Source organism: Diceros bicornis, chromosome 19 (genome assembly GCF_020826845.1).
Source record: "Diceros bicornis minor isolate mBicDic1 chromosome 19, mDicBic1.mat.cur, whole genome shotgun sequence".
Classification (NCBI taxonomy): domain Eukaryota; kingdom Metazoa; phylum Chordata; class Mammalia; order Perissodactyla; family Rhinocerotidae; genus Diceros; species Diceros bicornis.
This window is the reverse complement of record NC_080758.1, coordinates 16,088,137-16,354,558: the sequence shown is the minus strand read 5'-3', so window position 1 is coordinate 16,354,558 and position 266,422 is coordinate 16,088,137. Positions and strand designations below refer to the sequence as shown.

General features: G+C 43.1%; 6 protein-coding genes across 10 annotated transcripts in view; 3 read left to right on the top strand and 3 right to left on the bottom strand.

Moving 5' to 3' along the window:
• The first annotated feature begins 63,002 nt into the window (after positions 1 to 63,002).
• YWHAB (tyrosine 3-monooxygenase/tryptophan 5-monooxygenase activation protein beta) lies at positions 63,003 to 84,126 on the top strand. The gene is made up of 6 exons (XM_058562634.1): positions 63,003 to 63,140; positions 76,128 to 76,430; positions 78,568 to 78,691; positions 79,588 to 79,751; positions 81,789 to 81,884; positions 82,186 to 84,126. The coding sequence occupies exons 2-6, from the start codon at positions 76,137 to 76,139 to the stop codon at positions 82,240 to 82,242; spliced, it is 735 nt and encodes a 244-aa protein (XP_058418617.1). The 5' UTR covers positions 63,003 to 63,140; positions 76,128 to 76,136; the 3' UTR covers positions 82,243 to 84,126.
• Positions 84,127 to 85,701: 1,575 nt separating this feature from the next.
• Positions 85,702 to 108,629, top strand: PABPC1L (poly(A) binding protein cytoplasmic 1 like). 5 transcript variants are annotated; one of them, XM_058562630.1, is made up of 15 exons: positions 85,702 to 85,910; positions 87,783 to 87,976; positions 91,806 to 91,921; positions 93,522 to 93,661; positions 93,826 to 93,920; positions 96,506 to 96,643; positions 96,865 to 96,960; positions 100,869 to 101,135; positions 102,094 to 102,178; positions 102,827 to 102,955; positions 103,479 to 103,585; positions 104,384 to 104,477; positions 105,774 to 105,904; positions 106,381 to 106,455; positions 106,811 to 108,629. In XM_058562630.1, exons 1-14 carry the CDS (start codon positions 85,718 to 85,720, stop codon positions 106,447 to 106,449), a joined length of 1,854 nt encoding a protein of 617 aa, XP_058418613.1. In that variant the 5' UTR covers positions 85,702 to 85,717; the 3' UTR covers positions 106,450 to 106,455; positions 106,811 to 108,629. The 5 variants fall into 5 exon arrangements, with proteins under 5 accessions (XP_058418613.1, XP_058418612.1, XP_058418614.1 ...); XM_058562629.1 differs by lacking the exon at positions 106,811 to 108,629 and having other exon boundaries at positions 106,381 to 106,701; XM_058562631.1 differs by lacking the exons at positions 102,827 to 102,955; positions 106,811 to 108,629 and having other exon boundaries at positions 106,381 to 106,701.
• Positions 108,630 to 108,651: 22 nt separating this feature from the next.
• On the bottom strand, positions 108,652 to 127,012 carry TOMM34 (translocase of outer mitochondrial membrane 34). The gene is made up of 7 exons (XM_058562628.1): positions 126,787 to 127,012; positions 122,210 to 122,309; positions 120,890 to 121,042; positions 117,798 to 117,967; positions 114,547 to 114,694; positions 109,776 to 109,902; positions 108,652 to 109,530 (listed from the first exon to the last, which is right to left on the bottom strand). Exons 1-7 carry the CDS (start codon positions 126,911 to 126,913, stop codon positions 109,426 to 109,428), a joined length of 930 nt encoding a protein of 309 aa, XP_058418611.1. The 5' UTR covers positions 126,914 to 127,012; the 3' UTR covers positions 108,652 to 109,425.
• An 8,047-nt stretch (positions 127,013 to 135,059) lies between these two features.
• STK4 (serine/threonine kinase 4) lies at positions 135,060 to 238,102 on the top strand. The gene is made up of 11 exons (XM_058562626.1): positions 135,060 to 135,147; positions 140,440 to 140,520; positions 146,721 to 146,849; positions 148,264 to 148,378; positions 152,680 to 152,844; positions 158,031 to 158,198; positions 159,818 to 159,955; positions 177,143 to 177,271; positions 177,912 to 178,098; positions 199,334 to 199,491; positions 233,977 to 238,102. The coding sequence occupies exons 1-11, from the start codon at positions 135,113 to 135,115 to the stop codon at positions 234,133 to 234,135; spliced, it is 1,464 nt and encodes a 487-aa protein (XP_058418609.1). The 5' UTR covers positions 135,060 to 135,112; the 3' UTR covers positions 234,136 to 238,102.
• A 9,176-nt stretch (positions 238,103 to 247,278) lies between these two features.
• On the bottom strand, positions 247,279 to 253,864 carry KCNS1 (potassium voltage-gated channel modifier subfamily S member 1). Its single transcript, XM_058562625.1, is given in 3 exon segments — positions 247,279 to 250,327; positions 252,576 to 253,724; positions 253,727 to 253,864. Coding segments are annotated over 3 exon segments (1,758 nt in total). The 3' UTR covers positions 247,279 to 249,856.
• Positions 253,865 to 263,801: 9,937 nt separating this feature from the next.
• The window catches only part of WFDC5 (WAP four-disulfide core domain 5), a 6,355-nt gene continuing 3,734 nt past the window's right edge, over positions 263,802 to 266,422 (bottom strand). Inside the window, 5 exon segments of the mRNA XM_058563423.1 lie at positions 263,802 to 263,894; positions 263,896 to 263,975; positions 263,978 to 264,053; positions 264,415 to 264,581; positions 264,679 to 264,819. Coding sequence (XP_058419406.1) covers positions 263,802 to 263,894; positions 263,896 to 263,975; positions 263,978 to 264,053; positions 264,415 to 264,581; positions 264,679 to 264,819 — 557 coding nt within the window.

Below are 266,422 nucleotides of genomic sequence, written 5' to 3'. Positions count from 1 at the left end.
CACACGTGAACCCACCAACGGGGCCCACACGAATGCGTTCACTGTACAAGGTACACCACAGACACCCTCAGACCCACACACTCGGAGAGATTCAACCACAGGCTCACTCACTCAGAGACACACTCAGAAACACTCTGCCAAACACCGTCAGACTCACATACACAGTCACCCTCAGACACAGACCCTCAAAGAGACACTCAGACACGCTCACACGGAGACCCAGGCGCACGGACTCGGTCACTCCTAGTGAGGGATACATTCTGATGCTCAGACACCCACAGACTCACACAGGGACTCGCAGACACACTCAGCCAGGCTCCCACGCTCCCACAGACACTCCCCCGTATACACACAACCAGCCTCAGACACTCAGAGCCCCCAGGATGAACACAATCACAATCAGAAACCTGCACCCCATTCTCTCACCTTGACCCAGGGCGCGAGGTCCCATCCAGTCAGGCCCCAGATGTCTAACTTCTCCCAGCTGCTCCCACCCCCTCTTTGTGAAGCAGCCTGTGGAGATGGCAAGAGTTTCATTCCCAACTGTGGCACTGTCCGTCTGTGTGGCCTAGGGCAAAGCCCTTTAGCTCACCTACCTGTTTCCTCATCTGTACAAGGGGGTCAGGGACCCTCCATTTTGGATGGTTGTGAGGAGTAAGTAAGATAACATATGTATTAGTTTTCTATCGCTGCGTAACAAACTCAGAGGCTTAAAAACAACGCCTATTTGTTAGTTTACAATTCTGTAGGTCAGAAGTCTGAGCAGGCTCCGCTGGGTTCTTTGCTTAGGGCCTCACAAGACAGCGGCCAGACTGGGCTCTTATCTGGTAGCTCTGGAGAAGAATCCGCTTCCAAGCTCATTCAGGTTGTTGGCAGTATGCGGTTCCTTGTGGCTATAGGACTGAGGCCCCTGTTCCCTTGCTGGCCATTGGCTGGGAGTTGCTCTCGGCTCCTAGAAGTGGCTCTCTGGTCTTTGCTCAGGGCCTCCTCCATCTTTAAGGTCAGCATCCAGGTGTGTCCTTTGGATCTCTCTAACTTCCCTTCTGCGTACTAGCCTGAGAAAACTCTGTGCTTTGAAAGGGCCTGTGTGATTAATTAAGTCCACTCTCTTGTCCTATAATGTGACATAATCACAGTAATGGTATCTCGTCATATTCACAGGTTCCGCCTCAAATGGGAGGCGGATTAAACCAGGGAGAGGATCTTTGTGGTCATTCTTACAATTCTGCTTACCACAATATGTAAAACACCTAGCATGCTGCCTGGCACGGGTACATGCTCCTGATCCCTCCGCTTTCCCAGGAACCAGACCTAGACCTCAAAACGAGCCTGGTGTGGTGGTGAAGAGTCAACTCCCATCCTAGCTGTCTCTATCTTTGTAATTGGCAGCTCCATTTTCCCCCGTTGTTCAGGCCATAAATCTTGGAGTCATCTGTGACTCCTCTCTCCCACATTCCACATTCAATCCATCAGCAGTTCCTATCAGTTCTACACCCAAAATGTATCCACAATCTGACCACTTCTCGCCACTCCCATCGTTACCACCCTGAGCCAAGCTGCCAGCGTCTCTCACCAGAAGTCTCGAAGCAGCCTCCTCTCTGGTCTCCGTGTTTGTGCCCTTGGCCCCTACCCCTTGTCCACGCCCAACAGCCAGAGGGATCCTGTGAAAATTGAATTCAGAGGCTGCCACTCCTCTGCCCCAAACCCCTCTGTGGCTCCCATCTCACTCAGGGGCAAAGTCCAAGTCCGACAAGGTCCTAACTCCTTTGGCTCTGCCACATCTCTGCCTTACCTCTTACCACACCACTGGCTCTCTGGGCTCCAGACCCACTGTCCTGAACTTGCTGTTCCCTCTGCCCAAAACACTTTTCCCTCCAGAGACCCTCGTGGCTCACTCTCATGAAGAAGTCTCTGCTCAAACATCACTTTCTCAGTTATGTCTTCCCGTATCACCCTGTGTAAAATAGCAACACCCTTCCCTGAAATGCCAAATCCTGCTTACCTTGCTGTATTTCTCTCTTTAGCCCTTATCAGCACCATACATATCTTATATATATGTTATATCATATATATATATAATACATATTTTTTCCTCGCTTATTTGCTTATTGTCTCTCTGTCCCCCTCCCCAGAGCATAGAAGAGTGCCTGGCAAAAGCTGGGTGCTCAGTAAATACTTGTTCATTGGATGAACCTTCTCCCCCTCATTCTACAGATGAAGAACTGAGGCTTTCAGAGGGGAAGTGACTTACTCAAGGTCACAGTGAGTGGGGTATGGGATTGGAGCCTGGGGCAGCCTAACTCCAAAGTCAGTGCCCTTTCCACTGCTCTGCTTGGCCTCCTAAGACCAGGGCAGAGGGAAGGCAGGCCAGAGGGAGAGCAGCACCTCAGAGGCCTTCGAAGAGGGGCAAGGACAACGGAGAGGTCGGGGAAGGTTGGCCTGGGACCGGGGAAGGAATCTCAGGGACCCAGGAGGAAAGCCTGAGAGACCAGCAATGAGCCATCTTTTGCAGGCTCAAATTCCAGCTTTTCCACTTATCAGCTGAGTCCCTGGGGTGGTTTTAAAACATGTGTGCACATTCTTTGACTTTCCTCCCAATAAAAGGTAGGGTCTATGTCACCTTCCCTTAAATCTGGGTCAGCTTTAGTGACTGGCTTGTAACCAGGAGAAAGCAGAAGATGTGCTGTGCATAACTCCCAAAGCTGGGTCAGAAAGGTACGGCAGCTTCCTCCTGGCTCACTCGGGTGACACACTCTAGGGGAAGCCAGTCTCCCTGTAAGAAGTCTGACTACTTTGAGACAACCATGCTGGAGAGGCCACAGTTGGCCCAGTGACCTCCCAGCCGACAGCCAGCATTAACTACTAGGCATGTGAGTGAGCCATCTTGAGTGTCCAACTTTGATGCAGCCCCAGCTAAGGTCTGGTGACACTCACATGAGAGACCCCATGCAAGATCTGCTCAGTGGAGCCCTTCCCAAATTCCTGATCCACAGAATAAGTGGTTGCTGCTTGCCACCACAAAATTTGGGGATAATATTTTATGCCACAATGGACTAGTTACCTTGAGCAGGTGAATTAACCTCTCCCGGGCCTCACTTTCTTCAATTGTAAAACAGGGACAATGCCTTGCAGTGTGAGTGTCATCCTCGGGTGAGTAATAACTGTGGGGTTCTTAGAACAGAGCCCAAGCATAGGGAGTGCTCTGCGAGTGTGAGCTCTTACTATCAAGAACAGGACGGCCCAGTCTGTCAGAGGCAGACATCCAGAGCTGGAAGGAATCTGCGAGATCATCCAACTCCCGCAACTGGGAGAGAGGGAAACTGAGGCCCAGAAAGTTCAAGGGACTGCCCAAAGCTGCATAGCACATTGGGGCAGAGCTGTTGCCAGGACAGAAGCCTCCTGACGTGGGCCAGTGCACTTCCTACTGTGCTGCAGGTTGCCTGCTCACCTGGCAAGAGTGGCAGGAGGTCCCCGGGGGGTTAATGTAGATGATGCTGACAGTGTAGAGAGGAAAAGGCAGCCGATGGAAGCAGACCTGGCCTCTGGCCAACAAAAAAGGCAGTGGCCTCCTAGTGTGGTTTCTCCTTTCTTGGGTAGCTCATGCCTAAAACTCCACCAGTAGGGTTTGGGCCTGTAAGCTTAAATCATGATCTCTTGTGCATATGTAATCCCCCCCTGGGAAATCTGAGCTGTCTGCTACTTGCACCTGACTGTGAATAATGTGTTCGAAGAACAAGTTTGATGGTAGAGGGGTGCTCAAGACAGTGGATGGGGGAAGTGGGGAGTCCAGAAGAGGGAAGGGTAGGAAATCAGAGACAGACTTCTCACTTTGGGCCTTACAGCCCAAGGAGATGGAGGATGCCAAGGGCTAGCTGGCTCGGTCGATTGGAGTTGAAGTGCTGCCTGCCTGGTCCCTATTTTAGCTGTGTGACCTTGGGCGGGTCCCCTCAGAGTTCTCATCAAAAAAATGAGTGTAATTAACACTCACTTTGCAAAGTCGTGGTGAAGGTTAGATGTCTGTGTAGTGCCTGGCATATAGTAGGTACTTAATAGATACATTCATTGAATAAAAGCTTCAAGTGTCCACCCTGTGCCTTTCTGTCCTTGTACCCGGCTCTAAGGACACAGGGGTGAATGATGAATAAAACAGATCTGGTCCCTGATTTCATGGAGTTTATAGTGTGGCATTGTTAAATAATTATGCCAATAATTATTCAATTACAACATTGTATCATAGTTTCATCATGATAATTTTAATTACAATTATGATGTGTCATAAAAGATATATATATATATATACTTATAGTGCAAGTGTGTGCAAGTGTGTGTAGAGGGGGATTTAACCCAGCCTGAGGGGATCTAGGAAGGCTTCCCTTGGGAGGTGACATTTAAGCTGAAAATGGCACCTACTCTGTGCCTGACGCTGTTCTTGGCCCTGAAGATAGATCAGTAAATAAAATAAAATCACTGCCCTCACATTTACATTTTAAAATAATCCCTGAGACTGATCAGGGAGGAACAGATTGGAGTGAATTCAGAGGGTTGCCTTCCTCCTTCTCTTCCATTAAGTCCTGATTTGAACCAAAAAGCCGCTGATTGTTTTTAAAATGGGAAAAGCAGAGGAAGCTGAGAGAGAGTGCCCTAGGGGGAAGGTGACATGGAGGAGGTGGGGGGACTGTGGGTCCCGAGGCCAGAGGGAAGGCTGAGGTAGGGACTCTAGTAGGAGGCAGCACGGGCTGAGGCTGAGGAGAGGGCAGGAAGGGCAGAGCCTGAGAAGGTTTCAGACAGCTTGAGCAGGGTTATGAGACAGAATGGACGGGTGAGGATCGAGAAGGAAAAGGAGGGACAGAGGCCAAGCTTCAGAGCATCACGAGAAGACATTGCGTATAGATGGAACTCCTCCTCTTCAGCATCTCTCCTCTAAGAGGAAGCAGGGAGCTGAGGCAAGCGGCCCCTAAATTTTGCATGTTTAGCAAGACCCAGGTGAGTGCTTTTCTAGAGAAAGTGAGAGGCGGCTGGAATGTAGCTAGAGCTAACAGGGCCCTGTTTGTTGCAGTGTCAGAGAGAAAGACTGATCCTATCCAAGTTCTACCTGCTGGGGTAGGTGAGTGTGTGCGTGTGTGTGTGTGTAAAATATCTCTGTGTATGTGTGCACATCTCTGAATAGATGGGCATTTCTGCATATCTGCATCCTTGTCTGTGAATGACCTTGTCTCTAAGCATGTCCTTGCAAGGTGTCCTTCCTTGTGTTAAGTGAGTCCAGTCTGGCTTTAAATGCAACATACATCCTGGTCTTTATATGTGCTGGGTTGTGTGCATGTGTGTGTGTGTGTGTAGACAGAGACAGAAAGACAGAGAGAGACAGAGAGATCAAGACAGAAGAGAGCGCTTGTCCATCCTCTGTGTGCATGACCCACGTGTCCCAATCTTTGTGGGTCTGCATCTGCTTGAGTGCGTATGTGCTGGTGTCTTCTATTAATAGCGTGTCCTTCTCTGTGTCTGCCTTACCTCTGAGTGTATCAGTGTCTGTGTGTTTGTGTGTAACTGGGTTGTGTTGGTTATATTTGTGTATCAATGTAAGATTTCTATTCTTTTCTACGTGTGTGTGTATCTGTCTCTCTGCATCCTGGTTGATGTGAATTTATCCTTGACTATGTGTGAAAGCTTCAGTATGTGAACTTGTTCATGTAGACTGGTAGCTTGAGAGGGGACTCACATTTTTCTTAGATTAATCTTTGCCTTTGAGTAGCTAATACATGACTGAACAGATGGGGGTAGAGATATTAAGATCTTTTATTAACTCCAAGTCCCCCCTCCAAGTCTACCTAACCATCCTAACCATCAATTTATTCTTCTGTCCGTTCATCCATCCACCCACCTATTCATTTTAATTGCACTGACATTTCCCAGCTGTGTAGTCATCTCTCTTAGGCAAATTACTAAATTTCTCTCAGTTTTCTCACCTATAAAATGGGGATGATTAAGGTATCTACCTGATGTGGCTGGGACTTGGTGGGGGGGAGGATTAAGTGAGATATTGCATATAAAACACTTAGCACATTGCATAGCACATAGTAAGTGCTTACTGTATTAACTATTATCATCAGTATCATTGAGGTGGCCGGTATATTTCAGCAAATTCTCATCAGCGCTTTACTAATGGCCACCTCTGAGCCAGCGGCTGGTGAGGCCCTACCCATAGCAGAGGCCATTAAATGTCTCTGCCACCACCTTCTTTTGTACCTTCTAAGAACCCGTAGAATGGGTAGAACACCCTTGCCCCACCTCCGTTATGGAGATTCTGAGTGCACCTGCACTTTAAAAATTGCAGAGAGCTGTACACAGTTATGCAGCAGGCCAGGGGACATCCCAAAGCCTCAGGGGCCCGTCCTGGGTCATCTGGAGGGTCAGGCAAAACTGGAGCAAAGCCAGCACCTATTGCACTGCAGGGCTCAGTCCACTGCCTCCTTCTGCCCCCTTCCTACCATTTCTAGTCTCTGTTCTCCCTCTGGGGAAGCACCAAATGTGCTCTAGTGGCAGGGAGCAAGTGTACTGGGCAGCAGGAAGCAAAGGAGACATGAACACACCTGCTTTGCTTCTCCACGAAGAGCATCTTCACTTACAATTGGTGATGGGCCTTATGGTTAAAAAGAAGAAGAAAGAAAGAAAGAAAAAAAAGGCTGAATAGGGGGTGTAATTTCTGCCCCAATAAACTACCACTTTGGACAAGAGACAGAAAAAGAAGGAGACAAAGGGTGGAAAGAGACAGAGACTAGAAAGGAGACAGGTACACGGTAAGAGAGAGACACGGGGACAAAGAACGAAAGAGCAGAGGCAGAAAAGAGAGAGAGAGAGAGATCACTGGAGACAGGAAGACAGAGGGAATGAAGGCAGGCTTTATTACAGACCTGGTTTAGGCTGCCCTGAAGCAAGGCTTCACCTGCAGCAGCCCCTGCATCAAAGGCTGCTGCTCTTCTTGGGTCATCCTTGACCAACACACACACACACACACACACACACACTCACTCACAAATCGGAGAAGGAGGAGGCAGGGGCCTTGAGAGGTAGGGGCAGATTCTGGCCGTAGGAACCTCCTGTGTGACCTTAGGCAATGCCAAGCCACATCCTATTTGGGTCTCAGTTTCCTTATTTGGAAAGTAAACTTGCAGACCTCATTCAGTGACATCAAGACTAAATGGAATAATGCACGTAAAAAGAGTTTAACGGGGAAAATTGGAAAAGAAACTTTGGAACTAGACAAGCTGACGTTACAGTTCATATGGAAAAAATAAATGTAAAAATTGTCAAGAAAATGTGGAGTTGGGAAAAGTAGGGAAGAATAATGAGAGATAATGAACCCTATCAGACAGTAAAATGTTATAAAACTACAGTAAGTTTTTTAAAGGCTAACACAGATGAATTTTCTTAATATATAAAGAGCTCTTACAAAACAATATAAAAGGCCATCACTCCAATAGGAAATAGAGAAAAGATATGAACAGACAGTTCGCAGAAAAAGAAATACAAATGACATATAAATAGCAAAATGTTGTTCAGCATCTCTCACTTAAGAGAATGTCAGCTGAAACAAAAATGAGCCATCATTTCCCACCCATCAGTCTAACAAAGAAGAAATTGCTTGACAATAAACTGTACAGGAGAGGGAGCCAGGAAATAGACACAGTCAAACGTTGTTGGTGGAAGTATACAATAATTGATAGAAACTCTTCAGAGATTACTTTGTTACTATCAAAATATTTAAATCCACAAACCACTTAACTTAACAATTCACCACTTAACTCAGCAATTCCACTTATACAAATTTATTCTACAGATATACTTACGCACATGCATGTACCTAATCTGTATAAAAATGTTTGTTGCAGCATTGTTATAATAGCAAGAGATTGAAAACCAGCAAAACGCCCATCAGATAAACTACGGTACATCCATACAGAGGAATTCTACAGTCATTAAAAAGAACAAAGTACATTCATATGCACTGAAATCCTACATATATACTTAAAAAGCAAAGTCTGAGCAGTATCTATAGTATGATCCCATCTGTGTCCAAATATATATATATATATATACACATATTTATATATATATATCTTTGAATAGACATACAAATTTCAGGAGTAATATATAGGAAGCTATTAATGGTGGTTTCCTCTGGGAAGTAAGACAGAAAACTTGCAGGAGGGAGTCAGTATCTCTTGCTTTATGCCCTTCTCTATGATGTGAATTTTTTTTACCATGATCATGTATTATTTTGAATAAAATAATTTAAGTAAAATATAAATGTGTTCCTTGGGCCAGGGTTACATGCTAACTTCCTGTGATCTGTGACTCCAGCAACATGGATTAGGTTCAGAATCATAACCAGTTGGTGACAGATTGAAAGCAGGAGGAGCAGACCCCCATGGGACCACCCTCAGGGCTGGAGCCTGCCTCACTGTCCAGTCTCTTGGGAGTGGGGAAGTAGGCTAAGGTACCCAGATTAACCACCTGCCATTTCCCAAGTTATCACCTGCTCTCCTGAGCCAAGGGAGGCCCTGACTGGGTGTGGAAGGTGGACTTTTCTTTCCAGGACCCAGAACCCTTTCCTACTGCACCCCTCCCCCCACCAGGCAACCCTCACATCCGAACCTATCCTTTGATGGCACCCAAGCCAAAAGAAGAAGAGAGCTGGAGTCTAGAAGCCTAGAGAAAGATTAAGATTTGCTCTGCCACAGTTTGTGGTGTGACCCTGGAGAAGCCATTCTCTCTCTCTGGGCCTCGACTTCCCCACATCTTCAGAATCCAGAGTCTCACTTAGACCTGTTCCCGTCAGAAACAGCTGGTTAAGGACCTTTCCCACCCTGCCTCCCACTCTGCACCCAACAGCTCTCCTGGCCCAGGCAGGAATCAGTCAGCGTAAGACCTAATACTTCCTACTGAATTCATGTGAAATCATGGGTTAACGTCTGTCAACATCACTCGTGACTGTTATGATTAGTTAACAAAGACTGAGCATCTGAGATGGTCAGGAAAGGCTGCGGACAGAAAGGATTTTTGGCCAGGGGCATCTTGGAATTCATCTGGGCTTCATTTGCGGTATATTTTCCAAGAATGATCTCTTCCCTCCAGATACTGTGACAAGCCCTTAAGATTCAGAAAAGCTGTGCATAAAGAAAACCTATGGGGGGCCGGCTGGGTGGCGCAAGCGGTGAAGTGCGCATGCTCCGCTGCGGCGGCCCGGGGTTCGCCGGTTCGGATCCTGGGCGCGCACCGACGCACCGCTTGTCAAGCCATGCTGTGGCCGCGTCCCATATAAAGTGGAGGAAGATGGGCACAGATGTTGGCCCAGGGCCAGTCTTCCTCAGCAAAAAGAGGAGGATTGGCAGATGTTAGCACAGGGCTGATCTTCCTCACACACACACACAAAAAAAAACTTTTGGTGTCAGATAAATTACGCTGCATGAGTAGGTTCTGATTTCACCTCCATATGCAATTGTCTCCACTGAGAAGTAGCAGGATATTCCTCCACCTCTGTCTATGGCCACCCTCGCATACCCATCCCAGCCTGATACCAAGAGGGTGGGCTCTCTCCTTGCTGTGCCATGTGCCCCTCTGTAAACATGGCATTCATGTCCGTTGGGGCCTCAGTCTCCCCATCCTTAAAAAATGGGCAGTTTCCAAACTGCTTTCCCATCCATGATTTCAGTTCATCCTTGTAGCAATCATTACTAATTAAATAAGTACATGAGGATAGCAGGGGTGAAAGTCCATTTACGTGAGATCAGAATAATATTGGCTTCGTGGCATGAGTGGGAAAGTGTTCCTTTCTCCTCTGTTTATGATGTTTCCTTGTTCTTGACATTTATGTTAATAGAATCATATATTATTTAGTATTGTTTCTAATTTCTTTTTCTCATCATTATGTGTGTGAGATTTATCCATATTGTTGCACATAATTCTAATTCATTCTCTTTTTTTGCTATATAGTACTCCATTATATGAATATATCACAATTTATTTATCCATTATACTATTTGATGGATAATTGGGTTGTTTCCAGTTCATGACTATTATAAATGAATTACTATATGAACTACTACTATGAACATTTTGTAATTTTTTGGTGAATAATATATACACTCATCTTTCGGATACAGATCTACAAGTCAAAATTACTGAGTAGTTGTATGTTTACCTTTAGTGGGTACTTCTAAACAGTTTCCAAAGTAGTTATGCCAATTTATATTCTCATCAGCAATATATGAGAGTTCCAATTGCTTCGTATCCTTGCCAACACTTTGTATGGTTAGCCTTTTAAAATTTTAGTTATTCTGGTGGATGTGTAGTGGTATCTCTTTGTAGGTTTCAGTGTCATATTTACATCTATGATGCTACTTATATTGTTTTAGTATATGATGCAAGATAAAGAGTCAAGATTTATTTTTTTCCACATAAATATCCAATTGATCTAATACCATTTATTGAAAAGACCATCCTTTCCCCGTTGTGGCCCCTTATGTTGTGAATCAGGGAACTACAAGAGTGTGTTTATGGACTTAGATGACTAACATTTTGATGAACTTCTTTCCAGATCTCTCATCATGCAGAAAAATTCATTCACTTTTAAATAAACAAGATCACGTTTTGTCACCTTTTATAAATTATTCATTATTACATGGACATATTTTAGTATCAATAAATATGCATAGTGGTCCTTCATGGAGATGTCTCTATGTCCCTATAATTTTATCATTGCTTCGTTGATGACAGTTATGCTGTAGCTAATTTGGAATGTTATAAACACTCTCTGAAGAACATCCACGTATATATCTCATTGCACAGTTGGCCTGTTATCTCCTTAGAATTTATTTCTAGAAGTGGCAAAGTAAAATCAAAGGGTATGTGCATGTTACACATTGACGCTTACTAAAACTGCCCTTCTGAAATGTTGTATCCTCCATCAGTGTATAAGATTTCATGGCAGAATTAAAAAGCATCTTGTCTCCCAGACCCTGGTCTCCCCAAGACTACCTCTTTTTCCTCTCCTGGCTTTAGTTACCATCTTTATAAAACGGACTAACTAGTTGAGGTAGAGTCTTCTCAGAGTTCACAGGGTCCCTAATATTTCTACAACTTTTTCTTGTAAGCACTGCTGGACTGTATTTCCCAGCCTCCCTTTCAAGTAGAAGGGGCCCATGTGAGTGAGATCTGAATAATGGAACGTAGAAGAAAGTGACACATGCCACTTCCAAGCCTGTTCCATAAAACCCTGGAGCTTTCTCCATCTCCCATCTGAATGGAGAGGGCTCCAAAACTTAGAGAAGGGCAGAGGCAACAAAATAGAAGTTGACTGGGTTTACTGAATGACTGCATGGAGCAGACCACGCCCCCCCCCGACACACACACACTCACCCAAAGTGAACTGTGATGTAAGTGAGAAATAAAATTTTATTGTCTTAAGTCATTGACATTTCATACTTGTTTGTTACAGCAGTTAGCCTACACTGGCTAATACATTCACTACCAGGTACTTGTACTTGAACTGGGAGCAGAAATTAAGTTGAGGATAAAGGAGCCTTGTCGGGGCCATGCGCCGTGTGAGGCGAAGCAAGCTAGACTGCCCAGAGAAGAAGGAAAGTGAAAAAGAACTCTGTAGAGATGAACAGAGAAAACAGAGCTGTGGAAACAGGGAGGGGACAGCCCTGGTGCCTGACATTTCAGTTCCCAGTTCCATTCTTCGTGGGGTCATCTGAAACACACATGGTGGGTTGCCTGCCTAAACCGGTCTTCCTGCCCCTTCCTCTGTTTTCATCCGGGTAATTCACCCTCCACTACACAGCCATTTCTCTTGCCAGTGTTTGGTTTATGCATATGACTCAATTCTGATCAATACGATGTGAGTAAAATGTGGGGGTGCGGCGGGGGGCAAGCAGCTACTTGGAAATGTTCCCTCACTCTTAAAAAATAGACATATAGAAGCTTTACCTTTTCCATTGCTGGACATATACTCATTGCAACCAGGAGGAAAGCCAAATTAGGACAAAGCTGAAACAGTGGATGGCAGAGCAGGTAAAAGAAAGAACCCAGATCTTTAATGATGTCATTGAACCACTGAATTAACCAACCTTGGAGCTGCCCTACTTAGTGGCTTAGTGTAATTTTAGCATATATATTTCATATTGTTTAATACATTTTGCTTTGGAATTTTTGTTCTTGCTTTTTGTCACCAATAGCATCCCAATGGATACCCTCATCTGGCTGTATTTCTAGCCAATGACTCTTTGACATTCCTCTGTGTCCCTTCAATGAAACCCCCTTCTTGTTTTGTTTCTTGAAACCAAGCACCCCAGACTCAGCCAGAGCTTCTCCAAGCCACCTCTCAATGTAGATTTTAAGGGAAGGTGTCTTTGTTTCTGATTCAGGGAAGAAAGGGGCAGACAAGAGGGAGGAATGTCGGTGCAGGCCCTGGACCATGGGGGAAACATCTGGGAGAGGGGTAGGGTAATGGTGGCTATCTCCCCAGCCTTGTTCCTCCCAACCAGGCTGACTCTCACATATCACAGAGCCCTTGGATAGTAAATATTTACTCAGCATGTCCTTTGAGCCAGGCACTGTTCTAAGTCCTAGGGAGTGCAGAAAACAATGTTCAGAAAGACAAAAGTATCTGTCCTCATGAAGCTGATACTTTAGCGGGGAGAAACGGACAATAAAGAGAAGAAAGTAAAGCCTATAGTGTTCAGATGGTAGTAAGTGCTGTTCGAAAAAAGTATATAAGGCAGAGAAGGAGAGTTGGGGGTGTCTGGAGAGGGGTTTGTAATGTTATGCAGGATGGTCAGGGAAGGCATCATGAGAAGGCGACATTTGAGGAAAGACCTGAAGGAGTGATTCATGCAGATAATTGGAGAAAGTGTTACAGGCAGAGGGTACAGCAAGTGCAAAAGCCCTGGGGTGGGAGTGGCCTGGTGTGTTGGGAAAATGGAAAGGAGGCCAATGTGGCTAGTGAGGATGAATGACAGGGAAGGTGGTAGGACATGAACTTGGAGAGGTAATCATGGAGGGGAGTGAGAAGGTGGCATAGACCTTCTTGATTTGTGCAATATTCATAAGCCACAAGTATTATTACTTTGTTACTAGTTCTTAAATTGACTTACTCTTTGTTTAGATACATTTATTTGAGATAAAAATTTTATATCATTCCTGTAAATGAAGAACCAGTATCACTTGCATAAATGAAAGGGAGCCAAATAAATAAATAGGACAAAACTGAAACTATATTTCAGTTTGTGGCCTGCAGAAGGCTTGAGTCTGAAATCAGTGATATCATTAGTAAAAGCCTGATTGACAGTCTTAGAGAAGTGGAAAGACACAGTTGCTCCAAATGGAGACTTTCTCTGCGATGCTGTTTAGTGTGATACTGCCTAAAATCAGTTTGTGTCCTACTAGGAAGGGTGACCAACTGTTCTGGCTTCCCAGGAACCCAGGGGTTTCCCTGGATATGCTTTCAGTGCTATAACTAGGACGGTTTGGGACAAACCAGGACATCCTGCCACCAGGGGTCCCCATCCTGCACTTGAGTCTCAGACCATCTGGCTTCAGCTTGTGTTTCTCTAGGTTGCCCTCTGTGGTGGGCTGACTCCAAGATGATTCTTGCCTCCTGGATCTGTGCCCACGCACAAGGTCACAAATACCCTTGACCATGGGTCTCCTTGAGTGTGAGTGTGACCTGTGACTTGCTTCTAACCAGTAAAATATGCTGGGATGTCACTCCCATGATTAGACAATATAAGATGGTGACTTCCACGTTGCTGACACACTCTCTCTCTTGCTTTCTCAGCTTGCATGCTTAATGAAGCAAGTGGCCACGTTGGGGACTCCCGGGACAACTTCTGGCCAACCACCCTCAGTCCATAACACCCTCAGTCCAAAGGCCCAGAGGAACTGAATGTTGCCAATGACCATGTTAGGTTGGAGGCCGATTCTTCCCCTGTTGAGCCTTCAGATGAGACCCTAGCCCTAGCCACACCTTGACTGCAGCCTCAAGTGAGACGGTGAAGCAGAGGACCCAGCTGAGCCGTGCCCAGACTCCTGACCTACAGAAACTGTGAGATAATAAATATATGGTGTGCATTTTTAAGCCATTGTTTGTGGTCATTTGATACCAAGACATTCTTTCTCTCCCAGTGCTTCCCCAGGTCCTGACCATTTGGATGGGTCATTTATGCACCCTTTAGACTTGAGGCTGTGACATCTGCCCCTCAAGGAACCCTGCCCTATCTCATTCTGGCTGCACCCAGCTGAGGCTGACATGGCTGAGGTTCCATTTGGTGGACAGAGCTCAGTATCTATAATAGGGGAAATCAAGGGCCAGAGATGTTGGAGTCCAGGCCACTGGGCATCCGAAGACTGATAAGCTGCCTACAGGAGGTAGGGCTGAGGTCGGGGACAGGACTCAGCTCCCTCTTGGCCAAGCCCTCAAACTGCAGAATTCCTATAAATCACCATCGCAAGGCCGTCTGTTCTCTAGACCTTTCTTCTCGCCTTCCCTGCTTCTGATCTTCTTGCCCCTCTTCTAGTGTCCCATCCTGAGAGTTTCATGCCTGGTTCTCTCTTCTCAGAGTAGTTCCTTCCATTTGACAAAGCATCTGGATAACCTGCTGAATTTTCAAATCAAAATAAATGAATTTTATGACAAAAGTAATTTTTGCACATTTTAGGAAATTTAAGGAAAATATAAGCATTAAGGAAAAATTGAAAATCATCTTAATCACACCACCTAGAGACAGCCACTTTTAAACCTGATGTGTTTTCTTCGACTATATATCATACAAGTGCATTTTAAATGGTCCCATACTCTTAAGTTTCATGGCTGTTTTGTTTTTTTCTGCTTAGCTTTCTATCATAAACATTTTCCCACAGCAATAAATATACCTCTATGTCACTCTTTTAAATTACTGAATAACATTCCGTATTATTTAACCAGTCCCTACTGTTTTTTGCTCCCACGTTAAAGTTTAAAGGAATGCTCTTTCAGTTAAATTGCTGAACACATCCATGACGACTCCAGCAGAAGTGGAACTGCTGGGTCACAAGGCTGCATGTTTTGGTAAGTATGGACAAATCTCCCCTAGCGATATTGGGCCGCTCTTCACTCTCTCCAGGAGTATGTGACATTATTCCCCATTCTCTAAAACTAGCTCTTCTCTTTGTGATTTTTTGTTGTTTGCCATCACGATCCCACGACTTCACAGCTCCCGCTCCCCGCCACCACCAGACACCCACTCTGATGTGGCAAATGTATAAACTTAGACGATCCACCCTCAAAACCTTTACTTACATATATGTGTATCCACAAACCATATATAATACTGCTTTGGAAAGGCATTTTTAAAACCTCATGTAAAGGTTATTGTGCTATAGTGTGTTTTATTCGATTGCCCCTTTTTGTTCAATCAATATTGTTTTTGAGATCTATCTGTGTTAATTTATGTAACTCTAATTAATTTGTCTTAACTACTGTTTAATTTTTGTCTTCGTTATTTAAAGTCATTTTCAGACTGCTGTAACTGGTTGCCATCACTTTGCTGTTATAAACAATGCTGTGATGAATATCTTCACACCTCTCTCTTTATCTTTGCTAGAGTTTCTACGCAGAAGTGGAATTGCTAGGTGGTGGGGTTAGCAGTGTCTTTCAGACTCTGACTGTGACCCAAGATTAGAAATACATTTTACATCATGATCTGGTCAGGCCCCCTCGACGCACACAAGTACAACAAGTTTTGTGAAATAACACTTATCCTTATTATAAGAAAATTATTCTGATGTGTTTTATTCTATTTAATTCAACTTCCTTTTTTAATGTTGATCACAACTCACTAAACTGATTTTATAACCTGGTAATGAGTCATGACCCACAATTTGAAAAATAATGAATTAAAGTATATTCAGTGTTGCTAAACAACTTGAAATTACTCTTCACTGTGGCTATGCTAATTTACAAGGCATTAGGTTCTCTTTTCCCTACATCATAGCCAGCACTTGATATTATGTTTTTTTTTATGCCAATCTGATGAATGTAAAGCAGTATGTCACTGTTGTTTTAATTTTTCTTTCTCTGGTTACTAATACGTTGAGTTTCTTTTCACATGCTTATTCGCTACTTGAGTTCCTCAGAGAGCAAATTTGCCTGTTTTTCTATTGGGTTGCCAGATTTTTTCTTGCTGATTTACTACTGAGTTATTTACATAATTTAGATTTTAACCTTTTATTGATTGTTTTTGCAAATATGCTGCAAATACCTTTTCCCAGTCTGTTAATCATTCATTAACTTTGTCTGTGATGCCATTTATTAAACAGAAATCCATCAATCATTTTCTTTATGGTTTGGACTTTTTTGTATCTCATTTAAGAAATGCTTCCCTAACTCAATTTTATAAAGATTTGCCTTTCAATTTTATAGGTTCTTAAACAACCTGAAGTTTTTAAAAATATGCTGTGAAATAGGATATAATTTTTTTTTTCATACAGTGGAGCCACATCCCCCAACACCATTAAAATAATCCATCTTTTCCCCACTGATTTATGTTGCCATCTCTACCACATACCAAATACCCATATACATGGGTCTGTTTCGCGATTCTTCTCTTCTGTTCCATTGGTCTATAGTTCTTACACTAATAGCACATTTTGAGAAACTAGACTTTATAATATGTCAATATCCGGCAGAGTGAGATTCCCCACCTTTGCTTTTATTTTTGAGACTCCTTGTCTTAGTTACTCGTGGAAATTTATTCTTCCATGGAAATTTTAGAATTTGTTTATCCCATTCCCCCCCCCCAAATATTAGTTAGAATTATATAAATTGACACCATTACAATGCTATGCCTTACCTTCCACAAACATAGTATAGTTCTCCATTTATCGAGGAGATAAAAATCACCATTAATAGGTTTTCTCTGGCATGCTTGGCTAAGTTAATTTCTAGATCATTCATTTATTTTCTTTCTCTTTTTCTTGTTTTAAAAAAATATTCTCAGGGGGCCAGCCCCGTGGCCTAGTGGGTAAGTTTGGCGTGCTCTGCTTTGGCAGCCCCAGTTCGGTTCCTGGGCATGGACCTACACCATGGTGGCCATGCTGTGGTGGTGACCCACATAGAAAATAGAGGAAGACTGGCACGATGTTAGCTCAGGGCGAATCTTCCTCAACAACAACAACAAAATAAATAAATAAATATTCTCAGGGCCAGCCCAGTGGCATAGTGGTTAAATTCGGCACGTTCTGTGTTGGCAGGCTGGGTTTGTGGGTTCAGACCCTGAGCACGGACCTAAACCACTCATCAAGCCATGCTGTGGCAGTGTCCCACATACAAAATAGAGGAAGATGGTCACAGATGTTAGCTCAGGGACAATCTTCCTCAAGCAAAATAGGAAGATTGACAACAGATGTTAGCTCAGGGCCAATCTTCCTCACAGATCAAAATTCTCCAATTTAATAGATGGGAATGGGGTCTTCTTTCAGCCAGCCAGGTTTTCTGTACACTTCCCTTCATGACCCTGACTCCTGGATCACCTCTTTGATAAGAGATGACCCCAAAGATCTCAGAAACCCAGGCCCCTACAAGCAGCCAGAACCAGTAAAGCAATAGCCAGATGGGCAGTTGCCAAGAGTGCTCATCTACAGAAGGTCTAAGCATCTCTGGGTCTCTAAAACCACTTTAGAGATGAAATGAGATGGAGAGAACTATATTGACCTGAATTCCTCTCAAGGATCTCACTAGACCTATTTGAAGGTGATACTTTGAAAAACTGCTTGAGGTGTTGGGGGAAGGGAGAGATGATTCAGACTGTTAAACTGCCTTCTAAGAAAGATGGGTCTGCTTAACCGCAGGGCTCTAGTTTCATTAAGCCACTTATGTAAGTTTGGGGCCAGAGCTGAATTGCTTGTTGCCACAAGGGGTCTTCCTTCTCAGCTCTTCCTTCATGCATCACCCAGTGTTTCTTCTAAACAAATATTGAGCAAATATGTATTTAAAGAGAAAAAGAGACACTGAATTGTTAGTTGCTCTGGACACCTACACATCTCAGGCTGGCAAGGCGTGGGGAAAAGGGATAGCCAGAGAGCAAGGGGTCCTGGCAAGAATGGAGCAGAAGCCCAAACCTAGAGGAACTAGGAAATCAGGTAGACCACCAAGGTGGGAACTTGGGAACATGGACCAAGGTCAAGCCCCTCTTCCAGAAACTGCAGCCCATGCAAGATAGAACAGAACTTCTGGAATTGGGTAGTGGTCCAGTTATTGAAACACCAGCACATGTCCCAACAGAAAAAAAATGGCAAAAGATCTGACCAGGCAAATTTCCAAATGAGGAAAAACAAATGAAATAAAAAAAGAAAATATTCAACTCATTAGAAAGCAGGACAGTAAGGGACTTCCCCCCATCTAATTGGCAAGGTTTCTTTTTCCTTCTTCTCGTTTTTTCTCTCTCTCTCCCTTTTATGATGATACTCATTGTCGAGAGAGAGTGGTGCAAGGGCACCCTCACGCACAGCTGGTAGTTCTGTGAATTGGCACAGCTTATCTGGAGGGCAATTTGGCAGACTGTATTAAAAACCCTGAAGACAAGCACTCTGTTTGATCCAGGAATTCTACTTCTAGGAATTTTCCTAAGGAAATAATTAGAAGTGAACACAAAGATGAATAATAGCAACTTAACATTTTCTGTTGTTCACTCTGTGCCAGGAAATATGCTAAGAACTTTACACTTAGCTCATTTAGCCTTGACAGCAACATACCACAAGATGAGTATGATCGTGTCCATTTTCAGGTGGAGAAACTGAGGCTCAAAGAGGTGTAAGTTGCAAAAGTTCAAGTAGCTGGTAAGTGGCAGGCTGGGGCTCAAACCCTGATCTCTTTTTTTTTTTCTTCTTTTTTTTCTGTGAGGAAGATCAGCCCTGAGATAACATCCATGCCAATCTTCCTCTTTTTGCTGAGGAAGACAGGCCCTGAGCTAACATCTATTGCCAATCCTCCACCTTTTTTTTTTTCTCTTTTTCTCCCCAAAGCCCCAGTAGATAGTTGTATGTCATAGTTGCACATCCTTCTAGTTGCTGTATGTGGGACGCCGCCTCAGCATGGCCAGACAAGCAGTGCGTTGGTGCGCGCCCGGGATCCCAACCCGGGCCGCCAGTAGCTGAGCATGTGTACTTAACCGCTGAGCCACCCAGCCGGCCCAACCCTGATCTCTTTAACTTCAAAATCCATGCTTTGAACCACCTCGCTATACTACCCTCCAGAAAACCGTGTGTGAAAATGATGCTCCACATAGTACTGTTTAAAAGAGCAAAAATTCAAAAATAACTTAAATGTGCAAAAATTGAGGAATAATGAAATAAATCATGTAGAATCGTATGATAAAAGATATAGCCATTAAAAATAACTTGTGAAAGAATAATGACATGGGGAAATATTCATGATATATTAATTGAAAAAAACATGATGTAAAACAATTATGTTCCATTTTAATTTTAAAAATGCATTTATGTCATTTTTATGAAGTTTAAAAATAGGAAAGACTAGTCTATGGTGATCAAAATTTGGTGGGGGGGTCATCAATTGGGAAGCCTCCTGGGGTGCTGGATATATTCTAGCTCTTGATGTGGGTTGTCGTCACATGTATTGATACAGAAAAATTAATCCAGTTGTACAGTTAAAATTTGTGTGCTTTATGTAAGTTTATACAAGCGATATCGCACTAGAAGAGAAAAAAATGCATAAATGCATAGAAAAACGCCCGGAGGAAAAGAACAGAAAAACGTTAGCAGTGATTTTTGCTAAGTATAACTTTCATTTTGTTCTTTATACTATCCTGTATTTTCCTTTCTTTCTTTTTTACAATGAACCTGTATTACCTTTATAATTAGAAAAAAATAATGCCAAGTTCATTATTGGAGGGAGGAGAACATGCACACGAGAGCTGGTTACAGTCCAGACCTGGAACTCTGGGGGTGGACAGAGCTGTTCAAGCGCCTCCAGTCCCGGGCGCCCACCTGAGTCTGGTCTTGCAGCAGGATGCCACGGTTCCAAGGATAGAGGATGGAGGCGAGAAGCCTCGAGAAGCTGGACCTGCAGGTGAAGCTGAGTGAGAGGCCCTGAGGTGCCTGGGATGGACCAGAAGCTACGCCCCTAAGACAAATTCCTCCGACTGGAACATCCTGCTGGGCGGGGGCTACATGGAGTCACCCCAGACATAGCAACAACTAACCGTTCAGTTCAGCCGCCAGTTGGATGCCTTGCTGCTCACTGGCAATGACATCAGGCCTCCAGGGAGCACATTAGCTGTCAATCAGAAGCCTTTTCTGGAAAGAGTGAGCCATCTCTGCCTCCTCTCTCTTTTAAAGGGACAGCTTCTGCTTGGATGAGGGAGCCAGGTTTGGGCCACCTTGACTCTTTCCACTTAGAGTCTGATTCCAGGGTAGTGGAGAAATTAGGGAGGTGCAACACAGGTTTCTGTGGGTGCTTCCTGGGGTCTTGGCCTCAGTTCACCCCTAACAATGAAATCCTGCCAGCCAAGAGGTGGAGGAAAATAAAGAATTTAAGTATAAAGAAGCTTTGGTATATAAGATTACCTATAAATCTTAAATATCCTTAAATATAAAACAAGAAAAAATAACTATGAGAATCAGCAGTTCCTACTTACTAAGAAATACCAATTTTATTGGGGCCATCAAATGTGCCTAATAAAAAAAAAAAAATTCCACATTTCCTAGCCTCTCTTCCAGCTAAAGGTGATGTATGACACAGTTAAGGGCAATGAGATGCAGACTAGAAATTTGTGGAAAGCTTTCCTTTCTAATAGAGTCATTTTCTCCTTCTTTCTTTGTGAAACAAGAACATAGTGGCTGGAGCTGCAGCAGCTGTTTTGCAATCATGAGGAAAACCCCAGGAGAATTGCAGAGAACCCGATCCTGACATCCTTGAGGCAGCCTTGAAGCAGTGATAGCAACTGCCTAACTCTTCACTACTCGTTCATTTAAGCTACTATGTGTTTAGGTTTTCTGTAACTCAATACTAAAAGCAATCTTTGACTGATTACCCAACAATGTAAAAATAATAATATAACTCATACAAAACAGGAAGTTATGGGAGAAGAACTGGGAAAAAGTGTAACAGTGCCAATGTTTCATTGCAGGTAGTCACCATCTAAAATTGAAATAGATGGTGAAAAACAATGATGGCTGCAACCTCTTGATGTTTTTCAGAGGGATCTTTCAGGAGCTAATATCTCTTTGGACGGAAAAATAGCAATCTAAAGTTCAGAAATTCTTTCATCTAAAAAATTCTCTTAAATCCAAGTAAGATAAATGAAATGTCTTTCAAAATTTAAGAAGAATAGGACAATATAAAATATTTTTATAAAATTATTTCTGGTTATCTATCTGTGTATGTGTGTTGTTCATCCCATTTGAATTATGTGAATTTCAGGCTTTTTTGTTTCTAAGCTTTTAATTTTGAAATAATTGTAGATTTACAGAAGAGTTGCAAAGACAGTACAGAAAGTGCTAACCTGTCTACCCCTCACCCAACTTCCTCTAGTGTTTGCATCTTACATAAGCATGGTACGTTTATCAAAGTTAAGAAATTAACTTGGTAATTGGTATGATACTTGAACACACTACAGACTTCATTCAGATTTTCCAATTTTTCCACTGATGTCTTTCTTCTGTTCCAGGTTGCAGAGCAGGATACCATGTTGCATTTAGAGGTCATGTCTCCTTGCTCTCCTCTGGCCTGTGACAGTTTCTTGTCTTTCCTTGTCTTTCATAGCCTTAACACTTTCAAAGAGTAGTGGTCAGATGTTTTGTAGAATATCCTCGATTTTGGCTTGTCTTATGTTTTCTCATGATTAGACTGAGGTTATAAGTTTGGGGGAAGAAGACCACAGAAGTGGTGTGCTCTTCTCATCACACCATATCGGGGACACACGATGTCCACGTGACATCATTGGTGATGTTGACCTTGATCACTTGACTCTCTTTCTTTCTTCTTTGTACTTTTCCATATTGCTTTAATTCCTACAGTGAGTATGTGAAAACAGTGAATCTGGCAGTGCTTCATGAAACGAAGAACTCCGTAAATGTAAGGGTTAAATTTTTTATTTGAGAGAATTGATGTCCAAGGCTTGGCTGGAAGAGGGAAGAAGAGTTAAGTATAGCTACATCATCAATGTTTAATTGGTCTGGAGGCTAGCCAGGGTGGCAGGGAAAGATAGAGATGACTTTGGGATTTATGCAACTGCTAGCAGAGCAAAGAATTAGGGTCTTATCTGGATATTTTTAATATAATATATTTCCCTTCAGCCTACAGCCCTGGGCAAGAGTGCAGGCCACCCTACTAGCCTAGTCAGAAATGGCATAACAGAGGAGAGCCAATTCTGCTGGAATAGCAAGGGGGTATGGGAACTAACATTGACTAAGCACCACCTATGTTCCAGGTGATTCGCCTCATTTATTTAATCTTCACGACTCTGCAAGCTAAGTATGATGATCATCTCCATTTTATAGATGAGGAAGTTGAGACTCAGAGAAGTGAAGTGACTTGCCCAAAGCCACACTGCCGGTTAACCATCAAATACCTCTCCGGCAATGTGTTGTGTAGGCACAGGTAAGCCACCGGTTGAATCAAGATCTCCGTGACAGCAAACCTATACTGTGTCTCTTCTACTTCACACCACCTGCTGCCCAGGAAGAACTGTGGATGAATACAGGAATACCAATCAGAGGAAATATAATGAGCTTTGGTGACTATCCCCTATCAGTAAGATTTTTCATATTCTTCATAATCTCTCTGTCTCCTCATTGATCAGAGTCACCTGGCATAAATGTGGATTCAGGCTCCCACTACTCTCTGGATGCCTTGGACAACAACCCTTCACAATCAGATGGGGCTGAGGGCTCATGGCAGCTGGGACAGCCTTCCCCTAGCCCCTCCTCGACAGGATGCCAGGATGCAGAGAGAAACAAAGAGGTGGAGAGAGGGGAGAGGAAAAAGGGTTGGAGAGAAAGAGAGAACTGCCTGGTTTTGGATTCCAGACTCTTATTCTAATCAGCCCTAAGGCCAGCCCCAGTTTTGCCCCTCCTAAGGATGGATTTGAGCCAATGAAGAACTCATTTTTATTGAAGCTAGCTCAAGTTTAGTTTCTGCAACTTGAAACCAAAGTATCCTGATGAGCACATTCTACTTATCTCTAGTTTCTACAGCCTCATATCATCACCAGGCCTGTGGTTTGTGCCTGTCTAGGTCCCCAGATCATGCGTGGTTATGAATACAGGCTCTGGAGTCAGAAAGACTGGGGGTCGAATCCCAGTTCCTCCACCAACAAGCTGTGTGGCCTTGGGCAAGGACTTCACCTCCATGAGCTTGATCAATCAGAGGAAAGGGGGTGATAATATTCCTGCAAGGGGTATTATAAGAATTATACAGGATAATGCATGCAACACAAATGCTTAATACAACACAAATTTAGCTTAGCATTCAGTAAGTAGTAGCTATGATTATTATCATTATTCAGCTCTCTTTGCCAACTAACCACAATTTATTGATTTCCCAATTCCATGAGACAACTGCTGGCCTAAGCCATTTTTTCTCACCAGGCCATATAATTCATATCCCACTGGTAGCCTGTGGATAACTCTTCCCAGGGGTAGGAGTCTATCTTAGCCCCTTACGTTACAACGTAGTGTTGAAATTCCAACAAAGGTTTGGAAATGTATGGCTGGCTGGTGCCCGGTGTTGTACTGGTAAATATTTAACAACTAGTGCTCCAAAACAAACAAAAAATGTTTTTGCCAATTTGCGCGGTGTAAATACTCCCACCATGGCTGATTTCAAGCTATGAATGTGATGTCACTTAGCGCAGAGTTGGGAAGAATTTATGCAATTGGCCCCCATGAGCCGGAGCTGGGCAGCCCCAGCACACCACTGTCTGTCCAGGCAGAATTTCTCCATAAAGGGGATACGGCCAGGGAAAGCATTCCAAAACATGTCTGCTAGAGCAGTGATTAAAGTGGTGTAGTGTGTCTTAGGTTGGATTCTCTTGAAGCAAAGTCTGAAAAGGGATGCTTATACAAGAGATTGATCGAGGGACTTCTCAGGCATAACCTCTTGGGGGATGAGGGAGGCGGAATAGGACAGGAGAGAAAGCTAGGCAAAAAGTGTGGGTTCAGCTGAAGTCTAGCCTCAGTCTGATCCCACAGAGAGCTCTGGGGCATAAATACTACCAGAGAGTTGTCCTAGCATGAAGCAAGGTGCTGGGGGATTTATACAACCCGGTTAGTTAGTCATTGGGTGCAGGCCGCCTTCAGGCATGTAACTTCCCAGGCATATCTTGGCAAGGAAATTTCATTGGCTGAGGCGAATTCTCAGAAGAGGGCAGCAGTGACCTGTGAATAACCAGCTCTCACAGCAGGTGGGGCATGAGTGTACCAGCCTGGTAAAGGGCATCACTTACTATGTAGTGGGAACAATGCTGCTGATAATTTTATGGTGAAGATGACGGAAATGGAGATGCTAGGGGTGGTAAAGGCAGTAAAGATGGTGGTGGTGTTGGTGCTGCTGCTGCTGGCAACATGGCGCTTGGTTGGGTTGTTGGTGATGGTATTGATGGTAATTGGTGGCGTGGTGGTAATGGTAGGAATAATGGTGGTGTAACAATAGGAGTAAATTGTGGTGGTGGTGGTGGTGGTGGTAATTGGAGACATGGTGATTGTGGTGCTTCTGAGGGTGATGATGAATATGGCAGAGGTGCTGGTTATTGCAGAAACCAAGGATACCAAAATCCCTGTTTCTTCAAGGTTTGTCTCTTTATTTTATGCTTTGTATTTCTACAATGGCCCTGGGGAACAAAACAACTTAGAATTTCATCTTATTAAGACGGGTGGATGAAAACATGATTGAGAGTTGAAATACATTCATTTCACCAGTGAAGTCCCGCCATGTGTATTTTTTTTCAATAATGCACATGTACCTCAGGGCTGTAATTTATTCTATTTGCCACTGTACGTCATGGTTCAATGTAGGGGTGTGGTGACTTCAGACTTCTTAACCCATCAAACCTATGAGCAGAGTTTAACACGCCAACATTGTGCCAGGAAGTCCTGGAGATTGCCAGAACGGATCCATCCTGCACTCAACGTGGGATTGTTATTTTCAGCTAAAGAGCCTTGCTGGTGAGGATGAGGGCAGAGTGACTGCGATGTGAGTAAGCAGGTCAGTGTGCGGGTGGGGAGTGCGCCAGGGAAAGAATCTGGAGTGTACGTCTTTTCATCTATCTCAGCATCTGCCTATATTTCCCCCTCCTTCTCCATCTCCCTCCCCAGAATGGGTGGTGAGGCAAGAGGGAGGGAGTGCTCACTTTCCACCCCAAGCACCTATCACATTATATTTTCAACAAAATAGCTCTCTACCTAAGAGATATTTTGGGACAAAATGTCAAGTTCATTCATTCATTCTATAAATATTTCTTGAGCATCAACTACAAGCCATGCATTAATCTAGGTGCTGGAGATGTAATAGTGGGGGAAAAAGACAAAAATCCCTGTCCTCAAGAGCTGGTATTCTAGTGGGTTTAAACATATCTCATTCTCGTCGCACACAGATGAGGAAACTGAGGCTTAAAGAGGTTAATTGACTTGTCCAAGGACAGATAGTAAAAGTCAGAGCTAAGATTTTAACTAAGGTCAGCTAGCTTCCAAAACCCACGCCCTTGACCAATTCTATACTACGTGCAGTGGACATTTTCTTGTTTTTAGCACCCAACATCCTCTTGCCATTCTTCTGGATCTCATTCCTCACGTCGCTTGGGGAAAACCACTCTTCCCAATACTATCTAGAAAGACTGTCAGTCAAGGCATCCCACCCTGCTTTAACTTTGCAGTGGGCTCATGACTGAAGCCATGTCATCCCTATGCTTGTTTCTGCTACTGAGACCTCCTGGAACTACGGTTCCCTTTGTGTCCATGCTGGCTTTTCAGCCTTGCCTGCAATTCTGAGGGCCATCTCATATTCTCCCCCCAAATTATTTTTCTCTCCAGTTGAACAGAGTCCACTTCTGTTGCATGCAAACAAATAACTGGACTGACACATGGTCACTTCAGCCTCTGAGCCCCAGTTTGGACCTCAAGCAAGTTTTGTCATCTGCTGACTAGAAGGTATAACCCCCACTTTGCAGGAGACAGGAGGGAAGGAGATCTTGTTCCTTGAGCCAGGTCTTGCCAACATCCCCGGTTTCTAGCCCCTTCCTCAGACCCCAGCCTCCCAGGAGAAGCCTCCCCATTCTTCACTGGGGCTGCCAGACATGCAGATGCTGTGCACTCAACAAAAGCAGTGGAGAAGCGTGAGCTATATCTGAGCTTCCCTGAGAACATACAGGCGCAGCCTCGGTGCTCTGGCTGCCCGAGGAGAGTGTAATTAATGGTTCTGTTCTTCACAGCATGGACAGAACAGGTGACGGCTCAGCAAGTTCAGAGTCATCGCCACGGCCAATCTCTCTTCCCCCAGGTTTATTTTCGGGTCACCACGGGTGCTTGTCAAGGCCACATGTTAGGGCTACAGAGAAGAGGAGCGACTTTTCTTAGAGAACACAGGATTGCATTGAGTTGCATGTAACAGAAATCTGACCAAATAAAGCTTTTTGTTTTTTTTTACATAGCAAGAAATCTAGAGGTTGGCAGTTCAGGCTAGCACAGGGAACTTATTACAAAGAAATCATGAAGGATTGAAGCTCCTTCTATTTTCCTGCTCTGCTGTCCTTAGCAGGTGGCTCTCATCCTCATAGTCACAAAATGGCTGCTCCACTTCCAGAAATCTCACCTATAGTCCAGGCAGCAATGAAAGCAAAAGCAAAGAGGAAAAGGCCTGTGCCCACTGAGTTCCCCTCCCGCTTTGTATGAGGAAGACAATAGATTCCCAGAAAGCCCCATCCAAGTTTCTACTTACTCTCATTGGTCAGAACTGGGGCAGGGGACCATCCCTAGCTGCAAGGGAGTGTGGGGAGGTATTTTTAACTGGGCACATTTTTATACAAACAAAATTGAGATTCTAAGTAAGAAGGAAAGAATAGACATTGGTTAAGCAACTAGTAGTGTCTGTCACAGAAGGTGAGATAGGGAAGAGATCATCATGAGAGAAGCCTCTGAGCGGCTGAGTCAGAGGTTCTCAGAAACACAAGACATGGACCAGTTTCCAGAGCCCTAATGTGGGAAGTTAGAGAGGGCTGGGTGTTCACAACCCCTCCATCGTCCTCACTATGACCTACAGAGAAAACCAGGAGCAACATAAATACATCCTTTAAAGATGGTGTTGGGACCGGCCCCACGGCTTAGCAGTTAAGTGCACGCTCTCCGCTACTGGCGGCCCAGGTTCGGATCCCGGGCGCGCACCAACGCACTGCTTCTCCAGCCATGCTGAGGCCACATCCCACATACAGCAACTAGAGGGATGTGCAACTATGACATACAACTATCTACTGGGGCTTTGGGCGAAAAAAGGAGGAGAATTGGCAATAGATGTTAGCTCAGAGCCGGTCTTCCTCAGCAAAAAGAGGAGGATTAGCATGGATGTTAGCTCAGGGCTGATCTTCCTCACAAAAAAAAAAAAAAAAAAGATGGCATTGACCTCTAAAATGTGTGAAAGGTGGAGGGACTTATCACAAAGGAGTCAAACAGTCCTAGGTTTAAATCCCAGCTCTACCAAATACTGACTCTGTGACCTTGGGCAAGTCACTTAACCTCTCCAGGCTTCCCAATTTTCTCAACTATAAGATGGAGATGATACTTTGCACAGTTTTTGTGCGGCTCAAACAAAACTATCTGTATAAATTGTACATCATAGGTATCCAACAAATGAGAGTTATTACTGGTTTAATTCCCTCGTTTTCTAAATGGTAAAAATGAAGCCCAGAGAGGGGAAGCAAGATAACCTAAGTCACACAGCCAGATAGAGGCAGAGCTGGGACCAGGGCCCAGCCTTTCTGACTTCCAACCTGGGGTGTGTTCCATTTCACCACTGCTTCTCCCTGTTATAAAATTATTAACTTTCACCGAAGTGTGAAATTAGGCCTAAATCGTGGAATAAAGTAGCTAGTTCAGAATTTTATTTTTTTAAAAAAACTGTGAACAAAGTGCTTTCAGATGCTTAGGATGCCAAAAGTTAAGCAAAAAGGTAGAAGCTTCCCGATGTGCCCCTTCTGGTGAGTTCTAGGTTTTATTATTTGTATCGTGACAGGTAACTTATTGAGCACACTAACCGGGTGTCTGACATAATGCCAAAGGCCCGACCTAATGGCAAGAGCTAAGATTTGTTAAGCACTGTGTTAGTTCCCAATCTCTGCTGTAACGCATTAACACAAACGTAGTGTCTTGAAACAACACAAATGTATTTTCTTCCAGTCTTGAAGGTCGGAAGTCCTGAAATGGAGGTGTCAGCAGGGCTGTGCTGCTTTTGGAGGCTCCAGGGGAGAATCCATTTCCTTGTCTGTTCCAGCTTCTAGAGGCTGCCCACATTCCTTGGCTCACGGCGCCTTCCTCCATCTTCAAAGCCAGCAGCATAGCATCTTCAAATCGCTCTCTCCGACCTCTGCTTTTGCTGTCACAGCTGCTTTTCAGAATCTAACTCTCCTGCCTCTCTCTCTCACTTATGGGGACCTATGATTATATTGAGCACACCTGCATAATCCAGGCTAATCTCCCCATCTCGAGATCCTTAATTTACCCACATCTGCAAAGTCACTTTTGCCCTCTAAGGTGACATTCACAGGTCCTGGGGATTAGAATGCAGACATCTTTGGTGGGCCATTATTCTATCTACCACAAAAATTTATTATGTACCTGGCACTGCTGTGAATTCATATAACTCTCCCTACAAACCTATGAGGTAGATACTACTATTTTGTCCATTTTCAGATGACAAGCTGTATTAGTTTCCTGTTGTAACAAATTATCACCAACTTAGTGGCTTAAACAGTACAAATTTATCCTCTTACAGTTCTGTAGGTTAGAAGTCCTGCACAGGCCTCGTTGAGCTAAAATTAAGGTGTCAGCAGGGCTGCATTCCTTTCTGGTGGTCTAGGGGAAAATCCCTTTCCTTGACTTTTCCAGTTTCTAGGGACCACCTGCATTCCTTGGCTCATGGCCTCCTTCATCTGCAAAGCCAGCGAAATGAACCAAGTCCTTCTCACACCATATGACTCTGACGGTTCCTCTGTTGCCACATCCCTCTGCATCTCCTCTTCTGATTCCCTCTGCCACATTTAAGGGCCCTGGTGATTTTGGGGCTCACCTGAAAAACACAGGATACTCTCTCTATCTTCAAGTCAGCTGATTAGCAACCTTAATTCCATCTGCAACCGTAATTCCCTTCTGCCTTGTAAACCAGCATATTCACAGATTCGGGATTAGGACATGGACATTGTTGGAGGGTGTTATTGTGCCCACCACACAAGCCAAGGGCTCAGCGAGGCTAAGTAATTTGCCCCAGGTTATATGGCTGGAGAACGGCAGCACCAGACTCTGAATGCAGGCTGCCTGCTCCCAGCACCCACACTGTTAACCATCACACCGCACTTCCCTATCTTGATTTCTCTTCTTAGCAACCCTCCAGGGAGGTAGGCATTATTATGATTATCATGTGCATTTTACAGATGAGGACATGACAACTCTTAGGAAGGATGTGGCTTGCCCAAAATTCACACAGCTAGCGGAAGGAGAGGAGCCAGGTTAGACAGACTCAGCTAAGCACTTAAAACAAAAGAAAGAAACTGGCTGGTGTGAGGTTGTGACTGTCAACCTTAAACCAAGACTTCAAAAGTTTTTGTTCAACCAGCAGCTCTCCCCAGGTATCCACCAGCACCAAGCTCACTCCCTCATTTCCTTCAGGCCACTTCTCAAAGGTCAGCTACTCAGGGGCACCCTGGCCACTCTGTTCAAAACAGCAGCCCTCGTCCCCCTCTATCCTCTTGTCTCACTTTAATTCTCTTATTGCTTGACGTGCTTATATAATTTTTTGTTTATTTATGGCTTCTGTGCTAGAATGGATGCTTCATGAGAAGACAGGTTGTGTCTGTTTGTGCATTGCTGTATTCCCAGGGCCTGGCACATAGCAGGGCCCTCAATAAATATGTTTGTTAATATAAAGGAATGCATGCATGAATGAATGATTCTAATCTCAACAGCCTCAACAATGGACTTTAGAATAAACAAATGTCATTAACTGATGTTTTAGACGTTGGGGCTCTTGATGATATTTCAGTTGAACAGAAGGCTTTCACAGACATGAAGGTTGGACAACATGGGATTCACCACGGTTTCTAGACTTGACTGGTCATCAGAATTGTAAGGGAAGCTTGTTCAAAACACCAGTACCCAGTGCCTCCCCTCAGAGATTCTCATTCAATTGATCTGGGAAAGAGTCTAGGCATCAGTATTTTTTTAAAGCTCTTCAGGTGATGCTAATGTGCCTCCACGGTTGAGATTCACAGCCCTAGACCTCCTAAAACAGACTCTCTGGGACAGTGGTTCTCAACCTTGGCAGCTGTGGAAAATACTGGTGGAGCCCCAAACCCAGGGAGTTTGATGTAATTAGACTGGAGTGAGGCCTGAGCATCCGATTTTTCATTTCATTTGTACTTTTCAGCTCCAGAATTTCTATTTAGTTCCTTTTTATCATTTCTATCTCTTTTGATAGAATATTTCTTGATAGAATATTGATATTCTCATTTTGTTCATACATTGCTTTTCTGTTTTTTTTTTTTTTTTTTCTGTTCTTTGTCCATGATTTCCTTTAGTTCACTGAGCATATTGAAGACTGTTGATTTAAAGTCTTTGGCTAGTAAGTCCAATACTGGGGCTTCCTCGGGGATAGTTTTTGTCAGTTAATTTTGTTCCTTTGATTGGACCATACTTTTTTTGTATGCCTTGTGATTTTTTTTTCTAAGGATTGGACACATGAATATTATAATGTGCTAACTGGAAATGAGATTCTCCCCCTTCCCCAGGGTTTGCTGAACTTGATTATTGAAGGCTGCAGTCATCCATTTGTTTAGTGATTTTTTCAAACTATTTTACAAAGACTGTATTCCTTGTCATATGCAGTCACTGAAGTCTCTGTTCCTTCAGTTCATATTCAACTAGTGCTTCGATAGAGATTTCCTTGAACACCAGGAACCAAAAACAAAACAAACAAACAAGCACAACAAAACACTCCTCTTGTATATGCAGACTGGCTCTGTGCTGGGTGCTCCTTCAACACTTAGCCAGGCTGTTTACAACTCTGCCTTAGACTGCACTCCCTGCTTGCACTGAGCCATTTTTAAGCTGCTTCTTTTCTTGATTCAGCAGCATTCACTTGGTTGCTGTAAACCTTGATGGTTTTCCAGAGTTCTGACAAAGTTGGTTCTGATAGTCTCTGCTTATTTTTGCAATGTTTCTATGGAGGAGCTTGGACCCCCTTGTCTTAGAGGCAGTTCAGCCTGCTATAATAGAAATACCATAGGCTAGGTGACTTATAAACAATAGAAATTTATTTCTCACAGTTCTGGAGGCTGGAAAGCTTCAGATCAGGGTGTCGGAATGGTCAAGTTCTGGTAAGAGCTCTCTTCCATGTTGCAGACTGCCAACTTCCCATTGTATCCTCACATGGCAGAGAGCAGAAAGAGGAAGCAAGCTCTCTTGTGACTCTTATAAGGGCACCAATCCCATTTAACAGGGCCCCACCCTCATGACCTCATCTAATCCTAATCACCTCCCAAAGGCCCACCTCCTAATACCATCACATTGGGGAAGGTGTAAGGTTTCAACATAGGAATTTTGGGAGGACATAAACGTGCAGTCCATAACACACCTACTCTGCCATTTTGTTTTTTAAAAGCTTCCCTGGTGATTCTAATGTTGATATCCACTACTCCGGAAGCGAAACCTTGGCATCACTGCTTTCAACAAGCTCCTCAGGTGGTTCTGGTAGCCAATCCGAGCTTTGGGAGGCTGCAGATTAAAGAAACCCTGGGCTGGCCCTCAGGAAGTCCACCTTCTCTCATTTTCCTCCAGTTCCTGGGAGCCAGACAGGATGAAGAGGTCAACCTTTGCGTGGATGGCTCTCCATCCACCCACTGCAGCACATTGCCCATGGAGACCCCTAGTGGTGAGTTGCTGCTTTTGGAGTTAATGAGAGGAATTGGCTCACTGCTCCCATTTGCTTCACAAAGGAATCAGAAGGGAAATAAAGAAAGGAGCCCAGGATGCGCCGGATTCCTGCCTCCCGGTGTGACAGTTCAACTGAAGTTTTTCAGCAGTAGATCTCTGTTGGGACTTGGCATATGGGTCACCTGCACCCCAGCTAGAATCCCCCGAAGTCACTAAGATTTCCAGTTATATAAGGTTACAAGCTCTCGGGTAAACGCAGCTGAGAGGACGAAGGCTTCTCAGCCCAGCTGAACTTCAGGATCTGCCCCTCACAGACATAGGCCCTTGAAGAGCAAGTAGCTCTGGAATGACCAAGAGATTTCTTCCTCTCTCACCATGTGTGATCGCGGACAAGGCTTTAATCACTCGAGTCTCAGTTTCCTTACCTGTGTGGTGAAAATAATTACCTGCCTCAATTCTTATTATTGCTACGGAAGATAAATGCAATGTATTATTTAGTAAAAGAAGAAAAAATAAAATAATAATAAATGTGTGGTTTGATCCTGTTTTGTTAAAAATTATGTGTATATCTTTATACATATATTTATCTTTACATTAGTTTGTGTTGGTACATACGTATATTTATGTATATAGACATGCAGTGCTGTCTAGAACAAAGTTCACCAAACAGGTAGAGAGGGTGGAGGTGATCTTTGCCGTCCTCTTTGGACTTCTCTAACTGGTTTATGGTGCGCATGTACTATTTTCACAAAAGAAAGCTGAACTTTGGGGTCAGGGCTGACTGAGAACTCTATTCATCTCTCCTCCCTCCAAATATCTCATTGAAATGACAAAATGAGCACTTCAAAGTACTAATGAAAGCCATCAAAATAATCATACCTATTCTAGAATTATGAGGGTTAAAATCTGGCACAGAGTGCTTGATGATTATTATTTCCATTCCCCAACCACATGTAGCTCTAAAGAGAACATCAACACCAGGGTTCTTAACCCTTCTTGTGCCATGGATGCCTTTGCAGGCTGGTGAAGCCTGTGGACCTCGTCTCAGAATAATATTTTTAAATGAATAAACTTCCCTAGGTAGGATTACAAAGGAAGTCATTTATATCTAAATGCAGTTACCAAAATATTTTTAAAAACAAATCTGTTATATAGTAACATATGTGCTTCTATATTAGAGGATTTAGCAGTGTGTCTAATAACTGCCATAATTTCAAAGTCGTGATGAGCATAAACAATATTTTGTGATAACTTAGCAACAGCGTTGTGATAGGAGAATATCTGGTTTCTACTGGTGTTGAAGTCATAGGAACTGCTAATCCTACTTGGGTTTGTTGTCTATGTTCATAAGTGAAGGAAATGCTGAATTTAAGTTGAACTTAGTGAAAATAAAGACCATTTTTCTCATCCAACTTCCTGGACCTCCAAATTTAATAAAATATGTATTCCCATAGATCTTTGCTTAAGTCTATCTGTTTGGTCTCTTTCTCATTTACATCTTTCCTCCAATGTATGTTGATCCTTGGCTGTCTGCTCATATTGAAGGATGGGACCTAGACTAAAGTTTATTGGAAACTGTGTGTATGTGAGGAAGCCTTATTAACTATGAGCTTTGGTGTGACTATCCATTAGGGAGTCCCCAGTGTGAGTATCTTTAGGACTTTCCCCCTGAGCTGGTCAAATTCTCCAAAGAAGGCTTTTCTACCTTCTTTTGAGGAGAGTATAATCTTCCCTGCCAGCATTCTGGAATCTAGGTTGGGAAAAAAGCCTGAGAGGAGACTGGGCAAGGCATCTCAATCTTCCATATGTACATTTTCATTTAATCCTTCTCCTTTCAGGATGATGCCCATCTTCCACCATGGGTGGTGTTTCCCAATCAAGATGCCCTCCTGTTATTCTCTACAGCTGCGCCATCCAATACAGTAGCCTCTGCCACATGCAGCTATTTAAATTTAAATTAATTAAAATAAAATAAAATAAAAAACTTCCAGGTCCTTAGTCACACTAGCCATATTTCAAGTGCTCAATAAGCCACATGGAGCTAGTGGCCGGCTACTGTATTGAACAGGACATGACATTTCTGTCATTGCAGAAAGTTCCATTAAACGGTGCTGCTCTAGAGCAGGGCTTTTGGCATATTTTTTCTGTACAGGGCCAGATAGTAAATATTTTTGGCTTTGCACACCACATGGTCTCCATTGCATCTATTCAACTATGTCACTGCGGCATGAAAGCAGCCATAGACAATACATAGAACACATGGCTGTGTTCCAACAAAACTTTGTTTATGAACACTGAAATCTGAATTTCCTATCATTTTCATGTGTCATAAAATATTATTATTCTTTTGATTTTTTAACAACCATTCGCGAATGTAAAACTATTCTTAGCTTATAGGCTGTAGGTAAGCAGGCAACAGCTAGATTTGGCCCGTGGACCATAGTTTGTTGACCTCTATATTAGTTTATTGCCTTTTAAAAAAAACCCTGTTATTTTAGTAGGTTCAGGGAGGAAGCAGAGGCTAAGGTGTGCAGTCTTTTTTTACCTAGAAGTCTCATTATCTGTTCAGGGCCTGTCTTCTCCATGCACCTTAGGATCCGTGAGCAGAGAGCCCCATCTCTCTTACTCACTGTTCTCTGCCAAGTGCCCAGCACAATGCTTGACACATAACATGCTCTTGGTGAATAGCGCTGAATGATCAAATGCTCACCACGCCACCTTCTTTGTATAATTTGACTTTTCACTTAGATCTGCCGTCAGGAAAGAATGTGCTGGTCATGCTGATGAGAATATTCCAGCCTGCTTAACAATTAAACTTGTTATCAGTGAATACATTGACATTCCGATTTTCCACGTCAGTCCCATGAGCTTGCTAAATGTAATTCCACCTCTGAGAGAAGACATCAGCTCCTAAGCCTCTGTAGAATTACATAAATCTTGGTTACAGAGTGTAAGTCTCAATTGAATTTGATAAGAAGACTTGTAAAGAGAGAGGAAGTAATCTGGAGGACATAAGTACTCAGAGATTTTAAGCGCTGCGCCGAAATTGCCTCCTCAGCAAGACAAGGAAGAGAAGGTTATAGAATGTTAACGTTGCCATGACTGCAGGAGGACACTACGCCAAGGGCATTGCTGGAAACCAGTTGGAAGGGGCAAAAACCAAAGGTTATGTTAAAACTATACATGCCCCAAACTCCTAGAAAATAACAAGAGGAAACCTTAGATATGGTGATGACTTATTTTTATTTTTTTCAAAGTTCTAATGTTTTATTTTTTGATGTTCATTTTAACTTCTATTTCCATTTTGAGACCCCATAGAATGAGTATTTGGTTTCTTTTCACCACCGTGGAGACATTTTTTTTTTAAGGAAGATTGGCCCTGAGTTAACATCTGTTGCCAATCTTCCTCCTTTTTTCCTTTTTTCTCCCCAAAGCCCCAGTAGATAGTTGTATGTCATAGCTGTACATCCTTCTAGTTGCTCTATGTGGGATGCCTCCTCAGCATGGCTTGATGAGGGGTGCATATGTCTGCGCCCAGGATCCAAACCAGCGAACCCCAGCCCAACGAAGTGGAGGGCTCGAACTTAACCGCTATGCCACCGGGCTGGCCCCCGAGAGGATTTTTTGAAAATCAAGAATCTGCTTTTTAGTGGCCAAGCTCCAGTGATAAACAAAGTCCTTTCCTAACTTGGTCACCCTGGGACTGAGACATCAGAGTAGATAACTGTTCCAGAGAGGAAAGGAGATTTCATCAGCTACTATGCTGTCACCTCCAGAGCACGGTCAGAATGGTCTTTACTGGAGGGAAATAAAAATCTCTTTTTCTTTCTTTCTTTGTTTAGAATAAGGTGACTTTATTTTTTTTTCAATTATTTTATTGAGGTCATAATGGTTTATAACATTGTGTAATTTCAGTTGTACATTATTATTTACCAGTTTCTGTATAGACTGTATCGTGCTCACCATCAATAGTCTCATTCTTATCTGTCACCATATATATGTGTCCCTTTATCCCTTATGCCCACCCCCCAACCCCCTTGCCCTCTGGTAACCACTAAACTGTTCTCTTTATCCATGTGTTTGTTTATCTTCAACACATGAGTGAAATCATATGGTGTTTGTCTTTCTCTGTCTGGCTTATTTTGCTTAACATAATACCCTCAAGGTCCATCCATGTTGTTGCAAATGGGACGATTTTGTCTTTTTTATGGCTGAGTAGTATTCCATTGTATATATACCACATCTTCTTTATCCATTCATCAGTTGACGGGCACTTGGGTTGCTTCCACATCTTGGCTATTGTGAACAAGGCAGTAATGAACATAGGGGTGCATAAATCTCTTTGAATTGTTGATTTCAAGTTCTTTGGATAAATATCCAGTAGTGGGATAGCTGGATTGTATGGTATCTCTATTTTTAATTTTTTGATAAATCTTCATACTGTTTTCCATAGTGGCTGCACCAGTTTGCATTCCCACCAGCAGTGTATGAGGGATGCCTTTTCTCCACATCCTCTCCAACATTTGTTATTTTTTGTCTTGTTAATTATAGCCATTCTGACAGGTGTTAGGTGATATCTCATTGTAGTATCGATTTGCATTTCCCTAGTAATTAGTGATGTTGAACATCTTTTCATGTGCCTGTTGGCCATCTGTATAACTTCTTTGGAAAAATGTCTGTTCATATCCTCTGCCCAATTTTTGATCGAGTTGTTCATTTCTTTATTGTTGAGTTGTATGAGATCGTCAAATATTTTGGAAATTAACCCCTTGTCGGATATATGATTTGCAAATATTTTCTCCCAGTTGGTGGGTTGTCTTTTCATTTTGTTCATGATTTCCTTTGTCTTGCAGAAGCTCTTTAGTCTGATGTAGTCCCATTTGTTAATTTTTTCTTTTGTTTCCCTTGCCTGAGTAGACATGATATTCAAAAAGATGCTGCTAAGACTGATGTCAAAGAGTGTACTTGCCCATATTTTCTTCTAGGATTTTTATGGTTTCAGGTCTTACATTCAAGTCTTTAATCCATTTTGAGTTACTTTTTGTGTATGGTGTAAGATAAAGGCCTACTTTCATTCTTTGGCACATGGCTGTCCAGTTTTCCCAACACCATTTATTGAAGAGACTTTCCTTTCTCCGTTGTATGTTCTTGGCTCCTTTGTCGAAGATTAGCTGTCCACAGATGCGTGGTTTTATTTCTGGGCTTTCAATTCTGTTCCATTGATCTGTGTGTCTGTTTTTGTACCAGTACCATGCTGTTGTGATTACTATAGCTTTGTAGTATATTTTGAATTCAGGGATTGTGATGCCTCCAGCTTTGTTCTTTTTTCTCAGGATTACTTTGGCTATTCAGGGTCTTTTCTTGTTTTGTATAAATTTTAGGATTATTTGTTCTATTTCCACGAAGAATGTCATTGGGATTCTTATTGGGATTGCAGTGAATCTGTAGATTGCTTTAGGTAATATGGACATTTTAAACATGTTTATTCTTCCAATCAATGAGCATGGAATGTCTTTCCATTTCTTTACGTCATTTCAATTTCTTTCAATAATGTCTTATAGTTTTTGGTGTATAGGTCCTTCACATCCCTGGTTAAATTTATTCCTAGATATTTTATTTTTTTGTTGTTGTGATTGTAAATGGTATTGTATTCTTGACTTCTCTTTCTCCTAGTTCATTATTAGTGTATAGAAATGAAACTGATTTTTGAAACTGATTTTTGTAAGTTGTTTTTGTACCCTACAACTTTTGCTGTACTTGTTGATTATTTCTAATAGTTTTCTGGTGGATTCTTTAGGATTTTCAATATATAGAATCATGTCATCCACAAACAGTGAGAATTTCACTTCTTCCTTTCCAATCTGGATACCTTTTATTTCCTTTTCTTGCCTAATTGCTCTGGCCAAAATCTCCAGTACTATGTTGAATAGGAGTGGCAAGAGTGGGCACCCTTGCCTTCTTCCTGTTCTCAGATGGGTGGCTTTAAGTTTTTCACCCTTAAGTATGATGTTTGGCTATGGGTTTTACATTTATGGGCTTTAGTATGTTGAGATACTTTCCTTCTATACCTATTTTATTGAGAGTTTTGATCATAAATGATGTTGGATCTTGTCAAATGCTTTCTCTGCATCTATTGAGATGATCATGTGATTTTTATTCCTCATTTTGTTAACATAGTGTATCACATTGATTGATTTGTGGATGTTGAACCATCCCTGCATCCTTGGTATAAATCCTACTTGATCATGGCGTATAGTATTATTCTTTTAATGTATTGCTGCATTCATTTTACCAATATTTTGTTGAGGATTTTTGTGTCTATGTTCATCAGAGATATTGGCCTGTAATTTTCCTTCTTTTTGTTGTCTTTGTCTGGTTTTGGTATCAGAGTGATGTTGGCCTCCTAGAATGAGTTAGGAAGCATTCTGTCTTCTTCAATTTTTTTGAATAGTTTGAGCAGGACAGGGATTAAGTCTTCTTTGAATGTTTGGTAGAGTTCTCCAGAGAAGCCGTATGGTCTTGGACTTTTGTTTTGGGGGAGGTTTTTTATTACTATTTCAATCTCTTTATTTGTGATGAGTCTATTCAGAGTCTGTATTTCTTCTTGATTCAGTTTTGGGAGGTTGTATGCATCTAAGAATTTATCCCTTTCTTCTAGGTTGTCCAATTTGTTGGCCTACAGTTTTTCATAGTATTCTCTTATAATCCTTTGTATTTCTGTGGTATCTCTTATAATTTCTCCTCTTTCATTTCTAATTTTATTTATTTGAGCCTTCTCTCTTTTTTTCTTAGTGAGTCTGACTAAGGGTTTGTCAATTTTGTTTACCTGTCAAAGAACCAGCTCTTAGTTTTATTGATCCTCTCTACTATTTTTTTTGGTCTCTATTTCATTTATTTCTGCTCTAAATTTTATTATTTCCCTCCTTCTGCTGACTTTGGGCTTTGTTTGTTCTTCTTTTTCTAGTTCTGTTAGGTGTAGTTTAAGATTACTTATTTGAGACTTTTCTTGTTTGTTGAGGTGGGCCGGTATTGCTATGAATTTCCCTCTTAGAACCGCTTTTGCTGCATCCCATAAGAGTTGGTATATTGTATTTTTGTTACCTTGCCTCCAGGTATTTTTTTATTTCTCCTTTGATTTCTTCATTGATCCAATTGTTCTTCAGTAGCATTGTTTATTCTCCACATATTTGTGACTTTCCCAGCTTTTTTCTTCTAGTTCATTTCTAGTTTCATAGCACTGTGGTTGGAAAAGACGCTTGATATAATTTCAATCTTCTTAAATTTATTGAGGCTTGCCTTGTTTCCCAATATAAGGTCTATCTTTGAGAATGTTCCATGTGCATTTGAGAAGAATGTGTATTCTGCCGTTTTTGGATGGAATGTTCTCTATATATCTATTAAGTCCATCTGGTCTAGTTTTTCATTTAAGTCCACTATTTCCCTATTGACTTTCTGTCTGGATGATCTATCCATTGACATAAGTGGGCTGTTGAGGTCCCCTACTATTATTGTGTTGCTGTTAATTTCTCCCTTTAGGTCTGTTAATAGTTGCTTTATATACTTTTGTGCTCCTGTGTTAGGTGCATTTATACTCATGAGTGTTATGTCCTCTTGGAGGAATGTCCCTTTTATCGTTATATACTGCCGTCTTTGTCTCTCATTGCCTTTTTTATCCTGAAGTCTGCTTTGTCTGATATAAGTATGACAACATCTGCTTTCTTTGGCTTGCCATTAGCTTGGAGTATCATAGTTCATCACTTCACTCCGAGCCTGTGTTTGTCTTTAGAGCTGAGATGTGTTTCCTGGAGGCAGCATATTGTTGGGTCTTATTTTTTGATCCATCCAGCCACTCTGTGTCTTTTGTTTAGAGAATTCAATCCATTTAAATTTAGAGTGATTATTAATATATGAGGGCTTAATGCTGCCATTTTATCTCTTGTTTTCTGGTTGTTCTATATTTCCAGTGTTTCTCTTCCCTTGTATTTCTGACTGCCATTTCAGTTTGGTGGTTTTCTGTGATGGTTTTCTCTTTATTTATGATTTGTGTCTCTGCTCTGATTTTTTGTTTAGTGGTTATCATGAGGTTGTATAAAAGATCTCGTGGATGAGATAGTCCATTTTCTCATAGCCTCTTATCTCCATTAAGCTAAGCAGGTTCCATCCTTTTCTCTTCCCATTCTGAGTTATTGTTGTCACAAATTATTCTGTTTTGTGCTGTGAGATTGTGACTAAATTTAAGTGTTTACAGTTATTTTTGATGCTTTCCTTCCCTTTATATTTTATGTTATAATTAAGTGTTTGCTAACCTGTGTAATGGAGAGCTGCAATTTTCTGATTTTTTCTCTCTATTTATCTCCTTGCTCAAGGCTTTATAAACCTTTGCCTCTTTGCTTCAGGTATGAGGGCTTCCTTCATCATTTCTTATAAGGGAGGTCTAGTGGCAAGAACTCCCTCAGCTTTTGTTTATCTGAGAAAGCTTTTATTTCTCCATTGTATCTGAAGGATGGTTTTGCTGGATAGAGTATTCTTGGCTGAAAGTTTTTGTCTTTCAGTATTTTGAATATATCATTCCATTCTCTCCCAGCCTGTAAAGTTTCTGCTGAGAAATCCACTTAAAGCTTGATAGGGGTTCTTTTGTAGATTATTCTCTTCCACCTTGCTGCCCTTAATATTTTTTCTGTGTCATTGACTTTTGCCAGTTTTACTATTATAGGCCTTGGAGAAGGTCTTTTTGCATTCCTGTAATTAGGCGTTCTATTGGATTCATACAATTGTAATCCTAGTTCCTTCCCCAGGTTTGCGAAGTTCTCAGCTATCATTTCTTTGAACAAGCTCTCTGCTCCTTTCTCCTTCTCTTCTCCCTCTGGAATACCTATAATCTTTATGTTGCATTTCCTAATTGAGTCAAATATTTCTCAAAAAATTTCTTCATTTTTTTAAGTCTTAGTTCTCTCTCCTTCTCCACCTGAAGCATTTCTATATTTCTGTCCTCTAAATCACTAATTCTGTCCTCCATAATGTCAGCTCTATTTTTTAAGGATTCTAGATTGCTTTTTATCTCATTCATTGTGTTCTTCATATCCAGAATTTCTGTTTGGTTTTTTATTTAGAGCTTCAATCTCTCTGGTGAAGAATTCCTTTTGCTCATTAATTTTATTCCTGAGCTCATTGAACGGTCTTTCTGAGTTTACTTGTAACTTGTTGAGTTTCTTTATGACAACTATTTTGAATTCTCTGTCATTTAGATTGTAAATTTCTGTGACTTCAGGATTGGTTTCTGGAGACTTGTCATTTTCCTTCTGCTCTGAAGTGTTACTCTAGTTTTTCATGGTGTTTGATGAACTGATCCTTTGCTGAGGCATTTGTAGTAGTATCAGGTCACAGATTCCACCTGCCACCTGGGGGCGGCGGGGACACAGGAGCTGTGTTTTCTGAACCCACCACAACTGCTGGAAGTTGTGTCTGTTTGTGCTTGCCTGCTGGCCGCAGCTGCTTGGTGGGTCACACATGCGTGTGCAGGTGCTCTGGTGTGGGACCGCAGCCTTGGCAGGGGACCAGCCCAGCTGGTGTGCTAGGCAGGGGTGGGGGGTGCTTTCTTTTGCATGTGCTGCCCACTCTGTGTTCCCTAAGCTGCTGCATTTGGTGGGGGGCTCCTTCATGAGAGCTGAGCTGTGCCACCAGTGTGGAGTGTTCTCATGGCTAGGGCCACTGCCGCATGGTGGGTGCTTCCCCGTGCCAGGCTGCAACTCTGAAAGCAAAAGCATTCATGCGCAGGCCTGCCTGCACCCCCCTCGTCTCCTCTCACAGTCAGACCCCAGCTGCTGTATGAGGACTCATGACCTAGATCACTGCCACCAGGGAGGGAGAGGGATCAGCTCACTTCCTTCCACTGCTTCCCAGGGATCCAGTACCCCCACCTTCAGAAGTATGGCTTCATGGATCTCTCAGATGTCTAATTGTGCTTTGTTGGTTAATGAATGTCTGTTTAATTGTAACTTAGTGGGGAGAGATTAAGGGAACAACTCACTCTGCCATGATGCTGACGTCACCCTGGTGATGACTTTTTAGATACAACACCAAAGGCATGATCCATGAAAGAAAGAATTTATAAGCCGGACTTCATTAAAATTAAAAACTTCTGCTCCGCAAAAGACAATGTGAAAAGAATGAGAAGATAAGCTACAGACTGGGAGAAAATATTTGCGAAAGATACATCTGATAAAGGACTATTATCCAAAATATACAAAGAACTCTTAAAATTCATCGTTAAGAAAACAAACAATCTGATTAAAAAATGGGTCAAAGAGCCAGCCCTAATGGCCTAGTGGTTAAAGTTTGGTGTGCTCCACTTGGGCGGCCCAGGTTCAGTTCCCAGGCACGGAACCACACCACTAGTCTGTCAGTAGCCGTGCTGTGGCAGCAGCTCACATAGAACTAGAAGGACTTACAACTAAAATATACAATTATGGACTGGGGCTTTGGGGAGGGAAAAAAAAAAAAAGAGGAAGATTGGCAACAGATGTTAGCTCAGGGCAAATCTTTCTCAGCAGAAAAAAAAAAATGGGGTCAAAGATCTTAACAGACACCTCACTGAAGAAGATATACAGATGGCAAATAAGCATATAAAAATATGTTCCACATCATACATTGTCAGGGAAATGGAAATTAAATGCAATGAGATGCCACTACACAATTACAATGGCCAAACTCCAGAACACTGACAACACCAAATGCTGGTGAGGATGTGGATCAACACAAATTCTCATTCATTGTCAAATACAGTGTCTGAAGAAAATGTTCCTCCCCTACTTAGTGGCTTTCCACCTCCCAGTCTGCCCCACATCAGATCCTGTGACTATAGGTTCTCTGGTTAATTGATTATATTACCTGTTTTTATGCCATGAGTCCACCAGAAGAAAGAAAAATCTGTCAAAGTGATTTAAGGTACAGTGAGCTATATAGATTTAACACACATGTACTAAGCACCTGTAATATACCATGTTCTTTCAGTTATATTTTTACTCCCAATTTACAGCTGAGGAAACTGGGGCCTCAAGAGGATAAATGACTTGTTGTATGATTCCATTTATATAGTTTCAAAAACAGGAGGAACTAATTGACAGTGTTGGAACAGAAGAACAGGTAACCTTTGGGAGAAGGGATGGGTAGTGATTGGGAGGCAGCACAAGGGGCCAACTACTTGCTGGTAATAATCTATTTCTTGACTTGATGTCATTATCTGGGTGTGTTCACTTTGTGATAATTCATCCATTTGTGCACTTATGATTCATGCTTTTTTTCTGTTTTTCACACTTACATAAATATGTATTAAAATTTCTCAAACATATATTATCACTAAAATGGAAACTTTAATAGATGGCTGAAAATTAAAGTTGAAGAAAGTCCTCCCAGCATAAACAAAAAGACAGAGATGGAAAAGACAAAAAGAAAGAAAATATGAGAAAAATTGTTAAGAGACTGTGTCAGACACAATACATTTTAAAGATTCTAAAAGTTTTCCGTGGATTTAAAAAACATTCATCTCTGAAGGAAAAAGACTCAGACCAGTGTTAGATCCCTCATCAAAAGCCAGAAGCCAATAGTGCAGTGTCTCGAAAGTTCTGAAAGAGGTTTTTAACCTAGAATTCTATCCCAGCCAAACATAATCAAATCTGAGGGCCGATAAAGTCATTTTAAGACTTGCCAGGACAGAGAAAGTTTGTCTTTTTTCTAATCTGTTTGTTTAAAGTATGGACAAAGCATAAAAGTCTCGGTTGTAGTTGCAGGACAGAATATAATGTTAACTGCATCAGTTAGGATATGCCTGGTTATGCTGCAGTAACAAAAATCCCCCAAACGCTCAGAGGCTTAGGACAACAAAGATATATGTCTCCCTCACACAACCTGTAGGCTGTATATTGATGGGGGAATTGGGGGTGGGGTACGGACTCTGTTCTCCTGGGACCTGGGCTGACAGAGGCTCTTCCCTATGGAATGTTTCCGGGCGTGACAGCAGGCAGAAGAACACATGTATCTGCATATGGGGGGAGGAGCCCTCACCAGCCATTAAATGCTCCAGCCCGGAAGTTACAAAGGTCACTTCCTCCCGCAATCCATTGGCCAGAATTAGTCACACAGTTATTACACGCAACTGAAAGGGGTGGGGAAACATAATGCTCCATGTGCCTGGATAGAACTGGATAGAGGGGAACTTTTGAAGTCTCTGCCACATTAAACAAAACGACAATTTAAAAATAAAAGTGAGGCAGACAAAAAGTGGAAAGATGGAGAGAAAAGAAATACTGCTCTTACCTTCATCTTAGAAAGTGGGGTGTCAAAAGATATTGTCCAGGTGATGAAATAAGAAATAGAGGTTACATGTACTGAATTTATGAGGAGATAGGAGAACTACAAGTAAGTATATAAATATCAAACAGTTGGAGATGGAGAAAGCAGGGAGTATAAGTAAACTTTACAGACAATAAATATTGTCTAGCTATTGTTTATATTTAGAGAGATAATCACCAGAAAATCAAAATGATTAAAAGAGGTTGCCTCAAGAGAGTTGGGGAATGGGGTTGAGAGTTTGCTTTCCACGGTAAACTCTCCTGTGCTGTTTCATATGTTATCATGCATGTAAATGTATAAGGGCTCTCCAGAGAAACAGAACCAATGGGAGATATATGTGTAGAGAGACAGAGACAGAGATAGATGTGTATGTATACATACACATATGTGTCTGTGTGTGTGTGTGGAGAGACAGAGCACACGTGTGTGTGCGCACAAGAGGTTTATTATAGGAATTGGTTCACATACTCTCTGCTGTCTGTAAACTGGAGAATCAGGAAAGCCAGTGATGTAATTCAGTCCTGATCTGAAGGCCTGAGAACCAGGGAGCTGATGGTGTAAGTCCTGGTCTGAGTGTGAAGACCTGAGAACCAGGAGTGCCAAAGTCCAAGGGCAGCAGAAGATGGACGTCCCAGCTCAGACAGAGAGAGCAAATTCACCCTTCCTCTGCCTTTTATTCTATTCAAGCCCTGAGCGGATTGGACGATGCCCACCCACATTGGTGAGGGCGATCATCTTAACTCAGTCTACTGATTCAAATGCTAGTCTCTTCCAGAGACACCTCCAGAGACACCCCCAGAAATCATGTTTTGCCAGCTATCTGGGCATCCCTCAGCCCAGTCGGGTTGACGCATAGAACTAATGATCACAACAAACTACATTTCTTTTCAGATAACATAGTCTTTGAGGATGGACATACAAGCTTTGCCACATTGGGCAAGTCGCCGTCACTTAAATTCTCTAGACTTAGCTTCCTTTTCTATAAGGTGGGGTGAGACGTTTGTAAGGATTACGTGAAATCATGTATGGCAAGAGCTTGGCATGGTGCCTGGTGCATAGCATATGCTAGCTAGATGGCGACACCATCGCTGACATCAGGTGCAGGTCGGCTCTGTGTGCAAGAGATGTGGGCCCTGAGTCCTGATGGAGAAGGTTCTGGGAGACCCTCCAACCTACCTGCTTATGGTACAGCTGGGCATCTGTGGCCTGGTCTTATCCACAGCTACCTGAGGTGTCAGTCCACAGGACCAGGATTAGACAGGCTGCTGACTTCCAGCCCAAGGCTCTGCTGGCCACCCCTGCGGTCTCCGAATCATAACTGCATTTGGCTCTGGACAGAGAGAAAAGAGAGCCATTTGGGAAGAATTGAAACATTTCCTCCTGCGCAAATTGTTTCTTCTTGTGCTGGCAAGTCCATGGTGTTCCAACAAAGGTCAAAAGTATTTATTTTCTTTAATACTCCAGGGGCGAGAGTGAGACACAGATGAGGGTGAGCCAGAGCTGGGAAAGGAGACAGAGGAGCATTGCCAACTTTGATAGCTGAGAGGGCTTCTTTTTATCACAGGAAATAGTTGTATTCTGGGCACAGAAACGACCTCTGGTTTTCTATCAAAAACAGCAGAAATTACAGTGAGGGAAAACTAAGAAATTGATGACCAGACAGATGATGTGGTCAAGGCCACTCTCTATCTGGCCCTGCCCAACCCCCCAGCATCTTCTCGCCCCGCTCCCCACCCCCATCTGACCCCTGAGCTTTGCCAATCCACTGGGTTCCTGACCACTGAACTCCCCTGTACTCTTCCCTCTGACTGGACTGCCTGACCCCAGTTTCTTGGCCTGCTGAGTCCTCCTGTAGGACTCAGATCAGGCGTCATCTCTTCCTCAAAGACCCCCCTCTGCCACAGCTCTTCTGTGCACCCATCACATCACGTCTTTCCGTCTTTGCACTTATCAAGCTGTGTCGAACTTGCCCATAGGCCCATCTGTCTGTCCCACTGGACTGGAGATCATATACTGGACTCTCAGGCTCAGATCTGGCATTTAGACAGAATCATGCCTTATTTGGCCTGCACCATTTAGGCCCACATGGTGTTTTTAAAATTTTTTTGCATTCATTGCCAAAAATTAACAATCAAGAGATTTCACATAAAAATCCAGATTTCTGGCTTCTCTTGACGAATTAGAAATCCAGCATCATGGGTGTACTTCTCCACCCTTGTGGCAGTGGTCCCCTTTGGACAGAGCATGGTTTCTCCATTTCTCCACAGTCTCCACCACTTCCTATCGTCTTGGCATTAAATCTTCACATCAGAGCCATTTGTCATAACCCTAGCAACACTGTTTTTTTTTTTTTTTTTGCAGTGGATTAAAGGAGAAAGTAAAATATTTATTTTACCCATGTTCCTTCCTCACCCCTGGCCCACTTCCCTCATTTGCATCATCAGATTAGACCCTGTAGGTCCCTGGGCTTCCCACCCTTGCACTGGGCTGGGAGCTCCTTGATAACAAGCACGGCGATCTATTCATCTCTGTGGCTCCAACAGCAAGCACAGAGTCTGGCTCAGAGTAGATCCCCCACAAATGCTTGTTGGAATTATGAATGTAACCCTTGCTATTAGAAGAGAACCTCTTTCTAAATTCTTTCATCCCTTTAATCATCCATTCAACAAATTTTTACTGAGTTCATCTGTGTGTCCACTTCCCTGAGTTGGCGTTCTCTTTTATCTTTGGAATCCCGGATCCTCTTGCAACCCACCCCCAAATAATCAAGACCTCTCTCTAGATTGCCATTTCAGGTACCTCTTATAAAACCTGCTCTTAGCAATTGCATAAGAGAAGATCATAAAGAACCATTGATTGGTAGTGGTGGTATTGTTATCAGTAAGGAGTAGTTAGCATTTATTGAGAGCTTCCCATGTACTAGGAACTTTAGATACATTTCCTCAGCCAAGCTTTACAACAACCCTGGGAGGTGTCATTAGTCCTCGTATTGGTCAGGACTGTCAGTTGCAAGTAGAAAAAACCAAAATATCTAACACTCAAAATGACTTAAGCCAAAAGCTTCATATATCTGAGAAATCAGATCCAGCCTTCATTAAACCACGATGTGGACAACATAGTTCTAAAAATTTTACATGTATGAATTCCTTTAATCTTCTAAACTAACAATGAGAAAAGTACTGATACTATTTCCATTTCACAGATTGGGGAAACCTGGCTACTGAGATTTCAACGATTTTACTGCAGTCATCAGCTCCTAAGTCATTCTTTTTTTCCTTCGCAGAATCTGAATCCCCTTCTGTGTTTAAGGGAATTGTCTATTTTGTCAGACTCATTGGAACCCAAAGTTCCCTTCCCACAGAGGTGGCAGAAAATGTCAAACGCTGGCTTTTCAGCCTCCTTTGCATCTAGGACATGAGCACGTGGCAGAGGCTTTGCCAATGAGGTGCACCTGCTGTGGACTTTGATTTGTGAACTAATGTGGGGAATGTTCTCTGGCAGTTGTGGTGGGAGCAGTAAAGTTGAGTCCCTGTGACAACAAGGCAGTGTGGTTTGGGGCAGCACTGGTGTCCAGAGTGGGGGGTCAGCAGTGTCCTCCCCAGGCTAACCCTGCTGCGTCCAGGTGAACGCCATTCCTGGCTGCTCAACCTCTGAGCTTGGTTCCTCAGCCCGCCCAGTGTTCTATGATCTACCCCAGATGCTTTCAACAAATTCCTTTAGTGCCCAACTCAGTCAACTATCTTCTGATTGCAGTGGCAAAGCCCATATTTGAACCAAGCTGTCTCCCCCAAGAGTTTACACTTTTAGCCAGTATGCTATGTTGTTTCTAGAAGTAACTTTCAGCTTCAGGTACAGTTGGATCCAGAGCCTTAAGTGATATCATCAAGTTGCTCTATCTTTTTCTCTCAACTCTCCCCTCCTGTGTGTTGACTGTATTTTTAGTCAGACTCTCCTCTCATAGACGAAAGATGGCCACAGCAACTCCAGGCTTACATTCCCCCCAGCTCAGAACCCTAGCAGAAAAAAAGAGATTCTTTTTCCTAACAGTTCCGTGAAGTCTCGGACCTGACTCTCATTGGTCTGTATTGAGTTATGGACATGTGCTCAGTTACTCTAGTTAGGGAGGGCAGTAAAATAAACTGATTGGTTAGGCCTCGGTCACGGGTCCACTCCAGTACCCGGAGTTGGTCTCACTCAAATCAAGTGGATTGAGGTGAGAATTGGATGCGGTGATTTCCCAAACAGAAATCAGAGAAAAAGGATGCTGGGCAGTGAAAACGAGCTGTCCACTACATCCTTGCTTTTAAAGAGGAAGAAACTGAGGCTCAAAGAGGTTAAGTAATTTGCTTTGAGTCACACAGCTAAGGAAGGGAGAAGTTGGAATCTGAATCCTATCTGATAACAATGGCTCAGCCTTTGTCATTGCTTTTCCCTTTTGGCTCTCAATAGTTTTCTACATTTTGTTTTTTCCCACTTTCCTGATTTAAATGCTCTTTATAAAAAAATTTAAATACATAAAGTCACAAGGAAGAATGCAGAATCCCTTGAAATCCCATCACTACGTGATGACTGCCATTAACAATTTAGTGGGCATCTTTCAGGCATGTCTTTATGCGAATGAACATCAGAAGTTGCCTGTTATAAAAATCAAAACAAATAATAAATATTCCTTATCTTTTCAAAGAAAAAAATATGTCACTGAATCTATACACCAATTTGGAGAAAATCAATATCTTTACAATACTAAGTCTTCCGACCGATGAACATGAAATACCTATTTAGATCTTCCTTCGTTTCTCTCAGTGAAGTTTTAAGTTTTCAATTTACGGGACCTGCATGTATTTCTTTAGATTTCTTCCTAGGTATTTGGGTTTTGTGATACCAAATAAATGATACTGGGGTTTTTTTTCTTGCTGTTAACCAAAAATTTTTTATGGTAAATAAAATACAACTGATTTTTATATACTGGCTTTGTATATGATGGCATTGCTAAATTTGCTTTTAATTCTAGTAGTTTATTTGTAGATATTTTTGTTTTTTTTTCCTTATACGTAACCATGTTTGCCAATTTCTTTCTTTCAAATCTTTTGTTTTTACACTGGCTAACATCTCAAATATAATGATAAATAGAAGTGAACATATCGTGAATCTCCGTTTTTTTGTTGATCTCAATGGAAATGCTTCCAATATTTTCCCATTGAATATGATGGTTGCTATATGTTCTTTGTAGAAAATCTTTATCATATTAAGGAAGTTCCCTTCTATTCCTAGTTTTTTTAATTTTCCCAGAAAAAACATACCAAAACTAAAGAGAAAAGAAAGAACAGGAATAATCCTATAATCATGGTAGCAAATGAATCAGTAGTGAAAAATCTACCAATGAAAATACCACCAAGCCCAGATAGTTTTACAGAGGATGTCACCAAACATTCAAGGTGCAGATAATTCCAATCTTATGTAAACCCCTCCGGTGAAAATAGAGAGTTCTCTCTATTCCTAACTTCTTAAAATTTGTCTTTTATCATAAATTTGTGTTGAATATTATCAAATGCTTTCTTTGTATCTATTAAGATAATTGTATGGGCCTGGCCTGGTGGCGCAACGGTTAAGCTCGCACGCTCCAGTTCGGTGGCCCAGGGTTCGGATCCTGGGCGAGCAACGACTCACTGCTTGTCAGGCCATGCTGTGGCGGTGTCCCATATAAAGTGGAGGAAGATGGGCACAGATGTTAGCTCAGGGCCCATCTTCCTCACACACACACAAAAATATATATATATATATATATATATATAGTATAACATTTCTTCTTACTCTGTTACAGAGGTGAATTATATGAACTCATTTTCTAATGTTAAGCCAACTTTACGTTCCTGGAATAAAGTCATACTGGTTGTGATGTAAAATAATAACAATAATAACAATAAACATTCTTTCAATCACATACACCCCTTTTTAACATGATTTTTTTTTCCTGCTCCTTTCCTTCTCTTTTCCCATCCTCCATTAATCTCTCTGACTGACCCCATACCTTCTGGCTCAAGATAACCCATGTTAACAACTGACGTGTATATTTGCAGACTTTTCTCCAAGTCAATATAATCATACACACACACACACTTATATAGAAATCCTACTCTTAACTCCTGCCATATTCATTTTAAGGGACAATGCATCACTAACGGTGGCATTTTGGGTCCCAGAGATTGATTGTTGAGAGAGAGAGGAATTTCACCCACGGAGGGAGCCCTTCTTGGCACCCTCACAACTGCACTGCAGAGGTGACCTTCAGGTAAGCTCTTTCCCCCACAGTTCTGGAGTGGGTGCAAGAAGGTTGAGGTAGCACCCTCTGCCCCCACCACAGAAATAGATGGCGGCCGGGTGCTGGGCTCCTGGCTTCCAAGAATGCCTGCTGGCCTGTCTGCGAAGCTGAAGGACCTGCAAAGACCCTTCAGCTCCAGCTCCTGGATCCAGGCCAGCTGGCCCCCTCCCCCAAGCCCTTCAACACTTTCGTTGTGGATTTTTTCTTCTTTCTCCTACTCGGCAATTTTAACCAGTGCAGGGACCAATTGCTCTGCCCTCAGATCAAGGGCCCTTGGGAAGGACTGCGGGTGGTGTCTGGGAAAGCACCTCAGCTGCTCCTGCAGAGGAATCATTTTCCTCCTGACTCAGTTTCAGTCAAGGAAGCTCCTTCCGCCTCATTAAAGTAGCCTCCAGCAGGCACATGAGTTGGCACCAACCCAGTGGCTAAAACTTGTCTTTTCATCTCAAAATCTAGCTTTCCGGCAGGGGCTTGGAATTCTATTTATTTTCTTTTTTTGTTTCTTAGTCACCATCATGATTTAGCAGTGATTTAAAGCTGCTCTTTGGCTGAAGTAAGTGCTCAGTAAGCATTTGTTGAGGAAGGGATGAAAGAATAAATGATAGAGTAGTCAGCACTTTATAAATGATTGATGGAGAATCAAATAAGATAATACATGTGAAATTGACGTGTAATCTACGAATAGTGAAAATCATAACTGAGCTGGACAGGACTGCAGCCTTAGCCACTGGCGCCATCTGCTGGAAATAAGTTAGCACAACAGGTCCATTTCTGCTTGAGTGGGGCATGAGAACACTGGCTTCTGGAAATGCAGGCAAGGAGCTGAATAAAAAGAGAAAATATGTTTCAGCAAAATCTAACTTGTGCCAGATATCGTGCTAAGTGCTTTACATGAATTATTTCTCTTCATCCTCACTGTAACTAGAAGAGGCAGATACTATTATTATTGCATCTTTAGTGATTAAAAATCTGAGGCTGATAGAGGCTTACAGTGGATTTATAATGTCTAAGGCCACATAGCTAGTGGGTATTTGGGATAAGACTCAAACCCAGTTCCGTCTGACTTCAGAGCCTGCTGTGGGTTTGGTTTCCAGGAATCAGACTCCAGCACGGAGATGTGCAGGCAGGCAGTCTATACAGAGTGCTCCCAGGACACAGGTGGGAGGGAGAAGTCGGCCTGTAGTGCAGCCTCAACAGAGGCCTCTGCTCACGCCAGGGGGAATTGTGGAGCTGGGGCAGCAAGGAGGCTGGACCTCGGGACTCCCACTTCATCCAGTCATTGCATTCAGAACTCGGGCTAGGTAGCGCTCTACAGCCAAGGGCAAGGCCCCAAGAGGACAGTTGAGAGCTGTCAGCAGCCAACGCTCCCAGCACCGGGGGAATAATTGCCTGAGGTCTGGAGAAGGGGGTCCGGGCGACATGTCACAGTATCCACTACAGAGCCCGTGTACCTATCCCACCCGCACTCCTGCTCAGAAAAGGGGACAGCTGGTAGGTAGACACGTCAGTGTCATGGGTACTGGGTGGTGGGATTTACAGAATGAAAATGGTTCTGCCCACCGTCCACCCAGTGAACCTGTGACCCAGGCCGTGCCTGCCATCCAGCTGCCATAACCAATGCGTCTCGACTAATCCATACGGAAATAATATAGCGATTATATATGGGTTCCAAACCATTTTCAAAGAAGCAAAATGCAACGTTCAACTAGCTGGCCAAGTGGTTGATGATGGATTCCTTGACATCCTTGAAAAAGAAATGGAAGAATTGAGGGCCAGAAATTGACTAACGTGTTAGAGCAACTGATTTGAAAAATCACTTTGTGGTAAATTAAATTGTTTAAAAACGCTTTGCTCCCTCCCACACACCAGTTCCATACAGCAGTAAATTTTGTTTTTGTGTGTGTGTGTGAGGAAGATCAGCCCTGAGCTAACATCCATGCCAATCCTCTTTTTTGCTGAGGAAGACTGGCCCTGGGCTAACATCCATGCCCATCTTCCTCCACTTTATATGGTGACACCGCCACAGCATGGCTTGACAAGCGGTGCGCTGGTGCACACCCGGGATCTGAACCTGGGCCGCCAGCAGCGGAGCACGCGCACTTAACCACTACGCCACCGGGCCAGCCGCAGAGCAGTAAATTTTTGATGGTGGGGGATGTTGGGCTTGGTCAGGTGACTTCTGTAGCCAGTGGACAGTGGCATGTACGTCCCCACCCGCTGACATTAGGTTTGGCCATGTGACTTGCTCTGCCCAATGGGGTGTTAGTAGCTGTGACACAAGCAGAGGCTTGAAATGTGCTTGTGTCGTTGACCTTGCCCTCTTGTGCTTCTGCCATTCCAGAGACATGCCCCAGCTAGCCTGCTAATCTAAGGAAAAGGAGAGACACATAGAGCAGACCTTGAGCCAGCCTGCAGCTCGGAGCCAAGACCAGCCAAACCCCTCTGAGCCCAGTCTAGATCAGCCAACCTACAGAAGTATATGTGAAAATAAATATTGTTGTTTTATTCCACTGAGTTTTGGGGTGGCTTGTTATGCAGCAATAGCTGACTCATACACATGTACAAATTTGTAGAGCACAACACATATGGATGTGTCAAGAATAATTTCCACTAACTATGATTTTTCCTTAAGAACTGTCTTCAGACCTTAAACTCCATATAGGATGTGACTCCTGTGTTTAAATGTGGAAAAAATTGGGCCAGGCATTTTTCTCAGCATCTGTGGCAGAGACCACTAAATGTCCCCTAATAAATGTCTCCCTTTCTTCTACAAAGCAACAAGAAACTGCAGGGTCCCCAACCCATCAGGAAACGGGGCAGTCCCAAAAAAGAAACTCTAATGTCTGTTAGACATGGCCATGAGGATACTGAACAAGGAAGAGTCTCCCTGAGGGAAGAGCCAGGGGTCATGGAGGTCAGAAGACAGGGGCATTCCTCCTAGAAAGCAAGACCAACTCACCTGCCAGAGAAGGATGTCTGTCCAATTCCTGGACTTTGGATAGTGTTTAGAAGTCATCTCCCTTTGACTAGGCACATGGTCCCGCAAATAAATGCTAATCTTCCCAACCTCCCTTATAGCCAAGTATCGCCATGTTCCCGAGTTCTGTCCAACTAGATGTGAATCAGATAATCACATAGAAGATTCTATAACCTTCATTAAGAAATAGCTAGGTTGCACTCATACCTCCACCTCCCCTGCCACCCTGGGAGTTTCTTCCTTCTTCCTTTTGGCTTGGATGCAGATGTAATGGCAAGAGTTAGAGCAGCCATTTTGGACCACAAGCAAAGTGATCTTGGAAATAGCAGCTATGCAGAATGAAGCAACAAAACTAAAGGAGCCTATGTCCTAGAAGACTTCATGGCACAAACCACCAAATCAACCCCAGACTTCCTATCTCCAACTTTTACAGGAGAGGGGAAATAGAACTACTTCTAACTTGTTAAAGTCACTAAGATTTGGCATCTCTGTTATTCATAGACAAACCTAACCCTAACTGATATAGCATCCAACTATTGACAACTCACAGTCCCTACAATTAATTGGAAGGAAAGAGATCTTTCTTTTGTTATTACTAATATTAGAAACAATAATACTCTAAAAACTTGTGTTGGGAGGTGGTTCGGTGTGCTGGAAAAAAGACTGGACGGGAGTTAGAAGACCCAAGTTCTAGATCCAGCACTCTTGCTGATTAACTGCGTGACCTTTACCCTATTTTCCTCACTGGTAAAATGAGGGGATTGGGAGAGGAAGCAGAATCATCAATAAACATAGGAAAAGATGCTTGCCTTGACTGGTAATAAGAGAAAGACAAATTAGAACAAGCAGATACAATTGCACACCAATCAGATTGGCAAATCAAAAAGCCTAATAATTCCAGGTGTTGATGTGGATATGGGGGATGCAGGAATTTTCATACAATGCGGGTGGGAATGTAACTTGGTACAACCAATGTAAATTAACCATTTGTGGTAAAGCTGAAAAATGTGCATATCTTGTGATCCAGGAGCTCAACTTCTAATATATGCCCTGAAGACACTTTTGTGAGTGTGTCCAATGAGATGCTCCAGGGTGTTCACTGCAGCGTCAAGGAAACAACCTGTAATCTCAATGTGTATTATAGAAATAAATTAGCTAAGCGCATAGTGGTCTATTCAGGCAATGGAGCGCTATTGCAATAGTGAGAATGAACCGCATCCGTGAGGATGAGCACGGTCTTGAGAACCTAATGCTGAGTGATAAAAGCAAAGTACACAACGATATATACAACAATATGTCATTCATATAAAGAAATTTTAAACACAAAGCAATTCTATATATTGTTCATGGATATATATGTATGTGGTAAAAATATTAAAATATGGTAGGAAAAGATATATAAGATATATAACCAACTCATAGTGGTTCCCCCTGGGGGAATGAACTGGGGAAGGATATAAAAGTGATTTCAACCTTATTTACTACATCTTATTTCTTTACTATTTAAACAAATTAGAAGCAAAAGTGACAAGAGATTAAGTTTCGTATGTTTAAACTTTTGAATATACAAATAAAAATGCAAGAGTTGGAATAAAACAATATCTAAGGTCTCATTCAGGCCAAATTTACATGGGCAAAACATATCTGAAGCAGGGTACAATATAAAGAATGAGGTTCAAATCCAGATCAGTTGGAGGTCTTTCAGTTATGAGTGACCCACATACACATACACACGCAAACAACGAAACTGTCTGAAGCAAAAGGCAATTCATTGGCTCCTGTAACTGAACAGTCCTGAGTAGCCTCAGGTAAGGCTTGATCCAGGACTCAGAAGCTACCACCAGATCCATTTCTTGGCTCTTCCTCTCCACTGGCCCCCAATACGATTACACAACGGCTGGCACAGTATCTGGCTTTACATCCTCCTGCCACCAAGCCCAGGGAAGAAGAAACAATCTATGTCTCTGCATTAGCAGTAGAAGTCCTCGCTAATAATTAGGGCAATGCAAATCAAAAATGCACTTTTAAGTACCATTTTTCCGTTATGATATTGGCAAACAATTAAGTCATTTCCTGTACTGTAGGTAGGAGGGTGGGGTGGGTATCTTCTATTTGTTCCTCCAGATTGGCTCTCTATTCTCTCCACCTCCTCAGTGTCCCAGGAGGCAGGCCTGCAGGGGCTGCATCAACAGACTCCCTCTGTCATTTGGTTGAGGTCATTCCAGTAGGAGACCAGAGGGAAAGGAGCGATTTGAGGCATTTATTCCCTCAGCTCCTTCCTATGGGACCATATCGGGCTGGCTTCACCCATCCCTTTCCACATGACTCTCCTCCTGTGGGCTCTACTGACTGCTCTCTCCTCTTGCTCCTTCAGGCCCAGGGGTAGTAATAGCCCCACTGTTGCCAGCCCTGGGGTACTGAGCTATTCTTTGTAAACAGTCCTTTTCTTAAACGCTCTTTGAAGTTCTCCTAATGAGTGTGCCATATTAGGATACCGAGAGAAAATGGCACGGATCCTTTGGAGAGCTGTTCATCAGCCGTTCCACTTCTCTGAACCCACCCCAGAGAAACACTTGCCCATCTGCATAAGGGGCAAGTCCAAGGATATTTGCTGCACACTTGTTTGCAATAATAAAAAATTAGAAACAATTTAAACATCTTCAAATATGGAAATAGCTTAATAAACTATAGTACATCCATATTATGGCATACTATGCAGCTGTTTAAAAAGGAGATGGATCTATTTGTATAACACGGTAAAATTTCTAAGGCATATTTTTGCATGGAGAAAGTAAGGTTGAGTACCATAATAAATTATGTAAAATGATATCTATTTCTATCATTTTATGTGAGTACATAAATATAACTATAAAGTTATGGGAAAATTTTCACTGCCCCTTCCTATCGAAGGACTATACATCCCGACCCCACTGAAGTCAGGCTCAGTCATATGATTTGCTTTGGCCAAGGAAATGCGAGTGAAAGTGACGTGAGACTTCCAAGCAGAAGCTTTAAGAGGTTCCACCCTTCTTTCTTTTCCCTCTGCCATGAGATTAGCACATCCTAGTTGCTTCTTCAATCTGTGTCCAGAGATACGGCTGAAGCCAACCCGTGACAAACCTGTAAGGATCAAGAAATAAACCTTTGTTGTTGTAAGGCACTGAGATTTTGAGGACGTTTGTTATTGTAGCATAACGGACCATGACTAATGCATGTTGCTACATAATTGATACTTAACCACTTTCTGGGGAGGAGAAATGGCACTTGGTGTTTCACAGGGGGCTTTAGTTTTTATCTTTAATATTTCCGTTTTCATATAATGAATATATATTCATGCATCACCATGTAATAAAAATACATGATTTCAAATGAAGACAGCAGGTGTTTTCTTACTTAAATGCTAAAAAATATCATTCTTAAAATACACACACAAACACCCAATAAATTAATGGGTCTTTTTGCCCAGCTGGCACTCTGAAGGAGACTGGAGGCGGATAATGGTGTGAACTTTCCAAGGCTAGAGGAAGTACTGAAGCGTGACTGCGTTGCCCCTTCTCTGCAGGTAGAAATCTGCAAAGCCTAGACACACTGTGAAACTTATTTCTGGTTCAGCTACCATGAAATTGAAATACAGACTCATAATCCTTTTTTTTTTTTTACAGTAGTGATGCCTACCTTTCCAGTGACCTCATTTATATGAGAGCGAAGGTGATTATAGGACCAAAATTGAATTCGGTGAATTTGGAGAATTCTGGTCTCCTTGACACCGCTTACTCTTGTCTGGCAAAGTTAGAGAGATCTATGGGAGCTCTGTTTCTGATTACACCTATAGATCCCTCTGAGTCAGGATTTCAGCCTTTGTTTCACTAAAATGAAAAGCCAAAATTGGCTGGATGCATATCAAAGACTTCATGCAAATTGACATGTCATAGACTACTCTGCAATTTCAACTCCTTATTCAAGCCAAAAAACAGTCCTCTTGTCTTTGAACTTGACTTCTGAGCCAAATGTTGGTGGCCAGACTCCCTGATCCAGTGCCCAGTCCCCAGCTTCACGTGTGTCAAGAAGTGACAGTGGCAGCAGCAGCAACCCTGACCTCTCAATCACAGTTAAGGTGACTTTGAAACAAAAGTCCCCCCAACTTTGGCAGCTCCAGCTCTTCCAATGAGGTTGCAAGCACCTAATGCCCTATGTTAAATCTCTTTCTGCTTAAAATTCCTAGCGGGGTTTCTGCTTTTGTCTCCTGCAGAAAACTCTGACTAAGTATAGGTTGGAAGATAATATTCAGAAAGCAGACCCAAACACAAAAAGATGAAACAAAGAGAGAGAGAGAGGAACAATAAAATTAGAAAATCATTCCAAGATTTCAAATATCTGAATAAAGAAAATAGGGAGAGGGAGGAAGGAAATCTTCAAAGAAATAATTCACAAAAATATCCCAGAACTGAAAGAAATGGGTTTTCAGATTGAGAGAGATCATTGAGGAACAATTAGACATTATGTGCCTCCTGATACGATGCAATAGGAAATACACAGTCCCACCCGTACACTATTCTTGCCAAAAATTGAACTGAAGTCTAATCAAGCCTCTAGATCTAACTACCTGTTTACAGGACATTCAAGGGATGGTGTCATATTTTAAAAACACCACAAGGATCCAACCAGCCAAATTCAGACTGTGAGGAACTCTATATAGGATAATTTACCCAGTTTCTTCAACAAATCGATTGCATAAAAAAAAGGAGTAGTAGGAATAACCGTTACAGATTAAAAGAGACTTAAGAGACTTAGCAACTAAATGCAATGTATGGACCTTGTTTGGATCCTGATTCAAATAAACCAATGTGAAAAGTCATTTTTGAGACAATCAGAGAAAACCAAACCTGGGCTGTGTATTATAAGATAGTAAGGAATTATTGTTAATTTCCTTAAGTATGATCATGGAATTGCAGTTTTGTTTTTTAAGTTCTTACTGTTAGAGCTACATACTAAGGTCTTTATGAATGCAATGACATAATGTCTGGGATTTGCTGTAAAATAGTGCTGTTAAAAAAAGTGTGAGGGATAGATAGAATAGTAAAATAAAGCGGGTGATGGGTGCATGGAATTTACTGTACTATTCTCTCTACTTTTGTATTTGTTTAAAAATTGTCATAATAAAAAGCGAAAGAAAGAGAGGAAGAAAGTAGAGAGGGAGGAAGAAAAGAAAGAAAGAAGAAGGAAGCAAGGAAGGAAGGAAGGGAGGAAAGGAAAGGAGGAAGGAAGGAAAGGAGGAAGGAAAGAGGGAGGGAGGAACAGGGAAGAGAGGTTGGAGGAGGGGAGTAAGGAAGGAAAGAGACAAAGGAAACCCACTGGGTGTCTCAAGGCCATTAATCGTGAAATTTCAGAATATTTGAAACAAAAAGAAACTTTTGGAGATACAAATCAGGTTCTTACATTACACATCTGTGTAAGAATGGCTGAAATCAAAAATAATAAAAATAAAAACAAAACTTGACAATACCAAATGCAGGCATGAATATGGAGCATCAGGAACTCTCTTTCATTGCTGGTGGAAACGCAAAATGGAACAGCCACTTTGGAAGACTATTTGGCAATTTCTTACAAAGCTAAACACAGTCTCAATATACAATCTAGTAATCATGCTCCTAGGTATTTACCCAAATGAGTTGAAAATTTATGTCCATACAAAAACCTGCACATGGATGTTTATAGCAGCTTTATTCACAATTGTCAAAAGCTGAATCAAGATGTTCCTCAGGAGGTGTATCAGATTTCTGGGGCTGCTGTAACAAAGTACCACAACTGGAGATGGCTTAAAACAACCAAATTTATTCTCTCACAGTTCTGGAGGCTAGCAGTCTGGAATCGAGGTGTCAGCAGGGCCGTGCTCCCTCTGAGACTCCACGTAGAATTTTTCTTGCCTCTTCCTAGTTTCTGGTGGTGGCTATGGACCTCTGGCATTCCTTGGCTTGTAGCTGTATCACTCCAATCCCCGACTCTGCCATCACGTGGCGTTCTCCCTGTGTGTCTCCCCCTGGCTTTTTCCTCTTGTCACATGGACATCAGTCATATTAGATTAAGGCCCATCCTAATGACCTCATCTTAACTTGATTACATCTGCAAAGACTCTTTTCCAAATACGGTTACATTCACAGGTACCAGGTGGTTAGGACTTCAGCATATCTTTTTGGAGGACACGAGTCAATCCATAACAGTAGGTAATGGACAAACTGTGGTACATTCATACAATGGAATATTATTCAGTGATAAAAAGAAATGAGCTATCAAGCCATAAAAAGACATGGAGGAACCTTAAATCATATTGCTTAGTGAAAGAATCCCATCAGTAAAGGCTTCAGACTGTATGATTCCAACTATATGACATCTGGAAATGGCAAAACTAAAGAGTATAAAAGAGAAGTGATTGCTGAGGGTTGGGGTGAGGGGAGGAGGTGAGGGCTGAACAGCTGAAGCACAGGGGTTTTTAGGACACTGAAACTGTTCTATACGATACTGTAATGGTAGATACCTGACGTTACGCATTTGTCCAAATCCATAGAACTGTACACCAGAAAGAATGAACCCTAATGTAAACTATGGACTTTAGTTAATAATAAGCTATCAATATTGGTTCATCAGTTGTAACTCATGTACTACACTAATGTAAGATGTTAACAGGTGAAACTGTGGGTGGGGAGAGATTGGGTATGTGGGAACTCTCTGTACTATCTGGTTAATTTTTTTGTAAATCTAAAGCTGCTCTAAAAAAATAAAGTCTATTAATTTAAAAAAATTCACTATGGAATCTAAGGCTAAGTATCCCTCTTTCAGGAAGTCTTTCCTGCTCTCTCACCACACTCCCAAGATGGGCCACGTGCCCTTCTCCCAGGCACATATATTCCTATGGGCACATATATTCCTATGGTTGCCACATTCTTTTGTTTTGTTTTTTTTGGTGAGGAAGATTGGCCCTGAGCTAACATCTGTTGCCAATCTTCCTTTTTTGCTTGAAGAAGATTGCGCTGAGCTAACATCTGTGCCAATCTTCCTCTATTTTGCATGTGGGACACCGTCACAGCACGGCTTGATGAGCGGTGTGTACATCTGTGCCCAGGATCCAAACCCACGAACCCTGGGCCACCTGGGCCGCCAAAGCAGAGCGCACGAACTTAACCACTACACCACCGGGCTGGCCCTGCCACATTGTATTTTAATATCTCTTTGTGTCTCTGTCAGTTAATAGCTGTGGTTTGCCAACCCCTGGCCTAGAACGCAGAGATGGTGAAAGCAGCTAATCCATTAGCAGGCACTCAGGGATGCCTGGCAGAGGGCACTTCTGTTCTCTCAATGCACTGATGAGGTCATTTGTGGTGTAATTATCACGAGCCCTCTGACCCACCAGGGTATTTTCTGGATAGGAGCATAAGGCACAGTCATATCACATTAAGCCTTCTGTCAACCTGAGCAGTCTCTGGATTATTGATCTTTGGTTTGCGAAAGATAGATCCCCATGGGGAAGTTTTTGCACTGGGAAACTTTTCCAGGGTTCAAATCCTGTGGTCTTCATGTCAAATCTACGTCGTTTATATTACACAACACTCTCTTTCAATCCTGCTCAAGTTAAAAGGTGGTGTAGTATGGAGGTCACTGGCACAAACGCCCATATGACAGACAACATGAATGAGGAAAGCAGACTCAAGTCAGGAGGAGACCCTGGCGCTTTGAAAAGTCCGGGCCTGATCTAGAGTGGGCAGCCACTCTGGCGTCAGCCAATTATTGCCACACAGAAATATGGACACAGTGTTGCCAGATAAGGCAGAGATGCAGATTTTTGCTCACACAGAAATCTCTCAGTCTTTAAAAAATGTTGGCAACTGACACAGACAGTAGAGAATACTGGACATGGCATATTGGGAGAATAAGGAATTATCCGACTGAATTGGGGTTTTATGAAGGAGGAGAAATAGCAAGGGAAGGTGAAGAGTGAGGGCAGCTTCTGGAGCCTTGATTGTCACACTCAAGGAGCTTATCAATTGTCTTCTAGGTCACCAGACGATTTATGCAAGAAAGGGACACCATTAGAATGGCATTTTCAAAAGATCACTTTGGCAGTTGATGGGGGCAGGGCTGAGGGTAGGGTGATGAGTTAGAAGTCTATCATTAAGCTAAGTAAGGGTAAAGCAGAGACGACAAGGGCCTATTTACTTTGTTCTTTCTGCTACCAGACTGTAAACGCCAAGACAGCAGGGTCCCGTCTGTCTCCTTCTTGCTCTGTCTCCAGCACTAAGGACAACGCCTGCTCAATAAACATTTGTTGAAAGAATGAATGAAAAAGAGCGACTGGAGGTGAGAGGCGTTTTGAAGCACTGGGTTTAAGAGTCCACGGCCTGGGGAGGAGCAGAATGTCGATCACGGTGAGAGCAGTCATGGGAGTGGGGGGCGGTAGAGGGGTTTCCTTCTCTGAAACTTCCCCTAGGGGCCTTGGGAAGGGAGGTATCTAAACGAGAGCACAGACACAGGCTTCAAAAAAACATCTTCGCGGGTTCCATTCCCGGCACTTCACGTAACCTCTTCGGCCCACAAAAGGAGGAGGGATTGAAAGGAGGATTAAGCGAAAATTTAGGGATGAGCAATTTCTGTCCTTCCCTGGGTCCAGTATTCCCACAGCACACAGCACGAGGGGACTGACTTCAACCTCCGAGCCGGTGACGATTACTCTCGTAATCTCGGGTGCGGTGGGAACCGATGACCTCGGAGGCTCCGGGCCTGGCCCTGGCGAGCTCCGAGCCGAGCCAGAGAGCGCACCACCCGGCCTCGGGCCCGCCCAGCGCCCAGCCTCGCCCAGCCCTCCTTGTTCCCCACACGCTCCATTTCTCCACACCCCCAGCTCCGCCCCCGCTCCTCCCACCTCCGCTTTCCGCTCCCCGCCCCCACTTCCGTCCCCCTCCGCCCGCCGCCTCCCCGCCGGGACCCGCCCCCCGCCGCATCCCGGCGCGGCGCTCTTCTTCCTCCTCCCTCCGCCAGCGCCCCTCTCGGGCGGACGGGGCAACCCCGTGCCCTGCTCGCCCAATGAGGAGGCGGCGCAGGGGCGGGGCGGGGCCGGGGCCGGAGCGGAAGTGGTGACCGGAGCGGAAGTGGAGCTGCCGCCACCGCCGCCGCCGATTCCGGAGCCGGGGGAGCTGCCGCCGCCGCCCCTGCAGCCGCCGCCGCCGCCGCCGCCGCCTGAGGAGTGGGCCTGGGAAGGAAGCGGTCGCCGCGCTCGGAGCTCCTCTCGTCCGCGTCTTCGCCCCCTGCAGGCCTCCCACGGTGAGTGCGGCGCGGGGACCCCCGGGGGCCCAAGCCCCGAACTCCCCCACGGCCGCCGCGGCGGCGGCGAGTGCGACCCCGCGGCAGGGCCCCGGAGTGGCGGCGCGCGGCCTCCTCCGCCCCGCGCGGCCGCCTGCCGCGGGCCCGGCCTCGCCGCGGCCCCTCCCTGTTTCCGGGGCCGGGCCCTTCGCGCTTGGAGAGGCCCGGGCCGCCCTCGCCGCCTGCGCCCTGCCGGGCGGGCGGGTGCGGCTCGCCACCGGGCCGGAAGGGACATCGGGCCCCGGACCCGCTCTTACGACCCCGCTTCGATCCCCGCGCGACCCCTCCCTGCGCCTTGAACGGCGAGAGCCCACCCTTTCAGCCCTGTGACCGCTCCTCCTGGTTTTCCGGTTTCCAAAAATTAAAATCTAAGCGAATGGGGGCGAGTTCTCGAGCCCCAGCGCCTGTGCTTGACCCCCCGTAGGTGGGTAAGGGGTTTAACCTTGGGAAAACCCCTCCCACTTTGCAGTAAAGCCATTTCATCATCGTTCGCTGATTTTGGAGCCTGGCAGGACCCGAGATTCCCTGAGAAGCACAGGGTTGAGGTTTGAATCAAGAATATGCATTTCTTGGAACCGGTTACTGAGTCAGGCCGGATCCCCAGGAAAAAAATGTCAGAGACTGAGAATCGGAGTATTTTCCCACGGTATTTACCGTCATTTAAAGCCAGAGCCTTTTGTGTTCTCGCCCAAAATTCCCCCATGCTGTGTGTTAGTACATTTTTAGAACTGAAATTTGCCTAATGGCTTCCCTGGTGATGGGGAAGGGGTGGGAGTGATTTGGGCCCTTTTTCTTCAGAAGATGAGTACACTTTTGTCTATTGCAAATGGAGAACTCGCACGTAACGGGGTTTTCGAAGGTGGCAGTATTGGTAAGACAGTTTGCCAGCCTTTCTGTAAAAATGCGTGTCTCTTGTCCTCGCCTTCACTGCTTTTCTCTTTGGTAAGGCTAGATAGCATCAGGCTCTGATTTTACTTGCCCTGTGTGGGAGACAGAATTTGGCAGGATGATGTTATGAATATGTAAAATCAGGCGGCCACAGGAGCCAAAACAGAAAGATGAAGCACTTGTAAGAATAGGAAAATTGTCTGCATTTCTCACTCCATGTCAATTGTTCATATGAAACCACACACATACAATTTATAGAACTGGACACGTGGCGACTCAGCTTTTTGCATTTTCCTGTTAGAAATTTATATGTATAAATATTAATTGGTTCTTAGTGATTTTCTTCTTGACCGCTCCCAGTGCACCCCATTTTGTATTTAGAACTGAATCTCAGTTGTCTGAGCCCTCACATTTCTTGGATCTGTGTCTTTAAGAGCACACAGCATGGTGAGGGTAAAACTTGTCACTGTCACTGGACCCAAGTTAGGAATTTTCGTGTGGTTTTCAAAATGGAAGCCTGATAATCCAGTAGCAACTGCTGAGTTCTTTTCTTAGCCTCTCCTGTCAAAGAGATAAGAAACCATTCACCCACATTACAGATGAAGTCTTTATGAGAAATGAGGTGATTTGGCCTCGACCACACACCTGGTTTTCAGATTGAATATCCTCATTCATAAGCAGCAAATATTTATGGCCTGTCAGCCCCTGGAGTATGGCTCCTACCCTGTAATCTTCTGTACGTTTCCCATCATGCAGTGCTTGTGTTACGTTGAAGCCATTTTAGAATTGGAGCTCTTTAGGTCAGGGAGGCAGCCTCCATAAAACCAGGCTGAGGAAATTCCCAGGATGCTAGGCAGAGTCTCCAGAGATTTGGGCCACTGCACAAAGTGCATTTTGCCCATGTGGCTGTGGATATAGAAGCAGAAAGAGCACTGGGCCTGGAGTCAGATAGATTTGGTTCAGGTTGAAAGACCTGCAGCATTTGTAGCTCTGTGATCTTCAGCATGCTGCTTAATCTCTGGTTCTTGGTTTCTCTCTCCACAGTTGTCATGAGGCCTTTTCACAAACTGTAGATTGTTAAATATAAGCTTTTGGTTTTGTTTTTTGATCAGAGTTCACTATTAATGGCTTTCTTTTATTCTCTAGTTGCATTCTGATGAGACCCACCCTTACTTTGTATACATGTTGCTTTCAAAAAATGAAATAATAGAATTTTATTTTGTGTGTAGTATCTCCAGTCTGTCTGAGCCCAGTATCTCATCTGTACAATGCAAATGGTAATAGTCTGATGTGTTATTGTGACAAAGTCAATAATTAAAATAAGAATTTGGGATGTAGTAGGTGTTTAATAAATATTATTTGACCATATTCACGAATATACACATATATAGATTAGACCTGTGTATATACGCTGTATAGCATAGACACAGAGAAAGTCCATCCATTTGTGGTTTATTCACCAACTGATGAGGTAGCATCAAGCAATTAGTCTATAATAATAGCTACCACTTACATTGCCTACTGTGTGCTAAGCTTTGTTCTAAGCACTTTGCACATATTAACTAAACCTGCAAAACACCCAATGATAGGTAATACTGTTAGCCCCATTTTACAGATGCGGAAATTGAGGCACAGAGAAGTTAATTATCCTAGGGGCATACACAGACGCAGCACAAGGTAAGTGCTGGAGCCAGGAGTGAAACGTACGCAGTCTGGCACTGATGATTTCTGCTGGTGGTGGAACAACACATGTATATCTTTCATGTGAACACCGTTTAGTCCTTCATTTTTCTTTGCATGTGTCTTATTAAAGTAAATATGTTTGAATAGGAATTTTAGCGATTTTTGAAAATAGATATAATGTAATTTATTGTGGGGGAGTATATTCATTGTGGCCTGTAGAGATGATACTGCTGGTTTGCATCAGGAAGCAAGCTTGTGAAAAACCCAGATTTTCTAGTATTTGCTTCATACTAGGGAGAAAGTTCATCAGTTACTTGTGGCACACTGATTTATCCAGTCCTGAGTTCATCTAATAGAATTTGGTCAAGACCACTATCATTAATTTTTGTTTATCATACTACTTTTTCTGTAGATTTTTTAGATTTTCCATATTTTGTTAGGGAGGAGGAGATGAGGGAATATATCTACATAAGTAGAGAGAAAATTCCAAATTACAACGTCCTACTATGCTGCCCGCTCTTTCAGTGCCATCAAACTAAGCAGTTTTCCTTTAAATTAGGGTACCTTCAGAGAAGGAACTAAAATTTAGTTGTAAAGGAACTTTAAGTTCCTGGGTTCCTACATTTTTCTAGGGAGAGGTGACAATTCACACTAGCTAAGGGGCAAGAAATTAGTTGCATAATAGCACCTTTTAAGCTTTAGAACCGTCTTGGTCTCTACAGGAATATGATCCTAGTAGCCATCTACATGTCATGATGGAGAAACGAACAGTCAGAGCTGGATTCTGAGGGAATTTTTCTAAGGGAGGAAAAAATGGACTAAAGTACTTTCTGTTTTGTGATGCACATGCTAAAAGCCAATCATCTTACTGCTTTCTCTGCTAAAAGATCTTCTAGTATAGGCATAGTTACATGTTTCTAATACTTAAAATGAGATGGAATTGAGGGTGGCCTCAAGAGAAGAAATCATTCCCAGCAGGCTGTAGGTTAGTGAGATGACTTTTTTTAATCTGGCCAGTCCTCTATTATGTAAGTTTTTTCCTGTACTGGTTAGTTTATTTCATTATTTTCCCCAAGAGACCCTACAATAAAAGTTATTTCTGAATGGCCTTGACCAGGACAGAGATTGGAGGCAACAATAAAGTAGATAAGAGCCTTGGCCATTGTCATTGTTTGCCTGCAAACCTTACCTTAAAGCTTGTTTGACAGTCTGGTGAACTTTTGGCATATGCTCTTTTTAACTGCTTAATTTGATTTTGATTTTTAAAGCTAGATAAATTAAGGCCCAATTCTCAAACCTCACTGTAATAACTTTGTATAATTCTTCGAAGAATTGCCCATTGTCTCTTTTCCTTGAGTAAGCATTGAGAATCATAATTAATCTTTGGGAGACAGTGCTGCACAGAGGAAACAGCGTGTACTGGATACACCTGTGTGACCCTAGGCAAGTTACTCTTGGCATCTATGAAAGGGGACAATGACACCTACCTCATAGGACTCTGAGGATTAAAGGAGTTGATATAAACCCCTGAGTGCTTTGCACATTTAGGCAGACCATAATTGATGCGTTTTTTATTGTTATATACTAAACCAGTTAGCTAGTACAGCTTTTTGTATAGCTAACTTATTGGACTTCTGAATAGAGGAGATGGACAGAAAGTATTCCGAAGGCTTGTTGAGGCTCAATTTGAATCTATAAATATAACAATTGGTAGCTGAGAAACATTAGTCAAAACGTGTAGCTTTGTCTCCTGATTAGAGCTGAGATGGCTCTTTTCAAACAGGAGTCTGTGACAGAGTATAAATATTGTCTGTGTTTCATAGGTTAGATGTGGTCTACTTACCTCTGTCCACATAGGAAATCACAGCCTTGTTCACTTCCTTAAAAAAGCCCATCAGTTGATCAAATAGTTTCATATTCAGCGGGGCAGGTGTTGTGCTACCCGCTGGGCACCCCGAGATAAAAGTCTAGGTTCCTGCTGAAGCTCACAGTCCAGTGTGGGAGCCAACAAAGACATCTACAGTAAACTGTGATAAGTGCTATCTCAGAAATAGGCATAGTAAGTTAACACGTGCCTTTCTTTTAAAAGTCTTTAAAGAAAGCCGGCTGGATTTAAAAGAAATGAGCTATGTAGTAAGTGTCCCCTCACTGGCGGACCATTTGTTTGTTAGACTTTTGTGTAGAATATACCGTGGTGGCCATTTGAGTGCTTACAGTGTGCAGAGACTGTGCTAGATGTTTCGCATCATGAATTCATTTACTCCTTACAAGTAGCACCCTATTAAGTAGATTTGCCTATTTTATGCATGAGAAAATGGAGACTCATGAAGGTCAGGTAACCTTTGGAGTTGGTATGTAGTAGTGGGAAATTGGACTGGGTCACTTCCATTATGTTGGTGGGCCCAAAGCTTTTGAACCCTCTTCACAAGGTCGACCAATTGGGCTGTCTTTATGGATGATCACATGTCAAAAAGACAATCAGCATATTGTCTTTTTGGATTGATCACTTAAAGCCAAGAGATCAATTTATTGTCATATCTGCTGTTGATTCACATTGCGTGACCTTGGGCATATCACTTGACACCTCTATTGTTTTAGGTTTAATTTTGGGTAATTGGACATAATTAACAATGATATTCAACAACTGACGTGGAAGAGGGAAGGGATTTTGGAATAGAAGTGCAGTTTCCCTCCACAGTTGCATGTTCTCTGGACATCAGTGCTAATGACTTCATATTTCAGACATGCTGTGTTACATTTTCTAACAAAGACTCTGCAAGTATTTGAATGGAGTTAAATTTATTACAGGCCTCTGAATTTTGTGTAGAATCGTGCACAGGCATTTTTGGAGTGGGTGTTGTTCAGTGAGTAGTTTTCTTTAAGAGCCAGGAGTACTTAACTTTTTCTGGGTGACACCCACTAACCACCTGGACCCACAGACTTTCTCAGTCCCTTCTGCAGTAGCTTGGCATCTGTTTTTCTTTTGGCAGAGTGACTCGAGAGCTGGAACTTTGACTTGATGGTGCTGTGGGTGCTCTATCTGGAATGGCACATCTCTGAGTGCTATTGAGAATTTACGGTCAATTCCTTACCCTGTGGAAGCTTTGAGCATAGATTTTTAAGATACTCCTGTTAGTTTCCTCTTTCCAGGTTGATAACTATTCTCATTTCTTTATCTCCCTTGGCCATTGAAATCTGTTTCATCTAGAAACACACACACACACTTTGGTCATACATCTGTTTCCAGTCCCTACCTGGAGTTCCCTTTTTCTCTCCTATGCAGAACCCCACCAACCCATAAATCCAGTCAGGACCCAGCTACTTGAAACCAAACCTGTTCCCTCTAATTCTAGCTGGTTGCTTCTCCAAGGAAGCTTTGTAACCTTTAAATATATGCTGTCTTTCCATGTTCCAGCCATGGGAGTGTAAGCTCTGTGAGGGGAGGATCACACTATTCTACTTGTAATTCCTTTGAACTCCTCTCAATTAAGAGTTCTTGGAAATACTGATAGTTTTTTCATTTGCAGTTAATTTCAATACACACTGAATTATATACATCACATTTTTGTGAAGTAGTTTAAGAGTAAGAATATTTGTCTAATGAGCCTTTACTCTGACCAGCACTATCTAGGCATTTTATGTACATCCTCTTATTTAATAGCTATTAACATCTCCTTTTAACATTTGAGGAAACTGAGATTCAGAGAAGTTATTTTTAAAAATCACCTAATTTCTCTTCAGGAGCCCAGATTTGTTGTATGTAGGGCTTTCCTAAAAACAGATCCCGCTCATGCATGTTTCTTATTAGAGAGCTTCAGTAATCCTGGTACATGATAGATAATGGAGTCCACGTTTTAAATTTCTAACAAATTATTAAACTCAATTAAAAGTTCGGTATTTTAGAATTGAGCATGTTCTTTTCCTTGAAATCAAAACATAGCTGAAACTTTTTTTTTTTGTGAGGAAGATCAGCCGTGAGCTAACATCCTTGCCAATCCTCTTTTTGCTGAGGAAGACCAGCACTGAGCTAACATCTATTGCCAAGCCTCCTCCCTTTTTTCCCTTTTTCGCCCCAAAGCCCAGTAGATAGTTGTATGTCATAGTTGCACATCCTTCTAGTTGCTGTATGTGAGACACGGCCTCAGCATGGTCGGAGAAGCAGTGTGTCGGTGCACGCCCGGGATCTGAACCCGGGCCACCAGTAGCGGAGCGCACGCACTTAACCGCTAAGCCACGGGGCCGGCCCCTGAAAGTTAACTTTTAAAGGCTACAGCTGTCATTTTTAACTCTTTTCTTCCTTCACAATGTTTTTTTTAAAATATGGATTAGCAATGGATAGTTGTTTTTATTTATATTTTTTCCTTTTTATCTTTGAATGTCTGCTTCTGCCACTGGGAAATGACCTCTCAGTATTCTGACCCCAACTGGAAAAAATATCCCTTAGGCAAAGAATCGAAGTAGAGGGGCTAGGCTGGTTCATAGACACTCTTGTTTCAGCATTTACTGTCTGATTTCGGGTTTCATTTATTTGGAGGAAATCCTGTTATTTTATGGGCACCTTTAGAATTATTCTTCATAATATTCTTTAAGGGATATTTTACAGAAATGAAATACTGTTGTGCATCTTTTCCCCCACTCCCCCATTATTTCTTCAACAAATCTTTCTCTGACATTAAATCCCTTCTTTTTTTTTTTTTTGTGAGATCAGCCCTGAGCTAACATCCGCCAATCCTCCTCCTTTTTTTTTTTTTTGCTGAGGAAGATGGCCCTGGGCTAACATCGGTGCCTATCTTCCTCTACTTTATATGGGACGCCGCCACAGCATGGCTTACCAAGCAGTGCGTCGGTGCGCGCCCGGGATCCGAACCAGCGAACTGCGCACCGCCGCAGCGGAGCGCGTGCACTTAACCGCTTGCGCCACCGGGCCGGCCCCTAAATCCCTTCTTTTGATGGCCATGTAGTCTTGTACCATCTCTCTCTCTTTAACCACTCCCCTGTTGTATATTTAGATTGTTTCCAATTTTTCACTAAGCAGTTGCTGATCTAATGCAGTCCTCTGGCGTGCTGCCTCTAGTGGCTGAGAATAGATGGACAGCCATCGTCATCGCGTGGCTGTGCCTGAGAGCTGTTCTGAAGTCTGTCGGTGTCTTCCTGCTCTGTGCCCGGCACAAGGAAGTCTCTCGGCCCACTGCAGGCTTAGACCTCTTGCGGCCTCTCGTAAGTTTGTCCGCTCTGGTATCCGGACTCTGTGCTGTTAGTGCTAGGCCTGATGATGAGACTGCAGTCTTTTAAGGCTTTTTAGGAGGCAAGTAAAGGCGTTCCTGCTGATGTTTTTCTTGGTGGGAGCTTGGTTCAAAATCTCAGAAGGAAAGTAGGTCCTGATTATAAACCATCACTACTTGGCATCTCTAGAAAATTCATTTAGGATTGGATGAATAAAAGTGTTGCAGTTAACATGTGTGTCCATTTTGAGGACATTGAGGTGTGGAGTCTTATCTAGGAATGTTGACATTATAACATATTCACTTCCTGTACAAGATTAGTCTAGACTTCTTTTCCTTCTCACGAGTTGTATATGTTTTTTTTCAAATCCAAACTCACATTTTGTGGGCTAAAACAGTGATGTGTAGGTACTATGAGAGGAATAATAGTACTTCAAATTTGTTTTGCACTATGTGTTTTTAAAAAAAGATTTCCACATGTCCTGTTGTTTAATTCTCTGCCCCTCATCTTCACAGCCCCTCTTCTGAGGTAGATGCTGTTATCTCCAGTTTATAGATTGGAAGACTGAGATTTAACAGCTCACGTGGCTGTTTCGTAGTACCAGATCCCACTCTTAGACATAGTCCTGTTACCTTTCTGCCATCCCACATATAGTTGGCCCGTTTTCTTTCTGCTCTCCCGGTAATGATTTGTTGAAAAAATGCACAGATACTTAATTGAGCATTAGTTTTGCACTTGGCAGTTTTAGGTATTAAGTGAGAAGCAAATGTGAAGCATTCCTGTGAGAACATACACAGGTGAAACTGTTTGTAAATGGTACAGTACCATAGAACGTACAGAACATAGGCATAAAGAAGCCCTGGACTGTGTAAGAGGCTACAAGTATATTTGGATTCATAGCCGGGGTAGATCAGTGGGGGCTGGGCTAGTCAGGGAAGGCTTTCTAGCCCTAGGTGGATGGGTAGTGTTTGCAAAGGCAGGAAGTAAATAGGAGAACATTCTAGATGATGGGAACTACAGAAGCACTTTCAGGCAAGTTTGAGCATGTCATTTATAGGGTATTCGGTGATGTCTAGCCTGGGAGAAGGGTACATGTTGGAGAATAGTGGATAAGAAAGCCTAACAGGTACGGAGGAACCAAATTATGAAGGACTTTGAAAGCCTAAATAGAGTTTAGGTTTGATGGAGTAGCCAAAAGAGAGTCATTGAAAGTTATTGAGCAAAGGTGAAGGCACGACTAAGTAATTTTGAAGTAGGGTGCAGAAGCACAAGGAATAAGGTGCAGACGTAAGGAGGATTTAATGTGCTTGTGAAGAATAGGTGCTTTGAATTATTTGAGAAGAGAGAGAACTCTACCAAATTCGCAGGTTTATTCTCCTTTCATTTTGGGGTCTGTTCATTCATTCAGCAGATATTTGTTCATACCGGTTATGTGCAAGGGGCTGTGGGAGATATGCCCTAAAGGAGTTAATGGTCTAGTAAGGGACTTAAGGAATATATCCAAAAAATGTTAGCACTGAAGAAATGTGGTAAGATATTAAGAGAGGTATAGATGAAATGCTTTGTGAGAATATTTTCAGCTTAGAGCAGCGCTGTACAATAGAAATAGATTGTGAGCCACATGGACTTTAAAGTTTTCTGGTAGCTATATTTAAAAAGTAAAATAAAAAAAAATTTAGTTAGTTTTAATAATTTTAAAAAATTTAACTCCATATATCCAAAATATTACGATTTCTACCTGTGGCTAGTGGTGATCATATTAGACAGCTCAGGCTTAGCGGCTTAAGGCTTCATGGAGGGGACAGCATTTGAGCCACGCTCTGAAGAATTTTGTATACAGGTAAATAGGAGAGGACATTGCAGATAGAGGGACTGGCTTGGTGAGCACAGACATGGAGACAGAAAAGCACGCTTTGTATATAAGAAAACCATTTTGGCAGAAGCACATATTGTGTGGAAGGCATGCTTTGGGAAAAGTCTGGGAAGATAGGTTGGAAAGCCTTCCCTGACATGGGAGGAAATCTGACTCTACTGTGGGCAGGAGGGAACTTGAAAGAATTTTGAGCAGGAAGTGACTTGATTAGAGCTTTAAGAATGGGTCTGATAGCAAAGACATGAAGGGGGCTAAAGATACTGAGAGACTGAAAGCAGTGGGACTAGGGAGAGATTATGGATGGGAGGGTTATTGTAGATGTAGAAATAGGAACAGTTGCATTTCTTTCTTGTCTGCTGCCTTCTCCCAAACTGCTGGGTGTTGTGTAACCCGTTTCCTGTTGAAATTGGTCTAGCTGCTTCAAAATCCATGTTATATAAGTCAAAAGTTACATAAGCGGTAGGCATCAGGACATTCAGCTGTGGATTTTGTTTGTTGTAAGTTGTTTCTGTGTGTGTATAATTAAAATTTTTTAAACAGAAGGATGCATTTTTTAAGGCATGCATTCAGTCTTAACAAATCATGATGGTTCTCAGTCTCCAAGAGCTCCTGCAGTGATCCCAAAGAAGCTTGAAATAGTTGGCCCCAAAGCAGGAAGGCCACATTTTATTTTGAGGAGTAGGACATGTACATTTGGGAGGTCCCAAGGAGTAGTCAGAATTCTTCAGAGAGGTATGATTTAACTTTTAATGTTTGGGAAGGGGAGAAGAATTAGGGGTGGGGGGCTTAATTGGGGGCCCTAGTACCGCCAGAGAGTTTCATGGCATCCTTTAGCAGTGTCAATCCTTTGTATTTCTCTGTTACTTATAATACTGCATGAGATGCTTAGCTCTGGATTGGCTTTTGGCCAGTACTTCGTTAATCGGAATCTTTCCTAGGTAGAATTGAACAGGTGCTGTTTTATGAACTTGGGAGTGGGCCACTAAGTGACTGCTAGCTTTGAATTAGTCTACAGACTGGAAAATTTCTAACTTCATTGAAACTTGGCTTCTCTCTGCTTCTCTCTTTTAGGAACAATGAAGTAGGCTTATTTAATGATGGAGGTTGTGTCCTGAAAGTTAGTCATACTAAGAGAGTATGAAATTTTTAAGATGATGAGTAACATATTTTTGATGTACTTGTATTAGAGTAGACTAGGTTGTGTTGTGGTAACAAACAGCCCCAACATCTCAGTGGCTTAACCCAAGAAAAGTTTATTTCTTTTTCACATTGCCTGTCCAGTGCAGGTCTGCAGGAGTCTCTGCACCACACAGTCACTCGGGGACTCAGGCTGCAGAAACTCTGCTGTTTTGTGACAGCGCCATCTGGAACACATGGCCATCTTGGTGGCTGCTCTAAGAGAAGGGAGCCTGGCGAACGATACATAGACTTTTCACAGTTTGAAGAACTAACCATATGAATCCTCCTGAGTGCAGGGGGGTTGCCGGGAAATGTAGGAGAGCAAATGGAATATTTTGTGAGGATTATTTTCTGTGTTATAGTCTGATCCTAGTGATGCGGGTGAAGATGTCAGATGGATCAAGGTGAGACTTGCTTCACTCCGTGTGAGCTTAGAATTAGCACAGCTCTGAATATGACTCAGATAATAAGTGGTAGGAAGGAAAATCGTAATTCTGAGCCAGAGAACCGACTCTTTCTGAATTGTCTAGATTTGGGGTGTATCTTATCATTGTGCTCCATTTAATAAAACATTTTTATGTGGCAGGACCCTGTCTGTAGAATTTCTCCCTTGAAAAATGCAGAAATGACTTTTGAGGTAAAACCATTTTGTGAGTAGGGGTTATATTTCCTTTGCTAATTTAAAAATACTAATCATTTTCAGAGTCAAAAATTGTGGTACTATGTATATAGTAATGAAAAGATTTATTTTAAAAATGCTGATATTCCTACTACTGTTTAGAGTAGTATTTTATCTTTTTATACCTTAAGATATTAATGTATTTTTACACTGTGGCACAGATAGACATATTGAAATTTAAACTAACAGCAAATAAAACTAACTCTTATTGGTGAGTAAATATTTTTTAGCTACACATTATCCAAAAATTACTGCATTCTCAAAAAATGATGATTATTGTAGTGGGAAATTGAGTAAGGCAAGGTGAATAAGTGGTATTCACTGATTGGTGTATAAGGAGTTTGATAAATGATAAACTGAAGTCACTAAGATTTTTCTCTATTTCAGAAAAACTTCCAAATGAACTCAGTATGGTTCATAACTGAAGTTCTGTTGATGTGCATCTCGTTGAATACACTCATATTTCTTGCAGCCTATACCATGTGCAGAATTAGTGCCTGATATTTGTATATAATGCTCTAAACTTTTCAGAGCACCTTCACGTAGATTAGGTCATTTGTTCCTCACAGCAGCCCCGTGGAGAGTTGGTAGTGTCCTTATTCTCCAGGAAGGAAATTGAAGCTCTCAGAGGTTAAGTGATTTGACGAAGGTCATACCACTTGTAAGTAGCAGAGCTGGTGCTAGCGAGAGCCAAATCTGCCTGCCCTTTGTTTATGCTCTTGTCTACAGTGTGTCCTTGTGATAAAGTTAGCAGATTGCAGAAGATATGATAAAAATGGCTTCTGTTTTTTAGATACCTACTGCTTGATGGGCACTGCCAAATACAACATTTAAAGTCATATCTTTTGTTTTAAGATTGATTGAAGCAGTCATCACACTTAAGGTGTTTTTCACTATACTATGGTGGGGGGGAACCAGATTTGGTCAGAACCAGACAATTCTTGAAAGAAGTAAAGGATGTATATTTGGCATAAGGTCCTAAAGAAATAGTTACCGAGTAGTCGCTGTGTGTTGAGGAGGCACAGTAGGAAAGTGGAAGAAGACAAAAGCTCTAGCGACAGAGGGACTTGAGTTTGCGGTCTGGCTCTCCTCCGTCTTGTAGCTGTGTTGCCCTGGGCACATCGCTTGCCTTCTCTGAACCTCCATGTCTTCACCTCAAAAAAGGGAAAGGGATTGTTGTGAACCTATCTACCTTGTAGGACTGTTGGGAAAATTAATTGACCAAAATAATAAAAAGACCTTAGCAAAGCACCTAACCCTGTAGGAGCTCGTGGTCAATATTGTTGAGGCCATTTGGAAGTAGATGTTTCACATTTAGGTATGTTTGTTTCCAGATGGGTTGGAAGAAGATTTGCACATGCATTTCCTGGCCCTGAAGCCTGACATTTACTTTCTCTTTCTTTTTCTCTTGCTCTTGTTCTAGGGACTGACCATGGATAAAAGTGAGCTGGTACAGAAAGCCAAACTCGCCGAGCAGGCTGAGCGCTATGATGATATGGCTGCAGCCATGAAGGCAGTCACGGAGCAGGGGCACGAACTCTCCAATGAAGAGAGAAATCTGCTCTCCGTGGCCTACAAGAACGTGGTTGGTGCCCGCCGTTCCTCCTGGCGTGTCATCTCCAGCATCGAACAGAAAACAGAGAGGAACGAGAAGAAGCAGCAGATGGGCAGAGAGTACCGGGAGAAGATAGAGGCAGAACTGCAGGACATCTGCAATGATGTTCTGGTAAGAGGCCAGGGTTTCTGTTTAAACAATGATTTCTAAATAGTACCAATTTAATGTACAGATGCACAATCTCAAACAGCTTATGAGAGAAAGGTGTCTGAATATACTGGAAAGCTGCAAACCATTTGCAACTAATTTTTAAGCATATGGTGTGATATTTTCCTCTCCCTTCAAAAAGACCTGTGAAAAAGAGGAAGATTTAGTCAGCATCCCTCCATCTTTTCTTTAGAAATTGAGGCGTGTCAGATAGGCAGGATTTGAGGTAGATGCAGCCACAGAGAGGCTGTTCTGTGTACTAGTGTGAGTGGTGATTTCACCTCCATTAGGCAGAAAGGAGCAAAAAGCAGAGCTGCCTTTCAGCCTCCCCCAGTGGGGCCTGCTCAGTGTAAAGTCCTGTTTTCATCAGAAAGTTAGCCACGTTGGTCAGTTCGGGCCTGCGTTCCAAAGCCAAATCAGAAGTGGTGTGGGAGTCTCCTCTCCTGTGTTTTATGTGAGCCTTAGTCAGATGGTTGATTCCTAACTGCTTTCACTCTGGCCACAATCTGGGGTTGGCTGGGAGGGGTGCATATCCTACAGCAAATCATGATCATATTGTCTTTCTCTCACATCCTGAGCCCACTGGGAACTTTCTTTTTCTTCCAGGTGAAATCAGGTAAAAATGAACGGTGAGGGCTGCTTTGAAGGGAAAAGGAATTCACACTTGTGGATCTACCTCCTCCCCTGCTGGCTGCCTCTCCGAATTACTGCCCATGACACCTTTCTTTTGAAAACCAGTGCAAAGCTGGTCAGCCCTCAGGCAGTACTCCTCATCCCTAACCCATAAGGAGTTACACCCTGTCTGTCTGCAAAGAATATTAAAACGACTGCTGCCCCTTGCATCTTCTCACTTTGGTTGATTAAATCCCCTTATAACTAAGCTTTTGCATTGAGCTACTCTTTTTGTTAGACTCATGGTGTAAGAGTGTCATGGCTAAATTTGTTGCCTGTTGGTGATTTGGGGGTTTGTTAATGATGCACTAATTCCTGAATGTTAGGTACATCTGGTATTCAGATGAAGTATGGCATGCATCCCAAGGGCAAGAAAGTTCCATAATTCCTGAAAATGTAGACCAGCTTTTAAGAGCATCTGAAAGAATGTGAAGAGAAGCATGGTACTTACTGCCTCTTAACCAGTTTTTCAGGATGCCACATTCTAAAACAACTCTTCGAAAATATTGCTCTGTATACGAAGCTTGGACTCCTTCAGAACTGCTTTTGTTGTAAGCATAAATGTTTAAAGGAATTTATTATTAATAATAGTATTAGCTACTTTTTGAGTGCTTACTACGTGCCAGGCCACGTGTTAAGCACTTTATGTACAGTGGCTCACTTACCCTCATCATCACCCTAGGAGATGGCTTCCCCATTGTTAGCGAGGAAACTGAGGCTCAGGGTGATTAGGTCATCTGTCCAAAGTCAGACAGATAGTAAGCGACAGACGAGAGATTTCTACCCAGGTCTGATTGATTCTAAGCTTAGTTTTTGGCAGTTTTGCTCCATTATCACCTTTTTCCTCCAAAAATGGAAAGATTTTTTTTTTCTCTAATTACAGAAGAAATAACAAGTTTATTGTTTAAAAAAAAAGACGGGTCAGAAGAGTATAAATAAGAAAGTAATAACAACTTCTAATCCTATCACCTAGAGAACCATTATCAACATATTAATAAATATCCTTCCAGACTTTTACCTTACATATTTATGTGAGTGCACACATATATATTTTAACATTAAAATAGGATTCATGTGGTATTTATAATCTTTTTTTTTTTCCCCCTCAGCCTTCTTTTGAGAACCTTTCCATGTTATCAGGGTAGTCCTGCAGCGTCATTTTTAAGGCCTACGTAGCATTCCATTGTATGGCTGTACTTTAATCAACCCCTTATGGATGTCAAAGTGATTTTTAACAGAGGAGTACAGGCATCTGCTGTTATGACCTGGGCTAAAAACCATTTAAAAGCTTTGGATGAAAAATACGTTTTTTTAAGTCTTCAAAAAAATTATTTAGAAGTGCTAGTATGTATGTTGAATCTCAAAGATAGTTTTAACATCTTGTAAATAATATTCCCAGGTTCTTAACAGAATGTGAATCATTTTTTAGGAGCTGTTGGACAAATATCTTATTCCCAATGCTACACAACCAGAAAGTAAGGTGTTCTACTTGAAAATGAAAGGAGATTACTTTAGATATCTTTCTGAGGTGGCATCTGGAGACAATAAACAAAGTAAGTAACTTTTTTTTTTTTAAGAAATTTGACCAATAGTGGAGCCACTCTTCCCTTTGTAATAATTTTAAAAGTTTTTTCTTTGTTCACCGTAGACATCAGCATCACAGTACTCAGAATTTAAAGGACCACAGCAGTGTGCTGTCCTATGATAATCGGGGTTGTGGGGGTTGACAAATTGAAATGTGTCTGAGGGACAAATCGAAATGTATCTAAGATACGGAGGACATTAGAAGTCTGGTGTGGTAGTGTATATAAAGGGATCTTTATCTTGAGGACTATTTGGTAGCTCTCTTTTTAGAGGTGAAACTTTGTTTGTTGGCAGGAAACAACCATAGTAACTAGTGATGCATTTCTTTTATCACATTCCTGTGTTATTGTGAGGGTGATAATTGCAGCTGTGCTTAATTAAGTGCCTGCTATGTGCCAAGTATTTTAGACTCTCATTTATCCCTCACACAACCCTGAGAGTTTAGGTATGAGGCTGCCCATTTTTTTTATCAGGAAACCAAGGCTCACAGAGGTTTTCACTCACTCCAGGCCACATACCTAGTGAGTAAGAGCTGGGAAGTCACGTGTGGGTGTGTTGACTTTAAAGTCCATGATCTTTCCATTAGAGCATATTGTTTTCCATGTTCTATCTTGTTAAAGGGTATTTCTTAACTGCTTTAGTAGACTTTGTCATGATTGTCCTTGTTTTCCACCAGAGTATTTAATATAGTACTTGGCTTAGAATAAACATTTAGCAAATTATTGTTCATCACATAGTGGAGACACTGACCCCTCATTTGATAGGTCATTTGTCCCAGCCCAGTTTGATAATGTGGTGGTGGGTCCAGTGTATGATGCAAACCTATGAAAGAACCCAACCTGTAATATTTTTTATCTTTCTTCAGCCACTGTGTCGAACTCCCAGCAGGCTTACCAGGAAGCGTTTGAAATCAGTAAGAAAGAAATGCAGCCTACACACCCAATTCGACTTGGCCTGGCGCTTAATTTCTCAGTCTTTTACTATGAGATTCTAAACTCTCCTGAAAAGGCTTGCAGCCTGGCAAAAACGGTGAGCAAGACCCTCTCTGGTTTGTGATCAGAGTGAACAGTGCTTGTGCTTTGTAATAACTTCTTTTTTATTACCTGAACATAACTCATTGTCTTGAATTTTTTTGAAGATTTTCTAGGGGTAGGAGTATATATATATATATTTTTTTTTAATTTTGTTTATTTATTTTTCCCCCAAAGCCCCAGTAGATAGTTGTATGTCACAGCTGCACATCCTTCTAGTTGCTGTATGTGGGACACGGCCTCAGCATGGCCAGAGAAGCGGTGAGTTGGTGTGTGCCCGGGATCCGAACCCGGGCCGCCAGTAGCGGAGTGCGCGCACTTAACCGCTAAGCCACAGGGCCGGCCCAGGAGTATATCTTTTATGAAATAAATACAGACCTATTACTTTTTGATTTCTTCTAACACCTCCTGCTGATTTTTATTTGTTTTGTTTTTGTTGACTACTTTTTTCGAAGGTGGTTGTAGAAAATTCAGAGTGAAGGTAGTTTGTTGTTTCTAGTCAAGCTTTGGGCTCTGGGCCTCGGTTATATATTGTCATTCCTTGTACCAAGATCTGAGGTTATGGCTGTAAATGAAAGAAATCAGCGTGTGTTTTCTTTGTGTGCTGGGTTACTGCATGTCTTCTTTTGGTAACACAGTTGCCTTTTCTACATATTTTTATAGTCTTTCAACATGCACACTGTCATTTAAAATTTTTTTAATTTGGAAAAAGTGTGTGAAATGAATTGTCAAAGTTCCATCACTTAACTGAATCAGATTTAGTGGTCTGAGTTTCTCTTCTTCCGTTATCCCTTGTATCCAGACTCTGCTTTTGAGTTTAGGTTTACAAAAAAGGGATTACTAGAAATGTCGTTGGTAATTAAAAAATTAAGGGGGGCCAGCCCGGTGGCGCAAGTGGTTAAGTGCGCGCGCTCTGCTGCGGCGGCCCGGGTTTCACGGGTTCGGATCTCGTGCGCGCACCGATGCACCACTTGGCAAGCCATGCTGTGGTGGCGTCCCATGTAAAGTGGAGGAAGATGGGCACGGATGTTAGCCCAGGGCTGGGCTTCCTCAGCAAAAAAAAAAAGAGGAGGATTGGCAGATGTTAGCTTAGGGCTGATCTCACCAAAAAAAAAAAAATAAGTGAATTTGCCCAGAATGGATGTGCTGGGTTAACAGTAATACCTGCTGACTTACTGTGTTGAGTAAAGTTCTTACCTAGGAATTTCTGTCATTGTTGCTTGGTGCTTTATAAGCATGCGTTACAGTAGTCCCCCCAACCTACGGGGGATACGTTCCAAGACCCCCAGCGGATGCCTGAAACTGCGAGTACTACCGAACTCTGTATGTACTATGTTTTTTCATATATGTACATATCTATGATAAAGTTTAATTTATATATTAGGCACAGTAAGATATTAACAACAATAACTAATAATAAAATGGAACAATTATAACAATATACTGTAATAAAAGTTAACTGTAGATCTTAGCAACTTCAGCATATGATTTTTTTTTTTTTTGTTTCCTTATTAAGTTGAGAACTTTCTACCTTTTCACTTAAAGGAAGCCCTTGACAGCTTCTCTTTGGCGTATCCGAATTGCCAGCATCACTGCTTTTGTGCTTTGGGGCCATTATTAAGTAAAATAAGGGTGACTTGAACACAAGCACTGTGACACTGAGATAGTTGATTTGATAACTGAGACGGTTTCTAAGTGACTAACAGGCAGGGAGTGGATCCACTGGACAAAGGAATGATTCATGTCCCAGGCAGGACGGCATGAGATTTAAAACTTAATGGAATGTTTGTTTCTGGAATTTTCCATTTAATATTTTCGGACCCTGCTTGACTGTGGGTAACTGAAACCACAGAGAGTGAAACTGCAGATAAAGGGGGTCTACGGTATATGTTCGCTGAAACAATGTAATAATAGCCTAGGTTCCCCAAAATACTGTACAGGAGGAGAAATTATATTCACTTGTTAGCAGAAAAAAATTGGGCTAAGCTAGCCCCAAAGAACGTGTGACTTCTTGGCTAAAGGCTCTTTGTTTTAGGCGTTTGATGAAGCGATTGCTGAATTGGACACACTGAATGAAGAGTCTTACAAAGACAGCACCCTGATCATGCAGTTGCTTAGGGACAATCTCACTGTAAGTACTGTGGGTTTCAGTGCTTCTGGAGGGTGTGTAGTCTCGTTCTCTGTTCACCTACTTAATAATTCACTATTGCCCAAGACTTAAGAGGGGATTTGTATACTCTGTAAGTACAGTTAAATTGTTAAATTGGTTAAAAATGACTGCTAAAGTTTTGACCTTTGCAGTCATCAGTGTCTGCAGTAATACAGGAAGAATTTTAAACAGCTGAGTGAGATAACATGCTACAGACTGGGCCACCTCCTTGAGTAAATTTCAGTAGCCCTGCTTTGATTATAGCTCTCTTTGTGTCTTTCAGCTGTGGACGTCGGAAAACCAGGGAGATGAAGGAGATGCTGGGGAAGGAGAGAACTAATAATGTCTGTTGTGCTTCGTGATCTGTTCAGTGTCACTCTGTACCCTCCACATATATATCCCTTTGTGCGATAAAAAAAAAAAAAAGAATCGTACGTCAACTTTCGATTTTTCACAGCCTCAGCCTAGCGAAAATGGTCCATGGGATAAACAGCTGGTATTTGTATCTAAAACTCAGATTGGTCACATAAATGCCACGGCATTCTGAAGTTTTGATTTTGATTAACATTGACAGGATTACTGTGTGTTTAATTTTTTTTAAACTGAACACTGTGATTTTGGGGTTTTGTAACTTAGCAGAACTCTTACTGGTAGAAAAAAATAGACCTGAATTATGTGTAACTTTTTGGAAGTTTAATCTGATATCAAAATAGTCACTGAAATACAGTTCCATTGTAAAGTTGTACAGAAAGTTATAGAGATTATATTGTGACGCTGGGACTTGGAGTGAGACACCTATTGTTTGGCATTCGAGTTTCATGGTAGTTCACAGTAATTCTGCCTATTGTTCAGGGCTTATAGACACTTGACCAGTTTGGGCTGTTTTCACTCAGAAGTTCCTGACCACAGTGTCTTCCTCTGAGGAAACTCGAAGCCTGAAATTGAAATTGTTTGTAGCAGATAACTGGGTTATGACACCATGAAAAGGTCCAGTGCTCATACAACACGTGTGACTAAAACCCCTTTCCTACAGCAATATGTTAGTGATTACAACTTGTGCTTCAATATTGGAGTCTGTTTTCCTTGTACCCATGAGCTAAAGAAGAAGAAAAGCCATCTATCTTAGGAATGGCCTTACCTGTTTCCTGGATAATACCTTTAACAATAATGTTCTGCAGAGACTGCCTTTCACCTGAGGAGTACTCAGTCTTTGGGTTCTTCTTAGCTTGGGGCTTTGAAATTTTGAAATCTAAACCTTCTTTCCCACCGTCCTTTTTCATTGTTGACTTTGGTTTTCTCTTCCCTCTTTAAATTTCTGTCCTTCTCCTTCCTTACATTTTTTTCTTTTTGAATTCTATCTTTATTTGTCTTTCATTTACTGTTTAATATGGTATGGGCAGGGGTAGGGGGCCTGGAGGGGTGAGAAACATTGGTGAGCACTGTGGTGAGCCGCCTTGCTTCCAAGAGTTGAGTAGAGTTTCCAGCACCGTAGCTCTGTCTTTCTCCAGTTCTCAGCACACTTGTTGCTCTTCAGTCATACCAAGATCTGGATCAAAAACTCATTTTTAAATATCCAAGACTTCTCCCTGTATTGCAGCCAGCCCCGATATTGCTTGTTAGTACCTGTCACCAGGTCTCCCAAGTGTACTCATCCAGCCACATTCACAGACGTGTTTCAACAAGACTCTCTAATGCAGGGAAGTTTCGAGAACATTGCAATGGAGAGAGTCAGGAATAGCCAGGCCTACCAGTCTCACAGTACCCCCCCACTCCCTTTAACATTCCATGTAGCTCTAGTGTCCATCTGTTTGTCCATCTGCTGAAATGAGAAAAGAAACATTCATGCACTGATTTAAAACAAACCAAAAAAAGAGAAAAAAAAAAATCCCTCTCTCCTTTCTAGCTGAACAAAAACGTGCAGTTAATACTTGGCGCTTGAAAATGCAGTAGTGACTGTGGAACGAGCCTGTCTGTATATCTGGTAGCTCTTTCTTGCTTCGTTTTTCCTTACCAGTATTCTTCCTCACGTTTGCTTCTGTGATGGTTATATTGCCTAGCAAGCACACCCGTGGTTGTGAAAATAGTATAGCAAAAAAGAAAAATCCCCGGTTATTGATGTAGTAGATTTGCGTATGTCTTTTAAACAGTTCTAGTTTCCACCTTACACGGAATAATCAGGAAGAGTGTAAAAATTCAAAAGTGAAATAAAAAATTTTATGAGTTAGTTGCCTGTGAATTGGTGTGTGGCGCCATCTCTGTCACTACCAGAACTAGCTAACTATTCTCATCACACGTATTTAAAAGTAGGCAACAGTTTTGTTTCCTCCTTTAGAACCCGAAGTCAGGGTGTTGTAAAGGGGAAGAAATTACCACTAATTAACACAGCCTCTCCACCTTCCACCACAAACCATCCAAGTGTTAGGTCCTCTTTTGTGGCTTCTAAGATTTGCTACGGACAGTTATTTTGCATCCCATTCAAGGACCCCCACCCCCTTTTTAACCCTGAGATGTAACCAAGCCAGTGAGAGATGGCTGCTTTATAAGGCTTGGTGGTCTCCGAGGTTATGCCAGCCTCTGTCATCTGTCCTAACACTGTTTGTGGCAGCCTGCCTGCAGCACTGTGTTTCCTTGTGGGACTTGCCCCCTTCTAAAAACCTCCACACTCCCCCACAGAGAGAGAAAATCAGGATGGAGGGGTATTTTTTAGCCCAAGATTAGAATTCGTTGGTGCTTACTTGCTACCGTGAGGCTAGACAGCCAGACTAGCTTCTGCCCATGGTTCTGGAGCGGTTCCACCTGCCCAAGTCACACTCAACCAAAGGTCAGGGGGAACCTACCTGCTTGGTGACAGCAGGGACACCGGGAGAGGCCCTGAGAGGCCAGGTGGAGTACTGGTCCACAGTGGACTGGAAGTTTTCAAAAACGACCCCACAGCACAGATTGAGGCTGCAAATTCAATTGACAGAAGGGTCTTGGTGCCCAGCCTGGGGTCACCACTGTGTCCTTGTTCTCCTGTTAGGTCCTTACTGTTCCGGTAGAGTAACTTAGTGAACCCTCCTGGTGGAATGCAGTGCAATGGCTGAGTCAAGAGAAAGAGGTGGGCAGGGAATGTCGCACGCTAAGGTCTTGGCAGTGTAAGAGCCAGGGCCAAGGAAGACCTTAGTGGTCTCAAATTCTCACATGGAGCCTTCAATCCCAAATCACAAAGCTGGTTCCAGAAGGGTGAGATCCGGGCTGTTTTAATAAGACGATGACTCCTTTCAGAAGGCAAACTACAAAAGCTTGAAACTGGGTATCCAGCTCGGAACTCCCCCGTTTGTGAAACACGCCCAGGATGCACAGTCCCCTTTAATCCTTGCAAAGAGGGCGTCGTCCCGGTTTTACTGAGAAGGGAAACGGGCCCGGAAAGGCAATGACTGGGAGGTTAGAACCCAGGCCTGCCGTCGCTGTCCCCCAGCCCCTGAACTGTCGGAGAGGGCTCGGAGCTCCACCGCAGCCCTACCCGAGGCCAGGTGAGGGCTCTCCCCGCCTCCCGAGGCCGGGTCAGAGATGCCCCCCACCTGAGGCTTCTAGGCCCCTGAGGGGCCCCAGGTGAGGCGCGGGGAGGGAGGCGTCCCGGGGCGGGGCCCGCGCGCGCCCGCGATTGGCGCGCGGGGCGGTGGGGGCGGTAAAGGGAGGGGGCGGCCGCCGGCAGGGAGAGCCCTGCGCCGCCCTGCGCGCCGCCGCTGCCCGGGCTCTGGTCGGGTGAGCGCACGCGGGCGCCGAGCGCGGGGCCGCGCGCTGACCGGCTAGTGGTGCCCCGCGGCCCCGGCATCATGAACGCCAGCGGCCCGGGCTACCCGCTCGCCTCGCTCTACGTGGGCGACCTGCACCCCGACGTGACCGAGGCCATGCTCTACGAGAAGTTCTCGCCCGCCGGCCCCATCCTGTCCATCCGCGTGTGCCGCGACGTGGCCACCCGCCGCTCGCTGGGCTACGCCTACATCAACTTCCAGCAGCCGGCCGACGGTGAGCCCCCGGCGGAGGGAGAGAGGGACGGACGGACGGACGGACGGCATCTCGGCCACCCACGCTTTCATCCCTGGATGCTCCTGCAGCTTCCGTTTTGCAGCCAGGGAAACAGACCCAGAGATGCAGGGCCTTGGAAGGGGCCCTGCCCCTGCGAGGTCCCTGGACAGGAACTAGCAATTAGTGTGCGCCTACTGTGTGTTTTACTGGTGCTCCCTTTTACAGAGGAGAGAAGTTAAGGCTGAGTGAAAACAGCCAAGGGCTTTGGGGTCAGGCAGACCTGGGATTAGCAAACCGGCGGCAGTGTGACTTGGAGCAAATTACTCAACCATTCTGAGCTTCAGTTGCCTGTGTGAAAAATGAGGATCGTACCTGCCTTAGAGAGTGGTTGGGAGGATGAGAAATTCAAAGCACCTGGTGAGGAAGATGCGGGAGAGGACAAAGAGATGAGTGGGGAAGCCAGGAGAGCTGGGCCTTGAGCTCGCCTTTTCCTGGCAGCCAGACTTGAGGTCTGCACCAGGGGCCTCCACCTTCGGGAGCCCTAAAAATCCTCCTCTGGTCCAGGCTCCAAAACTGCTTTCTCAGAGGTGATAGTATTCATTACAGCTTTCTAGATGGGTATGTCCAGGCTTCTGTTAAGAGTGGAGAGGATAAAGATTAAGAGCACCTGGTTTTGCTGGAGCTCTGCCACTAGGGTGTGAGCTTGAGCAAGATTTCACACCGCACCTCAGTCTGTAAAATGGGGCTAAGGCTTATTATTCCCGAATAGCATGGAAGGAATAGAGACTCATGTCTATGAAGTATCTCCAGAATCATCTGGTACATTGTAAATGCTCAATAGGTGGTAACCTAAGAAAAACAATTGTAACATAATGTTCAGGTGTAAGACTACAAATTTAACCAAAAAAAGGCCTGCCCCAGCCAAGTTCAAGAGAGGTGCCCTTACTCTGGATCTCCTGGGTGGCTGGAGAGGTTCCCTGGGCTGGGGGTTTGCTGGGATGGTTCTGCCTGTCTCCCAGTAGGTGGCTGAGCTGGATCCCAGAGAGCCTTCCCCTTTGCTCTGCTTTAGACACCGACTGCCTCTTCCATCTTCTCCACTCCCTGCACCCCGTGACCTTATTGCCCGACTTCATAGATGGGGAAACTGAGCTCCAGAGAAGAGAAGGATTTTGTCCCTGGGTGTTTATGGCAGGACTAGATGGAAAACCCAGATTTCCTGAAACTTGCTCTGCCGAGTTCTCCACGGTTCCCCTCCATGCCTCTGAAACTTGAAAAGTCCCTGAAGCAGGGAACAGCATATGACCCGGGAGGGGGACAGGCATAAGCTGCTGTCTTCAGACACACTACTATTTACCAAACACCTATTTTGTGCCAGGCACAGAGAATAAGGCATCTTGCATACCTTGTTTAATTTCCAACCTGTCCGACAGCCTGGAGGTAAATGTATCATCTCCCTTTGTTAGATGTGGAAAGATGGGTAGTATTTCTATCATCCTCACTTTACAGGTGAAGAAACAGGCTTACTTAGCTTCCCCCGAAGCACAGCTCTGCAGCTCAGCACCTCTGAGCTTTAATTTCCTCAAACTGCTGCCACCCTTTGTCATATGGATCCTCCTTTATATTTTTGTCTGCTTAGTGGGCTTTAGAGACCACAGTAGACCTGGCTCTGCCACTGATTTCCCTTTTTTGAGCCTCAGTTTTCCCTTCTGTGAAATGGGGATAGGAATCCATACTCATGTGGCTGCAGTGAGGAGTTAAATGAGATCCTAACTGGGAGGTAGGAGGAGCGCCAGACACATTAATTCTTTCTCCTCATCCTGCCTGAAAAGAAAGTCCTTGTAACTTTCTCCTTTCTCTCCTTCTCCTGTCCAGCGGAGCGGGCACTGGACACAATGAACTTTGAGGTGATCAAAGGCCAGCCCATCCGCATCATGTGGTCCCAGCGAGACCCCGGACTTCGCAAGTCAGGTGTGGGCAACATCTTCATCAAGAACCTGGAGGACTCCATTGACAACAAGGCCTTATATGACACCTTCTCCACCTTTGGGAACATCCTCTCTTGCAAGGTGGGTGTGCCTCTTTGGGGGTGGGGGTCTGTGTCTAATACCTGCGTGGTAGAGGGATGCCACGCAACACCTCACTTTACGGTTCACAGGGTCTTTCCAGTAAATCTCCAGTTGAATGGTAAAAACCATTCAACTACGAAGCACTTGAATGGTAGTTATTGTTTCAGTTTTATCTTCATAGAACGATCAGAGGTCACCTGTGTATCAGTCAGCTCTTGCTGTGTAACCACCCTAAAACTTAGTGGCTGTCAACAACAACCATTTATTTAGCTCATAATTCTGCAGTTGGCAATTTGGGCTGAGTTTGGCTGGGCAGCTCTTCTGGTCTTGACTGGCCTCATTCATATGTCCACTGAGAGCTGGATGGCTCTCCTTCTAGGGAGTCATTGGCTGTCAGCTGGAACATCTCGACTTTCCTCCCTATGGTCTTTCATCACCCAGCAGGCTAGCCTGAGCTATTCTCATGGCAGTGGCAGGGTCCCAGGAGACAGAGTGGAAGCTCACTGGGCATCTTGCAGCCTAAGCTCAGAACCAGCACACCGTCACTTCTGCTGCGTTCTCTTGGCCAAAGCAAGTGTCACAAGACCAGCCCAAACTCAGAGTGAGAGGACAGTAGAAATTATCAGAGAAAGGGCGTGGACACAGGAAGGCCGTTAATTGAGGCCATCATGGCCATCCCTTGTTTTGAAGATGTCTCTTAGAAGAGAATGTAAGTTCTTTAAAAGTAGTGATCCTGTTCTTATTCACTGTCGCATCCCAGTACCTAGAATAAGATGTGGCACACAGGAGGTGCTCAATAAATATTCGTTGAGCATGTGGCTGTATTATCATTGGAGAAGGGCTCTGGTCATTTCTCTGGCTTCATAGATGAAGATCTTGAGGATCAGAGGTCATATAGCGGGTCATTCAGTCCTGACAGAGGGCTTGAACCTGGGTGTTTTGCCTCCAGATTTTATGAAGAAAGAGGTCAGTTACCCTGCAGACTTTGGCTTGACCACCCTTCTGGGGAGGGTCGGGGAGTGATGGCACCCTCTGTGTTGGAACTCTTCCTTGAGTACTGCTATGTGCCAGGCACAGTCCTTCAGTTCTCAGGCCTCGCCACCTCCCTGTGAACGAGAGGAGCGGCAGACTCGTACCGTACCAGGTACGGTAGCTGGTAGGGGCTCTCCATGATAGAGAAACAGAATGGGCTGTGTCCTGTCTTTGAGGATCTAAGAGAGAGTCTTAACTGTGTGATAAGTTCTTACAATAATAACAGCAGATTTATCACGCACTTGCTGTGTGCTGGGTTTTCTGCGTACATGGCCCTGTTGAATTTCCCACAACAGCACCTTAAGATGTAAATAGGATCCCTAAGTTATTTGAGGGCAGGGAGGCTCAGAGCTGGGGTCACTTGTTCATGGTTACTTGTTGTTACATGCGGGTGGGAGGTAAGAGGCAGAGCTGAGATTTGAACCAATGGGTTTGCCAGCTTAGTTGAAGCTAACTTAACAGGGGCGAGTATGTCTGGCCCCATTATCCAGGCCTTGAGGCTTCCTCTGGGCCACTAAGGGTTGGAAAGAAAGCTCTGCGTGACTCAGGCAAGTCTCTGCAAGCCTTATGAGGCCCCGTGTGAGCCTGGTTGTATACGAGGTGTTCAAGGTGGTCACTACCCCGGGAGCTCTCAGGCTGGTGGAGAGGGTGAGACTTTTAGGAATAGCCAGCGTTGGGCTCTCAGGGAAAGGCATAGTGACCCACGTAGTCAAAGGCCCAGGAAGGAGAGGACCATGTGGCTGCTCAGGAAGGATTTCTGTAGCACGGAAGAAAGAGCACTAGACCTGGAGTCAGGCCACCCATGTGCAAACTGAGCAGCCACTGAGCAGAGAGGCAGCACGACGTAGTCAGTCAGACCGTGGGCTTTGGGGCCAAACGTCCTAGGTTCAAATCCTGACTTTTCCGCTTCCTGACAGTGTGAGCTTGGGCCAGTTGTTTAACCTCGCCGCACTTCATTTTCTTCTAAAAGGGGACAGTGGTAGAACCTACCGCACAGGTTGTTGTGAATGTATATTAACTCAGGTAATCTTCACAATAGGTATAGCCCTTGAAAGGGTCCCTGGTACCCTCTTAAGCATCTAAGTGGTAATAATCAAACAAGTAATGGTAATAATCAAAAAGTTGCTTCTGCTGGCTGGCTGACCTTGGACAAGTCATTTATTCCCATTTTCCCCAATCCGGCAGCTGGGGCTCAGGTTAAGAGCTACCTGGAAGGGTTCTTATGGAAATAGAACAAGATAAGTGTGTGATGCCCTTAGCAGGTGCTTGGCTCAGAGCAGGGACCTAGTCAACGTGATTAAATCTGAGTGGGAGAGCTGGGGCTTGTGTTGAAAGTGGAAGGACCCTACTTGGGGCTGGAGAGGTGGAGGGGTGTGTGTTGGGTGTGGATTTGGAAGCAGGACTTGTGCAGGGCCAGCTGGAGAGCCTCAAATGCTGAGCTGATACAGGTCTGTGGATAGAAGGAGGTTATGTCCCAAAGGGACATGGTCACAATTACATTTTAGGAAGAGCATCCCAGTGGTCAGCATGGAAGCTGGGTTGGGAGCTCCGATGGGATGGTCATCCAGGCCGAAAATGTCACTGAGCTGAGCTGGGGCAGTGGCTGCAGGGATGGGTGGAGCCGTGGGCACCTTGAAATGGGCGTGAGGGGTCTTAGTGCAAGTTCAACCGGCGGGATGGGAGCTACGTGAGCTGAAGATCTGTCTCATTCTCAAGCTCTGTCCTCCTACCTTGAGTTAGGAGGCTCACAGAATGGGGGTAGGATGGTTGTGGGTCTTTTAAAAAATTGAAGCAAATTTGTTGTTGAAAGAATACATGAATTGGTAGAGTTTAAACAATGTGGAGAGGAATAAAGTGACAAAGAAGGCTCTGTCCCTCTCAACCCTAGTCCCCAGAAATAATCATTGTTAACAGTTGTGTGCGCCTGTTTAAAATTTTCCCGTGTGTAGATGCCCACTTTAACCCAACTGGACTTGATTTTTATTTCCACTTACCAATATATCTCACAGATAACTCTATGTCAGCTGTGTAATCTACCACGTTCTCTTCAGCTGCACACATACAGGATACCCGTATGAATGTCCTGTAACTCACTCAACCAGTCGCCTCTTGATGGGTACTCAGGTTGTTTCTAATTTCTGTTAGAAATAAGGATGCAGGATTGGGGGTTTGAATCTAACCCTTTTGCCCGTCACCTTAGGAAGATAATTAAAAGATGATCTATGGTATAAATGAGACCTGTGTTCAGTTTGAGGACTTTATCCTACCTTACTTTGTGATCCTAAGAGAGTGGACTGAGGGGCCGGCCCGGTGGCGCAAGCGGTTAAGTGTGCGCGCTCCGCTGCGGCGGCCCGGGGTTCGAGGGTTCAGATCCCGGGTGTGCACCAGTGCACTGCTTGGCAAGCCATGCTGTGGCGGCATCCCATATAAAGTGGAGGAAGATGGGCACGGATGTTAGCCCAGGGCCAGTCTTCCTCAGCCAAAAGAGGAGGATTGGCAGATGTTAGCTCAGGGCCGATCTTCCTCACACACACAAAAAATAAATAAATAAAATAAAATTCTTTAAAAAGAAAAAGAAAAAAGTGGACTGACCTCTCTGAGCTTTAGTTTCCCATCTCTAAAATGGGGCTGTTGTGTGACATAGGATTGTCTTCACAGATAGTAATATCTGTGATATGTATATCTGTGATAATTTCTGAGAGCAAGCACTCAGATACTAGTCGTTATCATCTGTACCGTCTTTTGTGCGTGAACCTTCTGTGGAGTGCTCTCCCTCTCATTTTTCCCTGTGGCCCAGGTGGTGTGTGACGATCACGGCTCCCGAGGCTTTGGCTTTGTCCATTTTGAGACCCGTGAGGCCGCACAGCAGGCCATCAGCACCATGAACGGGATGCTACTGAATGACCGCAAAGTGTGAGTGTGGGATGTGGGGTGGGGCCGAGGCTGAGGGGACAGAATCACAGCCCACCGTCTAGCGCACCCCAGGCCCCGGGCAGCAGCCAGCATTCCTCCTGGCAGTGTGACCCGGGACGAGTCGCCCAATGTCTCAGGGACTCCCTCTCCTCAAGTAAAAATGGAGCTGCTGGTATGCATTAGAGGGTGGTTCTGAGTAGTCAGTGACGTGATGACTTTGAAATCCTAGCAGCAACAGCTAATGCCCAAATCATCAATGGACTCAGTGATTTCATCAGCATGGGTGTGAATTTTTTTCTTAAACCTTTTGTGTTTCATGGGATTTTGGGGACAGGAAGGAAAGGAGGCATATGCTTAGCTTGCCATCTTCTTGCATTTAAATTTGGCATCATCCCCACTTCACAGATGGGATAATTGAGATGCAGATGCCGGAGAGAATCTGCTCTGGCAGCTCCCCTCCCCCGGTTCTGAGTCTGCCCATCTGCTGGCCCAGCCCTGTGCTCAGCGCTGGGGAGTGACGGAGGCTTTGAGCTGGGGGATGCAGAGTCATTTTGTCCAGAGTTTCTCAGGGGAGGCTCCTGTCAACGAGACTGAACCTTGGCAGGCTTTTCCCAATTCCCAGGAGGATGTTATCTTTGTGAGCAACAATTTGCCCACCATTTACCTTTGCCACTCAGTTTTCTTCAATTTTTGGTGCCAGCCACAACTTGTTTGTGCTAAATGTGCTATAAATACCGTCAAATTTTCTTATGCTTGCTTTTTTTTCTTAATCTAGGATACTTTCCTAGATGTATTTACATGAACTTGGAAGTTACAATTTTTAAATTAATATTGTATTTAAATAATTTCAGTCCCTGCTCCCGTAGCAACACTGGCATGGACCATGTCTGGTTCTTTCATCGATGCTTCCCCAGTGCCCCCAGTATGTATGAAATGAATAAGGAAATCCCTGTGATGTGAGTTTGATCCCTGGTTTTACAGAAATGAAGACTGAGGCTCAGAGAGGTTAAGTAACTTGCCCAGGGTCACACAACTAGGCAACTGCAGAGCGAGGATTCAAACCCTCCCAAGGGACTCCCAAGTTCATGCTCTTATCTCCTATGCACTCAGCTGCCTGGTATACGGTAGGAGTTCCCTGTGCGTTTGTAACAAGAGTGAAGTCTTCTTTACCTTATGCCAGAACATAGAATCTTGGCTGTTGGAGGTGGTCAGGTCTTGGATGAATTCCGTCTAAGGAGTACAGTCATGCGTCGCTTAATGACAGGGCTACGTTTTGAGAAATGCATGGTTAAGCAATTTTGTCCTTGTGTGAACATCGTAGAGTGTACTTACACAAACCTAGATGGTATAGCCCGCTACACACAGAGGCTATATGGTACTGATCTAATGGGACCACCATCGTTTATGTGGTCCATCATTGACCGAAAGGTCATTATGGGGCGCATGACCGTATTGCCCTGCCCAGTCTCCTGACGAGGGATACAGAGGCCTGGGGGTGGGCAGCAATTGACCCCAGTGGCCCAGGGTTGCTGGCTGGGCTGGGGTTGCGATGGCGGTGGCTGATGGCCGGTAGCTGCCTACCCTGTCGGTGTGTCCACAGCTTCGTTGGCCACTTCAAGTCCCGACGGGAGCGGGAGGCGGAGCTGGGGGCCCGGGCCATGGAGTTCACCAACATCTATGTGAAGAACCTCCAGGTGGACGTGGACGAGCGGGGCCTGCAGGATCTCTTCTCCCAGTTTGGTGGGCGTGTTCCCCAAGGGAGGAGGGGACCACTTTCTCCTCTTCTACTTCCAGGTCGGGCTGGGAGGAGGGGCCCTCCTGGGCTTCCCGAGGACTTGTGGGAAGGGAGGGGGACCTCTTGGGGCTTCCCAAACTCCCCTTTGAGCCAGGTCGGCCCTCTCCAGGGAAGATGCTGAGTGTGAAGGTGATGAGGGATGACAGCGGCCACTCCCGGGGCTTTGGCTTTGTCAACTTTGAGAAGCATGAGGAAGCCCAGAAGGTAGGAGGCCCTCGTGGCCCTGTTTCGTGGAGGAGGTGCTGAGTCAGGACTAGGAAGAAGGGAGATCAGGAGCAGGAGGCTCCAGCTGCCCATGGAGGAAAGGAAAGTCCCTCCCCAGCCTGGGCCCACACAAGCCAGGGCCCTTCCTGCCTGTGGTGAAGGCAGAAGGCTTCAGCCTCCTTTGGTTGCTTCCAAACCCTGAGGCTGGCTTCTTTTCATAGATTCTTGCCACACACAGGGTGGAAGAGGCCTTTGAGACAGCCACTGCCCTCTTCTTGAATTGATGGTGGGGTTGAGGCCAGGGAGGGAAGTCCCGTGTTCTTGCTTGCTTCCAGGCCTTTGCAAATGCTGTTTTCTCAAAACACTTCCCTTCCCCTACTCTTTAGGCCAGTGCTGTCCAGAAGAAATATAACACAAGCCACGTGTGCAATTAAAAATTTTCCAGTAGCCACATTAAACAGGATTAAAAAAGAAACTGCAATTTTAATAATATATTTTATTCAACTTATTCAGATATCACTTCGATGTGTATTCAATATAAGAACAGATAGTTTACGTTTCCTTTTCTACTAATTCTTTGCAATCTGGTACTTAGCACGTGTTAGTTGAGACTGGACATATTTCAAGTGCTCAGTACTGCGTGTGGCTGTGACTGCCACACTGGACAGTGTAGCTTTAGACTGCTGAGTGCCTACCCTTTAGGTCTTAGCTCAGATTTTTCTTCCTCCAAGAAGCCTCCTCTTCTTGCTTCACATGTTTCTGATGAGGTGCCCGTTGTGTCTCTCTCCATCGTTAGCTCAGATCTCCTGAGCTAGACCTGAGGGTGGAGGCTGGGTCTCTTTTCACCAGTAAATCTCTAGTATTGTACCTGTCAGTAGGTGCCAGATACATATTTTCTGAACAAGTGAATGGTACAAGGTCACACAGTTAGTGACAAAGCTGGCATAGTGTCATTTTGGGCATCTTTCCAGGGCTGCTGCCCCATTAAGATCACTGGACATGGAAGATCTGAGCCCCTGGTGGGTTCTGGCTGGAGACCTGGATCCTGGTGCTATCTTGATGGCAGCCACTTCTCACTTACCATGGGCCAGGCACTACGCTAAGGGTTTTGCATACGTTCTCATCTCTGCTCCCACCAGTGTGGGCTCTACTGTTATTATCAGGCTCCCCATGGCTGTAGCTAGTAAGAGAGATCACTGGGATTAGAACCAGCTCTCTCTGACTCCGAAGTTTTGTTCTTAAGTAAACGGCTCCTTTGAAGGGTAACTTCTTGTGTGTCCTTGGACAAGTCCTTCCCTCCCTCTAGGCTTTGGTGTCCCCAAGTGTAAAATGATAAGCTGGAGTAGTTGGGTGAAGCTGCAGGGGTCCCTAGGCTCCAAGGTCTTAGAGACTTCGGTAATGACGTTTCAGACTGATGTAGAACAGGCAGTTCCTGGGTCCCCAGAGTATATTTACATATATTTGCATATTTGGATAGGGATGTAAAAGTCATCATTATGTGAAAATATTTACTGATGAACTGACTACTTACAAAGTTCCGTTTCAAACATTTCTCCCCACTAACACCAGTGCCTAATTCTAACCATTGAGTTGGTACACACGTAGGTCTGCCTTTTGCTGATTTTTGCAGATAAGTCGATGCAAATTTCAGTTCAGTATAAATGGATTACAGAGAGAAGTTGTACATCTTGCAGAAGATATGAGATTTCATGCAATCAAAGCCACTGACAATTTAGGATCTGGCAGGCTTAGGCCACTTAACTGAAGAAAAGAAAAATCAACAAAGGGTTAAGAAAAATGTTTCTAAAAAAACTAAAGCCCTCATAGTTAGCAAAAAGGATTCTTTGTGCTTTGAAACCCGGCATGAAGTGAAAAATGTTGATTATGCTGTCATGCCATTTTCAAAGAATTACGTTTGTTGCTTTGTTCAAATAATCCTTGTAGTTACAGCAAGAACCTAAATGTTAAATATGGGAAACTTGGCACATTTGAATTTCACTTTTTTTTTTTTTTTAAGCCTTTTTTTTTTTTTTTAAGCTCTTTTTTTTTTGTGAGGGAGATCAGCCCTGAGCTAACATCCATGCTAATCCTCCTCTTTTTTGCTGAGGAAGACCGGCTCTGAGCTAACATCTATTGCCAGTCCTCCTCCTTTTTTTCCCCAAAGCCCCAGTAGATAGTTGTATGTCATAGCTGCACATCCTTCTAGTTGCTGTATGTGGGACGTGGCCTCAGCATGGCCAGAGAAGCAGTGCGTCGGTGCGCGCCCGGGATCCAAACCCAGGCGTCCAGTAGCGGAGCGTGCACACTTAACCGCTAAGCCACGGGGCCGGCCCTGAATTTCACTTTTTAAAGTTGAGCCCAGATCAAATTTTTTTAATCTATACTTTACTCTGAAATTTTATCCCATGTTTTTTAAAAGTGGGCTCACTTTTTTTATCCTGGTACTAATTATTCTCAGCTAACAAGGCCAGCCTGGCTTGTAGGTGGCTGTCTCTAGCCCCAGAAGGTGGAATGGGAGGCCAAGGCTGCGGCCGGGGCCTGGTGGGACGGTTACCACGTCCTCTCGCTGCCTCTCCTCTGCGCAGGCTGTGATGGACATGAATGGGAAGGAGGTGAGCGGGCGGCTGCTCTATGTGGGCCGGGCCCAGAAGCGCATGGAGCGGCAGAGCGAGCTGAAGCGCAGGTTCGAGCAGGTGAAGCAGGACCGGCTGAACCGCCACCAGGTGCGGGTCAGGCCTCTGGGCGGCAGCTGCTGCTGTGTGAAACGTGTGTGTGGAGGGCCCTGAATGACTCCTTCCTCTTGCAGTCCCACTTCTGAGAACTTGGCTTTAGGGATTATGTGTGTGTGGGGGGGTGCAGCTTCCAGGTAACGGCCCCCTCCCCCACCCAAGTTGGTCTGGGCCTGGAGGGGAAGGGGCGCATCTACAGTGTCCTTTCCTTCCAGGGTGTGAACCTGTATGTGAAGAACCTGGATGACTCCATCGATGATGAGAAATTGAGGAAAGAGTTCTCTCCCTTTGGAGTGATTACCAGTGCCAAGGTGAGGGCTGGGGGCACCTACGGGGGGATAGATAGCCTTCCCCTCCCACCCTCTCACTGCTGCACACCCCTCCATCCCTGCACTGTGGCTTCCGGGGAGTTGGTGATGACTCCTTTTGGAGTTTGGGGGGCTGTGTTTGACACCATTGGAGCTTGTCCACCTGCAGCCTTGTCTGGGCTGGCCGGGAAGAGGGTAGAAATACAGTCCCAGTCACACAGCTGGACTTATTGGGGCTCACTGTAACCTTGGTTCACTCAACAAGCATTTATTGAGTGCCTACTGTATGCCAGATTCCAGAAATTCATGTCTCAGAATTTCCATTGACTTTTGTGATGTGGCCTTGGACGGTGACATAATCCCTTCTGGGCTTCAGTTTCCCCATCTGGAAAATGAGACGTTTGGGCTGTATTATTCTTCCCCATTTATTGAGCACTTACCTTGTGCCCAGCCCTCTTAGCATCTGAGATGTGATTGGCTGTTCTACTCAGTAGCTCTGTGACCCTGAGCAAATGTCTTCTGAGCCTCTTCTACAAGATGAGCATGTTGGGCTTGCTGGATGGTCTTCAACCTTGGCTTCTCATTAAAATCCCCTGGGAGCTCTTAATATAGACACCTGAGTCAGACAAATTAACTGTAGATCTCTGAGAGTAGGGCCTGGGCACTTTATTTTATTTTAATTTAATTTTATTTTTGTGAGGAAGACCAGCCCTAAGCTAATATCCGATGCCAATCCTCCTGTTTTTGCTGAGGAAGATTGGCCCTGGGCTAACATCTGTGCCCATCTTCCTCTACCTTATATGGGATGCCGCCACAGCGTGGCCTGACAAGCGGTGTGTTGGTGCGCCCCGGGATCTGAACCTGTGAACCCCGGGCCGCCGAAGTGGAGCACGCACACTCAACCGCTATGCCACTGGGCCGGCCCCCTGGGCATTTTATTTTTAAAAGCTCCAGATGATTTTACGATAATCCAGTGTTCATTCATTCCATACTTAAAACACTTGCTGTTTTACCAGGCTCTGTGGGAAGGATACAGGAACAAATCAGACATGGTCCTTGCCCTTGAGTATCTTATAGTCTAGTGGGGAAGTTAGACACATCATTAAAATCTATTATAAGGTGTGTGTGGTGGGGGGGAGTAAGTATTGGAGGCTGAGCTGAGGTAGCTCAGTGGAACAGGAAGGAGGGCTTCCTGTAAGAAGTGGCAATGGCAGCAGTGTTTGACTTGGCTGTGAGGAGGTAGGGAGCTACAGGTGCAAATGAGGAACTTTCCAAAGAGATCAGTGTGGGTGATGGGGCTGGGGACCTGTGCATCTGATGTGAGGTTGAATTCTTAGGAAGTGATCTAGAAGTTCTTTTGCCCATTGAATCCAATTCTAAATGTCATTCCGGGAGCCTGGTGTATGGGGAAGAGGTTCTAACAATTTTTTAATTAAGGACCTTTTGGAAAAACTGTGACAGAAGCTGTGGGACATGTAAATTAAGCATCAGTAAATTCAATTAAACATTGTGAAAAGCCATGGGCCCTCTCTCCTGGCAGATGCATGCTTGGTGTAGTATTGTGGTCGAAAGCTGGGATTTTAAAGTTAATCGAAACTGAGTCTAAAGCCTAGTCCTACCGTTAAGTAGCTGTAGAACCTGAAGGAAGTGACTTTGCCCCCGTGGACACTGTTTACCCCTCTGGAAAATGGGAGCAGCAGTACCTGCCTCTAGAGGTGTCCCGGGAGCTGAGGAGCCTGCATGCAGAGCACCGCCCACAGTAAGGAGGGAAATAATGACTTCCGATGGCTCGCACAGGCTGCATGTAATGTCAGGAGATTCACCCGCCTCCTTGAGGACCCCTTGAGTGAAGGGGACTGTAAAAAATCCGGATTGCTTACAGTTCAGGCACACCTGGGGTGACTGTTTTGTTAATTGATCAAACAGGTTATAAAATGGGGATTTTATATGTTTATTTATATAATTTAATATATTGTCTATTATAAAATACAGTGATTATGAAAATTGAGTTAATATATATAAAGTGCTCCCAATGCCATCAAGTTCACAGTAAGCTCTGCATAAGTGTTAGTTGTACTAAATTTATCGTTTTATTTTATTTTTTACTACCTAATAGAAATTCTTATTAACTTAAGATAATATTTTTGTGCCAAGAAAACTTGGCTGTCTGAAGCCTATGGACCCCTTCCTTCTGAGAATATTTTTAAATGCATAAAAGAAAATTCATAGGATTAATTAAACAATTATATTGAAATTATCAAAATACTAAGGTGATGGCAGTATGCTTCTCAATGCATCAAACTATCAGATCGGGTGAAGGAGCAATTAGCATAAATGATATTTTGAGATCAGGAATAATTAGTGTGATATGAAAAGATTTGATTTCTCTTTCTGACAAAGCCACAAGCGTGGCTAATGTGACTATGATAATTTTTGTTGCCTACATTCGAAATAGAAGGAAATGCTAATATGAAAATAAAGTTGCCATTTTTACCCCATTCAAATTTACAGACTCCCTGAAATCTATCCACTGACCTCCCTGAGGGGATGTGTGAACTGGCAGGTTAAGGCCCCTGTACTGACGGGTAGCAAAGTGTGGTTTGAAAATCATTGATGCAGAGCAAGAGCTCTAAGACAGCAGGTTTAAAAATTATCTCAGCTCAAGTCCCATGGAGTGTGAGAGCCAGGCCAGTGTCTTGACCCTAAAAAATATTAAGGACCGTAATACAATGTGGATTTTCCTGGAAGAGAAAAATAATACTAGAAAAACTAGTGAAATTTGAGTGAAACCTGCAGTTCAGTTAATAGCGTTGTAGTTAATATTGTAGCTAATAATTGATAGTATTGTCCCAATGGTAGTATCGTAGTTTTGACAAATGTACCATGTTAACGTTGGGGCAAGCGTGGTGAAAGATATACAGCAACTCTACTATTTTTGCAACTTTTCTATAAATCTAAAGTTATTCCAAAATAAAAAGACTCCTTTAATAAATAGGCTAAGAACCTCCTCCCCAGACTCCTAAAGGACTTGGCTGAGTGCCTTACAGAGGCAATAGAGGTTCACCAGGATGGTGCATTGGGTTCAAGTCCTGCCTAATGTATGACCCACTGGCTGAATGACCCTGGACAAGTCACTTTTTTTTTTTAATGGTAATAGGACTTTTATTTCTATTAAAGAAAATTAACAATAAAGTACCCAAAAATATAAATTCAAATTATTTTTTTCATATTCCATGCAAATATAAATCTTTATTGGAGTCTCTAATAAATATAGCTCTGTCCATAATTCACAAATGAACTAAAGAATTGTATGGGTCGTTAAAGAGAACCCAAGGAGTAGTTGAAATGTAGATTATTTTCATCACAGTGACCTCAACTGAAATGTGTAAGATTGTGGCCCTGGTTTAGAACCAGCCCTGTTCTTAGATTTTAACCAATCCTAGACTACCATCTCGCTTCATTGTAGCCCCTCTGGTGAAGGCAGATACAGTAACAATTGAAGCCAGCTTTCCATCACCACTTAGGAAAATCTTTTTGGGAAGAATTGAAATAAAAATACATTCTGAAATGCAGCTTCTCTCACTGACTCTGGGGACTGGTCTGTTAAACGATGAGCAGCCCTCAATTAGCCGGTGGACTGGTCTTGGACAAGTCACTCTTGAGCCTCACTTTCATCACCTGTGAAGTGGGAGTTGTGGTGCCTCCCTGATCAGGTGGCTGTGCGTGAGAAGGCGTGGCCAGTGTCTGGCATGCGGTGGGCCTCAGTAAATGTGGGGGTGACAGGACACCCCTCGATTGCAGTTTCTCCTGGGCCTGCTCAGTGCCGGGCTGGGCCCCGGGGAGGTGGGGAGCACGGCCCCAGGAGTCTTCCTTCCCCGCCCCCAGCAGACCTTGTCTTGTCTTGCTTTTAGGTGATGACAGAGGGTGGCCACAGCAAGGGGTTTGGCTTTGTGTGTTTTTCCTCTCCAGAAGAGGCGACGAAGGCTGTGACAGAGATGAACGGGCGCATCATTGGCACCAAGCCGCTGTACGTGGCGCTGGCCCAGCGTAAAGAGGAGCGGAAGGCCATCCTGACCAACCAGTACATGCAGCGCCTCTCCACCGTGCGGGCCCTGGGCGGCCCGCTCCTGGGCTCCTTCCAGCAGCCCACCAGCTACTTCCTGCCCGCCGTGCCCCAGGTGATGTGAAGCCTGCCCACACCCCTTCCACAACCTTTCCCTGCAACCTGGTAGAGCAGGTCGGTGGAGCTTCCCGGGCAGACTGGGCAGGCCATGTTAACCCCATTGGTAAAAGGGAGTCAAACAGCATTTCCCAGTTGGAGAGAGATTCGTGAGTATTGTGCTGAAAAAGATTCTCTAGGGCTGGCCCTGTGGCCTACTGATTAAGTTTGGTGCAGTCCCCTTCAGCAGCCCGGGTTCGGTTCCCGAGCGCAGACCTATACCACTCATCAGCGGCCATGCTGTGGCAGCGTCCCACATACAAAATAGAGGAAGATTGGTACAGATGTTAGCTCAGGGCGAATCTTTCTCAGCAAAAAAAAAAAAAAAAAAGATTCTTTATGGTCAAGTAAGTTCGGGAAATATTGCATTAAACAAAAGAAGCCTAGATTTCTTATATACATCATTCTATCCTAACATACTAGGATGCTTTATGACTTTCCACAACCAGCAGAGTATGTAGCATTTCCCCGACTTAGATGGTCATTTCTTGTGAGAATCTGCTGAAATCTCTCCTGGACGTTGTGAGGAACATGGTTTGGGAAAGGAGCTCGTGTGACCTAGAGGAAGTAGCAAGATGTCAGCCATGTCTGGCTAGTGGGATGGGAACATTCCCGCTCCTTTTAGCAGTAGCTTGAGCTGGCACAAGTTAGAGGAGGATGTGTCACCATTTTATCCGGATCATTAGGCTCATGGCTCTAATAACAAGGGGCAAGGATGAACCTAAGATCTTTCCCTGAAGGGCTCAGGGCTAATGGGCATCCTGAGATGGGAAGCAGGAGCCTTCAGCCTGGTGGGCCTTTACTAACCAGTCCCTGGGGGAGGAGAGTGGAGTTCCTGCAGTGGCGTCCCTGAGGGGAGGTGGTTTCCCAGCTCCCCTGCTGCAGCCCCTCACTCTGGGTCATCTTCTCCCACATAGCCTCCAGCCCAGGCTGAGCCCTATGGCTCAGGCCCATCCATGCAGCCTGCTCCCAGGTGGACGGCCCAGCCGCCCAGACCCTCATGTGAGTGACCCAGCCCCTTCCACCTTCAGCCTGGCCCACGGGTGTGGGCCCCTTGGGGCAGTGTGTAACATCATAGTTAAGAACATGGGCTTTGGGGTCAACCTGGCTCTGCCACTTCCCAGGGTGGTAATTTGGGTGGGTAACCTCACTTCTTTGAGCCTCAGTTTCCTCTTCTGAACGTGGGCCTGAATGAGATGTGTGTAGCACCGCATAGTGCTGAGCCTGTCCAAGACTTGCAGAGTGGCCATTCTCTTCAGTTAGCTCCAAAGACTTGTGATGTGTGATGTGAAAAGTCTTGCAAAGCTGAGAAAATGCAACTTCTTTGGCTGTATTGTTGATGAATGGCCCTTCTCTAGGAGTGAGTTCACCCTGACCTGAAACTCTCTTGGGGGACTAAGGTGTGTGCACCCTGGGCTCTGGGTAGACACCAGCTGGCATTGTGATTGCAGACGTCTACACCCTCTTCCCTGGAGTTCTGGGTCTGCCTGACTAGGTTCATTCATTCATCTTTCTGCTGGGAATGTTCTAGTTCCCCTTCCCATTCTCTTCCTCACTCTGGAACCTTCAGGGCACAGTGCGCCACTCTGATTATCCTCCCACCCCTGCCCCCCGCCAACTTTTCTCTCTCCATGGTCTCTGCACCTTAAGCCGCCTACCCTCCAGCTGCCTCAGTGGTCCGGCCACCAGCCACGTCTCGGCGCCCCCTGGCCCAGGTCAGCAGTGTCAGGCAGGTCTCCAGCCAGGTGCCGTGCCTCGTGCCCCATACCCAGAGAGTGGGTGAGTGTGGGCAGAGCCAAGAGGAATGGGTGTGCAAGGAGGGTGGGGTGGGGGTCGGTGCTGGGTTGGCACTGGTGGGGAGTCAGAATTGGCCTCCACGGTGACCTTGCCGTTTGCCCTCTTGGAGAGGCTGTGTAGCATAGTAGTGTGGGCTCCAGAGTCCCACAGCCCCAATTCCTAGGGCTCACTCACTCTGTGGCCTTGCTAACTACTGTAGCTGATGGCCTCATCTTTAAAATAAGCATGAAAATAGTACCCCTGGTTTGTTGTGAGGGTGAAGGAGATCACACATGCAAGGACTTAGCACCAGATGTGAATCGGAGTTGGTCCTGCGGCAGCTGTGAATGAGGCGCAGGTTTGGGCTATAAGGGAGGCACAGCTGTTCCTTCATTCAGCCGATGTTTGCACATCTGTGTGCTGGCTCCGTACTCAGCACTGGGGATTCTGTACGTGAACGCTCAGCTTTAGGCTTTATGGCTTTCCGTTGCTGCCTGGCCCTGATGTCCCTGCTTATTTCTTACAGCCAACATTGGTACCCAGACTCCAGGACCCGATGGGGCAGGATGCTCTACACCAGGCAGGCCTCTCCTGACACACGGATATTCCTTGGCAACGCCCAACACGCATCGGGTAAGGCTGGCCCAGCTGCCTTCTTCATCCAGGCTCTGGGGGGCTGGCTCAGAACCTTGGCTAAGGGGGTGGCCCTCTCTGGCCCTTGGTTTTCTTTCTTTTCTTGGCTTGTAAAGTTCATTTATTAACATGTACAATCAAGAAGAGATCACCCTTACTAACAGAAGGGGAAAAAGAGCCAGGATCACATTTTGTTTATTAATCATGATTTGCTTTGCCTGGGTTGTTATCAAAATTAATTTGGATTTCCTTAGTATTTATGTGTTGAGCAGCAAATATGTGATTGATCTGCAAAACAACTGAAAATACCTACTGTCATTAAGTCAAAAGGCTGTGTATTTATCTCCCTGCCCCGCTAAAGTCTCAAACTCAGCATTATCATCTCCTGTCTAGAAGCAGTGTGTAAATACGAGTAGCCTTTAAACAGCAAAAAGCTTAAAAAGCTACAGAGATGTGAAAGGGTCAGAAGTATGCTGGGGATGTGGCCATAAAGCTACTTGATGAAAAGTGCTTTATTTGTCACAGAGTGATTGGTAATGTGTGGCTTTCATTTGACAAGCATCGGGGACCTTTACAGGTTCCTAGCATCACGGAAAACGTCTACCATTAGAGTGTAACACTGTCATCTAGTCCACCATACCCTTGTTGGGGACTCTGTCCCACCCGATCGTCCATACTGTGCCCCCTGCTCCTCTTCCAGAGCCTTCCTTAGGCCTGTGCTCACCCGACAGGGTTAAGTGTTTCGAGGCCTTGCCCGTCCGTGGTGGGTAAGGGATGTGTCTCCGGCACCATGTGCAGGTCCAGGAGCCTGCTGTGCGCATCCTGGGACAGGAGCCCCTGACTGCCTCCGTGCTGGCCGCAGCACCACTGCACCAGCAAAAGCAGATGATTGGTGAGTGGCTGGTTCCCCTACTCAGAGCAGGAAGAGGGGAGCCGAGAGCTGACTAGCCTGGTGGGAAACACCCTGAGTAGAGGGCAGATGTGAGGACAAGGTCCAGCTTTGCTGCTGACCAACCTGCTGGGTGACCTTGCCCTAGACTCCTTTACTCTCGAGGCCCCTGTTCTCGTCTTAAAACACTAACAGTGATCAGATGATCCCGAAGTTTCTTCCAGCTCTGCTGTCGTATCACTTGGACTTGGGCTGGGAGAGACCCCAGATGTGGGGAGATCAGGGGCCAGAGGAGGAGTTAGGGTAGGGTCTTGGGTTTGTGATGGGAAATGGCCCATAAGGTAGGTGTCGAGTTTCCTCACACCTCCCCTGAACGGAAAGAAGCTGTCACCACATCTCATCAGTCTCCCAGGGCCCATTGCAGGGAGGTGGGAAATAAATGTGCATCAGGTGGATAAATATTGTTCCCCACTGGACCCTGAATTCCTTGTGCAATTCATCTCCATCCCCAGTGTCTATGATGGGCCCTGCTAAAGGATGCACTGTCAAATGAATGACCCAGCTTGTTGCTAGTTGGCAGGTTCTGTTTTTCATGGCCACCAAGATCTCCAGACCCTTCTCTGAAGGCCCCCATTGCCACCACCCCACTGTTTCCTCAGCTCACTTGGGATTTTGCCACTTTACTACCCACTTCTCAAAGAAAAATCCTAAATGGGCTTAATGGAGGTAGAAGTCTCTGTTAGCAGTTCCCTTTAAACATCTTTACTTTCCTTTTGGGAAAATGTCTCCCACTCCCACTTAGGGCACCCCAGCACCCCATCCTGACTGGACTCTCCACCCAGTGCCCAGATGGGCTGACCCCCAGCACTAGGCCTTGTCACTGGAAGTACCTGATGGTGGAAGGTGAACTTATCTCATGTATTTGGCTCGCCACCCCCAAAAAAGTCAAACTCAGCATTGTCATATCCTGTCTAGAATTTCAGTGTGTATATTTGGAATCATTTCTTGCAAAATGAACAAGAGTAGTCTTTAAATAGCAACCAACTTTGTGTCAGACCCTATGCAGATTACTTCACTATAATATCAAATTGGATTCTGCAAACCAGCCTCCAAGGCGGGGTTTGCTCTGCCTGCTTTATGGTTGGGCAAGAGGCTCCCAGTAAGGCAGAGTAACACAGCCTGGAAGGAGCAGTTCTGGGACAACCCAGATGTCTCACTGCTCTATTCCACAATACCACCCCTGGGATGCTGGGTATCAGCCAGGTGTGTGCATAAGCCATCAGAGGCTGTTCCATACAGGTGAGCGTCTCTACCCCCTTATCTACGATGTCCACACCCAGCTGGCTGGCAAGATCACGGGCATGCTGCTAGAGATCGACAACTCGGAGCTGCTCCTCATGCTGGAGTCTCCAGAGTCCCTCAATGCCAAGGTCGGCTGGAGCCTGGGTGGCAGGGAGCCCTGAGAGGGCGGGAGGAAAGCTAGGGACAAATGCATCTCCTAGATGAGCTGGTAGGCTGCTGCTTGGACAGAGGAAGTTTATCTCCTTGCTAAAACCAGCTAATACTGCTGAATCGTGGAGTGGGAGAAGGCCTTAATTAAGGGTTTGCTACATCAGCCCCTCCAGAGTCTCTGCAGCTCTGTAGGCAAGGTTTTGGTACAAGGAGCTGTGTTCTGACTCGGTATAAGGGCTGAGATTTTCCCAGCTGTCCAGCAGTGTACATCTGTCTTGAGAAGGTGACCGTCTCTGTCATGGGAGCTTGAAGCAGCAGTCAGATGAGGGCTCCGTAGAAATGCTGTGAGGGAGGGGAGTTCTTGCATCTAGCATGCTGAGGCAGGGGGAGGTCACGGCTCTCCTGGGACCCCGCTGGGGCAGCTGCACTAAGACCCTCCCACTGTGTCCCACAGGTAGAAGAGGCTTTGGCAGTGTTGCAGGCACACCAGGCCACGGAGCAGACGACAGTGAATGTGCACTGAAGCCAGGTGGGTGGAACGGGGACAGGAGCAGCTGAGCCCAGGAGAAGCTGTAAAGGACTGGGTGGGGACGGGCTTTCACAAACGCACCAACAACCGTGTTGTCACTGGCTTTCTCTGAGGTACCGAGGAGTTTGGGGGAGGCTGTGAAGGGACCAAAGGAGAGGACAGATGGTGACTGGAATGGTGTTGTGTCGTGCACAGTGAAGGAGGTGTTCCCTTGCCAGCTGCCCAGCCTGGCCTCACTCACAATAGGTTGGGCTTTCCCAGGGCACAGCCTGGCTTGGCCTAGTCCATGTTCTCAGTTGAAGACCAGGTGTTTGCCATACTTGAGAAACATTTATTTTTACCCTTTCATCCCCAGAAAATAGCATCCTCACGCCCTTGGCTGACGAGAGAACAGCGTTCCTGCTCTTGGCTCAAAGGCCCTGTGAACCCTAACTTATTTCCCAGTTGGGCTGCATCTTTCCTTGAGCTCTGTATGTGGAATGAGGGCTGGTCACCCAGCCAGCCTGTTACCTTTTGCTTTGTGCATTAAAAGTGCTGCAAACTGTGGCTTGTCTCCCAGGAGGCCTTCTTGTGTCTGAGGGAGGTGGGGCAGCGCAGAGGATAGATTTGACTGGGTTGGAGCTTTGGCTCTGAGGAACAGAAACTCAAACGTGTGCTGAAGTACAGAGGGTGTATGCGCCAGCACAGAGCGCCAGGGACTGAGCAGGACTATCTGTAATGGCCCCAAAGTGGCACTACCACCCACCAGCGGTGCAGTGCATGACGAAAGGGCTGTCATCACACAGCCCTGAGAAAACCAACTAAAGCTACAGGGGCCTACATCCGGATGCCAACTTGAGCACCTGGAGGGCAGGTAAACGCCCCGAAAGCAGCAACTGCTTCTGGGCTCCAGGGTGACTGAGGGGCTGTGTAACAAAATTAAAGAACCCTGGTAGAGGGCCAGCCCCGTGGCTTAGCAGTTAAGTGCGCGCACTCCACACTGGCGGCCCGGGTTCGGATCCCGGGCGCACACTGACACACCTCTTCTCCAGCCATGCTGAGGCCGTGTCCCACATACAGCAACTAGAAGGATGTGCAGCTATGACATACAACTATCTACTGGGGCTTTGGGGGAAAAAAAAAATGAGGATTTGCAATAGATGTTAGCTCAGAGCTGGTCTTCCTCAGCAAAAAGAGGATTAGCATGGATGTTAGCTCAGGGCTGATCTTCCTCACAAAAAATAAAGAACCCTGGTAGAAATGCTTTAGGTCATGGTTTTCCTGCCCTGCAGGGAGGAAAAACCTCTTCACGTTATATGCTGGTCTCACCTTCTATGTTTTCATTAGTAAATCAAGATACTTGCCTTCTAGACCTCGAAGAGAAAGTCAGTCGGTTGTGACTGGCTGTCACCATGAAACCTGCCTCAAAGGCGGCAAGAATCAAGCCTGCTTAGGAGGCAGCAATGAAAGGGGCACAGCTCCCTGCTTTGAAATGGCTCTCTGGCCCCACCCTGGAGTCGGTCTGGACTCGACGATCGCTTCAGCTCAGAGGCCTGTGATTGCTCGTCCTTCAGAGAGACCGGAAGCAGTGTGCTGACAGCTGTGTGTTGCTCAGCACTGTACGTGATAGGGAGCGAAGGGACAGTGAGAAGCCCTGTCTGCCCTGCTATGGGGAGTCATCAAACTTCTGCTTCATCAAGGGGAAGATAATTAATTTAACTAGGACACAGCCCGGGAAGGGGAGGCAGCCCTTAGTTCTGGCTGGATCCTCAGGCTCTCTCCAGCCTCACCCACCACGTTTTGTGAACTGGAGTGGCACCATCTGGTCCCTGTGCTCACCTGTCCTCCCAACAAGGGCCTTTCCAAACACTGTTCCGTCTGCTGGGATCGCCTTTGCCTGCCCTCTTCCCCAGCTACTCCCACGTGAGAACTCAAGTCAAGCTTTACTTCCTCAGGGCCCCCTTTCCCTCCACGGGTCTGATCTCCCTGACTAGGCAGGGAAAGCATCATGTGACAACTCCTTTAAAATGCTTGAGCCGGCTGCAGTTCTACACTTGTCCTGGGACTGAGTGACTTCTTGCTGTCCACTAGACTGTCAGCCCTCTGAGAGCAGGACCGTGGCTATTTATTCAGTCTCCCAGCACTAGACAGAGCCTGGCCCATGCAGACATTTCAGGAAGCTGGCTGAATGAAAGGATGAATGCTCAGTAAGCAGCAGCAAAGTTCCAAGCACAAAGCTGAAAAACCATAAATGAAAGTACAGCAGACATTTATGTAGAAGACGTTTAATGCAATAGCTTAAACACGCAGTTCAACAAAATCGGAGTTGCTTCCATTCAAATTAACTTTATATTACAAACAACTAAGAAACCTGGAGGGGGCCACTGTTGGGGTCAAAAGGCAAGTCCCTGCCCAGACAGGAAGGGCACTAACTTCAAGAAGGCCTTCCTCCCCATCCCACCTTCAGGAGGAGCAGCCAGACCTCCGGGCTATTGAAACAGCTTAGGCAACTCCATGCAGGAGGCAGCAGCCCTGGAGAACCAGCTCAACAGGCTGCTCTGGGTGCAGGTGGGCCAGGGTTTTCTAGTTTCTCCCTCACCCCCCACCCCAAGCTCAGTTTGCTCGGATGAAGCACAGTGGGGCAGGTCTGGGGAAGCTAGGAGGGCAGCACTTGGTCTGGAGCATGCATGGGGCAGCAACAGAGCCAAGGGCTTTGCTGCCAACGATCCGTCTGTGTGATCCGCTAGCTGTCCAAGGCAGGGGGAATGGGGCTTCGCTCCAGCGGGGACCTTTCCAGCAAACAACAATGCCTGGTTTTTGACAACACTGAGCTTAATTTGAACAAGCAAAGCCTCTTAAGAAGTGGGAGGCCCTCATCTTTCTGAGGGACAGAGGAGGGTACTTCAGAGCTTACTCGGGGGCATGCTGGGTACCAGGAGCAGGCCCAGAGGAAGGAGGTCAGGCAGAGGTTTCCTGCTTCCTTTTGGGTTTTTAGTTTAAGTTCTGATTAACTTCCTGCCGCAACTTCTGTGCAGGGCCGTTCTTGGGCTCAATTTCCAGGAGGCTGCTGATGTCTGCAAGGCTGGATTTATAGTCCTAATGGAAGAGAGAAGGGTGTGGGACGGCGCCCTGACTGAGGCGAGATCATGGGGGTGGGGATGGCTGTGAAATGGCAGAGGGTTTTCAAACCCCAGCCCGTAGGCCTGCCCTGAGCTACCCTGGGGCCCCTGGATGAGAAGAGATGTGGCAGACACCACCTCCCCTTGACGGTGCTCTGGAAGTGCCACCACGGGCACAAATGTCTGTAGCTCACTTGGTGCCTTTGGTCAGGACCTTTTTACCTTGAGTGCCTTGTAGGCTTGAGCCCGTCTGTAAAACGCCTTCACGTTCTTTCCATTCAGCTTGAGGGCTTCTGTGCAATCCTTCACTGCTTCCTTGTACTGCTTCAGGACCAAATAGCAGAGCGCTCTGAGGAGGAGAGACATTTCAGGGTTTCAGTCTCTTCTCAAGGGCCACCAGCAAGCCAGGCGGTGGTCTGAGGAGTGATCTCCAGTCGCCCATTGCCTCCTTTGCACGGGTTACTTTATCTCTTCAATCCTCACAAGAGCCCCAGCCCCTCCTTACAGGGGGAAAAGGCAGGCTCAGAGGGGTGAAGGGACTTGCCCCAGGTACCACTACTACTGGGGGCAGACCCGGGACTCGGCCTGGGTGGGAGGACTCCAGATCCTGACTTCGCTGAGCTCCACCCTTCGACAGAAGTCGACTTCACTCTCCCATCCTGTACTTTCAAGCAAAGAAGAGGCTTCCTGAAACCTTCCCCTTGACAGATTAGAAAATTATCTACCTTAAGAACGAACACACACATCAATACTGGACTCTAATGATATGCATGCTGACATGTTAGGGGTGACATGTTAAGATGTCTGCAACTTACTCTGAAATGCCTCAAAAATAAGATGGATTGATAGATGCTAAATAGTGACAATGCAAATATAATAAAATTATGAATTTAGATAGTATGTATATGTGTGTTCAATGTACAATTCTTTCAACTTATATTTTGAAAATTTTCATAATAAAATGTTGGAAAAAACAAGTACGTCATGTATACCCATACAACAAAACATTCTGCATCTTGGGGGAAAAGTGTGTATCTTCCTCATTCTGGTCCTTGTCTCCAAAGATGGTCACTAAAAACAACAGACTTCTTGGAGCTCGTTATTTGGTCCATCCACCCCATTTTCAGTGAGTGCAGAGCATTCACTGAGGTGGATATACCATAATTTATTTTATTGATTCCCTATCAGTAGATATTTTTCACTGTTTCCAGTTTGGAAATAAATGATGCTGCTGTGAACATCTTTGTGCATAATTCTTGCACGCCTATCAGGAGGGATTGCTGGGTCAAAAGATACGTGCATTCTACATTTTTATTGTTATTGCTAAAATGTTCTCCAAAAAAGCTGCACTCTTAGGCTCTGTCAATAACTGTTCTTATTTTCCTGCAACTGTACCAACCCTGGGTCTCAAGCTTTAACTTCTGCCAATATGGAAGAAAACAGTGTCTGTTTTAATGTAGTTGCTTTAAATATGGGTAAAGCCAAATATCTTTACATGAGGCTTTTGAATCTTATGAAATCAGCTTTATCTAATTTTTCTTTTAATGACCTCTGTGGGTCATCCCCCTACCCCATATGAGTACCTTCCCCACTGAAAAATAATTAATCCATGTATTCTCCTAGAACTTAATGGTTTCACTTTTTACATTTAAAACTGTGATCCACTTCAAATTTATTTTAAAAAAGGAGTGAGGTAGGGATTCAGGTTTATTTTTAATTCTTATCCAGCCAACTCAACACCATTCACTGGATAATCCCTCTTTTCCCCACACTTTATCATACACTAAATTCTCTTATGCTGTTATTCCCATTTCTTCCTGACAAACTTTGGAATCATTATCATGAAATAAAAAGAAAAAAATTCTAGTATTTTCATTGAGATTACATGGAATTTATAAATTAACTTAGAAAAAGCTTCCCCTTTTATTTAAAGGTAGGAACAAATTCTTTGGCACTCTTCCCATTGAAGGGTCCTATGTTCTCTCCCCTTGAACTTAGGCAAGCTCTGTGACTGCTCAGACCAACAGAGTACAGAGGAAGGGACATGATGTGAATTCCAAGGCTAGGTCATAGAGGCCTTGTAGATTCTGCCATGGTCTCTGGGAACAACTGCTCTTAGAGCCTTGAGCTGCCATGTGAGAAGACAACTACCCTGAGGCCACCATGCTGTGAGGAAGGCTGCCGAGAGAGAAAAAGGTGCCAACTTGCTCTAGCAGGTCCATCCCCTAGCCATCTGAGTCATCCCAGCCCTGTCATCCTCAGCCAGATATGCAAGAGAAGAAGCCTTCAGATGTCTCCAGCCCCAGCTACCATCTTGTTGACCCTGAATGACCCCAAGTAAGAATGCCCTTTCTGAAGTCCTGGCTCACAAATCAGGAGTAAAATAAAAGGGTTGTGAGCCACTAAGTTTTAGAATAGCAGTCCTTGATTTAAACTTTGAACACAGAAGAACTCTAAGGAAACTAAAGTTTTCTCCCAATGGGCTCTGGCAATTAGCCAGAGTTAGCCAAGTTTATGGGGAGTAGAAGAACCATAGTATAAGCATCATGTACTATATAGTGACTTCAGAATATAAATGTTGTGATGAATAGGATTACATATGACTTTTAAAGATTAAGATGTTACAGGCCAGCCACGTGGCTTAGCAGTTAAGTGCGCATGCTCCGCTACTGGCGGCCTGGGTTCGGATCCCAGGCACGCACTGACGCACTGCTTCTCCGGCCATGCTGAGGCCGCGTCCCACATACAGCAACTAGAAGGATGTGCAACTATGACATACAACTATCTACTTGGGCTTTGGAGGGGGGAAAAAAAAAAGAGGATTAGCATGGATGTTAGCTCAGGGCTGATCTTCCTCACAAAATAAATAAATAAATAAAGATTAAGATGTTAAAAATGTATGATTTTGGCCCATAAAGTAAACATCCTTGGCTTTTGGTAAACAGAATGATTCTGTATCCAGTCAGAAGGGTTTTCATCACAAAGGAGTCTGGGAGACAATATGAGTGAGTGAAAAGAAACCCAAGCTTTGGAGTCACAAAGACCTGGCTTAAATTCCAGCTCTACCATGTATTAGTTGTTTAACTTTGTGCCCATTAATTCATCTTTATGAACCTGTGTTCTCAGAGGTAAAGTGGGACCATGACCTAACCTGAAGAATTGCTGTGAGTACTAAATGAGACTCTTCTGGAGGTCCATTCGGGGCCTGGCAAGTTGTAGGTGCTCAACTACACAAAGAGAACTGAAGTAACACAACGCACTGGTCCACATTGATACACATATGCGAAGTGGAGCATTCAAATGGCGTCCAGGGTGTGCTATCATTTCAGCCACAGTGGATGGAAAAAATTCAGCAGTCCTCTAAATTAAATTTATAAATTCAATGTAGCTACAACCAAAAACCCAACAAGATACTTTTTGGAATTTTTCAAAATGATCCTAAAGTTTAGCTAGAAGAACAAACCTGGGAAAATAGCCAGGGATGCTCTGATTAAGAAGGAGGAGGAAAAGATCGGCCCTATGAGTTATTACAAAGCAACAGTAATTCAAAGTGTGGCACAGACATATCTGCATGAAAAACGGTATTTAAACAAAACATTGCCCCAAATGTGGTAAAAACCCGGGAAAATGGGTTAATCCAGGTCTCCAGCAGCATGAGGTACGCAAGGCCAGAGAGCCCAGAAGAATAGAAGATGCTGCTGCACACACGTGGAGCAAATACGCCGCAGCCCTTTTGTCCAAGTTAGCATGGTAGACTGAGGCACCCCAGTCCAATCAGCCAGTAAAACCACAGGTCCAAAATTCCAAAATCCAAGCTTTAAAACTAAAAGTTCTTTTCAACTCATTTGGCAGCAAAACCTGACCTGAACTGACATGAGGCTACTTAGTCTTTCTTTACACTACCCCAGGTGAACATGGAATTTCCTTATGTTTCACTGCGGAAGTACTAATAACTAACTTTAGCAAGCTCCCCTAGACCCTGCTGGAGTGTTATGTGATTCAGTACATGGGCCACATTGCCTTACTAAAATCTGAAACACATTTTATCCCAAGCGTTTTGGATAAGGAACAGTGAGCCCACAGTAGATCCAAGATTTCTGAACTCAAGAGTAATATGTGTATGTCAGTAGGGAAGGAGAAACAGAATAAATGTTTTATAAGAAATGCTTGGATAAGATATGGTCTCTTGTTGCATGTTTCAAGCTTCTGACAGTAAAACTAACAGAAAGATCTCATTGGAGCAGGGTTCCAATTCTGTCTCCACCATCTACTGGCTAGGTGAGCTGAGGCGAAGTCCTTCCTGCTCTGAGCTCGGTTTTCTTGACTTCAAAACAAGAAGACCACCTACCACCACCACCTCCAAGTGTTGCTGCAGAGCAGTGGCTCCTACACAACAAAGGACGGTGCCCTGACCCCGAGGCCCTCGCCGTTGGCAGAGAGGATCACTGACCACTGACAGCAGCTCACGGGCGCGGACCCTTCCTCAGCCCCACAGGTCTAACCCCTCAGGCTAGACAGGACCCTTCTCTTGCTCCCAGGCCAGGCAATAGCCACTCCATACCCTAGGTTCTGCCCTAGTGCTCTCAGTGCCAACATTTCTAACTGGAGGCTCTTGGAGAAGCCATGGGGGGAGGGCAGGGGAAGGTGGAGAAGCTATGAGACTTATGTAGAGCTTGTGTTTGTGCAGCAGCACGCCGCTTTTACTCACATCGTATGCTGATTTGGGTGGTTAATGAAAATTCCAGGGATAGGGGCTAACAGAGCCCTGGCGCCCCTCTGGCATCCCTTAGTTTCTGCCCCTTTAAGAGAGCAGATGACACTGGTAACGCCCACCTCACAGTGTGAGGCGGTGGGAAAGCATGTTTTAAGCTGTAACATTCTGACGAAATGCTCGAAATGCTCGGGATGAAGAGCCCGTCACAGACCAAGAGAAGACTGCAGAATAATATCCAACGTCCTGAAATCCCCCAGGCCAGCAGCTGATGGAAAGTACCTGTTGCTGTACGTGGCGGATTCCAGGTTACTAAACGAGAGGCTTTCACTGTACTTCTCAATAGCTTTCTTATGGTTTCCCTTCTTTACAAGCTCATTGCCTTCTTCCTTCAGAACTCTGGCTCTCTCCACATCCCCAGCAGAAGGCACTAGATACAAATTCAGAAGAGGAAAAAACCATGGAGCAGGTGCCGAACTGAGATCAACAAGATCTCTTTGGCATCGTCTCTTCTACGTTGTCTACAACCCTCTCCCCAGAGATTTCCTACACTGCTGTGAAGCATCCTTCCTGATTAATGATTCCCCTCGTTAATGACTTCTGGGAAACTGAACAGTTTTGCATTCAGAAGTGATTGGGGGCTCCTGATGTAAACATACTTACACATGCACATAATAACATGCACATAATAACATATACGTGATAAAAAGCAAGCCGGGTTCTAGCCTTGGCAATACCACTTAGTAGCTGGAGATCTTGTGTGACCTTTCTAACTCTTGGACCTCAATTTCCTCACCAGTACAATGAGGGCCATACCTATAGCACACAGGGCTACTGTCAGGATGAAATCTGAGAACACACAAGCAAGTGCAGAACACCCTATAACCTTAAAGCAGGAGAATAAGTAAATCTGGTCAAGAAAGGGTCTAGCTCCCAGGCTTTCTGAAAGGGGCAGAAGAGTCTACTATTCCTGCTCTGTTCTGGTGCGAGCCTGGGAGTGTCCTCCCCCACCTAACACCTGCAGCCCGGCCCCAGCCTTCGAGAAGAGAGAGGAGAGAACAAGGTGAAATCCAAGCCACTCACCCTGGCCTACAGGCCCTTCACTGCGTGGCCCCAATTAATTGTTCCTGCCCCAGCTTCCATATCACCTGCTTTCTTAATTTTTAAAAACTATAAAATATTGAATATTTATGACAAGGGGAAGGTTGTAGGAATAAAACTAACACCCTTGAACTCATCCTTCACCTTAAGAAACAGAACATTTACTGGGACCTTTGAAGCCTTGTGGGCCCCTCCCCAAATCAATCCACCCTGGAGGAAACATGATCTCTGTGCTTCCTTCCCTTTTTTTTTTTTTTGGTAGTTTAATTATATACGATAGTTTCCATAAACCATTTGTTGTTTACTTTGTGAACTTCATATAAAAAAATAAATCATCCCATGTATTCTTCTATGACCTGGTTTTTTTCCCCCTCACAATTACATTCCTGAGATTCATGAGTGTTGCTGCATATGCCTGTAGTTCCTTCACTCTCACTGCTGCAATACAGTACAATCGGTTTATCTATTCTCCTATTTATGGAGATGTGAGTTATTTCCAGTTTTGTTTTTTGCTATTTAAAACACTCTGCTATGAACATTCTTTTCTTTTTTGCTGAGGAAGATTCGCCCTGAGCTAACATTTGCTGCCAGTCTTCCTCTATTTTGTATTTGGGTTGCTGCCACAGCATGGCTCCCAACAAGCAGTGTAGGTCCACACCCGGGAACTGAACCTGGGCCACCGAAGCAGAGCACGCTGAACTTAACCGCTAGGCCACCGGGGTTGGCCCTATGAACATTCTTGTACACGTCTCCTTGTGCACATGTGTGTGAGTTTCTCTAGAAGTAGAGCCAGCGGGTGCAGTGTACACACATCTTCCGCTTTACTTCAGCTCTGCAACACACCACACACTGCAGTCATGCTTACTCCTGCTCTTCACCAGCAACACCCCATGCACTTCCCTCTCTCTCTCTCCACTGTCTCTGTCAAGAATTCCCTTCCCACCTGACAACTCACCCTTCAAGGTCCAGCTCAACCTGTCACCTCCACTGCCACCTCCTCCATGAGCCTTTCCCCGACTCCCACGAGCACACTTACGTCAGGTCCTATGCTGAACTCCCCAAATGCTAAGGACTCTAGAGCACTGGTTCTTCCTTCTGTGTTTTAAAATGCTCTGTGTATGTGTCTCAGTCTCTTATCAGACCGAGAGCTTCCTGAGGGCCAAGACTGCCTGTCCTGTGTCACACTCCTTAGCACAGAGCCTGGAACACATACAGCTTAGTGGCTCTGAAAGAATGAAATAAATGGTAGGTGCACTGAAGCCGTCTATTTCATTAGCACTCCAGTTTCATTCTAGGGAAGAGTGGGGAACACTTACCAGGCTCCCACAAACCAGAGTGAATGCTACCCACGGCCAGATAGGTTTCCTCCTGGGAAGGGGAGTAACTCCTGCCCTCCCCTGACACCCATGGCAAGGCTCCAGCCCTGATCCCTTCTGCACCACCTATCCTCAATCCCTAGCTTGCTGGGCTGGGATAATGCCACTGGGGCATCATAAGAGCTCTGAGTGAGCCCCTGCCTGAAGAATGGCCTCTTCGTTTTACACAGTTGAGGTGGACAGTCTCGTGTTTGGGGTTACCTGGCTTTGATCTCCCTTCTCTTATTCCCCTTCCTCCAGGGACTCACACAGTGCCTGCGTTCCCGGGGAAGCATCACTCCCCAGCTATGGAGGTGGGGCAGACAGCTTAGGGCTGAGCTAATGACAAAATCTCCAGCCGTGGCCACAGGGACTAGTTCAGGGAATGGCCTGTGACCAAATAGGCCAGAATAAATTGAGAAAATATGTGAGCTAGGGATTTGGGGGAGAGAAATCCTTTCTTAGAGAGCTATCAGAGAACAAAGCTCTTTCCCTTCCTCTGGTTTATGAGGCATGGTATCTGGATGTGAGGCCAGGAACTGCTATCACTATTTTACTACTGAGAGGGAAGACTGCCTGAAGACAAAGCTGACACACACCAGAGAAGAGAGCTGAGAGAAGTACAGAGAAATGGAGTCAGAGTCTGATAACTTAGTTAGCTGCTGGAACAAACCATGCCTGAACCTGAACTCTGAACTCTTCAGTTACATGAGCCAAAACATTCTCTTTACTGTTTCTACCACGTTGAATTTTCTATTCTTGCAACCAAAAACATCCTAAATGCTGCCAGAGGAAAGAGACGGGAATTAGCACTGTATACCTATGTGCCAGGCTGGGAGCTCACCAGGCCTTCTATCACTTAATCCTTACAGCTGGGGGGTAGGTTTTCTCATCACCCTTTATAGAGCTAAGGAATCAGTCTCTAAGAGGTTAAGACTTTTTTGTTTTGTTTTTTACTTTGTTTATAAGATTATTTTTATAACTCATCTTAAACGAGGCCAATTTTCACAGGCATACGCTAAAGAGAGTGGCTACAGGGAGACGGCAACCGTCCCTGGGCCGGAAGTCACAGCTTACCTCTGCTCTTCGCAGTTGTGGTTTCTCGGGATTTGCTCTTAGCTGTCTCTCTGTGGTTTTCTGAAGGCAAATAATCCCACCTCTTCTGAGCTGAAACAGGCACCACGGGGACAGAGGGTACCTTCAGGCGCCACTCGGGCCCCAGTGAGTCCCTGAGAGCTCTGGTCATTCTGGAAAGGAAGGCAGGATTACAGGGAAGCTTCCAGCTGGGTCAAGATGTTCCTCCTCTCATAAGCCCAAAGGTGGTGATGAGAGCCAGAGCTGTCATCTTCCCCTGGTTTGAACCATCCCTTTATACCCTTCTGACATGCAGCAGGAAAGGAACAGGAGTCTGCCACCCATAAATGTCTTCTCAGAGCAGCCACCACGACACTCCCTCCCTGCCTGGCCCTCACCTGGTCACACCATGTTAACTTCAAAGTGGTGATCTGTTGCTTGTTAAGGGTACTTAAACCTCACCACGCCATGGGGCCAGCCCCTCAGAGATATTTTAAAAATGAGACTGTTACGTCATTCTCAAATTTTAAAATCTTTCAGTGGTTCCCAGTTCCCTAGGCTAACAGGGCCTGAGCTCTGGTCCCCTCTCACCTCTCCATTTTTCTCGTGTGCCACATTCCCTCTTGATCGTAACGTTCCAGCCTTTGCACATGCTTTTTCCTCTACCCAGAACAATCTCTTCCTTCCCATTCCCCATTCCCACCTTCTAGGCCCAGCTAACTTGCTTACAGTGCCGCTCAGTGACCATGTCCATTTTGTTAACTGATCTCCAGCACCTAGTGCATCACCTGGCACCCACCAGGACCCAGTATGTATGTGCTGAATGAGGGAATAAAGCTAACTGTACACTTCTTCTGCTCCTACAACCATGCTCTAATGTTGCTAGAATGAAAACCACAGATTGATATCACTACAAATTCACGGTCTGACTAAGCCCCCAAAGCTGTTTTTCTGATCAGCCCAGATATTTCAAACCTCCTCAACCCTGCTCCCCAACCCTCCTCCTTTTTCAGAGCAAACTTCCTCATACTCCAAATACAAACCTATCTTCATGGGCACCCAACCCTTCCTGTTTCTCTGTCACAACAGAAGGTCGACCCCTCCACCTAAGCTCTGGATCCATCTCTTCCTGCCTCTCTCAGGGACCACACTCAGCCAGAATCTCCCGCTCCTATATCTTCATCCTTTTTCTCTAGTGATCCCAACTATCAGCATTTAACTCTTTCCTCACTTAACAGAACCTCCTGGACCCCCTCTGCAATCACAGCTACACTCCTCTGCGTCTTCACAGCCAGACTTCTTGAACCCACTGCCATCTGGCTTCTGACTCCACTGAACTGCTTCCATGAGAATCACCAGTGACTTCATTCCTAAACCCTCAGTCTACTTAAGCGCACGGGAACAGCTGACACGAATGACATCTTCATCCTTCTGGAAACACTCCTTCCCTCGTGACACTAAAGGCTCCAAGTTTCCTCCCACCACTCCAGCTGCTGTCCCTCTCTAAGTCCTTCAAACACTGGAATTTCTCAAAGGTCCATCCTCTCTCCCTACACTCTTGCTGTGGTGGTCCTGTTTTCTCCCACAACCTCAATCCTCCTCTATGCTGCTGACCTTCAAATCTGTATGTCTAGCCTGGGTTTTTCTCCTTTGCTCCAAACCCATGTAAATACCCAACCTGCTTCCTTACATCTCTAGTCTCATGTCCCACAGTCACCTCCAACTCAACATGTCAACCACAGATGTCTCTTCTATTCTTCCCTTCTCACTACTCCACAATCACCAAAGCCTGTTTAAAAACTACCTAAATGTCCCCTGAATTGGTTCCACTAGTCTCTTTTCACTATCTCCACTTTCTCTTCTGTGTTACTGCATGCCCCCTTCTGATTCTGTTCTTTTTGTCATCCTTCAACATAACAGCCAGTGAGCTTTTCTCTCAAATCTGCTCATGTTGCTCGCCTGCTAAACACCCTTTCACAATGCCTCACCATGCGCAGATCAAGCCCACGCGCCCGGACACCAGGCGCTGTGTGATCTGGCCTCACCACCTCTCCTAGCTGAGCTCCTCGCCCGCAGCACCATGCGAAATGGACCTCTCACAATTCCTGTAACATGTCACACCCGCTCACCCCTGCACACGCTGCCCTTTCTCCTTGCTGGCCCCCGGCCCCAGATCGCTATTCATCTCCCCATCTCACCTCCCGTTTAGCCCTCTCTGACCTCACCCCTAGCTGGTTAGGTACCTCCTTTCTGCCCCTACAGCCCCGTGCTGCCTCCTACAGCAGCACTCGTCACACCGCAGTGCGCTTGCCTCTTACTGACTGGTGTTCTCCACGAGACCAGGAGCTCTAGGAAGGCAGGAAGAGGTATGTCTCAGTCATCAGACCAGGCCCTAGTGCAAAGTGTGGCATATAACTGGCAGATTTTGTTGAATGATAGAAACTAAAAGAAGGCAGAGAGAAAACAAGTGCCAGAAATGATGCACTAAATATATACCATGAAGTCCTGTTAAGGGTTTGCTATTAGGATGGTGTTTGGCTTTCTAGCAGCCCATGCAAAGATGGGAAACATGATCAGTTACAAAAATGAGGGCATCCATGAGAAAAAACAAACAACTGCTCAGAAGACCAGAAAGAAATTTCATCTGAGGGGCCTCATGAAGGGGTCACAGTACAACATACTGAACCATATCCACAAATAATGTCCCTACAGCCTCATGTCACAGCTGCTTGTGCCTGTGTCTTACTTTCCCCACTCTAGTTGGCTCTTTGAAGCCAGTGGGGTCTGTATCTCTTTTTTTTTTGGTATTCTCCACTGACCTTGGCATAATACCTTAAATAGAGCTCAATAAATTATTACTGTGGGAATGAATTTGAGCATCTAGGCAAAAAAAAAAAAAATCTCAGTAATTCTGATCCCTTAAACACCTGCTAAATACAACAGCAATTCTCCTTCCACACGTTCCCCACATGCTCATTAGGAGTTTCTAAGCCTAGCCTAAAGGGATTCCCCCAGAAGACGACCAAAGCGAGAGTGCCAAGCCAATCAAGGAGGACAGGGAGTTCCAGAGAGACTGCCTCAGTGACTGGGCTCACCTGTTGATGCCTTCCAAGGCTGATGTCACACTGCCATCAATCTGCAGCACAGTCATGTAGTCGACATAGGCCAGGGGGTACCTCTCCAGAGCCTCGTAGGCCGACGCTCGCCGCAGCAGGGGCTTCATGACAAAGGGAACCAAGGCCAGTGCTCTAGAGCAGGAGGCAGACGTGTCATTTGGCTGCGAATCACCAGGGCGCCCCCCAAAGCACCTTCCCAGCAGGGTCGTCTGGCAGCATTCAGTACACAGGAAGTCATTTCTCGTGGAGAGACACTGCTAAAAATGTCAAACCTCAGAAGAGGGCCTTTTCAACTTAGACTGAAGTGGAGAAGGGAAAGAGGGCAAAGAATCACTAATATTATGAAATTTGTGCATATGCAGCAACTTGCACGGCTGCAATCTCCCCAAAATCAAGAACAAGTGCCTTGCAGCTTTCACGCTTCTATGTCTCTCTACAGAGCTGTGGGCCGGTGGGAACAACAAATAGGCTTTGGAGTCAGATGGAGTGGTGTTTGAATTCCACTTCTGCCACTAACCGTGTGAGCCCAGGCAAATCACTTTACCACCTCCATCCTCCACAATCCAGTTCTAGCCTGGGAAGGATGGCAAACTCACCCCACGGGGTGGTCATGAGCACTCCAAGAAGGAAACCTAGCACAGGGCCTGGTACCAATCAACTTAGTATAGGCTCCACAAGCATGCTCACCTCTCTCCTCCTCTCCCATCTATCACCAGAGCATGAATCTAAGGAAATGTCCCAGGACATCAGATCTGAGAACACATTAAGGTATGTGTGCTAGGTTAGCAATGATGGAAGAAGGCAATATCAGACCGGCTTGAAGAAGAAAGTATGAAAAACTGTTTAATGTCCTCCACACCTGGTCATTGATGGATACCTTTTTTTCCTTTCTCCTTGCTTCTTTCAAGGATATCTACTAGCCTCTATCCCTCTTTCTTGCGCTCCTTCCCTTCCTCTCTCTCACACACACACACCCCCCAGAAAAAACGTGGGCAAGCCAGTCACTCGTCTGCAACTCGACCTCATCCCCAGCTCTCAAATCTCACAAAGACTTAAAGGTCTATCTCTAACTGCCCACCCTACTCTTTTTTCAGAAGCAGAGCCAAGACTCCAAAGACACAAGTCAGAGGCCACAAGGACCAAGTAGAGCCTCCTGTGACCTGGTGACATTTAGTGACACCTCCCAATATCTGTCACAGAGGTAACTGGTGGGATCAGTCCAAATAAGAAATAGGCCAGATAAACCCAGCCTCCTCTTCCAAGACCATTGGGCACCCGGGGTTACCCCTGACCACTTACGAAGTGCAATCTTTGATGCAGTCTGTGCAGTTTCCATCCTTCAAGTGGCACGCTGCTCGGTTGGAGTAGAGAACACTTTCTTCTTCAGGGTCTGAAGAATCTGCCCAGGTAGAAGCAGAAAGTGTGAGATTAACAGGTTGGGAAATAGATGCCCGGGGACACCTGGTACATTTCACACCCTGAGCTCTCTGGGCTTTGGTACAAGGCAACAGAGGTGACTGTAACCTGATCAGGCTTGTTGGTCCAATGTGCTGGCAAGTTTGTCATTGTTACATGGGTGCGAGAACACCGAGCTTCCTGCCATTCACAGGGAACTAAGCATCTTCTCATTCACTTACTCCAGCACTGAACTTGGTACCAGACAAAAGATAAACATGAAATAGCTGGCTTCTGCTGCAAAGAAATCTATGATGTAACTACTTGGGGGGGGGGGGGTGTGTGTGTTCATTTTATTATAAAAAGCATGCAAACCAAATTTTTTTAGAGAAGGAGAACGAACAATATGATAAATGCTATGACACATGGCCTGACCAAGTGTTGTGGGGACATAAAAGATTAATTCTGCCTGATTAAGTCAGAGATGACTTTGCCAGGGAAAAGTCCTCTGGCTCTGACAGGACTGGGAGAACTTAATCAGGGAAGCACTCAAGCTACCCAGTGGGGAAGAGAATTACCAGACATTTCTCTAAAGGAAGTCCTTACCCTCAGGAACCTCAGAAGCTCAAGACCTTGATTGTGGCCACAATGATTTTAATTTTTAAAAATAATTTTTCGGGGCCGGCCCCGTGACTTAGTGGTTAAGTGCACGCGCTCCACTACTGGCAGCCAGGGTTCGGATCCCAGGCGCGCACCAACGCACCACTTCTCCTGCCATGCTGAGGCCGCTTCCCACGTACAGCAACTAGAAGGATGTGCAACTATGACATACAACTATCTACTGGGGCTTTGGGGAAAAAAAAAAAGGAGGAGGATTGGCAATAGATGTTAGCTCAGAGCTGGTCTTCCTCAGCAAAGAGATGAGGATTAGCACGGATGTTAGCTCAGGGCTGATCTCCCTCACAAAAAAAAAAAAAATTTTTTTCAACCACTTCATACCCACTAGATGGGGATAATTAAAACAAACAAACAAATGGAAACTAACAAGTATCGATCCAGTAATTCCATTCCTAGGTATATACCAAAAGAATGGAAAACAAGCTCTCTTTTGAAAACTTTGAAACACATAGAAAAGAGAGCAACAGACACTCACAATCCATCACTAGACTTGGTACACACTGTCTGTTTCCAACCTTCTTCATTTTTGATATGGTTGAAGCTCCACTCATCTCCATCCTTTCCCCTTTGCTCCCTCCCCAAACCCCAAGGTCGGCACAATCCTGAAGTCTGCATGTAACATCTCATGCATGTTTGTCTACCTTTATTGCACATGGATTCACAGACAAGATAATATATCGTTTTATATCCTTTAAAGCTTTTCCTAAGTGACACCATATTGCCTATCCTTCTGCAACTTGCCTTTTTTCCCTAAGTATCATGTTACCATATTGATGCATGATACCTTTCATTCAATACTAACAGCAGCAAACATAAGAAAATGATGACTTTTTTTTATTTTGCAATGCCCTGAGTGAGACAGCAAAGTACATAGATAAGTAAAACACACCCCTGCCCTTAAGGAGCAAGCACAAGTACTCAAAACTTGTAATCCATCTCAAGTCACCAGAGCACGGCTGCTCAGAAACAGCGGTGGTGTGGTGGAAAGGGCATCACAACCTACAATCCAGCCTGTGATCCTGCACAAGTCACTCGATCCCTCTGACGGCATGTGCTCACCTATCACGTGGAGATATCACTTCACAGGCGTGCTGGAAGGGCTCACTGTCTTAGGTTGCTCCCTGCTCTCCTTTCAAGATCAAGAAAACTGATCAGAGAAATCAAGGGGCTTGCCCATAAATCACCTAGAAAATCAACAGCAGGATCAGAACCAAACTCTGGTACCCTACTAAATCTAGACACCAGGCTAGCTCTTCCAGGGACCCAGAAGAAATCCAGACAAAAGCACAAGCTTTGCCAGGCCAGCTGGGGTAGGATGAAAGAAAAAGGCAAAAAGATCAATACCTCGGACTCCTCAGCAACTTCACCAAGTGAGGCTGAGATGAGGAGATGGAACCTACAGAGGAAAGTTCTAGAAAAACAGATGGGGGCGAAAGAGAGGCTTGAAACTGTAGAAGTTCAAATAAAAAACACTGGAATTTGGGGAGAAGTCTAGCAAAATAATTAAAAACCCGGCCTTGGGAATCAGACAACCCATATTCAAATCGGGCCTCTGACGTGTTCACTGTGTAACCCCAGGGAAGGCAATTTAACCCTTCTGGACTCCTCATCTATAAGTGTCTTATCCATAGGTTAGTATGAAGATAAAAATGGATAATAATGTCTATAACGTCTAGCACACGGTAAAGTATCCAGCAAATGCTAGCCAAGAGAACGAGAAAGAGGAGGCAGCCAAAGGGAAGCAGGTACTACAGGAAAGGGGCTCCAATGCGGGCCGCTGGGTAAGACACTCTGGAGGAGAGGTTCTGGGGAAATGGCTGTGGCTGGCTGAAACGAGCTGGAGGTTGGGAGAACTGATAAGAATATGCTACTCCTCTGGTTAACACTCGAGTAGCTTCCCATCAGGGAATAGAATCCAAACTCCTTACCACAGCCTCCTGTGTAAGATGCCTAGACGATAAGCTTCCACCTGACTGACCTCCACGGGCTCACTAGGCTTTGGCTCCCAGGACACACCATCTGATTCTGTCTGGGGGCCTTTGTAATTACAGCTCCCTCCGCCTGGAAGGCTCAGCACCCAAAACTTCGTGCCCTTGGCTTCTTCTCATCATTCAAGACATCAGCTCAAACGTCACTTCTTCAAAGACAGTGGCCTTGACCTCCCACTCTAAAGGAGCTCCCCAGTCAGCTACCACATTACACAACCCTAATCATCACCGGACAAGCCTTGTTTACTTCTTTACTAGCTCAAGAGCCACACCTGCCCCCGCCCACCCCTAAACAAGAACCTACGATCCTTGAGAACAGGGACCTTCTCTGTCTTGTTATATACTCACTACATACAGGTGCTCAACAAATATTAACTTAATTGAAGACCGAACGGTTGAGGAGAAGGAGGGTTGAATTATATCCTCAGGGATCCGAATGAAGCCTGAATAACTTGGGATGGGGGCCAACAGGACAGTGAAAAAGCACGCAGCTTACACATATCAGGATGGCCACTATCAAAAGAACAGAAAACAACAAATGTTGGTGAGGATACTGAGAAGTTGGAACCCTTGTGCACCGTTGGTGGCAATGTAAAATGGTGCAGCCATTATGGAAAACAGTATGGAGGTTCCCCCTAAAATTAAAAATAGAATTACTATATGATCCAGCAATCCCACTTCTGGGTATATTTCCAAAAACGTTCAAAGCAGAATCTTTGAGATATTTGCACACCCATGTTGATCACAGACTTATTCACAATAGCCAACAGGTGGAAGCAATCCAGATGTCCCTCAATGGATGAATGGATAAAAAAAATGTGGTATATCCATACAATGGAATACTACAGAGCCTTAAAAAAGGAAATCCTATCACATGCTAAAACATGGGTTATCATGTCCTCAAGAACAGTATGCTAAGTGAAATAAACCAGTCACAAAAGACAAATACTATTACTTCACTCATTGGAAGTAGGTCAAACACAGTCGTCCCTCGGTGTCCCAGTGTTAATGGCTCCAGGACTTCCCGCGGATACCAAAATCCACAGATGCTCAAGTCTCTTACACAAAATGGCGTAGTATTTGCATATCATCTGCACATCCTCCCGTATACTCTAAATCATCTCTAGACTACTTACAATACCTAATACAAGGTCAATGCTGTGTAAATAGTTGCTATACTGTATTGCTTAGGGAATAAGGACAAGAAAAAAAAGTCTGTACACGTTCAGTACACACGCAACCATCTTAGGCCTCTCCATGCGCGGCTGGCTGAACCCACGGACGGGGACCCCGCGGCTACGGGGGGGCCGAGGCAGAGTCAAAAGCAGAGACAGAAAGCCGAAAGGTGGAAGCCAAGGCTGAGAGGGGCAGGGGATATTCGTGCTCAGCGGGTGCAGTTTCAGCGCTGCAAGACGATCCAGTTCTAGAGGCTGCACTGTTGCACGATGCCAATATACCTAACACGGCTCCACTCGACCCTTAAAACCGGTTAAGATGGTCAAGTTAATGCTGTTTTCTTGACCACGATAAAAAAAAAAAAGTGAGAAAACACCAATTAATATGAAAATATGTTTCTGAAATGTCTTTAAGTTTAAAAGGACCGGTAACAAAACCACGTTACAATTTTTTTAAAAGCGGGTGGGGCGAGAAGGGGCCAAGGAAGTTTCTAGCAGGATGCCGAGGCGGGGAGCGGGCGGGGAGGCCCGGGGGAGCCGGCCGCGGGGAGGGAGGCCCCAGGGAGAGGGGGCCGGGCGCCGAGGGTCCGGGGGGTCCGGGGGCCGGAGGTCCGGGGGGGGCCGGGGGCCGGGGCCATACCTCGCGCCTGCAGCACCTGCAGCGCGCGGCTGTAGAGCGCGGCGGCCTCGGCGAACTGGCCGTTGCGGAAGCTCCGGTTGCCGGCGGCGCGGAGCCCCTCCGCAGAGTCTGAGGGCTGGGGGGCCATCCCGGGGCCGGCCCGGCAGCTGCAGGGGCCTCCGTTTCCCCGCTGAGTCGTGCGGAACCGCGTCCGGCCAGCAGCACGGGCTGCGCGCTCTCGGGTCCGACCGCTAACCTGGCCCGGAGGGGCGGGGCGGAGCGGGGGCGGGGCCTGCGCGAACCAAGCGCCTGGCGCGCCCGGCCCTCTGCGCGTGCTCAGTGCCGCGCTTAGGTTCCCGAAGCGCGGTAGGGTCTCTCCAGCAGCTGTTCCGGGCGCTTGAGGTGGTAGACGGCTGTGGATGCGACAGCGCAAGAGGCCGGGTCACTGCTCGCGTGGAGCTTACATTCTCGTGGGGCCTGAAAGCTAATTAGCTCGTGAGCAAATGAAGCCGATAATCTCATAATGTGATTAGTGCTGTAAGGTAACCAAACCATAACTCAATAGGAAGTGACCACGTGGGGACTATTTTAGATAAGGGGGATGGGGAAGACGTCTCTGAGGGACTAATAAGTGAGCTGAGACCTGAGAAGATTTAGTGAATGCTGTTCCGGACAGAGGGATAGCAAGTGCAAAGGCACTGAGGCTGGAAGCTGGCAGCTAGTGCTTTATAGATGTAATAAATGAATGCAGTGATAGACTCATGAAGATCTTTAGCTGAGGGAAACTTCAGCTTATCTTCAGCCTCATCTGACCTCGCGGTGTGTCCCACTTAATACTCCATTATTTTTAACTGCTGGTTGCTGCCTGCGCACATTAAGCTGTTTCTCTTGTCTCCTAACAGTTGCTTATACTCTCCCCTCCTCCTGGAATGCTTTTCCAAATACTTTTTCTCTTGCCTAATCCTGACTCAACCTATAATCAACTCAAATATCGTCTCCTCTGAAAGCCTTTCCTGACTCCTCCTCCCCTCCACCACTGTGTCCCTCCCCTGCTCCCTAATTTAGCACTTATCACTCTGTGGTTGTCAGGGTACAGTTTTCTCAAAGTCAGTGAGTCTTTAAGGGCAGGAAATAGGTCTTTATCTTCGTCTCCCGAAGACCTAATAGGATCTGGCACTCAACCTGCACTTGTAAGGGTTTGTTGACAAAGACCTGGTCTCTGCCCTCAGGAATTTATTTATGCTAATTTGTGTAAACTCTTAACGCAACCAGACTACACACTTTCTGAAGGTCGGGTGGCTGTTCCATCTGAATCCTGTCTGCCCAGCACAGGCCCCACACAGGAGGAAAGAATGAACACTTAGTGTGGTGGGGAAACCAGATGAGACACACAGTGCTGGTTATCTACTCAACAGCCTCCATCTTTGCTTCCAGAAGACTGAATTTTGCCTGAGATTCTCCTGGCCAAGGAAATGAATCAGGATTTCTCTAAACCAAGCACAATAATCTCATTTTCTTTTGCCAGTGATTGGCCAAGAGGTGAGCATGTGGCCCTGATCTGGCCAATGAGATAAGAGAATGTCTGCTGGGTACTTATGGGAAAGTTTTTCTTCCCTGATAAGAAAGAGGTATAGGACTTCAAAATAGCCTTTTTTGCTCTCTTTCTGCTTTAGACAGTGTTGGGTTAAGGACGTGATACCTGGAGGTGTGGTAGCCATTTTGCAACTGTGAGGCAATAGGCACAACTATGAAAAGCCAAGATGCTGAGTAGGACAGAAGGAGAAAGGTGAAATTGACATTGTTGAGCCACTGAATCAACGCTAGAACTGCTGACTTCTGGACTTCTTAATAAACAAAAAACACCATGGTGCCTTAAGCCACCATTTAGATGTGTTTTTTTTTTTCCCCCCAGTTGCTTGCAACTGAATATATTCTAAGTGGTAAACCAGACAAGTACACTTGTGGCAAGTTGTATTTTCCAAAAATGGCCAAAACGATATTTCCAGTTCTCCAGCTCTTCCAGAACCTTGCCACTCCCTCACCAAGAGATGGAATGTGTCTGCTCTCCTTGAAACTGGGAGGGCCTTTGGAGCCCCCTCAACAGTGGAAATGACATTATGTACCTTCCAAAGCTATGCCATTGAAAGACACTACAGCTTCCTCCTGGCTTTCCCTCAGAAATAATACTTTAGAACGCAGCCTTTATTCCACAAGGAGGCTCAAGAAAAATGGAAAGTCCCCCCCGACCCCCCCGCACCAAGTGAGCTCCCAGCCAACAGCCAGCACAAACTTCTCAGTCACATGAGCCAGGCATTTTGGACAGGGATCTGTCCAAATGCTGATTGACCCTGACTGACACCGTGGAGTAGAGATGAGCCTTCTCTGCTGAGCCATGCTCAAACTGTAGATTTATAAGAGAGAGAAGAGAAAGATTGTTGTTGTTTTATGCCACTAAATTTTGAGGGTGGTTTCTTACACAGCAACAAATAACTGGAAATCCCTTCCCACAATGCTTCCCATAAATGCCAGGACTGATAAAAGCAGGATTGAAGGAATTTAGGGGAGGGAGAAATCGGAGGTGGGGTGCAGAGGGGAATAGGAAAGCCTTCTGGGAGGGGGTGACTTTTTGGAAACAGCTTTATTGAGATATAATTCACATAGCATATAATGCACCCATGTAAAGTGTGTAATTTAATGGTTTTTAGTATATTCACAAAGTTGTGGAATCAGCACTACAATCAATTTTAGAACATTGTCATCACATCAAAATGAAACCCCACTGCTTTAGTCATCACACCCAACTCACCTATCCACACCCCCCACCCAAGCCTTAGGCAACCACTAATTTAGTTTCTGATAGATTTGCCTATTTTGGACATTTCATGTAAATGGAATCATACAATACATGATCCTTTGTGGCTGGCTTCTTTTACATAGCATAATGTTTTCAAGGTTCATCCATGCTGTAGCATGTATCACAACTTCATTCCTTTTTACTGCCAAATAATATTCCATTTTGTTTACCTGTTCATCAGCTGATGGACATCTGTGTTCTACCCACTTTTTGGCAGGAAGTGACTTTTTGACATTTATTAAGATTTTCATCTCCTTCAGAGCTAACAATCTCATCAAAGCCACATTTCATATGTATTCAGCTCTACTGGGGAAGGAAGAGGTATTACAGCCATAGTCTCCTTAACAGGGTAATATGCACAGACATTATTATTGGACAAATACTTAAAAAATTTTTTGTTTAAACACTTGTTTTCAGGGTTAATTGATAGTTTCTTTAAACAATCTCTCTTCCTTGCTTGGTTGAGAGACACTGGCAAGTAAAGATGTGTTAGAATCAGGACAAGTGTGACATTTCGTTTGATTGAGCCAGGCTCAGCCAATGCTCTTATATGCTGATTCCAAATCATAAGGCCAAAAACAATTAGTCTTGGGGAAAGAAGTATAAACAGTGTCGCAACCTGTCAATTTGTAGTTCTGGATGATTTTCTACTCAGGCGTATCAATGATGGTCTAACCTAAAAACACACTCTGAGTAAGATGGCTTAGGGAAGACTGAAACAAGGCGAATTTAAGGCAGGTACCTGGTTTCATGGGTGATAGAAGAGCCGAGATGCCAACAGGGGACGGTGAGGCAGCCCGAAGGACAGCAAGATCAGGAAGTCACTAGCCTAGGACTTGAACATAAAAGGGAAGTGGTGATATTGACAGAGTCCAGAGGTGGCAGTAGAGTGGAAGCTGGACCTGAGTCAGGCCTCTCTAGGAGGAGCTGAAGACAAAGTCACTGCTGGATACTCCATCAGAGGCAAGAAGGCAGAAAAAGAGTCTGGCTTCTCTCTTATTCCCAGCCTGTGTCTCCCACTACTGCTGGCTGGTCAGCTGACATGGGAACCTGGGAAGTGAGCCTGCAGGGTCAGTATCCTCCCTAAGATTTCTTAGGTGTGACATCAAAAGTATGATCCTTAAAAGGAAAAAAATGAATCAATTGGACTTAACAAACATTAAGAACTTCTGCTCTTTGAATGATGCTGTTAAAAGAATGAAAAGACAAGCCCCAGAAAATGTTTGTAAATCACGTATCTGATAAAGGACTTGCATCCAGAATATTTAAAAAAAACTCTAAAAACTCAATAATAAGAAAATAACCCAATTTTAAGAAAGGCAAAAGACTTGAAGAGATACTTTAAAAAAGAAAATAAACAGATGACAAGCACTTAAAAAGATGCTCAACATCATTAGTCATTAGGGAAATGCAAATTAAAACCACAATGAGATACCACTACACACCTATCAGAATGGCTAAAATTACAAACACTGATCATATCAAGCATAGGTGAGGAGGACAACTAGAATTCTCATACACCGTTGGTGGAAATGTCAAATGGTACAATCACCTTGGAAAACAGTCTCTTAATACATCAACATATGTCTTCCATATGACCCAGCTATTTCTCGCCTGCGTATTTACCCAAAAGAAATGAAACGTCCTTTTGTATGTATGTATGCCTATATGTATATCCACACAAAGACTTGTACACAAATGATCATAACTGTTTTATTTGTAATAACCAAAACCTAGAAAATAATTACTGTTATAAACCACTGGGCTTTGGGATGGTTTGGTACATGGTGATAGCTAACAGATACACCTAACCGATTTCTAGTAATTTTTTGTATCTTTACACGGCCCATATTCAACCTGACTCTGGCTACCTTGCCTACCTCACCTCCTACTTTTCTCTTCCTTATTCACTCTGCTCCAAGCACACCAACTTCTTGCTGCTCTTCTAATGTAAGCCTTTGCCCTTGCTGTTTCCTTCTGCCTTAAACATTCTCTTTAAATATGAGTGTGGGGGGCCGGCCCGGTGGCGCAAGCTGTTAAGTGTGCTCGCTCCGCTGCAGTGGCCCAGGGTTCGCTGGTTCGGATCCCGGGCGCCCATCGACGCACCGCTTGTCAAGTCACGCTGTGGTGGCGTCCCATATAAAGTAGAGGAAGATGGGCATGGATGTTAGCCCAGGGCCAGTCTTCCTCAGCAAAAAAAAAAAAAAAAAGAGGAGGATTGGCAGACGTTAGCTCAGGGCTGATCTTCCTCAGAAAAATAAATAAATAAATATGAGTGTGACTTATTCTTTCACTTCAGTCACATCTCTGCTCAAATATCACCTCCTCAGAAAGGCTTTCCCTAATCACTGATCTAAATTACTCCCCATCCCACTTTCCACACTCTTACATTAATTTCTTCTCATATAATTTTTAATACCAGACATTTTATATATTTATATAGTTTGTTTATTTACTGTCTATCTTTCCCACTTGAATGTGACACACATGAGGGCACAAACTTATCTCTTTTGCTCATTGCCTGGCACTTAGTACAGTGCTTGGGCCACAGCAGATACACAATATATACGTGTTGAATGAATGAATGATTGTCCCAGCTGTCTCAGAGCTGTCTCGATCTTACTAGACTTCGTTAGGTTCTCACATTATAGTTTTCTATCATGATTTATCACTACATTAATCAATTATCTGCCTAATAACTATCTTTTCTACTACACTATAAGTTGCAAAAAAGGTAGGACTCATATATGTCTCAAATATTCTTGTATACGCAGAGAATCACACGGTGCCAGCCCATGGAGCTCACAGAGTGTTGAATGAATGGAGCACGAGTAACCCTGCTCATTGGTTCTCTCTCTTAAGCTATTAGCATATTATGGTTGGCTGAGGCTTGCTATTTAAATTTAAATTAATTAAATAAAATTTTAAAATTCAATTTTTCAGTCACACTAGCCCCATTTAAAGTGCTCAACAGCCACATGTGGCTAGTGGCTACTGTTTCGACAGCACATATGTAGAACATTTCCACCATTGCAGGAATTTCTATGGGCCAGTGCTGCACCGGACGTTCTGTGGAAAAAGAGGGCAATCCTAATGTCAGTCTATCTTCTGGAAAAATCCTGGGAAGGGACAAAGGAGGGATGTTTGACAATGTGTATTGGCAAATTGACATTTATTTTTAAAAATGTTTATTGAGTACTTACTCATCTATGGGGATGAGTGTGTGGGCATAATGGAAGCTTCCACACAGAACTGCCCCTCAAGGAGGAAGAAATCCAGTGGGCAGCAGGGCCCGAACATAAGGTAAAACGTTGAGTGTGCTTTGGGAGAAGAACAGGAAAAGTGCGAGGGGATTTCAGAGGACAGAGGTTGACTTCTTGCAGGAGGGACCCATATGGCTTCCTGAACTTTGTAGAAATTCTTCTTGATCTTTACTTCCTCAGGGCTCCCACTGCCACTTGTACAGATTGCTGATAGAGCAAAATGGCAAATAAAATATGGATTTTGTGGAGTCAGGACAGTCTTGGGTTAAAACCTTCGCTCTCACTAGCCGTGTATACGTGAGTCTCTGCTTCCTCACCTGAGGAACTGGGACTAATAATTCTTACTTCATAGAGTTGTTTTGAAAATTAAGTGATAGTCTAGGATTGTGCCTGGCACACAGTAGATTCTCAGTAAATGTTTTCCTTCCGTGTCTGGGGAATGGCTCTATTATCCCATTTTTAGCACACGGGGTGCCATACCTGGGTGGCCCTGAAAGGTGGCTGCTCAGGTGTTAAGTTTCATAGATGGCATACCTTTGGGAAAAGCAGGACAATTAAAAACAGTGAGTGGTTGCTCTGGGTACATTTGCTCCTGTAACTTTCCCCGTGGGTAAGTTGGGTGGAATCTGCCATTTTCCTAGCACTCATTGATGGTGGTGGCAAGTGGGGATTTAACCATAGCCATAGCTGGAACTGGAGCTCTGAGTGGAGAGGGAGCTCTGACTCTGACGCCCAGAGAGAGAGTATACATCAGTGGCTGTCCAGTTTAAGGTGCAGGCTCTAGAATCAGACGGACCTGGATTTAAATCCCTAAACCTATTCTTTTAGCTCTGTGATCTTCACTTCCCTGGCCTTATAAAATGAGAGTATTGATAGTACTTATCTTATAAGGTTGTTAGGAGTATTAAATGAGTTAATAGTAGTAAAGCACTGAGAATGTGGTATAGCAGAGGAAGAACTATTCCTGTACTCTCTAGGTTCTTCTGGCTGATCTAAGAATTAAATTGACATGAGACAGAATAACAGGAGAAAATGAAACAAATTTAATAACATGTATACCTGGGAGAAACCCAGGAAAACTGAGTAACTCTCCAAAATGGCAGAAGCTGCTACCTTAAATACCATCTTCAGCTAAGAACAAAGGAGGACGTTGGGGTTATTGGTTTTGGACTTCAAAGGGGAGGAAGGCAATTTACATGGAGATGGAAAACCAAATGTTTGGTTAACAAATGTTGACCATGCCTTGCAAAGACAATGAGAGATGAGGACTTTGATTAAAAGGCCCTTGTTAGGTTCCTCCCTGTTTATCAAACCTAGTTTATATTATTCTATGGTTATCTTATGGTATTAGCTCCTTCCTGGAACAGGCTTTCTATCTTAAATTCTTTTAGGCAGTTAGAAGGAAGGTGAAGTTTCCTTCCAAGTCTTTTGTTCTTAAAAATAATCAAGCCAAAGAGACACATTTTTGGGGTGGCAAATTCTGATCCCCCACAGTGGTAAGCACAGTTTGTCAGATAATCAACACATAAAATTGGGGATAACCATACCTGCTTGATGTGAGGATTAAATGAAACAATATATGAAAGCAAATACATGGCAAGAGCTTAATAAATAACATGTACACCTGGTTTCTCCCAGGTATACACGTCTCCAAACTGACTCAAAGGAGAGGCTGTTAAGGAAGAGGGTGGGGCAATTTGCAGGCTGATGCCCTGTGACAGCCAAGAAGGTATGCGCGGTCCAGTCTCCATCTGGAACAAGAATTCTACCAGGTAAGAATGGTAGAAAACCACAAATACTTCCAGGAGGCCCTGGGGGTGACAGCGATTCCCAGGAATCGCGTAGAACTTGGCTTGTTAAGAATCAATAGTTTTTATCAAGCTGGCGCTTCGCAAGAAGCCTCAGTATCTCAGTCTAAGAAATAAGGGGCCGGACTGAGGCAGACATGCGTTCCCGGTGTGGGGACCGAGCGGCTTGGGCGAACAGCATGTCAAGCAGAGCGTCAAGCCTGGCTGAGGACTCCAGGCAACAGTCTCCTCCGCTCCGGGCTTCCGGTCCGCGCCCCGCTGCACCACGTGACCCAGGCCCGGTCCTTGTGGCCCCGCCCCGCGCCGCGCGGCTTCCGGTAGGGGCGGAAAGCGGAAGTGTGGGAGGGTCTGCGGGGCGTGCTCGGGTAGGTCCCCGGGGAGGATGGGGCAGTGAGCGGGCTTGGGCGGCTGCTGGCAGCGCCATGGAGACGGTGCAGCTGAGGAACCCGCCGCGCCGGTGAGGGGCCACTGGCTAACGGGAGGGGGGTCGGGGGGAAGGAAAGGCGGGAACTGACGGAGGGGGGACACCCGTTGTCGAGCCCCCGAGGGGAGGGACCTGCGGGGCGAGGCGACCCGGTGATGGGGCACCTGCTGAGTGGGGGACATCTGGCGGCTGGGGGTCCGGGAGAGAGAGGCACGCGCCGAGGGGGATAAACGTGGGGCTGGTTAGGGAGAGCACTTGCTGTAGGGGGACGTCCTGGGGGACTGCTGAAGGGAGCAGCTGCTGAGGAACGTGGCGACAAGTTAGGGAGAGCACCTGCTGAGGGCTGGGGCCGCTGGGGGAAGGCTGTCCTAGAAGGGACTCACTGAGGCGGGGGGAATGCTGAAGCAGGATGGGAACCTATGAGGGGTCTGTCTAAGGGATGGGTCGGGGACAAGCTGAGAGGAAGGCTGGGTGGACTTCGTAAGGACGGGGTCCCACCTGAGGGGTGCTGTTGGGGAGGATCTGCTGGGGGAAAAGCTTTGCTCCAAAAGCTGAAGGTGTGCCAAGAAAGGTTGCCGGTCTAGCAAGGGAGGGAGGGCTTCCTGGAGGACAGCATTTAGGAAGATGTCCTTGGTAGTGTCCCCACTCTAGGATGATGATGGCATCTGTCATTCCTTAAGTCCAGTGCCTTCTTAATTTTCCTCACATCCTCCTCAGCCCTTTAAACCCACCATTGCGGGGTAGATGAGGAAATAAGGATTTTTTTCAAGTTGGGGAAATTGAGGCCCCGAAGAGTTGAGACACAGACCCCTGTGTTTCCTTCTTTGCTCTAGACTGGGTCACTGGACCAGGCCAGACTGTGCCCTTTTCAGGCCTCTATTGTTTTGTGAGTATCAGCTCCAGATCCTACTGATACCTGGAATTGTTTTAAGTCCAGATCAGGGAGGTGGCTGATCCTAGAAGGTCTGTACTCCTGATTTGGTCGCAGTTGCATCATTGATTTGCTCTACGGACCCCCAGGGTCTTATGTCACTCTGCCACATCTGGAGAAAAAGAGAGTAGAGATGGAGGCAGTCATGCTTCTCTGAGGTGCAGTGTAGTTAGCTTCTATTTCACAGAGGCCTCTGACTTCCTGCAGCAGAAGGAGCGCTAAAGTAGGAAGTGTTCAGTGGGTGGGAGTGCGGGGCAATGGAGAGGTGAAGGGAAGAGACTGGCAGCCTGGGCTGCACACTTGGGGTTTGTTTGAAGCGCACAAGCACTGCAGAAGGCAGATAGCTGGTTGGTATGAACTCATAATTCACGCTAGTGTAGTGTGCTGAGACTGAAATAGTAATAATGATTATTACCCTCATCTAGCACTTACTGGGTGCCGGACACTGTTCTCAGTGCTTTCTGTTGAACCATGTGAAAATGCCGATATTTGACCATTTTTGATCTGTAAAAATGGTAATTTTGTGTGGTTCAACTTACTATTGACTCATTTGATCCTCACAACAATCCTGTGAAGTGGTTACCCCTATATCTCTATTCTACAGGTGATAAAACTGAGGCACAAAGAGGTTAGTGATTTGCCGGAGGTCCCACAGTTAGTAAGTGGTGGAGCTGGGATTTTAATCCAAGCAGTCTAGTCCGAAGCCACGCTCTTAACTGTCTCACTCTGATGCCTCTCTGGAAGTACCCGTGTTTCACAGGGCCTTGCGTGCATTAGCAGATATTTGCTATCACACCGTGGCGATCCACTTATAAATGTACACTGATTATATTTCTTTCTGAAATATGTTTGTTCTTTCTCCTCGGGCTTGGTTTAATTGGAAAGAGCATTAGGGATCTGAGTTTTGTTGCTGTCTTTGCCTCGTGTTGTATAATCTTGGGCAAAAGAGTAAACCTTTTTGCTTTTTGACACATTCATTCCTGTACCTTTTGGGTTTTAAAAAAATTTATTAAATGTGCAAGAGAAGAGCATTGCAAGACAGTTCTTGAATGACTGGTGCTTTCCTGTTCATCATAACTAATTTGCATCATAACTCATTTGCCTAATTTGCAGCAGATTAACTTTATTATCATTTGTATTAGTTTGTTAGGACTGCCATGTCAGTGTCACAGACTGGGTGACTTAAACAACAGAAATTTATTTTCTCACCGTTCTGGAGGCTACAAGTCCGAGATCAAGATGTCGGCATGGTTGTTTCTTTTGAGGCCTCTCTCCTTGGCTTGTAGGTGGCTGTCTCCTTCCTGTGTCTTCACATGGTCTTCCCCCTGTACCGGTCTGTGTCCTCATCTCCTCTTATAAGGACACCAGTCGTTTTGGATTAGGCCTCACCCATATGACCTCATTTTACCTTAATTACTTCTTTAAAGCCCCTATCTCCAAATATAATCACATTCTGAGGTACTGGGGGCTAGGACTTCAGCATATGAATTGGGAGGGGCACATTGATTTTATCATCATTACAAAAACTTCATCAGTTTGTCTTACGTATTTGTTGTAAATAGAATCAAATTCTATTTGGAGGGAGGGATAGGTATACATAAATAAAATGAGCCTGACATGAGTTCTAAAATGGGAGAAAGAGATTTGATAATTAGCCAAACCTATGAGTAACTACTTCATAAAAAGTCTTGTTTGTGTTTGGAAAGATACAAATGTCTTTTCAGAGATTCAGATGGCCTGTGTTTCCAACAAGGAATAGCAATCCCAATGCAGGAAATGCTCTTTGTGTTCATGAGTTTAACATTTGTGTGTGACTCCTACGTATGGCTTATGTAGGAGTTTATGATTTTAAAAAATGAGTTGCCATTAGATAATAATAGTGTAGTGGAAGGTGTAGAGTACATTTCTGGGATGCTGGCCATCCACGTGGCCATCTGACTTAGAAGAGGAGCATCCACCGGTATTTGGTCCATGCAGGCTGTGTTGGCCAGGCCTGTGTGTTTATGAGCAAGCAGTGAAACGAACTACCTAGGACCTGGGGAAGTCCCACCTGAGAGAGCTAAATCATCAGTGTCGGGCTATCTTGGTTATAGTGCTTCTTCCATGAAGACTCTTGGTATAAAATTATAATTAAGAGTCTCTGATCAAAAGATTTTCCGTAGAAATCTTATTTGTTGATAATCCAGTAATACTTTTTTTTGTTTTGTTTTTGTGAGGAAGATTAGCCCTGAGCTAACATCCATGCCAATCCTCCTCTTTCTGCTGAGGAAGATTGGCCCTGGGCTAACATCCGTGCCCATCTTCCTCTACTTTATATGGGACGCCGCCACAGCATGGCTTGACAAGCAGTGTGTCGGTGCGCGCCCTGGATCCGAACCTGTGAACCCTCCGGCCACCGCAGCAGAGTGCGTGCACTTAACTGCTACGCCACCTGGCCGGTCCCCTAGGAATACTTTTTAGGGTGAAATTCTGTTTTATTTTGAAAACACAAAGATTGCTGATAAATGTTTATGATTCGCATCATTACCATCATTAATCCATTCAGCAAATATTTATTGACCACCTCTGGGTTATCAGGCACCAGAGATATAAAGATGCCTTACATCTGGAACAAAAACAAACAAAAAAACCACTTAGATTGTTTTAGAAGAAGTATCTGAGCAATCATATAAAGTTTGTCAAAGTATTATCAGAGGTCTGCAGCTGTCTCATGGCAGTGGCTATTTCCTTTGTGGTCTCTATAATAGTTGAAATAGTGAGTTTTGCTTTTTGTAAACCACAAAGTCAACACTTCAAAGGAACACCTTTGATCTTCCTTTATATAAACTGTTTATAAAACTTTAATTATACTTGAGAAATGAGGTATTGTCCATTGTTTATACAGTTACAATTCAGTGCTTCACAAAAAACCGCTGGCTTATGGGATGTTCATTCTAACTTCTGAGTTTGTAGAAATTTCACTTCTGAAGTTTAAGAGGAGTTTCCCTTCAGCCCTTTTTGTTTTGAAGCTGGGAGTTTTTGTGATGTCAATGGAATTTAATTTTTAGGACCTTTTGATTTTCAAAGGTCAGTGTGGTCATTTTGTTCTGTTAATTTTCAAGTTGTGGCACTTACTGACTTGGAGCAATTCTCCATTTCTCTAGTACATCTCTTCGATATTTATAAAAGTCTATAAGATTGTTCTTTTGAGATCAGTGTTTAGGTAGATACAGTTGATGTGTTCTTGGGTTTTCTTCTGTCTTCTCTTCTGGTTTTACTGTTTTCTCTAGGAAAGTACACGTTTGTGTGTGTGTGTATTTTTTAAATTCAAGTGTTTTCTTGTAAAAATTGGTATTGTCCAGCTCCTTTAAACTTTTTTCTTTACAAAGAAATCTCCAGTGTGACTACTTCCATATTTACTGTTTCCTGAACTCTCCTTTCTTTGTTGTTCTTTGTAGGTTCAGGAAGTCATTGTATAGATTATATACAAACACAAATATTCCTTAGCAAGCTCCTCCTTTAAGCTTGTTAATAATTTTCAAAAGTCCTAGAGTTTTAAAAAAATACTGTTAATTTATAACCTCTCATGTTCCTTATGGTTGTCTAGCATAGTCAGAAAAATCTGAATTATCTGGAAGTTGTAAGCAGCCATCTATCTTTGATTTTGAGAACTAGTCAAAAGTACGTGGCTGCTCGTGGGAGAGTCTTTGTGAAATTATTTGAAACTCCCAGCTGCCTAGTTATTTTTCTCTTTTGATCATGTCTAAGCATATATTTTCCACTTTCTGTGTCTTTGATACCTGTAGAATCCATGTGTTGTGACAAAATTACCTGAACTATGCTAATGGAGAGCAAGAGTCTTCTGTGTCTTCCTTGGCCTGCAGTCCAAGGCCATATTTCAATTTGTAGTTAATCTTACATTAAACATGTTTTCTGAAGAGATAGTTTTGCCATTTGAATTCGTGGAATCTCAAGATTTAAATGGCTTTTAAAAGTTACATCTAATGCTCGATTCCACTCTACAGCATTTCAGCCACATGATGATTCATTTTCTGTTTAAATTCTCCAGTGTTGGGGAACTCAGGACTTCTTAAGGCAGTCTAAACCATTTTGGAACAACTTTTATTAGGTAGAAAATTCTTACACCTGTTGAACTGAAGTCTGCCTCTTGGTAGCTCTCCACCCTGGTCCTGATTTTGCTCAGGGGTGACCCAGGACACATGTAATAATTCCATAGAACAGTCCTTGAGCTTCCCTTAACAGTCTCTTAGCTTACCTTTGTTGTAAGGTAAGCTTACTAGGGAAGATTTTGTAGAGAAATTCCTAAGATGATAATTGTAAAATAAATAATGTATTTTGTGTTCTAACTGCTAGAAAGTAAAATGTATTTTATGTTCATATTTCTTCATTCACAGGCAGCTGAAAAAGTTGGATGAAGACAGTTTAACTAAACAACCAGAAGAAGTGTTTGATGTCTTAGAGAAACTTGGAGAAGGGTGAGTGTACAGAAAATAAAAGTAGACCAGTAAGTCCCCTGCCCCAGCTTCAGAAGGATATGAACCTTTCTCATGGCAATAATTTGCAAACCTAAGGAGAAGAAAAGGGAATGTTGCATATCTGCACTGCTTTGGGGGGTGTGGGAGGTAAATTTACAGCTTGAAATGCCATTTTCTTCTTCTCCCCAATCTCTGTTGAAGACAGTTTTAGTGACTCCTGGTCTTTTTAACACCAAGGACATCTATTGTTTCTCTCTTGTAGAATCCATGGTTTGCATTTTATCTGTTTAGCAGATAACACTAATTAGTTTATACTTCATTTAAAATTTTTTTATTAATCAGACATATTTTTATTTGCTGTTCACAGCTTCTGATTGATATGCAATAATTGTTGTTTCAATAAAAAACAATAGAATTCAGCATTTTGGTTAGTTAGTGCAGCTTTGTGAAATATAGTAAATAAATCAAGAACTGTCACTACCTTTACAGCCTCCTAAGAGATCCAAAATCCCCGGTTGGGAACCAGTGGACTTCACTGAAACAGATTTTTGAATGGGTGTATAAAATACTGGTGAAATGATATTTAGTAATAGACAGTGGCCATCATTGACTTTAATGATACAATAAATGTTACATCATACTTTTTTATCTTTTTAATTTAATCCTTGTGTATTTATTTCTTCTTTTGCAATGACCAGGATGTTATATTAGGGACACACTTTCTTAACTTTTCATTGTTGTTAGTTTTTGAACAGGTCATCAATTCATATGATTCAAAATTATAAAAGCATGAAAGTGTATATAATGAAAAAATCCACCCCTACCTCTGTCTCACAGCCACTTGAAAGCAACCAATATAGCAGTTTTTTGTATATCCTTCAGAGATTGTTTATACATATTTAAGCAAATAAGTGTGTGTTTGTGTGTGTATGTGTGTGTGTGTGTGTGTGTATTTACTCTCTTGGGAGTACTTGTGGTTCAAGAGAAGACCTGAAATACTAACTTTGAAAAATCTCTATTGTCTAATTACTGTATGCTCTTTAGAATCAGCTTTTATGTGTCATTAGATTATTTTTAGGTTTAGTTTATTTATGCTAATATAGATCAATAATGTTAAACCCAATCCTGGATTACATGGAAAGGTTTTCATGGATTACCTCTTGTACAAAAACATTAGTCATCATCTTTTTGTAAGTTGGAAAAATACTCTTTGGAATCAAACAAGAAATCAAGCAGAGAAGGGAAGTAAAAGATAACACCAGCTGTGCTGCTAAAAGACAAGTACAAAATGAATCTGAAGACTGCAAGTTGACTTGGCAACATTAAAGGTATGGAAAAATGACAATCCCTCTCTATCTCTTGCCTGCCATTTTCAGCTTTAGCTTGGTATCCTTGCTATTTTCCTCAAGGCAGTGAGTCCAAGGCCCTTAATCTAACCATGCTCACAGGTTATACTTGGAATAAGATAAAGAGTGGTAGGCATAATTGACTCTGTAACTAACTTGTTTCTTTCATTTTTAATAAAAGTATGTTACAGTAGTAAGAGCATAGACTCTGAAGTCAGACATACGTGGATTAAAACCCTTGCTGTACTGTTTATTAGTCATAATAAACATGTGAACTTGAGCAAATTGCTTAATATTTTGAAGCTTCACAAGCCTCAGCTATAAAACGAGGATAATAATATCTCCTGGATTATGGCAAGTATTACATGAGATAATGGGAGAAAAGTACTTAGTACAGTGCTTGTCACGTAGTAAGTGCTCAGTAAGTGGCAACTCTTATTTTATTTTTAAATTTATCAACTGAAGCATTTTTCAAACCTTATCATGTCAAATTAAAGTTAAATCTTAAGTTTTAAAGTATATTTAGGTATTCTAGAAGGAAGCTCTGTTTGGGTTGATTGGGTTTGGGGAATGTCAAAAGGAAACTACAGACAGAATATATCAGGAATATAATATAAGAAAAAACTAAGCTAATTATGATTATTTTAAATTATGTTTTAGATCTATGGATGTGTTCATCAAGGACCTTGGAAATTTCCCTGTAAAGATGTCATCAGGGAGAAAACAAAGCTCTGATCTTTCTTGCCCCATTATCACCGTATTATTCTTTTAAATGATACCACAAATACTCTTGGATTTCTGTCATCATGGCTGAATGAATCCTGAACAAGCTTCATTTAACCAGCAAAATCCTGAAGAAAGATCTTAACTGCACTTACTTTCAAAACACAAACTGCCATGACTATTTGTTCTGGAAAGTGAAAGGATTGTGAACTTGCACTGACTTGTGCCTTGTGAAACGAGCTCTGGCTAAAGGGCTGTATTGGATTCTGGAGGCTGCAGTCACTCTGCGTTTTGAGGGAATTGTGTGGATCTGTGGTCCAGTAGAGCCAAAGCTCCGGACCAGGATGACTGGACAGCACCTGGAAAGTGTTTTGAATTAGAGCCTAGTGCCTTTTTCCTTCTATTATACTTAAAGTTTTACACATTGTCTCATGTAGGTTTTTATCACAGGATGATAACACAAACATCTTGCCCATGGTTTCGTAGCTAGTGAATGGTATTGTTAAGACTTGTACCTGGTTAATCTGGCTTCAGATACTGTATTATTTCTATTTTTCTACATTGATCCTTGCCTTGTATGGCTTGTGTGAAACACATACTTCCCTACTATCTGTGTTCTCTGCCAGTTAAAATTCGTTGAGTCACTGTAGTTTTTGTTATAGGCAATCAGGTCTTAAGGGACTTGCCTGTAAGTGAGCATGATTGCTGAAGCTTTCTAAATCCTCTTCAGATTACTGTTAAGTGCAGTATGTGGAATCATGAATCTCAATTGCTCGTATGAGCTGTTTCAGTTTTCTCTGCTATCAAGATAGCATAGAGAGGCATGGAGTGTTCTGGCCAAGATTGCTGAGTGAGTGCATGCAGAGACCTCTCCTTTCCATTTCAAATACATAAGAATAATGTGTGAAAATTAATTTTTTAAATATAAGGATACATTGCCAGTATGGACCAGGGATAGAAAAGATATCTGTAGTAGTAAGAGGGGGGAAAGGCATACCCTGTCCCTGTCAGGAGATTGCAGGAGGGCTTCCTGCATGAAGTTATAGGATGGGATGAGGCTCCTCATCTATGAACTAATGCTGAAATGATTTCTGATCACCACTGGAAAGTATCCTTTGCCTGGGGAAAAAGCAAAGGTACTGGTCTGACTGTAGGAACTGGGCCTAGACTGCATTCAAGTATGGTATCTTGCAGGGGCAAAAATCCCAAATTCCTAATGCAAGACCCAGTTTAAGTTGTACAGCCTAGGTGACTGAGCTAAGGGGACCGTGAAGCCGTCATGACATCGTGAGAGGCTCATGACATTGAGCGTTGTGTAGAGGAAAATCATTCAAGATAAAAGGAAACCCACTGTCATGAGATCATCAGCAGCCCTAGAAAATGGGAGAGTTCACACCCAAGGAAATGGAAATAATGGAGCAATCTGAAAGGGGATTTAACATGTTTGTTTATGATTGTCAAAAAGATAAAAGAAGGGAATAACATCCTTAAAAGAAGAACATGATATTATTAACATGAACAGTTAGCCCCATGAAAAATAAAAAGTTGAGAATCTTGTGGCTGGCCCCGTGGCCTAGTGGTTAAGTTCAGCATGCTCCACTTCGGTGGCCTGAGTTTGGTTCCTGGACGTGGACCTACACCACTTGTGAGCAGCCATGCTGTGGTGGTGACCTACATACAAAATAGAGGAAGATTGGCACAGATGTTAGCTCAGGGTGAATCTTCCTCAAGGAAAAAGAGGAAGATTGGCAACACGTTAGCTCAGGGTGAATCTTCCTCAGCAAAAAAACAAAAAACAAACAAAAAAAACCCCGATGAGAATCTTGACAGTGAAAACTACAATAATTGAAGTTCTAAAGCCCAATAAATGGGATAAACAGTAAACTAGACAAGCTGAAAGGAGAATTTGTGAATTGAAAGATAGAAATGAGACTGATCACAAAATGCAGGACGGAGAAATATGGTGTTGGAAACCGGGAAGCCAACATGGATTGAGGAGGTCCAATTTAGGTCCAACAGGAATTCTAAATGGAGATATTAGAAGAGAGAGAGGAAATAAAGAGATAATGCTGAGAATTTTCCAGATTTGAAGAGAGACATGTGCCTTCAGATTGAAGAAGCTTATGAAATGCCAAACAAATTGACTCCTAGTTATATGATAGTAAGATTGTAGAACATTAAGGATAAAGAGGAAATCTTAAAAGATACCGAAAGAGACATTACCTATGAAAAATGATAGCCCGATAGCTGACTTCTCCACAACAATAGAAGCTGGAAAACTGCAGTAACAGTGCTGAGGGAAAGCTATTGTCAAAGAAGAATTCTGTATCCAGCGAAACTCATTCCAGAGTGAAGGTGAAATAAAGACATTTTCACACATATGGGATTTAGTATATCGAAAATAACTGTGGATGAAAGTCACAGAATACCCAACCAACAGTGGCTAACCAATAAGGGCATTTAATAACAGCAGCTAACCAATAAGGGCAAGTACTAATAAATCTGGGGATGAAAGATTCCAGAGTGGTTAATTGGCTTGATAATGGTTTGGCATTTGTGTAATTCTCATAGTCTCAGGATGGGCGCTTTGGTTTCAAGTGTCATGCCTCACATGACAGTAACCAAAGCAGAAAAGGAAGTGACAGGTAAAAATGGGCCTTCTTGTGTTTCTCTCTCATCAGGGAAGAAAGTCTTTCCCAGAAACCCTTCAGCAGAATTCCCCTCAAATTTCATTGGCCATGAACTAGGTCATATACTTGCTACTAGTTCAGTGACTGGCCTGGACCACTGGGACAAAGCGTGTGCCACCCTAACAAATCGGGGGGTTATCTTGGCAGGGAAGAAGGGGCAATGGTTGGGCCTTCTGCATGTGGTCAGCAGTTGCCTTTCTCTGGCAAAAAAAAGTTTTATGCAACTTTCAAGGATTATTATACTAGTTTTGCCAGTATAAGGGATTCTAATAGAATGGAAACTTTTTATATGCTTTGCATAGACTTTTTTTTTTTTTTTAGCTTTATGTTACTTTCACATTGAATTCTTGAGTGTCATTTTGTTAGTTGGAGCACTCAGCTAGTTTGATATATTAGGTGGCACTGTTATTTTGATCTTTTTTCAGCAAGACAGTATGAAGAAACAGGTGTGTTTGGGAAATATGAAAGACACTTTACTCGTTATTTCACTGACAGCCATCTAGGATTTCAATGACAATATAATCTTCGTGAGATGATGGTGATATCTCATTTGACCATCACAATTGTCTTGTCAAGTAGTTTGTATTGCTGTCATGTTACAGATGAGAAAATTGGGGCACAAGGTTAATAATATGTCTGTAAATGATAGCTAATATGACCCAAATCCTAGGTCTTTGGATTCTAAATCTAAATGCTCTTTTTGCCCCCAAATTGAATGGATACATGTGCTTTTTATTTATTTTGATAATAAGTAAGGGAAGATGGAGTAGAAAGCAAAAAGATTTGTATGTGCTCTCTTCACCTGATACTAGCATTTAAAGAGATTTAGATTTTTAATTAGTTTCCATAATATTTTAAATAGTATTACAAGTAGGAGGAACAAGGACTGAAAGACCTCATGGTACTAAAGTGAAGGCAAGGAAGCAAAGACCTCCACTTTTGTGCCCCAGCATAGGTATGCACACACAGGCTTTGTATTCAGATACACCTGGATTCAGATCCAGGACTGACCACTTATTTGTCACTTATGTGACCTTGGGCAAGTCATGTAACCTCTCTGACCCTTTTCACGTTTACCTGTAAAATAGGGATAATGGCTCCTTCTTCGTTGTTTTTTTTGTAAGGATGAACTGAGAGGATGCACAGTTTCCTGCAGAGGTAGAAGGCATACAATGCCGGTAGCTATTCTAATAATTGTTTCATACTAATACATTCAGTACAATTTAAATGTGAAGTTTTAAAGATGCTATTTTGTGTAGTTCTCTTAATGACAATTTTTTCCCAAAGTACTTTAGCTATCTCAGTTTTACAAGTGTAGCTAAGTTTATATGTATTAGTCACTCAGGGATATAAATTAGAACTGTGAGTTGCTTGTGTTTTACCACTTTTTATCTCTTGGCTTGCTTTGACTTTATAAATATTCTCCTTGCCCCAATTATAGGTCCTATGGCAGCGTGTACAAAGCTAATCATAAAGAGACTGGCCAGATTGTTGCTATTAAGCAAGTTCCTGTGGAATCTGACCTGCAGGAGATAATCAAAGAAATCTCTATAATGCAGCAATGTGACAGGTAAAGGCACGTGGTGTTACTTTGGAGAGAACGTAAATTTGAATTTGCTGTGATTATTTAGAGTTTGACGCCTAGAGTTGCATTTACTGGAATATTTTGCAGAAAGGAGAGTTTAGTGGAATCACTATGCATGTTCTTTTCAGAAAAAAATTATGAAATGTGTTTTAGTAGCTAAACTTTTATAGTTTCTATTTCTGCATAGTTTTGTTTTTTCGGTAAGCCCTTTTCAAAACTAGGAAGAAGAGGCAAAGGGTCAGAGGTGGTGCTGGCTTTTTTTTTTTTGATAATGATCTCTTTTACTTCCTACTGAGAAAACATTTCTACAGAGACAGCTAAGAAGAGATAATTCAAATGCCTTTAGCTTTAGAAACCTTAGAATATCAGATAGCTCTATAAAAAGAGAATACTTATTTATATATTATTATTCCTTTCTTCACATTTTTAAGAAATTATTTAAGCTAAGACTAGTTAGTATGTTATTTTTGAGGAACTAAGATTTGTCAAATGCTGTAAGCAGGAAGTCAGGCCAACAGGCGACCGCAGAAAAGCACGTGGTTTGCCCTGAAATTCCGTGACAACATGAGATCACGGTGATGGGGCAGGCTTCCTCAGGACCATTTAGATGTGAGAGAAGCACAAATTTAGGGTCAATGCCAGCTCTATGGAGTTGAAAGGAGAATGAGAAATTTTTGCCCTTGAGGTTGTATCCATCCTTCTGAAGCTCTTGGTCAGCAGATCAACTTAGTACCTCCTGTTTGTAAAGCTTCAACATTAGGGCAGGTGGGGCTGCCTACTAGGAAATTTGCCCAGGAGCCCTTAAGTCTCACCGATTTGTGAATGTGGTCATTTCTCTTCTCCCTCCCTCCCTTTCATTTATTCTTTATAGTATTTTTATGGTTACGCTCTACTAGATGAAACCCTTGTATTTCTTGACTAGATTGACCAGACTAAGGTAGCAGTTTTTCTTTTCCTCCTCCCTGAGATGCATTATGGACGCTCTTTCCAGTTGGCAAATTGAGGCTTTGCCACTGTTAATAGACTACACAAGAGCTATGTTCCAAACAGGGTGTGCAGATGTCTCTAATTTAAGAAGAGGTATTTTGAAGAGCCTACTATGTGCTAAGCAATGTAAGGAATACAAAGAAATACAAAGCAGAGTGCTGGTCGTCTGGGAGTTTATAGGCTAGACTTAGAAATGCTGGGTTAAAGGACCCATGCAGGTTTTGCACTTTTGTTATTTATTGCTCTCCAGAAAAGCTCTACGATTTTACATTCTTATCAAGAGGGTGTCCGTTTTAACCTTAAATGTGAATAATTGATGTGTTGAATTGAGTAGTTTTCATGTATTTAACGGCATGAATTAACAGAGATGTGTGAAGGCTGTTCCACTAATTTTTATTGTCTATCTCTCTAGCCCTCACGTAGTCAAATATTATGGCAGTTATTTTAAGAACACAGACTTGTGGATTGTTATGGAGTACTGTGGGGCTGGTTCTGTGTCTGATATCATTCGATTACGAAATAAAACGGTAAGTTTACCTTCTAGAGTAATGCAGCTGGGCTGGTCTCTTATATGATCTTCTTTTCTCTGCCTTTTATTCGTATGCACTCCTGCTCCATATCTACAGAGATGACTGTTAAATTTCCCCCTTTCCTTGGTTCTTTCCCCCTCTTTGCTTTTTGATGTCTCCTAAATATGGCGGTTTTGACACCAACCCAATCCAGTGGTATTTAGCCTACTTCGCTTATTTCTTACTAGGGGAAAAAAATGACTATTAAATCTTGGATCTTGGTTAAGCAATGTGTTTTAAATGTTTAAATTTGGATTTGGTTTCTTCCTCCTACCCAGCATGTTTACAGATTAACTTCCGCTACATCCTGTTCATCAGAGAATAATCTGTGTGAAAGATTATTTGCTATTACTGTCATTGTAGGTTAAATGCTAGGTGTCATGGGTTCTAGTTCAGGTTTAGTTGCTTAAACTCTTTATTTATTCATTTTGTAAATATTTCTAGAACACTCTTCTAGGCCTTAGGGATCCGGTAGTAAATAAGATAACGACCCTGCTCTCATGGTTGTGCATTTTCTAGTAGGGCAACAAAAAGCAAATTAATGATAACTAGAAAAGAAATACCAGGTAACGATAATTGCTATGAAGAAAACAAGTGAGGACAAAGTGATAGAGTAGGTGGTTGAGAAAGTTCACTTAGGGAGCTAACATTTAAAGTAAAACTTGAATGACAAGAAGGAGCTAAGACTTCTCAAGAAGGTTCTAGGTAGGGAAATAACCAGTGCAAAGACCCTGGGACTAGAATGAGTTTGGTCTGAGTGCTGGAAAGAAGGCCACTGTGACTAGAAGGGAATAGGTCATTAGGAGATGAGGCGAGACAGATGGGCAGGGCTGGGTTATGTCGGGTATGGTAGGCCATGATAATGAGTTTGAGTTTTATTCCAAGTACAGTAGGAAACCATTGCTGGGTTCTAAGCAAGTGAGTGAACCATCTGATTTACGTTTTAAAAAGATAATTGTGGCTTCTGGGTAGACTGTGAGTGGATAAGAGTAGAAGCAGGGCATATCTTAGCCTTTGGTTTAGTTTTGTTTTAATAAGAAAAATGGGAATAATAATACCTATATTACATATTTGCAGAATTGTGAAAAGTAATTTAAATATGTGAAAGTACTTTGTAAATTGTGAGGTGCTATACAAATTATAAGGTGGAAGTATTTTAAAACTCAGGTATAACTTTTGGATTATCCATACTACTATAATCTTTCCTTAATTTACATTCTTCAGAGTTAGTGTGTTTGTCTAATCAAATAGCAAGTTCTTTAGCTAGGAATAATAGCCTAACATAAGGTATATTTAAAGAAGTCCCAAAGCTTGAATCATTTATTGAATTAAAAATTGGGTTCCAGGGCTTCTTTTATGCAGCATTAAGTTATTTTGTTCAGGGCTGGCCCTGTGGCTTAGCGGTTAAGTGCGCGTGCTCCGCTGCTGGTGGTCTGGGTTTGGATCCCGGGCGCGCACTGTCGCACCGCTTCTCCGGCCATGCAGAGGCCGCGTCCCACGTACAGCAACTAGAAGGGTGTGCAACTATGACATACAACTATCTACTGGGGCTTTGGGGGAAAAATAAGTAAATAAAATTATAAAAAAAAAAAAAGTTATTTTGTTCAGATATTTTGAAACAATCCAAAATTAATTTTGATGGTGCTTTGGATGTTTCTTGATGTTTTAATATTAGTTTATTATATTTATGTAATTTTTAACTGTTAACTGCTGATCTTTAATTATTACACATTATTTTGTAATATATTATTTTTTTCTATTTTCTATTTTTAAAAATATTTTATTTTTTATTTTTATTCAAAATATTTTAACTCTGCACTGTCCAGAATGATAATCCATAGCCACATGTGGTTATTGAGGACTTGAAATGTGGCTAGTCTGAATTGAGATGTGCTGTAAGTATAAAATACCAGATTTTTAAAAATTATTACAAAAAAGGGCCGGCCCTGTGGCTTAGCCGTTAAGTGCGCACCCTCCGATGCTGGCGCCCCGGGTTCGGATCCCGGGCGCGGACCGCTTCTCCGGCCATGCTGAGGCCGCATCCCACATACAGCAACTAGAAGGATGTGCAGCTATGACATACAACTATCTACTGGGGCTTTGGGGGGGAAAAATAAATAAATAAAATCTTTAAAAAAAAAATTATTACAAAAAAGAACATAAAAAATCTTTAATTTTCTTATATATTGATCATATGTTGAAATAATATTTTGGATAAATATGGTTAAGTAAAACATATTCTCAAAATTAATTTTTCTTATTTCTTTTTCAAATGTGGCTACTAGAAAATTAAAAGTTATATTTGTGGACCACGTATTTCTATTGGGCAGTGCTACCTTAACTGATTGATTAGCTCAGCTGGTTAGAATAAAGAATCAGTAAGCAAGTCATGAGCTTTGTTCTCTTCAGCCACAGAAGGTACCCCAAACTCTAGCTTTCAGTGTTGCCGATAGTGTTTGCTTGGACTTAGTGAAAGCTCTATTGATAATTTACTAGCTCTGTGACCTCTGGCACAAATTACTTGTCTGTGCTTCAGTTTCATTATCTATAAAATAGTGATGATAACAATAGTGCCTAGGTCATTTGATTTTTATAAGGAATCAATGAGATTACAAAAATAGCACTTAGCATAGATTAAATGCTTAATAATTGTTAGCTATTTTTCATATTATTAGCATAGTGCCTGGCTCATAATTGATGCTTATTAAATATTTGATTGATTGATAGCGTAGTAGTTATTAAAGTTTGTATATTCTTACATGCCTTATATCATCGATTTTTTATGACATTCTTGAAGAAAGGTGATATTCCTATTTTATAGATTGAGAAACTTAGACTAAGAGACGTTTGATAACTTTCTTAAGTCACACAGCTAGAAAGTAGAGCCAAGAGTGAAAAACTAGGTGTTTCTATCCCAAATCCCATATTTTTTGCACCACAGCCTACTCCCTTCTAAATGTGAGTTGTTTGTCATAGGGGAACTGATTGAGAGTTTGTTGATTAATTGAGTTTGTTTAGGACTGGAGTTAGATCTACACAAGGTCAACATTGGACTGATCAGATATTCTATGTCAATCTCCAGCATTCTTGCTTTCATTTATTCATCATCATTCAACGAATATTTTTTCAGGACCTACTATGTGTCAGGTGGCTTTCTTGGTGGTAGGGATACAATAGTAAACAAATCGAAGACATTTTTAAGTGGAGCTTATGATTCTAGTAGGGAAGATATCACATAAATAGGTGTACAAATAATGTATGTTATGTCAGATGGTAAGAATGCTACACTGACCAATAAGATAAGATAAAGGGATAGACAGTGATGTAGGAGTGGAGGGAGCTAGGGAGGGCCTCTCTGATTTTCTGATGAGGTGACATTTGGGCAGAGACAGTGAAGTAAGGGATCCAGTCGTACGGAAATCTGGATGAAGACCATTGAAGGCAGAGAGAACAGCAGATGAAAAGGCCCAGAAGTGGGAGCGTGCTTAGAGTGTTTGAGAAACAGCAAGGAAGCCTACATGGCTGAAACAGGATGAGCAATGTAGAAAGTGGTAGAAGATGAACGTAGCTGGGAGCCAGATAATGTAAGACCTTGGTGAGGTCTGGCTTTAATTTTGAGTGACTTAGGAAGCCATTGGAGGGTTTTGAGTAGATCTAGCTTACGTTTTAAAAGGTTCGTTATGGCTGTCCTGTGGAAAATCCGTTGTAGAGGGTCAAGGGCAGAAGCAGTGAGACCAGTTAGGAAATTATTAGAATAGTTCAGGCAGGACATGCTGGTGGCTTGGACTGGGGTGATTACAGAGGATATATTTGGATATATTTTGAAGATAGACAAGAGACAAGGATGACCTCAAGATTTTTGGCGAGAGCAACTGGGAGAAAGAAATTGCCTTTTCCTGAGAGAGAGAAGCCTGAGGGAAGAGTAGAGTAGGCTGGGTAGGTGGTAAGGAGAGGGGTAGCGTGCTGGTAGAAATAAAGAATTTGATTTTTGACATGCTATGCTATGATACTTACTGGGTATTCAACTGGAGATTTGTGTAGGCAGATATATGACTGATGTTTGGGGAGAGATCTGGGCGGGAAGTATAACTTTGGGAATGGTCAGCGTAGCGATGGTATTGTAAGCTGTCAAATGCTGTTCACAGGTTCAATGAGAGCTTATATTTATATTCTAGGAAAGGAGTTTGGATCTATGTTTTTCCTTTTTCAAATGTGCTGATGTAAACTGACAGGATTTTAACTTCTCATTCTTTTTTCAGTTAACAGAAGATGAAATAGCTACAATATTACAATCAACACTTAAAGGACTGGAATACCTTCATTTTATGAGAAAAATACACCGAGATATCAAGGCAGGAAATATTTTGCTAAATACAGAAGGACATGCAAAACTTGCAGATTTTGGGGTAGCAGGTCAACTTACAGTAAGTAAAAATGTTACTTGCATTGGTAACTTTCAGCTCTGTCCTGAGAAGGAATTCCTTATATTTATTTAAAAAATATAATACTTGATTTAATTGTATCAGTAAAAAAAGTACGGAATGTACCATTAGTTTGCAAAAGAGCTAATAGGTTATTTTAGATCCTTTCCTGGGTTCAGGTCCTACAGTTTGTTTAATGTTGATGAAAATAAAAGCTAAAATAAGAAATGATGGAGTAGAAGCTTTAATTCTATTGGGCTACATATCATATTTCTAAAAGGAAGAAAAATTAAATCCAAACTGCTTTCCTTGAATAAGACACAGCGTCATCTCATTCAGCCTCCAGGTAGCAGTTGGTGGTTACTTTACTGAAAACACTCTGCTCATTTGGTTCCAGGATACAATCTCTTGATTCTCCTCCTACCTCACTAGTGCATGGCAATGAAAAAAATCGTGTTTTCAAAACAGAAAGTCTAGAATTATCTGATATTGTAAAATACATAGGTATATATGAAATATGTGTAGAAAAATAGAAACAATTCTGGACAGATATATACTAAAATTTGCAATAGCATTATATATCAAACAGTTTTCTTGGGTGGTAGAATATATATATATATATATATATATTTGTTTGTTTGTTTAAAGAGGTTGTATTATGTATAGTTTTAATTTTTTTTACTTTTGGCGAGGAAGATTAGCCCTGAGCTGACATCTGGTGCCAATGCTCCTCTTTTTGTTAAGGAAGATTGGCCCTGGGCTAACATCTGTGTCCATCTTCCTCTACTTTATATGTGGGACGCCTGCCACAGCATGGCTTGATAAGCAGTGCATAGGTCCATGCCCGGGATCTGAGCCTGCGAACCCCAGGCCACCTAAGTGGAGCGTGTAAACTTAACCACTACGCTACCATGCTGGCCCCAATTTTTTTTAATTTTAAATCTACCTGGAACATGTTAGGGAGTTTCATAGATATTGCAATAGCACAAAAATTGCTTTGATGTTAAAAAAAAAATCAGAAACTTATTCCTTATTGTGATTTGTGGGCCTTCAGAATATTTTTTTGCTAACACATAAATAAATAGTACCAAACAATATTATCTAAATTACAATCTTAATAAGGAAACCAAATTGAAAAAAATATCCTTCTGGTGCTGTATAAAAGATATTATAATTAAGAATGTCAGTTGCATTTAGTAATAATTTTAGTAATTGACATTTTTCACAGAAATAGAAAAAATAATCCTAATGTTCGTACGGAACCACAAAAGACCCTGAATAGCCAAAGCAATCCTGAGAAAGAAGAACAAAGCTGGAGGCATCACACTTCCTGATTTCAGACTATATTACAAGGCTCAAGTAATCAGAACAGTGTGGTAGTGGCATAAGAACAGACCCATAGACCAGTGGAACAGAATCAAGAGCCCAGAAATGAACCTGTGCTTATATGGTCAACTAGTATTTGACAAGGGAGCCAAGAATACTCAATGGGGAAAGGATGGTCTCTCCAATAAATGTTCTTGGGAAAGCTAGATATGCATATGCAAAAGAATGAAATTGGACCCCATCTTATACCACTCACAAAAATTAACTCAAAATGGATTAAAGACCTAAATGTAAGAAAACTGAAACTGAAAAACTCCTAGGAGAAAACATAGGGAAAAAGCTCCTTGACTGTGGTCTTGGCAATGATTTTTTGAATATGACACTAAAACCACAAGCAACAAAAGCAAAAATAAACAGTGAGACTCCATTGGGATTCTGGTTGAGACTGTGTTGAATTGTAAATCACTTTGGAAAATATTGCCATTTTAATGACATTAAGTCTTCCAGTACATGCACACAAGATGTCTTTCTGTTTATTTAGATCTTCTTTAATTTCTTTCAGCAATGGTTTTAATTTTCAGTATACAAGTCTTGCATTTATTTGGTTAAATTTATTCCTTAGTAGTTTATTCTTTTTGATGCTATTTTAAATGAAATCGCTTTCTTTATTTTCAGATTGCTCATTGCTAGTATATAGGGTTACAGTTGATTTTTCTATATTGTATCCTGCAACCTTGCTGAAGCAACTTGCTTATTGATTCTGTTTTTTTTTTCCGCAGTGAACAAGCATTGTTTTGCTAAAGAGAAAAATGAGATTTTTTTTTCTACTAAAATAAAGTGAGACTGTAGTATAGGATGATCTGGCTGGACTGTTTTTTTTGGGAAACCTCCAATGCTACTACGTTTAGGTTCCTCTGGTGCTACTAACTTTAGATTTCCTCTCTAGTCTCTTGCTCAGAGGCTGTAGGCCTTGTTGTCTGCCTTCAGGGAAGAGGGGGTCATGGTGAGCGTTGTTTCGGCGTTTAGCATATACATGCTCACTTACTGTTGCTGTTTCACACAATCCTACCCACACTCTGCTGTCTAGAGATCCTCGGTTTCATCCTCCAGAGAATACACAGGCATTCTAATAATGCCAGGGTGGGGCAAGGGAAGCCCAAAAGTTGCTTGAAGGGAGAGGTGGGTCTAGGGCTCTGCTTCTTAAAGAGCTTTCAACCCAGTCTTCCTGTTTTTAATCTCACTTTCACCCCTCTTCTAGATCCCTGCTGCCACCAGTTTCTAAGCCTTTTGAAGGGGTTGGTGTTAAAATCAGATTGTTTCTTGGCTTCCCCAGCGACTGACTCAGGATTCCATTTTCACGGTCTGTTCAGTCAGTTACCGCTAGTCCATCTGCTTTCCAGCTTGCAAAATTTTGTGGCTGTGATTTTATTTTTTGTTCTTGTGAACTTGTTCCTCAAAAACATCCTTTTAGTGTCTTGAGTGGGTTTTGGGAGGGAGCAAAGTAAAATGTATTTGTTCAGTCTGTCCTCTTTACCTAGAAATCTGCAGTATTGTTTCTGATGGCAGCATGGGTATTTCATTGTATGGATGTACCATGATTTATTCAATTCATTCCCTAGAGTTGGACATTGGGTGCCTGTTTGGGTTGCTTATAGTTTTCCCACCATCATAAACATAAACTCTCTGATAAACATCCTTGCAACTAAACTTTTCAGCATTTCCTTCAGTATATCCTTAGGATAATTTCTTAACACTGGAATCTGGGTCAGAAAACGTATGAAATTTTAAGCCTTTTGATGCATATTGCCAAAGTCCTTCTAGAAGGGAATAATTTATGCTTTTAACTGTAATGTATAAATGTGTCCATTTTTCCTCATATTTGCCAATACTGAATGGACAATAAATTATATCTTTCTTATCATTTTCAAAGCAATTAAATATTTTTACATTTGATTATTGGCCATTTATAATTATTCTTTTGTAAATTAACTGTTCATCTTATTTGTCAATTTTTCTAATTGTGTTGAACCTTTTAAAAAATCTATTTGTTAAAAAAGATAAACCAAAACTAAAAGAAATTTATATGTTACAATTGTTAATCCTTTGTCATATATGTTGAAACATCTTTTCCCAGTTTGCTAGTTGTCTTTTTATTTTGATTACTATTATTTTTTTAAATATAGAAGTTTCCAAATTTTTTATGGAGAAATCCATCTATCTTTTATTTTATGGTTTCTGCCTTTGATATCATGATTTAGAAGTCTTTTCCTGCTTCAACATTATACAACTGTACATATATACTTTCTTTTAGTACTTTTTGGGTTTTGTTCTTTATCTTGAAATTTTAAACCTATTTGAATTTATTTTGGTGAAAGTATGGGGTAAGATAAATATATATATGCTATAGTCTGTTTCTGGACTTAATATTTCTCCATTGCTATGCTATTGTACTAATATAACTTTGTAATACAGATCTAGTTGGGTTAGTATCCACTCATTGCTCTTAATTAAAGAAAAAAATTTCTAGCTATCCAAATACCCATTTCTAATTGAAATAATCCTGCGAAAACAACTTTGACTACCACCATTTGAAAACACCCCTACAAATTTGAAGTTTACGAGCTAAGGAAATGACTAAGCAGTAAGTTATTTCCTGTGTTAATTTTTGACATAGAACTGACAAAGTCGGATCGATTTAAAAATGTTACCTGTCATTTGCTCCTGACTGGTAAAACCCAGCTTTAAGCCACAGGCGATTCAGAAGGAACATGGGTGTTGATGACGGAAAGTCCTATAGCATATTTAGTTCTATTTAAAATCCTTCTCTTCCTAAAATACAGGAACATCTAGGAAGGTTCTCTTTCAGTAGGGCCATGCCATTTCGGGAAAGTATGCAGGTAGTTATTTGCCCATGTGTATTATATCCATATATTATTCTTTAAGCCCCAAACTAAGACTTTTTATGTATCTTTTCTATATATAGAGAAATATATGTATAATTTTTCTTCTGATTGCACATGTAAACCATCCAAGTGTTACAGAAGTATAAGGGATGGACAGTAAAAGTCCTAAGTGATTCTACCTTCTAGATATAACTATTGTTAAGAGTTTGGTATGTATTACTTGAGCTGTTTTTTTGCTATGCATATAATAATTTTTATTATTGGTTGTTTTATTATTATGATCATTCTTCTTTTACAAAAACAAGGTTATATTGTATATAATTTTGCAACCTAATTTTTTTGCTTCACAATATATTGTGTACATTTTTTCCATGATGGAAAAATGTATCTTCTTTTTTTTTTAATGTGGCATTTTGTTGTATGGATATTTATTGTATTGATCTTAGCCCCTTTAGATGGTCATTTCGGTTATTTCCTGTTTTCTTCTTTTTTCCTCCCTTGTATTACAAATATTTCTACAATACTTGTGCGTGTATCTTGGGGCACTTATGCATAGGATAAATTTCTAGAAATAGAAAATTTAGATTTATGCATAGGGTAAATTTCTAGAAATAGGATGAAAAGATATGGACATTTAAGTTTAATAAATATTGCAAAATGCCTACTAAAAAGTTGAACCAATTTATATCCAGTAACACTGTATTTCAGTTCCTGATTTTCTCTGCTATTATCAACACTAGTTATATAAATCTTTGTCAATCTTATTTTAGTTTGTATTTTAATGATTGAGAATCTTTTATGTTTCTAGGTTATTTGAATCTCTTTTGAGACTTGTTTGATCATGCCATGAGTGTGGTTTTTATTTGTATTTCAAGGACAAGGTATTTCTTATTGTTGGAAAAGTTTCTTTTTCTCAGTAATTTTAATGCTTAATATTGATATTTCCCCTTTCTATTGTAGGATACTATGGCCAAGCGAAATACAGTGATAGGAACACCATTTTGGATGGCTCCAGAAGTGATTCAGGAAATTGGGTACAACTGTGTGGCAGACATCTGGTCATTGGGAATAACTGCTATAGAAATGGCTGAAGGGAAGCCCCCATATGCAGATATCCATCCAATGAGGGTAAGGAAATGGATAGAAAACCAGGGGGGTGATTAGTTACTGGTCATCATTAGAAAGTTCCTTAAATGGCTTACTTGGTTAGGTACCAAACAGCAGATGAATTAATTGTGTATAATTGATAAATGTTAGTCTAGCCTCCAAATGATATACTTCCACAAATTGTAGTTGTAGGCACTAATTAATTCAAATGTGATCCACCCCTCTCCATTCCAGAGGTTGTGCGTTGATAGCCCTCTGGCAGGAGGGCCACAGAAATGGTTAGTTTGACTCGTGCAGTATATATATTTTTAATAGTTTAGGTGCTCACATTTTAACATAACAACGTTAACTGGAGCTGGGTGACGGTCCTCTCCTTTACACAGGGCATGGGCTTTCCACTTGATTAGTCTCCACAATTCCCTCTTCACCAAGTATCAGTTGTCACTTATTGCAGTGTTTTCTCTAGTTTTTCTTTGAGTAGTATTAAGAGGAAAGCAAACTATTTTTTGAACTCATGTCACTAACACCCAGCCTGGTTCAACTGTTGCCTTTTTCCTGTCTGGCCCTTATAGGTGTTTGAATTGGTAAGTTCTGGTTTGTGGATACCCACACTGTCTTCATCTAGAGGCTCTGTACTTTTCAACCTCCATCTACTTCTAGAGTGTTAGGGACCTATAGACTCAGTTTCCACTGAAACTTGCTCAGTGTGACACCCTGAAGGGTTTCCAGGCTTTACCCACCCCCAGAGCCCCTCATCACAGCACTCTTATAAGACCTCAGCCCTGCCTTCCTCAGGGGCTCTGTAGTCCTCTCCCTACCTTCCAACCCTAGCTCCTCCTCTTCTCTGATTAATGAGTTCTTCTATTAAAAGACTTAACAGTTTTTTAAAAAGTATTCATGTGCCCAAAGATAAGCTCACCTCACTTTTGGAAAGCAGAAGTAGGGAAGGGTGGGAGGATTTACTGGTTATATTTTTAGATTTAAAGAATATAATTTAAGCTGCTATTACGAAGAATTTTATTTTTTAAAAAACTGTGGCTCTTCTTTTATTGGAAGCTCAATAAGTAATAGTTTTGTTTTTTTGAAACAGTAGAATTTAACTGTAACGTCATGAGCCAACTTTCTTTTTCCAAGTATGTTAGATTGGTTTGGGTTGGAGGTTAATGAATCCTTTGTGATTTGGGGGACTTCTGGGTTTATGATCTCTCGGTCACTGCTTAAACCCAGTGGTGGTGGTAACTTTTAGGGAGGAGGGAAATTTGATAACAATGGGGCTGAGGTTATCTTCAGGATATTGACACTCTTAGGGCTTGCCTTTTCACTTTGAAGGGCAATGTACTATGGGTAGGAAAACCCCAAAAAAGCTTGATGGATATTGTGATGTTCAGAGACAAGAACACATATGAAAGAGGGAGAGGGAGAGGACAGGGAGGGGCAACGGGGAGAGAGAGCGAGCTGTATCAGGTTCTCTAATTGTCATACCTCCTACTTTGAGATACTTAGAGTTTTGTTGGAATTTGGATGGGCTTATCAGTGGATAAGAGAAAAATCATTTTATCAAGCTTCAAATGTATTTCTAGTTATATTTTTATTGGAGCGTGAATCACTTTTATTTTACCAAATCTTTTTTCTTTAACTAGGCAATCTTCATGATTCCTACAAACCCTCCTCCCACATTCCGAAGGCCAGAACTGTGGTCAAATAACTTCATGGATTTTGTGAAGCAGTGTCTTGTAAAGAGCCCTCAGCAGAGAGCCACGGCCACTCAACTCCTACAGGTATGAGTCACCCTGAGATGCTGCCTCTCTCTGTTTCATTCACATGCTGACCAAAGATGCTGTTACCCCAACTACATGGAGATAATAAAGAAGTATAAGACATTCCCTGCCTCTAGGGAGGTTTGAATCTAAATGAGCAGAAAAGACATGGAAAAGAATGTTAAATCATTGAACAAGTTAGTAATACAAGAAAATACAGGGTTCAATGGGATTAGAGAATGGGAATTGATATTTAGTGAGAAGCTGCTGGGTGCTGGGTACTTTGCACATGTTATGCCACTTAATCTTCACATGGACCCTGTGAGGGATGGGTATTATTTCACTTTTATGGGTGAGAAAATGGAGGCTTAGAGAGGTTAACTCATTTAGAGTCACTCAGCTGGTAAATAGTAGAGCTGAGATTAGAACCTAGGTCTTTCTGACTCCAAAGTAGGAGTGCCATCAAGTCCACCCAATTTTGACAAAGAACTGAGCTTAGTGGAAGGTACTGTTGTAGCTCATGATGGGAGGAGGCCGCTTTGGACTGGAGGAGGTCAGCTCTGTGCCTGGACCTTGAAGGCTGGGTGGGATTTGGCAGGCAGTAAGGTGCGTCACTTCTGGAGTCAGACTGCCCAAGTTTGCATCCTGGCTCCCTGTTGACTAGCTTTAGGACCTTGGGCAAGTAACTTAACCTCTCTGCTCCGTTAGTTTTCTTATCTATTAAATGGATAAAGTACCTGCCTCATGTGTTGTGAAGATTAAGTGATATAATATGTGTAACTTTGAACAATGCTTTACTCACGTTGAAGATAGTGTCATATGGATTTGACAAATATCTGCTGTTATTATTGGGCTAGGTCAATGGTTTTCAACCATGTCAGACCCAATGCCCTCTTTTTATAACCAATATACCTATTTTTAACACTCTCATTACTGTTCTGGAATGAAACTCATAGACAATAAAATCCATTTATGTCCATAATTTAAAAGAATCAATAGAATATCTGTGATATATTGAAGAAATGTAAAGATAATTATTTAATTAATTAATTTATTTTTGTGAGGAAGATCAGCCCTGAGCTAACATCCATGCCAATCCTCCTCTTTTTGCTGAGGAAGACTGGCCCTGGGCTAAGATCTGTGCCCATCTTCCTCCACTTTATATGGGACGCCGCCGCAACATGGCCTGACAAGCTGTGCGTCGGTGCACGCCCGGGATCCGAACCTGGGCCGCCCGCAGCGGAGCGTGAGCACTTAACCACTACGCCACGGGGCCGGCCCCTAAAGATAATAGTTTATAATAAAACAGTATGTGTGTTGGTATAGAAATGCTCCAGCTTGACTGCACTTGCAGACATAAGAAGTTATACACCTGTAACTAGCATCATGAACGAGTTTAGATGTAAGAGCAGTAGGAAGAACAAACCATTCCATTCAGGAAACACAGGAAAAGGAATGGGTGGACACCAGCATACCACTGATGTTACATAACAACAGACCAGACCTATTTGTATATGATAAGAGAAGGGAAATGAACTTATGGGCTTTCCAAGTGGAGAGAACAAGGAAACATGATATTCTTGCAAATGAGCTAGGTCTTATTTCTTAGTGGCAAATTGTTTTTCTGCTTGGATACTGCTGAAGTTTTATGGAGAAGAAATCTCTTGTATTGTGATCCTACCACATGTTGAGGCATACTTTCTTTTTTTTTTTTTTTTTTTTTGATTTTTATTGATATTTTAATGGTTTCTAACATTGTGAAATTTTGGGTTGTACATTTTTGTTTGTCCATCACCCCATATATGACTCCCTTCACCCCTTGTGCCCACCCCCCACCCCCACCTCCCGGGTAACCACAGTCCAGTTTTCTCTGTCCATGTGTTGGTTTATATTCCACATATGAGTGAGATCATACAGTGTTTGTCTTTCTCTTTCTGGCTTATTTCACTTAACATAATACGCTCCAGGCCCATCCATGTTGTTGCAAATGGGACGATTTTGTCTTTTTTTATGGCTGAGTAGTATTCCATTGTATATATATACCACATTTTCTTAATCCAATCGTCAGTCGAGGGACACTTAGGTTGCTTCCACTTCTTGGCTATGGTGAATAATGCTGCAATGAACATAGGGGTGCATAAGCCTCTTTGGATTGTTGATTTCAGGTGCGTTGGATAGATTCCCAGTAGTGGGATGGCTGGATCATAGGGCATCTCTATTTTTAATTCTTTGAGGAATCTCCATACCGTTTTCCATAGAGGCTGCACCAATTTGCATTCCCACCAGCTGTGTATGAGGGTTCCTGTTTCTCCACATCCTCTCCAACATTTGTTGTTTTTTGTCTTGGTGATTATGGCCATTCTAACGGGCGTGAGGTGGTATCTTAGTGTTGTTTTGATTTGCATTTCCCTGATGATTAGTGATGTTGAGCATCTTTTCATGTGCCTATTGGCCATCTGTATATCTTCCTTGGAGAAGTGTCTGTTCATTTCTTCTGCCCATTTTTTGATCGGGTTGTTTGTTTTTTTGTTGTTCAATTGTGTGAGTTCTTTATATATTATGGAGATCAACCCCTTGTCAGATGTATGTTTTGCAAATATTCTCTCCCAGCTGGTTGGTTGTTTGTTCATCTTGATTCTGATTTCATTTGTCTTATAAAAGCTCTTTAGTCTGATAAAGTCCCACTTGTTTATTTTTTCTTTAGTTTCCCTAGTCTGGGTAGGCATGTCATCCGAAAAGATTCCTTTAAACCCAATGTCAAATAGTGTGTTGCCTATATTTTCTTCTATGAGTTTTATAGTTTCAGGTCTCACCTTCAGGTCTTTGATCCATTTTGAGTTAATTTTTGTGAATGGCGATAGCACATGGTCCACTTTCATTCTTTTGCATGTGGATGTCCAGTTTTCCCAACACCATTTATTGAAGAGACTTTCCTTTCTCCATTGCATGTCCTTAGCACCTTTGTCGAAAATTAGCTGTCCGTATATGTGTGGTTTTATTTCTGGGCTTTCAATTCTGTTCCATTGATCTGTGTGTCTGTTTTTGTACCAGTACCATGCTGTTTTGATTACTATTGCTTTGTAGTATGTTTTGAAGTCAGGAATTGTGATGCCTCCTGCTTTGTTCTTTTTCTTTAGGATTTCTTTAGCTATTCGGGGTCTTTTGTTGCCCCATATAAATTTTAGTATTCTTTTTTCTATTTCTGTGAAGAATATCATTGGGATTCTGATTGGGATTGCATTGAATCTGTAGATTGCTTTAGGTAATATAGACATTTTAACTATGTTTATTCTTCCAATCCACGTGCATGGGATATCTTTCCATTTCTTTATGTCATCGTAGATTTCCCTCAATAATGTCTTGTAGTTCTCATTGTATAGGTCCTTCACCTCCTTGGTAAGATTTATTCCTAGGTATTTTATTCTTTTTGATGCAATTGTAAATGGTATTATCTTTTTGAGCTCTCTTTCTGTTAGTTCATTATTAGCATATAGAAATGCAACTGATTTTTGTAGATTGATTTTGTACCCTGCAACTTTGCTGTAGTTGTTGATTGTTTCTAACAGTTTTCCAACAGATTCTTTAGGGTTTTCTATATATACAATCATGTCATCTGCAAATAGTGAGAGTTTCACTTCTTCGTTACCTATTTGGATTCCTTTTATTCCTTTTTCTTGCCTAATTGCTCTGGCCAAAACCTCCAGTACTATGTTGAACAGGAGTGGTGAGAGTGGGCAGCCCTGCCTCGTTCCTGTTCTCAGAGGAATGGCTTTCAGTCTTTCCCCGTTGAGTATGATGTTAGCTGTGGGTTTGTCATATATGGCCTTTATTATGTTGAGGTACTTTCCTTCTATTCCCATTTTATTGAGAGTTTTTATCATAAATGGATGTTGTATCTTGTCAAATGCCTTCTCTGCGTCTATTGAGATGATCATGTGGTTTTTATTCTTTGTTTTGTTGATGTGATGTATCACGTTGATTGATTTGCGGATGTTGAACCATCCCTGCGTCTGTTATGAGAGGTTCGGGGATTCGATCGGAGACGTAAAAGACACTTTCCACTCCAAACAAATGGACCGAAGGTATATTTTATTATATAGAGGATAGTAAAGGCGACAATCTGCAAACAGATCCAAATAGGTCAAATATTAAGAGGAAAAAAGCATCAGCCCGAATGGAAAGGTAAAGCACCCACATCGGCTGAAGAGAAATGACACAAATCAACCAGAAAGAGAAACACCAGGTTGACCAAAAAGAGAATACATCAAATCAATTACTTCATATCAAATCAATTACTTCACATTAAATCAGTTACTCACAACATCCACGTCCCACTGCCAGGAGAGCCCTGTCAATCGACGCGGCTGGGCAAGGATCACACGTCCTGGGCAAGGTGTCCCTTCCACAGGTGGAACTCTCACCGGGTCTCAGTTTCCAGCAGTTTTTATACCATCAGTAATTTTCAGAGTAAGCAATTACAGAGTTTGCAGAGCAAGCATTTAGTGTTCCCATGCACAAAATGGTTATCAGTGGCGTACGTGCACTGAGCCCCCTGGCTAACGTCCCAGCCCAGTAGTTGTGTACGTGCATTGTTCTCTTTGGTTATCGTCCCAGCCCGGCACAGATGGCCAGTCCATCCCGTGCTACGACGCTCCAAGAGCCTTGAAATGTTACAACTTGCAACTCCCTCCGTGAGAGAAAGGCCAGTTCCCGGGAAAAGGCCAGTTCCCACCACACAGAAAGCAGCTTTTATATTTCTTTTTGTGCTGGTGGCTGTAGGTCAATGGAGCGGCCAAACATGGCCGCACTCATGTCAAGACATATTCGGCCGTGGCCGTCTCCATTAACCATAAGACACCATACGCACAGACAATGAACTTCGTACACAAGTACATAAGGCACATCCAATAATCCAAAATCCAATGACTACAATAATTATAAAACTATCTCGCAATAAAGGACCCAAACCCCAAGGTAACCAATCAAATAACCCCTTAGAATATGAAATGTTATTAACTTGATCTTGCAAATCATGTACAGCATTAAAGATAACATTAGTTTGATCTGATACATTGAAACAACACATACCCGGTATTTTAGTACAAGGTGTTTGATGGAGAAGAAACAAATAGTCTAAAGCAGCTCGTTGTATAAGAGTCTCTCTACGCAGTTCTTGTAATTCTTGAGATATAGCCAAGAAGGCTCTAACAGTATCATTCATTACATGTGTCAACAAGCAGGAAAGGTGTTCAATTTGACGATGGTTGTCTACAATTAGACCAGGATCAGGTAGTAGAAGGGCGGCCAGCGTTGCCACAGTAGAGATGGGAAGAAGGTTAACATGAGGGTCACAATCTGCAGTGAGTGCTCGTTTCACTCGAGAATTCTTGGTAGGGAAAGCGGCTATAAGGGGAACTATTGGACCAATACCACATGCAACAGATGTGTCAGTTGGAATGTGTGAATACGCAGCATTATCACATAACCAAAAATATCCAGCAGGTAATCGTGAGGGGGTAGGAATACTAACAGGGATAGTCTTATTACAATAGAATGGAATATATGTACAATTAATACAGTAACATGTAGTGGAGGTCACTCCTGATATGGGCATCGTTACTACAGAAGGAGGAATAGTAACTTTAGCATGTAACACATTAGGTAAAGTAACACCTAGACCCAACAGATTAGCTTGCAGAAGTCCAGAAGGATTATTGCTGTTTCTGAGACAAAAAGCAGTTTCATTAAGAACTGTATGAGCTAAATGTAACCACAGATTAGTGTTTTTAAGAGGAGTAGTGGCATTAGGAAGGATGCTAATAAATCGAGTTTCTTTAAGAAACGGGGAATCTGGATTTCCCTTCTTCCATTTAATACAAGAATACCAGCCCCCATCACGGAGGGTAACAGAAGACAGAGCAATGGAGAAATTATAACTAGTTCTGCGTGACTGGTCAGATATAGGCTTGTACCGAGAGATTGCTTGATGTTTCTGAGACCAAATTTCTCGGCCATTCATAGTCCAGGTTATAGGTCCCACTGGTGTAGAGCAGTTGGTCCAGCAGTGCAGGGTCAAAGGTTGTCCTACGGAGACATTAGTTGGCGTGTAGGTCTGCAGCAGACATGGAAGTGCAGCACAGCATAGTAAACACAGCAGGAATATCTATTCACGCAAAGAAACAGAATTTTTAGGAACATGATATAATTGTTCATTTCCTGGATACATTACTATGAGTGTTGCAGTGGGCCCTTGGGCCACTACTTCTGCGGCACGCGGAGCCGCATTGGGTGGATGTGTCACCCACACCTTTGCTCCAGGTTTCCATCCATCTGTAGACCCAAATCCTTGCATTCCTCTCTTAGTTAATTCACTTGGAGGTTGTCCTTGTGACACATTTGGAGTCAAGAGGGGAAGCACCAATAATTGTCCCACTCGTTCCCCAGACTCTACAGTTAGTACTGTGTCACTACCATTATATAATATAAATTTTATTTCTCCCTGGTAATCTGGATCAACAACTCCTCCCAGCACATCAATACCTTTTGCTGCCAGTCCAGAGCGTCCTTTTAACAAGCCAAAGGTATTTTTGGGAAATTGTACCCCTATCCCGGTAGGGACTATAGACTGCTTCTTAGGGGGCAATTGAACAGAATGAACAGTAGATAAATCCAATCCAGCCGCTTCGGCCGTGGCACGAAAAGGCGGTTTAGCAGACTGAGTCAGGGGCCAATAGGTTAAGGTCATAAGCTCATGGGTGGCGGCTGCCACTTCTGTAATCTTTGCTGGTAACAACCTTGACAGAGGAGTCTCATTAGGGCCTAGTGGCCTGTTATTTAACATATTTAGAGCAGTACTTAGATGGTTGTGCCACCCCTTTAATGAGCCATGACCAAGTTTCCTCAATTGTTGTTTAAGCAATCCGTTCATTCGTTCTATGAGGCCCGCAGCTTGGGGGTAATAAGGTATATGATAAATCCATTCTATATAATTTTCCTTGGTATAGGTTTGAATTAACTTACCTGTAAAGTGGGAACCGTTGTCACTCTGAATTTGCCTTGGTGTTCCATAATATAACTTGATTATATCTAATAATTTTATGGCACTCTGTTGGGTGGCCGCTTTAGCTGGTATAGCCAATAAATAACCAGAATATGTATCAACAGCAGTGCAGGCATAAGTATATCCACAAGAATTTGGCAATGGTCCAATAAAATCTATTTGCCAGGTATGGGCGGGAAATAATCCCTTTTGGATATGACCTTGGTAGGGGTGTGGAACTCCCCGTTTATTTAACTGTTGGCATAACTGACATTGTTGTACTGCAGTGGCAATATCATCATGGGTGACAAGGATTCCCCTTTGTTGTGCCCACCTGTATGAAGCTTGTTCTCCCAAGTGTCCACTCTTTTCGTGGACCCATTGTGCTAAGCCTGGGTTGTGCGTTGCACGAATCTGCACCAGCTGATTAGCATGAGAATTATGCTTTCGTTCTGCAGAAATTAAAGAACTGTGAGCATCAACATGAAATACAGTAACAATTGTGTTTTGACACCATAACCATATGTCTTCCCATAATTTCTTTCCCCATATTTCTTTATCATTAATTTTCCAATCATGTTTTTTCCATTGTGGCATCCACGTTGCCAAACCTTGTGCCACTGCCCACGAATCAGTATATATATGACATTGTTGCCCCTGTTCTTGTTGAAGTGCCTGATACACCGCATAAAGTTCAGCATATTGGCTACTCATATTATCTCCAGTGGTGACAATTGTTTGTTGGGTGGATGGGTTGTAGGCAACTGCTTTCCATTTCCGTGAGCTCGATATCATTTTGGCAGAACCATCCGTAAACCAGGTATGTTTTTGTTGTTCTTCAGTCAATTGATCATATGAGACACCCCATTTAACAGGAGATTCTGTTACATCAGTCTTGGGTGACACAGTTGGCTCACTGCTATATTGAGACACTTGTTCATGCAGTAGGGACAACCCCTTTGGGCCAGGTTTGGCCCGGTCTTGAATATACCATTTCCATTTGATGATATTAAATTCTTGTGCATGTCCAATTTTATGAGTGACAGGCGTGCTATGAATCCATTGCATGATGGGTATCTGAGGTCGCATAATTACCTCATGTCCCAGGGTAAGGCTTTCTGAGTCTATTAGAGCCCAATAGCAGGCTAACAACTGTTTTTCAAAAGGACTATATCTTTCACTGGAACAGGGAAGCTTGCGACTCCAAAATCCCAGAGGATAACGTCGGGCACCTTGTTTTTGCCATAAACTCCAACTGGCATACTGATCAATGACATCTACCTGTAACTCAATGGGTCCCGGTTTAATTGGCCATAGATCTAAAGCAGTCTGAATAGCATGCTTTGCTGCTTCAAAAGCTTCTTTTTGTTGTATTCCCCATTCAAATTCATATTTTTTCCTGGTAACTTTATATAAAGGTGCAAGGAGCCGACTTAAATGTGGAATATGTGCCCTCCAAAATCCGAATAATCCAATAAATTTTTGTGCTTCCTTTTTGTTACGGGGTGCTGCAAAATCTAATATCTTTTGTCTAGCTTTAGGCAAAATTTCTTGTTTTCCATTATTCCAAAGTACTCCCAAAAATTTAACATTTGAACTTGGGCCCTGAATTTTAGCTGGATTAGTTTTCCATCCATCCTCCTCAAGTATGTCCATTACTTTTTCTAACTGTTGTTGTACTTTTTCTTCTTCATTTCCTTGGATCATAATATCATCTATATAATGCACTATTTGGACATCATCAGAAGCAGGTACCTTTGCCAAGTTTTCAGCAACCTGTCGATGGCAGATAGTGGGACTATGCACATATCCCTGAGGAAGTCTAGTAAAGGTATATTGTTGTCCCAGCCACGTGAAAGCAAACTGTTCTTGGACACTTTTAGGTATAGGTATGGTGAAAAAGGCATTAGCCAAGTCTATGACTGCATACCAAGTGCCTGGATAACATTGCACTTTTTCTATAAGAGTAATCAAATCAGGGACGGCCGCTTGAATAGCCGGAGTCACTTTGTTTAGCTCTCTGTAATCTACAGTCATTCTCCATGTCCCATCACCTTTTTTAACAGGCCAGATAGGATTATTCCAGGCTGTAGTTACTCTGCGAAGGACTTTTACAGCCAAATAATCTTCTATGGTCTCAGATATTTCTTGTTGTCCTCCAGGGATGCGATACTGTCTTTGATTGATCACTTGCGTGGCAGGTGGAATTTCTACTTCATGATGCAAGCATCCCACAATTACAGCATTAATATGAAAAGACAAAGCTCTAATAGCAAATTGGTATTGTCCATCAGCCAAATTTAATGTCAATCCTTTTAGAATATCAATCCCAATTATATATTCTGGTATTGGCACAATCATAACTAGATATGTGCGCCGGGGTAGTTGCCCAATTTGCATAGAAAGATTAGTGGTAACTGCCTGGATTTCTTTTCCTCCCAATCCAGTTATCAGAATTGATGTACCTTGAAACTTAGTTGGATTCCCATAGATAAGGGTGGCCTCTGCCCCTGTATCTACAAGTGCCTTTACACTAGTTGTAGATCCATTCTTCCAAAATATTTTAATTGGTACATGTGGTCTAATATCTTTTCTTATAGTGGCACCAATCGATACAGAGGTTTGGCCTTCCCCTCAATCACATAAGTCAGCAAGAAGAGGATCCAAGGGAGGAGGTGGTGCACTAGGTGCAGTAGGCACTGGGTTGGAAACATTCTCTATACTATCCCTTCTGTTCACTTGTTTTACATTCAGCCCTTTTTCTTTATATAATTTCCATAATTCTCTAGTGTCAACTCCATCAATCTGGTCTTTAGGTACTCCTGCCTGGAGTAGGGCCAAAAACATATCACCTCGAGTTATTTTATCCTTTTTAAAGAATGTTTCTCTTTTTTCTCTTCTTGGAGAGTTTTCAGTTGTCTGCCAGTCTCCCAAGTCTGCTAGCTGCATAATCTTATCTGCAAGTGTTGATATAGGGCTTTCAGTTTCATTCATCAGAAGGGTTGTAATTATTTGTTTGTATGCTGGAGGTGCAGTTTTTATCAACTTGTTTCGCACCTGGGCACTTAAAGTCATTTCATTTAAAGCTTCACCACACCCCAGAAACACAGCCCGTTTCATGGTTTCTTCTCTCATCTTTTGGACACAATCTTTTAAAGTATACCATGGTCTATTAGTGTCTGGCCACATATCATCCGTGGGGTATTTATCTTGAGCTCCTTTTACTGCAAGAGCCAATAAAGTTGTACCATCAGTGTCTTGTCCACGATCATTTGGGGGGTGAGCATTCATGCTCCAGTCTCTGAAAGCTCCCCGTATTACTGGATCATTGGACAAAACTACAAATTTAAAAGCATCTCCTGCATCCAGATTAATTCCTGTAGCGCCCATATCATATAGGCGAACAAGCCAGGTTATAATGGCTTCTCCAGGCTTTTGTGTAGCCCGGGCTAAAATATCAGAAATTTCTTGTTGGTTAAAATCCTCAATCACATCTTTCCTTACAGGATGATTACCATCCATTTCCATCCGCCGACGGCGAAGAGGACGTGCCTCTGTGTGTTTGGGCGGTTTTTCCTCTTCCTCATAATCAGTTTCAGAATCATCATCCCAGATATCACCATCCCATGTGTCCGGGTCCCACTTAGGACCGGCCGATGCTATGGCCATATGAACTTTTCGTTCGTTTACCTTTCCTCTCCTCTTTCTGTATTTATATTTGGCAACTCTTACAGCAGCCTTTTCTGCTATAGTTTGGTAGTTATGAGCCTGATCTCCCAGTGCAAGATATTGACATTGAATCATAGCCAAGCGAGACTGCAAATCTAAATTTTCCTTTTCCGAGAGTGCCTTCTCTGCCTGTATCTTATCCCTATCTTCTATAGCCCGGCGATAAGCAGTCAACAAACACCAACCTCGCCGTGCCAAAAAAGAAACATCATCTTTCGCTTTTCTCTCCACCGTCTGCAAAGCTTTGGTCACATCCAACGGTTCAAATCGTCGCAGATGAGCATCCCAAGCTTCACATAGCCCTGACCTGCGAGCCCATTCCCCAGCCAGAGTGCAAAAGGGAGGGTCCTCCCATCCTGGGATTTCTTCCACCTTGACTTCAGGCAACTGTAAATCTGAATATTCCTTTTCCAAGAGTGCCTTCTCTGCCTGTATCTTATCCCTCTCTTCTATAGCCCGGCGATATTCCGTTTCCAAGAGTGCCTTCTCTGCCTGTATCTTATCCCTATCTTCTTGCAAGAGTGCCTTCTCTGCCTGTATCTTATCCCTATCTTCTATAGCCCGGCGATAAGCAGTCAACAAACACCAACCTCGCCGTGCCAAAAAAGAAACATCATCTTTCGCTTTTCTCTCCACCGTCTGCAAAGCTTTGGTCACATCCAACGGTTCAAATCGTCGCAGATGAGCATCCCAAGCTTCACATAGCCCTGACCTGCGAGCCCATTCCCCAGCCAGAGTGCAAAAGGGAGGGTCCTTCCATCCTGGAATTTCTTCCACCTTGGCTTCAGTTACCCTTCGTTTGAATAGGAAAGGCATCTCCTTAATCGAATCCTGCTCACAGCGCCAATTATGTTATGAGAGGTTCGGGGATTCGATCGGAGACGTAAAAGACACTTTCCACTCCAAACAAATGGACCGAAGGTATATTTTATTATATAGAGGATAGTAAAGGCGACAATCTGCAAACAGATCCAAATAGGTCAAATATTAAGAGGAAAAAAGCATCAGCCCGAATGGAAAGGGAAAGCACCCACATCGGCTGAAGAGAAATGACACAAATCAACCAGAAAGAGAAACACCAGGTTGACCAAAAAGAGAATACATCAAATCAATTACTTCATATCAAATCAATTACTTCACATTAAATCAGTTACTCACAACATCCACGTCCCACTGCCAGGAGAGCCCTGTCAATCGACGCGGCTGGGCAAGGATCACACGTCCTGGGCAAGGTGTCCCTTCCACAGGTGGAACTCTCACCGGGTCTCAGTTTCCAGCAGTTTTTATACCATCAGTAATTTTCAGAGTAAGCAATTACAGAGTTTGCAGAGCAAGCATTTAGTGTTCCCATGCACAGCGTCTCTGGTATAAATCCCACTTGATCGTGGTGTATGATCTTTTTAATATATTGTTGTATTCGGTTTGCCAATATTTTGTTGAGGATTTTTGCATCAATGTTCATCAGCGATATTGGCCTGTAATTTTCTTTCTTTGTATTGTCTTTGTCTGGTTTCGGTATCAGGGTGATGTTGGCCTCATAGAATGATTCAGGAAGTGTTCCATCTTCCTCTATTTTTTGGAATAGTTTGAGGAGGATGGGTATTAAATCTTCTTTGAATGTTTGGTAAAATTCACTGGAGAAGCCATCTGGTCCTGGACTTTTATTTTTTGGGAGGTTTTTGATTACTATTTCAATCTCTTTACTTGTGATTGGTCTATTCAGATTCTCCATTTCTTCTTGGTTCAATTTTGGGAGGTTGTATAAGTCTAAGAATTTATCCATTTCTTCTAGATTGTCCAATTTGTTGGCATATAATTTCTCATAGTATTCTCTTATAATCCTCTGTATTTCCATGGTATCCGTTGTAATTTCTCCTCTTTCATTTCTAATTTTATTTACTTGAGCCTTTTCTCTTTTTTTCTTAGTTAGCCTGGCTAAGGGTTTGTCTATTTTGTTTATCTTCTCGAAGAACCAACTCTTTGTTTCATTAATCCTTTCTACTGTTTTTTTGGTCTCAATATCATTTATTTCTGCTCTGATTTTTATTATTTCTCTCCTTCTTCTGGCTTTGGGCTTTGTTTGTTCTTCTTTTTCTAGTTCTGTTAGGTGTAATTTAAGGTTGCCTATTAGGGCTTTTTCTTGTTTGTTAAGGTGGGCTTGTATCGCTATGAGTTTCCCTCTCAGGACCGCTTTTGCTGCGTCCCATATGGTTTGATATGGCATGTTATCATTTTCGTTTGTTTCCAGATAGTTTTTGATTTCTCCTTTAATTTCATCAATGATCCATTGGTTGTTCAGTAGCATGTTGTTTAATCTCCACATTTTTGTCACTTTCCCAGTTTTTTTTTCCTGGTTCATTTCCAGTTTCATAGCCTTATGGTCTGAAAAGATGCTTGTTATGATTTCAATCTTCTTAAATTTATTGAGGCTTGCTTTGTTTCCCAACATATGGTCTATCCTAGAGAATGTTCCATGCGCGCTTGAGAAGAATGTGTAGTCAGCTGTTTTTGGGTGGAGTGCTCTGTATATGTCTACTAGGTCCATCTCGTCCAGTTTTTCATTTAAGTCTAATATTTCTTTATTAACTTTTTGTCTGGATGATCTATCCATTGCTGTAAGTGGGGTGTTAAGATCCCCTACTATTATTGTGTTGTTGTTGATTTCTCCTTTTAGGTTTGTTAATAGTTGTTTTATGTACATTGGTGCTCCTATGTTGGGTGCATATATATTTATAAGTGATATGTCTTCTTGATGGAGTGTCCCTTTTATCATTATATATTTCCCTTCTTTGTCTTTCTTAACCTGTTTTATCTTGAAGTCTACTTTGTCTGATATGAGTATGGCAACACCTGCTTTCTTTTGTTTGCCATTAGCTTGGAGTATTGTCTTCCATCCTTTCACTCTGAGCCTGTGCTTGTCTTTAGTGCTAAGATGTGTTTCCTGAAGGCAGCATATTGTTGGGTCTTGCTTTTTAATCCATCCTGCCACTCTGTATCTTTTGATTGGAGAGTTCAATCCATTTACATTTAGGGTAATTATTGAAATATGAGGGTTGAATGTTGCTGTTTTGTCACTTATTTTCTGGTTCTTTTGCATTTCCTTTGTTTCTTGTCCCATTTGTTTTGGACTGCCAATTCAGTTTGGTTGTTCTGTCTTATGATTCTTCTAGTTTTCTCTTTGTTTATCATATGTGGTTTTAATTTGATTATTTGTTTAGTGGTTACCTTGAGGTTTGGGCGAAAAATCTTCTGTATGAGATAGTCCATTATCTGATAGCCTCCTATTTCCTTATACTAAGTCAATTCAGTCACTTTCCTCTTCCCCTTCTAAGTTGCTCTTGTTATACCTTATTCTATCTTGTGTTGTGGCTGTGTGTTTACAGTGATGAGGTTAAATTTATTTTTGGTGAATTTCTTCCTTTGATCTTTGAGTTTAGTATTTAAGTGGTTGCTAACCTATTCCGGTAAAGATCTACTATTTCTCTGATTTTGTCTACCTACTTTTCTCCTTACTCCAAGCTTTGTGTTCCCTTTCTCTTCTTGTTTTCAGGCCTGAGGGCCTTCTTGAGTATTTCTTGTAGTGGCGGTCTTGTGGCCATGAACTCCCTTAGCTTTTGTTTATCTGGGAGAGTTACTATTTCTCCATCATATTTGAAGGATATTTTTGCTGGATAGAGTATTCTTGGCTGAAAGTTTTTGTCTTTTAGTATTTTGAATATATCATTCCAGTCTCTTCTAGCCTGAAAAGTTTCTGTTGAGAAATCCGCTGAGAGCCTGATGGGAGTTCCTTTGTACGTTATTTTTTGTTTTTGTCTAGCTGCCCTTAATATTGTTTCTTTGTCGTTGACCCTGGCTAGCCTTACCACTAGGTGTCGTGGTGAAGGCCTTTGTCTATTAATATATATAGGAGTCCTGTTGGCTTCGCTTACTGGTATTTCCTGCTCCTTCCCCAGATTTGGGAAATTTTCAGCTATTATTTCCTTGAATAGGCTCTCTGTTCCTCTTTCCCTCTCCTCTCCCTCAGGAATACCTATAATTCTTATGTTACATTTTCTAATAGAGTCCGATATTTCTCGGAGTCTTTCTTCATTTCTTTTTAGTCTTAGTTCTCTCTCTTCTTCCATCTGGAGTATATCTGTATTCCTATCCTCTAAAGTACTAATTCTTTCCTCCATATTGTCAGCTCTGTTCTTTAAAGATTCCAGATTCTCCTTTATCTCCTCCATTGTGTTCTTCATCTCCATCAGCCCTGATAGGTTTTTCTTTATGATTTCAATCTCTTTTGTGAAGAAACTCCTAATCTCATTTAATTGTTTGTCTGTGTTGTCTCGTATTTCGTTGAGTGTTTTTATGATAGCTATTTTGAAATCTCTGTCATTTAGTTTATGGATTTCTGTGTCTTCGGGGTTGATTTCTGGGTGCTTGTCATTTTGTTTCTGGTCTGGTGATTTCATATATTTTTGCATTGTGGTTCCTGTGTTTGTTTTGATTTTCCTCATCCTGGAAGTCTCTGGTTGCAATTTCCACCTGCCGCCACTGTGTGGTGGTAGAAGGCTGTGTAGTCTAAGCCCCCTGCGCTCTGCCCCAGTTTTTCTGCTTCGATCCGCAGTTTTGTTTTGTTTTGTTTTGTTTCTTTTCCCCACTGCGATCCACGGGTCCAGTCCAGTTTATTCAGGTCTGCCTCGGACCGCTAGATCTGGTCGAGCTGCATACTCCGGGTTGCAGGGAGGGGGGAGCTCTCTCTTTTGCCCTTTGGGTTCCTGACATGGGAGGCTTCTCGTTTGCCCCTCTTTATCCGCTCTCTGGGTTGCTCAGATGTTGATGGTAGCCCTGTGGCTCCTCTGAGCCCTCTATGCGGGAGTTTCCCACTGGCTGAGAGAGCCCGAAGAGCTACAGTTTCCCGCCGAGGGCCGCCCCTCCCCCCTCTCTGGGAGCCGCGCGGACCGGATCGCTGATCTGATGGGGAGGGAGCGGAGTTCTCCTTACCTCTCCCCACTTCCTCCGGGGGCCCAGCACGTTCTGCTCTCAGATGTGCGGCAGTGTGGATCCCTCCGCTCCAGCTTTTGACTGTCTGGGATTCCGTTGTTGGTCTGTGGCTGTTACTTTTGTTGTATTTTGTGGGGGAAGAATTCACGGGAAAGCTCACTCCGCCATGATGCTGACGTCACTCTGAGGCATACTTTCAATCTCTACTTACAAAAAAGACCTTGGAGACCATATACTTTGATAGATGGTGGGGTATAGAGAATGGATTGTAAAGAGGACACTGGGGACGATATCAGAGTAAGTTTGGAAAACAACAGGCACCCCCCCAAAAGAATTTCCATCTGTAACTTGCATAGCATAGATTTCTTATCATTGTGCTATAAATACAAACAACAAAAATGTCAGATGGGAGGCCGGCCCCGTGGCATAGCGGTTAAGTGTGCACACTCTACTGCTGGCAGCCCGGGTTCGCATCCCAGGTGCGCACCTACACACCGCTCATCAGGCCATGCTGTGGCCGCGTCCCGTATAAAGTGGAGGAAGATGGGCACGGATGTTAGCCCAGGGCCAGTCTTCCTCGGTAAAAAGAGGAAGATTGGCATGGATGTTAGCTCAGGGCTGATCTTCCTCAAAAAAAAAAAAAATGTCAGATGGTATTAATATTAAAAACTTTAAAGTCATTTTTATAAACGAAACTTAGCAGTATCCCTGTGTTTCGAGTGTCTTTGCTGATTGAATAATATTTGGGCCTACATCTGTTATGTATTTGTGATCAGTTTTAGTATTTCTGCAATAACTACACTTTTGCACTAAAATCCTTTTTACCTGAATATGTAGTTGGAAATGCTATAGTACGTTGAATAGAATGTATAAACAGGATGAGTAAATTATTCAGTGGTTTCTAAACAATATCTTTATTCCATGTAAGTCTTCTCTCCAAATTCACCTCCCAAATTACTGGAATTTTTCTTATCTCTTTAAAGAAACTTTTGGTATTATTTATTAAAGTGTATATATACTCGGAGACATCTGAAAGATGCACAGCATGTGCCGCTGTTCGTTATTGTACAGGACTCTTCCACGCTTTGCAGGATTGCTCGAGTCCCTGCCTCCCCTCCTCTATGCCATTGTGTTCTCTAAAGATTGTAACAAGCTCCCAACACGTTTACAAAACTTCCTCTAGGGGGTGGTATGACCCTGTTGTGAATGTCTTGATTTGGCAGAGAGAAAGGGAGGAGATACTCCAGCCAGGCCGAAAAAAATCGGCAAAGCCTGAATGTGCATCTACTCAGAGTTGTAAAATAAGTGTGGTTTAGCTGTTGTCCTGAATATAAAGAGAAAGATTAGATTCATTGATTGACTCAACACATATTATCAAGTACCTACTGTGTGTCTGGCACTGTTTTGCACTGGTGCCATATAAACTGTCTCTGTTGTTTTCCACGTTGTTGAAGCACCCATTTGTCAAGAGTGCCAAAGGAGTGTCAATACTGCGGGACTTAATTAATGAAGCCATGGATGTGAAACTGAAACGCCAGGAATCCCAGCAACGGGAGGTGGATCAGGACGATGAAGAAAACTCAGTGAGTGGCAGGCATTGCTGTGGGCCTGAGGGGTTAATGCTTGTTATTTCATGATTGCCCAGTCAGGTAAGACGAGTAGGAGATGTTGGATCAGCCTGGAGCTGGAGACTCGTGCATGATTATGTCCTGTCCTGGACCAGGGCTTGCAGAGGCTTGCTGAATCTGTGTGTGTTCTTTTCACAGTGTTTCCTAAGACACTTTCAAATTTTATTCTTTGGCTCCATATTGTTTATTCAGTTTAACTTTTTATTCAGGAAAAGAGAATGCTCAGGTCTGAGACTTGGTTTTTCTGTGCTCTTTTGGGGAATCTAGGATCCATACTGAATATGTAGATTTTACACTTATAGACTCCCTCACAACCCTGAGATTCCAAGGGTGCTCAGCTCGGTTGCTTACATCTGTGTTGAAAACTCTGTTAAGAAGGTGAGAAGGGGAGGGGAATATGCTGCTCTCACATGGGTAAATTTATGATCTTCTTTGGTTAAATAAGAGTGTTCTCTCTCAGTTCTACAAAGTAGGTTTAGAACCTGAATAAGTGTGAAATCCAGAAATATTTGCACCAAAATGACTAATGGTAATTCAGAAAACTTAAAATCTTTTGATCCAATTAGCTCCAATTTGAGATTTTGTCCTTGTACAGGAGGAGGATGAAATGGATTCTGGCACGATGGTTCGAGCAGCAGGTGATGAGATGGGCACTGTCCGAGTAGCCAGCACCATGAGTGATGGAGCCAATACTATGATTGAGCACGATGACACATTGCCGTCACAGCTGGGCACCATGGTGATCAATGCGGAGGACGAGGAAGAGGAAGGGACTATGAAAAGTAAGGCTCTGGTTACATATGCTGACTTCTCAGACAGACAGACACGTTCCAGAGAAAACAGGTTCTCAGGGTTCACATAGGCTCTGTCTGGAGGGCCTCTTCTGTTGCCACAACCACAGGAGGAATGTGGCAGGGCGGGGGTTTGGGGAGGGGAAAGCTGGCGCGTGGAGGCAGAGGCAAGAGAGCATCAGCAATGAGAAGGGACTTACTTTGAAACCTGAATGGCCATTCTCTCAATGAATGTCATTTTTTCCTTCTTTTCCTTGATCTGTGGAGGCAAGCACATACATTGTTTTGATGCATAATTCAAAATGTAATGAAATTCTGAGTCATTTACTGTATATATCTTCAGTCTATTTTCATGATACTCTGTATCTAACCCAGGATTACCATTACTCAGTCAGTCTATTAAGGATGACTACAAATTTAAAAGTCCTATCAGGGCCCGGACCCGTGGCTTGGCGGTTAAGTGCGCGCGCTCTGCTGCTGGCGGCCCGGGTTCGGATCCCGGGCACGCACCGCTTCTCTGGCCATGCTGAGGCGGCGTCCCACATACAGCAACTAGAAGGCTGTGCAACTATGACATGCAACTATCTACTGGGGCTTTGGCGAGAAAAAGGAGGAGGATTGGCAATAGATGTTAGCTCAGAGCCGGTCTTCCTCGGCTAAAAGAGGAGGATTAGCATGGATGTTAGCTCAGGGCTGATCTTTCTCACACACACAAAAATAAATAAATAAAAGTCCTATCAAATCCCTTCTCGTTTAAACCCACCTCTGCTGCCTTTCTTATCCTATTGATCCTTTTTGCCTCTGAATGATGCCTAACACCTGTGCTCAGCTCCTATCTTAGAGTGCCACCACCTCCTCTCCTCTCCAGTTGTTTCCCTTGCTCTTACTGTGTGCATTATAGACCACCTCACAGAGAAAGGGAATGTGGGAGTACAAAATGATAATAAGTAAGTTGTGTACGTGCAGTTTAGCCTGAACTTTATTTAGGTTTAAAGCATTAAGTCTCTATGATCTTTTCATCTCTCTTTTTTTTTTTCCTTCCTTTTTTAGCATGTAAAGTTCCTTCCTGTAGACCAGGGATTGGCAAGCTATGGTCCACAGCCCTACCACCTGGTTTTGGCAATAAAGTTTTATTGGAACGTAGCCATGTCCATTCATTTACATATTGTCTGTGACTGTTTTTGCCCACAAAGGCAGAGTTGAGTAGTTGTGACTAAGGCCATTTGGCCCCCAACGCCTGAAATGTTTGCTGTGTGATACTTTACAGACAGAAAAAATTCTCTAACCCCTGCTCTAGACCCGCTGCTTTCTGATTAATTCAATTAAAAAATTTTTCTTCAGTGCCTACTGTATCCCAGGTACTTTGCTAGATGCTGAGGATACAGCGGGGAATGAAGAAACAGCCCTTGCCCTGAAGGAACTCATTGTCTAGTGTGGGGACAGACCACCTACACTTCGGTGTATGAAATGAGGTCTAACATAGAGGTAATCCGAGGGTGTTGTGGAAGCAGAATAGAAGAGCATTTAATTTAGACTGGGGATTACTAGAAAATTCCTGGAGGAAAAAGGCAGGAAGGTTGGCAGTGAGTAGGGTGGGTGGAGATGTTCCAGCAGAGGGAGCAGTGTACACAAAGTCCATGAGGCCAGGAGCAAGGTGGAAGAGTCCAGGGGAACTGCAGCTGGTTTGTGGTGGCCAGACAGAAAGTTCTGGGGCTGTGGTTCTCAGGCAGTGCACTCTAGTTTGCACCTTTCAGGTCTATGTATTTATAATCAGCCCTTTGTTTTTGAAGGGAAAAAGTTTTCTCTTTTCTTTTTCTGTTTTGGGGCCAAGGCTCATCATCTGTGTTTGGCTTATGGTCAGAATTATAGAGCTGGTGACAGAGTAGTAATACTATTGATGGATGTGTAAATTGGTGTAACTTTTCTGGAATGTAGTGTGTATCAAGAGTTTCTTCTGGTCAGAATTATAGAGCTGGTGACAGAGTAGTAATACTATTGATGGATGTAATTGGTGTAACTTTTCTGGAATGTAGTGTGTATCAAGAGTTTAAAAAGTTCAAACTTTTGACCCAGTAAATTCCACTTCTAGGAATCTGGACCGAGAAAATAATTGAAGATATCAACAAACTATATTCAAGAATTTTTCCAAATGTGTGTAATTGTTAAAAAAAACTTGATTAACTTAAGTGTTTAATAGCAGATGACTGGTCAGATAAATCATGATACATCTATAGGGTGGAATACTGTACCATACAAAAACATTGGAAATCCTGTTTTTGAGAAATACTTAGTGAGTTGGGGAAATGCTTATGATATGTTACTGAGTGAAAAAAGAAGGAATCAGAGTTATAGCATGATTCCAGTTTTACAAAAGTCAAAAAATATGTTAACATGTGCAAAGAAAAAAGATGGAAATAAACAAAAGTCTGGAGGGACATAAATCAAATGTTAAAAGTAGTTATTAGTGGGGGGCTGGCCTGGTGGCACAACGGTTAAGTATGTGTGCTCCGCTTCCGTGGCCCGGGGTTCGCAGGTTCAGATCCTGGGCACAGACTGGCGCACCGCTTGTCAAGTCACGCTGCGGCAGGTGTCCCATGTAAAGTAGAGGAAGATGAGCACAGATGTTAGCCCAGGGCCAGTCTTCCTCAGCAAAAAGAGGAGGATTGGCAACAGATGTTAGCTCAGGGCTAATCTTCCTCACAAACACACACACAAATTACCTATTGTTATTGGTAATAGGATTATAGATATTTTAAATTTTATTTTCCAAATTATTAGTTATTATCAGAAAAAGAAGATCCCAGCAGAAATACTGTTGATGTCATAATGTGTCCTGTAAATTAGGACTTTGAACTCTGCATTAGCTTAAGAATCCTTTTATTTCTCCCTTCTTCCTCTCACTGTTTTTTTTTTGTGTGTGTGTGAGGAAGAGTATCCCTGAGCTAATACCTATTGCCAATCCTCCTCTTTTTTGCTGAGGAGGATTGGCCCTGGGTTAACGTCTGTGCCCACATTCCTCTACCTTATGTGGGACGCCTGCCACAGCATGGCTTGATAAGCGGTGCCTAGGTCAGTGCCTGGGATCCGAACCTGCAAACCCCGGGCCACTGAAGCAGAGCGCATGAACTTAACCACTACACCACTGGGCCGGGCCCTCTGTCACTGTTTTTTATGACCTTAAAAATGGATATTTGGGGGCCGGCCCCAGTGGCATAGCGGTTAAGTGCATGTGCTCCGCTTCGGTAGCCCGGGGTTTGCAGGTTCGGATCTCGGGCGCGCACCAACGCACCACTTATCAAGCCATGCTGTGGCGGCATCCCATATAAAGTAGAAGAAGGTGGGCACAGATATTAGCCCAGGGCCAATCTTCCTTAGCAAAAAGAGGAGGATTGGCAATGGATGTTAGCTCAGGGCTAATCTTCTTCACACACACACAAAAAATGGATATTTGCAGAGAGTTTATAAAAACTCCCTGCTAATCTCTTTAAACGCTTATTTCATTCAGTGCTCTTATGGTATGTTTCATCTCCTAAACTTGGGATTGAAGCACCCTAGATATATTGTGTGGTGTTACATAAGTTATCAAGTGAATGCTATGTACGAAATTTAGTTTTTCTTTCTTTCTAAGTAGCGGGTGTGATTTGTTAGGAAGTAATGAGCTGCTGACCTCTAGTTCTTTTCATTGACTCTGAATGCTGTATTTTCTGCTTATTTTAAGGGCTTTAATTATGCAGATGATTATAATTGCCGTGTAATATAACTAGGTTGACCTGTTACCATGTGTTGTGCATGCACGTGTTATGGAAAACCTGCCTTTTTTATTTAAAGAATTAATTTTGTTCCGAATGTAATTTTCATATTTCAAGTGCGAATTAATTCAGTGGGTTGTTTGTTCAGTTTCTGAGCTTGGACAGTTTTAGCATGTCTAATGAAAAACAGGCATCTTTTATTACAGTCATGATGAAAACCATTTAAAAACCTCAGCCGTCACAGCCGAGTGACATTAAATAAACTCTGTTCACAATCTGCTGCAGGTCTCGTAATTCAATTTTTGGGTCACAAATTTGACAGATTTGCCACTTATTTTGAGATCTTTACCCCTTATTGTTTTAGGAGTTATTTAAACTTTTCATTATGGAAAATTAAAACATATACACAATTACACAGAATAATATCATGACCCAACGGACTTATCGTCCAGTTTCAAAAGTGATAAACTCACTGCCCATCATATTTCAGCGAACCTCCCCAAAAAAGAAAATAACAGACTGAACTAATTTAAAGCAAATCTCAGACATCTTATCATTTCTTCAGAACTGATTTTTAAACATTTAAAGGAGACTTGCTGACTAAGCCTGGCTCAGAGTGTATCTGTGTTGTGTTGGATAATTCTCTTTCCTTTTATGGGCTTCAGTGCCCTAATCAGTAAAATTAAAGAATTATTAAGCTTATTTATTTTCCTTGTCCCTTACAGCTCTAATACTCCACACATTTGTAAAAATTATATAACTAATGACTAATATAGAACTGAAGTTTCTAGCAGTTTAAATTTGTGAAAATAAATAGGCTTTCATCTGGTGCCTTCTTTGAACTTCTGTGAAATGTTTAATCCTTGAAAATTAAAATTATAACTGTTACCCTTTATAAACTTAACAAGAAAAGACATACGTACTATTATATTGTTTGCATTAGTTTCGTAGAATCTGATTTTAGTTTCTAATTTTAAAGAAACTTTAACATGAAAATGGGAAGACTCTTGCATTCATAATTTATGTTTAGGGCATCTAGGTCAGAAACTTTTCTGAACTTTTTAATACACTTTTTGACAATTGACTGTATTTTACAGATTTAGAAAAATGTGTTCCTTGTCTTAGGAAAGTTACATATTTCATTTGCCTCTATTCTCATTTACTGTATTAAAAATTATAGGAGCAGTATTATAGCAATATTGATGCAGTTAAAAAGGAAGTAGTTCATCCTCTTGCTTGAACAAAGAACTCCTGTTCTTGACTATATGCCTGTACAGTTCCTATATGGTAATAATTTGCCTAGATATTCTGTTTTCTGATTCTTTTCCACGTGATAGTTATATGCATTTTTCATGTTGCTGCATAGTCCTTTTTATATTTATCACACTTAACAGTGTTTTTTAATCATTTACCCATTGCTGGGCATTTTGGTTGTTTCTAATTTTTCACTATTGTAAATAACTCTGCAGGGAATATCTTATATATAAAATGTTCCTTCTTTTTAGTATTTCCTAGGAAAAATTTCCAGAAGTATTTGAATAATTTAATGTGTATGTGTTGCTGTATTGTCCTCCAAAAGGTTTGTAGCAGTTTACATTCCACAAGGATTAGTAGCAGCTATTGGGATCCTTAGTTTCTTCCCTTTATATCCATTTCTCCTTTATATTTTCCATCTTTTGAATCTCTCTGTGCCACTTTCTGCATGTTTTCCCTAGATTTATCTTCTAATTCTGTTGTTCTTTTTTCATGTCTAATCAACTGTTTGACCCAGAGTTTATTTCAGTGGCTAAATTTTTTTCTTCCTAGAAGTTTTAATTAGTTATTTTTAAATATACTTTTTCTCTTTCTCTAATATCCTATTCTTATCTTACAGGTTTTATTCCTTTATCTCTTTGAACATTATAAATATCTTTGTTTTAAGGTATCTTTTAGATCAATCTATTATCTTGAGTTCTTTGGTTCTAATTTCTGCTATTTATTGTGTCTGCTATCTCTCTTGCTGTTAGGTTTTTTTCTTATGTTTTGTATTTTTTGTTTGTGAGCTTATCTTCAGTGGAAAGTGTCATCTTTGGTGGTCTCTTGTGTTCCTTGGGTTGTATAGGTATCCTTCTGGGGCCCTAAGGGTCATTCCTCTCCAAAGCAGTCTTTAGATTATTTCTCATTTCTAAGGTATGCTTGTGGTATAGCCAAGGGAATTATATTTCTAGAAATTAACTCTTTCCATCCCTTACATGGGCAGAAGCCATTCCTAAGCCATGTCCTTCCTTGAGCTTGGGAAGAGTCCTGGCTCCTGTCTTTGTGCTGGGAATTGAGTTCTAGCTCCCCCTTTATAGATGTGTCTTAACTCCTGTCTTTATCCTGATTCCTGTTCCCACATCAGCCTTAAAACTAGTCTCTATGGTTTGGTTTTCCCAATGGGTGACTTAGCTCAGTGCTGTGGGTTCCTTTCTTGCTTCTGCCATCTGCAGACTTTCCTGTCCTGGTTTTGAGCACTACAATGATTTTGTTTTGTTTTTAAGTCTTGAATTTCTATGTGTTTGGAGCAGGATGGGAGGCCTCTAGCGCTTCAGCTCATTCAGTCATCTTGATGATGATATTTTTATATTTTCTATATAAGGGAACAGGTTCAGAGAAGTTTTTTTGTTTTTTTGTGAGGAAGATCAGCCCTGAGCTAACATCTGTGCCAATCCTCCTCTTTTTGCTGAGGAGGACTGGCCCTGGGCTAACATCTGTGCCCATCTTCCTCCACTTTATATGGGACACCATCAGAGCATGGCCTGACAAGCGTTGCGTTAGTGCACACCTGGGATCTGAACCCCGGGCCACCAGCAGCAGAGCGCGTGCACTTAACCACTACGCCACTGGGTCGGCCCCCAGAAAAGTTGTTATTTGCTGATAATCACATGGCTAGGAAGTGGTGGTGGAGCTGGGAATCAAAACTCCAGAGTCTGTGTTCTTTCCATTCTCCTGAATTTCTGATTTGTTTTGGAAGTCTACCCTTAGATTAATGAGCATTAGATCCGTAAAATAAAACTTACCAAAATTCATGGTAAGACTGGTGCTGGCTTCTGATGAGATTTCAGAAATATGTTTTTTTTGGAAATGATTATTTATTATATATAAATTATTTATTATACTCAGGAGGAGAGATAACTTAATAATCATCATTAATGATTAGGCACTTAATATATATCAGGCACTGTGCTTAATCCTTTATAAGCATTTCACATATTTTAATCATTACAGCCGTGCTGTGTGGTAAATATAGCCACACACCATTGTACAGTGGCAGAAACTGAATTGCAAAGAGATTAAGTAATTTGATCACAATTACGTAGTGAGTAGTAGAAGAGCCAAGACGTGATGCCGGATATGTTTGATTTCAACGCTCATGCTCTTAGCCATTATTTTATACTGCTCCTGAGCAGAGCCCCTTTATTAAGTTGCTGACACAGGACTAAGTGTTGAGGACAGGACTAAGGCTCATGTTACAGGTCATATGTTGGCAATAATATACCTCTCCTTGCTGGGTGTTCGAATAACTAGCTACTCTACACGTTTCCCTGCGATTTCCAGGTGCAAAGGGCGGATGGTTTTCAAAGGGGGCCTGCCTCTGTTGATAGGCTGATGATAATGTTACATCTAAGGGAGTATGTTTTGGTTGTGCATGTCTGAATCTACAGTAAGGAATCAGATTGCAGTGGAGGGAGGGGATTAGAGTGGGGTGAGGTTTGATTGCTCTGTAAGAGACCTTGAGAACACCTGTAAGAACCGTAGAGGTAAACCCTGGCCCACACTACTTTGAAAACCCGTGTCTGGATAAAATATCAGTTTGGAGATTTTGGAAGGCTGTTTGTCTACATAAGTGGTTTTTTTTTTTTTCGGTAAGGGCTATAGAAGAACTTTCTTTGCCCCCAAGAACTGAAGGGCACGTTTCTGAAGTGACGACAGAGGTTCTCTCTGTCAGTGTTAGGATTATTGTACTTTCTCTGGGCCAGCAGAGGGAGCTCTGTAATAGGTTATGAGTTAAAATTTTGTCCCCATTTGTGTTCACAAACCCCCTTTCTATGGTAGGCTTTATTCTAGATCAAGACCATTATTTATTTATTTTAAAATCTATTTTAAGTAACCACAGCAACACTAGGACAGTGTCTTTATTTTATGTAGGTAGGAGATTGGATACCTCATATTTGGCAAAGTTCAAATAAGACTGAAGTCAGCCAGAATGTCTCAGAATAGTTTAAACATCTCCTCTCTCTTCCCAGATTTCTTAGTAGACCTTAACCAGAATTGATATTCTCTTTCTGCAGCATGGTGCCATGCATATAGTTTTGAAACTGTCGTCAGCTAAAATGGCTGTAATCAAGTAATTAAATAAGTTTTAAAAATAAAACTTAAAATTCTTGTGCAGAACTGACTTGGGGAAAGTTATTTTATGTATCAAAATAAATATTAATAATGAAAATTTATAGCTTTTGTTGTGTAGCCTCTTTAGTTTTCATCTAATTTATTTCCATGTTGACTATACAGGATCCTAATTCTTTGGGAATAGCTTTTGCCCTTTTTCCTTTTTTTCTTTGTCTTTTTGTTACTGATTTGCAGTAGTTCTTTATATGTTGCATAGTAATTTTTTGTCAGTTTTGTGCATTGTAAATATTTTCTCCCAGCTTGTGATGTGTGCTTTTAATTCTGCAGGGTCACCTCTTAGAGAGCAACTTTCATTTCATGGTCACGTTTGTCTGAATTTCTTATACAGCATGCTTTTTGTGTCTTCTTTAAGAAATTCTTTGCTACCCAGATGTCTTAAAAATAGTCTATATTTTTTTTTCTAAAAGTTGTGAAGTTTTACTTTTCACGTTTAGGACTTTCTTTACTATATCAGGAATTTGTTTTTGCTTACAATATAAGCTATAGTCATCTAACTGTATTTTTTTCTGTCTGAAAGACTTGCTTTCTCCCTTCATTCAGGTCGTTGGTCACGTTATCTTCTCAGGCCTTCCTTGACCATCTATCTAAAATAAATTCCTCTTCCCCTTCTTATTTTTCTTTCAGCGCAGATTACTATTTGAAACTTCTATCATTATTCTTTCTTATAAATTTTAGCATCAGTGTATCAAATTTTGTAAAATGCCACTGGGATTTTTACTGAATTGCATTGAATACATAGATTAATTAGGCAGAATTGCCATCTTTATGTTAATTCTTCCTATTCATGAACATGGTTTTTAGAAATAAGCCTCAAGAGTCTAATTTGGGATAGTTCATAAATTAAAAGAGTTTCACTTAAGAGTTTCCTAATAAAATGGCATCTTGAGGTTGCCAGTTTTTACTGATTCAGGTATTATTTCTGTCATTAATATTGATAGTAATATGTGCTTCAGAAAATCAAGCATATCACAGGGGGTTAGGAAAATGTTAATTATTATTAATATATGTCATTCAAAATAATATATTGCCATTGAATACCATTAGTAGTGCTGTGAAAATAATGAAATTTTGTACATATTGTCTTCTGTGTGTTTTATATCAAATTGTATGTGGGTGTTTTTTGGTGTGTCTTAATATGCAGAAAAATGGTTTCACCTTTCCATTCTCAAGCAAACATCTTTTTTTAAAGGAAGAGAATTTCTCTTATGTTTTATTAGATCATTTTTAAATAGGGCATTAACATTCAGGAGCTAAGATGAGACCTTCTAGTTCTATACTAGAAATATAGAAAGAATCCACACTTTCAAAAACATACTGAAAATATTTTTGTAAATAAAGTGTGTTATTATATTTAAATAACATGTCAAATATAAAGTATATTTGAAAGCAAAAAAAAGAAAGATTTTTTTTCAGAGGCAGAGATAATCAAAAAAATCTTGGAGCAACTGAGATAGTTTGAGTTGTACAAATTTGTAGTTTAGCAGTTAAATGCTTTTGTCTCAAATAGGAAATGACAGGCCAAAGGATGGCCACTTAAAATAACGTGTACCCCATCTACTAAAGATTTGACATGCAACGGTTCTCCTTCCCAAGACTCTGGCTATGACGTCATAGTTCTTGTCTTTACTGCATTTTCGAGAGATACATAGCAGCCGGTTCCCCCTCCTCATCTCCAGGTGTAATAGGCCAAGGGGCAGAACTTGGACCACTGAATTGAAAGATTGTTTCCACTGACTCAAGCCTTTCAAATTAGACTCAGTGACCTAAAGAGAGTAAGTGGATGATTTTTATTTAAAACTTGCACTTCATTCATAAATTTCTAATTTTTTTCCTAGAGCAGTAGCCGCCTTAATCTCTTTGAAGTAGAATTTTAAAGCATAGTGGCATAATTAAGTTAGGGCAACTCAGAAGCATGTTTTGGGTAAATTACTGTGATAGTATTATGTGGTAAAAACATTTTGTATTTATAGTTCCCCAGAAGGTCCTAAGTCTCATGAAGGCACCTATTGTTGCTATAAGTTTCCTCATGTTAAAAACCAATGTCCAGGCTTTTGTTGAAATGATTTTATTTCAACACCGTCCATCAGATACTAATTTTGGAGCTGCATAAGATGGAAATTCTTGACTTGCAGCCTATTTTCTTTCCGCCTGCAGCTGTTTGAAGGGGATTGCCATAACATTGCCTCCCTTGTGTGCTCTCTATCTCATTCCCTCTGACTCAGATGATAACATTTGCAAGGACGGTAAATAGGACATAAAGTGCTGCAGGTATGTTAACACTTCTTTTACCACAGTAGCCTTACTGTCCAATTTCTGGTCCCCTTGGGATGCTTAGAACTATCAGCAGAGAATATTAAGTGTCCATGTGCCCTTGCCACTCACAGTCAGCATCATGTGCGAGTTTCAGATAGCATTCGTGTGGTTATACATACCAAAGCTAAAACTTAAAACATTTAGTTTTGTTAGCAACCTATCTCTCAGTAAGGGTAAGAGAAAGAAAAAGGAGTAGTAGAAAGAACATGAATTTTTGGAGTCAGAGTCTTTGATTTGAAACTTGGCTCAGAGTCTTATAAACTTTGTCATCTTTGGCAATTTATTTCCTTTTTTGAGCCTCAGTTTCCTAGTCTGAAAAAATGGGACATAAAAGTCCCTGTTTGTAGGGTTGTTAAGATGATATGGGATAATGTATGTAAAATACTTAGCATATAAATGCTTAAAAATGGTAAGTGTGTAGTAAGTGTATGAGTCTTTTAATGTGTGACAGTGGCTTTTTCATTGGACCTAAGAATTTCTTCAACCAGGGCTACTTTTCTGCATCCTAATACCTTTTCTCTTGCTAGTTATGTTTTTTATGTTTTTATGCTTTTTAGTTTTCACTCTGGGTATTAGTGGTGTTTTGTAAGTGCCGCTTCTGTGTCTGAGTACAGGCATGAAAATGGTTGATCTAAAGGAAGGTCAGTTGTCAGTTTCAGTAATGTTTTAAAAACATGCTGAGAGAGAGAGAGAGAGATTGAGAGAAAGAAGAGAAAGAGAGAGAGAGTGTGTGTGTGTGTGTTTCATATTCTTTGGCAATAAGATGATAGATGTTTTGAAAATCTGTTAAATAGCTCAGAATACAAAATGGCAGATTTTAAGGCAGGCTAGACTCTTTGGATCCACATGAGCCTTCCTTTGTGAAGTTTCAAACTGTTATCTTAATACTGTGGAATTTATTACTGACTGGATTTTTTCCGTCCCTGAAAGCTAATCACTGTGGTTCACTGCGATTTTATCAGAAACTCCCTTCCGGGTGAGAAGAAGCTCCCCTTCTATTTACAATAGAAAAGCAGACATCTTGGTCCTTAGACTTTTCTTGCAGTTGCACAAAGAATTCAAGGTCATCCTGCCGGAGTGGAGACTAAATCCTAATTGTTTGTGCAGTTTTTCTAATTGTGTCCAGATGTTGGGCTCACTTTTGTCTTTGGAAACCATTAACATTCTTGATTCTTTTGGGATGAGCCAAAAAGCACAGACACGTGGTGCCTGAAAATTCATTCACAACACCCTGCCAGACCACATGTTAGGATATGAAAGTACCAGATCTCAGTGTAACTTGGGTGAAGGCCTCAAGGCCTATATTTTTGAGAAGATAAGGTGCTCCATTAGAGTTACATTGGTAAAAGCAGAGCCAAGAATAGCCATGGGGGAAGTGTATTTTCCCAGAGAGGGCAGTAGCATGATAATAATGACAAACAAAGGAAGATGAGTCCCAAAAGGTACCCTTTGGCTCTTTGCCTAAGGGGCAGATCAATCTTGATGTTTAGATCAGTTAGGGGAATATATTTCTCTGGTGCTCTAAGCTGTTCTGACCTGCTTACTCTTGATCGGCAAGAAAATGAAGATGCATTTTGACCAATATAAATGGGTCTATAAAGAAAAAGTAGATGATTCCCTTAAGTGTTTATGCTGTAAAAAATATCAACTTAGAATCAATCAGTATTTGTTAAAAATAAATGTTTAATACCAACCAAGAAGTATTTATTAGATTGTCACTATGTGTCTTTACTGTGCAGTGTACAAAAACCAAATGAAACATTTACTGCTGACCGGGAATTTATAGGTTAAAAGGGGAAGATGACATTTGTCATTATCATTATCTAATATTTCTGGAGTACCTACTATACTATAACTGTTTTTTCTAATTCTTTATATGTCTGGAGCATTACCTGGGTGCTTCAGATAGTGGTATTTGATGTTGACATAACTTAGTTGAGGAGATAAGATAGGACCTCTATATATGAAGGTAATACAGTACTAGGCCAAATGCTGGGTAAGTGGTACAGAAAAGTCTTAAAGGTTTTGTGAGAAGGAAAGCAAGACTTAGATATGCAGAAAGCCTGGGGGAGGATATTCCAGGCAGGTGCCAAGTCAGGAGGTAGACACTTATATGTTGAATATTCAGTTTGACTGAAGTGGGTGTTGACAAGATATTGGAGGACCTTGAATGCCAAAGTAAGAAGTTTGAACTCAGTCCTGTTGGTAATCGGGTAGTATAAAGACATTTTGATCAGAAAAGTGATATAACAAAGTGGTTTTTTAGGAGGGTCAGTTGGGTGGTATGGAGTTTGAAAAGACTGAAAAGGTGAGACCAACTGGAAATTGTTGCAATAACCAAGGTATGGATTGTTCTTGAACCTGTGAACCTTGTGCATCTTTTTAGATGTGCTGCCTCTGTTGGTCTAGTTAGTAACCTTTTGAAATTTGGATTTAGATCTCTTTGAATAGATATATGGCAGCTCACCAGAAAAGAACTAGAGCACCATTGCCCAAAAGTCAAGTTGATTTACATAGAGGCAATTACCAAAACTGGTTAACCAAAGAGTTATTCCAGTTGGATTCCCAGGAATCTTATGTTGGGCTCTAGGAAATCTTATAACTTATGATTCCAGCAATTCTTAGTGGTTTCAAAGAACATTCAAAACAATATTTAAGGCCATACACAGAAACTTGGATGTAATTAAATGAGTTAATATATGTAAAGCACTTAGGTGCCCAGTAACAAAAACAAAAACAAAAACCACACACACATAATAAATGTTAGATTAAAAAACAAAACAAACAACCCAATGGTAAGGCATATTATTCTAAGCCGGAAGAAAATATTTGAGGGATTACTCAAGTTTTTTTTCTTGCAAATATTCATGCATGAAACAGAAAAGAAAATGCAGACTCTGCCCAGTTCTCTAGTTTAAACAGAATTAATTACTGTGAAGGTAGAAAAGAGTAATTATTGTAGAAGTTAAGGAAAGAATAGGTTGATCGTTTTAGTTTACTTAGTGACAGTCTTTGAAATGAACGTTTAAAATGGAAGGGCATAAAGTTTGTCTAGTAGGTGGGTCATTCCAAAGGAAAGCTGGGCTTCAGTCTTTGGTCCTTCCCAGTCTTTGGTTATAACTACTTTAGCATTGTGAGATAGCTCATGTGAATCCAGAAATAAAAGTAAATAGTAGAGGAAAGGGGTCCTTCTGTTTTTTTTTTTTTGTTATTGATCTATAATTCACATACAATTCACTCATTTAAAGGGTACAATTCAGTGGTTTTTAGTATATTTACAGAGTTGTGCAATCATCACCACACTCTAATTTTTAAAAATTTATTATTTTTTAATTGAGATGTAATTCACGTATCATAAAATTCACTCTTTTAAAGTTACAATTCTGTGGGTTTTTTAGTATATTAACAAGGTTGTGCAACCATAACCACTGTTGAATTCCAGACATTTTCATCACCTCCAAAAGAAACCACAATCCTGTTAGCAGTCACTTTTCATTACCCCCTCCCTCTATCCCCAGGCAACTATTAATCTGCTTTCTGTCTCTATGGATTGCCTATTTTGGACATTTTATATAAATGGAATCATACAAAATGTGGCCTTTGTGTCTGGCTTTTTTCACTTAGTTTAATGTTTTCAAGGTTCACCCATGTAGCATGTATCAGTACTTCATTTCTTTTTATGGCTGAATAATATTCCATTGTATGAATGTACCCTCTTTTGTTTATAATCTAATTTTAGAACATTTTGATCACCCCCAAAAGAAACTCCATATTCGTTAGCAGTCACTTGCCATTCCCCCCCACCGCCACCTCCCAGTCCTAGGCAACTGCTAATTTACTTTCTGTCTCTACAGATTTGCCTCTTCTGAACATTTCGTATAAATAGAGTCATAGAATATGTGGTCTTTCGTGACTGGCTTCTTTCATTTAGCATAGCGTTTTCAAGGTTCATCCATGTTGTACCGTGTATCAGTATTTCATTCCTTGTTATTGCAAACAGTATTCCAGTGTAACTATATACTACATTTTATTTATCCATTCACTGGTTGATGGACATTTGGGTTGTTGGATCCTTCTGCTTTTACATAGCATTTGTCAAAGAAAAATAAAGATAGGGTACAATTGGTTATGAATTCATCCCTTTGTCTGTGGGCTTAGACAGAGTGTCCATTTAGCTTGCCACATGCTGCTTACAAAGAAAAATGGACCAGTCATAGTATAGGAATTCATGCCTTTCGTGCATCAGATAAAAGAATCAGAGCAAGACATGGCTGTTTCCAAAGTCTGACTTTTCTGCTCAATCCCTTCTCCCCATGGCTTCAGGTTTCTGATATTATCATTCAGTTGAATGTCTTCATTTCCTGGGATACGTCTGAAAAAATGCCCTAGCTCATGTTGAAACAAAAGGCCAGCAGCAGCTGAAGCCCTGGGGACAGCATTGCCTTTACTCAGCTTGGAGTGATTCTCTTAGGCTTTTCAGTCCTGACAGGCTGTTGTCCAGCACAGTTGATCATCTAGTCATGAGTCCTGAAGGAAGACTTCAAAGATAAGGTTACTGGGAAAATTCCATTCCCCCACTCTTTCTACACTCAACTTAGTGGCAGTTCTGACACGTCAAGAATTTTCAATTTGATTTTAGGGAATTTGCAATATGAGATGCAGGTCACCAGACTTAAACCGGATGATTAAGGTTCAAATCCTATCCTTGCTGGTAACTAGCTACGTAACCTTAGGCAAATTTCTCACCTATAAGTTGGAAATAATAATACACACCTCAAACGATTAGAGGATTAAATGAAAAAGAACATTTTCTAGCACTTGGTAGGTGCCTGGTAAGTGCAAGTCCTCTTCCCTCCTACGTTATTTACATGGTGTCCATGAATTTGGATGGGAGCATCAGGTGAACGCACCTAGAAAAAGCCTGCAACTTAAAAGGCGTTCAGTAAATGTTAGTTGAATTTGAACCTGAGTTCCCAAAGAATGGAACTCTTTGTAGGGGGACATGGGGTGGAATGTGTGTGTGTGAGGAAGAGAGAGAGACAGACAGACAGACAGACACTATCGGTTAGTTTTTGCTCCATAACAAGCCACCTCAAAACTTAGCGGTCAGCTGGTGCGATAGCAGCTGGGACTGGCTGACGTATGAGGGCCTCAGCTAGGACAATCTGTTGACCAAGGCCTCTCTCCACAAGGTATTTCACCATCTAGCAGGCTCCCTCAGGTTTTATTACATGGTTGTAGGATGCACAAGCACTTTTCAAGTCCCTGCTTGCCAATACAATTGCTGTTGTCTCAATGGCCAAAGCAAGTCGCAGGGCCAGGCCCAGAGTCATTGTGGGAGGGCGCTACTAAAGGGCGAGAATATGGGGAGAAAATTACTGTGGCCATTTTTGCAAATGTTCTATCTTAGATACTAATTATGATAGTAAAGCAGATCTTAGCCTATAAAAATTAGACTGAGAACAGGTGCTATGATTTAATTAGTGTTATCGAGGACATATTGATCACAGCAGGAGTGCTCTCTCTTCCATGTAAACTTAATCCATCAGTGAAACACTCGCCAGTTGAGGTGGCTTCCCCTATCAGTTGATTCGTTCATTTCTTCCACTTTAGTTATAGAAAACATTTTTATAACCAGCATCTCCAGATGATATCTTTTTTTTACTTTCTTTCTTTCTTTTTTTTTTTTGTGAGGAAGATCAGCCCTGAGCTAACATCTGATGGCAATCCTCCTCTTTTTGCCGAGGAAGATTGGCCCTGGGCTAACATTCGTGCCCATCTTCCTCTACTTTATATGGGACGCCGCCACAGCATGGTATGCCGACAAGCAGTACATTGGTGCCTGCCCGGGACCTGAACCTGCGAACCCTCGGGCCGCCGCAGCGGAGAGCGCGCACTTAACCGCTGTGCCACCGGGCCGGCCCCCCTCCAGATGATACCTTGATTACAGTTTGGGCCAAGGAAAATTTGATCACTTCTTTCATCTGTTTAAAAAAAGCCAAAAAACCGCCACTAACAACAACAAAAAGAAACAAAGAATCAGACCATCTTGTCACAAATATTTGTTGAGTCCTAACTATTTCTCAGTTTTGTCTGGTCTTTGGTTTATGCCTGTACACATCTAAGTGTCACAGTCCCTCTGGCGATAAGAACTTCTTTTGAATGGTTGTCAGTAACTGGGTATAGATGTTGGGTCAAGTCATAGAATCATGGAATTTTCAAAGCTGCAATGGGACATTAGAAATAACCTGGTCCAGTGGCTGTTTTTTGCAGATTGGAACCTGTGGTTTTCCCAAGATTACATAGTGAGGACCAGGGTAGATCTTTGAACCCCAGGATAGGGATTTTTCTAGTGTTTTGTGCTGTCTCCAAAACCAGCTTTAGCTTTTTTGTAATCCGATACACTTAACCATTTAACTAATCATTTCACTATAATTAAATTTCTTATACCTGTGTAAATTGTATTCTCAGATTATGCCTGAATATGTGATTAGATCAAAAATTACTCTTATTACAAAATTCACTATAGTTTTGGGGACTTTGGTTTCTCATAAATATTAGGTATAATCAGGTTCCTGGTATTGATAGGAAAAGATGAAAGCAAGGACGTTTTAGATAGAGTTTCTTATTTGTGACCCTTAGTTGTTCAAAGTAACAAAGAATAGTTGGCTTTTTAACTCCAAAAATATTAGAAATCTTTGAGTTGTGAAGGGCTATCATTATCAAATAGAAAGAATTCAAATATGAAGACAGCAAGTGGTCTCATTTTCTCATCTAAACAGTGATAGGAATTAGCTGAATGATTATACTTTTGCTTAACAGACTTTTCTTTGATCTTTATGACATGGTTTAGAATTAGACCACAGAGGGCCGGCCCGTGGCTTAGTGGTTAAGTGTGCGCGCTCCGCTGCTGGCGGCCTGGGTTCGATCCCGGGCGCGCACCGACGCACCGCTTCTCCGGCCATGCTGAGGCCGTGTCCCACATACAGCAACTAGAAGGATGTGTAGCTATGACATACAACTATCTACTGGGGCTTGGGGGGAAAAATAAATAAATAAAATAAAAAAAAAAAAAGAAACAGTTTATCACATTTAATTAATAAAAAAAAAAAAAAGAATTAGACCACAGAAAGATTATCTTTAGTGTTTCCTCCCTGGGTTAAAGACTTGAATTTCTAAAATCCACCTGTATTGAAACTGAAAGGAATTGATAAAGCATCATAGAATTATATTGTACCAATCATACAGTTTTTATTGTTGGATATAGATGTTGATTTTTTGAAAAATTATGTCTTTATGGTTTTCGTAACAATTCCACAGAAGAACGTATTTTAAATTTCCTATTATTTCTATGCAGAAGTTGCCGTTTTTATTGATGAACTCATCTCAGTCATTTCTCTGTGCATGTATAAAGATGGCTGGATAAACAGATATGAAATGACAGAAGTAGTGAGAAGTTGGTGCATGATATATGCAACTTACTCTCAAACATTAAGTGTGTTTGAAGAAAGGAGATATTCTGCTTTGTATGTATTTCCTAAGAAAGAGGGTATTCTCTTTTGTTACCACAATACGGTTATCAAGTGGTGATTTTTCTAAAGGAGAGCTTTTTCCTTCTCTCCCAGCCCCCTTCACTTTAGATTACTACTCTGAGCTCATGGATTCCTTTTATTCAGTGTATTTTTTTTTGATGCTCATAGTGTCCCAAAATTTACCAGTGGGAGCCCCTCCAGGTGGTTTCAATGTCCTGTTATGTCCCCATCAGTTTTTGAGTACTTGCTTGCTTTTTTTTTAGCACAAAAAGATGTTCCTGACCCACTTTGTACTTTTCCTGCCCTAGAGCTGGAATCGGTTATTTCTCTTAAGAAGCCTTAGTTCCTCTTAGTGGGGAATGATATTTGAAAACCAAGATCTGAGTGTTAGGTATGCTCATTGGTAATGAGGTGTCATTGCTTCAAGGCCCTTTAATGAAAAAAGCCTGGATTTTTTTAAATAAATCATGAGTTTATGTTAATACCCCAGTTTAGATACAACACACTAGAGTTCTTTTGAACCTTCCTCTATTTCCTATTTTGATGGATTTTGCCAGGTCCCCTTCGTAGGCCTTGTGCTGCTTGGCAGTGATGTGAGAGGGCCTGTGTCCTACAGCTTTACCGACAGATAGGGTGTGGTCAAGCTTTGAATTTCTGCCAATCTGAAATGTAAGAAATCACATCTCTAAGTAGTTTTGAGTTTCTCTTATCATGAATGAACCAAACATTTTTTTCATGTTTAAGGACTAATTGGATATCTTTGTGTGTATACTGTCTTTTCAAGTCTTTAGCCCATTCTACTTTTTTCTTGGTCTTCTTTTCCTTGATTTTAGGAATTCTTTGTATATTTGGGAGCTTATCTGCCTAATATATAAAGAACTCTCACATTTTTTTTAAAAAGAAAATTCTTTAAAAAAGTTTATGATATTTGTTGCAAATACTTTCTTCCAGTTCGTCATTTGTCTTTTCTCTTGGTTTGTAGTATGTGTGTGCTTATTAATTTTTGAAAATTTGTGATGTTTTCTTCACACAAAGGGTTTTTATCTGTCCATTTTTTATTGGATCTGGGTTTTTGTCACAGTAGAAAGCCTTTTTCCACACCCAGGTTTTAAATGCGTTCACACATGTCTTTTTCTAGTACTTAACGGTTTCCATTTTTGCAATTAGACCTCTTATCCATTTGGAGTTTTTTGGTTTAAGGTATGAGGTGTGGATCCAATTTAATCTTTTCCAAATGCCTATCCAGTTGTTTGGACAGCCTTTTGGGCTTTCTGTTTTGCTTCTGGACTTTGTGTTCTGTTCAGCTGGTCGGTGTATCTGGTCAGGATGTTTTGTGTAGAGTACACTGTACTCTGTACATGTCAGCAGGCGGTAGCGCTGCTGCAGTGGCGTGGCTCCAGGAGGCTCTCTGAACACTCCTTTTTTATGTGCGGGTTATGTGGAGGCTTGCTGCAGAGCTGTCTCTGAGCCAGTGCTCTCCTCTGGTGGTCCCAGAGCAGAGGACTGATCAAAAGGACTTAGTTTCCTGACGTGTCAGCAAATCCAAAACACCCCCATTTTGACAAGTTTTATTTTGTTGTAGTTCCTTCAGAACTATATATTATGAAATAATATGTTAGATTTAACTGAAAAATTAAACAAAATAAGCATGAAAAGCACTTAGCATCGTGCCTAGAACAAACGACACAAAACCCGCGTTCTGCACGTAGTCTTTGACTGGTCCTAGCAAAACGGTGTTTAATCCCTACTAAGTGGGGAGGCAGCGGTGAAGAAGGCTGTTGGCAGCCTCTGGGAGTGGGCACACCTGGGATGGGCTGCTGCTGAACTTGGCAGTGGTGACGGTGAGTAAGATGACAGACGTCTGAGCCGCCGTCAGGATGCTGGCTTGAGACTGGACTAGGCAAGTGTCAGGAGATAAGAATGCATGGACAAGGGTGCCTGGAGAGAAACATGCTGTTCTCAATCTTCTAGACCTCTTCCTATCCACTTGTTAAGGCTCTGAACTTTCTGGTCTTTTGTCCCGGTTACTGGGGAAAAGGGCAGTATAAACCCACGTGTTCATGGAAAGCACTGAAAAAAGCCTTCTGTACTTCCCAGTATTAGAATACTAATCACCAGCACAAAGCTACTTCAGCATGTGAAATAGGTACATTCAGTTAGCTAGGTTTTTAAGTTACACCAGGTAAAATGATTTTTTTTTGCCATTGTTATTAGTTGTAACTAGTAACTGCTGTATTCTGCTCTCGTATGATAACTGCTGCTACACAACTGCTGATTCTGTTCTGCTATGAGCGATTCTCAGGGATGGTTTGAGGCCCCACCTAAGCCCCCCTCTACTAGTCTTCCCTGGCCACCCCAGCTTGTAAGATCTCTCCATCTTCTGGGCACATGTAACTCTTATAATCAGTTCTGTGTATTTAATACTTATCCTGTACTGTCTTTAAAAAAAAATGTTTAAAAGTAAATAAAATCACCTATTAACCTACTATCAGAGACAAATCTGGTTAACATTTTGGTATATTTTCTTCTAGTCTTTTATTTGTTTTTTCTCTTACATATAGGATTTTACAGAGTTGAGATCATACTGTATATGTAATACTGTATCCTATTTTTTCACCTTAACCTTATCATAAACCATTTGTAAATAGTGTTTTAAAAGTTACATAATATTTCATGGAGTGGATTGTGATTTACTTATATTTTCTTTTTCATGCATATTTTTCTCATTAGTCCAATTAGATCATGAGATTATCAAGGGGAGTCATCCTACTGTATCATCCCCCTTCTGTACTCCAGTGCCTATAGAGAATATTGTATATGTAGATGATTAATAAATGTTTTTGCTTGATTATCTGTTTTTAGTATAAATATTATAGCAACTATTTGCTAAAGGCGACCCAAAAAGTATTACTTGCGGCTTACTCAGCATCATTGCATCACCAAGTCTTTCCATCTAGAAAAAGAGATCCTGGGGAAATCTTTGCATGTATTTTAGAGGGGTCATGAATCCTCTGAAATTCTATGAGAAGTATTTTGAGTGAACATGTATGCATTTTCCCGCAGTTTTCATTAGATTCTTGAAGGAGTCCTTAAAAAGCGCCGCTGATCCACTGGCTGTAACCCATCTGGAGATAGGGTCTATTTATTAAACTTATCTGAAATCTAAGATATTATATTTCACCTTTTATATTTCTTGGCTTTCAGGAAGAGATGAGACCATGCAGTCTGCAAAACCATCTTTCCTTGAATACTTTGAACAAAAAGAAAAGGAAAATCAGATCAACAGCTTTGGCAAGAGCGTACCTGGCCCACTGAAGAACTCTTCTGATTGGAAAGTACCACAGGATGGAGACTATGAGTTTGTAAGTAGTGTTGCAAGAAAATGGTTATGTCTCCTGGGAAAAGTTATTTGAAATATCACATCCAATTCTGTCATGTCACTGAACATGCCTGAGCCTTTTCTCATGCAGTTCAAGTCTCCTCTCCCTGTCCCTGGCAGCAGCTCCTGGGCTGAGGCCTCGTGAGTTTGAGGCAACAACGTTTTGGTTGGTATTCGAGCAGTTCTGGGCTCCCAATTAGTGGCATCTATTTCACTTTAAAAATCTTTTATTCACTTGCCATTTTGCTTTTTGTCGAGTTTGAGATTGTCAATAGTACAAGAAATATTCAGCCATCAAATGGAGATGTGCTGTCTTTAATAGTTTATTTGGGATTGGGCTTTTATATTTAAGAATTAGGCTGGAGGGCAGTTGATGCTGTTTTGTAGCGTCTTTGTTGTTTTCTAACCATTATCCTAATTTTAGACTCTCTGAGAGGATTATTCTGAATTTTGTCTGAGGATGAATATTAAATTGTTCCAAAGTTTCTTACGAAAAACTGGGTGTGTTTTTCCTTTTTCTGCTGTGGAACGTTCTCCCTTAACCACAGACACTTGTTAATGTTCACAGAGATTTAATGAGTAGAAGCAATAAAACATTTGGGGAATACTAAGCTAAGGAGTCTGCATTCCTCTTCTGAATATTTTTAGAAAAGGATTTTCTCTTTAGGAATATTTAATTTGTACATTGTTAAATGCTACCGTAATTCTGTTGTTGTTTATAAGAGCTTAGTTTGGGCTTTATATTTGGATTCTGGGAGGCCTTTCTAGGCCTGGCTTTCCACTGTCCTGCTGACTGACCTGGAGGAAATAAGATCATTCTTCCATAACATAATCTCTACTTTTGTAGGGTGGCAGGAAACTCATAGTTTATACAACTAATGATAGAGATCTTTTGAGGACCATAGTAACTCACCTGAGGTTGTTTAACCAATTAGCCACTGAACCCATGTTCATCTGTTTGTTATCTCTTTGTTCATCATTTATTTATTCATCATCTACTGTTCATCACCCTCTGCTTTATCATCTCTTCATTCATTTATTTATTAGTTTTTTGAGTGCCAGTATGTGCTTGACACTTTTCTAGGGATATAGTAGTTTTCAGAACAGCCAAAAAAAAAAAAATCCCTTACCTCTTGGAGGTTTCATTTTAGAAGAAGGAAAATAAGGAAGTAAAATATTTAGTGTGTCAGATAGTGCTAAGTGTTGTAGAAAATATAAAGCAGGAAAGGGAGATTGGTGGGGGAGGGAAGGGGAGAGAGAGAGTGTGTGTAGGGGGGTGTAAATGTGTCGCAGTTCTAAATAGCTAAGGAAGGTCTCATTGGTAAGATGATGAGGGAGTGAACTATGTGAATATCCAGAGGAAGAGCTTTTCAGGCAGCTGGAATAGCACACGTAAAGGTCTTGAGGCAGGGACTTGCTTGGTGTGTTTGCCCAACAGTATGTCTGGAACGGCATCAAGGGGGCGTGTAGCAGGAATGAAAGCAGAGATGTAATGGGGAGCCAGATAATGTAGGGCTTGTTGTGTAATAATAAGGACTTTAGCTTTTACTCTGAGTAAAGTGGAAAGCTATTGGCAAGATGTGAGTTGATCCTATTTATGTTTTAAAAGTATTGTTTTAGTTGCTATATTAATACACTGTAGGAAGACTAGATTTTCTGAATACAGGTGTAGTGTTGTCTCCTGCATAAAGGAGCCAGATATGGGGCATAACTGCTGCCATTCCTCTCTTCCAGGTCTTTGGCATTCGTATTTTCCGCTGAGTCAGGATTCAGCTTCAGAATCCTTCTTAACACAGTGTTCCAGGTTGCCACTGTTTGTCAGAGTAGACTCATGAGATTTGAGTTACTATGTTTACTATTCCATGTTGTGTAGTTGTCTTCAATATACTTGTAAGGACTGATTCTCTCAGTTTAGTGAGTCTTTAGGCAAAGATGAATAACTTCTGGGTACCAAATCACATTATCATCATGATGGAATGCTTAAGAATGTTCAAATCTGTATTCCTAGGTCTAGTTTCCTTTTTTTTTTTTTTTTAATGTTATAGAAGTTAGTGATCCTGAAATTTCAGTCACTTTGAGCTAATCATTATGTTTGGATCAGTAGTTCCAGCGTTTGAAGAATTCCCTTCTCTCTGCCATAGTTTTCCCATAATAAGATCATTGGCAGAGAACTTGTTTCGATGGGCAAAGCTACTTAGGCAAAGGGGCTGTCGTAGGTCTTTAGAGAGAGTGCTTTTTATTTTGGAAGTAGGTGACTGCTGGAGGGCGTGGGCCCGTGAGCACAGGGAACAGGTTAGCACATTCCCAGCCTGTTTTACTCCTGGGCCGTCCAGCTCCTGAGTCTTCCCTCTAAACCAGGGCTTATAAACTAGCAGCATCCAGCCCACAGACTTCTGTGTGTGCTATACACTGTTGAAAATTTTTAAATTAGTTGCCTAGATTTAAAAATTAAGAGCTTTTAAATAAAATGTTGGGTCTCCAGCTTATTTTGAAAACTCAGAAGATCCGGCCATCATCAGCCTCCCTTATTGGATGATGGTTGTCCGGAGCTGAGTGGCAGCCACCGCCTTTGGGTATGACCTCTACAGTTCTCCTCAGTGTCTGGCCGACATCATTCATTTGTATTAACTATTTGACCTGCCTGGCCTCTAAGAGCATTTGATTCTGGGACTCTTGCTCTAAATCATTTGGATTTGTATATGTCCACAGTGCCTGAGCCAACCCATCCTGACATAAAATTTTATTCTATTTTTACCTTCAAATTTCAAGAGAATTCGTTTTTAAATTCTTTTTTAAGAGAATTGCAAACTAAACAATGAAAGAAAATTGAGGTGGGGTGTACATGAGCTGCTATACCAAGAAGTACCAAAGATCCAATGAAAAATATTTTTAATGCCTTAATATTCTTGCTATATAGCTCTTACCTTAATCCTAAATCAAGCTTTTTTTTTTTTCTTTTGTGAGGAAGATCAGCCCTGAGCTAACATCCATGCTAATCCTCCCCTTTTTGCTGAGGAAGACCGGCTCTGAGCTAACATCTATTGCCAATCCGCCTCCTTTTTTTCCCCAAAGGCCCAGTAGATAGTTGTATGTCATGGGTGCACATCCTTCTAGTTGCTGTATGTGGGACGCGGCCTCAGCATGGCCGGACAAGCGGTGCATCAGTGCGCACCCGGGATCCAAACCCCGGGCCGCCAGTAGTGGAGCGCGCGCACTTAACCGCTAAGCCACGGGGCCGGCCTCTAAATCAAGCTTTTGAAATAATAGTCTAAAATAGTGTTTCTCAAAGTGTAGCCCCCATACCAGCAGTATCAGCATCACCTGGAAACTTGTTGGAAATGCAGCTTCTCAGGCCCCATCCCAGACGCACTGAACCAGAATCTCTGGGGACAGTGCCCAGTAATCTGTGTCTTAACCTACCTTATGCGTGAGTCTAACCTGCCGAATTCATGTAAGTTTCTCTCCTATTAGGTACTATATAAATTCAGAGATAAGGACGCATTCATATTTTATTAACATTGCATTATTTTTTAATTTCCTTTTTACTCTAACCCTTTCGAGTCTCCTGTACTCTTATTGGAGGTACCAAAGAAGCACATCAAATAAGGAAATGTACACTTGTCAGTGACATGTGGCAAAGAAAGAGCCAGTCCACTGAGTGAAGGAAGTGTTCTGAATAATCTCACCGAGCTTAAAGAAGGTTGTGTGTCAAGACTAGCTAAGGTTTCCCTCAGCAGTCTCTTAGAGACTTTCTGTCTGGACAGGTAGTTTTAATTATGAAAAGATATTCTCTTTCTTCCTGTGAAGACAATTGCTATTTTGAAATGAACTTTTTGCCCAAAACGGCAAATAGGAAGTAATTTAATTGGGAGTGGCAGAATTTAATACTGACAAAAACCTTCATATTTTCATCTGAAACTGAATACTTGTTGCATTTCTAAAATTGAATTGCCTTATTTGCCAAGTTGAATAAGCAACAAAGATTTCCTTTAATGTTTAATATATATAATAATTAAAGTATAAATAAAAGGTGCTTGAAAATGCAGTTTTTCTGAAATTGGTATTTCATATTGTATAAACAGATTGAATATTTAGAAATGAATGTTACTTTTATGAGAATTCAGACCCTCGCATTTTGCCGTTCGTAAAGCCACAAAAAGCTGTAAACTTAAATCCAGTTTGGCTCATGGATCTTCCAAAAACGCACTGTACTATTTTAGTCTAAGATGGCTGGAATGCCAGGAGTGGTGAACAAGACAGACAAGGCTCACATGTCCTGGAGCTTACAGTGTGGTGAGGGAAACAGGCATTAGGTCAGGTAATATATCAGTGCAGGTAATAATGGCTATTCAAAGAAAAAAAACATAGTAAAGAGGGAGTGTGACAGAAGGCCTTGCAGACGAATAGGACATTCAGCTGAGACCTGAATGAAGAGGGGAAGCAAGCCATAGGAAGGTGGAGGGAACAAGTACAAAGACTCTGAGCAGGACATGGTGGGTGGATGTAAGGAAGGAATGAAGTCTGTTGTGGCTGGAGCAGAGTGGTGCATGGGACAGCAGTCCAAATGTGAACACATTGGCAATCACGATACATGTGAGTGCATTAATCTTATTTTATGCAAAGAGTTGATAGTAGCTGTCCCCCCTTATTAATTCCATCTCTATTCATGGAAGTCCTCTCTATGTTGTGCTATGTATGACTAGGCAAGACTGCAAGATCCGTGATGGCCGGGACTTTATTTTACTCATCTTTGTATTCTTAACACTTAGCAATTGCCTGGCTTGAAGTTAGTACACTATTTTCAGTTAATCTCAGACATAGTCTGTGAATTAATTCAACAAATACAGTCACTACCTTGAGGGAGTTCATAGTGTAGCAGAAAATATAGATAAAATAATTTTGATACATTGTGCTAATAATAGCTTACATTTATTGAGAGCTTACTGTGTACCAGGCATTGGTCTAAGTCCTTTATATATATTAGCTCAATCCTCGTAAATATCCCAGGAGGTAGGTAATATTATTGTCATTTTATGGATGAGAAAACTGAGGCTTAAAGGGAGCAAGTGATTGACTAGGGTTATACAGATAGTAAGTGGCACAGCAGGGATCTGAACCAAAGCAGTTTGGCTCCAGAGCCAATCCTCTTAACCACCTACACTATATGGCTTCTCTCTAGGCTATTCTGGTAAATTCTGTTCATAAAGTACGTATAAAAAGTGCTGTAGGAGCCCAGAAGAGGGAGCAAGAACCTCAGCAAGAACCCTAGGAAAGACGTCAAGAAGTCTCATTTGAAGTGTGTTTTGCAAGATGAATAGGAATTCTCGAGCCAGAGAAGGAGGGAGAAGGCATTCTAGGCAGAGAGCGGGAAGTGTGTCTGTGGAGGCACTGAGGAATGTGGAATGGCCAGGCAGTCCTGAGGGATTGTATTTGGATCATAGTGGGTGTGGGTGTGTGAGGAAGAGGGGAGAGCCCTTCAGGTGAGGTAAATAGTGCCCAGGGTGCCCTTGTTTTTTCTGGAAATATGTAGGAGTCTTTTAGATTTTTCCTTGTTGTATCAGAGAAGTTAAAAATAGAATCGTAATGCAGCACAAAGAGCTAAGCTAATGTGCCTCTGAATTTGTGTGACAATGGGTCCAGCAGGATATAAAACCACTGAACTGTTAATTCAAAATTAATTTGAGAAAAGTAACAGAACCCGAACAAGATTGATTGTTGGATTCCCTGGATAGTGATAAGCCATTCAGAGGGCTTTCTGTGGCAGGAAGGACAGATTTTAGCTCTGAGTTTCCCCAGGAGGGCGACAACAACCTATGATTTCATGGAACTTTATCTCTACCGTTCTTTCCTAGATCAGGGCTCCAAATATGATTGTTAAGTAGAGATTTCTTTGGATTTTTATAAAGAAGCTTTACTGAATTGTCAGGACATAGCCAATTATTTTTATTAGGTTGCACTTTTTGCTTTTGGCTATACACTTCAGGAAGCAGACATTTGGTGGGAGGTGAGAATTATTACTACCTTATTTATAATTTACGATGGTGATTGATGGTGGCAGAGGTGCTTTATTTACTCATGTTTAAATTAATGCTCTCAAGGGTGCATCTTGATGTTTTCTGGGAACCCAGGTATCTACAACTGAAAACTTTATCTGCCATTTTATAGAAACAAAAGAAATACTCCCCAAACATTCTGTCTTTGAATTATTGTCTGTTTGTTTCAAAGTGAATTTAAAAAGATTAGTGCATATCCTTAAATATCCCAGCCTCCTTTGGTAAAATAGAACCTAATGAAGTTCCCATCACTCAGCTATAACAGTCATCAACTCAAGATATTCCTGTTTTATCTAATCCTCCACGTCCACTCTTCCCTATCCCCACTTGATTATTCTGAAACAAATTCCGGGCATATTTTGTTTATACTTCTATATGTATCCATAAAAGATTAAAGGTCCTTTTAAAAAATATAACCACAACACCTTTATCATACCTTTAAAAATTAAGAATAGTAATTCTTGGGGCCGGCCCCGTGGCTTAGCGGTTAGGTGCGCGAGCTCAGCTACTGGCAGCCCAGGTTCGGATCCTGGGCGCGCACTGACGCACTGCTTGTCAGGCCATGCTGAGGCCGCGTCCCACATACAGCAACTAGAAGGATGTGCAACTATGACATACAACTATCTACTGGGGCTTTGGGGGGAAAAAAAAAAAAAGAAAGAGGATTGGCAATAGATGTTAGCTCAGAGCCGGTCTTCCTCAGCAAAAAGAGGAGCAACTATGACATACAACTATCTACTGGGGCTTTGGGGAAAAAAAAAAAAAAGAAAGAGGATTGGCAATAGATGTTAGCTCAGAGCTGGTCATTCTCAGCAAAAAGAGGAGGATTAGCATGGATGTTAGCTCAGGGCTGATCTTCCTCAAAAAAAAAAAAGAATAGTAATTCTTTAATGCCATACAATACCTTGTCAGTATCCAGCTTTTCCCAGTCATCTCATACTTTTTTTTTTCCGTTTATTTGAATTAGGGTCCAAATAAGATTCATACATTACAGTTGGTTGATATGTCTTTTAAATCACTTTTAAATTTATAGGTTCCCCCTTCTTCCCACCCCCTGCCCTGCCCACACACCCACTTGTTGACATGATTGAAGAAACCAGTTGTTGTCCTATACAGTTTCCCACATTCTGGATATTGCTTGTTGCATCTAAGTGGTGCTGTTTACTATGTTCCTTGAATTTCTTGTAAATTGGTAATTTGATCAAGAATAGGGGTTCTCAGGACCTCTTCATGCTTTTAAACATTATTGAGGAAACCGAAGAGCTTGTGTTTATGTGAGTTATATCTATTGATATTTACTGAATTAGAAATTAAAACTGAGAACTTTTTAAGATTCATTAATTCATTTGAAAATAATAAGCCCATCACACATTAATGTAAAGAATGTATTTTCTATGAAAAATAACCATATTTTCCCAAACAAAATGAGTGAGAAGAACAGCATTGTTTACATTTTTTCAAATCTGTATGGCTTAATAGAAGACAGCTAGATTATTATATCTGCTTTTGCATTCAATCTATTGTAGTATATTGTTTTGGTTGAAGTGTATGAAGTAAGTCTTGCCAAAGATATGTAGTTGGAAAAGAAGTATCTTTATAGCTTTTTTGCATAATTGTGGATATTCTTTGATGCTCCGCTGAAACTCAACAACTATTGGTTTCCTAAAGGTTAGTTATAGAATCTGAATATATAATCTGAAACTATATCAATGAACTTTTCTTACTCTGCATATTAAAATTCATTGGTCTGTCTTGCACCTTGAATGGAACTTTTACTCACACATGATTTTATAACGTCATGCATTGGTCATTTGGAACATATTGGTTTACTGAATTACACATGTCTTCCCAATGTTGGCATATTTCATTATACAATATAAAAAAATCACATTCCTTGAAATTACCACCAATCTCATCAGAAAATTGTCCAAGTATAGGGAAACTGTCAAGCTCACAGTGGTGGAATCAAGTCTTCCAAAATTCTAATCTTTATTTGAAAGTTTGAATTTTATCATTGGCAACAAACACTCAGTGGTTTTCCTTGAAGTGATAGCCTCACTTCGTTCATTTTTGGGAAAATGTGTGCCCAGTATATGTACCCAAGTCTGAAGAACCACGATTTGTCAGTCATTCTTTCAAGTGAAAATGGTGTTCCATGGAAGAAGCAGCTAGTTTCGCTCACAGCTCAATTGCACAGGTGTTTTGCCTCAGGACAACCATTGTGTTTCAGTGTGCAGCACAAGTGCTTAATGTAGCCTCCCATTTCATGTGGTTGTGAAGAATGCAATAGCAACTAGTACCATTTGGTGCCACTTCTTGATTCATATTAAGGAGCTAGCACTTTTACCCACCACTGCTTTTATACCATCAGTGCAAATGATAACACAGTAGAAAAGGCAAGTAATGTCTTAGTATTAATATGAAAATAGTTTGATCTCACAGGCTCCTTAAGAGGGTGTCAGGGATCTCCCAGGGATCCGTAGGCCATACTTTGAGAATGCTGATCTAGAAGCTTGATCAGACTCAGGTTCAATTCTTTTTGGCAAGGATATTTCATAGGTGATATGTGTACTTTCATCAGGAGGTTCAGAATATCTGGATGTATGCTCATCTCTCTTTTTCTGTTCTTATCAGCCACGGAGGGTTATTGCTTAGATGCATTATTTCATTAGGGCTTGCAAAATGGTGTCTCTGCCACAGTCGGGTGCTGTTGATGTAAACTAACTAGACTCTAACTTAGTCATAACATCTGTGTCAGAGGAGCGTGAGTAATCAGTCACTCTCCCCACAAACATTGTTAGACCGTGCCCCAGGTACCCAGGTATCAGAATGTTGCTAGGTTGGTATTAACAAGTGAAGGAGTCCCTGGAGGCCTGGACTTCCTAATTGCTGTAATCAGAACCTGAAATTCCTTAAGTTTGAATCTCATTTCAACCAAGGCCAGATTTGGTTTGGTTACTTTAATTTTGCTAAATTTGAAGTCAGAAAAGGAAAAGAAAAACAGACTATAAGTTTTGTCTTATTTACTCTTCATTAGAAGCTTCCAAAGGCTAAAAAATATTTTTGATGTAAATTCCTTATTAATCTAGAAAGCAGAGTTTTAAGTTTTCGGCTGAGGTGAATGTAAGTTCTTTTTCTTATTGCTGGATCCACAGCCATGACTTTGAATTGTGGTCTCATTCACCTCGACATATCTTTTCACTCTTCTTCCTTTGAGCTGCCAAAGATACTTTCTTCTCAGCATCACCTCCCATTTTTTTTCTCACATGGACTGTTGACAGTTCAGTAATCTATATTCCTGGGACATGAAATGTTAATAAGACAGGGAAAAGATTTATGCCAATTTCCTTACCTCCCTCCAAGGAAAAAATCTCTATTAGGATTCTGAAAGTAGAATTGGCTTTTGTAGCCTAGTCCCTTTGACAGAAAAAAACATGATGTGGAACTTTTCTCATTACCTGAGACGTATTCTTATATCATTTTCCTCTCCCAACATGACCACATTTACTTAATAAAAATACTGATGCTCCACCCCTCAAATGAAATACAACAGAATTGAGCATCTTGTTTTTGACATGTTTACTCGAAGCACCAGTAATTCTGAATGGAAGGCCTGTTTCTTTTCCTTTCTTCATCTCACTATTGGAGTTTGATGCTGATGTTACTGAGACTTTGAGCTGACCGTGTAAAGAAGAAGAGGTATTGAGATGATTCAGACAGGAGAAGGCTGATTGACTGTAGTTTATTGTGTTGCTACTGAGAAAAAAGACACAACTCGTATTGGTTGTTTTTAGACAGGAATGTGTTAGAGTTCACATTTGTTTAGAAGTTCTTATAAAGTTGCATTTGGATCTGTTTGTAAGGAAATGTATGATGCCTGTGTGTACCTAAGTGACTGCTATTTTGGATGAGGGAGTATGCCTGGTAGTTAAGATCACTACAGTCAAGCTTTTAGGACTTTACCATTTACTGAGTAGTTTTGGGCCAATTTCTTTACCTCTCTATACCGCAGTTTCCTCATCTGTAAAATGGGGGTAATACTAGTACCTATAGGATAGATTCTGCATGTGTATGAGAATTGAATGTGGTAATGCATATAAAGTGCCTTCATCATAATAGGCACTTCGTAAATGTCAACTTCCTCCTCTCTCCCTCCACTCTCCCTTCCTTTCTTGAAACATTGTCCATGTAAATTTCAGTAACCTAAACCCCTTTCCCCAGTGATTTGCCATTGACTTCCATTATAAAACCAGAGATACATTCAAAAGAAAACTCGCTCCCCAAGAGGCTGATTTAAAAACTGCTCTGAAAGAAAGGGATTAGAACTATTACCAATGGAAATTAATTACCTAAAGAGGTCGTGGGTATCATTTTTAGAACTTCCTAGTGCTTGCTTTCTTTCCCTTATGTCTCTATTCTATATAGTTTTTCTTTCTACCCACCTCTCATTTCATAAACTGTTGATATTTTTCAAACCTTGAAGCTCTCGGACTACTTCCATCACAGCACACACTTTTTGCCAGTAGATGCCACCCTCTCACTTCTTGTAGGTGCAGTCTCCTCTGTGGAATTTCCTTATGGTACAGAGAGGATTGTCGGCTATGTAAAAGGAGTGATAAAATTACTTCATTAGCCTGGAAGCTGGACATTGTGTGAAGTGAATTTCCTTGAAAATAGGGGTGCCTTGTAACATAGACCAGTAGAGTGAACATTAAATCACGTCAGAAGAGGAGTGAATGGCCCTGGCTTCAGCCAGGACCTTGGGTGCGTTGCTCTCCTCTTGGAGTTTCAGGTTTGTGGTCTGTAAAAATCAAGCATAATACCACAATACCACCTGTCCTGCTTTTCCCACATGATTGGGGGAGGGATCAAATGATGTGTAGGTTGGGGTTATTTGAACCAAGTTTATTTTTAGAACTATGGTAGAATTCTGCCAGCAGAGAATTATAAGACTGTTTATGTTTCTTTTTGGTTCGTTGTGTATTGAATATTATTACTTATTTTATTATTATTATTTCACTTTTTATTTTACCTTTGTAAAAAAAATTAAATCTTTAAACAATAACACATAATCCAGAGACAGGAGAAGGCCAAAGAAGCAGTGAAGCCAAGACTTCTGGTATGCTTCTGTTTGCTGATGATGGTAATATTATCATCACTTTAGGTTAATGTAACATTTAATGTAGTTAAAGCTGCATTTATATTTTCCTCTTTAATTTGATGATGCTTACAGTGTTCTTGTGAGGGAGGCAAGGTGAGGTTTCTTATCCCTTTTGTAGTTTGAGGATCTGAAGTCCAGAGAGGTTAAAAGGCAACTTTCCTGCTTAATGCCAGAATCAAGTCTAGAACCCAAGTCCCCAGGTTACTTCCTGTCTCAGTTGACTCTTGGGTGTTTTCTCACATGAAAAACAAAACAAACCTGATTGTGAGCTCCTGGAACATACTAGGTAATTAATGTTGCAAAGCAGGAAAAAGAAGCATCTTTCAAATAATAGGTGATGGGGATTAATTATGGTGTCCACGAAGAATGGTTTCAGGTTTACTGCATCTTACTGGGAATTTTGTAACAGAGGAATATTTGTTATTGACGTGAATGGTTTGTCATGCTTATTCAGAACATAATGCAGACTGACAAGCTTTGCATTTCCTGAATTATTTACGTAAATAATTCCCCTTGTTGGAACAACTTAATTTTTGCCTTCTTTTGATGTTCTTTCTTATTTACTTTGTAACCATGGGTTTTACAGTAATTATGCTGTTGTTCAGGAAATGTCGTGCTAACCAAAAAGGCATTATTATTTTAAGAACACTTTAAATTTTGACCAAATATAACCTCTGTGCAGACAAAGATGTCTATTGTAGAGGAGTCTTGGTGGCCGCTGCAAACATCTGATACACTCTCGGATATCTGTCACAGTCTGCCTGTCAGTCTCATGCAGGCACTTATTCCCGAAGTTTTCCTCTCTCATACCATTATCTATTCAGTATTAGCTTTTCTATAAATTTCCTTTTCTTACCTTAGTGGTAGATATTGAGTATTTTTAGTAATCTTTATATTGGTTGTTCATTATCTTGTATTATTTCTCTTCCCACCCTATTTTTATTATTACTATTTTTGTGATAAGAATACTAAACATAAGATCTACCCTCTTGGCATATTTTTAAGTATACAATACTGGATGGTTAACTATAGGCCCCGTCCTGTAGAGTAGATCTCTAGGACTTATCCATCTTGTATCCCTGAAACTTTGTACCCCCTTTTGACTAATACCTCCCTCTTTCCCCTTTATCTTATTTTAAATATTTTTGGCAGGGACACTTGTTCTGTTAAGGTTGTAGAATTTGATAAGAAAATGATGAAAATAGCAGTTATAGAGTGCTTACTGTGTGTTGGTCTCTGTAAATGTTATGTCCCATTTGCCTTTCACAGTGTCCGTGCACAATACATTTTATTCCCATTCATTTGACAGGCTCAGAGACTCTAGGTTATGTGTCCCACTCATGGTGCATGATTAGTGAGTGGTGGAGTGAGGCTTTAAATCCAACTTTTCTGATGTCGAGACCATTGTTTTCTCAGAATAACACACATCTGTTGTGTGAGAAGTGTTATATATGTGCTGATGGTGAGTGTTCATCTAATTCAGGTGCTGCATATTTTCTTTCTCTGATGTGCTCAACACTTGGCCAATAGCCAGAGCACACAGGTGCTCAGATTGTGTTGTTTGATTACATTGTTTGAACCCTTTGTGCATTCTTTGAAAAACTTTCCATATCTTTTCCTATTTTCTTTTTGTAATATCCATTTGTCTCTGTGTATAGGAGCATGTTAATTCGCTTATAAATTTGATAGATGTGCACTTTAAATTTTTTTCCCCTTCTTATGTAGAGTGTCAGTGGAAAACATTAGTTGAAACTGCAGTGTTGGGAATCCCCTAGATCAGAGCTGGATAAAGCATGTGAAGCATTAGCAAAGTGCCTGGCATCCCTACTCTATTATTAATATGTTGGTTCCTTTCAGAGTGACAGCTTAGATAAAGAGAGCAGTGGGTTGGGAATCAGATCTCAGCTCTGCCAGTAGCTAGCCTTGTGCCCTTGCGCAAGCCACCTGATCTTTCTGGGGCTCTTTTTTCTTCATCTGATAAATAAAAGTGAGATTAAAAAGTCTTCAAGAGCCCTCAAACTCTCTCAGTCTTTGTTTGCTAATCTTTAAAATGGAGATAATGCATACCTGTCACAGGGGTTATTTGAGCCTTGAAAGAGACAGCCTGTGTAAAGCATATAAAAAATACTCAGTATATGTTAGGTTTTTTCCCCGTCCTTTTAAAATGCAAGGAGGTGCTTTGGACACCCTGGAGACCAAAATGAGCATAAGAGGCGGTATAACATACTGACCAAGAGCCAAACAGACCTGGATTCAATCCTGGCTTCACTATTTATGAGATCTGTAACTCTAGGCAAGTCGCTTAACCTAGAATGAAGATACTAATCTTTGAGAAGATTATTATTGAGAAGATTAAATTGGAAAATGCTTTTAAAGTGCATAGCAGAGTACCTGACACATGGTGGGCATTCAGTAAATTTTATTTACATATGTAAAACTTAGGTGGGAGACACAAACTAGCAGAGGACAAGAGTTAAAGATAGTAGGTGGGCTGCCCAAAACAAGAGATAGGAGGCAAGCCCACGACTTATTTCACGGTTTTGTTGAGGGCCCTGCTGCAGCAGCTCCCACTTCCTAGTTCAGTGTTGTTTGCTTTGAAGTATTTATTTAATACCCAAGATGAGCTTAATTCTGTTGTGACTTTCTTGTTCTTAGGGTTTAAATATCAAACTTCTTGTTTCAAACAGATCTTTTGTGTTTTCTCTAATCAGATTGCTTCCCTTCTGCTCCTGCGTGGAAGGTGTAAGACCTTGAAAGTTCCCACACTAATGTTCTTTTTCAAAACAGTTTTAATCCTGGTGGTGCAGTTATTAAATAAAATAGCTCATGTGTGTATTTGTGTGTGTGTGTGTGTGTGTCTGAGGGAGAATGAGAATAAAAAGGAAGAGAGACACAGACAGACCAACAGAGAGACACAGAGCCATGTCTGGGAGCCATCACTGTCGAGTGCTCCTGTTTGTGTAGCTGACTGCACAACGCACATGACATTGGATCAGAGGTGGCTGGCAAACTCAGATGCGCGTTCTAGACCCACCAGTCTCTTCCATTTGCGCTTTATTTGGGAAAATCATATTAAAGACTATTCTAGGATTTTGTAGCCTTCAGGCATGGATGTATCTTTTTAAAATCTTATGTATATTCCCTTTTTTAAACTAAACTTTTTATTTTGAGATAATTATAGATTCACATGCAGTTATAAGAAATAATACAGAGCGACCTTGTGTACTCTTTACCCAGGTTCCCCAGTGGTAACATCTTGCAAAATCATAATACAGTATCACAACCAGGATATTGACAGTAATACATCAAGATAAAGAGCAGTTCCATCACCACTGGGATTCCTGCTGTTGGCTTTCATAGGCATACCCTCCCCACCCCATTTGCTAACTCTTGGCATCCACTAATCTGTTTTCCTTTTGAAGTGTCTATTTTGGAGTTTAAAAAATCTTAAGGGAGTGGTGTTTAAAATGAAATAAAGTCAGGAAATTTTCGGTTCTCTCCCAAGTGCCCTTATTCCCAGATGAAGCAGGACCAAGCATAAAGTTATTTTCACACATTGGGAAGAAACATACCATTCCAGATTCAGGTGGAAGTTTTCCACTTTCAAGTGCTGCTGAGACTGTAATTATAAAATACAGCCGTTTTGGGATTAATTTAAACCAGTTCCTGGGGTGAATTAAGATCTTGTGATAAAAATACCGTATACTATCTGTCACATTAGCTGTGGCAACCCTTCTCTGTGCCAACTTGGTTAATGAGGGCAATGGCTGCCCAGAAGTTTATTGCTGAAGGAATGTTTAACAATGTACTATGAATTCAGCACTTTATGTTAGAATATTCAGAAATAGTGCTTGAGTTCCTGGTATTTGATCAAAATGTGGAGTTATATAGAAGGCACATGATGCAGAGGATTTTGCCTTTTTTCATTCTTACCGTTTCTCCTCCCGTCTCAGTTTTGTTCTTATGGAAAATGAAAATCCCCCAAGAAAGCCTGGTCCTTATTCTCTGACTTCTGGCCGTCCACCCCATCACTCTCCCTTTCCTTCCCCTTCTTCTGTCTACATTCTGTACCTGGGCCTGTTAAACAAGGGTGAATGACTGCATCCTCAAGGAAAGGCTCAGTGTTCGACTAGATGACCTCTAAGCTTTTGTCCAATCCTGAGAGTCGGTGATGGTGCATCAGTGAACTCCTTTGTAGCTACTCCAGTGTGATAGAATAGATGAGCATTCAGCGTTCACAGTAAGGGGATCCTCCTGGGCTGGTCGCAGAGAGACCAGACAGCACTACCTACCCCATGGCTGTGGATTACACGTCTAACCCTGGGGAGAGGTGGGGGCTGGGGAGGAGAGAACCAATTTGGCCATGGCACATAGAATTTTTACAATTTGAATTACTGAAATGAGATGTGCTCTCCAGTTCACCACAAACCGTACCACTTCCTGTTTCTTGTTTTAGAACTGGCCTCTTGAGCTTATTTTCATTGCTCATGCCAGCCCCTGAACATTTGCGTTTGTGACCTCTGATTTAACTAATTCCTAAATCATGGACATTTAGGTGCCCTCTGGCCTTTTAATATTAAACATTGTTTTAATGAACATCTTTGCATGATATTTATGTCCTTAGAATTAATTTCTACAAGTAGAATGCTTGGGTCACACTTTATAAATTTGAAATTGTGATATGTATTGTCAAATTTCCCTATTGTTTTTGGTGTCTGAATTGCCAGTTGGTGTTATTTATCTAATTATTAATGGAATTCTTATTTTCCTTAATGATTTCAAGAGTTCTTCGTATATCAAGTAAGGTTATGAACCTTTTAACATATAAGGTAAAGATATTTGCCCAGTTTTTAAAAACTTTATATATAGTGTCTGACTGTTCAGCTATTTTAAATTTTTATGTATTTTGATTTAGCAGCTTTCTCTTTGTGGTTTCTGGAATTTTATGCCATGTTTAGAAGTTTTTCACATCCCAAGATTATACAAATATTAATCCTTATTTTGTTTTAGAATGTTTATTTTTTTATTTTTCAATATTTATTCTGTCTAGAATTTGTCTTGGTGTAAAGAGTAAGGTAGTGATCCAGCTTCATATTTTTCTAAACAGCTAGTCAGTTTTTCTAAGAACCAACAATTTTTAACATACGTGGTGAATTTAATTACCAAATCTTGGTGGCTTCTAGTATCTAAAAGTGGCTTGTTTTTACAGATAGAAAGTTTTCACTTGAAACTCTGAGTTTCAATATTTTTCTGCTTTTAAATCCTCTAGAAAGGAGCTGTGAACAGAACACCATATTGGTTTTGGCATTAACTTTAATGCATCTCAAATAGGCTGATTCTACAGAATTTGATCCAACGTACTTCTATGTCTGGATGCTTTTTTGCCAAGGAAAATTGATTATTTCTAACCAAAAGGCCTTCAGTGTTGGGCTGAAAAGAGTCAGGGGTCCTCCTAGGCTGGTTGCTGATTATGTAATTGAGCATCAAGTACAATGCTTTTCATTTTTCTCGTAAGGTGTTTTCTATTCTCTTGCCTCCAATGGTCAGTGCCGCTTGTTGCTGGGGACTTTTAGGGGAGGGACAAATTCAGATCCTCTTTGTCCAAGTCCTAGTAATTGTATCTTTAAAATGCTTTTATTTTTTTCTTGGCAGTTTGATGAATAGATATCAGAAGTCTTTCTTTGACAGTTTTATGGCTTTCTCCTGTAATGTAGAATTTAGCTGTGGGTTGAATTTGTTGTGCTGGTGATACCGGCTCAAGACAAGATTGACATAAGGGAAGCCATATTGTAGAAAAGAAAAACTCTATTGTAACTTTGACTGACCTCTGACAAACTAACCCAGCTGGATATGCACCCTCCAGGAGATCTAACTGCTCTGTAGGTTTTATGACTCCTGCTTGTGCATGTACGTCCCAGCTGCGATAAGATGATAACTTTGTTTTTTTTGAGTTCCTTAGGAATGTGATGACCCCGGAAGAGAGAATCTATGCTGATAGCCATCATCAGTGAAAACTGAAAGATCTGGTGTGGCACTCCCAGTCTGTAACACCGGAAGGTCAACATTCCTAACCCCCTCCCCAATAACCTGATGGCCTATATAACTGCTGTAAGATTTTGTGCCCCCTTAAGATGGTTCTTTTGGACATGAGTCAGCCATCTTCCCTCTTGCTAGCAAGCTGTAATAAAAAGTCCATTTTCTCCTACCACCTTGCCTCTTGACTATTGGCATGTCTTGTGGCGAGCAGAAGGCCCCATGTTGGGTGGTAACACTGGTATATTTTTACCCAAAATAATCTGTGGCTCTATCACATAGATTCTCTCTATAGCCTCAAGAGGTGCTTTTAGTTCTTCTAGTTTGAAAATTTACCTGAGTATCTTATTACTTTGGCAGATTCCTCTTTTGTAGTTGTATTCTCTGAAATTATTATAGTGTCTTTTAAGATAGATTTTCTCATTGATGCTTGTTTTTAGGTCAGGCTTACAGGCAGGGAGGCAGATTCTGCCCTTGTGGTTGAGAGGCAGTATACGAGGTGGTTAAAACCACCAGAGTCATTCTGTTAGGGTTCATAGGCCATCTTCTCCACCTATTATGTCACCTAGCTAACCCTCAATTTCCCTACCTGAAAAATATGGATGAAAGTCACACCTATCTCATAGGGCTATTGTGAATATCAAGTGACATAATGCATGTAAAGCACTAGGAGAGGGCCTGGCCTGCAGTAAGCACTTAATAAATGTTTTGGGTTTTTTTTCCTCTTTTTTAGTGTTGATTTGCTCTTCTAGGATGTTGCAATGCTATTTTTTCCCCTCTTAGTTGTAAAAAGAATACATGCCCATTGTAGAAAGTTTAGAAATTGAAGAAAAGCTTAGAGAATAAACTTTCTCCTACAGTTTAACATATTTGCTTCCAGTTTTTTCTATACTTATATATTATTGTACACAGCTGATATTCTATATGTGCAATATGGTATCTTGATTTTTTTCACTTAAAATATCTTAAACATGTTCCCATATCATTAAAAACATTTATACAGTCATCACTTTTGGTGGTTACATAAGAATCCATCGCACTGTATTAGTTTGATTGACTTAATCGTTCTCCTTTTATTTGGCATTCAGTATTTGGAACTTCTTGGTTGGAGTTGGGCTGTGTGTAGATCATTTTAACTGATTAGGCCAGGCTTTCTTCTTGTCAACAACGTTTAAGAGTTGAGGCTTTGTGTTTGCTTTTGTTGTTGGTTTTTTGTCTATTGAGTGTGTGAATTAAGCCAGGATTTTAAATGTCAGACCCTATATTCTCAGACTCTTGCCTTTCTCTTCTGGACTATCTCCAGGCTTGTTTGCTTTTAAATCTTTCTCTGATGAGTTTCTTTTCATACTCCTGTGCTGGAGGGAAGATGAATGGCGACCATGATTAGTGTTTTCATCTCCGACCCTTCAGCGCGTGTGACTGCCCAGGAGCTGGCCAGGATCAACACCAGTTGCACGTTAATGGGTCTTTACTGAGGTAATCATGCCGACCAGTTTCTGGTGAGAACACTATCCTGCATTGTTCTTGACAAAGTGTACTATTTTTGTTTCAAGTTTCTTATTTTTCCTGTAAAGCCAAGTTTAAAGTATGTTAAGGCTGAATTCATTTGTACTGGGGAATATAATGAGATCTTGTACTTTTTACTTTCAGACAACCAGCCAAGAACAGCAATCTGAAAAAGAAATATGTATCCAAAATTGCCAGGGAAACCTGCTGTTTAGATATGCTTTCTGAGAAACCACATGGCAAATGAATGTCGTCTTTGTCTCCAGTCCCAGCAGCCTGGTTCTCCTGGTGAATGGCACTAGCCGACTTGAGCTTGTTTTTTTTTTTTTTTTTGAGGAAGATCGGCCCTGAGCTAACATCTGCCAATCCTCCTCTTTTTGCTGAGAAAGACTGGCCCTGGGCTAACATCCATGCCCATCTTTCTCCACTTTATGTGGGATGCTGCCACAGCATGGCCTGACAAGCGGTGTATCAGTGCGCACTCAGGATCCCAACCAGCGAACCCTGGGCCGCTGCAGCGGAGCACGCGCACTTAACCACTTGCGCCACCGGGTCGGCCCCTTGAGCTTGGTTTTTAACTCAGCTATTGAAATGGCACTGACAGCAAGACTTAAATGCTGGCGGTTGTGATCCCAAGAGGTTACTTAAAATGGTATCAGCCCGCGTGAGCTTGACACTGTTTTTCATTTCCTTTGTTTGGTTCTGAGACTGCTTGATCCGTGGCTGCTTGGAAGCCTTCTTCTTTGAAGTTCATTCTTCATGGCCAGTTATTCTCTGCTGTTAAAATATAGGGTGAGTTTTATCTCAACCACATGATGAGCCAAAGAGCTGAGTCCAGACCGTGGGTTTTGTGAATTTTGGTAGCAGCAGTACTAATAGTGATAAGAAATAATTTAGGTCTAGAAGCCTTAGAACAGAAGGTCCGAAATGGATCCTAAGACATGCAAGTAGTATCTTGGCACATTAGGCCCTAGGAAGGGCTGTCTTGAGGTCACTTCCATGTGGCTTCACTGGAAGTACAGGTGACAAATGGCATATGTCTTAAATTCCTAGAAGCCATCATCTCTCTCAATAAACTGTTTCAACACTCTATCAGTCAGAGAATGATGGGCTTTCAGAAGGGAAAGGGGCCTGGAAGGGCATGTGTTCTAGCTCCTGCTACATCTCTGCCAAGAGGCATCATCCAACATTCTCTTGACCACTCTGGTCATTTCTGAGAAGAAGGGGGGATTCCACAAATTGGGAAGTAGTCCATACCATTGCTTAAAAGCTCTGCCTAACGATACTGTGTTTCTTTCAGCCAAAATTGGCCCCCAGGGAACTTGTGCCCATGTGTTTATTTTGATTATTTCTCACAGAAACTTTACAGACAGTTGGTTGGGATTATTTGGATTTTCCATTTTGCAGATGGAGAAAGCCAGTCTCTTCCCTTTAACCACTTAGTATTGTGGCAACTTGACTTGAGTAAACCTTGCCGGCCTTACGCTAACTCACTGTTACCGAGGCAAGCAGCTGCATCTTGGGTACTCTCTGTATTCAGTGTTGCTCTGGTGGTGTCTTTGGGCTTCATTCTCTCTATAACTAAGGTTATGAGTGTGAAAGCGTGTGACCAATAGTAGATGTTGGGTGAGGTTTCATTAAAAGTATAGACTAGAGTCAGGTGGAGCCAGAGTCAGTTTTGGTCTCTGCCGCTTGTTGACTTCGTAACCTCAGAAAGTATGTAATTCTACAAAACTCAAATTCTCCATCTATAGAATCAGGTTAATCATTATAGCTATATGACTGAATGAAGATCAAATGAAATAATACATAGAAAGTGCTAATGTAGTGACCAGCTAATAATGGTTAATAAATGTTAAAAAAAAAAAAAAGCTGGCTTCTATTATTGTTGTTATTACTATAATCATTATATAGCAACATCCTTAAATCCTGCCCTCTCACCAAGGCAACGCCAGGATGGCTTCTGCTCATCCTTCTGTCCTACTTTTCTTCATGTTTTCTTGATTTATTGGGAATAACAATGCTAGCATTATAAGAAAGGGAGGTGGGCGTACAAACAGTGTTTCTGGCCCCTGGGAAGTGCTGTTCTTTCATAGGAAGAAGTTTTGGGAGTTATTTTGGTAGTCTGCCTTGTTGCCAGAACTGGAAATTGGGAGTTAACTTTTTTTCCCCTGCTTATAAGAGAAGCACCTTCACTCAGTAAGATCATGGTTGGATCTATTTTCAGAGACTGTTTCCTCCTCTGTGGCTCTGTCATTGAAGTATACATTTTTAACAATCCATGTCATCCTACTGTGTCCTTGTGGTCCAGATTCCTCAGTCCATGGTCTTTTTGGTTTTATTCCAGATATATCTAGTTTGTTTTTTTCCCCTAGAAATGTTGATTTCATCTAAATCTTAAAATTTTTTGGCATAAAGTTTTGGATTTTAGAATTTGCCGTATCTCTAGGTCTAGCTTGCTTTTCATTCCTGATATTTGTTTCTTCTTTTTTTCTTGATCAAACTTATCTGAGGTTTTCTTTTCTTTTCTTTTTTGGTGAGGAGAATTGGCCCTGAGCTAACATCTGTTTCCCATCTTCCTCTTTTTGCTGAGGAAGATTGTCCCTGAGCTAACATCTGTGCCAGTCTTCCTCTACTTTGTATGTGGGATGCCACCACAGAGTGGCTTGATGAGCAGTGTGTAGGTCTGTGCCTGGGATCTGAACCCACAAACCCTGGCCTGCCGAAGCGGAGTGCACAAACTTAACCACTATGCCACTGGGCCGGCCCCATCTATTTTTTTTTCAGTCATTTGAAAGAACCACCTTTTGGTTTTATTGATCCTTGCTATTGAGCATTGGTTTTTGAATTCATGAACTTACATTCTTACCTTTATCTACTTTCTATGGGTTTATTCTGGAGTTTTTTCCTCTTCATTTGGACAACTAAGCTTATTAATTTTTTTTTTAATAATTTTATTTATTTATTTATTTTCCCCCCAAAGCCCCAGTAGATAGTTGTATGTCATAGCTGCACATCCTTCTAGTTGCTGTATGTGGGACGCGGCCTCAGCATGGCCAGACAAGCGGTACGTCGGTGCGCGCCCGGGATCCTAACCCGGGCCGCCAGTAGCGGAGCTCACGCACTTAACCGCTAAGCCACGGGTCTGGCCCCCAGCTTATTAATTTTTAATTATCTCTTTTTTCTAATATATGCATGTAAGGCTATAAAATTCCTTTTAAGCATTACTTTAACTTCCACAATTTTTGATTTGTAGTATTTTGTTTTGTAAAGTTTATTGAAGTTTAATTTACATACCATAAAAATTTGCTCCTTTTAAGAGTACAGTTTGATGAGCTTTGACAAATGAAACACCACCATAATCAAGATATAGAGCATTTCCATCACCCCCAAAAGTTCCCTCATGCCCTGTTTTTGGTCCCGATAGTTTGGTCTTTTCTATGACGCCATGTGAATGGAATCACACAGTATACAGTCTTTTGTGTTTGGTTTCTTTCATTTAGCGTGCTGTTTTGAGATTCGTGCATGTTGTTGCATGTGTCTAGAGTTGTTCCTTGTGATTGCTGAGTAGTTTCAGTTGTATGGATACACCACAATTGGTTTATCTATTCACCATTGATATAGTTTTCAGTAGGAGCAAATGTATTTTAATTCTGCACTTGGGCTATAAATAGACATATTAGACTATTCTGGATTTGAAATTATCTGGGCATTTTTCAAATTTAAATTTTTATTTGGGGTTTGGCATTTTGGAAGTTCTTCTGTTAGCGGGTAAGCACGTGCTCACGTGACTCACTTGGGCCCTTCCTCCCTGTAGCAGTCTGGGTCCAGCCATGAGACAGAAACCACACAGTAGATTAAACAGGGGAAGTTGAATGCAAGGAATTCTTACCTATTTTAAAGAAGTAACTATAAGATATAGGGAAACTATATGGTTCCCAAGCACTCAGGGAGCACACCCAATGAAGGACAAACCACCAGGGGTTCAGACCTCAGTGGAGGGTAGGGTTCAGACCTCAGTGGAGGGTAGGGTTCAGCCCATGGCATAGCAGAGGAGTTCACTGCGTTGGCTAGACCAGAGCTGGGCCAAAGGCTCTGGGCACGCCATAGACTACCCTCTGGAGGTGATCAGCAGTAAGTGACATGGGTGTGCAGTGGGGGTCTGGGTGCCGGCGGGGTCAGGAGGCCTTCAGAGCCTGTGAGCATCTGGTGGCTCTGGTGTCTGCGTTGACAGGTCTGCCAAAAGATTATGGCCAGGCCCAGGCTGCAAGGTGGCAGAGAAACCAGGTTCTGGGCATAGCTGGGCTGCACTCCACCAACTGTCCTCACATCCATGCTGCTGGCCCTGTGCCGAACACTCAGGAGAGCCTCCTGCTCCCTGCACTGTCCCTCCAGCCTCTGCTGAGAAAGCTTCGCATCACACACACTTGAAAGGAGCAGTGCTTCAGGTGCCGCTGTTGATCACAGAGGAGGTGCATTCGGTTGGTAACTGATACACTCTCCCTGTTCTTTTGAAAGGAAATACTATCAAATCAAAAGCAGTACTGATCATACACTTGTGCTATCAATAATCAGACACTTCATGAGGGGAAAAGGGTTTATGAAGATTAGAACTTGCAAAAAATCTGTTTATAGACACATATAAACATCACATTAATTATGAAATATACCTTCCCATTATATTACCAGACATGTCATGGTATTATCACTATTCCCCCCTCTCCCTGTCAGTCAGATCCCAGGTTGGAGGCAGTTTCTTTCTTTATGATGCTTGCTCATTATAGAAAACATATAGGATACAAATTTTAAAGAACGTTTTCAGACCAGAGAAGCTAAGTGTTTTTAACTCTGAGCTTAGATGAGTTTACTGCTAGGAATATGGTAATCATCCTTTCTGAACCAAAAAACTATGACACAATCTTTACAAAGAGTTTTTTCTGGTTTGTGAATTTAAACACATTTGAAAAGCATTACCATGGCATAAATTAAATCACATTTGATTATCCATACCAATTAAACACTTGTTGAAAAGAATAAAGGACTCTCCTCAAGTATCTAGGACATATACGTATTAATGCTTTTAACAGAATAAGGAATAAAGCCATCTTTTTTAGACAGCTCTGAATCAGAAAAATAAAAGAAAAAATGATGAAAAATCCCTATTTAGCAGTTATGTGGTTTTGGCAGAATCAAAAGTCTTACACACACACACACACCTCTGTCTAGACCTAAATTATACATTTGACACCACGGGGAGTTCAGAGCCCAAGACTTGATGGCCGTTGCAGAAAGATTCTGACATGCCTTGCAGATAAAACTTGTCTGCTTTTGTTGCAGAATTCTTTTTTTCTCAAAGGATATTGAGAGAATATTTCTTTTTGGGTATTTAGGTTGTAAATCTCTCACCCTTCATTACATGGGCCTGCCCAGCAGTAGGGCTTACAGAGTTTTTATATACTTTCCAGAAATTGAGTGCTGTTCACCTGCGAGTTTTCCCACTTTAAGAAAGCCCAAATTGTAAAAATTTAGGCCTGCAAAGTAGCTGACTCAGAGAGCTTTTATTTGCATTCTCAACTAGTTTTCTGTAAACATTTTGTTCTTCAAGTGTATTTTAATTGGATCCTGTTTACTCTGAAGATACTTTTTAAGACTACCTCTGTTGAATAAAATGAGATCAATTTGTTTTCAGATTTTGCTTGGCATTTGGGCTTCTTTTATTTGGCAAGATGAGAGAGAAAAGCCTGGCCTTTTTGTTATCTTGGAAATTTCCAGCCCGAGAAAGTGTACAGAGGCACCACTTGCAGGGGTTCTTATGCGATTAGCCAGCTCTTTTCCTGAATTATTAAGCTACATTAAAATAGCAATGTGGTGCAGTTGGTGTTTTAGGTTTTGATATCTTCTGAAAGATTAATATCCCCACAAGAATGATGATACTTTTGATGTCTCCCTTTAGTGCTTTCAGATATCAAGAGCATCATATTCTGCTCTATTCTTGTACTCTGCCTTCTTTGGACACTTACAATTATTCTAGGAGGTTTAATTATTCTAGGAGGTTATGTGTTTGCTAACTTCCTGAAAGTTTTCCTCTCACAGTTTGGCTTCCTTAAGTGTGAAATTTACAAACCAATTTAAAGCTTCTCTTAAAATAGAATTTTTCCCAAAGAGCAATCATAAGCAACCAAGACTAGAGTGAATTTTTATCTCCATTTCTCCTTGTAACTTTATTGCTGTCATGACACTGGATGAGCTATACATTTTGATTTTGACATGCATGGGTCATTTTGGGGTAATTGACATAGCCTTATTTAACAAACTTATATTATACTCTTAGGCTTAGTTATTGATTACATATTTTGAAAGCTTCTGAAAAGCCCAATGTCTTACTAGTAATTGAGGGAATCCAATAAAAAATCAATATCGTTTTCAAGTAAAGGCTTAAAGATTAAGGATATAGTTCTCTATTAAATATTTATTGAGAACTCTTTGCTGCTGGCCTGACTCTCTGAAAATATATGAGATGTATTCCCTACTCTTGAATAGCTTCCACTTTAGTGAAAGGGAAAGGTAGTTGGGGAGAGAGAGGAGTTGGAGCTTGAGCTGGGCTGGAAGGTGGAATGGGCATTCTCTAAGCAGAAGACAGAATTATGTTCAGCAGAAGCGTGAAAGTGTGAAAAAATATGGCACCTGAAGGAATTTTGAGTAGCTATTAGTAATATTGACAAATGAACTCGTAAGACCTTTCATTTAACCTAATTTTATTAGTTCCCCGTATCTCACATACGATAGTTACTTGAAATAACAAGATTTGCATTTTGTTTTTAAAAATTCTACAAGTTAGACTTTTCCCTGAATTAGAGCGAGCAGCCCTGAAAAAGTACGATTTCTTTCTCTCAGACTCTGACCACAGGGATTCTTCCTTCTCTCACCTTCTGTGTGTAGCACATGTTGCCTTGATGGAGTTGGCTCAGGCTTTGCAGTCAGACATGCCAGGGCTCATACCCTAACTTGACCACTTACACTTACTGGCACTTGGGCCATGGGCAAATTCCTGTATCTCTATGTGCCTCAGTTTCCACCTCCATAAAAGGTGGAAAAAAAGTATTACCGTTCCACCTCTGTAAAAGGTGGAAAAGGGTACTTTTTTGAGATCCACTATACATATCCAGCACCTGTCAGACACTTGTGCTAGGCCTGTACTGAGCAGGAATAGGGATGATAGAGGAGTGTGAATGAGTAAGGGTGTGTACGGGCCAAGAAGCATGTGGCAGAGTCCCTTCACACTAGAAGTGGAGATAAATGAGGTAGTTAGTCATGAAAACAAGCTACAGTCAGAGGCATTACTAAGTGCTTAATGATTGCTAACAGTAATTAGAGCTTTTAATTGAGTGCTATGTGCTAGGCATTGTGCTCAGCACTTTACATGCATTGTGTCATGTAATCCTTAGAATAGTCCATGAAATAAGTAGTATTATCCCATTTGAGATCCATTATTCTTTTGTATTAGGAGTATGAAAGTTCCTTATGGGTTCTTGCTTTGGAAAGCCAGAGTCATGATATTAGGAAGAAATCTGGGTTTGGTCAAAACTGTATTACCTTTGGCCAAAGGCTGTCATAAAACCCATAAAACAAAAACAAAACAAAACAACAACAAAAAGCAGGTGCATTGTGATTTTCAGAATAAGTTGTGACAGTTCATGCCAGAACAGAGTTGGAGCAATTTCTAAGCATGCGAAAGTACAACTTCAAAAATTAATTTTGTCATGTAAATTTAAGGATGATTTGCAATAAATCACAAAAAATAACAATATGCCAGTAATATACTTTATAATATAGTAAAACTCCATTATTTAAAGAAAAAAACTTTTTGTCTTTTTGTTTATACCATTTATCAAATCATATCCTTCATACACACACACGCACACACACAGTATGCACTGAGCCCTCTCTGGGGAAGGCTCTCTGGATGCAGTCTTCAGGTTGTTTGAGGCCACTCTTCTGACCCACATCAGAGCTCTTGTCATTACATCACCAAATTTCTTTGTTTTACCCAGGCTTAAGGTCTGCATTTCATTCCATTCCTCTTGGTAAATATTTTATAGACATGCAGTCATGTTTTCTTCGGTTGGAATTCTGATAACAATTCCATGTATTGATTTGAAGTAATCATAAACTCAAAATGGGGTTGAAGTAATCATTGATAATAATTCTGCAGCTTTTCTCCCTTGTTGGAGAAGCATTAGGAGGATCTTATAAGGGACTGATGGAAGCATAATTTGGCATGGCCAGAGTTTGAATCAGAGGAAATCTCGCATTAAAATTCTGCGGGGGTTCATTTAAGGAGCGAGATCTTTTGGAATTGAACAGTCTAGTGCTTCGTTAACCCACACAAGTTGTGATTCAGTTGTCAGCTTCCTTGTTTTCTGCTTGACTATCTTCTCACTCATCTGCTGAGAGATTACTGCATCACCTGAATCTTGTCTTACTAGAGTCACCTCTCCCCAGTCTAGAAGCCACTCCCAGATAGAGAAAGTTCACCTCAAGAAAGGGTAAGTCTCTTTGGTGGAACTCAGTCAGTGCCCTGGATGCCTTTCGACTGACCTTTGTACACTTTCTATACTGCACTTTTGCTAACCTTCCAGTGGCTGGTGTTGAAGGTATGGGATGGCATGTTGGTCGCTTCATTTGACTTTTAGCTTCGATCAAGCTTCCTTGTCATGTTGCTAAATTCCAAAGGTGTGTTCTTTCCTCATTCTTGGCCACCGTGAAATATCACCTGTGACAGGGCATCAGCCTGACTCAGCTGTGCAGAAGGGATGACGTGTTTGAGAAGTCCTGTTTGTGACGTAGGAGGCAGAATTGTGAGTGCTCAAGTATACAGTGTGTACAGAATTTAAGCTTATCTTTAAACACTGTGGCAGATCTCTCTGTGGTGGTTTTTAACCGACATCTCATGGCACCATTTGCACTACAGACTTCTGAGGTGAGGGTTTCTAGGAGCAGAACAGAGCTTTGAAATAGGTCTAAACGCTGTACCTGGGAGGAGGACCAGACCTGTCTGTTCACCATGGGCCTTGTTGCCAAAGCAGGATGAAGCTCTGCGGTACATTCTGATGTGTTTAGTCTAGCTTGACTCTGCTGATTCAAGATAGGTTAATCGTCAGTGTAGTTCCTATGAGTTATCTCTCGTGATGAAACATCTTCTCAGTTGTTCTCCAGGCAAGTTGTGCAACTGACATTGACATGGTATAACTCAGAATTTCAGAGTTGCTAAGGCTATTTGAGAAAAAATCAGTTCCCATCAGCCTTCTGTATTTGTACTAATGCTGGGAATCTGAGGATTTTGCTATGGTCTGGCCTGGAGGAAATAAGCCAGATTCATCTGATTTGGGGCTTCTCACACAGAGTTCACTAGAGACACTTCTGTGTGTCTGGTGTGTGTCCTGCACCAGATTGTGAGCTCATCAAGCTCGGTTCTTATAGCAACAGCAGCTACTATTTATATTACTCACATATTTCCTCCATTTTTCAAAAAAGGATTTAAGGTAGTAGCTCTCACTTATCCACTTTCTTTCTGGTGTGCACCAGACACTATGTCCTCTACATTACAATGTATACCTGTAAACCTCACAGCTTCCTTTGTAGGATAGATAGTGTTGTCTTCTATTGAAAACTGAGGAAACTGAGGCACGTATTAGATGACTCACCCAGCTACCAAGCACAGAGCTCCCATGGAGCCCATGTCCACCTGACTTAAAGCTGGTGCTCTCGCCCCTACGCCTGCTGCTTCTCCAACAGATCTTGCCGTTCATGTTCATGTTGCTTGACAGTGGTCCTGCCTAGTAGAGCTGACGGTAAAGTTGGTTGATTCGATTTGAATCATGTTTGGTAACCTTGAGTTAAGTCGCTGCCCCTCAGCAGCAATGCCGTGCACGTAGTGGGCACGTGGTGTTTTTACATGAGGAAAGGCAGCAAAGTAGGCAGCATCGTCCCCGTTTTACAAACGAGGAAACCAAATCCCAGAGAAGTCAACTAACTTGCCTGAAATCACCCATCATCACTAGCGGTGGCATTTTTGAATGTGAGGGCCATCTGTGACATATCTAATGTCAGCTAAATTCAGAATTTTTCCAGCCTTCACACATTTTTCACTAACACAGGCCCATTTCCAGAAACCCTTCAAGTGGCGGTTACAGTCTCTTCCAGTTCCTTGCTGGGTCACTTTGGGCAAATTATCCTCATATCCTTATTGACCTCTTATCCTATTGACCTCTTATTGCCCACTCTTACCCTCATTAACCTCATTTGTAAAAGGAGGACACTACTACCTACCTCACAGGTGGATTCAATGAAATAGTGCAGCTAGAAGGCTTAGTTCAATGCCAAACACATGGCATATGCTCAAGTAATTAACATATTTCTTCCATGCCTATGTGTAGAATCCAGTAGTAAGACAGCATTGTATCCTGCTGAAACAGGGTGAGGCTGAATTTTGGACTAAAAAAGATGCCTACATTAGGATACAGTACATTTCCAGAGACCACATCTTTTAAGAGAAGTCTCATCTGCACTTAACGTTGTTGTCTGTCCTTGCTCAGACATCCGTCGACAGACATTATAGACTGGGTAGAAGGCAATGGTGAGTGAAGTCTCGGTGTTTATTAGACAGTAGTGAGTGAGAGCAACCATAAAACATCAGTACTGGCTCTCAGACCCAGAGCCCACCCTTTTCCATTTACCCAAGACTGATGTGTTGATTAGCATCCAAGTGGTCAGAGAATTCTAAATAACCCTGATTACGAGGCTTATTTTAGTTTCTCCTTCCTTCTGTGACTTCTCCCAGGAACAGTCAAAAATCCCTGTGCTTGGTCTGTTCTCTTCAGCACAACCCACCTTCAGTAATGAGCCTGTGGCTCTGGGCTTGGCATTCATTTTGTCTTATCCAGAAGGATCATGTCGTATTCTTTTGATGATCTCATTCTTTCCAAAGAGTATTTCTTATAGTAGAAGTTCATTTTTGTCTGAATAAAAAACTAAAATGGACATGCCCTTTAGAGATGACTAAGCCAGGACTGGAGAGCTGCTTCTTATCAGTCAGTATAAAACACAGAAATTTTAATCAAGTGAGCAGAGACTTCCTTCAATTTCAAAAGAAAGTTGAGAGGAATATAAATTCCTTGAGGGCAGAAGTCACTCCTTATTCCACACGGAGTCCTCTCATCACCTCACCCAGAGCTATGTGGCACGTGGTAGTGCTCAGGGGAAGCTTGCTCCCTTGATTTCAGTGGCTTCCATTATTGTTTGACTGGAAATGAGGGGCAGTGTATTCATTCCTTCAACCAATGTTATACTTAGTATAGTGAACAAGACAAAGTCACTGCCCTCATAGAACTTTCATCCTAGTAATAGACCAATAAATAAGTAAAAGAAAATAAATAAGAATGATTACAAAGTGCCATGATTGTTTTGAAGGAAATAAGTTAGGGCCTGAGATAGAGAAGAATGGAGAGGAGGCGACCTTTCTAGATAAGATGGTCAGAGAAGCCTTCCTCGGATTCTCTGAGGAGTTGACAGCTGAGCTAAGGCCTAAAGGATAAGGAGGAACTGAGGCAGAAGGATCATTAACTGCATAGGCCTTGAGGACGGGAAAGAGTGTGGCCTGTTTGAGGATCGGAAATAAAGCGTATTGGTCCTGAGCCAAGGGGATAGTGGTAGGTAGTGAAGTTGGAAAGGGACAATGAGGCCAGAGATGTAGGGCCTTTGTAGCCCCTGGTGAGTTGTTGGATTTTACTGTAAGTGCAGAGGGAAACGTAAGGATGATATTATCTGGTTCACATCTACAATTTTAATTATTTTTGTTGCTGTGAGATTGTGGTGGCCTGAATTGAGGGTTAGAGGTAAAGATGGAAAAAACTGATATATATATATCCTCCCACTTGGGAGGATGGTGGTACCATTCCTGAGATGGGGAAGCCTGGGAGGAGTAAGGAGAAGAGGTTTGGAGATGGGGGCCGGAGGGGGGTGGGGGATGAAGAGTTTTGTTGTGGATGTGTTAAATTGCAGATTTCTATGAGATAACCAGGGACTGAGATATCCAGTAGGATCTAATCTGGATGTGAGAGTCTGGAGTTCAGAGGAGAATTCTGGTCTAGAGAGATAAATGTGGGAGTCACAGTGTAGAGAGGATGCTTAACTCCTAGTAGATAGATGAGATATAAGGGGTGATATTTCCCCTGGCTGGTGAAAATAGCTCAAGCTACCAGCATGGCCAGTTTGAGAATTTGCTCCTTCAGGATGCTAGCTGTTAGAAAACCGTAGAACCACAGTTATTTTCACTGCAAGATATCCACTTGAAATTTATTTATGCCACCAAGGACCAGGAAGGTGAAATGCTATACTTGGTGCCATAAAACCCTTCTCTGAGCTTGTTTTCAGAAAAATCCATATCTGGATGGTGTGATCGAGTCATTAGCAGTGACTGGCTGGCTGTGTTCTAATACGTCAGGTGTAACTTAAGCCCCGAAGGCCTCTGGGCAAGTAAATTAGTCTGAAGGTGGCTGAGATAAAGCAAGGGTGCTTGTTGTTGCCCCTAAATTAGAATCAAGGGCAAAAAGCTGCATAGAAATTGGAAACCTAGAAGAAGCTTTAACCAGACACAGGTAGCAATTATTTTAGGAGAATTTTGCTGCCAGGAAAACAAGAAGGAAGGTGTAGAATCATGCTTATCAAACTTGAGGATTTATAAGAAACACCTGAATAGCTTCTTTAGCATGCAAAGTCCTCTGCCTCACCTCCGGGGGAGTCTGATCAAGTAGCTCTGGGCTGGGGCTCAAGAGTCTGTATTTTTACAAGTGACTCCAATACAGGTGATCCATGGATCATACAGAGAGAAGCATTGAGTCTATAAAGACTTTTGAGATCATCTGGGCAGCCCTCTCTGCAGATCGGGAACAGGCCTAGGGAGGAGAAGGGGCTTGCCTAAAATTGCAGAACAAGTTGGAAAGCCAGTGCAGCTCCACTAACTTACATTTCTTCACTCTGCAGTTGACTCTTCCTCCTAATGGATGGATAAAAAGCAAGTCTCCCCTCCCAATTCCCAACACTTCTTCCTTCATTGTAGTTTTTCTTTTCTTTTTTGTATCACATTCTGACATAAGAGTAATTTACTCTAACCTATTGTGTTAATTATCATTTGTCTGTGTCACCTCACTAAAATGTAAGCTTCACAAGGGTGATGATTTTTGTTTTTTTTTCACTGAAGTATCTTATGTGCCTTGGACAGTGTCTGGCCCATAGTAGGTATTCAATGAGTATTTGATAAATGGATGGGTGAAGAACATTTTGTTAAACTATAAATAAGTGAACGGGCATTACGGGAAAGTGCCAACCCTTAGGCATTGTTAGCCCAAAATAGAGTACAATATTTTCTTTCTCACTTGTTTGATTCTGGCTGAAATCAGAGGTTATAGGAATAGTTTGTTTATGGGAGATTAATTAGAGACTTTCCAATAATATAACAATAATATTAATAACAGCAACAACAACAGTTATTAATAACAGTGGTAACTACCATTTATGGAATGCTTACTATCTGCCAATTACCTACTCTATGAAGTTCTACACTAAGAACATCACAGCCATTAACTCATCTAATCCTCATTACAGCCCAAGGATGGAGGAACTTAGTATTTGTCTATTTTCCAGAGGAGGAAACTGAGGCTCAAAGACGTGTATTTGTCCAAGGTTACACAGCCAGTAGAGGTTTAGGATCTGTGATCCAAAAGATTAAGTCCTTAACTACCAGTAACATTCAGTATTAGGTTTGGGGTGTTCTCTGTTTGGAGAACGAATTGAAAAAGCTAAAGACTAGGCAAGCATCACTTTTTGGGGTGTTGCTGGGCCAAGAACCCAACCTCCTAGATGGTATAAAACCACAGCCTGGAAAGAAAGATGCATCTTTTTCAGCCCAACTTTCCAGCTTTCCCTCCCACTCTCCAGTCTTTCCAGTCTCACATTACAAGGAACCTTTCGTGAGGCTTTTCTCACTTTTCAGACAACCTTCCTGGCACGGGCCAAGGAAAATTCCTGTGGTGACAGGTCACTAAACCATTTCTAGGGAGGCCACTGTAGCACTTCACGCTCATTCACACCCCACCCGCTAAAGGAAGGGTGGACAGAAAGAGGCCCCTTCACCCACCTTCCTATACCACTTCCCTTTTGGGGCCTCAGGAAGGGGCTGTGGGAGATGACGATTCTATAAATTTCTCGTACGACTTGAGTGAGCCTTTGAGTTCTTGAAACACTGTACCTATTAAACTGGCTGTGAGCTCACTGAATTTATCACTGCCTGCTGTGGATAAAGTCAGCATTCATTCCCACCCCTGCCAGCCAGAGCTGGCCTTGCTTGGATTCAGTGAACAGTCCATACATATGGCAACGAAGCCACTCGCCCAACAGCGGCAGACACAGGTTGAACACGAGTATGCTCCTGGGCTCTAGTGTAGAGAGAAGGTTGTAACACGCACTGCTGTCTTTAAGCACACGGTGCACCAGGCACTGTGCTAACAGCTTTATTTAACTCTTATAATAAACGTGAGGCATTGCTGGTCCACTTCTGTAGATGAGGAACACCTGGAGAGACTGGTAACTTGCCAGAGTCTCATCACATTAGCAAGAGGCAGAGCAATGCTTTAATCACAGGTCAAGTTGGTTCTAAAGCCTGTGCTTTGCTAGTCTGCTCTTCTGTGTACCGGTTAAGAGCATGGACTCTGGAGCCACACTGCCTGGCTTTGAATCTTGACTCTGCCGCTTACTAGCTGTGAGACACTGGGCAAGTTACTTAGCCACCCTCTTCCTCGGCTTGTTCATCCGTAACATGAGGGTAATAATGTACTCAAATCATAGGGTTGTTGCGAGGATTAAATGAATCAATATATGTGAAGCACTTAGTGTCTGGCACATAAAAAGCACTGTATAAGTGCTAGTGATTATTATTAATTTATATATCAAGTCTTGTTTTTTCCTCTGGATGATGGCAGCTTAATCTCAGAAGTTTCGGGGTTTGTTCAGTTATCTCACCCGCCTACCCAAGCGTTGTGTCTATATTCCCAAGACACTAATATAGATAATCCATATAAAGTGCTTAGACTGGTACCTGGGATATGATTAGCCCATGGTAAATGTTAGTGATGATTAGTAGGACAATGCCAAGACGTTGGGGGTGTGGGAAGGCAGGGGTGGGGGAGAGCATCTGATCCTTAGTGAGCATCCATCCTCCCTGGTGTGGTGTCCAGAAAAAGGCATGGTCACCATCCAGATGCTCATCTCATGGGTAGGACAAGAACTAGGAGGCAACCATTATTTTGCAGATACCAAGTTACTGTTATGTTAGTGCCCTAACAATGAATACGTATGTAATTAATTTAGAAGATAGGGGAGATGAAAGTATTATTCATTAAGTTCCTGGTCAAGGCACAGTAAATCAAAGAGATCAGCACTTAGAACTCTCCCTGGGATAAATTGTCTCAAAAAAGCTTGGTGGTGTACCATGCATTTGAATGAACTGTCACTTTCCAACCACCACCACCCCAAACTTGGTCTGACCACAGTGTCCTCCTCCTTCTGCCTGCCTTCTGGGTGCCTGGCAAGGCTGGGCCTGTCAGCTCTTCTGCCACTGATCTGGGTTTTGTCATGACTGTACTTTCCACTTCTATTCTAGCTGAAGAGTTGGACAGTGGAGGACCTTCAGAAGAGGCTCTTGGCCCTCGACCCCATGATGGAACGGGAGATTGAAGAGATCCGGCAGAAGTACCAGTCGAAGCGGCAGCCAATCCTGGATGCCATTGAGGCTAAGAAGCGGCGGCAACAAAACTTCTGAGCACAGCCGGGCCGGGAGGCTCCCTCCTCCACACGGGCCTGCGGTGAACTCTGGATTGCTCGCCACCCACATTTGTTAGCCGCACTTCTGCTCCACCATTTCTCCACAGCACCTTTGTGAACTCAGGAATGTGCGCCAGTGGGAAGGGCCGCCTTGACAGTCAGCGTGCCATCTTGATGTGTGTATTTAAATTGGTCAGGTATATCATTTCAAAGGACTTATACTGGCGCTTTTAAACTCAGAGTTTTAAACCAAGAACAGAGACTCCTAGTTGAGTGATAGCTGGGAAAGTTTTACATAATGTCTTTTGTTTTTCTTCCCCCAATAGCTTGCAATTGTTCTTTCTGGAAGACTTTTAAAAAATATATAAATATGCATATATATATAAATTATAACTAGATTCCCCACTCAGTGTGGTGGCATCTTTGTACAGGTACAGTTTTAAACAGTTTGCCTCTTTTCTGTAAAATTATGGTACTGTGGAACATGAGGGCAGCGGACACCGGGAGGCTGTTGGGGTCACTCGACCCCCAGGAGCCAGCCTCCCCCTTTTGCAGGGCTGCATTGAAAAATCAGGTTTGGGCCAGTTCTTTCACCATAGTTTCAGCCCTTTGGGTTGTCCCTGGCTCCTGGAGCTGTGGGTGATGCCCAAGGGAAAGCCCTGGGGGTTACGTTCACTGTTTTAGTCCCCAGAGAAGCTGGCACCCTCTTTGCACTTTGCGAATTGGCTGTTGTGGTTTCAACGCCTTTCATCCATCTCCACTCTCCCAACTGCCCAGAGTCACAGCACAGATACTGCCCAGTGCCTTAAGAGGAGACTCGATCCAGTGAGGGGACAGGCCTGCCAGGCACTCCCAGGAAACATGGGGCTGTGTTCAGTCCGCAGAAGGGAAAGTTTCGAAATTCTCATTGTTCATGTGACGATCACATACGCGGCATTTTGTTCCACGTTCCTTACAGACAGGGTTAGAGGGCATTGCTTTTGTGATCCACATTCAAATATGTGACTGTTTTCTTTTTTATTTTACTGCTAAGGGGTCTGGAAAGGATACATGAATATCAGACTAAGATTTGTTCTCCAAGAGGCTCAACCCAGACATTTAGAATGCCAAAGCTGGAAGGGACCATAGACATCATCTGGCCTGCCTGAGGCTCCGAGAGGGGAAGTGACATGGCCAAAATCACAAAGCAAGTTAAAATAAGAGCTGGGACTAGACCTCGAGGCTTCTTACTCCTGGGCCATTGAATCGTGCAGCCCCTTCTCTGAGAGAAGAAACTAGAAGCCCCTTCTCTGAGAGAAGACAGTTTGGGTTAAGTTGTCCCAGGGAACCTGCTAATGGAAACGTGCTCTTTGTCTCTCCAGTGGATGACTGGCTGTGAGGAGATTCCCAGGGGAGCTAGATCGTTCAGTTTCAGCCATTCCGTGAGCTCTCCGGCATCTGCCAGAGAGCAGACAAGCCTCCTGCAGGCAGACGAGGGCCTAAAGCAGATCAGAGGGCTTTGCACAAGACAGCACTGAGCCATCCCTCTGCAGCATTGGCTCAAGGCCACATGTCATTTAGTCCCAGCTAAGAGCAGTTGGGAAAAGCAGATGTCTTTTTATTTTCTAATATCTCCTTCCCTCGGATAGGGGAGCTATGACTCAGTTGCACCTGAGGATACTGTAATTTCACTCCCTAATTGCTTTGCTTCCCCAAACCTGGGAATCAATGGAAGGGCAGGGAATGTTCCTCTTCTGTGGCCAGATTCTGTTCTTTGCAATTAAAGCGAATTTTTAAAAATACAAGAGGCAGTTGTTGGTCCGCAGGGCTTGGCCAGTTAAGCAGCTATGTGGCAGATACAGAGACTAGCGGACAATTTGAGGATCCCACTAGAATAATAAATGGCAGCTAGCATTGGTGACCACATATTATATGCCAGGCACTGAGCTAGACAGGCTCTTTATATATGGCAGCTCTTCACAATAACTCCATGAGTTAAGTGCTTTGTCTTCATTCCATAGATGAAGAAACAGGTTCAGCGAGAAAAACGTTCTTTCCCAAGGCAATACAGCTAGTAAGTGGTAGAATCAGGATTTATAGTGTCACCATATGGGGCCAATATTTATAGGGAAAAGGAAAATCATAAGTCTTCTTAAAATTAAGTGACCACCTTTTCTTGCAGAGACTAACTAACTCTAACTGGCATTTTTAGGTTGGGAAACAGCTGAATTAGTAGTCAAGTCTGACAGTCAAGTTTTAAAAACCAAACCATGGAGTATGGATTCCCCCACACCATCTGCTGTGCTAATTAACAGTCCTGCCTCAGTCTCTTTCTTTTTTAAAAAGGACTTTGCACTTGGCCAGACAGGAGGGGAATGCCCATTTTCTCCCTTCCTAAGCTAGATCCAAGTAAAAGAAGGTTCAGTTTTTCCCCATAAATATTCTTGGGTCGTGAATCTTGATCTGGAGTTTGTTTTGTTTCAAGCACGTGTGCACCCAACACGCTAGTCCAACAAAGTACATTGCTCTCCAGTCTAACTAGACAGAGCCCTTTGGCCAGAACTCGGTTTCTTTGGGATCAGATAAATTTCCTGACAAGGTGTATTTATTTTCTAGTGACAGGCAGAGGAGCAAGTCCTAGCCACTTTTTTCCTTGAATACTAAATTCAAGACAGATCAACTTGCCTCATTGAGCCCTGAGCTTCAGTCATTGCTTGAGCATTTGTAACTCAAGCTTCCAGTGAACTCTGAGCCCCTCACTTGTTCTCTTCTTCTAAGAAACAATGACCCACAACCAATTGTATCATTTAAAAAAATCTCAGATTCTCTAGGACTATCTCAATTGCTTTCTCATCAGTAATTTTGAAGCAGATTTCTATTTTTCTTTTTTTGTCCCTTTTCCCAACGACCAGTTGGAAGGATGTATGAATGGATGGATATAGATAGATAGATAGACAGACAGACAGACAGACAAACAGGACCAATACTCTGAAGCAACTTAAAAACTATAGCCTTGACTCCTTGAGACTGTAGATTTGGATCCAGGAAATATTTATTTAGCATCTGCCAGATGCCAGAAGTTTATTATACCATTTAGAACTCACTGGCTCTTACCAGTATCAGGAATGAGAGCAGTGACATCATTATAGGTCCTACAGATATTAAAAGGTTAATAACAATATTATGAACAACTTCATGCTAATAACTTCAACAACCTAAATAGTACGGACAAATTCCTTGAAAGATACAAAGTCCCAAAGCTCACTCAAGAAGAAATAGATGATCTGAATAGCCCTATGTCTATTAAAACTGAATAGCTCTGGGAGATATAGGTATTATTGTCCTCATTTTACAGATAAGGAGACTGAGGCTCAGAGAGGTGAAGTCTGTTGCTCAAGGTCAGGTAGCTAAAATATGGCAGAGCTAGGATTCAAATCCAGGTCTTCTGATCCTTATTCTAGTGCCCTTTCCAGCATACCATGTTGCCTCTAAAGATTGCAGCTCCTTATTTACTGGAAAATTGTTCCTGCCCAGTCCACACCTCCCACCCAATCCTTCCTTAAGCACTGTGTTTGTGTTTTCATCAGGATTATATTCATTGTATTTGGAATCCATGTTCTTTTTTGTGTTTGGAAAAAAAAAAAAATCTCTTCCACCAGCTTGCACTCAGACCAACTTGGAAAAAAAAAGCTTAAATGCTGTTGCAGATGTACAACTTAAAAATGTGAAGTTTGTAGCTTTAACTTTTTGTAATGAAAACTAATAACACTGGCTTAAGTGCTGACTTGAAATGCTATTTTATACAGTTTGGATGTAAATAATCAGTCGAGGTCAGCAATTTGTATATGTATGAGACATAGCTTCCTCCATTGCCTTTTCTTTTTTTAATTTGAAGTGCTTCCTGTGTGCTTTTGTTAGAATTGTTGTTCTTCCTCCTTCCTACACCATGTCACCTTTGTTTTAAATAAACTGTCCCTTGGACCACAGACTATCCTCTTTTTATAAATGAGATCCTCCATCTGTAGCCTGGATAATGGTATTGTAAATCTTCATGATATTGACTCTGTGGGGTGTTTATTCTAGAATCCAAAGCCGGGGGAGAGGAAGGTAGGGTAGAGAGTAAACTTTTGTGGGACACCGTCTGTGTGCCACCTACTGAGCTGGTTGTCAGGGATATAAAGAAGAACCAGACACGGTTCTTGCAGACCAGCTGGGGAGTCAGTCAGGCGCACAACGCTGGAAATATTGTGTGTGGTAGAAGGAAGTACACGGCCTATGGACACAGGAGGGGGTGACAATCAGTTCTGCTGATTGTCCAAGGAAGTTCTGCTGGGGGTCCAAGGAAGCTTTTCTGGAGGAGGTAATACATCCCAAATTTAAAAGATGAGGAAGAGATGGCCAGGTCGAGAAAGGCTGAGAAGTGAGGGAGAGAAGGCATCCTGGCAGAGTGACAGCCTGTACAGAGGGTCCCAAGTGACAGTCTGGATGTAGGATCTCTTTGGAATCCTTCATCTCTGTCTGTCGTTGCACAAAACCAGGCCGGACACGGCCCAGCATCCAGAGGGGAGCAGCAGGGTCCTGCCCTGTGTGGCCCTTCTTAGCCAGAAAAAATTCTCTAGCTTGACCATAGGTTCTCTTAGTCTTAAAAGTTTTACCCCACAGCAGCGAAGGAACAGAGTTACACGGAAAAGTAAGTGCAGGTCTCCTGAGTCAACTGCTCTACAGTATTTCATATAATAGTTCCACAGTCTCTTTGTATAACTGTCATGCTATTCTTCTAGCTTTTTGGGAGTAGGGGTGATGTGTGTTTCCTGTTTCCTAATTTACTCACCTCACTCCCTGATATATTCAGCCTACCTTCCTTCCTGTTGCCAGAGCTGACGATAGATGTTCCCTATCCATCAGACTGAGAACCTATGGCCAGAGGAGGGAAGGAGAGAGGAAGTACATTCATCTTTGCTAAGCACTTATTATATGCCGGACACAATGTAGAGCCTTTCAGAGTATCTCATTTTTTCTCATAGACTGAGGTATACACTACTACACCCTTTCCGTAGATACGTTATTCTCACAGTGTGCTGTACTGCCCCCTAGGAAATGTCTGGAAATGTCGGAGAGTGTTGTTGTGACAGCAATTGCAGGGCCCTATCAGCACTTAGTGCAAGGATGCTAGATGTCCTGCAGTGCATTCTGGGACAGTCCTACAAACAAAAAATTGCCCTGCATCCAGCACCACATTCAAATGTCCCACTGGACATTTCTGTTGGTGAGAAACTTATAAATACCTGACGCTAAACCAAATCTCATTTACATCTGAACACAAAGTACTTTGTACAAGGTATTTTACTGTTAATTTTGCAGAAATGAACTGTGTAGAAATGGAGAGACACTTGTCGTTTGTTTTGGTTGGAACTTTACCAAAAGTTGGTCTCCATTTCAGAAAATCACATCCTCAGTGGCAGCGATGCCTGCAATAGTTGAGTCACTAGTGGAGGACAACACACCAAGATCACTTAGATTTGTAGCTGTCATAGTCACAGTGATTCTGTGTAACACGTAAACAAATAGGCGATAATTTCAGAGAACAATGAAGTACCATAAAGAAAATAAAACAGGCCAGCCCTGTGGCTGGTTAAGTTTCCTGTGTTCTGCTTTGGTGGCCCAGGTTCGCGGGTTCGGATCCCAGGCATGGACTTACACCACTCGTCCGCGATGCTGTGGTGGTGACCCACATACAAAACAGAGGAAGACTGGCACAGATGTTAGCTCAGGGCTAATCTTCCTCAAGCAAAAAAAAAATAGAGTGACGACTGAGAGTAGCGTGTGTGTGTCTGTGCATGCGTGTATAGGGAGAGGTAGCTTTATGTAGACTGATCTAGGCAGGCCTCTGAAGAGATGACTTGTTTTTTTTGAGGAAGATTAGCCCTGAGCTAACATCTGTTGCCAATCCTCTTTTTGCTGAGGAAGATTGGCCCTGGGCTAACATCTGTGCCCATCTTCCTCTACTTTATATGTGGGACGCCTGCCAGAGCATGGCTTGATAAGCGGTGTGTTGGTGCGTGCCCGGGATCCGAACCTGCGAACTTCCGGCTGTCGAAGCAGAGCACGTGAACTTAACCACTACACCACTGGGCCACCCGCTGGAGAGATGACTTTTGAAGTGAGACCTAAATGACAAGAAGGAGCCAGCCAGGTGGAAGACAAGGATGATATGCATGCCAGGCTGAGGGAACAGCAAGAACAAAGGCCCTGAGGCAAGAACACATGTACGACTCAGAAGGATGGCCACCATGCCTGGAATAGAGTGTGCAAAGGAGAGAGAAGGTGGCAGTGAGGTCAGAGAGGTGGGTGAAGACAAGAGCAAGCAGGGCCTCGTGGTCCGTAGGAAAAGGTTGGGGTGTCACGCCTGATGAGATGGAGAGCCATCAGAGGGAAACTATACAGCCCTGTGCAAATGTAAGGGATGGTTACTCTTAGCCCATTAGCGTTGGTCTCAGCCAGCATCCTGCTTTGATGAATGATGCAACTGAGGCCCAACGTTTGGCCATGTCAAGTCTGGACTCAAACCCAGAATTCTTGACCCCACCGTTCATTCTGAGACCCTTAACTGTGGCCTCAAGTATAGAGTGAGTCTGCTTTGTGATCTCTACACATGCAAACTACTTCCTTCCCGACACCCTCTGCTCAGAGTCGCTTTACCATTCCCAAGAAAAACAAGAGCTCTGGTGGAGGCTGCTGACTTTTATTTCCTTCCTATGCAATTTTTTTTGGTTAATATTTAACATTTATTATGCCAGGCATTTTCACATGTATTATCTCACTTGAACTCGACGTTAACACTCTGAGGTGTAGGTGTGATTAGCTCAAGACAAGTGAAGAAAGAGGCTCAGAGAGGCAAAGAAACCCAACAAAGATCACACAGCTCCTAAGTAGCCGAGACTTAAGCCCAAGTCTGTCTGGCCTCAGGGCCCATAATCTTTCCTCCGTACCATGTGATATCACTCATATTCTCCCATCATATTCAAATAATTTTAATAACTCCCTGCCTGAGAAAGAAGCCAACACAGGAAGGAAGAGCAGAGGGCAGCAGGGAGAGAAGACCTCTGGATCCACCTATACTTAAGCTACTTTGTGGGTTTCTGTCACTGGTAACTGAAAGATTCCTCACCCATCTAAGAAGTTAGGAAAAGATGGGCGAGGGCTTCGGATACCAGCCCAGTTGGAGGTTGGCCCTGGGATGTGCTTCTTGGAGACGAACAGGTCCAATCCAAGGTCATGTAACTGGTAAGTGGCAGGGCCAATATCTGAACCCAGGTCTGACTCCAAGAGCTGGGTGTGTGCACATCCTCCTCTTGAATGCCTGAATTTCCTGAGGTGCTGAACCCAGTCCTTTTGAACAAGGTTAAGCGCCAGTCTACATCTACCTGTGTCCTTCTTTTCTAGCAGACAGGATTCTGAAAGACCATCCCTTTCATCTCAAAGGCTCCTGTCTTATGAGGTTAGCTTCTCAACTTATTAAACTTCCTGGAGAATTCTTTCCACACTCAGGCACAGGGCCTTGCTGGCCTGAACAATGAGGTCTGGTAGTCATCGAGGACCGTCCCAGCCAGCACCTAAGAGCTTTGTGTCCAGAGCCCGAGGAGAGAAGAGATTCATAATAGGACCCACACCTCAAAGCCACTGCCTTCAATGGTGCCTGGAGAGTTAAGTTTGCCAAACAAAGTGATAACAGTGGATGTGGTGCCAAGTGAGTACAGTCCAGGATTAGGAAGCCTGAGTTTGAATCCCTGAGTCATTGCTTTGACTGTCTGCCCAGGGGCCACAGTTTCTCCATCTGTCCAATAATGATAATACTATTTTATTAATTAATATTTATTATTATATATTAATATATAATGTTATGTTATTTATTTTATTATTGCTGTTTTAGGGTTGTTGTGAGCAGTATATGAGATAATGGATGTGAAATCACTTTGTAAACTGTAGAGTGCCACAGACATGTGAAGGGTGGTTATTATTATTCATTGATAGGTCATCTTCACTCTTGGGAGCCTCAAAAAGTACCTTCTGAGTCAACCAGATTCCCTTCCACCCCTATTTTCCAATATGAACACCCTGCTTGGCCCTTACTTGAGCTAAAAAGCTCTTCTCTACACAAATGGACTCGGGTATGACCTTGGACCTCTCTGGGTCTCCGTTTTCTGATTTGCAATATGGGGCTGGGGAGTGGCAGATCTTAAGTCTGACCATCCCTAAAGAACACTGTGTCCTACTTACCAGTGAAGTCCCCACCTCCTGAGGTCACTGCAAACAGGAAGATACTACCACAGACATCACGTCCCAGAGCCCCAGACATCCTGAGCTGTCCCACGTACTCTGCCGGCCCAGGGCCCCAATTACCCCTGAACATCTCAGGACCTCATCTCTCCACTTTACAGAAGCTGAAACTGAGACCCAAGAGAGCAAGACTGCAAGGGATAACTATGGGATCTGTCCAGCACACGTTTCCTCTTCTGGAAATTGCTTGACTCCCACACCAGCTGGGAGTTCACATGGCGGCTGCCATGTTCTCACAGACCCAACCCTTTGCCACAGCTGAGTGATCCAGTCACTTCATCCGGAACTGAGCCAATCAGAGCTCTTCTGACACATTTTTCAAACTGGAGCTGGGACGCAGTTCTCTGGTGGAGGTGCTACAAGATGTAGAATTGGGAGATGTTGGTAACCCTGTCATCTGGCATGTGATGTAGAAATCAATCTCTGTCTCTCATTCCTGGTTTCTGTTGTTGCTGAAGTCAATCCACCTAGCTACCATTCCTACCCAGTGGTATTGTAATAAATATTTCTTGGTTTTGCCCACCCAGGATTCCTCTCCCTCATTTTAATGAAAGCACCGTACTTTGTTTTTGGTGAGGAAGATTGGCCCTGAGCTAACATCTGTGCCAATCTTCCTCTATTTTGTGTACGGGACACTGCAACAGCACGGCTTGATGAATGGTGTGTAGGTCTGTGCCTGGGATCCAAATGATGAACCCCGGGCTGCCAAAGCGGAGCACGTGAACTTAACCACTACGCCACCGAGCCGGCCCCAAAATCACCCTACTTTTTAACTACACTTCTGCTGTCTGTGTCCTGGTGAGATCTTCTGTGATAATTCCTCCAACCTTCCCCCCAGCCATGTGATGGGGATGTATGACCCAAACCGGTCCAGCTGGACTCAACCTTCAGGGAATTTTTAGCTTGAGCAGAGTGATACATAAAATGGAGGCAGTCGTCACTAAGGCCTTCAATTGCTGTGCCCTAAGAGGTGATTCATGGGTTCCAACTACCTCCATCCCTGTGTTGCCCTCATTCCTATCTTTCTCAAAGCCTGGTTATTTAATTTTACGTCGATCCTATCCTGTATCTATCCGATGCAGTCATTTTTTGCTTAAGTTTTCCAGGGTTGCATTCTGTTGTTTGAACCAAAGACTCCTAACTGAGAATTTGGAGTCATAGTCAACATGTCCACCAGGAAATGTGGGGCATTAAAAATGATTGGGTTTTCATGGGGCAAAACACAGTGAGGCTGCTGCTCGTGCTCTGGCCCTGGAGACCAGCAGACCAGGGGACGCAGCGATAAAGGGCTATTTCCTGTATTACTTGATGTTATCTGACCACTGAGGACGTGGCTGTCAGAGAAGGGTAGCTTCTGGCGCAGTTCAATTCTAAGGAGGTGAGGAATGCCGGGGTTGTCGGATAGAATGTTTTATTTCTAACCGCAGAGAATAATCTAAAGGGAAAGTCAACAAAGCAAGTCCAAATATAATTTTTTTTGACACAGAATGACACGTAGAGCGTTTCTGTGACCATGGTGACTCTCCCGACTGGCAGTGGGGCTGCAAGCTCCAAAAACCAGCATTTGTAATTGATCGTGCAGGTTACTGAATTCACAGCCCTGCTGCACTTTTATGAAGTTGGGCATTGATAGGAGGAGGGGGATTATGACAAGTGGAATGTCCAGGTAGAAAGATGTGGCAGAAATGCAAGGCAGTCGAAAACACTGGGTGGAAGCAGCCCTTCCTTACGGGAGACAGCTCCCGAGTTTCTGCCCGTTCCTCCCTCCACCCCTCAAGGCTGCTTAGCTGGAAGGTGGGGATCAGTTTTGGCCTAGAGGGTGAAAAACAGACTCTGAGTAGGAAAGAAATCTTGGACCCATACAGACTTGCAGAAACTTGTGAACTGACACCATCAGAAATTTGGGGAGTATTCAGGGGAATGGATTTTTGTGGTGCTTAATGAAGTAAGGGGAGATGTGATTTTGGACCAGGCTGATCTTCTTGATATGGATGCATGGACCAGGGATTCTGCATTCTCTGTGCTAGCTCCAGGAGCTGGCTGGGTTCTTACCACTGATGGGTTGGCTAATGCAAACTTGGACCAAACACTGGCCCCCATGAAATGGAATTTAAAGCCCCCAAATCCCTTGGCATCACGTAGAGGAAGGGAGTCAAAGATTTCTGAAGGCAGGGATGCTGGATTGGATCTATTTGGGGACTCCTTCCCACAAATACCTCTAACTGTGGCCCTTCGTGAACCCAGAACACTTTACCCTTGCTTTGAGGAAAGCCTAGATCAGGAGTGCTGGGTGCGGGGCTGCAATTTGAAATGGGTTCTCTGATCTCACAGGGGAAGAAGAATGCAGAGGTGTGGGAGGCCAGGTGTTGGCATTTAGCCCTCAGAAATTAAGTGGGAGGGGCTGGCCCCGTGGCGTAGTGGTTAAGTACATGTGCCCCACTGCTGGTGGCCTGGGTTTGGATCCCGGGAGTGACCCGACACACCGCTTGTCAGGCCATGCTGTGGCGGCGTCCCACATAAAGTGGAGGAAGATCGGCACGGATGTTAGCTCAGGGCCAGTCTTCCTCAGCAAAAAGAGGAGGATTCGCATGGATGTTAGCTCGGGGCTGATCTTCCTCACACACAAAAAAGAAATTAAGTCGGAATGGTCATCATAAATCCAGCAGGCTCTAAATGAGGCAAGATCTCACGCTGGAAGGCCCTAAAAAGTTAAATTGAAGATGACCACTAAAGTCTTGCTCGATCTGTATAACCAACAAAACATAAGAAACAAAGCAAAACAAAACCCAAAAGTATTCTCTAGCCCTGGCAAAAAAATTCCTGACTTGAGCCACCATGATAGTTACAGATCACCAACACCTAGGCTTGAGTTTGTTGATTGATCTACCCTTTGAATGAAGGCTATGCTGCTTGCCATTGAGGAAGGACTTGCTATACGACTACACGAGTGGAATGTGATCATCTCTCTCGCTGTCTCCAAAAGAGCCTGTGGCCATTTACCACAGTAACTGGGTGTTGAAGAAAGGGAAATACCCAAACCTTTCAGGGAACCTTGGATGAAGATTTTGAGCCACTACCAATTTTTTGGGTCCAAGAGTACCTGTAGGTCCACCAATCATGTGAAAAATAGCGTTTTGACCTTTCTCTATGTCACTGGAAATCTAGTGGGATCCCAAACCTATCCTGTATCTCCAGTTTCTGAGTGATAGTTGGAGAAGATCCCCACATTGGCTCCCTGACCCATGGAGCCATTATAATATAAAAGGCCAATAGAATCCAATTGAACAACTGTTTCAAAATAGAAAACTCAATAGCGGTACCACATCTTTGTGGAGGCTGTAGAGATTAATGCCTTCACCAAAGACCCTACAGGGTGATGACTCCTATCAAAACACCATTAGTTTCCTCTATTTGGTTGGTGCAAATTAGATGTCTTGAAAAATGACGGTGGATTATTTTAATCAAGCGGCAATTCCAATTTAGCTGCTGTGTTAGATATGTACTTCTTATTACAGTCCCTGGAGCTAATATGCATTTATTGGTTTGATTCCAAGAAACAGAAACCACTGGAAGCATTTTGCTATGAGCTGGAAGGGATAACAGTCTTCCTTTACTATTTAACTCAGGATACTATTTAACTCAGTTCTCCAGCTCTGCACCAGAAACACTTCAACTCCCTGATCATCCCTATTCCACAAGACATCAAACTAACCCACTACACTAATTAAATCACATTAATAGGGCCTGGAGAGCAGAAAGAGTACTTTTGGTTATACACGAGATAGTTTCCTCATGTTAGGAACCTTTATAAAACTGTGTATGGGAAGATGTGAGCATATGGTGTGCTGGGCAGCCAACGGTTGGAATGTAGTGGGCATGTGCTATTTTTGCCTATTAACATCCCTCCCCTTTATTTTGGTGATATCACACGGCCGTTTCTCTGGGTAAATACCTTTCTTCCACCCTACCTGGTCTGTTGTAGATGTGAATCCAGGTACCCTGCCCTCCATCCCCACCAAGGGAGAGGCATATGACTCAAGCTAGGCAAATCAACCTCTCCCCTGGGATTGGGACTGTGAGCAGAAAGATCTAGGGAAGGGAGGTGATTGGAGGCGGGTCATTTGGATGGCAATGTCCTAAACAGAAGGTTCATGGGTCCTGCTACGGAGGGTCCTAGAGCTTCCCTCATTCCTGTATTTCCTGAGGCCTGGCCAGTCAGCTTTTCCTTTGATGGGTGAACAGCACCAATACCCTTCTGCAGTGGGCTGAATGGTGGTCCCACAGATATGTCCACATCCTAATCTCTGGAACCCATAAATGTTACCTTATTTAGAAAAAGGGTCTTTTTGCAGATGTGATTAAGGATCTTGAGATGAGACCATCTTGGATTATCCAGATGGGCCCTAAATGCCACCACAGGTGTCCTTATGAGAGAGAAGCACTGGGAAATTTGACACACACAGAGGAGAAGGTGATGTGATGACAGAGGGAGAGATTGGAGTGATGCGGCCACAAGCCAAGGAATGGCAGCAGCCACCAGAAGCTAGGAGAGGCAAGGAAAAGATTCTCCCCTAGAGCCTCTGGAGGGAGTGTGGCCCTGCTGACACCTTGATTTTGGATTTCTGGCCTTCACTTTTTTCTTAAGGTAGTCAGTTTCTGTTGTTTGCAACCAAAGAACCCTAACTATAACAGTTGTTCATCACTTTAATTATTTACTCCAATGAATTATCCTTTTTGACCAAGTTAGTTCCAGCTGGATTCCTGTCACTTGCAACCTGTGCCAAATCCAAGATTAGAATCAGAAAATGTGGATTCTGAGTCCCTCCACATATCACCCACCCTCCCCAATCATCCAGAAAGCACACCAGGCAGCCAGCTCCGTACAGGCAGAAGCAGGTCCCTGGGCCCAGCGTCTTTATTTGCATAATGGTTTTCAGTGATGCATGGGAGTGGGAGTGAGTTGTTGCTTTTCTACCAGGACCACACACAACCTCGTGATGGACGCAGGGGACGATTCTCCCGAGCTTTCCCCACAACAGCTTTAGGGACTTGTCTGTGGGGTCAGAGAGTCTGGAACATCGGGCTCCTTGGTATGTTCAGCAAGACCATAAGGGTGGTGCATGCAGCCCTCCTGGTCTCTGTGCCCCGACCTGGGCACAGCTGGGCCCATACATTATGAGGTGAGCGTGCAGGAGGGCTGCTGCGTGCGTGGTGAATTCACGAGCAGCCCCTTGGCTTAGCTCCAGTCTCTGCTCCAATCTGGAGACTTGGAATCCACCACGTGTGGGGGCCGACTATGTACCAGGGTATGACACAAGACCTTCACACCTGCCGTTCCCTCTGCTTGGAATATGCTTCCTGGAACCCCCATTGGCTAATTAGCTATTTATCCGTATAATGGCAGGTTAAATTGTCGCTTGATCAGGAAAGTCTTCTCTGACCTTCTTGGTTATTCTAGTCCCCTGTAGTTAGTAGAGCTCACTATTACATATTTATGTGATTATTAGATTAAAATCCCTCTCCCTCACTAGCCTGCAAGCTTCACGAGTACAGGGATATATATTTGTTCCCTATCATGTCTCTTAAACCCAGTAAACAGTCAATAAATTGGAAGCCACGTGGGTAAAGTAAATCTGAGAAGTGGTGGGGCTAAGACAGTGGTGTCTGTGTGTGTGTGGGGTGGGGGGAGGACACTATGGGGAACTGGAGAGTGCATGCCTCACCCAAAGGCATTCAAATTAAAAAAATATACTAAAAATACTGTTCAGCTAAATAAAACATGTCTGCAGGCCTCACATGAAGCCCCAGCTTATGATTCTTCCAAAAGATATTTGTTGAATGAGTGAGTGAAGCATCTACAAGGATCACTGTAAAAGTCTCAAATGGCAAGGAGGGAGAAGGGCAGAAATGAAAGGACCTCCTTTTCAGTCTTGTCTACACCCTCTCTAAGGCGAGGTCTCTCTCTGGCTATTTCCTCTTTCTCCCCAGTGCTTGGCACACAGTAGGCTGTACAAATTGGTTGATCCATTCAACATTTACCAAATACCTACTCCTCCCCAAGGCTGGGTTCAACCATTCAATGTCTTCCATCTTGAGCTCAGTGTGGTGTGACCGTCAGAGCCACAGTCAGGTAATGACAATACAGTGATGGGTGTTCAAGCAACAGTACATGAAAAGGGCTATGGGAACCGTCCCCTCCCAACTTTCTCAGCAAGTGGAGAGAAGATACAGCAGGGGAGTACAAGAGACACGCCCCCAGCCAGGATGAGGGGGTGGAGCTGGCCAAAAGGGGAGGAGTCTCAAGCATTTGCCTGGATGGTCACTCAAGGTACAGCTGGAGGTTGTGTGGTGCACAGAAGGGAACTGCCAAGGTCAGATTTGGGGATCCAACATGGGGGACAGGTGTCCATGCACGGCAGCCCCTTGCCACCAACATGTCAGAACTCAGCTGGCTTTAAGTCAGTGCCTCCCTGCTCCACTGGGCTGTCATCTCCCTCTGGGGCACAGATTGTGACAATGGGCTGAAATCTGGAGATGGGGCAAGGAATTGCCCACTTCACACATCAGGTCCTAGCAGAGCTCGGTCTAGACCTCAGGCCTCAGGCTAGGGCCCCTTCAGACTTTCTGCATCTCAAGCCAGCCCTGAGAGGAAGCTGCAGGAGACTATTGCTTAACAAATCTTGCATATCAGCTAAGAAGGCAGCTCTTTCCTCCCAGACTTCATCTTTGAGAGCTTACCCCTCTTGGAAGCTCCTGGAAGAGAACCACAGCTGAGGTCCAGGGCTCCTACTTCTGAATCCCCTGTCTGGTCCTTTCTCTAGCTCTGACAGAGGGTTCTAACTCTATGGATCAACTCTGGGGATCCATGAACCCCCTAAAACCACAGACAAACTTTGTGAGGGCAGAAGGAAGACAGAGGGGAAGGAACATTGGTCTTGGAAGACCAACAATGCAGATTACAAACTTGGCTCCACTACTTCTCGCTGTTTGACATTTGGGCGAGTCATTGCACCTCTCTGAGCCTCAGTTTCCTCATCTGTGAAATGGGGATAATTCTCATCCTCCAACATAGGGCCAAACGTGAGATGGCTAACAGAGAGATGCTTAGGAATTGTCAGCATCCTTTCAACTTACTCCCTTTGGCTCATGCCTGCTTCATGGATGGCATGGAGGTTCATTTATAAAGGTCTCTGGGCTGTTCTCCAGGCTCACAGAATCTACGGTAACACTATGCTGCCGTGGGCCTTTGGAGAAAGGGACCCAGCCTCTGGGTCTCATTCCTCAGGCCAGGGTGAGTGATCCTGAGAGGTCATGCTACCATGAAGATCTTAAGCAAGGGAGGAATCTCTGCTCTGTTGCAGCTGACCGAAGGGATGTGGGAAGGGGGATATGGAGCCCTGGTTTTAATAAATCTGAGAGCGTGGAGGCCCACTGGGGGCCTGGGCCTCCAGGTCTACAGACCTTCCCTCTTGGGAGGTCTCGCGGGATGTCTCCAGAGATGCCTCCGACACTCCATCAACGCTGCTCAGCAAGTCCTCAAACTCCCGGTGGTCGCTGTTGCGCACGGCGGCCTCCAGAGCCTTCTGGCGCCGGTAGAAGTGGGAGAACTTGTTGAAGATGATGGTGATGGGGAGCGCTACCACCAGGATGCCCCCCAGGATGCAGCCTGAAGCTGCCAGCTTGCCAGCCACGGTGACTGGCACCACGTCCCCATAGCCCACGGTGGTCATGCTCACTGTGCCCCACCACCAGCAGGCCGGGATGGTGTCAAAGCCCACCTCCTCCTCCTTCTCAGCTGTGTAGGCCACGCAGGAGAACACAGACACACCCACGGCCAGGTATAGCAGTAAGATGCCCACCTCACGGTAGCTGTGCTGGAAGAGAAGGTAATAAGTCAAGTCAGAGCTGGGGGTGCTTACAGACTTGGTATTGGGGATATGGGGAAACTGAGGCCCAGAGAGCAGAAGGGACAGGTCTGAAGTCACAGAGCACGGTGGAGTTGGTGCCAAGACCCAGGTCCCCTGACTCCAAACTAAGATCTCTCAACTACAATAGGCAGCAAACCCCTTGGGACGGAACACAGGCCTAATTTCTGTTGTCCAAGGTGCCTGCTAAGCCACAGTTGTTTCTTCTAATGCAGGGGCACTGGTGGCACCAGCCAGGTAATGAAAAGCTTGTGGTTTTTACATGGTTGCAGAACCAAGAGAGAATCACAGTTTATATTCCACCATGCGAGTTGCTTTCATGTACTTTTAACTGCTCTATCACATTTTTGATAAATACTAAAATATTTTCTGCCCCTCAAGGAAACTGAGAGGACAGACCACCCCGTGAATACACTTGCCTATGGGTGTGGCCAAGCCCTAGGGCAGTGGTTCTCAAATAGGGCAATTCTGCCTCCTGGGGCACATTTGGCAATGTCCGGAGACATTTTTGGTTGTCACAACTGGGGCAGGTGTGCCTCTGGCATCTAGTGGGTGGAGGCCAGGGATGCTGCTAAACATCCTACAGTGCACAGGACGGCTCCACAACAAAGAATTATCTGGCCCCAAATGTCAATAGTGCCGAGGCTGAGAACCCCTAGTCTAGAACAGGGCCTTCCAAACTATAATGTGTGGAGGAATCATGTAGGGATCTTGTTTAAAGGCAAAACCCAACTGAGTAGGTCTGGGGTAGAGCCAGAAATTCTGCAATTCTAGCAAGACTCCAGGTAATGAGAAAGCTGCTACTGGCCAGGGGCCTCACTTTGAGTAACAAGGCTCTCATCTGGAGTCTTACACCTGTGTCTTGGACCCTGGGAGCTTCAATCAATACTCTTCTCCCTCCTTGCAGAAAAAGCTAGTAGCATCAGGCTCTGGTTCCCTGCACGGTGGAGGCAAGGCAGAGTTCTGCGGCGGAGGGATCTTCCCTAGAAAGATGCTGAGTTCACGAGGTCTGGCTAACGGGAATTCCCTGTACCTGCCCATCGCCCTGGCATGCTGCCCAGGTCACCTGCCTGCACCCAGCACCCTGGCTGCCCTGCCATGATGGCATGAAAAGGCTTTACTAAGCCACGGGTGGAAGGGATCTTTCAGTGCCTTCTAGGGATCCTCAGCAGGGCTGCACGGAGCTTTAGGAGAAAGAGCATGAGGTGCTGGAGTCAGGCACAGCTGGGCTCTTCTCTGGGCTCTGCCACTTACTCACCGAGGAACCTTTGACAAGTCCTATCACCTCTCGGAGCCTCAGTTTCCACATCTGCAAAGTAGTGACAATAACACATGCCCCTGCTTAAACCTCTCACAGGCTCCCCTATCCCTGGGGATCAGGTCCAAAATTGAGGGCCAAGAGTTCACAGCCCTTCAGTACCCTGTCCCACTCACTTCTTCAACCTCATCAGCTGGCACCCCCTTCCCTCCATGTCCCCTCCCAGCATTCATCCTGCTCTCTCTCTGAGCCTTTGTCCAAGCTGTTCACATTTCCCCCCTCCCCAAAGCAGGCTAATTTCACTCCTTCGAGGGTAAGCTTGCCAGGGCAGTGACTCACTCCCAGGGCAGGGCTGACACAAGCAGAGTGCTCAGTAAATTGCAACCAGGCTTACAAAGGCCAAGCCTCCAATCTCAGGTTCTTCATGTACGGGAAGGGAATAAATAATAGCATCTTCCTGAGGAAGTTGTCCTGAGGACGAAATCAATAATGATGTGAACTTGGCATAGAACTAGCACTCAGGAAGTGTTAGCTCTGGAGCTATTGCTGGACTTACCCTATTAAGGGTGACCTATGCTATCTGTGCCTCCTGATAATGCCAGAGGAAAGGCTCAGCGGAGAAGGCAGTTAGCATCCTGCTTCGCATATTTTGTGCTATGTACTATTTGACGTTTGACAGATAGATCAAAAATGACCTTTGCCTTTTTCTTTCTCCCCTGGGAAACAGAAATACCAGAAAGCCGTTCCTTACATGACTGTTGGGAAGGTCAGACTGGATATGAAATGTACACCTGGTATCTAGCCCTGTGCTTGGCACAAAGAATGTCGTCTCAGTTCACTGGGCGCCTGGACACAGCAGGCTTGTAAGTTCACCTGCTAACCAGCCCGATGGTTATACCCACCTCCCCCTGACCCCCAACTCCGCCTCAGAGGCCTTACCTTGAGCGTGGCACCCAGGGAGCGCAGCCCGGTGGAGTGACGCGCCAACTTGAGCACGCGGAAGATGCGCATGAGGCGGAACACCTGCACCACCTTGCCCAGGTCGCCGAGATCCTCGCCGCTCGCGCCGCCCTGGTCGCCGAGCGCCGCGCCAGCCACCAGCGTGAGATAGAAGGGCAGCACGGACACGATGTCGATGAGGTTGAGCGGGTGGCAGAAGAAGTTGCGCGCGCTGGGCGCCAGCAGGAGGCGCGACGACACCTCGAAGCTGAACCAGGCGATGCAGAAGTACTCGAGGCGCCGCAGCACCGGGTCGTCGCGCATGCCTTCCGGGCTGCGGCCCGCGGCCACCGCAGCCACGGCGGCCGCCGCCTCGCGGGCCTGGTACTCGGGCAGGCTGTGGATGCACATGGCGGCGATGGAGGCGAGCACCACGCCGATAGAGACGCAGCTGAAGAGCTTGCTGGGCAGCGAGTATCCCGGGTTCTCCATGGTGAGCCAGAGGCGGCGGCGCAGGCGGCCACAGCGCGCCGCGCCATAGCGCGCCAGCTCGCGCTGCACGTCAGAGATCTCGTCGGGGCACGGGTCCACGCTGCTCGGCGTGTCACTGTCCTCGTCCCAGTCGCGCGGCCGCGCCACGTGCCGCTCCAGGTAGCGCGCGCGGCAGCATGTGGCCAGCGCGCTCTCGCCCAGGCCCCAGTAGTCGGCCTCCTGGCCGAAGGCGAAGACGCACAGCTCATCGAGCACGTGCAGGCGGCCGGTGCGGTAGAAGTGCACCAGGCCCAGGAAGAAGCCCGGGTGCCGGTCGAAGTAGAACTCGCGCGCCGCCTCGTCGTAGTCGTCGCACAGGCGCCGCGCCTGCTCCTCCGACGCCGCAGCCTGCAGGCGGCCCAGCCGCGTGCCCGGGAAGCGCGCCAGGGCGCGCGCGCTCAGCCGCCGCCGCACCCCGCCCACGTTCACGCGCAGCGCCTCGTCGCTTCGCCGCCAGGAGACCCCGGCTCTGGGCACCGGGGACTCGCTCACCACAGCTGCAGCGCGCCGACCTGTGGACACGGGAGGGACGCGCTGAGGGGGTCCCTGGCCCTCCCTTCCAGGAAGACCGGGTTTAAATCCCCTGCTCCATCCACCAGCCAGGGGTGTTGGAGGCTCACTGTGAAGCCTCTGGTAGGCAGTAGGCGCTCATTAGGTGCCAAGTGCCCTCTAGACTCAAGAGTCGGGCTTGGGTTTGAATAGCCCACAGTCCCCTACTGGGGGACTTTGGCCCAATCACTGAGCCTCCCCACGGCCATTTCATTTGCATAAAACAAATACTGAGCTCTACCTAGGAGCATTATGACAGCGACTAAATGGCAGGATGTCCTGGCACCTGGTGGTTGCTCATAGAGGATGTACCCCTTTCCCAGAGGTCTCCTGGGGCATCTGGAAACGCCAGCATTCTGAACCTAAGTTTCCTCCTCAGCTAAATGGGGACAGTAATGCTTACCATCTAGGGTTGTGGGGAAAATCAATATAGACTAGCAGTTTTCAAGATGTGATACCTGGACTAGCAACTCTCAGTGTTACCTGGAGATTTGTAGAAGATACAAATTCTCAGCCTGCTCTGGACTTGCTGAATCAGGAAACTCTGGGGCTGGGGTTCAGGAGTCTGAGTTTTAGCAAACTTGGAGGGTGGTGCTGCTGATGCGTGGTCAAGTTTGAGAGCCATTAGCATAGACTATTTAAAGCATCTGTAGAGTCAGATTGAATTTTGGCTCTCCTGTGTGACCACAAGCAAGTTATATCACCTCTTTGAGCTTCTTTCAAGTGGATATAAAAATACCCACCTTCAAGTGTGGTTAAAAAGGTTAAATGAACTAATGTCTTTATTGGGCCCAGCGCCAAGAAGAGGTTTATTATCCCCCTATTTCACTGACTCCTGGAGGCAGGCAAACTGGGGCGTATCTCCCCCCTAGATGCGCCTGGGACCTCAAGGAAGATGCTCTTCTCCAGGTCTCAGTTTCCTGCAGGATGCACAATGCAGACAATAGCACCTGTCCCCAAGAATGGCTGGAGGATGGAAGTGCTTGGCCTTAGTGGATACCTGGGAAATGTTAGATCCTTCCACTGCCCACTGTCTATAAGCTCTGCTGGAATTGAGGACCAGTGACTCACCTCCAGACCCTCAGTAATCTCATCTGCACTGTGGGTTCAGTGGTGCTTCTCCGGAGGCAGGGGGACTGCGTGTGCAGCAGGCAGCCGGTCCAGTGCCTGGCAAGGGGAGGGCGGGGTGCCTTCATTTACTCTGGGCTTGCCATTAATCAGGTGTGGGTTGTGTCCTTAGCTCTGTCACTTGTGTGACCTCAGGCCAGTCTCCTCCCCATCTGGGCTTTAGCTCTCTTATCTATAGAATGGGGATACTAGCACTCTGGGTAAAAGGTTATTGTGAGTATATGTGCAAAGCCCCTGGAACACATTAGGTGCTCAATAAATGTTAATCTTTTGCACTGCTCTCTGGTCAGACCTGGGTTCAAATTCTGAGCCTGCCACTTACTGTTTACCTTGAGAGGATCCATTTCCTTCTCTGAGCTTCGGTTTCCCCATCTGTAAACTGGGGAACATCTTGCTTTCCGGGAGAGATAATGAGGACTCAATGAGGAAGACGTATATCAGCTGCGCAGCCCCTGGCACATAATTTGTGCACAATAAATACGTGTGTCATACAACTCTACTCCCACCTCCTCCACCTGGACTTGGCATCAAAAGATGAAGTCTCTAATCCAGTTCCATCACCCATTAGCTGCATGACCATGGGCAAATCCCTTTCTCTTTCTGGGACTCACCTTCTTGCTCTATGAAATGGGCTAATTAATTCAACAAACCTTCCAGGACAAGAATCTGAATATCAGTAAGAAAGATTAAGTGACTTGCTCAAAATTACCCAGCTAGTGCACGGCACAGTTTAAGTTGGAAACTAGGCTTTTGACTCGAGATTCTGTCCGCACACTTATTTTGAGCACCTACTATGTGCTGGTCTCTTCACTGGGCTCCAGTGAAGGTACCCTTCGCTTCGTTTAAACCCTACATTAACCCTGCCAGGGAGGTTTTCTAATCCCATTTTACAGATGAGCCAACAGGACCAGCCCCAAAGCATGGCCATCCCACATTGCTCCCTCCTTGGTGGGGGAGGTCTCATGGGGGACACAGGCATCAGAAACCCCGGGCAGCCCCCGCCCCTCCCCCAGAGCACGCCCCTCCCCAGGGAGGCCCCTTACCTGTCGCGGCCCCTCCAGTGCTCCCACCCGCCGGGCGCGTCTGTCCCCGAAGGCGCCGAGGTTGGGGAACCCCTGGCCGCGCCTGGGCTCGTCTCTGTCCCGGTGGCCCCGCCGAGCCTCGCTGCTGCCGGAGGCCCCGCTGCCCTCTCCTTCCCCGTCTTCCTCCGTCCCCAGCGGCTGAGACCGCATCGATCCCTGCCGGGGGAGGGAGCGAGGCCGCGGGCGGCCGGAGGCGGTGGTTGCTATTCCTGACTCGGTTGGGGGGAGGAGGTGCCTGGAGACTGGGCCCAACAGCCGGGGCATCCCCCTAAGTCAGGGGCCAGGGGATGAGGAGTTATTAGGGGACGGGGGTTCCCCTAGAGAGGGATTTCAGCTGGAGCTTCTCCGACAAAGGAACAACAACAGTAATAATAGCTTCCTTAATTGTGTCCTTCCAATGCACCAGGTACTCTGCTCCAGGTGACTTATCTAAGTTATTCCTGACACAAATTTGGCAGGGGCAGGGTCTTATGTTCCCGGTTTTACAGACAAGGCTCAGTGACCTGCTCAGGGCACTTAGCTAGGAGTCGTGGACCTGGGCTTGGAACTCACATCTTCCAAGACTGGGACAGGGGCTCTGCTTTAGGAGCTGCAGAAGGTGGCCTCCTCGGGCTGTGGGCCCAGGCTCTTCCCCTATGGGCTGTGAAGTCTGAAACAGATCATTTTGCCCCCTGAAGTTGTGTCCTCAGCTGCCCACAGATTCCTTATTCCTGCGTTCCAAGTGGGTTGTGAGGGTAAGGGAGAACTGTGCCAAAGAGCTTTGTCAAGGATGTGTAATCTGCAAGCATTTATTGAGCGCCTACTGTGTGCCTGTTTGGGGAGAGGGTGCTGGAGATTCAGACCTGGATACAAGAAAGGATTTCTACTTCACAAATATTAATTGTTACTACTAATAATGCTATTAACCAACATTTATTGAGCACTTGCCTTGGGCCAAGTATTCTACAGGCCTCATCTCATTTAAGCTGCAAATATATGCACAGGGTGGGTGCTATTATTATTCTAGTCTCACAGATAAGAAATGCAAGGCTTGAAGAGGTTCACCCAAGGTCATATGAGTAACTTCTGAGTTCTCTAGGCCAGCACCGTTCGATACATATAATGCAAGCCACACATATAATTTAAAATTTTCTGATAGCAGCATTAAAAAAAGTAAAAATTAGTGAAATTAGTCTTAATAATATATTTTATTTAACCCAGTATATCCAAAATGCTATAACTTCAACATGGAATCAATATAGAAATTATTAATGAGATATTTTACATTTTCATTTTTGTACTGTCTTTGAAATCCAGTGTATTAGGTTTTTTTTGCTGTGTGACAAATTACCACAAACTTAGCAACTTAAAACAATACAAACTTAAACAAAACAAACAGTTCCTAGAGGTCGGAAATCTGACACAGCATCACTGGATTCTCTACTCAGAGTCCCACCAGCTTGAAGTCAAGGTGTCAGCCAGGGCTGTGGTTCTCATCTGGGCTTTGGGGTCTCTTCTGAGCTCACAGATTTTCAGCAGAATTCATTCTCTTGTGGTTATAGGACTAAGGTCCCCCTTTTCCTACTCTCTGCCAGAGATCACTCTCAGCTCCTAGAGGCTGCCTGTGGTTTCTTGCCACGTGGCCCCACAGGCAGTTCCCAACATGGATGTTTGCTTTCTTCCGGGCAAGCCAGAGTACTGACTTCTTCTTCTGGGACCAGCTAGAGAAACTCCTCTGCTTTTAAAGAACTCATCTGCTTAGGCCAGGCCCACCCAGGACACTGTCCCTTTTGCCATATAACACACATCTCAGATTCTACTAGCACTCAAAGAGGAGATTATACAGGGTCAGGGTCACTTGGAATCATCTTAGAATTCTGTCTCCTGCATCCACCTACAGTAAATCTCAATTTGGATTAATCACATTTCACATGCTCAGTAGCCACATGTGGCTAGTGGCTACCATATTGGACAGTGCAGCTCTAGGCTGTGCCCTTTCAGTTTTTCCCTCAGAGTAAGAAGTTAGAGCAGGAAGATGCTTAGCGATCATCTTACCCAATTCCCTCATTTCACCAACGAGGAAACTGAGACAGATCTACAGAGAAGCAGGTCTCCTATTTCCTGGCCTAGTACTCTCTCTGCTGCCTTCACTGCCCCCAAAACTCAGGAGGTTTCCCCTGGATTTGAAAAGGTAGTTTCCAGAAAGAGAAAAGGTAGACCTATCTCCCAAGGGCAGAAGAGAGTGGAACCAGGATTTGGTTTCATCCTCAGATCATATGGGAGGTAAACGGAGTGTTGGATGAATTAATGAGTGACGGGAGTGGGAAGAGGGGCATTATGGGCCTCTGGGGCTAAAGGGGTATCCATACGCTTTACGTGCCATGAATGGGCTGTCCCCAAATTCTCCTTCAGTCCCTGGCCGGAAATGGCCATCTGAACCCATGAGGTTTTAGCCTAAAGAGTAAGCTTGATGTTGCATAAAGTACAGACATTTTCGTGATTAAGTAGACCTGGGCATGGCAGGCAGCTTCTAGAGTGTCACCCAATGATGTCTGCCTCCTGGTATTCATGCTCGTGTGTAATCTCTTCCCCTTGAGTGTGGGCAGGATTTACTGATTTGCTTCTTTAATTAATTAATTAATTAATTAATATTTTCCCCAAAGCCCCAGTAGATAGTTGTACGTCATAGCTGCACATCCTTCTAGTTGCTGTATGTGGGACGCGGCCTCAGCGCGGCCGGAGAAGCGGTGCATCGGTGCGCGCCCGGGATCGGGACGTGGGCCACCAGCAGTGGAGCTCGCGCACTTAACCGCTAGGCCACGGGGCCGGCCCCTACTGATTTGCTTCTAATGAATAGAATACGGCAAAGGCAATGGAATGTTGCTTCCCGGATTAGGTTACACAAGATCATGACTTCCTGCTGGATTTGGTGGAGCTAGTCGCCATGCTGGAAAGGCAAGGCTATGAGGACAACGTCTGGCCAACAACCAGCTGAGACCTGAGGAAGTCAGTCCAACAGCCCTCAAGGAACTGAAATTCTGCCAACCACCACATGAACTTGAAAGTGGCTCTCTCCAGTAGAGGCTCAGATGAGACCCTAGCCCTGGCTGACACCTTGATTTCAGCCTTGTGAGGGCCTGAAGCAGAGGACCCACTACTCCTGGATTCTTGACTCACAGAAACCGTGAGATAATCAATGTGTGTTGTTTTAAGCCACTACATGTATGGTGATTTGTTATGCAGTATAGATAACTAATACAACTGGTTTTGAACCCTGCCTTTACCACTAAATTGCTGTGGGACCATGGGCCAGGTGATATCTCCTCTTGGATTCTTATCTTCCTCATCCGTAAAATGGGAACAATACTACCTTTCGGAATTGTGGTGAGGAGTAGCACACGCTGTTCCCTCTCCATGAACAACTCTTTCTGCCCTTTCTTTACCCAGTTTATTGGCTAGGATTTAATTTAGCTGCAAGAACAAGAACTGAACCAGAGTGGCTTAATCAGAGAGGAGTTGACATTTTTTTGCGGTCCGGAGATGGTGCAGCTGCCCATGAATGGCACTGAAGACCCAGCCTCTTTGTCACTTCCTCCTCCAGTATTCTTGTGTGGCTCTCGTTCTAGTAGCAGAGGATGTCAGTGCTTTGTCCATATCCCCTTGGGTCCCGTTACCGCATTTATACACACTGGTTTCTGGCTCCCTTTACCGCTTTTGTGCACACTGGCTCCTGGTATGCTTTCTCTCCCGACAGCTAGTCTCTGCGCCTCTTTGTCCAAGGGCTTCCGCAAGGCTGTGGAGCCTGCTACACCAGCACACAGGGAGAGCCTGAAGTGCCTGGGGACTTATGTCACCAAAGCTCCCCATAGTTCTTAACTGATAACTGAAGGGTACAGAGACATAAATGCTTCCGCTCCCTTGCCCCACAAGGACAACTCAGAAGAGTCACCTACACTTGTCTCTAGAACCCTCCGGTGGGACTTTGCTTGTCACTCCCTTACTGGCCTCCTTCCCTTCCTGGTACGCTTCTCCACTCCCATACCCATTTCTCTTGGGAGCATTTCCAAAACATCACCATCCTATGAGTCTTCATCTCAAGATCTGCTTCCGAGGAACCCACCTAAGACGATCCTCAAGGTGACAAGATACCAGTTCTACCTGAAGCAGCCGTGCTCCAGGAAGGACATATGGTGAATGGATGATGGGCAAAGGCTGAATCTCTCTCATTTGCTAGGAAAAGGATAGCTTTCTGGGAAGTTCCACCCAGTAGACTTCTCCTAACTTCTGATTGGCCAGTTCTGGATCACATGGTCATCCTAGCTGCAAGGGAGCCTGGGGAGGAAACAATTTTTTAAATTTAATTTAGTTTTTAAAATTGAAGCACAATGCTCTTATAGTAAATCTTAAGTTACAGCTAAATTAATTTTTACAAATTTATGCATCCATGTGACTGCCACCCAGGTCAAAATATAGAATGTCACCAGCACCCCAGTAGCATAGGGGGGTGGGCAAATGTTTCTAACTGGGGACATTGCTGTTGGTAAGGAAGAAGAGGCGAATGGGTGACTGGCAGTGTCATACTTGGCTAACTCCTACTAAAACCCAAGGTCTTGGCTTGGCTACCACCTCCTTCAGGAAGTCTTCTCTGGTCTCCAGGCTGAGTTAGGTCCCTCCTGGCCTCCCATAGTCTCCTGGATTCCTTCAGTCTGATGCACATCATGCAACTCTCTAGCTAGGGCTTTGTCTCATCTTCTAGTGCGTGAGCTCTGTGAGGGTACTGCCTGGAGCCTGGACTAATTGCTCAGCAGACGTTTACTGAATGAGTGAGGGAAGAAAGCAGGATTGGAGATTGAAGACCCAGGCTCCTGGATGCAGGTGTCCAGCCTCCCAGGAGACTTTCCAGAAGGAGAGTGGAGACAGGTAGTGGAGATGGAGCTGGATGGACTGGAATTTGGTAGTTGAGGACAGAGCTGGTCCTGCAGAGACCTGATAGAACAGGTAGTGAGTTAGCCAGGAGGCTGAGCAGGTGACTCTAGAAGGGGCTGTGTGGCTGCTGCCATCTGTAGCCAGAGAAGCTGTGGCCTTCGACCTGCCACCTCCTGCTGCTCCAGGAACCAGCTCAGGACTCAGGGCCTCAGGACAGCCATGGGGCCCTTCGCAGCCGAGTCCTAACTGGCTCCCCTGGGAGCCTCCTCCTGGGGCTTCTTAATTTTCCTCCTGATGCCTTTCAGGAAAGAAACCCAGGGCAATGGGCTGCGTACCATCAGACTCAGGTTCCAGCTGCCTAAAATTGGGGCTGGTTCATGTAACCTTCTTGGGTCTTCGTAATCCCCGTTTTTCAGATGGAAACTGAGTCTTCAGAGCTGGAAGAAATTTTCAAAGCCAGAATGTAATTAGTGGAGTCAACAAGGTGTAAGCTTTGGCGTCTCTCCTTGGGGTTGAATCCCAGCTCTACTAATTATAATCTGTACCACCTTGGCCAGATTAACCTCTTTGTGCCTCAGTTTCTTCAAATGTGAAATGGGCAAAAATAATAGGGCCTACACGGTCAAGCTGTGAGGATTTAATGAGATTATACATGTAAAGTAATTAAAATGACACCTGGCACAGGGTAAGCGTGCTGGAATTTTAACTGTTGTTGATTTTATCAGCGTCTAAGGAGGAATGTGGTGTGGTTTGATCCTGGCTATTTCATCTCTTAGCTGGGAGTCTTGGGCAAGTCACTTATCTCAAAGCCTCTGTGTCTTCATTGTCAAATAGGAATAACAATGCCCACCTTCCTCAGGGTTACAGGATGGTTGAATGAAATGAGTTTTTTTGTTTGTTTGTTTGTTTTTTTGTGAGGAAGATCAGCCCTGAGCTAACATCCATGCTAATCCTCCTCTTTTTGCTGAGGAAGACCGGCTCTGAGCTAGCATCTATTGCCAATCCTCCTCCTTTTTTTTCCCCCCCAAAGCCCCAGTAGATAGTTGTACCTCATAGTTGCACATCCTTCTAGTTGCTGTATTTGGGGCATGGCCTCAGCATGGCCAGAGAAGTGGTGCCTTGGTGCGTGCCCGGGATCTGAACCCGGGCCGCCAGTAGCAGAGCGCACACACAACCGCTAAGCCACGGGGCCGGCCCTGAAATGAGTTTTAATGTGTGAGGCAGAGTGGGCATTCACTAAAGAATAATACTCATCATCTGAATTAGACAAGCTCTTCTTGCAATAAATCGGTAATGAACACCCCCCAAATCTCACTAGCTTCCTATCACAAACACTTATTTCCCTCTCGCAAGTCTGAGGATTGGCTGGGACAGCTCAGCTTCAGGGTGCCACAGGTGTCTTTCATCCTGAGACCAGTGACTTCTAGGCAAGCTCTTCTCATGGCAGGGTGGAAGCTCCAAGAAGGCTGGTGCCTTGCCTTGAAACTGGCACGTTGTCACTTCCACCCATATCCCATTAGCCAAAGCAGGTCCCAGGGCCAAGCCCCAAATCACCAGGCCAGGAATGTATACTGTCCCCCAGGGAAGCCATGGTCAGGGTGAGGAGGGAAGGGGCGATTGGGGGCAAACAATACCATGTACTGTATGACCTGTGTTAACCACTTGAGATTATAGATGGGGAAACTGAGGCCCAGAAAGAGGAAGGGAAATATCCAAGCTCGCAGGGAGTCAGTGACTCACAGATGGTTCTCCTTCCGTCCTCGCCCAGGCCCCCCCTTGTATCCATATAGTTAGCATTTGCTGCTTTTCAGTCAGCAGTTCAGGCATTTGAATCCTGTGAGTAGGACCATGGCAGTGAGGAAGTAGAATTCTTTCCATCTTCCAACAGGGCAAACAGAAGCCCAGAGTGGTGGCTCAGCTGTGACCACACTGCCAGGTCAAGGGAACAAGGAAAGAAGACCTGGAGACCAAGCCTCGCCCCCACAGTTGACTGCCCAGCCCCAGATTCTTCTATCAGCTGAGGAGACCCAGGAGATAAACCAGGAAGGAGCCTGCTCATCTCCTTTCCCTCCCCAAGCAAGTCCTGGGGGAGAGGGACAGTCAGGAGTCCAGCTCTCTGGGTCCAGGAACGTCCTGTGGATGGCTGTCATTCCCTCATTGACCCCCCACTCATTGGACCCTGACTACAGACCGGGCCCTGGAGAAATCGAGGTGAAGGAGGTCCCCTCCAAGGGTGGAGGCAGACCCTCCCATAAACAATGACATCCCAACTGTTCAGGCAACATTTCCCCAAACGTGGAGCAGTTTGGAATGATCTTAGGGTGCATCCGGATGCAACATTATTCAACATTGACTCTTGGAGTAAGAAAGTTCTAGTTCTTCTCTTTTCAGTCCTTCTGATTACCCCAGAATCATATTTTACCCCTTCCTTCTAGGGAGTACTATATTTTACCCCACCCTTCCCAAGGAGGGAGTCTCACTTTAGAGACCTGTGTCTTTAACATCTCTTAACCTTTGCTCGTCTTCATTTATTCCAACACAGACAGAGGGCAGGCGTCAGGCTCACAGTCTCGGCATGTGGCAGTATCCAGCTAGAACTTAATAGTATTATTAACCATTAATCCGACATGATTTACTTTAATGGAACTTAGCTGTTTTCATTGCATTTTCTTTTACGGTTCCATTCTATTTGTGGCAAGTGATCCCACTTACCTCATTTATGTAGTGATATCAAGGTTTTCTGTTGAAATAAATTTATTCATATACAAAGGAAGAAAAACATTAGGTGAATAGCAGTGCAGGCCGTACACAGAATCATGAAGCTATTTGGCAAGTATGGTGAATCTGTGAAAGAGGCAGGAGAATAGACTGATGTTCGGAAACTTGCTAGAACATACATTCGAGGTGGTTGGGCTGCCTGAGGGAGGGGTCAGGACTCTATGAAGAGAGGCCTACCTGACTGGGGCATTTTAGGTGGAAGAAACGAATGTACAAAGAGACGTGTAAGTGGGTGTTAGGAAGGATAAGAAGCTCAGTGTGGCAGTGGTACAGGAGAGGAGTCCTTTGAGGTCTGGCTATGGACCTTGACTCCCAGGAGGAGAAACCAGGGGTGGATGGGTTGCAAGGGAAGTGACGGCAGATCAGTGTTTATCGGAAGGTGGGAACCGCCGCTGGCAGAGATAGTGCTGTGTGGGTGGCAGGTCACAGGCCCCTCATCCTCATCTCTTGCTGCTGGGAACCCCAACCTGAGGTTCAGAGCTGTGGATCCTAGCCCAGAATTAGCCTGGGGAGAAAGGAGGAGAGGGTTAACCCCATCCCATAACGGGGCTCTGAGGTCTGGGCTTGATCCCCCATCCAGACCCCATCAGCCCAGTCCTGGTGGCCACGAAGGCAGGACCCACCTCTCTCCTTCACAAGGGCAAACTGAAGCCCAGAGCAGTTTAGGGTTGCGGTCCAGGTGACACAGCAAGTTCAGTAAGAGAACCAAGGATCCCCAGTTCCTCGGTGGTCCTAACAGGACCCCTCCCACTCCATCTACTTCCCCAATTCTGGCCACAGGGAGGCCCAGGCTTCTCTGAAGGTATCCTGTTAAGTGTGTTGAACTGGAAGGATGTCGTGAGCTGGGGCTCAGAGAGGGAAAGGACCTGCCCCAGCTGCACAGGAGCCATACCTCTGACAGGGTTCCGGCAGTCCCGGCCGCAGGCGCCCGGGCAGCACCTACGAGAGCCCCGACAGTCCGTGTCCGTGCGGCACAGGTGCTGGATGGGGCTGAGGCAGCGCAGCGCGTCCTTGGGGCAGCTGCCCGGCTTTACTGCAACACAGGGGCCTGGGTGAGCCCTGCCTGTGCCCCAGCCCTGGGGCTTGGGGCTTGGGGCTTCAGCGGTCAGCAAGGAGGAGACGGACCTTACCTGAGACCATACGGACACACTGGCGAGAGCAAGCTCGGGAGCAGCACTTCATCCTGGAGGGACACTGGCTGTCGTCCATGCACTGGTCAAGCACTGATTGGAGGCAGGGCTCATCGTCCGGTGGACAGCCCCCCAATTTCTCTGTAAGAGAACCCCCAAATCTTGCAGCTGGAGGCAGTTCAGAGTTATGTAATAAGCACTGACCTGGGAATCACAAGATCTGAATTCTCCACCCCTTACTTGTTGCCTGTCCTCTGGCAAGATTTTTTTTTTTTGATAAATTTACCTTTACTTATTTTGAAATTTTTTAATTGAGGTGTAATTGGCATATAACATTACATTAGTTTCAGGTGTACAAATAATGATGTCAGATTTGTATGCAGTCATCACTCGGTATCCACAGGGGATTGGTTCCAGGACCCCCGTGGATACCGAAATCCGCAGATGCTCGAGTCCCTTATATAAAATGGTATAGTATTTACATATAACCTACGCACATCCTCCCATATACTTTAAATCATCTCTAGATTACTTGTAATACCTAATACAATGTGAATGCTATGTAAATAGTTGTTTTACTGTAATGTTTAGGGAATAATGACAAGAAAAAAAGTCTGTACATCTTTAGTACAGACGCAACCATCTGAGGTTGAACCCACAGAGGCAGAACCCCAGGATCTGAAGGGCTGACTGTATATTGTGAAATGATTGCCACAATAAGTCTAGTTAACATCTGTAACCACACATCGTTACAATTTTTTTCTTATGATGAGAACTTTTAAGATCTACTGTCTTAGCAACTTTCAAATATGCAATACAGTGTTGTTAATGACAGTCATCATGCTGTACATTACATCCCCATGCCTTCTTTCTTTTTTTTTTAGATTTTTTTTCTTTTTTAAACAATTGCATTTTTTTGTGTGTGTGTGAGGAAGATCAGCCCTAGGCTAACATCCATGCCAATCCTCCTCTTTTTGCTGAGGAAGACCGGCCCTGAGCTAACATCTATTGCCAATCCTCCTCCTTTATTTTTTTTCCCTTTTTCTCCCCAAAGCCCCAGTAGATAGTTGTATTTCACAGTTGCACATCCTTCTAGTCGCTGTATGTGGGACGCGGCCTCAGCATGACCGGACAAGCAGCGCTTAGGTGCGCGCCCGGGATCTGAATCTGGGCCGCCAGTAGTGGAGCACACGCACTTAACCGCTAAGCCACAGGGCCAGACCCACAACTTATTTCTTTTATAACTGGAAGTTTGTGCATTTTGACCGCCTTCACCCATTTCACCCAGCCCCCACCCCCCCACCTCTGGCAACCACCAATCTGTCCTCTGTATCTATGAGCTTCGTTTTTTTGGTTGTTGTTTTTTTTAGATTCCACATATAAATGAGATCATGCAGTATTTGTCTTTCTCTAACTTATTTCACTTAGCATAATGCCCTCAAGGTCCATCCATGTTGTCACAAATGGCTGGCAAGTTTTTTTTGACTCCAAGCTATGAAATGGGAAGCTGGACTCCTTCTTCCCAGGGCTGGTTTGAGACTCAGATGACGTAAAGAATAGGAAAAAATTAAGTTCAAAATCTCCACCTGGGCCAACCAGGCCGGGCCAGGTCTGGCCCCTGTCCATCTCCCTGGCCTCACCCTCTCCACAGTTCCCGCTTTTCAGCTCCTAACCCCCTCTGAGCCCTTCTCTTCACAGGGCCTCCCTTTGGCTGTGCCCTCTGCCTGGTGCTCTCTCCCAGACC

What these genes read in the sequence shown, in the direction of transcription:
- YWHAB (XM_058562634.1), top strand. Translation starts at nt 76,137, where the DNA reads ATGGATAAAAGTGAGCTGGTACAGAAAGCCAAACTCGCCGAGCAGGCT. An exon ending in ATCTGGAGACAATAAACAAA is followed by an intron (nt 78,692 to 79,587) that starts GTAAGTAACTTT and finishes ATCTTTCTTCAG; the next exon opens with CCACTGTGTCGAACTCCCAG. An exon ending in CTTGCAGCCTGGCAAAAACG is followed by an intron (nt 79,752 to 81,788) that starts GTGAGCAAGACC and finishes TCTTTGTTTTAG; the next exon opens with GCGTTTGATGAAGCGATTGC.
- PABPC1L (XM_058562630.1), top strand. Translation starts at nt 85,718, where the DNA reads ATGAACGCCAGCGGCCCGGGCTACCCGCTCGCCTCGCTCTACGTGGGC. An exon ending in GAGTGATTACCAGTGCCAAG is followed by an intron (nt 96,961 to 100,868) that starts GTGAGGGCTGGG and finishes TCTTGCTTTTAG; the next exon opens with GTGATGACAGAGGGTGGCCA. An exon ending in TCCTGCCCGCCGTGCCCCAG is followed by an intron (nt 101,136 to 102,093) that starts GTGATGTGAAGC and finishes TCTCCCACATAG; the next exon opens with CCTCCAGCCCAGGCTGAGCC.
- TOMM34 (XM_058562628.1), bottom strand. Translation starts at nt 126,913, where the DNA reads ATGGCCCCCCAGCCCTCAGACTCTGCGGAGGGGCTCCGCGCCGCCGGC. An exon ending in GCAGGTGCTGCAGGCGCGAG is followed by an intron (nt 122,310 to 126,786) that starts GTATGGCCCCGG and finishes CTACCTGGGCAG; the next exon opens with ATTCTTCAGACCCTGAAGAA. An exon ending in TGCATCAAAGATTGCACTTC is followed by an intron (nt 121,043 to 122,209) that starts GTAAGTGGTCAG and finishes CTCCTGCTCTAG; the next exon opens with AGCACTGGCCTTGGTTCCCT.
- STK4 (XM_058562626.1), top strand. Translation starts at nt 135,113, where the DNA reads ATGGAGACGGTGCAGCTGAGGAACCCGCCGCGCCG. An exon ending in CTGAGGAACCCGCCGCGCCG is followed by an intron (nt 135,148 to 140,439) that starts GTGAGGGGCCAC and finishes CTTCATTCACAG; the next exon opens with GCAGCTGAAAAAGTTGGATG. An exon ending in TTAGAGAAACTTGGAGAAGG is followed by an intron (nt 140,521 to 146,720) that starts GTGAGTGTACAG and finishes CCCCAATTATAG; the next exon opens with GTCCTATGGCAGCGTGTACA.